The sequence below is a fragment of the Choloepus didactylus genome, chromosome 6 (assembly GCF_015220235.1).
Source record: "Choloepus didactylus isolate mChoDid1 chromosome 6, mChoDid1.pri, whole genome shotgun sequence".
NCBI lineage: Eukaryota > Metazoa > Chordata > Mammalia > Pilosa > Megalonychidae > Choloepus > Choloepus didactylus.
Window position 1 is genome coordinate 109,685,533 of NC_051312.1, and position 288,358 is coordinate 109,973,890.

At 40.8% G+C, this 288,358-nt stretch overlaps 3 protein-coding genes and 1 pseudogene across 3 annotated transcripts; all 4 read left to right on the plus strand.

Moving 5' to 3' along the window:
* The first annotated feature begins 269 nt into the window (after positions 1 to 269).
* HEPHL1 (hephaestin like 1) lies at positions 270 to 103,807 on the plus strand. The gene is made up of 20 exons (XM_037838719.1): positions 270 to 439; positions 14,752 to 14,996; positions 62,034 to 62,246; positions 63,078 to 63,257; positions 65,441 to 65,695; positions 68,969 to 69,137; positions 71,486 to 71,625; positions 71,779 to 71,910; positions 73,449 to 73,660; positions 78,667 to 78,817; positions 81,839 to 82,051; positions 84,451 to 84,664; positions 88,323 to 88,462; positions 90,992 to 91,132; positions 94,294 to 94,400; positions 96,535 to 96,757; positions 98,076 to 98,219; positions 102,814 to 102,972; positions 103,439 to 103,507; positions 103,605 to 103,807. The coding sequence occupies exons 1-20, from the start codon at positions 270 to 272 to the stop codon at positions 103,805 to 103,807; spliced, it is 3,480 nt and encodes a 1,159-aa protein (XP_037694647.1).
* LOC119536099 (pre-mRNA-splicing factor RBM22-like) lies at positions 43,638 to 45,368 on the plus strand. Its single transcript, XM_037838720.1, has one exon. It carries the CDS (start codon positions 43,726 to 43,728, stop codon positions 44,629 to 44,631), a length of 906 nt encoding a protein of 301 aa, XP_037694648.1. The 5' UTR covers positions 43,638 to 43,725; the 3' UTR covers positions 44,632 to 45,368.
* Positions 103,808 to 103,810: 3 nt separating the features above from the next.
* LOC119537263 lies at positions 103,811 to 106,774 on the plus strand (annotated as a pseudogene).
* A 6,173-nt stretch (positions 106,775 to 112,947) lies between these two features.
* PANX1 (pannexin 1) lies at positions 112,948 to 187,693 on the plus strand. Its single transcript, XM_037841138.1, has 5 exons — positions 112,948 to 113,263; positions 168,236 to 168,375; positions 180,100 to 180,323; positions 181,757 to 182,415; positions 182,993 to 187,693. The coding sequence occupies exons 1-5, from the start codon at positions 113,083 to 113,085 to the stop codon at positions 183,073 to 183,075; spliced, it is 1,287 nt and encodes a 428-aa protein (XP_037697066.1). The 5' UTR covers positions 112,948 to 113,082; the 3' UTR covers positions 183,076 to 187,693.
* Positions 187,694 to 288,358: the final 100,665 nt, after the last annotated feature.

A 288,358-nucleotide genomic window follows, 5' to 3' on the forward strand; every position in this document is an offset into this window, starting at 1 on the left:
ATACAAAAACAGGCTTGTTTAGCTTGGGCAGTAAATAAATAAGCCAGTTACACATTTCCTGGATGGCTGGCAAAAGTTTTGTCGTCATAGCAACTCCCCCGTCCAGTTGGCCGGCTTGCACAAGTGTGAGACCTCTGTCCCAAGCCCAGGCTACCTAAGAAGGAGGAGTTGGGTCTTGTCTATTCCTGATTTATAGCTAGCTCTGAGTGAGGGGGAGGGACAGGCAGGGTTGTTTCCTTCGCAGGCTGCTGCTTGAGTTATATCCACAAATGCCTCGGGAGCAGCAGGCTGGCTGCATCCTTCTCCTCGCATTCCTGGGTCTGTCTGGACTGGTTGATGCAGTTACCAGAACATACTACATTGGGATTACGGAAGAATACTGGAACTATGTACCCAAAGGGAAGGACGTTATTACTGGGAAAAGTTTCTCAGAAGAAAAGTGAGTGAATTTGGGGTCTCCATAGACTTCCACATTTGGCTTTCTTTTGACTCTGCATGAGGAAGGTTGAATTTCTTGGGTTCTTCTAATGGGTGTTGAGTATATCTAGACCAACAGGAAGGGGTTTGTTTTGGCTTGGAGAATCCTAGGATGGATGGGTCTGTAATTTGGGAGAGAGATTCTTAGCTCCATCTGTTCATGGAGCCTAGAGAACTTGTCTGTGGAGTTCCGTATATACAAGCAGGTGTTTTGAGTAGTGGGTTACTCTATAAAAGGATAATTTCCACGGGGAGCCACTAGTAATTTCCAACTGAACTCAGTTTTTTAAAAATAATGGTAACATTTGTGGTGAAAATTTGAGAATTTTCAAGAGTTCTTCGCTGGTTAAAAGACACAAAATTTTCTAAGTTTTTATTTTTGGAAAGAAACTTCATAATTGGAGGTAAGTATGCTATAGGTAAGTGTTTTGTTTTTGCTTTAAAATGTTTAAAAGAGGGTCAATTACAATAGATTTGGCTGATATTTTCAGAGTTTCTTTGAGCTCACTTACAAACGGCTCTTTCACTGGCGAGGGGTTTGTTCAGCCAAGGCTCGTTCATTCAAAGGGCAGTATCCTATTCCTAGAGCCCTTGGCATCATTGGGTGAGATGGTGCTGGAGTGTTCTTTGTCCCTGATTTTTTTTTTTTTTCTAAGATAGTCCTTGCTCCCCTCCCCTAGGGTCCAGTGTCTTAAGTATCTTACTTTCTCCCTGGAGCTGCCTCTGAAGAAAGTCATCTCCTGGCTCTAGAAGCTGTCTTGTGTATTTTCCACTTTATGGTTCTTAGAACATTTTTTGCAATGCTTTGGCAGCCACAGTTGGATGTTTGTTTGTTTTTCTTATAGGCAGAGCTCAATGCATTTAACTCCCAAGTTCCATTTCCTAAAGATGAGGTTAGTTGTTAAAATTCAGGAACAGCATGAGGTCTGCCAATAAGACTTTAAGAGCCAGGTGCCGCTGCCCTAGGGGAAAGACCAAAGAGGCAGTTGGTTTGGATACATGGCTTCCAGGATTTCGGGCAACTCCAGCGACACAAAGGTGGCACAGTCATGATCTGCATACTAAAGGTGGATGATGCTCGTGCCAGCCAGCCTGCCAAGGACCTCTCTGGAAGCTTTGTACCAGGAAATTTAATGTCCATAAAGGCTGTTCCCAAAGAAAGTTCTTGACTCTTTTCAATCCTGTGTCTGCTGACGGTGGTGGTGGTAGTCTTTACCAGGGTACCCTAACTGCCAGTAGAGCTAGAAATAAAGTTCTGCTGCTCTCTCAGAGGGCTCAGGAGGAAATGGTCAGTGCAAGCAGCTATTGGATGCAAGGCCATTCAAGAGGCACATGTTGAGTGTAGTGAGTATAGTCTTTAAGTCAAACATAATATTTGACTGCCTGTGCATATGGTAGAGTTAAAAAGCACAGAAATTCTCTTTCTCCTAAAATGCCCATGTCAGCATAGCTATTTGGGAGCCTTTATTCTGACCCAGGACTTTTAATCCGTTACTGCTTATACATGTTTTATACCCATTTTATGAATGAGGAGCTGAGGCTCCAAGGTTGAGTTCTTGCCAGGGTTTACACAGGAAATGGCAGGGCCAGTACCAAACCGACATCTCTTCGTTCTGGAGCCCATAGTTCTCTTCACCTGTTTCTTGGCAACAGTTATCCTTTTCCACTGAATTAAACCTACCTTTGAAGGAAGCCAAAGGTGCAAAAACAAGGACTTTCCAGAAAATTCCAATTCTTACCAAAATCAGGTTTAGTCTTGTCACTTCTCCCAGACAGATATTGAAAATGATCCCTGGTGATCAATGACCAAACCAGTTACCTGGGTTCATTCTTACCCCCAAAATACCCTAAATACTTGAATATTAGAATGCTGTATCCACAAAACTGGGTACAGGAAGAAGTTAGGGTTTTCATTGTGGGTCATTTCAGCCAGAAAATGGTGCTTTGAAGAAAGTACAGTAACATGGATGAAAATAGTTATGGTGAAGAGGAAAGAGAAAAAAGAAAATAGACAAAAACAGTTTGGGATCAAAGTTAGCATGAGGTGGCTTAACAAATGCTGTAGTTCCAAATGAGCAGACCCTTGCTTTTTAGGAGCAGCTGGCAGGATAAGATGTCATACATGGAATGGCAAAGTCCCCAAACCTTTCCTTCTGGTATACAAAGTGTCAGAGTTGGGCAGGACTGACTCTTGACTCTTGAAAGGAGTTCGTGGGTGAGTATGCAGTGAATATTAGCTTTTATCAGCACTCATATCAAGAAGGTAGCAATGGTTGGGGCAGGTGGCTAAAGGGAAGTCTCCTAAGAAGGCACAATTGTGGTTGGCTGCTGACCCTGGCTTGAAGACCACAGGATGCATGTTATGGGTGTATATGAAGTTGCCATGATTGTGAGACGTATATAAAGTATACTCTGTACACTGTACATTGTGTCATCTTCCATGAGCAGAAAGAGGTTATCTTGGATAATATAATCATGCCCACTCACTTAACCTGCTGCAGGAGGAGTAGACTGGATTTTAATGGTCTGCTGTTTGGGATATTCAAATTCAGAGAAATGCCCACTATTTAGAGGCCCAAGAGAGCCAGGTGCCTAATATTCCGCCAAATTCTAGTCCTTGCTCTGACCCCAATTTGCTGTTGATTTTGAACACATGACATAATCTATCAGTTTTCTTAATTTATGTAATGAGGGAGTTGAAATAGAATCCCTAGAGTCACTTGAAAAGTGGCATACCAAGACATCAGAAATAATTTTTGAAACTGACAAACATCTTACCTGACTTGCCAGTTATAGAGAGAGGTTTGCATTGGTGAAAGGAAAGAAATCATTTGCAAATGTTCAGTCCTCAGAATTGGAGTTGGAGAGGACATGGGACTGATTTTTGGGATATGTGACAACATTTGTAGTATTCTGTATTTTCCTTTACCTATCCTTTTTATTTTTCTGTCCTTTAAGAACTGTCTCTAATTTTTCACTTCATGCATGAAGCTTTCTCCCACAGCCTTGGCTCATTCTGATTTTTCCTCTTTCAAAAACCCTCATGGAGCTTGGTGTCTCTATCACACACTTGGACATGGCATTTTCTTCTCCCTGCATTGCTTTCTAATTGGTTGATGTACATTACTCCCCTCTGCAGCTGGAGGGCAAGCTCCATGGTGGTAAAGAAGGCAGCCCTGGCATATATTTAATAATCCCCCTTCCCTATTGTCATTGACAAGTTGACAACACCCCAAAGAGAATTCAGCACAGGGTGGGTGTTTGGAATCATTAAAGTAAAAACTAGTCACTTAGGCAGTGTAGTTGTTCTGGTTGCTTTATCTCTTAACAAGGGGAATGGGCAAAAATTAAGGGAACAAGAGGGTGGGTGTCAAAATTTGAGTGATGTGAAAAAGTTGGGAAATCGAAATTAGCCAGTGCCAAGAGCCTAATAAATCTTGATTCACAAAGAAAAGATAGGAAATAAATTGAAATCATTTCGCCCACACTCTACTGCAGTCAGATGGTATGATTTAACTTTCCAAATTGGGTACCTTTCCTTGATAAAAGGGTTTGAAAATATAATTGAAATTCTAAGCGTTAATATTTCCTACAAAGTATAGGATTTCGGAGTTATGTTTTATTAAAAATATTTTCTCCAGATGAATATACTCCCCCCCCCCTCCTCCTCCTCTTCCTCCTCCTCCTCCTCCTCCTCATTGGACTTAATGGGGACTCAGAGCTCCTTTGATTCACCTAGGGATGGTGTCAGCATTTTGATTCATTCATGTTGGTTCTGCTCAGGCTCGTAAAGTACTTAATTAATGTGTGACTGTGTTTCAGTGGTTAAGCCTGGTCTTTAATGGAACCAGAGTGGGGTCACCTTACTGAAACCACATTTCCTCCCATAGACCTCATTAGGCCATCATCACGTATGCAGTCTTTTTCTTCCCAGTGAAACTCAGGACTTTTCATGGTGCCAGCTCATGGGCAGAACCACCTTTGGACATGAGTGAGGCTGACCACCTCAAAGCACAATTTTGTGAGGTCTGGTGGAGAGAGTTTACTTAACCACATCACTGTGCCCTCACTATCTAGGAGCAGACTCTAGATAGGAGGTAGGGAGAGTCACATAGGTCAATCTGAAAGAAGGGCCAACTGAGGGGAAGCATGTGGGGAAAGATAGAGGGCTTTTGTAAGCTTTAAAGTAAAGGTAAGGATATCATCTCCTTAGGGCTTGGTCTTGATGGTGGCTTTCAGATTTCGGTTAGCAGCATCAAAAGTCATGTGTCTGTTGAAACTGATATTCTCTATATTAGTTAGTGATTACTTTTGGCCACCAGTCGAGATTGGAATACAGTGGCTTAATCAGATTAGGGTTTCGTATTCTCTTATAAAAGAAATCCAAAGGTGGGCAATCCAGGCTGGTGGGAAAGATGGTATAATAGGTTTCTCAGTTTCCTTCCATCTTTCTGATTCACCATTCTTAGCATGTGGCTTCCCTCCTCAAGGAAATTTGTGGTCACAAGGTGGCTGCTAGTACTCTAGCCATTGTGTTTATATTCCAGGAAAGAATAACAGAAAGAGAAGAGTTAGGAGGGGCACAATTCCTGCTGCATCAGCCCCCTTTCAAGGGCACTCATGGAAACCTCACCCAACCAATTCCAGTCATATTTCATTGATACTCCTAGCTACACAGGGGTGTTGGAAATACAGACCTTTAGCTTTGCTTTTCTGCCTGAATAAAAGCAGAATTCTGTTACTAAGGAGGAAGGGGGCCATGGATATTGTAAGGCAACTAACAGTCTCTGCCATTCTTCTCTACCTCATTTGTGAGCATTCACTTAGTTGCCTTCTTCCTTTTGCCCACCTTTATATAGTGCACCTCAAGGCCTGGTTAGTGGGATCTATAAAGAATCACAGACAGTAAAATAATAGCTAACTGTTATTGAGCCCTTACTATATTCCAGACACTGTTCTAATGCTTCATATACCATGCAGAGGGGTGACAGATCTTCTGTCCTAAGCTCTCCCCAGTCATGGGGACCAGGGGACACAGGAAGGGTTATCCCAGCAAAGTGTGGTTCAGCAGTGGTCTAACAGGTTTGCTGAGGCAGCCTAGCTTGTTGGTGATGTGCGGGGCTCTGGTATCAACTGGTGGCTTCAAAATTCTTGCTTTACTTACTGGATGTGTGACTTTGGGCAAGGAATTGAATCTCTTTTTGTTTTCCTTTTATGTTAATTGAAATAAGGATAATGATAGTCCCTGCCTTGAGGATGTTGGGAAGCTCAAATAACATGGGATCTGTAAGATTCTCAGATATGGTGCCTGGCACTTAGTACTCAGTACATGTTAGCCATGATCGTAACTCTCCTATTTGGAGGGGATCTGTGGAGAGTGGGGGGTTTGTGGAGAGAGACCTCAGTGGGTCATGTCTTGCTCTTTTCTAATTAGAGGTTTGCTGGAAACAATCCTAATTACCATTGATCAGGCACCTACTGTGTCCAAGAAGCTGTGCTTGGGCTCCGCACCTAATCTCATTTATCCCCATAACAGTCCTATCATAATCCCTGTTTTACAAGCTGAGGAAACTTGGGTTCAGAGAGGTTAAGTCACTTCTTCAAGATTTGACAACCAAGAAATGGAAGAACTGGGATTCAAGCTCATTCTCTTTCCCCTTTGCCACGTGGATTCAGTTTTAACCTACGTTGTGTGTGCTCAAAGGGAATTCTGGGGAAATGATGTGGGAGAAAGAAGAACCCGAGACTGAGGTGGTGCTGGGGAAACCAGGGTGAAAAAAATGTGCATAGTAGCGCATCACCGGGATGGCTTTAAAAACCATTACTCTAATTAGGGAGGGCATGGCCGCGCTCGAGTTGCAAAGTGTAATTGCCCTCTCCACTCTTCCTTTTGCCAAATGGCACTTATCCCAATCTAGTCCTGTTTTCTTCTTGGTGAGCAGTGTACCTTCTCAAGTTCAGCCAACATTGGTTGTCTTTATTGTGACTATAATGACCTCAGATGTTTGACCACATCCTCTGCTGCTATGACTTTGCTGCTCATTGTCATCCTGTTTCTGTCCCACTCCCTGGGATTCTGTCTTTTCTGTTAAAGCTGACAAATCCTTAAATATTCAGGATCTGTGCTGTTTAGTTGGCACGTAATGTAAAACTGGGCACTACTATGTTTATTCTTTTGAGTGCAAGGACAGAAATTAATACATCTTGGCCTCCATTTCTAGTTTACTTCCCCATGCATATTAGCTCAGTGATTGTTCAGTGATGAGTGAGGGGAAGAAAAATCTCATTAAGATACCCAGTTGGGGGTGGGTGGGTAGTAGTGCTGGTGAGGGGCACATAAACACTCAACTCCTCAGTTTCTAGCTTGGAAGTCCACCATTGCATTGTTTAGATAAATCTCACAGGAAGGTTGGTCTGACGGTGGTTCATCTTGCCTGATTTAGGAAGGTGTCTCCCTTCACAGGAATGCCCCCAGGCCTTGTCAGTGGTGTCCTTCTAATTTCCCATTTTGTCTTTAAGCTAATTTGAAACTTTCTAACTGGCCTGGATTCCTTCACAGCAGAGAACAGACACTTCCTCAGCTTGAGTCAAAATGTTAGAATGCAGGTTGGGGATGTCATTGGGAGTAGTGATTGTGTAGTCCCTCACAGTGGCACTGTGCTGCAGCCACACACTAATCAATATACAGCTCACCAGTGCTGACATAATACTGCATGCATTCTCAGCCTGAAGCTGCTTCCCATGGACAGCTCTCGAAGTTTTCCCTTGCTTTGTTTCTTGGGCAGGATTTGGCATCTTCTAGGACTTGTAGAAGCTGGAGCATCTGTTCTATTGTTCAAATGCATAATGTATTCTTAGGGGTGGTTTGCTGCATAGACACTAAAAAGGCTGCTTTCTCTTAGTCCCCCCGCCTTCCAGTTTCAGCAAATTTTTATGAAATAATTACTATGGTTCTTGTATTATGCCAAGTACTATAGAAATGTGATTTCCAAACCTGGATGCATATCAGATTGTATTAGAACAACCCCCAAATCTCAGAGATTTAATATCACAAAGGTTTATTTCTCACCCACTGGAGCTATGTGACTCCAGGGCAAGTGTCCTCCCTGGGTGACCTAGCAATCCTGGCTGCTTTGACCTTAAGGTTTCACTCTCTTAACACAAGGTTTCCCCTGCAGCAGAGGAAAAGAATGTGAGAGGGTCTTGCAGACAATTAAAAACCTTGCCCCATAAGTGATACAAGTCACTTCAACTCACAGCTCATTTGCCAGAACCCCATGGCCCCACCTAACTGTGAAAGTGTGGAAGCATGATCCCTCTTCTCCTGGGGGGAAACAAAAATCAGAAAGGGGAGAGCCAGAAGTCTCTACTGCAAGAACCATTTGATGAGCTTAAGACAAATATAGATGTCACAGCAGTGCTTCCAAAAAGTCTAATTTATTAATCACCATGCGATGAGGCCTGGGAAACTTAGTTTTCAGCAAATGTCCCAGATAATTCTGATATAGCTGGTACATGGATGGACATTTGGAAACTGCTGCTTTTGAAAAGTTAATCCCTTGTCAGGGTTACGATTAGCTGCTTAGGGGGTAAGACTGACACGTGTCCAGGAAAGTATAAAACAAACCGATATATAACTCAGTGCTAAAACATGCAGCCTATGCAACAAGTGCTCTAGGAAGTTAACGAATGCCTGCCCTGCCTCTGATGTTCTGTTTCACCTCTTGTTTGTTGTCTTTGGCCGGCAACTCATGGCAGGTTTCCTAGAGGTGATGGAAGAAGGTGTTTGGGAAAAGGTGGGGACAGGGCCTTTAACAGAGACTACAAGCAACAGTTTATGTGTAAGGGTGTGAACATGTATGCTCAGCATGTGTTTGCATGTGTATATGTATGTGAATATGTTAGGAGAACAGGGTAGTGATGTGTGAAGAGGCAGCTATCTATCCTTCCCTGTGAGCCTGTTGGAATGACAAGGCCTAAGAATAATCTCATAGTTGCTTTTTGTCCATTAGGTTGAGCCCAGAGAGGAAACCAGGGATTCTGAATCTAATCTTTCCTTCATCACTGACTTCCTGGGTAATCCAGTATCAGCTATGCAACCAGGCAACTCTGCCAACTCAGGAGCTAATTAGCCAGATTGTGAATGACTCAATTCTCGCACTACTTCTTCCTGCTCCTTCTCCTTCTGAACAGCCTGTTCAGTTAGGAATTATATTCAGTTTCTAATAACAGACGCCTGAAAAATACTGGCATAAATATATTATAGATTTAGTTTTAGGCTTATTTAAAAGAGATCCAGAGATTGGCAACCATCAGGGTTCCAGGTTCCTTTTGGCTTTTCACTTGACCACACCTTAGGGTATGACCCCCTTCCTAATCTCTCAAATGGCTGCTGGAGCTCCAGCCATCATGTTGTCTTTTCAGGCATGACTAAAGGGAAGAGCATAAGGACAAAAAGAGTCTCTGCCAGCTGAGTCATGAAAAATAGCATTCAGTGACTTCTGCTTGCATGTTATTAGCCAGAACCATGTCACATGACCATTCCAAGCTGCAGGTAAGACTGGGAAATGTTTTTATAGCTGGACGCCTTCTACCTCAAGCTGGTATTTTGTTAATAAAGAATAATGGGAGAGTGATAGTAGGCAACTAACAGTTTCTTATCATAAAGTGCCCAGGGAAACTTAGGCTGTTGCCTTGTGGAACAGAAGAGGCTGAACTCTTGCTCCTGGGCAGACACATGTAGGCTCGAGGCAGAGGGCTCAGAGTGTGCACAGACAGACTCCAGACCTCAGGCCCAGTGCTTGATAGAGTGGACTTGTCAAGCCAGAGGTTGCAAAGGGATTCTTTTCCCTCCAGCTTAGTGAGCAAGTGCTGTGCTGCCTGCTCAGGATGCCAGTCGCCTTGCAGAGGAAAACACACTCAACAATGTGCTTTGTGGTAGCAGCTTTGTTTTCAGAGGTGGAGAACATCGGCCTCTTGGTGGCCAAACAGCCTGGGCCTCCATTCTTTAAAAAAAGAGTGAGCTTGCTTTCTTTTATCAGTGTATATATAGAACTTCCCCACAGTAGACAAGACGATGAATGAAAGTCCCTTCTCCTTCCTGCCCCTGACCTCAGCTCTGTTGCCTAGAGGATGTGCTTTAATGGTTTCTCTTACTACTTTCCAGATGTTTTCTTTGCATTAAAAAAAAAAAAACACAAGTGGGGTCATACTTTCCATGCTGTTCTACAATTTGCTTTTTCCATGTTGCATTTTAGTGATCACATTGCGTTGGTACCTTTTTTATGGTGCTGTGTTATGAATTTGCATAAGTTATTTATCCAGTCACCAGTTAGAGAACAATTAGGCCTATCCAGGCTTTTGCTATCAACATCACTGTTGTAATCCTCCATAATCCTTTTGCCAGGATTCCTGTCTAGTTGATCCTGTTACCCAGATTAGAATCTGAACCTGGTAGCTGTGAGGTAAGAGAGCTTTGCTGCCTCCATGAGAACTGGCTCTCGGATTCCTGGGTACCAGCCTTTCTCTGGTCAGACCCATCCCTGGTTCCTCCTTGAGGGGCCTGACCCCAAGGCTTCCTCCTTTGTCCCAGGAACCACTTCTGCTAACTTTATACCAAGGCAGGGCAGGGCAGGGTTGACACATGTGGTGCCCTGGGCAGGCGAATAGTCTGGTGCTTGGGGCAGATAAATAATATGGGTCGCTCCTTCAACCAATGTTTGCAAAAATATTTGTTCATCTCTAATTTGGAGGAGAGGCTGAGTGCTGAGGAGAGGAGAAGGTGGCCTGGTGGTAGCTGTTCTCAAGCAAAAAGAGTCCACCCTACAGTTCACTCTACCAACCCTCCTTGGAGGGGATTTTAGTGACCATCTATTATTCCTTGAGTACATCCCATGTCGGTCTCCTGCTTCTGTCTCCCAAACCCCATCTCAAACAGCTAAACAGAACTTTCTTTCCAACCACATGATATTCACCCAAGAAAAGTTCATGCAGTTGCAATTTTCTCCATCTCCAATGTCGTTTCCAGTGAATTTTATCCCCCCAACAAGGTTCCAGCTCTCTGGTGATGCTTTGGTACCCTTTAGAGCTGAAGCCCAGCTGCTCCACCCCTTAATCTGATTCAACTGTAGGCTCCTGGAGGCTCTCCAGCCTCCAAGCCTGGGCCACCCTTGTTAAAAGTGGCTTTGTTGCTGTAAGGTTTGACCATGGCTTATGATCATTTTAGGGGGATAAGGCAAGCTAAATGACTCAAGGGAGTAATAATTAAGATTGTGAAGAAATTACTTTTATTTTGACTTTAAAACCTTCCCATGCTCTGTTAAAATGCTTTTCTAATTTTGCTATACTATAATCTTTGGTTTATAAATTAAACAGAAAGACAACGTGGCTGTAAACCCTATTTGTCAGCAGGTCCTTGGAAGGAAAAAGCCTTTGGAAGGGAGACCCAGCAAAACTAAACCCATAAGGTCATGTGTTGACCACTCTTCATTCTTTGAGATCCCAGTTAGGCATTTTTTTTCTCTAGGGAACCTGATCTGTCTTCTACTCCAGATTAGATGTCCCAGAATATAACCTGTGTTCTCATTACTCTCCCTTCTAAATTGAGAGATTCTTCAGGGCAGGGACTTCGTCTTTTTTCTCTGTATCCCCAGTGCTGAATGCAGGACATGATATAATTAATGTTTGTCGAATGACTAAAAGGGAATGGATACATATATGCATGTAGGAGTGTATGCCAGAGTGGGCTTGGCCTCTCGCCCCCCCAGGGGGACATGGCTAGTTAGGATGGCTGCGCCAGGAGTGGAGTGGAGCTTTCACACAAGCAGAATCCAGTACTTCTGCGGTTGGAGCTGGGATTGGAGTCCTGGCACTGAGCACATAGACTGAAGAGGTGTCACCAGTGTTGCTATTGTCTTGGGCTCCCAGCCCCACAGAATTGAGTCTCCTCTTTACCCTGGGGCTCTAGGAGATTATGCGGTCACATCAAGTATGAGAATGTTCACATCCATCCCTTTCTTCATGCAGCACCACCCCCTTCTGGCTTCCTAACAATCTCCCTGCTTCTTTGCCTGACTCTGAAATGTAAACACCACTGGCATAAAAATGGTCCTTAAGCGCAGATCATCAGGTCACTCAATGTCTGAAAAACCTTGACCAGGGATTGCAAGATAAATTCTAAATACTTTGATGTGGAATTGAAGTTCATTATCAGTCTAGCCCCAGTTTGTACATGCATCCGTATTTGTTACTCCTCACCTTCCTAGACCTGTGCTCCAGCCTATACCATTTCCCCCATACCATGTGCATGACTTCTTCCTTGCTGTTACTCATGCTGTGTCCCTGTTTAGTGTCCTCACTTTCCCCTTTTGTTACCCAATCCTACTTCTGCTGAATTCCTGCAATATTCATGAGATGTTTTCTGACCACTTTGATCACAGCAATCTTTTCCTTCTTTGACCTATAATATTCCTAGAAAAGTTGAGCCTATTCTACCCACTTGACACTTAATTGTATACTTGTTCCTGTTTGCCAGTGCTGCCATTATGCAAAATACCAGAAATGGATTGGCTTTCATAAAGCGGATTTATTAGGTTACAAATTTACAGTTCTAAGGCCATAAAAGTGTCCATACTAAGGCATCTACAAGAGAATACCTCCACTGAAAAACGGCCAGTGGTGTCTGGAACACTTCTTTCAGCTGGGAAGGCACATGGCTGGCATCTGCTGGTCCTTTGCTCCCAGGTTATGTTCCAAAATGCCTTTCTCCAAAATGTCTCTGGGCTTCTGTCTTCATCTCTCTTTCTCAGCTCCTGTGCATCCATGCTTCTTTCTCCCAGGGTGGTTCTCTAAGCATTTGGGGGACCTCTCTTATGTTCTCTGGGTCAAACTCTGGGCTTCATCTCTTAGCTTACCATCTCCAAACCTCTTTCTGTCTGCATCTTCAAGTGTCTCCAAGCTTCAGCTAGCGTCTGTGTTGGCTCTTGAGTTCTCTTAAGTACTCCAGTGAACCAATCAAGACCCATGCTGAGTTATTGTTGGTTTTCCCACAAACACTGAGGACTGCCAATTTAGTGGGCCGAGCCCTCGATCTGGAGGCTTTCCCTTGTGAGGCTAGTTGCTGCAAGGGAGAGGCTAAGCCTACTTATAATTGTGCCTATGAGCCCCCCCCCCCCCAGAGAGCCTCTTTGTTGCTCAGATGTGGCCCCCTCTCTCTTTAAGCTCACTTGGCAGGTGAACTCACTACCCTTCCCCCTACATGGGACATGACACTCAGGGGTGTGAATCCCCTTGGCAATGTGGGAAGTGACTTCTAGGGATGAGCCTGGACTCAGCACTGTGGGATTGAGAGGGTCTTCTTGACCAAAAAGGGGAAGAGAGATGAAACAAAATAAGGTTCCAGTGGCTGAGAGATTTCAAAGGGAGTCAAGAGGTCACTTTGGAAGGTATACTTATCGCTATCTAGATAGCACTTTTTAGTTTTTAGCCTGTTGGAATGGCTAGAGGGAAGTACCTGAAGCTGTCAAACTGCAATCCAGTGACCTTGATTCTTGAAGACAATTGTGTAACTATGTAGCTTGTACAGTGTGACTGTGTGATTGTGAAAACCTTGCAGCTCGCACTTCCTTTATCCAGCATATGGAAAGATGAGTGGAAAAATGGGGATAAAAAATTAGATGAAGAATAGGGTGGGATGGAGGGGATGGAAAGATCTAGGTGTTCTTTTTTGCTTTTATTTTTATTTTGGAGTAAGGAAGAGTTTCAAAAGCTGATTCTGGTGATGAATGCACAAATGTATGATGGTGCTGTGAATAACTGATTGTACACTGGGTGACTGTAGGGTGTGTGAATATATCTCAATAAAACAATTAAAAAAAGTAAATGAACAATGAGGAGAGGAGAGGAATGGGATGTTTTGGATGTTCTTTTAATTTAAATTTTTAGTTTATTTTTTGGAGTAATGAAAATGCTCAAAGATTGATTGTGGTAATGAATGTACAACTATATGATGATACTGTGAACAACTGATTGTGCCCTTTCAATGGTTGTATGTTATGTGATTATATCTAAATAAAATTGCGTTAGAAAAAAGGAATGCCATGAACCTGAAATTTGTTAGAATTTTGCTCAGGGCTAAGTGAAGTGGAAGCTAACTTTAGAACTATCCATAAAAACATGACCCACAGAAAGTGATAATATTGTAAATAAGATTGGGGAGCAATAGCTGTTTTCAAGCCCTTTTAAAGTGGTCATTTAGAACAAAAAGGAATCAATTTTAAATTTTTATTTAAGACATAATTTTAAGATATCTTATTAAGGCAATATTCTTTTCATGATTTGAGTATACAGTGTGGGTACTTGCAAATTAAAAAAAATCACTTTCAAACTCCTCTATAATCATTCTCTCCACTAATTCAGGCTTGCCAGTGAGCTTAGAGCTGTAGCTTTTCAATGCGGTAGCCAGTGATCACATGTGGCTATCAAATACCTGAAATGTGACCAGTGCAAACTGAGATTCCCATAAGTGTGAAATACAGAGTAGATTTTGAATAGTTCATATGGGAAAAAGAATGTAAAATAGCTCATTAATTATTTTTATATTGTTTACATGTTGAAATAACATTTTAGATCTATTAGGTTAAGTAAAATATATTGTTAAAAAGACCCACCCTGAGTGGGCAGGGTCCACACCTCCATTGAAATAATTGAATCAAAGGTATCACCCTGAGTTGGTGAGTCATATCTCCGTGGAAACACTCAATCAAAAGGTAATACCCTAATCAAGACTAATAAGTCTGGCCCCACAAGATTGCATTAAAGAACATGGCTTTTCTGGGGGTCATAATATATCCAAACCGGCACAATACCGTTCTGTGCAGTTACATAATTTTTCCATTATTAGATCACAAACTCTTTTGTATCCCTCCACAGCGCTTAACAAAGTGCTAGGAATGAAGTAAGTGCATAATAAAAGTGAATAAAAAGTAAAAGGGAGTGCATAGACTGCAAAGGGACAAATGGGTGGCATGACTTGCATATCCTCTGTTTTTTTTAGTTCAGTTGTGAGTACTATTTGTGCCTTTTGACCTGTCACTTAATTCTATGCCTCAGTTTCCACGTTAGTAAATTGGGGGTAATCCATCCAGTCCTATAGAGTTTACAGGGTTCTGGTGAAGACCAAATGAGATATAATATGTGAAAATATTTTATGAACTGTTAAGTTATTAGGATTTTTCTTTTAACATCAATTATAAAATATTTTCCCTCTACTTTTAGACTTGCAACTTTATTCCTCGAAAGAGGGCCCAACAGGATAGGCAGTATTTACAAGAAGGCCATTTACAGACACTACACAGATGGGACCTATTCTACGGAGATCCCCAAACCCTCCTGGCTTGGATTCCTGGGCCCCATCCTGAGGGCTGAAGTGGGTGATGTGATTGTCGCTCATTTAAAGAACTTCGCTTCTCGCCCTTATTCTTTGCATCCACATGGTGTTTTCTACAACAAAGATTCAGAAGGTAAATATCAACCCTGCATCATTGGGGTCTTGTCTCTATTTCATAAGTAAAGTAATTAATGAGTTACAGAAAAAGGGTTTCTAATAGTGTAATGATTACAAATGTTCACTTGTCTTTTCCTGTCTCCTTCTCTCACCTTCTTCTTGGTTTCTCCTTCTCTTTCTCTTACTCCTTTGTCTTTCCCTTATTTGCTTCCCCCCTTTTTTCTCACTCTTCTTTATGTTGATGCAGAATCAGGTGCCCCCTTTGTATCATGCTTCACCACACCCCCAGAAACATAGTAACTTTCATTCTTATCAATAAATCATGACTGGGTGGCACATTGGGTAAAGAGCAGCATGCATCAGCAGTTTCCTGTGTCCCATTACTAGTGACAGCCTTGCCTGTGGGTAGGGCTGTCTCCGGGTAGGCTGATCTGTTCTTGGTGCTATCCTTTGTTAAGTAGCCCCTGTCTTCTTGCATGTATTTCAAGACTTCAATAGGGCACTTCCCAGATTCCTATTTTTTAGAAAAACATTTTGAACATTCTTTATCTTTTGAGATAGAAATATTTCTCAGATGTGAAGTTTTTTCACATCCCTCATTGCACTGCTCCCCTTGACTAAGAAGAACGCATTGAATGATGCTCCACCTGCCATGCAGTTGGCTCTGGATACTGTATTGGGCAAAGCATCATTCACTATGATTCAACCTGCCTTATCATCAGAGGAGCTTCTGGGTATTGATGCATGTCCCAAGGCAGCCAAACTTGCTTGGCAGTTGTCACAACCCAGTCTGTCTCAGTAGTCAGAGGAGAGACCTCTGATGATGAACACAAGATTGGGATTGACCTTCGCTCTTGGCAGTTTTCCTCTCACTGAAGTACAGCAAAGCTCTTGGTCTCAAATTTAGTAGTTTTTAGTTGTTGAGGATGAGAACGTATGATTTTGCTAGGTAAACTTGTAGGAGAAGTTACTGATGTGTTTTCTTTAATATGATTTTTTGAAAGTATTATTTGTGCTGCAAGTGGAAAGTAAAGATGTGTCAAGATAGCTGTGCCTTTCTTTTTAAATATGGTGAAAACAGTGGCATCTTTAAATCTTTAAATGTTTGTCTTCATCCCTCCATATGTTGCTGAAAACCATACCTTAATAGAGCTGGTGGTGTCTTGAAAGATCATCTAGACCAGTGATTCTTTAGCTTTATAGGTTCACAGATTCTTTTGAGACTTCTATGGAAGCCTTGAGCCTGTGAAAAATACATATATGCATAACTTTTAAAAATGCAATTTTATTAAGATATATTCACTTACTATGTAATCCATCCCAAGCATACAATCAGTGGCTCACAGTATCATATAGTTGTGCATTCATCATCACAATTTTAGAACATTTTCATTACTCCAAAATAAAGAGAAAAAAGTAAAAATAAAAATAAAACAAACACCCAAAACATCCCATATCCCTGTCCCCCTATTATTATATATATTCACCTTTATTTTATTACTCATCTGCCTATACACTGGGTAAAGGGAGTGTCAAGGTTTTCACAGTCACATGATAAAAGTGATATAGTTGTACAGTTATCATGAATCAATTCTACTGGATTACAGTTCAACAGAGTCAAGTATTTCCTTCTAGCTATTCTAATACACTATAAGCAAAAAAAAAAAAAAAAAAAAAATCTGTATAAGGCATAAGAATAACTTCCAGAATGACCTCTCTACTCTATTTGAAATATCTCTTAGCCACTGAAACTTTTTGTTTCATTTATTTTCCCTCTTTTGGTAAAGAAGGCTTTCTCAATCCCGTGATGCCAGAGCCACACTCATCCCTGGGAGTCATGCCCCATGCAGTGGGGAAGGTAGTGAGTTTATTTGCAGTGTTGGATGAGAGAAAGAAGCCACATCTGAGTAACAAAAGAGGTTCTCTGGGGGTGATTCTTAGATGAAATTATGATTCAGGCATAATTTTAAGTAGCCTTAGCTTCTCCTTTTCAAGAATAAGTTTCATAAGGGTAAGCTCCAAGATCAAAGCTTGGCTTACAAACTGGAAGTCTTAAGGCTTGTGAGAATATCAGGGATTCCCCAAGTGAGAAAGTTTAATTTAATTTCCACATTTCCCCCAGTCCCTCAAGGGGGCTTTGCAACTATTTTTTTGTTTTCTGCCCAGAATGCTCTGGGGCGTATCAGAGTATTAACATTAACCAAGATCTCATTCCCTATTCTGTATACCATGTAATTATGTTGTTTAAATAAACTGACCATACAGGTTAAATTAGAAAGTGTGCTACAGAGAATAAAAATTTTGAACCACAATAACCTCTCTTAAATAACAGTTAAAACTCAGGAATAGATGTGACTGTTTTAAGAGATTACAATCTACGAACCTTTACAAGAAGCCTTATTGAACATTCTGTACTCCTGCTTCGTTGATTGCCCAATCTTTGTCCATGTTCTATCCCCTGATAACCTATGCTCTCAAATTCAATTCTCAGCATTTGCTCATTATATTTAATTTATATTACTGAGGCCTTAAAATATTTATCCTTTTGTTTCTGGCTTATTTCACTCAACATTATGTCCTTAAGTTTCATTCACCTAGTTGCATGTCTCACAACTTCTTTCCTTCTTGCAGCAGTTCGATATTCTGTTGTATGTATGTGTACCTCACAGTTCACGCTTCCATTCACCCTTAGATATGTACCCTTAGGCCACCTCCATTCATTGCAAATTGTGAATACTGCTTATGCACAACTATTTTTTTTGGTAGGTACTTAAATTTTAATTGTTACTCCTGCAAAAACAGAGTTATAAAGTAGACTTCCATTTTATCTTAGGAGAGTAACAACTTTTTTTTCCAATTTTTAATTGAGATATATTCTCATACCATATGATCATCCAAAGTATACAGTCAGTTCACAGTATCATCATATAGTTGTGCATTTGTCACCACAATCAATGTGTGAGCATTTTCATTACTCCAAAAAATAAAAATAAGAATGAAAATTAAAGTAAAAAAGAATACCCAAAACCTCCCATCCCCCATCCCGTTATTCATTTATTTTTTTAATACTATAATATTTAATACTCAGTTTGCATCCATATATTCCCCAATGTTGGTTGATGTATCTCTTGTCTTTTTCAATCCCTCACAGTTCTACACCTTTCCTTTTGTTTCTTTCATGTCAGTCAAAAATTTTAAAAATTTTATATAACTTAAAATAAAATTTGCTCTTTTTTGGTGTACATTTCAAGGATTTTAACCTATGGTTAGATTCATGTAACCACTGCCATAATGAGGATACAGAAGTGTTCCATCTCATCTCCCAACACCTTGTTAGTCACACCTTACAACCTTACATGCCATATTTTTTGTTTTTCTTTAATAATTCAATTTTATTGAGATATATTCACATACTATGCAGTTATATAAAGCATACAATTAATTGTTCACAGTACCACCATATAGTTGTGCATCCATCACCAAAATTAATTTTTGAACATTTTTATTACCACACACACAAAAGTAATAAGAATAAAAATTAAAGTGAAAAAGAATAATTAAAGTAAAAAAGAACACTGGGTGCTGCTTTTTTTTTTTTTGCCCCATGCCCCCCATTATTCATTTAATTTTTGTCCCCGTTTTTCTGTTCATCTGTCTATACACTGGATAAAGGGGAGTGTGAGTCACAAGGTTTTCACAGTCACATGGTCACACCGTATAAGCTATATAATTAGAAAATCATCTTCAAGAATCAAGGGTTGCAGTTCAACAGTTTCAGGTATTTCCTTCTAGTGATTCCAATACACTAAAACTACAAAGGGATATCTATATAACGCATAAGAATAACCTCCAGAATGACCTCTTGACTCAATATGAAATCTCTCAGCCACTGAAATTTTATTTCATTTCTCTTCCCCCTTTTGGTCAAGAAGGCTTCTCAATCCCACAATGCTGGGTCCCAGCTCATCCCTGGGAGTTATGTCCCACACTGCCAGGGAGATTTACACCCCTGGGAGTCATGTCCAACATAGGAGGGAATGCAGTGAGTTTACCTGCAGAGTTGGCTTAGAGAGAGAGGCCACATCTGAGCAACAAAAGGGGTTCTTTGGGGGTGACTCTTAGACACACTTTTAAGTAGGTTTACCCTCTTTTGCAGTAAAAAGCATCATAAGTGCAAGCCCCAAGATCAAGGGCTCAGCCTTCTAAATTGGTAGTCCCCAGTGCTTGTGAGAATATCAGTAATTTCCCAGGTGGGGAGGTTTATTATTTCTACATTTTCCCCAGTCCCTCAAGGGGGCTTTGCAAATACATTTTTATTCTGTGCCCAAATTACTCTATGATGTGTCAGGGCTTCACACTAGCCTGTACAAATCAACCAGATCTCACTCCTTATTCAAAGTTCCGTGTAATTATGGTGTTTGAACAAACTGACCATACAAGTTATATTGTATAGTGTGCTACAGAAAAAATATATTTTGCACTGAATAAACATCTCTTCCTTTGGTCTCACACAGAGACTGAAGTTTTAAAACACCATCAATATAGTCCTTTAGTCCTAGCCAAGTCCATTTTGTTCATATCTCTGATTGATGTCAGATCTCTTTTTCAGTCTCTTTAACATTTGCTGTATGGGGTAATGCTGACATTCATAGCTGCTGAACTCTGGCTCTCAGTCTCAAGTGTCATACATATACCTGAAGTTCCAGGTACTGACCAGGTTATACACAAAGAGCTCAGTATCTCAGAATTTATAAATAACCATTACAACTCAGGAATAGATCCAACTGCTGTAAGAGCTTACAATCTGGGAACCTTTACCATAAGCCTTCCCCTGATAACCTATGCTATCAGATTTAATTCTCAGAGTTTGCACATTACCGTTAGTCCATATTAGTGAGAGATTATAATGTTTGTCTTTTCATTTCTGGTTTATTTCACTCAACATACTGTCCTCCAGGTCCATTCACCTAGTTGTATACCTCACAACTGCATTTCTTCTTGTAGCCACTCAATATTCCATTGTATGTATACACCATAGTTTGCCATTCCATTCATCAATCGATGTACCCTTAGGCCACGTCCATCTATTGCAACATGAATACTGCCACCATAAACACCAGTGTGCAAATGTCCATTCGTGTCCCTGCTCTCAGTTCTTTCAAGTATATACCCAATAACGGGGTTGCAGGACCGTGTGGCAACCCCATACTTAGCTTCCTGTGGAACCACCACACCGCCCTCCAGATGGACTACACCATTCTACTTCCCCACCAAGAGTGAGTACATGCATCCCTCTCTCCACATTTTCACCAGAACCTGTATCCCTCTGTTTATTTTTTAAAGTTTTATTCACATACCCTACATTGTCTCCTAAGTAAATAATCAACGGTTCCCAGTATAATCACATAGCTATGCATTCACCACCACAGTCTATATGAGGATATTTCCATTTCTCCTGCAAAGAAAGAGGAGAAAAAAGAAAATAGAAAAAAAGAAAAAAAAACTAATAAAAAAAAGAAAAATACAATACAACACAATAAATATTTCAGACAGCACCACCAACATGAAGAATCCCATACTCCTCCCTTATGTCCCCCTCTTATAGACATTTAGCTTTGGTATATTGCCTTTGTTAAAATTAATGGAAGCATATTACAATGTTAATGTTAACTACAGACTGTAGTTTTGCATTGATTGTATTTTCCTCCAATACCATCTCATTTTCAACACCTCACAAAGTTGACATTCATTTGTTCTCCCTTATGTAAAAACACTTTTATATTTGTACATTTAAGCATGATCATTGAACACTCTAGGTTTCACTAAATTATACAGTCCCAGTCTTTATATTCTGTCTTTCCTTCTGGTGTCGTACATGCCCTTATCCTTCCCCTTTCAACCATACTCCCAGTCATCTTTGTTCAGTGTACTTACAATGTTGTGATACCATCACACAGTATTGTGCTATAAATTTTTGGATCCATTAATCATTCCTGTTGAGCATTCTGTACTCCTTCAGCATCAAATGCCTGATCTCTACCCTCTTTCCCTCTCCTGATAACCTCTACACTCGTTTAGTTACCCTTACTGCTTATCTTCATTTATACACCTTTCTCCAAACCTCTCTCTCCTGTCTTTTCCTATTTGTCTGTAGCACTCCCTTCAGTATTTCTTTTCAAGGTGGTCTCCTGTTCACAAACTCTCTCAGTGTCTGTTTATTTGAAATATTTTTAACTCTCCTTCATTTTTGAAGGACAGTGTTGCCAGATATAGGATTCTTGGTTGACAGTTTTTCTCTTTCATATCTTGAATATATCATACCACTGTCTTCTTGTTTCCATGGTTTCTGCTGAGAGATTCACTCTTAGTCTTATCGAGCTTCCCTTTATGTGGTGGATGGCTTTTCTCTTCCTGCTTTCAGAATTCTCTTGTCTTTGACATTTGGCAATCTGATTAGTAACTGTCTTGGAGTAGGTCTATTTGGATCAATTCTGTTTGGGGTATGCTGTGCTTCTTGGACCTATAATTTTATGTCTTTAATAAGAGCTGAGAAATTTTCATTATTTCCTCTATTATTATTTCTGCCCCCTTTTCCTTCTCTTCTCCCCTCTGGGAGACCTATAACAGGTATATTTGTGTGCTTCATGTTGTTATTCAGTTCTCTGAGTCCCTGCTCATGCTTTTCCATTCGTTTTCCTGTCCATTCTTTTGTGTGTAGGATTTTAAATGTCCTGTCTTCTAGTTCATTAATCCTTTCTTCTGCCTCTTCAAGTCTGCTGTTATATGTCTTCATTGTGTTTTTATTCTCTTCTATTGAACTTTCATTCCCATAAATTCTTCCATTTGTTTTTCAAACTTTTGAGTTTTTCCTTATGTTCACCCAATGTCTTCTTTAAATCCTTCATCTCTTTTGTCATATCTTCTGTCAATTCATTGATTTGATTTTTGAATTGATTTAGCATGTTTATTTGAACATCTTTAATTAGTTGTTTCAACTCCTAAGTCTCAGTTGAGGTATTAGTTTGTTCCTTTGACTGGGCCATATTTTTGTTTTTCCTGGTGTGACTCGTGATTATTTTCTATCAAAGGCATCTGATTTTCTTGATTAGTTTATTCTGAAGGTTGTTTTCTCTCTTTTGCCTAAGGTTTTGCCTTTTGGTTGTCTTTGAGCTCTATCTTTTCATTGTTTCTCTCACTGTCCAGTTGTCAGATTATCTCTGCCCCCCAGTTCCCCCCCCCAAAAAAAACTTCAGGTGTCCATGGTGGCCTGCCACAGGGATGGGAGGTAGGCACTGGGCACCCCAGCAAATTCCCTCTATGTGGTAAAACAAATTTGCTGACTTCCAGTGGTGCTCTGTTTTTCACCAGCCAACAAGGCTTTGTTTTAGAGTCCTGCTTTAACAGTTGTGTTGTCCATATTTCTCAGTCAAAACAGGTCCAATTTTCCATGCAGAGCATGTAGACCAGCTCCTATGGTCCTAAGAAAGGGTCTGGAGCATAGTTTTAAGGGTTTTAATTTCCTTGCCCCTTCTGGACTGTCCAGCAGATAGAGCTGTTTGGTAACTTAACCTCAGAAGCTGCTTTGCCTCTGAGCACAGGCTGCATCTACACAGGTGAGTTGTAACTACAGAATTCCTATGCCCTCACTTTGCCAGCCAAAATGTGGCTCAATGTGGGCCTCTATCTATGGCAGAGGACCCCCTCAGCTGACCCAGTACTCCAGCCATCCCCTAGGCAAGGAAGCGGCTTCTGGCTGCTGCTTCCCTCAAGGGTGAGGGAAGAGCTTTCAGACACAGGTCTGGTAACACAGTCTCTCTCCATGTTTTCTTAGTCTCTTTGTCCCGCACTGACCTAAGCCTTGGAATTACCTCCCCTGTCCCACGGGTCTTCAAATGGTGGGGGTATGTCTCACTGCTGTGAAAGATTTTGTAGTCTGTGTCCCTGGCAGGAGGGGTCCCTTCTGCTGATTCTTTGCCTTTCCCACACTGAGACCGAGTGAGGGGGTGCGGAGAGGACCAGCTGGTCTGGGATGGAAGATTCCTACCTGCTATTTCTTGTCTTTCTTCTTCAATTTGGCATTTGCAGCATCCTTCTCCAGTCTGTATCCTCCTCCAGAGTTTCAAACAATTCAGAATCATCCTTTTTTTCATTGAATTTCTGGAGAGAAGTTTTCAGTTGCTGTTTATGTTGCCATATTGACGATGTCCTCCCTTATGCACAATGTCTTGAACACAATTATAAAGGATTCTCGGAGCCCTTGAAACCATCCATAGGCCCTGTTTCAGTTTTTGTTTGTTTTTAACTGCTTAAGAAAATACCATGAAATGGGTCAAGTTAAACATTGGGAATTTATTTGCATACAGTTTTGAGGCTAAGAGAAAGTCCAAATCAAGGCATCCTCAAGGCAATGCTTTCTTCCTGAAGACTGTGGCATTCAGGGGTTGCCTCCCTGTGATTCTTGGTCCTTAGCTTGTCACAGAGCAAGGCACATTGCAGCTTCTCCTGGCCTCTTCATTCTCTTCTGGGTTTTGTTGAATTTCACCTCCTGGACTACTCCCTGTGTCTTTCCCTCTGTCTGAATTTCACTCTGCTTGTAAAGAACTCCAGTAATTGGATTAAGACCCACCCTGATTGAGGTGGACCATACTAACTCAAGTAACCTCATCAAAAGGTCCTTAAAATGGATTCACACCCACAGGAGTGGTTACGCTTAAGAACATGTTTTTCTGGGGCTCATACCACTTCAAATCACCATGGGCCCCTAAGTTAAAAAGACCTTCAGGGTCATTTATCCAGGAAGTCTCCTCTATACTGACTTAAGTAGTTCCCATCTCGGGAATCTGTTGGTTTCTCTCAAGCACTGAACCACAACTTGCAGTTACTTTTTCTGCTTGTCCTTGTTTGTGTCTGTCTCTACATGCAACTGTAAATTTCCTGGGAACAGAGATTATGCTGGCTTTGCTGGGCACTGTCCTTCAATGACTGGCCCAGAGGGGCTCTTGTTGACATTTAGAGCAAAGGCTAGCTCATTGCTTCATGTGCTTTAGGGGCCCTGACTTCAATTCTTCTCACCTCCGCATATAGATTTTTTATAGGTTTACAGTCATTTATAAACCTTCCATTGAGCACCCACTAAGTGCCAGAGACTGATGCTGTCCTGGGAATATAAGAGAAGGAATCATAGGCCATACTCATACTTCGTATTGATAAAACTGCCTCTTTAAAATACAGATTTTGCATTTGATATATGTATTTAAAGAATGTGACAATAAAATAAATTATGTACAATTCAAAGATGTTCAGTAAATTTATAGGACTGTACAGTTATCATCACAGTGCATTTTTTTAGTGCATTTCTGTTACACCAAAAAATTCCTTTGTGCCCTTTGCAGTTACTCTCCACTACAATCACCTAGGCAAACAATGATATGATTTCTGTCGCTATAAATTTGCCTTTTCTGGTCACTTCATATAAATGGAGTCACACAATCTGTGCTCTTTTGCATATGGCATCTTTTTTTTCAAAATTCAGTTTTATTGAAATACATTCACACACCATACAATCATCCATGGTATACAATCCACTGTCCACAGTATGATAACATAGTTGTGCGTTCATCACCACAATCTATCTCTGAACATTTTCCTTACATCAGAAAGAACCAGAAGAAGAATAAAAAATAAAAGTGAAAAAAGAACACCCAAATCATCCCCCCATCCCACCCCATTTGTCCTTTAGTTTTTATCCCCATTCCTCCACTCATCCATACACTAGATAAAGGGGGTGTGATCCACAAGGTCTTCACAATCACACTGTCACCCCTTGTAATCTACATTATTATATAATTGTCTTCAGGAGTCCAGACTGCTGGGTTGGAGTTTGGTAGTTTCAGGTATTTACTTCTAGCTATTCCAGTACATTAAAACCTAAGGCGTGTTATCTATATAGTGCATAAGAATGTCCACCAGAGTGACCTCTCGACTCCATTTGAAATCTCTCAGCCACTGAAACTATTTCGTCTTATTTTGAATCCCCCTTTTGGTCAAGAAGATACTCTCAGTCCCACGATGTGCATATGGCATCTTTTACTTAGCATAATTTTTTTTCATGTTCAAAATTTCCCAAATGTATTTTTATAGTTCTTTTCTTCAAATCAGGATTCAAAAAAAATCAACACATTGCATTTGGTTGATGCATCTCTCAGTCTCAGTCTATTACATTTCCTCCTCCCCCAACTTTTTTTTTAAATTCAATTTTATTGAGATTGTTCACATACCATACAATCATCCAAAGCACACAATCAGTTGCCCACAGTACCATCATATAGCTGTTTATCCATCACCACATTTGATTTTTTTTCAATATTTAGAACATTTTCATTACTCCAGAAAAGAAATAAAAACAAAAAAGAAAACTCAAATCCTCCCATACCCATAATCACCCCCCCTACATTACTGATTCATAGTATTGGTATAGTACATTTGTTACTGTTGATGAAAGAATGTTAAAATATTACTAACTGTAGTACATAGTTTACAATAGGTATGTTTTCCCCTATATACCCCTCTATTATTAACTTCTAGTTATAATGTCATACATTTGTTCTAGTTCATGAAAGAAATTTCTAATATTTGTACAGTTAATCACGAACATTGTCCACTACAAGATTCACTTTTTTTTTTAATATTCATTTTATTGAGATATATTCACATACCACACAGTCACATAAAACAAATTATACATTCGATTGTTCACAGCACTGTTACATAGTTGTACATTCCAAGATTCACTTTTTTAATACCTTCCCATATTTTAACCTCCAACTTTCCTTCTGGTGACATGTATGACTCTAAGCTCCCCGTTTCTACCACATTCACACACCATTCAGCACTGTTAATTATTCTCACAATAATGTGCTACCATCACCTCTGTCCATTTCCAAACACATAAGTTCAACCTAGTTAAACATTCTGCTCATAATAAGCAACGACTCCCCATTCTTTAGCCTCATTCTATATCCTGTTAACTTATATTTCATGTCCATGAGTTTACATATTATAATTAGTTCATATCAGTGAGACCATACAATATTTGTCTTTATGTGTCTGACTTATTTCACTCAATATAGTGCCCTCAAGGTTTCTTCATCAACCCATTTTTTTTTAAAGATGGTTTTGTTCACCCACCATACATTCCATCCTAGGTAAACAATTGATGGTTCCCTGTATAATCATGTATTTATGCATTCACTACCATCATGACTATCTATATAAGGACATCTCCATTTCTTCCACAAAGAAGGAAGAAGAGTCAAAGAAGGTACAGAGAGAAGAAAAAGAAAAAGAAAAAAAAAAGACAGCTAAAGAGCATCAAAAGGAAAGATAAAATTAAACTAAAGGACAGTAAAAGTCAGACAACATCCCCAATGCCAAGAGTCCCATACCCCTCTCATATATCCCCCTCTTATGGGCATTTAGCTTTGGTATATTGCCTTTGTTACATTAAAGGAAGCACAATACAATGTTTCTGTTAACTATACTCTCTAGTTTGCATTGATTGTATTTTCCCCCAATATCACCCATTTTTAACACCTTGCAAGGTTGACATTCATTTGTTCTCCCTCATGTAAAAACATATTTGTATATTTTATCACAATTGTTGAGCACTTTAGGTTTCACTGAGTTATACAGTTTCGGTCTTTATCTTTCCTCTTTCCTTCTGGTGTCTGACTTGCTCCTAACCTTCCTCTTTCAACCATACTCACAGTCATCTTTGTTCAGTGTACTTACGTTGTTGGGCTACCATCACCCAAAATTGTGTTCCAAGCCTCTCACTCCTGTATTTTCCTTTCTGTTTGTAATGCTCCCTTTAGTATTTTCTGTAGAGGAGGTATCTTGTTCGCAAACTCTGTCATTGTCTGTTTGTCAGAGAGTATTTTAAACTCTCCCCCATATTTGAAGGACAGTTTTTCCAGATATAGAATTCTTGGTTGGCGGTTTTTTTCTTTCAGTATCTTAAATACAACACACTACTTCCTTCTTGCCTCCATGGTTTCTACTGAGGAAACCACACATAGTCTTATCAAGCTTCCTTTGTATATGATGGATCACTTTTCTCTTGCTGCTTTCAGGATTCCCTCTTTGTCTTTGACATTTGATAATCTGATTATTAAGTGTCTTGGCATAGGTCTATTCAGATCTATTCTGTTTGGGGTACATTGCACATCTTGGATCTGTAATTTTATGTCTTTCATAAGAGATGCTAAATTTTCATTGATTATTTCCTCTATTATTGCTTCTGCCCCTTTCCCTTTCTCCTCTCCTTCTGGGACACCCATGGCACGTACATTATGCGCTTCATGTTGTCATTCAATTCCCTGAGATGTTGCTCATATTTTACCATTCTTTTCCCTTGTTGTGTAGGATTTCAGGTGTCTTGTTCTCCAGTTCTTGAGTGTTTTCTTCTGCCTCTTGAAATCTGCTGTTGTATGTCTCCATTGTGTTTTTCATCTCTTGTGTCATGCCTTTCCTTTCCATAGATTCTGCCAGTAGTCTTTTCAAACTTTCAATTTCTGTCTTATGTTCGCCCAGTGTTTTCTTTATATCCTTCATCTCTTTTACCATATCTTCCTTGAACTCATCAACTTGGTTTTTTAATTAATTTAGCATATTTCTTTGAAACTCTTTAATTGATTGTTTCATTAAAGTGAAACAGTATCTCAACTGTATCTTAATTGAGGTGTAAGTTTTTTCTTTTGACTGGGCCGTATCTCCATTTTTCTCTTGTCTAGGCATCATGTTTCCTTGGTTACCCCAATCAGACTTTCCCAGACCAGAACATGTTTGGTCTCAGAGTGGGGCTATATTCAGTGTCAAGTTTCCCTGAGGGTGTATCTTAGAAGACTGACAGACTTTCGTATGAGGCCTCTAGCTGCTGTGCTTTTCTTAACCTGCCCAGCAGTTACCACCTCTCAGCCTGTCGCTCCTTACTGGTGTAAGGAAGTGTGGCCCCTCTAGTTCTCAGCTTAGGTTGTTTCTGTTTTGACCATTTTCCCCCAGTCCCTGGGATCTGAATTCTGAAGGGAAGGCTGGCACTAGAGCTGGGTTCCACCTCCTTCCTCTTAGAGAAGTTACATGCCCTAGAAGCTATCTTCTGCATTTGAATTATTCCTTTGTCTCTCTGACTCTGTTAACTCCTCCCCTGTCTGGCTCAGAGTGCTGCACACCGAAAGTGGCTGAGGCTCTCTCCACTGACCAATCAGGTTGAGAGAGAGAAAAAGGGAAAGAAAGCCCCCTTTCAGAGCCAGGCCATGGCACCCCAGTTTCACTCATGGGTCAGAGAGAGCACCATTCTTCTGGGTTCCCTTTCCTGGGGCACAGGCATTTTCTGGCTCTTTAAGGTCAGTTGTCTCTAAAAGACTCTGTATTTTTCCTTCTTTTTTTAAATTAATTTTTCTTTCTGTCATCCCCATCTCCTCTCCACTGGGAGTGACCTCAGGGTACTTGCTGCTTGTTAGGGGTCTGTCTATGTCTGTAGCTTGTATTCAGCTGTCCACATTTGTAAATTAAAACCTGAGTTGGAGCTGGGCTAAGCTATATTTGCTTGCTCCAGGAATGCTGCTTTCTCCCACAGTGAGTCTTGCAGCTCAGCCTGCCATGGGGGGAAGGGAATCCCGGTGTGTTTCTTCAGTTTTTACTTACAGATTTTATGCTGCAATCTCAGCCATTCCACCCAATCCAGGTAGGTGTATGATGTGTGGACAGTCACGGTTGTCCCCCAGCAGTTGTTCCAGATTATTTGCTAGGTGTTTCTGGTTGTTTATTAGTTGCTCCAGGGGACTTACTAAATTCACACCTCTCTATCCTGCCATCTTGCCCCTCCTCCAACATAATGTTTTCTGAAATTCATCCATGTTGTAGTATATGTCAGTGGTTTGTTCCTTTTTATTGCTATATTGTATTCCATTATAGACCTATACCTAATTTTATTTATCCATTCACCAGCTGACAGACATTTGGATTGTTTCCACTTTTTGACTATTAAGAACAATGCTGCTACATTGACCAAAAGGGGGAAAAGAAATGAAACAAAATAAAGTTCCAGTGGCTAAGAGATTTCAAATAAGGTCAAGAGATCATTCTGGAGGTTACTCTTAAGCAAGCTTTAGCCAGATATTGCAAATTGCCACAGAATGCCAAGCCCCAAACAACAGTATTCCTGAAAACCCTAAAGGATACTGTGGGCTCTATCTAAGACTCTATAAAAGTTTTACTTAAGTTTATTTTTTCAGAAACTTAAAGCCTCCAGATTGTTCCCATGCCAGATAAGCCCTGAAACTCAGAGGTACGAGTCTCTTCAAGAATATCAACCAGTTTAATTCCTCTACCCCATAATATTGACATCCTTTTTCAGCATGAAGAAGTTAGAATGGTCATTGCTCAGATATCCCTGAAAATTGAGAGAATGATCAAATGAGAGGGAGGAGTTGTAACTGAGGAGTTAGGATTTAAAAAAAAAGATTATGACTACTGGCTCATTATATAGACATTTCTTTTTAGTTTCTAGTGTATTAGAATAGCCAGAAGGAAATACCTGAAATTGTTGAACTGTAACCCAGTAGCCTTGATCTTTGATGATGATTGTATTACTAAATAGCTTTTATCTTATGCCAGGTGATTGTAAAAACCTTTTGACTGACACTGTCTTTATCCAGTGTAGGATTAGATGAGTAACAAAATTAATACATGCAAAAATAAAAAAGGAAATAAAAATGCCACTACAAATATTCACATACATGTCTTTATGTAGACAGTAGAATAGCTGACTTGTATAGTAAATTTCAGTTCAATTTTTAGGAAACTGCTAAACTATTTCCAAACTGGTTGTACTATTTACATTTCCAACAGCAATGTATGAGGATTCCAATTTTTCTCTATCCCCTTCAATACTTGGTATTATCTGTCTTTTTATATTATAGTTATTCTAGTGAATGTGTTATGATATCTTGTTGCAATTTTAATTTGCTTTTCCCAAATGACTAATAACACTGAGCATCTTTTCATAACCTTATTAGCCACTTGTATATTTTCTTTGTGAAATGCCTATTCAATCCTTTGCCCATTTTAAATTGGGTTGTTTGTCTTAATATTGAGTTGTAAGAATTCTTTATATAATTTGGATAAAAGTCCTTTATTGGAAAATGATTTGCAAATATTTTCTCCCAGTCAGTGACTTGTCTTTTCATTTTCTTAATGATATCTTTTGAAGTGCAAAATTTTAAAATTTTGATGAAATCTGTTTTATTAATTTTTTCTTTTATGGATTGTGCTTTCAGTGTCATATCCAAAAACTCTGTGCCTAACCCAAGGCCATGAAGATTTTCTCCTACTTTTTTCTAGAAGATATAGGTTCTTTTGTTTGTTTTTTGTTTTTTATTGCATTATTTTATTTTATTGCAAACCCCTATAAGTAAAGTAATATAAAATCTGAGGATGCATCACAGACTATGCATATTTATGTTATGAATCATACACATGTAATTATGTTAATCTGTTACATTGATATTATAAAGCTTTCTAAATTTTTAGGTAACAACTAAATAGAAATTGAAATTCCAGTATTTTTTCTGTATACCAGGTTTTGTCTTGTGCAGACTCTAGCATTGGTATGCCATTATTATTTAGGATGGGACAATGCTTCATTGGACACACTGTACCATAAATTAGCACCCATGCCCCCCACTAAATTCCAGAAGTTCTCCCATCTAGTCATTGAGACAAACAAAAACACCCCCATGTCTATTTGTCACCTATGTTAGCAGTACTCAACCTGGTTGAGATGGTAATAATACTGATCTAGAAATTCAGAGAAGTGTCTGGGGCCTGGCAGTCTGACCACACTGCGATTTTTATTATATTCCCAGGTCCAGGTAGACTCAGTGGTTGGGTAGTTCCAGTCAATATGATTCATATTCTTCTTCACTTACATAGTTCTTCAAAATAGTAGGCACTTGAATGCATTTATTCACGTAATCTGTAATTCAGAAAGATTTGAAAAGGTTGTTGTGGTCAGAGGAGACAAAATGGGGCTTCTAGAAATTGCAAAATATAGATAATATGCCCATTAAAACATTTAATTGTTGTAGCATTATGTAGAAGCACCAACTTAATTGACAGTATTGCACCTAAGCAAATTCTTATCATAAGTTAATGTTTGCCTGAGGGTACACTGGAAAAGTTTCAATGCAAGCAACTTTTTTTTTTCCAATTTTACGTCATGTTAACTTTTTAAAAATTCAGTTTTATTGAGATATATTCACATGCCATACAGTTATCCATGGTGTACAATCAACTGTTCACAGCACCATCATAGCTGTGCATTCATCAACCCAATCTATTCCTGAACACCCCTCTTACACAAGAAAGAATCAGAACAAGAACAAAAAATAAAAATAAAAAAGAACAACCAAATCATCCCCCCCATCCCACCCTATTTTTCATTTAGTTTTTGTCCCCATTTATCTACTCATCCATCCATACACTGAATAAAGGAAGTGTGATCCACAAGGCTCTCACAATCACACTGTCACCCCTTATAATCTACATTGTTATACAATCATCCCCAAGAGTCAAGGCTACTGGGCTGGAGTCTGGCAGTTTCAGGTATTTACTTCTAGCTATTCCAATACATTAAAACCTAAAACGTGTTATCTATATAGTGCGTAAGAATGTCCACCAGAGTGACCACTTGACTCCATTTGAAGTCTCTCAGCCACTGAAGCTTTATTTCGTTTCATTTTGCATCCCCCTTTTGGTCAAGAATATGTTCTCAATCCCACGATGCTGGGTCCAGATTCATCCTTGGGAGTCATATCCTGCGTTGCCAGGGAGATTTACACCCCTGGGAGTCAAGTCCCATGTCGGAGGGAGGGCAGTGAGATCACCTGCCAAGGTGGCTTAGTTAGAGAGAGAGGGCCACATCTGAACAACAAAGAGGCACTCAGGGGGAGACTCTTAGGCACAATTATAAGCAGGTTTAGCCTCTCCTTTGCAGTAACAAGCTTCATAGGGGCAAGCCCCAGGACAGAGGGCTCAGCATGTCTAGCGTCAGTCCCCAGTGTTTGTGAGAACATCAGCAACAATCCAGGTGAGGAAGTCCAACACCTCTGCATCCTCCCCCAGCTCCTCAGGGGGGCCCCAAGTATATATTTTTATTCTCTGCCAAAATTACTTTGGGGTGTGTTGCTATTTCACTCTAACCTATACAGACCTACAATTATCTCACTTCCTAGTCAAAGTTCCATGTTATCGTGGTGTTTGAAGAAACTGACTGTAGAAGTTATACTTTTTAGAAAATATAGAACCTACACCAAACAAATGTTTCTTCCCTTGGTGTCATATGGAAGTTGAAGTTTTAACACACATTCAGCCTCAACCTTTACCGTTTGGCTTGATTTGCCCCAGTCTCAACCAGATCCACTTCATTCATATCTCTAATTGAAGTCTGGGCTCTTTTTCAGCTTTTTTTTTTTTTTTTTTTTTTTCAACAGTTGCTGTATGCATTAATACTGACATTCCTATCTACCGAGCTCTAGCACTGAGTTTCAGGTGTCACACAGATATCCAGTGTTCCAGAGACCAATCAGGTTATACACCAAGGGATCAACCTCTCAGAGTTTGGTGATAGCCATCACAATTCAGGAATAGATGTGACTGCTGTAAGAGCTTACACTCTAGGGACCATTACAATAATCATTTCCCTGTTAGGCTGTACTCTAAGATTCAATTCTGAGTTTACACACTGTAGTTAGTCCATATCGGTGAGGCATTATAGTGTATGCCTTTGTTTCTGGCATACTTCACTCAAAATGCTGTCTACAGGATCCATTCACCTCCTTGTGTGTCTCACATCTTCACTCCTTCTCGTAGTTGCTCAATATTCCGTTGTTGGCATACACCACAGTTCACCATTCTGTTCCTCAGTCAGTGTATCCTTAGGCCACCTCCACCCACTGCAAATCATGAATACTGCCTCCATAAACACCAATGTGCAAATGTCCATTCATGTCTCTGCTCTCAGATCCTCTAAGTACATACCCCATAATGAGATTGCAGGATCTTATGGCCCCCACATACCCAGCTTCTTGGACCACCACAGTGACCTCCAGAAAGGCCACACCATTCTGCCTCCTCATCAACAGTAAATAGGTACATCTCCCCATGTTTTCTCCAGCACTTTTACCCCCATTTATACTTTTTACTACAATTTTATAGAGTCATAGTCACATAACATACAGTTATCCACAGTGTACAGTTGTTCACAGTATCATCACATAGTTGTACATTTATTGCCACAGTCAGCACTTGAACATATTGATTACTAAGAAAAAGTTTTTTTTTTTTGGTGACTAATAAAAAGATAATAGTAAAAAGAAAAATAAAATGTCATACAATATATTAGTAAGGACAGAAAGCAACACCACTAGCAAGAATCCCATTTCCCTCCCTAATAGCCCCCTCTCATACACATCTAACTTTGGTGTATTGCCAAATGGAAGCATATTACAGTGTTACTGTTGACCATAGACTCCAGTTTGCTTTGATTATATTTTTTTCCTAAATACCATCCCTTTTTCAATACTTTGCATGGTTGACATTCATTTGTTCTCCCACATGTGAGAACATTTTTATATTTGTACATTTAGTGACAGTCATTGGCCACTCTAGTTTTTGCCAAGTTATACACTCCCAGTCTTCATCATCAATCTTTACCTCAATCATCAATCCCACCTCTTTCAGCCTTACTCACAGACATCTTTGTTCAGTGTACTTACAATATTGTGCTACCATCACACAGTATTGTGCTGTCTAGAAGATTTAGTTTTAACTCACATTTAAGTCTTTTATCTATTCAAGTTAATTTTTGCATATGTTGTAAAATAAGGGTGTCAATTCATTGTTTTTGCTGTAGATATACAAATGTTGATAAGACCAACCTTTCCCCCATTAAATTGTCTTGGCACCTTTGTTGAAAAACCAACAGTTTATTTTAGGGCTCTCAGTTCTGTCCCATTGGTCTATATAGTTATCCTTGCACCAAGGTCACACTTCTTGATTAATGTGGACTTACAGTAAATTTTGAAACTGTATAGTATAAGTCCTCCAATCTTGTTCTCCTTTTCAGAATTTTTGCTATTCTAGGTCCTTTGCATTTCCGTATAAATTTTAGGATCGGCTAGTTAAGTTCTACAAAAATAGCTTACTGGGATTTTGATAGGTATTGCATTGATTTTATTGATTAGTTGGGAAAAAATTGCCATCTGCATTTTAAAGATGAACTACCATCTTGACAATAGTGAATCTTCTGATCCATGAACATGGAATTTAGATCTTCTTTAATTTCCCTCAACAATGTTTTATGGTTTTTTGTGTACAAGATTTGCATTTCTTTTGTTAAATTTATTCCAAGATATTTAAAATTTTTTTGATACTGTTGTGAGTAGAATTGTTTTTTAATTTCATGTTTGATTGTTTGTTGCTAGTCTGTAGAAATACAATTGATTTTTTAAATACAGTTTTATTGAGATACATTCACACACCCTACAGTCATCCACAGTGCAATTATTCACAGAACATCATATAGTTGTGCATTCATCACCAGAATCAATTTTTGAACATTTTTCTTATTCCAAAAGAAATAAAAATAAAAGTGAAAAAGAACACCTTAAGCATTCCAGCCCCCATTCCACCTGTGCTGGTTTGAATGTATTATGTCCCCCAGAAAAAGGCATATTCTTTGATGCAGTCTTGTGGGGCAGACATTTTAGTGATGATTAGATTGTAATTCTTTGAGTGTTTCCATGGAAATGTGCCCCACCCAACTGTAGGTGATAACTCTGATGAGATAATTTCTATGGAGGTGTGGCCCTGCCCATTCAGCGTGGGCCTTGATTACTGGAGCAGTATATAAGCTGAGACAGAAGGAGTGAGCTTGCTATAGCCAAGAGGGACACTCTGAAGAACGCCCAGGAGATGAGAGGAGCTGCGGATGGGAGACAGTTTGAAGACAGCTGTTGAAAGCAGACTTTTGCTCCGGAGAAGCTAGGAGAGGACAGATGCCCCAAGAGCAACTGAGAGTGACATTTTTGAGGAACTGCAGCCTAGAGAGGAATGTCCTGGCAGAAAGCCATTTTGAACCCAGAACTTTGGAGCAGATGCCAGCCATGTGCCTTCCCAGCTAACAGAGGTTTTCTTGACACCATTGGCCATCCTCCAGTGAAGGTACCCAATTGCTGATGTGTTGCCTTGGACACTTTATGGCCTTAAGGACTGTAACTGTGTAACCAAATAAACCCCCTCTTTAAAAAGGCAATCCATTTCTGGTGTTTGCATTCCGGCAGCATTAGCAAACCAGAACACCACCCCATTCTTCATTTAGTTTTTGTCCCCGTTTTTCTACTCATATGTCCATACACTGGATAAAGGGAGTGTGAGCCACCAGGTTTTCACAATCGCACAGTCACACCATGTAAGCTACATAGTTATGCAGTCATCTTCAAGAATCAAGGCTACTGGGTTGCAATTTGACAGTTTCAGGTATTTCCTTCTAGCTATTCCAACAATTGATTTTTATATATTGATCTTGTATTCTACTTACTGTGGGCTAAAACTTGCCTATTAGTAGCTGTTTAGTGAGTTCCTCGGAATTTTCTACATATAACATCATATCATTGTGAATAAAGACAATTTTACTTATTTCTTTCCACTCCAGAGAGCTTTATTATTTTTTTTTTCTTTTGCTTTATTGTACTGGCTAGGACCTCAGGACAATGTTTAGTAATAGCAATGTGAGCAATTTTCTTGCCTTGTTCTCGCTCTGCGGAGGAAAGTATTCAGTCTTCCTCCATTAAGTGTTTCCTTAGATGCTGTATATCAGGCTGAGGAAATTCTCTTCTATTCATAATTTGTTGAGGGTTTTCAACTTAATAGGTGTTGGATTCTGTTATATGCTTTTCTGCATCTGTTGAGAAGATCATGTGTTTTTGGTCTTTATTCCATTAATATGATGTATTACATTAATTGATTTTTAGATGTTAAACCAATCTTCAGTCATGGGATGAATCCCATTTAGGTCATGGTGTTTAATTTTTTTCTAAAATCAGTTTGCTACTATTTTGTTAAGAATTTTTTTTTTGTCTATGTTCATGAGGAATATTGGTCAGTAGTTTTCTTTCCTTGTGATGTCTTTACTTGGCTTTGGTATCAGGGAAATACTTGCCTAATAGGATGAATTAGGAAGTATTTCCTCCTCAATTTGCTGAAGGATTTTTAGAGGATTAGCATTATTTTTTCTTTTGGTATTTGATCGAATTTATAAATGAAACCAAGTGTGTCCTGGGTTTTTCTTTGAGGGAGGATTTTTAATTAATAATTCCATTTCTTTATTTGTTAAAGGTCTATTCCAATTTTTAATTTCTTTTTGAGTCAGTTTTGGTAACATGTGTCTCTAGGATTTATCAATTTCATCTGAGTTCTCTAATATTTTGGCATGAATTTGTTTACTATATTCCCTTATGATCCTTTCAATTTTTATGTCATCACTAGTGATGTCCCCTTTTTCATTCCTGTTTTTAAGACTATGTGTCCTTCTTTCTGGGTGAGTCCAGATAAAGATTTCTCAATTTTTTATCTTTTCAGAGCCAACTTTTGGTTTCATGTATTTTATATTGCTTTTCTGTTTTCTATTTCATTGATTTCTGCTCTGATTTTTATCATTTGTTCTTTTTTGCTTGATTTGAGTTTAATTTCTACATCTTTTTCTAGTTCCTTAAGGTAGAAGCTTAGGTTATTCATATGAGAATTCTCTTCTGTTATAGGTGTTAAACTTCAAAATTTCTCTTTAAGCACTACCTTAGCAGCATCCCATAAGTTTCAATATGGTGTGTCTTCCTTTTGTAGTCAGTTCAAAATATTTTTATACTTTCCCTTGTGTTTTCTTCTTTCATCCATGGGTTTTTTAGAAGTATGTTGTTTTATTTACAGCTGTTTGGAGGAGTTCCCAAATTTCTTTCTGTTGATGATTTCTAATTTAATTTATTGTGATTGGAGGATATGCTTCATATATCAGTTCTTTAAAATTTATCAAGACATTTTATGCTTACAATATAGTCTATCCTGGAGAATGTTCCATGTGCTCTTGTAAAGAAGGTGCATTTTGTACACCTTGTTGTGTGGAATGTTCTGTAGGCTTAATTTAGGTCAAGTTGGTTGATAGTATTTCAAGACTCTGTATTTCTTTTATTAAAAATGAATATGTTTATAATTGTTTTATCTTTTTGGTACAGTGACCCTTTTTAAATTATAAAATATCCATCTTTGTCTCTACTAATTTTTTGTCTTAAAATCTAATTTGTTTGTTATTGATATAGCCACTCCAGGTGTCTTATGGTTTTTGTTTGCATTCTTTTACTTTCAAACATTTGTGTCTTTGAGTCTAAGGTATTGACAGCATGTCATTGGATCTTGCTTTTTTATCCCATATGACAGCCTCTGTGTTTTGACTTGGATGTTTAGACCATTCAAATTTAATGTAATTATTGGTATAATTTGATTTACATTTGTCATTTTGCCATTTGTTTTCTGTATGCTTTCTATCTTTTTCATTCCTCTGGTCTTTCTTTACCACCTTCTTTTGTGTTAAATATTTTTTAGTGCACTGTTTTAAATTCTTCTATTAATTTTTTTAAACTATTTATTTATTAGTTATTTTCTTCCTAATTGGTCTAGGGATTATAATATGTATCTTGTCAGAATATACTTCATATTTTTAATTCTGCTAAAATATAGAAACTTTGATCCAGCACAGCTCCATTCTTTTCCACTCTTGTGCTATTATTGTCATAATAATATAATAGAATTGTACAAAAATATGACTTTTAAATAAGTTAAGAGAAGGAAAAAATATATATTTATAGATCCTTTTCTATTAATTCACATTTTCCCCATTTCACTTGCTTTCTGTTTCTTCCTGTGGATTCACGTTACACTCTGGTATCATATCCTTTCAGTCTGAAGGATTTCCTTTAGTATTCCTTATAAGGCAGGTCCACTAGTCACAAATTCTCTCAGTCTTGGTTTACCGAGAATATCTTTATTTTGCCTTTATTTTTTAGAGGTAGTTTTGCTGAATATAGCATTTTTTGGGTTGACACTTTTTTTTTGCTCCACACTTTCAGTTTGTCATCCCATTGTTTTCTGGCCTCCACTGTTTCAGATGAAAAGTCAACCATTAACCATGCTGGTGCTCCCCTGTATGTGATGAGCCATTTCTCTCTTTCTGGTTTCAATATTTTCTCTTTGTCTTTCTGTTGAAAGTTGTGGCAAGTCTCTGTGTGGATCTCTCTGTATTTATCCTACTTGTGATTCATTAAGCATCTTTGATGTGTAGCTTAATGTTTTTTCATCAAATTTGGAAAGCTTTTGGTTATTAGTTCTTCAAAAATTTTTTCTGATTCTTTTCTCGCTGTTCTGCAAACTACTATTACACTTATGTTTGTGCACTTGATGTTGTCCCACAGGTCTCTGAGATTCTGTTAAATTTTCTTATGTCTTTCTTTCTCTCTCTTCCACAGATAGAATAATTTCTATTGATCTGTCTTTAAGTTCACTAATTCTTCTACCGTCTCAATTTTTATTTCATTTATTGTACTTTTTGATACCAAAACTTCAATTTGGTTCTTTTTAATAATTTCTTTATCCTTATTGAGTTTCTCTATTTGTTGAGTCATTTTTTTTCCTACTTTCCTTTAATTCTTTAAACATAGTTTCTTTTAGTTTTTAGAACATACTTATATTAGCTGCTATGAAGTCTTTATCTGCTAACACCAACATCTGGGGATACTTAGAGATAGTTTTTATTGAGAGATAGTTTTTATTGACTGATTTTGTTTTCCTGTGTATGGGTCCACACTTTTTTTTATATGTATATCTCATCATTTTCTGTGGAAAACTGGATCTTTTTTTAAGCTTCAGTGGCAGAGAGATTCCAAAACGAGCCGAGAGATCACTCTGGTGGGCACTCTTACGCACACTTTAGACAACCTTTTTTAGGTTCTAAAGAATTGGGGTAGCTGGTGGTGGATACCTGAAACTATTAAACTACAACCCAGAACCCATGAATCTCGAAGACAGTTGTATAAAAATGTAGCTTATGAGGGGTGACAGTGGGATTGGGAATGCCATAAGGACCAAACTCCACTTTGTCTAGTTTATGGATGGATGTGTAGAAAAGTAGGGGAAGCAAACAAACAAAGGTACCCAGTGTTCTTTTTTACTTCAATTGCTCTTTTTCACTCTAATTATTATTCTTGTTATTTTTGTGTGTGTGCTAATGAAGGTGTCAGGGATTGATTTAGGTGATGAATGTACAACTATGTAATGGTACTGTAAACAATCGAAAGTACAATTTGTTTTGTATGACTGCGTGGTATGTGAATATATCTCAATAAAATGATGATTAAAAAAAAAAAAAAAAAAAAAGAGTAATAGTCTGTAGCAGCTCTGAATTCTGATCCCCCTGAAGGGATCAGTTTTTGTTGCTGTTTGTTTGCATCTTTGTTTAGTAACTTGCCTAGGCTAAATATGTGAAATCTGTTTCCCCTGGGGTGTGTGACCTTGATGTTTCAGCTCAGTTTTGTTTTTTTTTTTTAAGTTCTTATTTTTATTTTTAAGCTGTGCTTCTGAGTGGTCACCCCCATGTCTTCTTAGCTTAGTGGGAAGCAAATGATTGGACAGAGGATATGCTCAAGCATCTTAAGCCAGCCAGACTTCCATCCTCTTCCAGTGGATCTGTGGGTGAATAAGGAACACATCCAGATTTCAGGCTGTTTTCATCTGCACTAGCTTTTACTTTCTATTGGACCCTTTTGCCACTCCTCTTTGCATTCACACAGCCTCCAGTTGGTCAGGAGTAGTATGTGAATTACTTGGGCCCTCTCTAGTCTCTGTTGCACATGTACACAGCCTTAGCCAGGAATATGATTGCCCAACTATCATGAAAACCTCAGGTTAGTAGAGCCAAGCAATTGCTCCTCCCTTTTCTCTTGCCAATGAGATCATTACTTCCACCAACACCACTGTGTGTGTGGCAGTGCCCACCACTATAGACTGAATGAGTCCCCTTCAGCCACTGCAGCAAAGCTTCTGATCCTCATGTCCTGCCTAATTTTGCCAAATCACCTCTCCAGTCAAATTGGGGTGTGGAGTAGGTGGGATAGGAACAGCGCAACCAAGAATGCCACACACTCCCACTCTTCTTTTCTGTTTTTCAGCATTTTTTCAAGCATTAACATTGTTGTATGCCTTTATTCAGTTCCAGGGGTCTGAAATAGTTGTTTTCTTTATTAATTTTGACCTGCTTTATAGTTGCTTTGGGAGAGAGGATTTGCTGACTTCCTCACTCTCTTTTAATTAGCTTTTGTCTTAGCTATAGCTGTGAGCTTGCTAGTCTTGGAATCTCTGCTCAATTCAACTTAGTGTTTATTGTGAACCAGACAAAATGCTGGATACTGGGGTTGGAAAGATAAGTGAGTACAGTCATTGTCTCCAAGATGCTCATCCAGGGGAGAGAGAGAAAATAGAACATAAAAGAAAGTATGTGGGACTAATATTAATTGACTTGCTTCTGTATTCCAGTGCTAGAAATTTATATGCATTATATCATTTAACTGTAGAATCAACTAGTGCTTTCTTGATCACTTAGTGAGATATGATTAAGTATTAAGGCTATTTTAAAAATAAAGTTTACTGGGTTTTTTTAAAATATAGAAAAGTATAAAGAAGGGAAAATAGCCCACAGTCTGGTTCCCTAAATATCCGCTAAAATTAGTTCAAAATAAAAAAAAAAATTAAAGAAAAAGTAGTATATGAACATGGTTAGAAATTCTTAAGAGGACAAAGACATATTTTTTAAAAAAGGAAAGGCTCCTTTCATTTGTCTCTCATACCAAAGGCAATCATCTTTAGCGATTTCTTATAAATTTTTGTAAGAAATTTTTCTATTTGCAGATTAGCATGTTTTGTCTATGCCTATGTGTATGTATATCCTTGTTTTTTTATACAAAAGGGACTATATTATAATGCTATTATGCTTTATACTTGGATATTTGCCCATATTAGTATATATAGAGAGATCTCTTAGATAGTTGTGCAGTATTCCATTGAATGAATGTATCAGTTTGGTGTTTATGGTTATTTAGGTTGCTTTCAGTTTCAGCTTACTACCAGCAATGCTACAAATGAACATTCCAGTTCATGTATTTTGACAAACATTTTCAAGTTTATTTCTAGGGTAAATTCTTAAAAGTGAAATTCCTGATTTTATTCATATAAATTGTTTTTGATAGGAATTGCCAAGTTGAACTCTAAAATACTGCACATTTTACCTTTATACCATCTTTTTATGATCTGGACTATTTCTCCCATAAAACCAAACTTCAGTATTCTCAAACTTTAAAATTTTTGCTATTCTGATAGGTGAAAAAGTGTATATTATTTTTAAAAGCTCACAAATCTTAGAACATATACAAACAAATGAATTTTTTAATACTCTTACATTAATATTCTTACATTGTTAAGCTCTCCACTCCAAAATCACTTCTAAATTTATATTCATACTTTATTTTGTACCCTAAATGATTTCTCTCATCTTGAGTGGTGACATCAAAGATTTGTTTGAGGACTTTAGCTCTTCCTTTGAATGCTATTCACCAATAACCCCCCAATAATTATAAGCAAAAAAAGTTGTTAATAAAAGATTCTCTAGAAAAAAATGCTGTTTGTATTGATTTGGATTATATTATCTAAGTAGATGAATGATCTCAATGGAATCTTCAAAACAAGTCTACTGTCCACTGCCCCCAACTCAGAAGCCTCCAAACCATGCATTTTATCCATAGGCGTTGGATAAAAAAAGTGTAATATAATGTCACTCATTCACTGTTTTATTTATTAGATATGTATTGAGCACCCACCATATGTGGAACTAGGATAGGTCCTGGGGCTATAATCATGAACAAAATAAAACCTAGTCCCTGCTCTCATGAAACTTGGATTCTAACATGCGAGAAAGACAGTAATCAAGCAATTGCACACAAACCTAGGCAAGTCTATGAATAAATAATAGCCAGTATTTATTGAATGCTTACTATATGCCAGGAACTGTGATAAATGCTTTATAGATACATCATGTAAGCCTCAGGGACTCTATGAGGTAGGTGTTATAATTATATTCATCATCTTACTAATCAGAAGCTGACACTTAGAGAAGAGAAGGAAATTGCCCAAGTCACATAACTAATAAGTGATGGAGATAGGATAGGATTTGATTTTACGCGGTCTAACTCCAGAGCCTGTGAGCTTAACCACTGGCTCCAGTACCCTTCGTACTGAGCGAATGCCTGTTAGAAACCCAACCTATTCCAGGGAGTTTGTGGTTGTTTGGACCAGACCATGCTGGGCCTTGCAATCCATGTTAAACACATTTCACCTTCATCCCAAGAGTGGTGGGAGTCCATGGAATGATTTTAAGCAAACAACAATATTATCAGATTTAATGTTTGAAAGGATCATTCTTGCTACAGCTTGGAGAATGGAATAGAGAGGCAGGAGATCCAGTGAAGCCAGTTAGGAGGTTACTGCAGAAGTCCAGGTGAGAAATGAATTTAGACTAGGGTCATGATGGTGGAGATGGATGTAAATGGGATGAATTTGAGAAGAAGCAAAGACAGGCCCTTGTGGTGCTTTGGAAATAGGGAGTAACAAAGAGGAAGATGACAAGAATGTTTCCTTTGCTTCTGGCTTGTGGCATTAAGTACTAGTGATACCTTTCACTGAGAGAGGAAGCAGTAGCTGAAGCCCAGGTTTGGAAGAGAGAGCTAATGCTTCTTGAGAAATGTTGCATTTGAGGTCTCTTTGAGATATAAAGGTGGAAATGACAGATAGTTGAATATCAGTGAAATAATAAAGATGAAGTCTAGGCTGGAGATATAAAATTAGGAGTCACTGGTGTGGTAGATGCTTGATGACGCTGTGGAAATAGTTCCTATCACCTAGGGAGAGACTGTTGGGCATGGAAGGAAGGGAGCCAGCGCTATGCCTCAAGGAATTCTGACATTGAATGGTAGATAGAGGAAAACAAACTGGCAAGTAAACTGAAAAAAGAGTGACCAAAGAGGACAGTGTGATGTCACAGGAGCCAAAGGAAGAGGAATTGTGAGGAGGGCGGGAGCTAAGAATAATATCAAATGCTGCTGAGAGGTCGGGGTAATGCAAGGAATTTTTTTTTTAAATATCCTTTGGATTTAATGGTTAGAGAGTAGCACTCTGGATTTTTTCTACATTTTAGTTCCCTATTATGTTAAATCAATGTATCAAGTTAGAAAGCAGTATGTCAAAATACTATTCAGTGTACTATCACCTTATTTTGAAAGATAATGCAAGGAATTATAAAAATAAAGACTGTCTTTGCTCCTTTGGAAACCATTCTTGAAAACACTGAAGACATAATTTGTTAGATTATGCAATAATTTGTATATAATTATTTTCTTAAAAATATTCTCTTAAAATTTAGTGCCAGAGACTCGAAAATAAGACGTGGACGGCCCGGGAGCTAGTCTCGGGGCCTGACGGGATTGTGGCGGTCCTCTCTTCCAACTAGAAAGCTACCGCTACCTCCAGACGCTCTCAAGATGGCTACCTCTCTGGGTTCCAACACCTATAACAGGCAGAACTGGGAGGATGCGGACTTCCCCATACTGTGCCAGACGTGTCTTGGAGAAAACCCGTATATCCGAATGACCAAAGAAAAGTACGGGAAGGAATGCAAAATCTGTGCCAGGCCATTCACAGTGTTTCGCTGGTGCCCCGGGGTTCGCATGCGTTTCAAGAAGACCGAAGTATGCCAAACCTGCAGCAAATTGAAGAATGTCTGCCAGACCTGCCTCTTGGACCTAGAATATGGCCTGCCCATCCAGGTTCGTGATGCGGGATTATCTTTTAAGGATGACATGCCAAAGTCAGATGTCAACAAAGAGTACTACACGCAGAATATGGAGAGAGAAATTTCTAACTCTGATGGAACACGACCAGTCGGTATGCTGGGGAAAGCCACATCCACCAGTGACATGCTGCTCAAATTGGCCCGGACCACACCCTACTATAAACGGAATCGACCCCACATTTGCTCCTTCTGGGTGAAAGGAGAATGTAAGAGAGGAGAGGAGTGTCCATACAGACATGAGAAACCTACAGATCCAGATGACCCCCTTGCTGATCAGAATATCAAAGACCGATATTATGGAATCAATGACCCTGTGGCAGATAAGCTTCTAAAGCGGGCTTCAACCATGCCTCGTCTGGACCCACCAGAGGACAAGACCATCACCACTCTATATGTTGGTGGTCTGGGAGATACTATTACTGAGACAGATCTAAGAAATCACTTCTACCAGTTTGGAGAGATTTGGACAATAACTGTTGTACAGAGACAGCAGTGTGCTTTCATCCAGTTTGCCACAAGGCAAGCTGCAGAAGTGGCTGCTGAAAAATCCTTTAATAAATTGATTGTTAACGGCCGCCGGCTCAACGTGAAATAGGGAAGATCCCAAGCAGCCAGAGGAAAAGAAAAAGAGAAGGATGGAACCACAGACTCTGGAATCAAGCTAGAGCCTGTTCCAGGGCTGCCGGGAGCTCTTCCTCCTCCTCCTGCAGCAGAAGAAGAAGCCTCTGCCAACTACTTCAACCTACCCCCAAGTGGTCCTCCAGCCGTGGTGAACATTGCCCTGCCACCACCCCCTGGTATTGCTCCACCACCACCCCCAGGTTTTGGACCACACATGTTCCACCCAATGGGACCACCCCCTCCCTTTATGAGGGCTCCAGGACCAATCCACTATCCCTCTCAGGACCCTCAGAGGATGGGAGCTCATGCTGGGAAACACAGCAGCCCCTAGCACATTATCACCATGCTTGGGTTCTACGGAAGAAAGGGCGCTTAAAAAATGCCAGTAAATGGATCTTGGAATAAATATATTTTTTCTTCCTTCTTAGTTTTCATGGTAGCTGAATGTGTTCTGATGTGGGCAGTCAGAGAACTACAGCCATGCTTTCCTACATGTATTCAAAGGACTGATGGACCTCAAATAAGCTGTCATTAACACATCTGGTTACTACACTCACATTACTAATAAAACCTAATGCCTGCTCCCCTTTCCTATATGGGAGACAAGTGACTGGATGAGTTGGAATGTCCAACAGAGTTACATCCCAATTATATGTTTATTTTTTATCTTTATTTTCGAAAAAAATTGACCTGCGGTAAAAAAAAAAAAAATCTTTTGACCATTTTTATGTCCATTTGGATATTTTCCTTTTTATCATGTAAAAAAAAAAAGATTACTAATTCTAATCATTGTAGTGGCATGAGTGTGATTGAACTCTTCTGAAGTCACACCCTTGGAAAAACAAATAGAAAGCAGCACCCAGCATCGCCCAGATCTTTTTTTTCCTTCTTCTTCTTTTCCTCATTTCTTATAAAGGAATCTGGCTAATAGTTTTACTTCTCTACGCCACCAAAAAGACAAAAAAAAAAATTTTTTTTTATTTCTGTCAGTCAGACGGAAACACAAATTCCGTGGAGCTGTATATCATCGTATAAGCCTGGTGTCTGGAATGAAATTATTTTAAAGAACTTCCTGTAAAACACTTTAACAAACTGAAACAAAAAGCGTTGGATAGTGTTTAAATGGAAGACTTGTGACTTACAGCCAGAACTTTGATCTCTAGCATTCACCTTCGTGTGTCTTCAGCGTCTCATTTTAATTCCTTGCTCCTGGGCAGGGGCTTATTTTGTCGGTCTTAAGAGTGTTTGGATATAACTGAATTATAGATGGTAAAGGAAATGTGATGTGTTTGTGTTGTGTTTTGTTTTTAAATGATTAAAAACGGGTCAATTTTCAAAAAAAAAAAAAAAAAAATTTAGTGCCAGACAAGACAAAGAAATAAAATGCATCCAAATTGCAAAAGAAGAAGTAAAACTGTCATTGTTTGCAGATGATATGATCTCATATCTGGAAAACCCTGAGAAATAGACGATACAGCTACTAGAGCTAATAAACAAATTTAGCAAAGTAGCGGGATAAAAGATTAATGCACATAAGTCAGTAATGTTTCTATATGCTAGAAATGAACAAACTGAAGAGACACTCAAGAAAAAGATACCATTTTCAATAGCAACTAAAAAAATCAAGTACCTAGGAATAAACTTAACCAAAGATGTAAAAGACCTATACAAAGAAAACTACGTAACTCTACTAAAAGAAATAGAAGGGGACCTTAAAAGATGGAAAAATATTCCATGTTCATGGATAGGAAGGCTAAATGTCATTAAGATGTCAATTCTACCCAAACTCATCTACAGATTCAATGCAATCCCAATCAAAATTCCAACAACCTACTTTGCAGACTTGGAAAAGCTACTTATCAAATTTATTTGGAAAGGGAAGATGCCTTGAATTGCTAAAGACACTCTAAAAAAGAAAAACGAAGTGGGAGGACTTACACTCCCTGACTTTGAAGCTTATTATAAAGCCACAGTTGTCAAAACAGCATGGTACTGGCACAAAGATAGACATATAGATCAATGGAATTGAATTGAGAATTCAGAGATAGACCCTCAGATCTATAGCTGACTGATCTTTGATAAGACCCCCAAAGTCGCTGAACTGAGTCATAATGGTCTGTTCAACAAATGGGGCTGGGAGAGTTGGATATCCATATCCAAAAGAATGAAAAAAGACCCCTACCTCACACCCTACACAAAAATTAACTCAAAATGGATGAAAGATCTCAATATAAAAGAAAGTACCGTAAAACTCCTAGAAGATAATGTAGGAAAACATCTTCAAGACCTTGTATTAGGAGGCCACTTCCTAGACTTTACACCCAAAGCACAAGCAACAAAAGAGAAAATAGATAAATGGGAACTCCTCAAGCTTAGAAGTTTCTGCACCTCAAAGGAATTTCTCAAAAAGGTAAAGAGGCAGCCAACTCAATGGGAAAAAATTTTTGGAAACCATGTATCTGACAAAAGACTGATATCTTGCATATATAAAGAAATCCTACAACTCAATGACAGTAGTACAAACAGCCCAATTATAAAATGGGCAAAAGATATGAAAAGACAGTTCTCTGAAGAGGAAATACAAATGGCCAAGAAACACATGAAAAAATGTTCAGCTTCACTAGCTATTAGAGAGATGCAAATTAAGACCACAATGAGATACCATCTAACACCTATTAGAGTGGCTGCCATTAAACAAACAGGAAACTACAAATGCTGGAGGGGATGTGGAGAAATTGGAACTCTTATTCATTGTTGGTGGGACTGTATAATGGTTCAGCCACTCTGGAAGTCAGTCTGGCAGTTCCTTAGAAAACTAAATACAGAGTTACTGTTCGATCCAGCGATTGCACTTCTCGGTATATACCCGGAAGATCGGAAAGCAGTGACACGAACGGATATCTGCATGCCAATGTTCATAGCAGCATTATTCACAATTGCCAAGAGATGGAAACAACCCAAATGTCCTTCAACAGATGAGTGGATAAATAAAATGTGGTATATACACACGATGGAATACTACACGGCAGTAAGAAGGAACGACCTCGTGAAACATATGACAACATGGATGAACCTTGAAGACATAATGCTGAGCGAAATAAGCCAGGCACAGAAAGAGAAATATTATATGCTACCACTAATGTGAACTTTGAAAAATGTAAAACGAATGGTTTATAATGTAGAATGTAGGGGAACTAGCAATAGAGAGCAATTAAGGAAGGGGGAACAGTAATCCAAGAAAAACAGATATGCTATTTAACGTTCTGGGGATGCCCAGGAATGACTATGGTCTGTTAATTTCTGATGGATATAGTAGGAGCAAGTTCACAGAAATGTTGCTATATTGTGTAACTTTCTTGGGGTAAAGTAGGAACAGGTTGGAAGTAAAGCAGTTATCTTAGGTTAGTTGTCTTTTTCTTACTCCCTTGTTATGGTCTCTTTGAAATGTTCTTTTATTGTATGGTTTTGTTTTTTGTTTTTTGTTTTTTTTTTTTAAATTTTTTTCCATACAGTTGATTTAAAAAGGAAAAAAAGGTTAAAAAAGAAAAAAAAACAAGTAAAAAAAATATGTAGTGCCCCCTTGAGGAGCCTGTGGAGAATGCAGGGGTATTGGCCTACCCCACCTCAATGGTTGCTAACATGACCACAGACATAGGGAACTGGTGGTTTGATGGGTTGAGCCCTCTACCGTAGGTTTTACCCTTGGGAAAACAGTTGCTGCAAAGGAGAGGCTAGGCCTCCCTATAATTGTGCCTAAGAGCCTCCTCCCGAATGCCTCTTTGTTGCTCAGATGTGGCCCTCTCTCTCTGTCTAAGCAAACTTGAAAGGTGAAATCACTGCCCTCCCCACTACGTGGGATCAGACACCCAGGGGAGTCAATCTCCCTGGCAACGTGGAATATGACTCCCGGGGAGGAATGTAGACCGGCATTGTGGGATGGAGAACATCTTTTTGACCAAAAGGGAGATGTGAAAGGAAATGAAATAAGCTTCAGTAGCAGAGAGATTCCAAAAGGAGCCGAGAGGTCACTCTGGTGGGCACTCTTATGTACAATTTAGACAACCCTTTTTAGGTTCTAAAGAATTGGGGTAGCTGGTGGTGGATACCTGAAACTATCAAACTACAACCCAGAACCCATCAATCTCAAAGACAATTGTATAAAAATGTAGCTTATGAGGGGTGACAATGGGATTGGGAAAACCATAAGGACCACACTCCACTTTGTCTAGTTTATGGATGGATGAGTAGAAAAATAAGGGAAGGAAACGAACAAACAAACAGACAAAGGTACCCAGTGTTCTTTTTTACTTCAATTGTTCTTTTTCACTTTAATTATTATTCTTACTATTTTTGTGTGTGTGCTAATGAAGGTGTCAGGGATTGATTTAGGTGATGAATGTGCAGCTATGTAATGGTACTATGAACAATCGAATGTACGATTTGTTTTGTATGACTGCGTGGTATGTGAATATATCTCAATAAAATGAAGATTAAAAAAAAAAAATTTAGTGCCAGAAAAAAAGTGAATCTCTCTAAGTTCTGGTAAGTTTCCTTTTATTGGGCAAAGAAACAATATAACATAATATACTTTTCCTTTTCACTTGAAGTCCAGGAAATTCAGAGCTACACTTAATATTAAAGGGATCTATCTTATTAAGTTTATCTCCTGCTGCTTTTCTATAGGTTTTGCTTTCTGACCATCGTTTGAGAATTATTTGGCATGTAAGTTTAATTTGTAACATGATTAATATTTATTTTAGAATAAAAATGACAAAAGGTATCTAAAGGACAGTAAAATGAATAAATGCATACATGAAAATGGCCCATATACTGTATTCCCAATAATTAGGGAGAGGTGTCACTGTGTAGTGGGAAGTTAGAGACAACCAGATTCAAATCTGGCTCTGCCATGTACTAGCAGTGTCACCTTTAACTTAATCTAAAATGGAGATATTAATACGTACTTCATGGGGTTGCTTTGAAGAATAAATGAACCTAAGCAAAGTAGACACAAAGTATAGCAGAGCTTAGATGGTGGTTGTTGTCTCGCTGCACCCTTCTCCAAAAATCAGTTTAAGTTTTCATGGCAGAATTTGTTAGTTAAAAAGGTAATTTTTTTTAGTTATAGCCTTTATTTAGATTGCCTTAGCTATGCTAGCTTTTGCTCTCTTATTTAAATTTGTATTCCTAATGCCTAGCACATTTGCCAGCATGTTGTCAATATACACTACATTTGTTGAATGAATGAATGAATGGTGAATGAACTTGGAGTATGTCCTCTTCTGTCTGTCCCTCACCCTTGAGCCTTTTCCTCATTTACCAGTCCAGCTCCTCCCTGTCGTTCCAGGCCCCTCAATTCCCATCTCCATTATGAAGCTTCTGATACTTTCAATTTGCACAGATTGGTTTCTCTCCATCGTCCCATATGGTTTGCAAACTATTTTTGGCAGTAGACTTTTCTCAATTGAAAAATCTTGTGGCATCTTATTTTCTAAAACAGGTACAGGGAGGCGGGGCAAGATGGCAGATTGGTGAGCTGTATGTTTTAGTTACTCCTCCAGGAAAGTAGGTAGAAAGCCAGGAACTGCGTGGACTGGACACCACAGAGCAATCTGACTTTGGGCATACTTCATACAACACTCATGAACACGTCGAACTGCTGAGATCAGCAAAATCTGTAAATTTTTGCGGCCAGGGGACCTGCGCCCCTCCCTCCCAGGCTCAGTCCCGTGGGAGGAGGGGCTGTCAGCTCCGGTAAGGAGAAGGGAGAACTGCAGTGGCAGCCCTTATCAGAAACTCATTCTACTGATCCAAACTCCAACCATAGATAGACTGAGACCAGACACCAGAGAATCTGAGAGCAGCCAGCCCAGCAGAGAGGAGACAGGCATAGCAAAAAACAGCAAGAAAAACTCCAAAATAAAAGCGGAGGATTTTTGGAGCTCTGGTGAACATAGAAAGGGGAAGGGCAGAGCTCAGGCCCTGAGGCTCATATGCAAATCCCGAAAAAAAAACTGATCTCTCTGCCCCCTGGATCTTTCCTTAATGTCCCCAATTGCTTTGTCTCTTAGCATTTCAATAATCCATTAGATCTGCGAGGAGGGCTTTTTTTTTTTTTTTTTAAATCTTTTTTTTTTTCTGTTTCTAAAACAATTACTCTAAGATGCCCAATACAGAAAGCCTCAAAGACTTGCAATTTGGGCCGGTCAAGACAAGAGCAGAACTAAGAGGGCTCTGAGACAAAAGGCAATAATCCAGTGGCTGAGAATACTCACTAAACACCACAACGTCCCAAGAAAAGGGGGGTGTCCACTCACAGGCATCATCCTGGTGGACAGGAAACACTCCTGCCCGTCCCCAGCCCCATAGCCCAGAGCTGCCCCAGACAACCCAGTGTGATGGAAGTGCGTCAAATAACAGGCACACACCACAAAACTGGCTGTGGACATTAGCCTTCCCTACACCCTCAGCTGGTTGTCCCAGAGCTGGGAAGGTGGAGCAGTGTGAATTAACAAAACCCCATTCAGCCATCATTTCAGCAGACTATGAGCCTCCCTACACAGCCCAGCAGCCCAGAACCGCCCTGGGGGGACAGCACTCACCTGTGACATAGCACAGTCATCCCTCAACAGAGGACCAGGGGGTGCACGGCCTGAAAGAGGGACCCACTCGCAAGTCTCAGGAGCCATACGCCAATACCAAGGACTTGTGGGTCAGTGGCAGAGACAAACTGTGGCAGGACTGAACTGAAGGATTAGATTATTGCAGCAGCTTTAAAACTCCAGGAACACCAGGGAGATTTGATTGTTAGAGCCACCCCCCCTCCCTGACTGCCCAGACACACACCCCATATACAGGGCAGGCAACACCAACTACACACGCAAGCTTGATACACCAATTGGACCCCACAAGACTCACTCCCCCACTCAACACAAAGGCAAAGCAGGGGAGAACTGGCTTGTGGAGAACAGGTGGCTCGTGGACACCTCCTGCTGGTTAGTTAGAGAAAGTGTACTCCACGAAGCTGTAGATCTGATAAAGTAGAGATAAGGACTTCAATTGGTCTACAAATCCTAAAAGAACCCTATCAAGTTAAGCAAATGCCAAGAGGCCAAAAACAACAGAAAATTCTAAAGCATATGAAAAAAACAAACGATATGGATAACCCAAGCCCAAGCACCCAAATCAAAAGATCAGAAGAGACACAGTCCCTAGAGCAACTAATCAAAGAACTAAAGATGAACAATGAGACCATAGTACGAGATACATAGGATATCACGAAGACCCTAGAAGAGCATATAGAAGACATTGCAAGACTAACTTAAAAAAAGATGATCTTATGGAAATTAAAGAAACTGTTGACCAAATTAAAAAGATTCTGGATACTCATAGTACAAGACTAGAGGAAGTTGAACAACGAATCAGTGACCTGGAAGATGACAGAATGGAAAATGAAAGCACAAAAGAAAGAATGGGGAAAAAAATTGAAAAAATCGAAATGGACCTCAGGGATATGATAGATAATATAAAACATCTGAATATAAGACTCATTGGTGTTCCAGAAGGGGAAGAAAAAAGTAAAGGTCTAGGAAGAGTATTCAAAGAAATTGTTGGGGAAAACTTCCCAAATCTTCTGAATACCATAAATACACAAACCATAAATGCCCAGCGAACTCCAAATAGAATAAATCCAAATAAACCCACTCTGAGACATATTCTGATCACACTGTCAAACATGGAAGAGAAGGAGCAAGTTCTGAAAGCAGCAGGAAGAAAGCAATTCACCACATACAAAGGAAACAGCATAAGACTAAGTAGTGACTACTCAGCAGCCACCATGGAGACGAGAAGGCAGTGGCATGATATATTTAAAATTCTGAGTGAGAAAAATTTCCAGCCAAGAATACTTTATCCAGCAAAGCTCTCCTTCAAATTTGAGGGAGAGCTTAAAGTTTTCACAGACAAACAAATGCTGAGAGAATTTGCTAACAAGAGACCTGCCCTACTGGAGATACTAAAGGGAGCCCTACAGACAGAGAAACAAAGAAAGGAGAGAGAGAATTGGAGAAAGGTTCAGTACTAAAGAGATTCGGTATGGGTACAATAAAGGATATTAATAGAGAGAGGGGAAAAATATATATGACAAACATAAACCAAAGGATAAGATGGCTGATTCAAGAAATGCGTTCACAGTTATAGCATTAAATGTAAATGGATTAAACTCCCCAATTAAAAGATATAGATTCGCAGAATGGATTAAAAAAAATGAACCATGAATATGCTGCATACAAGAGACTCATCTTAGACACAGGTACACAAAGAAATTGAAAGTGAAAGGATGGAAAAAAATATTTCATACAAACTACAGCCAAAAGAAAGCAGGTGTAGCAATATTAATCTCAGATAAAATAGACTTTAAATGCAGGGATGTTTTGAGAGACAAAGAAGACAAAGTTCATATGCTGGGACAAACAGAGACAAACATACTAATAAAAGGGACAATTCAACAAGAAGAAATAACAATCATAAATGTTTGTGCACCCAGTCAAGGTGCTGCAAAATACATGAGAGAAACACTGGCAAAACTATAGGAAGCAATTGATGTTTCCACAATAATTGTGGGAGACTTCAACACATCACTCTCTCCTATCAAGAGATCAACCAGACAGAAGACCAATAAGGAAACTGAAAACCTAAACAATCTGATAAATGAATTAGATTTAACAGACATATATAGAACATTACATCCCAAATCACCGGGATACACATACTTCTCTAGTGCTCATGGGACTTTCTCCAGAATAGCTCATATGCTGGGACATAAAACAAGGCTCAATAAATTTAAAAAGATTGAAATTATTCAAAGCACATTCTCTGACCACAGTGGAATACAATTAGAAGTCAATAACCATCACAGACTTAGAAAATTCACAAATACCTGGAGGTTAAACAACACACTCCTGAACAATCAGTGGGTTAAAGAAGAAATAGCAAGAGAAATTGCTAACTATATAGAGACGAATGAAAATGAGAACACAGCATACCAAAACCTATGGGATGCAGCAAAAGCAGTACTGAGGGGGAAATTTATAGCACTAAACGCATATATTAACAAGGAAGAAGGAGCCAAAATCAAAGAACTAATGGAACCACTGAAGAAGCTAGAAAATGAACAGCAAACCAATCCTAAACCAAGTAGAAGAAAAGAAATAACAAGGATTAAAGCAGAAATAAATGACATAGAGAACCAAAAAAAAATAGAGAGGATAAATATCACCAAAAGTTGGTTCTTTGAGAAGATCAACAAGATTGACAAGCCCGAAGCTAGACTGACAAAATCAAAAAGAGAGAAGACCCATATAAACAAAATAATGAATGAGAAAGGTGACATTACTATGGATCCCGAAGAAATTCAAAAAATTATAAGAAGGTACTATGAACAACTGTATGGCAACAAACTGGATAATGTAGAGGAAATGGACAATTTCCTGGAAACATACGAACAACCTAGACTGACCAGAGAAGAAACAGAAGACCTCAAACAACCCATCACAAGCAAAGAGATCCAATCAGTCATCAAAAATCTTCCCACAAATAAATGCCCAGGGCCAGATGGCTTCACAGGGGAATTCTACCAAACTTTCCAGAAAGAACTGACACCAATCTTACTTAAACTCTTTCAAAACATTGAAGAAAATGGAACACTACCTAACTCATTTTATGAAGCTAACATCAGTCTCGTACCAAAACCAGGCAAAGATGCTACAAAAAGGGAAAACTACCGGCCAATCTCCCTAATGAATATAGATGCAAAAATCCTCAACAAAATACTTGCAAATCGAATCCAAAGACACATTAAAAAATCATATACCATGACCAAGTGTGGTTCATTCCAGGCATGCAAGGATGGTTCAACATAAGAAAATCAATCAATGTATTACAACACATTAAAAATTCAAAAGGGAAAAATCAAATGATCATCTCAATAGATGCTGAAAAAGCATTTGACAAAATCCAACATCCGTTTTTGATAAAAACACTTCAGAAGGTAGGAATTGAAGGAAACTTCCTCAATATGATAAAGAGCATTTATAAAAAACCCACAGCCAGCATAGTACTCAATGGTGAGATACTGAAAGCCTTCCTTCTAAGATCAGGAACAAGACAAGGATGCCCACTATCACCATTGTTATTCAACACTGTGCTGGAAATGCTAGCCAGGGCAATCTGGCAAGACAAAGAAATAAAAGGCATCCAAATTGGAAAAGAAGAAGTAAAACTGTCATTGTTTGCAGACGATATGATCTTATATCTGGAAAACCCTGAGAAATCGACGATACAGCTACTAGAGCTAATAAAGAAATTTAGCAAAGTAGCAGAATACAAGATTAATGCACATAAGTCAGTAATGTTTCTATATGCTAGAAATGAACAAACTGAAGAAACACTCAAGAAAAAGATACCATTTTCAATAGCAACTAAAGAAATCAAGTACCTAGGAATAAACTTAACTAAAGATGTAGAAGACCTATACAAAGAAAACTACATAACTCTACTGAAAGAAACAGAAGGGGACCTTAAAAGATGGAAAAATATTCCATTTTCATGGATAGGAAGGCTAAATGTCATTGAGATGTCAATTCTACCCAAACTCATCTACAGATTCAATGCAATCCCAATCAAAATTCCAGCAACCTACTTTGCAGACTTGGAAAAGCTAGTTATCAAATTTATTTGGAAAGGGAATATGCCTCGAATTGCTAAAGACACTCTAAAAAAGAAAAACGAAGTGGGAAGACTTACACTCCCTGACTTTGAAGCTCATTATAAAGCCACAGTTTTCAAAACAGCATGGTACTGGCACAAATATAGACATATAGATCAATGGAATTGTATTGAGAATTCGGAGATAGACCCCGAGATCTGTGGCGGACTGATCTTTGATAAGGCCCCCAAAGTCACTGAACTGGGTCATAATGGACTTTTCAACAAATGGGCCTGGGAGAGTTGGATATCCATATCCAGAAGAATGAAAGAGGACCCCTACCTCACCCTCTAGACAAAAATTAACTCAAAATGGACCAAAGATCTCAATATAAAAGAAAGTACCATAAAACTCCTAGAAGATAATGTAGGAAAACATCTTCAAGACCTTGTATTGGGCAGTCACTTCCTAGACTTTACACCCAAAGCATAAGCAACAAAAGAAAAAATAGATAAATGGGAACTCCTCAAGCATAGACGTTTCTATACCTCAAAGGAATTTGTCAAAAAGGTAAAGAGGCAGCCAACTCAATGGGAAAAAATTTTTGGAAACCATGTATCTGACAAAAGACTGATATCTTGCATATATAAAGAAATCCTACAACTCAATGACAGTAGTACAGACAGCCCAATTATAAAATGGGCAAAAGATATGAAAAGACAGTTCTCTGAAGAGGAAATACAAATGGCCAAGAAACACATGAAAAAATGTTCAGCTTCACTAGCTATTAGAGAGATGCAAATTAAGACCACAATGAGATACCATCTCACACCAATTAGAATGGCTGCCATTAAACAAACAGGAAACTACAAATGCTGGAGGGGATGTGGAGAAATTGGAACTCTTATTCATTGTTGGTGGGACTGTATAATGGTTCAGCCACTCTGGAAGTCAGTCTGGCAGTTCTTTAGAAAACTAGATACAGAGTTACTGTTCGATCCAGCGATTGCACTTCTCGGTATATACCCGGAAGATCGGAAAGCAGTGACACAAACGGATATCTGCATGCCAATGTTCATAGCAGCATTATTCACAATTGCCAAGAGATGGAAACAACCCAAATGTCCTTCAACAGATGAGTGGATAAATAAAATGTGGTATATACACACGATGGAATACTACGCGGCAGTAAGAAGGAACGATCTCGTGAAACATATGACAACATGGATGAGCCTTGAAGACATAATGCTGAGCGAAATAAGCCAGGCACAAAAAGAGAAATATTATATGCTACCACTAATGTGAACTTTGAATAATGTAAAACAAATGGTTTATACTTTAGAATGTAGGGGAACTAGCAATAGAGAGCAATTAAGGAAGGGGTAGCAATAATCCAAGAAGAACAGATAAGCCATCATGGGTAAATTTAATGTTCTGGGAATGCCCAGGAATGACTATGGTCTGTTAATTTCTGATGGGTATAGTAGGAACAAGTTCACAGAAATGTTGCTATATTAGGGAACTTTCTTGGGATAGAGTAGGAACATGTTGGAAGTAAAGTAGTTATCTTAGGTTAGTTGTCTTTTTCTTACTCCCTTGTTATGGTCTCTTTGAAATGTTCTTTTATTGTATGTTTTTTTTTTTAATTTTTTTTTAATTTTTTTATTTTTCATACAGTTGATTTAAAAAAAAAAATAGTCAAAAAAAACAAGGAAGAAAATATGTAGAGCCCCCTTGAGGAGCCTGTGGAGAATGCAGGGGTATTGGCCTACCCCACATCGATGGTTGCTAACATGACCACAGACATAGGGGACTGGTGGTTTGATGGGTTCAGCCCTCTACCACAGATTTTACCATTGGGAAGACGGTTGCTGCAAAGGAGAGGCTAGGCCTCCCTATAGTTGTGCCTAAGAGCCTCCTCCCGAATGCCTCTTTGTTGCTCAGATGTGGCCCTCTCTCTCTACCTAAGCAAACTTGAAAGGTGAAATCACTGCCCTCCCCACTACGTGGGATCAGACACCCAGGGGAGTGAATCTCCCTGGCAACGTGGGATATGACTCCCGGGGAGGAATGTAGACCGGCATCGTGGGACGGAGAACATCTTCTTGACCAAAAGGGGGATGTGAAAGGAAATGAAATAAGCTTCAGTAGCAGAGAGGTTCCAAAAGGAGCCGAGAGGTCACTCTGGTGGGCACTCTTACGTACAATTTAGACAACCCTTTTTAGGTTCTAAAGAATTGGGGTAGCTGGTGGTGGATACCTGAAACTATCAAACTACAGCCCAGAACCCATGAATCTCAAAGACAATTGTATAAAAATGTAGCTTATGAGGGGGGACAGTGGAATTGGGAAAGCCATAAGGACCACACTCCCCTTTGTCTAGTTTATGGATAGATGAGTAGAAAAATAGGGGAAGGAAACAAACAAACAGACTAAGGTACCCAGTGTTCTTTTTTACTTTAATTGCTCTTTTTCACTTTAATTATTATTCTTGTTATTTTTGTGTGTGTGCTAATGAAGGTGTCAGGGATTGATTTAGGTGATGAATGTACAAGTATGTAATGGTACTGTGAACAGTCGATTGTATGATTTGTTTTGTATGACTGCATGGTATGTGAATATATCTCAGTAAAATGAAGATTTAAAAAAAAAAAAAAAAGAATGAATCTGGCAGCCACACGGGACAGATACTTTGGAGAACAGGCCAATTATCTGGGTGTCCTTTATAATTTGAAGTTTCTGAATTCACTCACAGATAAGCCACTTGAAGAGGAGCTGGCAATGTGAACAAAATACACAGATGGCCACTGAAGAGACAAGAGGGAGGGAGGCAGGGAGGGGAGAGAGAAGAGAATTTGCTTGTGGTTTCATTCAAGGGGACAGATCTGTAAGCTGACACATCCCTCTTTTTAAAAGGCCCCTGGAGAAGTATGGTCAAGCTTCATCACAAGTAAACAAATCATACAATCGTTCTCAAAGAGATGACAAATAATGAGCCAACAATAATTTGGGGTTGCTGCATACTGGAGGGACGAGGAGGGACGAGGAGGGACGAGGGTTCTCTGTAAAACACCAGTTCTCAAAAGTACAGAAGGCTGTGATGCTTGCTTGGGCAGGAACTGAGAACTTGGGCAGGAACTGAGCCTGGACTTTAAAACCAAGCTTTAACCATGTCCCCCCTGGAGGTCATCCTTGTTGATCAGTGTCCCCGAGAAATGAAATCTCAGGTTCTCTCACATCTGGGAGCCCTGAACTATACTGACTTCCACCTTCAATTAGCTGCTTGATTTTGGAGGAGAAGGACAATGGGGATCATTTATCCTTGTGACTTTTATGCAGCAGTCCTTTTATATTTAAGCTACAACAGTGATCAGAGGAAAAACCACCTTTTCCCACAGTGAGAACCTTGGACAAGCCCTGCTTTCTTTAATGATAAGGTGATGAAGAATCTCAGACTTTTAAGACTTTCACAGACTGGATTAGGTTGGAGATATGACACACAAGGAATGAGAACTATGCACACAGATGTAGATGGTGTCTACATTCTTTGTATAAACAGATATAAGGTGACCATCAACAGTAAAGGGTCTAATATTACCATTAAGGATTAATAAATGTTGAATATTAAAAAAAAATAAATAAAAAATAAAACAGGTACAAAGGAGATGTTCTGCCCACTTGTCTCTCCTCCCTCCATGCAGACCCTTCACCTTGCATGGTACAGATCTCCTGTGGGGGTATCCCACATATTTTAACCCCAAATTACACTGGACACATCACCTTGTTTGATTCTCTACTTATCCCATATGTATATAATACATTTATCCCTTCCACATCGTGACTTTCCCTATCATGCTTTTGATATATCACACGTAAACATAAGAAATTAAATGGAAATTGCGGGGGAGGGGGTCGGTTTGCAGAAGCCGCAGACAAAGTGTGAAGAAATCCGCAAAGCCATTGCTGCAGCTATACAAGCAACTGCAAAGCATTTGCATAAACCATGAAATCTGCATCTCTCACTCATAGAAAATGCAACATTCTTTTGGGTGAAGCATTGTTATGGAAAAAAAAAAAGGCATTCTGGTTGACTCTGGCATCATATGAGAAAAGGCCAAGTCCTTATATGATTCCCTAAAGGAAAATGAAGGTGAAGGGTCTACCCCTACGGATCTTCAGGTCAGCAAAGGCTGGTTTATAAAAGAGGTTTAGGCTACGTCTGCTGATCAAGAGGCAGCTAGGGAGTTTCCTGAAACCCTGGAGAAAAAAATTTTATGTGGATTTTCCAGATTGGGAGGTTCTGCGGCCCTAACCCCCATGATGTGGAAGGGATAACTATGTCCTTGGGCTGCCCAACAGAGCCGCAAGCTCCTTGAAGGCAGGACACGTCTTACACTCCCTTCCTATCGCGCATGAGCTCTTACACAGGTGCTGGTGCTGAAACTGTAACAAGTGCCCTCCCGCCACCAAAGTGCTCATTATTTCTTCTGCTGCTTCTCTTTCTCTTCTTTTTTTTTTTTTTATTTAAACTTTTTTATTTTGAAATAATTTCAAACTTACAGGACAGTTGCAAAAATAATACAAAACCTGTACAGAGAACTCCAACATACCCCTTCTCAGATTCCCAGATCCACCAATTTTAACATTTTGCCACATTTGCCATATCATTCTATCCATCTATCAATCAATTCATCCATCATCTATCTATCTGCCTACATATCTGCACATCTGTTTATCTATTTATTTATCTATTTTCTGAACATTTGAGATTAGATTGTATACATCGTGCTCCTTGAACACTTAATACTTCCATGTACATTTCCTAAGAACAAGGATATTCACTTAAGTACTGTTATCAAATTCAAGAAATTTAATATTGCTATAAAACTTTGAGTCTTTATTCCAATTATTTTCATATGTCCCAATAATGTTCTTTTGAATTTTTTCACCTGCATTATTAGATCCTGTTCAGGGTCATGTATTGCATTTAATTGTTGCTGTCTCTTTAGTTGCTCTTTTGTTTTTAGTTGTAGAAACATACACACACACACACACACACATATAACATAAACTTTCCCATCTCAAGTATACCATTCAGTAGGTTTAATAACATTCACAGTGTTGTACTGCCGTCATCACCATCCATCACCAGGACTTTCCCATCACCCAAATAAAAACTGTACACTCATACATTAATTCCTCACCCCCCTCACTCCCCACAACCTGTAATCTACTTTCTGTCTCTCTGGGTTTGCACATTCTAGCTATTTCATATATGTGAAAACATACAATCTGTCCCTTTTTGTCTGATTTATTCCATACCTGATGTCTTCAAGGTTCATACATGTAGTGGCAAGTATCAGAACTTCATTCATTTTTAAGGCTGACTAATATTCCACTGTATGTTTACACTACATTTTGTTTATCCGTTCATCTGCTGATGGGCATTTGGGTTGCTTTCACCTTTTAGCTATTGTTAATAATGCTGCTATGAACATTGGTGTACAAATATTTGTTCAAGTCCCTGCTTTCAATTCTTTTGGAAATCTACCCAGAAAAGGGATTGCTAGTTGTGTGGTAGTTCTATTTTTAACTTTCTGAGAAACCACCAAACTGTTTTCCGTGGCAGCTGCACCATTTTACACTCCCCCCAACAATGTACGAGACTTCCTAGTTCTCTATATCCTCACAAGCACTTGTTATTTTCCATTTTTTAATAATAGCCATTCTAGTGGGGTATGAGCTAGTGTCTCATTATGGTTTCAATTTTCATTTCCCTAATGGCTAATGATGTTGAGCATCTTTTCATGTGCATATTGGCCATTTACATCTTCTTTAGAGAAATGTCTATACAAGTCCTTTCCCTATTTTTAAGTTGGGTTGTCTTTTTGTTGCTGAGTTGTAGGAATTCTTTATAGATTCTGGATATTAACCCTTATCAGATATATGGTTTCCAAGTATTTTCTCCCATTCTTTTTGTTTGTTTTTTCAATTTCTTAATGTCCTTAGATTCACAAAAGTTTTTAATTTTGAGGGAGTCCAATTTATCCAGTTTTTCTTCTATTGCCCGTGCTTTTGGTACAAAGTCTAAGAATCCAATTCCTAATATAAGGTCCCAAAGATATTTCCCTACATTTTCTTCTAAGAGTTTTATAGTTTTAGTTTTTATATTCAGGTTGTTGATCTATTTTTGAGTTAATTTTTTATATGATGTGAAGTAGGGGTCTACTTTCACTCTTTTGCATATGAATATCCAGTTTTATCAGCACCATTTGTTGAAGAGACTGGTCTGTCCCCATTGAGTGGACTTGGCTCCCTTGTCAAAAATCTCCAAGTCTTCTGGAGTTGATGTTAGTGAAGTGAATTGAAATTTTCCGGATTGACACAGGAGACATATCAGAAGAAATCCTTATTATAAGCATTTATGAAGTACCTGGTTCTGTGCAAGACACTTCATATACATTGCCCATTTAATTCTCACAGCCCTGTGGGGCAGGTATCAACATTCCAGTTTTACTGATAGAAAACCGAAGCACTAAGAGTTAAGTAACTTGCCTCAAGTCTCATGGCAATACATTTTAATTTTATTATGTTCCATTCCAAAGCTCAGGCCCTTTCCACAGTAGCATGTGAGTTCTATGTTTTAACTATATTTTATCTTTTCTTTGTAGGAGCCCTTTACCCAGATGGAACATCTGGAAAGAACAAGGATGATGACAAGGTTCCTCCTGGCCAAAACTACACCTATGTCTGGCCAGTGAGGGAAGAATATGCACCTACCCCAGCAGACACCAACTGCCTGACCTGGGTGTACCATTCGCACATCGATGCCCCTAAGGACATCTGCTCTGGGCTAATTGGCCCACTGCTGGTGTGTAAGGAAGGTAAGGTATTAAGCCAATTCCTAGGTAACCTTCTGGTGTGTTGAAAAGTATATGTAAAATTCAGGTCTTGTTTCGCCTATCTCCCTTGCTACGTACAAAACGTGCCATTTCTTCCAAACTTTCTTTAAGATTAGGGAAATTCTTCTAACATGGAAGATTAACCTGAACCATAGGAAGATTAATATGACCCTCTAGAGCTATGAGAATTAGATGGAACAGTGGATACATAGGAGCAGTAATTTTCCTTTTAAGAATCAGCATTCTGTAACTTATATACCTTTATTAAATAGAGAGATTCCATATGAATAGCTGTTCACACCACACACAGAAAAGTGAAAAAAAAATTTAGTCACATGATCAGGGATGCTTTTTTTTTTTTAATTTTTCCAAGTTGTTTTATTAAAATTATTTGGCAATTTAGGTAGCAGTACAAAGTCTTTGTGACTACTGGACACATTAGACATGAGTTGTTTTGATTTGTTGAAGGGTTGGGTGCATGTACTTTCTAAATGGCAAAGTGGATCAGGGATGCTTTTGCTTCATTATTTCATCCAAATAATCAGTTTGCTACTTTTTTCCCTATTAATTTATTTTTTGTATCGGAGCCAGCTTTCCAAGTGTGTGGTTGTGAAGATTTCTGTTTTATGACTTTCCTCTTCTATGGTTTTATCATTTCCATTAAAGCCCTTGGTTGCGTTTGTGTTCTGGGTTACCCTCATATAGTCTCTGACAAACTTCAACCTTACCTGACACTGTTGGCAGGAAGCAAAGCTCACCTTGGTTTAGTTCCCCTTGAAGTTTTTTATCTGCTTTTCTGAATGTGTCTGATAGGCATCCTGAATAAATATTCAGGGACAAGGACTGATGTGGACCGAGAGTTTGTTATAATGTTTACTCTGGTGGATGAGAACCAAAGCTGGTACCTTAATGAAAACATCAGACATTTCTGCGATGACCCTGATTCGGTTGACAAAGAAGATGCTGTTTTCCAGAGGAGTAACAAAATGCATGGTGAGTGTCTCCCACATATTGACAAATACATACCTAATCTGTATTTGTGTAGCTCATAATACAAGGGATACAAAATACACAGAAATGTTGAACCTAATTTTCTAAGATTTATAACTTAGTGATGAGAAGGGTTAGAAAATGATATAGGACATGACACGTCAAAGCCTAAAGCAATCTAAGAAGGGACAAGACAGTAAATATGTATTAAATTGTGTATAAAGTGTGGATAAAACTGTGGTACAGAAAATGGAAGGATTCATGTATAATCAGGATAGAATCAGGACACGAGAGGAGCCCAGAAAGTGGGTGGGTTTAGATTGACAGAAAGGAGAAAAGAGAATGAAATAATCATCTTTTAATAATCCTGTGTTTTACAACCTCTTGCTTGATCTAATAGCAATTTTTGAATGATTGCTAAGTGTTAAGAACTGTGCTAGGTATAGAGTGAGCTTGTTAGCTTTCCCAATTCTTTAAATCAACAAAATTTATTAAGCATCCACTATGTGCCAGACCCTGGCATCATTGAAAACAGTGAATTTCTATAGTTATTCTGTCAGTTGACACACAACACTTACCCAACCCTGTTTTGGGGAGCAGTGGCTTAATGCAGACTTTCAGGATGTAGAAATTACATCCTGGAAAGTTGTATACCCCATTTTGTTCTTTGCCAAATCTCCTCCAAGTTTTGCTTGTCTGTCTCTCAGAATCATCCTACCTGAGACAGCCTCAATGTAGTCATAAAATCATAAAGGAGAGGCAAGGGGCTAAAGATCATCTGACACCCCCCATTTTACAGATGAAGAAACTGAGGTCAAGAGGCCATCAATGACTTGTCTATAGTCAAAATGATAATTAGTGCCAGTGTGCAGGCATGATTCCCAGTATGCTATTTCCATGATGTTGCACGCCCTCTCTTTTCCTCTAGTGATATTTTAGCCACCTTGGGTCAGTGGGTGCTTGGAAAATATTTTAGGAGAGAAGGAAATAAGGAAGGGCAGAAGAGGAGAAGGAAGAGAGGAAGGGAAAAAATGAAGGGTAGAGTAAAAAAGGCCTAAATTCAAATCCTTGCTGTGACTGCTTACTCTTTATCTCTGTTCTTTACAAAATAGGCATTTTGATCTTTTTATCTCAAAAATTACTGACAACTACTAATTATGGTGGTGTCTCAGGTGCCCCCATAAATCCTCTTAAATTCTTTCAGAGTGAAAAATGTCCAACAAAAAGGAATGGATTATATAAGCAAATATAGGCTACATTTAAAATAAAAACCAGCTTGTACTCAACAGTAAATGTTTGCAGACAATCCTTCAGACTGGCAAAGGAAATCTAACAAGTATAGAAAAAAAATTAACAAGAAAAAAACAGCTTATAAAAGATGCTCAATTAATAAACGATTTATTGACTAATTTATTTAAATTTTACTTTTAATTGCTGAAATGATTTAGAATTAATTGTGCTGCCTAAATCATTATTATCTTAGTAATGATCACTTTTTAACTCAGTTTTTAATTTAAGAAGTGACATCTTAACTTTTAAAAGCTCTGAATCAAGTTTTTTTCTGCACTTTGGGTCAAGTCTGGCCTGCCATTTAAATGACTCAAAAGTATTAGATTCTGAACTTATGGCAGAAGTTCAATCAGTAAGATTCTGCCCTAGCAAGAATCTGTTTTTCCTTCTTGTTTTTAAAGTAACAAAATATATGCATGTCTTCTAATTGGTTCATTTCCTCTCCATCTTGCTTACAGGTTTTCATTACTTAAATTAAGTATCTACTACTGTTGCCACTGCTCTGCTAGGTCCTAATTGCTTTAAGATTGAGTAAGACAAAGTTTCTAGCCCCAAGGAACTCAGAGTCTACTGGAGACAGCAGATATGCAAATAAAGGATTACACTGAGCAGTAACTGAGCCATCCCAGAAGTATGAGCAGCCTGTGTTTACTCTGACCAAACTGTTGTGCTCACACAGCAGCTCCAAGGCTGTTTTGAGTGTGTGGTGACCTTACTTTTACTTACGGAAAAATATTTTTTGAAGGGAACCATGATCTTCTGCACCAAAGCCTTACAGCCAATGATCTGAGCTGGTTTTCCAACTGTGCTACATTATTTATTGCCAAAATAGACCTTATGGTCCCTCTTGCCTCTGCAAGGGAGTCTCTTCTACTAGTGTGTTTCTCTTTTTTCAGCCCTCAATGGATACGTCTTTGGAAACTTCCCCGAACCTGAGATGTGCGTTGGTGACTCTGTGTCCTGGCACCTGTTTGGAATGGGGAATGAGATAGACATCCATTCCATCTATTTTTATGGGAACACCTTCGTCAGCAGAGGGCATCGCACTGATGTTGTCAACCTGTTCCCAGCCACCTTGCTGACATTAGAAATGATGGTCGAAAATCCTGGGAAGTGGATGATAACTTGCCAAGTCAGTGACCACCTACAAGGTAAAAAAACAAACAAACAAACAAGCAAACAAAACCCCACATATTGTATTAGTGTGGAGATGCTGAGAATGGTATAATTAAACCACACAGTCAATAGTAATCATTCAGTGCCTGCTGTTACATAGATTCTTGGCTGGGGGACTTACAAATACACATTAAATATACAGGAAAATGTACATTTATTTGGCATTCTTCCAACAGATACTTATTAACCACCTCCCTATGAACAAGGTCGGGGCAGGGGTGATTGACATAATTTATAATAATATAATCTAGTAGTTAGACAAAGACATTTACAAAATGAATCAAATTTGAGGCAGAATGAGATAAATACTTTTTGGGTTCTATACTCATTTCTCTGGAGCAATCAGAGTCGTTTCCTAAAGGAGCTAGCTTCTGAGCTGAGCCTTGAAATCTGAGGATAAGTTGAATAGATGAAAAAGGAAAAGAAGGCCTTCCGGGTAGAGGAAGCATCATGAACTTGGAAAAACACATATTCTATTTTGAGGAACTGTAAGTAGCAAATAAATTTTTAATATTGGAAAGGACTTTATAGATAATCTGGACCAATGCCCTATCCAATTCTGTGTGTGTGTGTGTGTGTGTCCAGATTGGCATGACTCAAGTCCCATCCAATTCTTGAATTCCGTCTTAAACATTTCTTTTAATTGTAGCAGCCCATTTCTTCTCGGACTGCTGTATTAGAAAATTCTTCCTTATACTGAGACAAAACTCAATGACTTATAGTTTTCTTCATGGGCCATTGTAGGTGCACAATAAAAATTTGTTGAATTAAATGCCTGTTGCATGACTTAGTCCTGGTTCCTTGGGACTATACAGTCTTTATTTAGCTGGACCATGTCAGAGGAGTGATAAGAAAGGCACCACCTACAGAGGCAGGTTGGGCCCCATTGGGAGGGGCTTTGAAAGGCAAAGCTAAGGAGGTGGGACTGTGTTTGGAAGACAATTGGGATCCTTATAGATCCTCAGATATGCTAGTAGCATAATCAGTGCAGCAATTTGGGGAGATATGATGTGTCTGTGCAGAAAGGATTCAATGGAGAGATTCTGGGCACTGGGTGCTAGTTAAGCAGCACTGGCCACAATAGTGTTATGAGATGTCAAGGATCTGGTCAATGAGGGTGAAAACAAGAATGGGAAAAAAGATGTGTTAATGGGATAGACACAGAAGAAGAAATAGTGTTTGATTAAATTTGGAAACTGACTATCAACATACAGACACTAACAGTTACAGGGATCCACCTATCCTGGGCTGCTTGGGTGCACATTCTTGTTCCTGTCAATCTTAAATAGCTATACTTAGCATTAGTCAGCTGGGTTATTCCAATTACATTCAACTCAACAAGCATTTTTTGTTGATCAGTTAATATGTAGTGGACACTGTCCAGGGAATACAAAGATTAGTAAGACAAGGTTCCTATTTTAAAAGATTTCATACTGTCAAATTTGGTGAGAAACTGTACTTTTAAAATCAAGGCATTAGCAGCCATTTGAGACTAGTAAGACTGTCAAGTTTGACCAGTAGCTGTGGATTGTAAGTAGGTGTTTAGACAGTCACTGAAACACAGTATTCCCTGAATTGTCCATAACCTCAGGAAAAAAATTATTGTAGAAAAATTAGAAACTGCAAGTAACTGAATTTTTAAAACCAGTAATCCCATGCAGAAATAATGGTGTCACATTTTAGTGAATATCCTCCCACACTATTTTCTAAACCTTTCCAAATAAATTCTTCTGTAGTTTATAAAATGAAATCAGTCTGTGAATATTTCTGAAGCTTACTTTTTCTATTTATTAATATATCACAGGTACATTTCTATGTCAGTGAATATAGATCTATGTCATCATTTATGTTTCCAGTGTCCATTACAAGGAAATTATCATTTACTTAACCAACACTCTGTTGCTGAAAATTTATATTTCTCCCCTCCTCCATTATTTTTCTATTATAAATAATACTGATGAACATTAATTGACAGATATTTTTGCACTTTTGTTTGAATATTTCCTTAGGAGAAGTCCTAAATTTGGAATTCCAGGAACAAAGGATTTGATTTTTTTAAAAAAGCTTTGGAAATACAGTGCTGTTTCAGTTTGCTAAAGCTGCCAAAATGCAATATACTAGAAATGGATTGGCTTTTTCAATGAGGATTTATTGGGTTGCAAATTTACAGTTCTAAGGCCTGAAAATGTCCAAGTTAAGGTATCAAGAAGTAGATACCTTCTCTGAGGAAAGGCCGATGGCATCCAGGGTTCCTCTGTCAAATGGGAAGGCACATGGCTGGCTCTGCTGAACCTTCTCTCCCAGCTTAAGCTTCTGGATTCAGTGGCTTTCTCCAAAATGTCTCGTGGCTTCTGTTTCAGCTCCTGTGGGTCCTTGCTTGCTTCTCCTGGGGGCAAACTCTGCATTACATATCTTAGCTTCTCTCTTAGCCTCTCTGCTTATTTTTCCCAGGGTGTTTCTGTCTAAGCATCTCTGTTAGCTTCTCCTGATTCCTGTGGGTCCTCCTTAGCTTCTCTGGGGCAAACTCTGGGCTTCGTCTCTCAGCTTAGCATCTCCAAACGTCTTTGTGTCTGCATCTCCAAGCATCTGGGTCTGTGTCGGCTCTGAGCGCTCTCTCTCTCCCTGAGCTCTCTTAAGGACTCCAGTAAATTAATTAAGACCCACACTGAATGGACGGGATCACATCTCCATGGAAATAATCTAAACAAAATATCCCACCCACAATAGGTCTGCCCCTACAAGAGTGAATTGAAAGAAGATAGTTTTTTATGGGATATATAATAGATTCAAACCAGCACAATTGCCAAATTCCAATTTAGAAATTGTTACTCTTCCAGTAACATGCTCTTTCAGTGAGTGAGCATGCCTTTTTCCCTATCCCTCTGTAGATGCTGAGAACTGTCAGTTTTCTAATCTTTACTGATCTGATGAGTGAACATTATTGCTTTGATTACTATTAAGTTTGAACTTTTTCTTCCACATGATTTATATTGGCCAATTGTATTGGGAGATCTGCTTTTTACTTTATTTGTTAACAGTGATTTGCATATTAATCTTTTTTCATTTGTGTCACAAATCCACCATAAAACCGGCCATTTATCCTTTGCCTTTAAGTTTATAATCCTGTCCTGTTTTCTTTACAAACATTTTAAATGTTCATAAAGATACTTCTGTCAGTCTTTCCCCGTGTGGATTTTTCCTTTCATGAACATTTATAGCTTGGCTTGTGGTTTTCCTCTGTTCTGCAGCTGGGATGCTGGGACAATACAATGTTGGTACCTGCAAAGGTGATATTTCTCACCCCAAGATGAAGGGTCAGCGGAGGCACTACTTCATTGCTGCTGAAAAAATTCTTTGGGATTATGGTCCTCAAGGCTACAACAAATTCACTGGTCTGCCCCTAAATGCCTCTGGAAGGTAAGCACTCTTGTCTTTGCTGGTGTTTAAGTTTCATCTGCAAGGCTTCCTGTTAGGATTTCATTTGTACTCTAGGCACTGCGCTGATGAGCACTTACACTGCATGGATGGCATGATGACATGGCTCACACAGTTCTTAGCCCTGTGATGTCAGGCTAAGAGAGCTGGCAGAGTATTTATTGCTTTATGACTTGCTGGCTATATCAAAGGACTATTGGATTCATTCATTCATCCATCTGACATTTCTCTAGCACCTACTATATACAAACCATAGTGCTAAGTGCCCTGAGAAATACTAAGCTGACAGCCTTTCTGCACATGTGACAGACAGTCTTGAAGAGGGACTAAGACAGTACTTTCTTTTGGTGGAGATGGACTGGCCAATGAAAGGTACCCATTTTTGTTCAAGGGCACCCAGATGCTAGCTATGCCCTCTTTCCCCAGATGTCCTTTTTCTCCCTTTGCAGTAAAATGCCATTTATTATTCAAAGGCTAGCTCCAAAGTTCCCTCTTAAATGAAGCCTGCCCTGATCCAGTGAGTCATAATTAATCATTTTCTCCCTGGGCTCCCATAGCATATAGTATTTGTCAAATTGACTCTAAGAATTCATAAAGTAGTTGTGCCTCTCCTGACTTGTTATTATGGATTCATATGCAATGATGTCTGTAGCATTATCCTATGATCCTTTTTTTATTTGGGGGCTGTTTTAAAAATTCCCTTTGTGATCAATGATACCCTTTGTTTTTCTAAATGTAATTTTTATTCATTCATTCATTCTTCCACCAAATTGATGCACTTGAACCTTGCCTAAAGAATTTGATTGAACCATATGATAAACACTTTGATTTCAAAATTCTCCATTGACCAGCATTTCTTCATAAAGAGTAATGAGGATTAGCATTTAAAATGATGTCTTAGAGGTCTTTCAGAATTCTGAAGTATGAAAGATTAAACTATATTCAACCAATATTTAACATGATATGTGAAAGTACAGTATTTTAGGTGACATGAGGGATGCAAGGATGTTTTAGACAATATTCTCACCCTCGAATGGTAAACACAGAAGAAGAGAAGTAACTGTAGAAGTTATAAATAAGAGCAGTGGCCCAGAAAGTGAGTTCTCTGGGCATCCTGAGAGAGCTAAACTAGCCAAGAAAGACTTCACAGAGGAATTGGGACTCAATCAGGATTTTGAAGGATGTAACTGAGCAGAGAAGGGAGGAGGTTTTTATATTTTAGATGCAGGGGTTAATGCATAGCATGTACAGTACAGAGGAATGTGATTAGACCAGAATGACTGTAGTAGTGGATTTGCATAGGTGAATGGGCATTTGTATTGAATAACAGGGAGAGAATTTGGGTAAAGTAAATAAATTGTATATCAATTACAAAAGTCCTTTAATCCTTTATTAAGGAATTTAGAACTTTCTTTGATTAGCAGTTGGAAGTAATGGAAGGTTTTGAAACAGGTGAATGACAATGAAAATCACCTCTTTGCAAGATTAATCTTGTAATAATCTGTATGCTAAGGAAAAAAACTCAGTGAGCCAGTGTGAGGTAGAGAATGCTTGTGGGCAGTTAGGAGGTTCGGTAATGGTCCTAGCACAAGGGGATGAAGGCCTGAACTGGGGTTGTGGCAATGGAAAGAAAGGATAGGAAAAATAATGGAAGGATAAAAAAAAAAGTTACAAATCAAGAATGAACAAATTAAGGGGATAAGCTCCAAAGTGAAACCGAAGACTGTTCTATGTCTACATGACTGAGGGAGTGAGTGACGGTTACCATAAACAGAAATAAGATAGTATAGAGATAGTATTAGTCAGCATTTAAATTATTGTATTTCACGACTTTGAAATTTGGTATCTCATGTATTTAGTTTTATTATAACTCTCCATTAATTAAACCATTTGATTAACTGGACACTCCATTCCTTAATCATGCCAGATACCAAAGAGCTTACTATATGCAGAGACTTTTCATATTGACACCAGCAAGAGATAAGGGATGTTTATTCTGCAGAGAAACCAGTTAGCTCTTTGTTACTTTGTAGGACACCATTCTGGAATTCCAATATTGGTAAGTAAGGAGTTTGCCTGTGTCTTCTTCAAGTAATGGATTTCTGGGGAATAAAGTACAATGGCTAAGAGAGAAATGAGCTTCAGCATCAAGTTTCTGAAGACTTTTCACTCTGGTTGACTATTCCTTGGAACTTTGTTGAAGCCTGTGCTGAGTCTTTTCTGGGGACATGGTGGGTGAGTGGGTGAAGATAATGAAATGAAACTCCATAATTAAGACATTTGATGGATATGGAGAGATGTGTTCTCAGGTTCTTGTGTCTTTTTTACAGTGACTCGGAGCCCTACTTCACACAAGGGGACAACAGGATTGGAGGAAAATATTGGAAGGTTCAGTATATAGAGTATATTGATGCAACTTTTACTCAAAGAAAGAGACTCTCTAGGGCAGAAGCTCATCTTGGAATTCTTGGTACAGTAAAATCGCCTTTCATGTTCTGATCTGGGGGAGAGATTTTCACTGGGCATCTACATTTGTAGAGAATGATTCTTCTTCCCATGCGCCTATTCACTTATTTCTATCTCTTTTCATCCTCTTCTCCCATCTCTTCTCAATATTTCTCAGGCCCAGTCATAAAGGCAGAGGTGGGTGATACCTTGTTAGTGACCTTTGCCAACAAAGCCGACAAGGTCTACAGCATTTTACCCCATGGTGTGCTCTTTGACAAGGCATCTGATGCAGCCCCAAACATAGATGGTAAGTCTTAGCTGGTTCTTGCATGGGAAGGACATAAGATGTAGATGATGTAGCAAAGGGCTTAGAACTAGATAGACCTGATTAACTCCTAGTTCCTTTACTTACCTGCTCTGTGAGCTTGGGCAATCATCTAAACTTTCTGAACCTTACTCTTCTCAACTATCAAATACAGATAATAATGCCCACCTCACCGGGCTTTGGGGAGAGATGCAGAGAATTTAGGACAAGGTCTGGCCCACAGTAGATTCTTAGGAAGTGTTAATCTTTTCCTTTTCCCTCAATAATGTGGTATATCTCAAGGTGAGCTACTTTCACAATCACCCTTACTTCTCTAAGATGGAGGGTTTTTCTGCTGAAGATTGTGTGGGATATTGTGGCTGATGCCTGAGGGGAAAATCTGATTTCCAATGTTTGGTTTACATCAAAATTTTTGACATGGTCTTTACTCTGAATCTCTCAACAGATAATTCAAACCGTGTATTATGTGCTTATTGTCATATTAGCCTCTCCTGACCATGCAGTATGTAGCATAGACTCTCTCCTTATAAGAAAGAAAGCTTCCATTCTTGATACTGTTCTTGGGAAACTCCTGGTCTCCTTGGTGACCTTCCCCACCACTGCAACTGACATCATGGCTTCCTGGGTTACTTCTTCACGCCAAGTGTGACTCCAGACCCAGTCGAGAGCAGGCCTTGTGGAGATAGTGAGGGGACAGAGGTGAAAGGAATGGAGGTAGAATTCCCTTTCCCCAGGCCCATCCTCATCCTCTCCCGCTGCAGCTCCATCCCCTGTATCTGCTCACTCTCTCTTTATTTTTAGGTCAGAATGCTCAGAATGATTTTTTTGTGTGTCTATGCAAAAGGAATGCCAGGGACATTCCAAATATAAGCCAAAATGTTTATATTTTCTATTTTTCAACTCAACAAACTTATTTGGCATCTTTTTGCAAAGCAGTGGACAAGATACAACTCTAGCCTCCGTCTAGTGTAGTAGGAGAGATTCAGTTGTTCATTTGGCAGTACTGTGTGGGGGTTAAGTGCACAGGTTTTGAAATCAAATGTATCTGAGTTTGAACCCCTGGATTTGCCATTTGTCAGCTTTGTATTCTTAGACATTCACTTACCTCCTCTACCTTATAGTTTTTTGGGGTTGTTTCCTAGTTCACCTCTTAGATTGAAACCTCTCTAAAGATAGGGCTCTTGCTGAACTGTTGTGGGTTGTCATCTGCATAGCCAAGTATACTATAGTCCACATAAAAGGCACTCAGTATTTCATAGATTTGTATCTAATTGTTGAAAGAACATTTGCCACTCTTTTAATATTTGCCAACCTGATAATCTGAATAAGAAATAGTAGGCAATCTATGAGGAAGATAACCCTTTAAGTTTCTATCTCATAAAACAGCAGAATTTAACAGTAGCCTTCTCTGTTAGGATACTTAAGAGAGAACAACTGTCCTTGGTCAAAATATGACCTTATCTGACAAGTTGAATGTTGTTGGCTGTTGCTTTGAATAATTGTTTCATTTATCTCCTCAGGATTTCTGAAACCAGGGGCTCATGTAAAGCCAGGTGAAACTTTCACATACAGGTGGACAGTTCCTGAAAGTGTAAGCCCAACAGCTGCTGATCCCCCATGTCTGACCTATCTGTACTTCTCAGCGGTTGATGCAATCAAGGACACCAGCTCTGGCCTCGTAGGGCCTTTGCTAGTCTGTAAAAAGGACGTTCTCAATGCCGATGGGACGCAGGTAAGCCATCAAATGTCACCAAGTTCTTCTCAGGGTTGTATGTGGAAGAGAGCAGTAATATGGCTAGAGATTAGGTAGTGATAAAGAGTCGGTTACAAAAAGTGATTTCTCCTTCTTCCTCTTGAAATTGACTTCTACACAGTGTACTTTTTGTTGTTGTTGCTGGATTGTAAATTTAAGATCCGAATTTCTAAAGTAAGAGATGCCCACCCAGAAACCCAATAGTTTTGCTTGTTGCGGCTGGGATTCAGTGGGCCTCTTTCTTTGTGCATTGTTTTATTCTGGAATCTTCTCAGATCTGTACAGATCCTTTCCTCTAGGGTAGGGTTTCTCAACCCTGCTTGCCCTTTAGAGTCACCTGGATGCCTTCTACATGTCCTTGTATTCAGGTGCTCAGAACAATTAAATCAGAATCTCCAGATGATTCCACTGTGCAGCCAACTTGAGAACCATGGCTCTAGACTCAGAATCACTGTAAATTGGATGTGAATAACTATGGCTTGAAGGAACAATGAAGCCATGTAGATAATTTCTTTCAATTCCCAACTTGGAGCCCTGTATGTTTGCAATGATTATTGTGGCAAAGCACAGCATTTTAAGCTATGTCCACATGTTATTAAGTGCATTGATATAAAGAGGAAACTCCAGTCATTTAACAATGTGGAATTATTTCATCAATCAGAAATAGCAAGGAAATTTATTTATATAGTTTATTTTATAGCATTTGATCTTGTATGGATTCATTTCTGGGTTCAAAGGAAATCTGTAGGTTTGGAAGACACCAAGTATCTTGGTCCACTTCAGATTTTCATGTCCCTACATGAAGGACAAATCCCAAAAATGTCCACTGGAGGGGTAGGGTGCCATTGGCCCTCTGAATGGACCCTAAATAACAGGTGTGTAATATGACTAAATATTTATACATACCTCACAGAACAACAATTGTATAAGGCAAAGTAGAGTGATTATTCCTATTTTAAAGGAAACAGGCTCAGAGACATTGAGTGATATCCCAGAAAAAACACTCAGTGAATAGTGCAAGTCAGCAGTAGAACATGGGACTCCAATATCCAACTTTGTCCTTTTTCCAATGCACTACTCTCCTTTTTACCAGCTAAATACCTCAGCCAAGGAGATTGAGTGCCAGAAAACATTATAGGGTAGCTCTGATTTTGTCCCTATTACATCCACCAAATGCTAACTTCAAGGTTTGCTAGAAGCACCTTGTGGTCTATGGGAGTTGTTGCCTGAGCCAAGGGCTGTTCAGGGTCAGTCCACTTATACAAAATTCATGAAAAACATTCTAATTACTGGAAACACTCTTACCTGGGATTTGGTTGAGAGACGTATTCAGTTGGCCAGATAGAAAGTTATTTTCAGTGCATGAAATACTTATCTAACACCTACTCTGTGCCAGACTTCCTTCTTGGCGCTAGCAGATACTCAGGTGAAAGCATGGTCAGGCCTCTTTGAGGCAGGTAGAGAGATTAACATGTAAAGAGGTATTTGCATCTCTTTCTAGTAAATTGTTGTAAATTCTTCCAGTGGTGAATGGATGCCATTGAGTATGGCCAGATAATATAAGGCCTTTTTCTAATACTCATTACCCAACACAATAGTCATTTAATCAAACTTCCTGCTCCCACTCCCTTTCTCTATCATCTATTTCTGCCTACTTATCTCCATCCATCCATCCATTCATCTATCCATCCATCCATCCATCCATCCATGTCTATCTTAAGCTTTTTATTTAATTTCAGCCTTATGGAAAAGTTACAAAAGCAACTACAAAGAATTCCCATATACCCTTTATGCAGATTTCCCAAATATAAACATTTTACCTCTCTTGCTTTATTATTCTCTCTCTCTTTTTCTATGTTTTTTTTCTGAAACTTTTGAGAGTAAGTTGCAGACAAGATGTCTCTTCAGTGTGTGTTTCCTATAAAATAAGGATGCTCTTTGACATAAACACAGTATAATTATCAAAGTCAGGAAATTCACATCCATACAATGCTATTATCTGATTTACAAAATTAAAATTTTGCTGATTATCTTCTTAATGTCTTTTATAGGAAAAGAAAAACATTTTTTGTCTAGTCCGGGTTCTAATCCAGGACCATGGGTTGCATCTAGTTATTCCCGCCTCCTATTCCCTCTTTCCTCCATGATCTATTTCATCACAGGGCAGCAGCATGACTTTTCTGAAATGTAAAGAACTTCAGGTCACTTCCCTTTTGAAAACCCTGCAGTGGTTTCCTGTCAATCATACTTAGAATGAAATCTACACTTCTCAGCCTCTCCTGAGAGGGCCCTGTGTGCCCTGGCCTCTGACAGTTCTCTGATGTCATCCTCTCCCCACGCTCCCTTTTACTCACTCCACGTTAGCCTTTCTGACCCTCTACCTCTGGCTCTGGTCTCTAAACTAGGGTTCCCTCAGCCTGGAATGTACTTCTCCGTGACCTGGATCATCTTGTCACTCCTCAGAGAAGCCTCCCCTGATTCCCTCACTAAAGTTACTCTCTGTCACATCACCTAATGTTAATTCTCTGCATGTCACTTACCACTATTGGATATTTTCCATCTTTATTTATTTGCTTACGTGTGTAGTATGTTTCCTCCTATGAGACTGTAGTAAGTATCCTGGAGTAGGGACCTGTTTGACTTATCTTCATTTCCTAGAACAATGCCTGGAACATTGTTGACACTCAACAGATATTTATGGTTGCATAAATGAAATATAGGGTGAATGCTCTTATCCCTAAAGTTATATTAAGAAGTTTAGTTAACAGAAAGTACCATTATTACATACATCTCAAACTTTAAGTGAGTGGTCTGCAAAATAGACACTGAAGATTTCCAGGACAACCTCAACTGCGAAACTCATTTCTCTTGTCCACGTTTAAGCACTCAGAGTTGTGTGATGGTTTATGGTTGAGTCCTCCAAGTCTCGCTGCTGTGTGGGAGCTTGGAATGTACTGATTAAGATGCGCTTCACAAGCATGGACCGCTGCTCAGGCTCAGATGCTCGTGTTGTGACCTGCTCCCAGTGAGACCTGCTTGTGGGAGGCTCTCCATCAGCACTCCACACCCAGGTGTCAGGGCCCTGTCACCGTCCTTCTCACCTTTTCCTTAGCCATTTTCCCAGCCTCGGAGACTCATCATTTCCCCAGTTATCCTCCAGATACCTCTCAAGTGATGAAGACTTCCTACTCAACCCCTTTCCCTGGTTCATTCTTGTACTATGGACAGTTGCAATCACAGCTTATAATAAGAGTTAACTTTGACTGCATACTTAGTGTTTGCTAGGCATTGCTTTGAATGCTTTTCCTGTATTATCTAATTTAATTTTCATACACACAGAAAAACATGAGATGGGGACTATATTATCCTCATTTTGCAAATGAGAGAATTAGAGCTTAGAGAGGGTAAATCACTTGCTCCAGGTTTCACTGCAGGTAAGCCAATGCAATGACATTAGAATCTAGTCTGTCTGCTCCCAGAGCCCACGGTCTTTAAAAATATCTAATTTTGACATCTTATTTTTATATTTTTATAAAATTTTATATTTATGTATTACATTTTGCAAAAAATCAAATGTACATTATTTCTTTCCATAGCCCATGATCTTAAACTACTGGCTTTTAAAACACAGTATGATAAAAGCACTCATATAAGTGTACATAAGCTGTAATAGGTGAGTGAAGTATAGAACACCCAATTCTATGATTATGAATTAGAAAACATCACAGAGGTGGGATATTTAAGCTGATCTTGAGGTTGGTTTAGAGGTTTGTAGGAAAAAAATGTGGCAGACTGTCAAGGTTGACACCTCACAAAGAACAGAGACGCAAAGAACACAGCAAGATCAGGGAGCCAGAGGAGCTTGGCCTTGAATCAGGGAAGGGTCCAAGATGAGACTGAACAGGTAGATGGAGACCAGGGATCACTGTGAGTTTAGACTGTATTGTCCAGTTTGAGGAAGAGGGAGATGTGATCAGAAGGCCAGGCAGAAGACCCTCTGGAACAGGCAGCAGGATGGAGGGTGGGTCAGAGGGGAGCACATATAGAGGTAGGAAGATACTGAGGAACAGAAAGTACAGTCACCTCTCTGATTCAGTTTTCAAAAAAAAGCATATTTCATCAATTCAGTGTGCTCTATGGTCAGATATGCACAATAGACTTGATTAGGAATGTACACAGTGGGAAACAATCCATAGTCCCCCCAATACTGACTGAAGTTAACATAATTTAGCAAAGTCTCATCATTTATATAAATTCTTTATTGCATTTACACACATTTATTGAGTGCCTGCTTTTCCAGGCATTGTTCTTGGAGCTGGGGTTACAGAGAGGAACATAAGCATCACTACCTTCATACAGAAGCCTACCTTGCAGTGGAATAAACAGTTAAAAATGAGTTAAAACGTAAATGCATACTATAACTTCAGGTGGAGATAAGTGCTGTGAAGGAAAGTAAAGTAGGTTAAAGGAAAGGGAGGGAGTTTGTGGGTGCAGTGGAGTGTGAGTGTTTCAGGTGAGGTGGTCAGGTGACATTTGCACAGGGAACTGAAATGAAGTAAGGGGGTGAGTCACACGAAACATGAAACTTCTAGGCAGGGAATAGCACATGGAAAGGCCCTGAGGCAGGAATGGGGTTGGTGTGTTCACAGAAGAGCAAAAGGCCAGGGTGGCAGGAGTGAGCTAAGAGCTGAGTGCAAGGAGATGAAGTCAAAGAGAGAGACTGGGGCCAAAACAACAAGCCTGACAAGAGGAGTACCGCAGAGGAGAAAGGATTCTGAGCAGGGACTGAAGAAGTCACACGGGACGGGGAAGGATGGACAGAGAAAGAACACTTCCCACATGTGGAATGAATTCATCAGACTCATGCTTGGAATCCTGATTTACAATATGACATGGTGAAGCTATGGCTGATGTTGAAAGTGAAGCAGTGCTAAGAATTTCTCCAGGCTGCATTTTTTATGCATTTGTTTCTTTCTTCACTGTAGAAAGGAATAGACAAGGAATTTTATCTACTATTCACAGTCTTTGATGAGAATCTGAGCTGGTATATTGATGAAAACATTCAGAAGTTTACCTGGCATCCCTTCCGTGTTGACAAAGAGGACAAAGAGTTTGTGAATTTCAACCGAATGCATGGTATGAAAAATCACTTTCTCCCCTGTAAATGAAAGGCTCAGTTGCATTTGAAGTGAAATATTTGGGAAATGTTTTAATTATCTTGCTTTTGGTTTCTTGGGTATGAGTAAGTTATTTCTTGCGTCTTTCATAAGTTATTTCATTTCTTCAACTTCACAAGTTATGGTGAAATCTCCCTGTTTCTCAGAGATGGTGTGAAGCATAATTAACACTTGTAAAACACTTTATCCTCCTTAGATGGAGCAACACAAAATTTGAACTAGCAAAGATTGCATTACATCATAAATAGAGAAAATGTCTGACAAAATGCCCACCCCGGGTTCATAATAATCAGAGATTATCATTATGCAACAAAGTATCTCTTATCAAGTAGTATGAGAACCAGCATGACGTAGTAATTTGTTAAATATTAATTTGTTAAATACCAGCTTGCAAGAGTGTGTGGCTAACCCCATTCTTGCTTCCGGGCCTTTTCATGTGTTGTTCCCACTGCCTAGAAGGTTCTCCTCCTGTATCTTGTGGCTCACTCCCTTACTTCATTGCAGTTTCCTGTGCAAGTGTCGCCTGACCATTCCCACCTGAAACAGCCAGTCACATTCCACTCTGCCCACGAAAGTATTGAGGAATTCCTTAATTCTCCCTCTCAGTCTCTGTTATAGCAGTTGGTACAATAGCAAACCACCTGGTAATTGGTGGTGACTAATGCGGAATTCTAACTGGTTTCAGACACACTACTTAGATGGCAGAGTAATGTGCAAGAGTCCAAACTCAAATGCCTGCAAGAGTGGGTGGCCAACACAAGTGCATGAAGCAAGGGTTGCAAGGTAACAAAATCGTCCCCAACTGCCCCTCCAACCCCATCCCAAAAGTTAAATAAATAAATAAATAAATAAATAAATAAATAAAATCCAAGGTTTCAAGCGACCCACAGCAGCCAACCCACAGATTCCTGTGGTCCTGGATGCTCCATTCCAGCACATCCCCTTTGGACTGAGGGACAGCATGCATATATTGGTGATGCATCTTCAGTATCATCTTCTTCTACAAAAGTTTTGCTGTAACTGAATACTAAATTTGTTTCAGGGCTTCTTAGTAGCCAATTAAAAAAAAAAAAGGAAACTAAGCTAGAATGAGGAAACATAGCAATTCTGTAGTGGAAAAGCTAAGTTGTAAAAGAAATTTTTCATAAGAGAAGATTTTACATAGAAAACATTAAATAACGTAATGGACAGTGTCAAATCCAGACCCATCCTGGTCTGGCAATGTGAGACTCTTTTCATAGTTTTGGAAATGCAGAATATGTTATTTCTAAAGTAAAAAGGAAGATAATGTATCTCAATTCAAATTTCATATTAATTATAAACTAAGATTTATCTCCAGTCTTTCTTGCATGGGGTAGGAGAAGAAGAAAGCCACAATACGAAAGAAAAAGGGCCTCACACAGTACACAGTGCCTTGCATAGTGCCTACTATATACTCAGAATTCTAAAGGTCTTTGTTGAATGAATGTATTAATGAATAAATATTCAGAAAGAGAAACTTTAAACAAGAGTTCCAAGGCAAGAGATTCTCTATCAGAGGCCGAGGGCTAAGTTTATTAGCACCCTGATTTATACAGATCTTTAACATTTTATGAAGAAGATTTAGGTAATTTATTTGCAAAAACATTAGCAAAGATTTTCTTGGGAAAGTGTGGTGTTCTTTTCTCTATAACTTGAAATATTCTTAGAAGCCCCAGGCCTTCTTGGAATTTTTACAAATAATTCCAGATATTAGAGGAAATTTGCCAAGCACCACAGGTTTTGCAGACACAGAATTAACAAGTAATTTTATTTGGCAGTGGGAGTATAACAGAAGGTTATTCATGTGGAAGAGAAAGAGAGAGAGAGAGGAGAGAGGAGAAAGGGAGGGAGGGAGGAAATAGACAATCTTCATCTGTATACATTAAGCGTAAGACTTAGCTGTGTGTACCTGCCCCTGTTCACTTGTGGCTTTCATCCCCTCAGAGTCTAAATACAGTTTCTGAATTCTTCTCAAGGCAGAGCTCCAGGTAGCCATTATTAATGGATTGGAGTTGATGTAAAAGATAAAAACTATTTGCCACTCAAGAGATACAGAGAGTCTTCATTATCTAAGAAATTATTATTCAGGGCCCCTTCAGTTATTTGATTGGGGTAAGGAAGTAAAAGTTATAAGGCAAAAATATTCATTCAAGAGCTAACCTCTTATAAACATGGTACTGCCCCATCCCTCTCCACTTAACACTAGAGCCTATCTCCACCATCTTCGTCTCTCACTACCAATATCTGACCAGACATGCAAATATAATGTCACTTAATTGCAAATCTTGCAGATGATGCAGGATCCATGAAATCAGTAAAGTGATGTTGGATAAATTCTAGAATCCAATGCCTAGATATTGATAAATGAGGATGTGGCAGAAGTAAATGAATTGATAAATTCTAGAATCCAATGCCTAGATATTGAGAAATGAGGATGTGGCAGAAGTAAATGAATTAATAACCACAGAAGAGAGACCTAACTGGGGAAATGAGGTGATAGAAACCTTAAAAGAAACTGCTTTTCATATCAAAGGTTTTAGAGAAGCGTTTGGGAAAATTGGTGAAGCCCACAAATATTTTTATAAGAATGATGCTTTCTATTATCAAAAAGATCAAGTGTGAAATGAAGGATATCATATAACACACCATCAAACACTTTTGTTAGAAAAACTATGCCAAGAAAACAGTCCAGTGTATTCCACTTGGGTCTTAGAATTAATGCCCTTGCAATTATTTGCTGTTAAATATAGCATTTTCACAGTTTAGTATATTTTCATTATTTATTATTAATTTTGATCTCCATTTTATATTAATTCACTGTGTGCTTTTCCCAATACTATTTATTCTCGGATAACAAGAATCTTCTGTAAATGGTTTACACGCTTGCAGCATTTTTCACAAGATTATGTGCTTTCATTATAATTAGAATGGGCTCTGACTATCATTTTCCTTTTTTTAGCTATTAATGGCTATATGTATAGCAACATGCCAGGCCTAAATATGTGCAAAAAGGATAGAGTTTCCTGGCATATGATTGGAATGGGCACTGACACCGACATGCATGGAGTTTATTTTCAAGGGAATACCATCCACCTACAAGGGACTCACCGTGACACCCTGGCCCTGTTTCCCCACACTACCATGACGGCCTTCATGCAGCCAGACCACGCAGGTAAACTTGGTGACCCTACCTCAGATGGCCAAATTCCAATCCTGAGACACATACTCTTAGAGTTCTCCCCCAGAAGAAATTGGCAGAATCTGAACATTGCAGAGGGTGTGGAAAGAATCGGAGAATCCTATTTCACTCCGAGCAGCTAGTGTATAAAGAACAGAAGAGAAACATCTATCATAACAGCCACAAAGCAGAAGTAGGAGCCCTCTGAATGACCTTGTCACACAAATCCTAGGAGAATGCATTTGATTCCTATCCATGGACAATTCATCCCCAAGAAAGAGGATGTTTTTCGTCCTCTTTAAGCACATACATCATTCAAGTTGCTGCTCTGAAGTATCCACCAAGCATGGAGAACCCAGCGGACACTTCCAGGTTATGGACATGCCTGGTCTCCCTTCTCCAGAGACCGATATTGGCTCTTGATGAGTCATCTAGGGGTATCACAATTCTCTACTCATATACTGTTGGGTACTCTTGCTTTCCTCAGAGGGCAAGCTTCATGGGGTCTAGAGTACATGGAGGGCCCAGTAAAGTGCCACTACTGAGTCCCTTCTCTTACAGATTCCAAAGCTAATTGGATAATCAGGCCACTTTAAAAATAAAGGATACAGAGCAATATATGGGAATACATGCTAAATGCCACATGAAAAATGAGGAGAGCAAGTGTGATAGACATTCAACATGTTTTCCTATTCCAACTTTTTCATCAGTTTTAATAAAAAACCAGTCTGATACCCAAGATAAGTACTTGCCCACTCTTGCTGCTTTATTGATGGATATTCAACTTCTTTACTCCAAATTGTAACTGCAGTTTAGATGCCACTCAGTGTCATCAGTGAAGGAGGCTTCAGTTTCATAATCTTTGCTTAAAAACTGGCTAAGACTAGGAGCCCTGTAATCTTTGCCTTGTAAACTCGTCCTAATATTCAACCCCTGTACATGCTAAAGTTAGTCAGTTATGAATCACCCAAACCAAGGGACGCCTTGAGCACATTGTTGTTGTTTTCAAAAAAAAAAAAAAAAATACATTATCCAAGTTCAAAGTGGAGAGTGGGTTGGCAACCCAATCAAATAGTTTAAATGCATAGAAAGAGACATTAAAAGCTGGAGCCACCTGGGAAAATTCTAGAGATTTGGCTATTTGTTTGGATGCCTTGATCATTACTCTCAGGCTTCTAAAGAGCTTCTGTGGCAATGTTTTGGATTTATGTTTTATGGTGCACATAAATCTGTGGTGGCTTTATATCTTGGTCCTTTTACCAATTCCTGTCCTTTCTCTGTAAGCCAAGAAGAGTGCCCCAAAAGTGGATAGAATAGATTGTAGGCTGCAACTCAAACATTTTGTCCTTGTTCTTAGAGAAGATAATTCCTTGACTACTGAATAACCCTGATGAACACATAAATAATGGGCTGCCTGGAAAAACATTTCAGAAGGAGCTCTTTCCAAGTCTGTCTTCAGAGGTGTGTTTCACAGAGACTCTTCCTTTTGAGGGTCCCCATTACAGCTTGGAGTGCTTGGATACCCATTGTACCAATGCTTGTTGCTCAACCCGAAGGTGTAATTTGGCAATATTTAGACAGCACAGTTAATAATGGATAATGAGGGGCATACTAAGACTCTAAGAGGGGAATGGCAGAATTACTGATCCACTAATTTCATAGAGAGGTAGTATCTCCCAATAATTTTATTTGTTTTATATGTTTTAATGGTGAGGTTAATTAAGATGCATCTGCCTGGCAATGCATCTAGAAATTCAGTTTTAAAAAATTACATAATTATCAGTCACAATTGAATGTTGGTATTATGCAGAGAAATCTACTGACTGGTTCATTATTTTTTCTTTTCTCTTTTCATCTGGCACAGTGTAGGCTTACCTTTGGAACCTCCTTTGCTAAGGGGCTTAATGAAGTCATACATTTGGCTTTAATAATAGTATCTTACATGTATATTGCACTTTATAGTTTAAAAAATCCTTTAGGGCAAAAGACATGACTTCATAAATGTGGCCTAACTTTGTCTAGAATCTTAACCTAATTAGTTATTTTTAAACTAGAATGGGGCTAAGAGGTATATCAGCAATTTTCCAGGAGTGACAATTCTCTAAAAGGTGTAAACAGTAGGGAAGATCTAGGAAAATCATTCCTTGGTAGTGACATTGCAAGTTTTATTTTCTATTACAAATGAATTTCAGATGGTCTTTTATTTTTTCAGAAGTAAATATATTCAAAATAATTTATTCCCCTTGGGGTCTGATTTTAAAATACTGTAAAATTGACATTTTAAAGAATCCACCTTATTGGTTATTTATTTTAGAATAAAATATATAGGTTAGCTAAAAAAAATTGTAAAAAAAAATTAAACATTGCACAATGCCAAGCCATTTGTCTTTCAGGTGTTTTCAAGGTGTTTTGTTCCACCTTGCACCACTTCACCAGAGGCATGAATCAGATATATGAAGTCAACAGCTGTGGCAACAGGGACCCTTCTGAGCAGCCCTACGGGATGATAAGAACCTTTTACATCGCCGCTGAAGAGGTAGAATGGGATTATGCCCCTAACAAAAACTGGGAGTTCGAAAAGCATCACTTGGACGCAGGAGGGGAAAGGTACCGCAGGCGAAGCCGACGGGTCTCTTTGGTGGGATTGCGCATGCTCTGTAGGCGTTTCTCAAACGTGGAGCCCTAAAAATGCCCTGGTTTTGTCTGCAAAGTTCTGGCAGACGTGACTTTTACTCATTAGCACAAGAGATTGAGAAGCTGCCCATCTCCATGCCTGAAAGGGAGTCCAATGTCATTTTTAGGACCTGCCCCCGCATTTTTAGGACCCGCCTATCCGCGGGTGGATGCTTGACTGGACTGTGTGGCTGTCTGGCAAACTGCCTTAGAGCAGATATAGAGTGAAAAGGTTTGGGGGAACAGGCAGGTCTCACAGTGGTAATGGGACCCGGCAGACAAAAGGGCCCAGAGGGAAGCAGAGATTGTGTATAGATCTGGGGTGAGAGGATGGCCAGGCGGGGAGCAACCAACCAGGGGGTAGGAGGCTCTCCTTGGGAGACACCTGAGTTGGGACGGGAAGACCAGGTCCCTCTACTAGGCTGTATATCCAGAAAATCTGCAAGGTCGACCCTTGAGAGTGCTGCCAGCCAGGACTGTGCGCCAGTAGAGTCAGAGCCGTGCTCAAGTCACAGCCGCCTACCCAGCTCGCCCCGGTGCACAGGGGTAAAGCAGACCCTCTTCCCCAACTTCGCAACAACCTGCTGCTGGGGTAGGATTGCCCCGATATACAGAGGAGGAGACTCGGGTGTAGAGGATTAAGCTGCCCAACTAGTCATTTGCAGAACGGGAACTGAACATAGAGCCGTTGACAACAAATCTGTGCTCTCTGCACCACACCATGTTGCATTTCCTGCCCCAGTTCCTCCTTGCTCTTTATTATCAGACCCTCCCCCTTGCCCCGCCATACTTCCCTTTTACTCCCCTGCTCACACCTTATGCTAATCCTCCATGGCTATAACACACGCAAACTCCTCCACCTGCTAAAGGCTCCTGACACTAACAAATCTGTTTCCTTTCTTGCTTGACCTGTTTTGATGGTTTAGATTCCTGGAAAAAGAGAGTATAACAGTGCCCCCTTGTGGATAAATGAAAAAAAAAAGCCCTACTCTTCATTTTGTAAAGATTTGCTTCAAGGACAGGACAATTTAAAATTCATTCTATTATTCACCAATACATTTGTGAAACCACACACCTCTCTCCTGCAAAACTAGCATTGCCAGTACAATCTAAAGGCAGATGCTAGTGCGGTGGAAAATATTGATACTAATCTGGCCTTTTCTAAAATGATGGTTTCATTAAAAGGCTGCCTAAGGAAATAATTGTAAAATAATTTTTGTGGTATATACAACCTTTCTCCATGAATAGTGGTGTGTAAGAAATATAGCCCTCATTATTTTCTTGGAATGCAGTTTAATTTCTGTTTTAAGTCTCTATCAGCCTCAATCTTCTAGGACTCTCTCCAAGTGACTTAGAGAGGTAAATGGTGCTGGAGGGAAAAGAGGGGGAGTGGATATACTATGTTCCTACCCTGCCCCCTGTGCCTCTGGATATTGCCAAGAAGTAAATAAAAACTTACAGGAACACTGACATGTTCACATGTTCAAAGTACAGTAAATCCTATAGGTAAAAAGTACAGAATTGAAATGAGAAGTTCTCCCAGTGGTATGTCTGCAGCACCTCTGTAGACAGGAGCCCATGGACAAATGCCCCCTTTGCACCCCTGCTGCTGTGCCTCTGCCCTTTGCCCAAAGGCCATGGCATGCTGGTTTTCAAACCACTTCTGGGTACTGGTTATTCCTGAGACATTTATTGTCCCAGTTAGCATGGACCCTGAGCCCCAACTTTGGGCCTGGAAATCATTCTCTGGAGCTTTCTAAGAAGGCCTCAGGCTCCCAGAAAGGCAACAAATGGGACCATCAGCACAATTCCAGAGAGGAATCTATGCAGTGGAAGGGACTTTATAAACAAAAATTAAGTTGCTATAAAAAATAATGTTATACTTTTAGTAAATCCTGAGCTTGTGGACTGATATTCATGTAATTTAACTATTCTGGGATTCGTGAAAATAATTGGCATCTACTTAGCACAGCACACCTGGCTTCTTGCTAGGGTTATTGAAAACCTTATCTGATCCAATCCTCACAACATACTTGACCCAGTCGACTGGCTTTTGCCTAGTATTTCCATGGCATCCAAGGGAGATGATATAAAGCAAGCATGTCCATAGTGCTTAATATGAGCCTGCCACAGTACTTTACAGGTATTACTGATTTAATCCTCACAACAATCCCGTGCAGTAGATGCATTATCATTGCCCCATGTTGCAGAGGAAGGAAGCTGGGACACAATAGAGCATGGTCCCAGAGACTGCATGGCACATGTCACTTTTATTCCTAGAAAATATAAGTTCTCTTCCCTTGGAAAGCATACAGTCTGGGGTGGAAGGTATATATACATTTACAAATATTCATTAAGTACATACTGTGTACTGGACATTGTGCAAAGTGCTGTTAGAACAGTACGGAGGAGAGACTAGATCCTTTCCCACATAGAAGTCATGGTTCACAGGGAAGACACTACAACAAACATTAGAATGTGGTGAGTGCTATGACAGGGAGGTACAGTTGCAGAGGGAGCTCATGGTGGGATCACACAGCCTGTTGGGTGGGGAAGGTGGCAAGAGGGTAGCTAGTCAGGGAAAGGGAAAACTCTTTAAGCTGAGATAGGAAGAGTAGGCCAGTTGAAGAGGACGGGAGAGTGTTCTTGGCAGAGGGACCCACAGGTAGGAATGCCAGAAGGTGAGGAACAGCACATCATGGTCAAGAAAGTGTATGTTTGGAAAGACCAGAGTATAAAGTGCATGGGGCGCAGTGATAGAACGAGGCTCAGGGGGATGGCAAAGGCAGATAGTGAAGAGGCTTGAGGGTCAAATAAGGAGTTTGGCAGTGGGAAGCCATAAAATGTTTTCACAAGGACTGATTCAGTGGAATCCATAGTTTAGTATCACTCTTCCTGCAGTGTGCAGAATAGATGGAAGGGAGGAGTACAGGGGCAGGGGAGAAAGATTAGCAGCAATTCCAGGTAATCCAAGCAAAGTGATGTAGGTGCCTTAGGTTAGAGTGCAGGCAGTTTAATGGAGGGAAATGCAAGGATATGAGACACACTACATTTAGGAGATAAAATTGGTGAGACTTGGTGGTAGATTAAATATACATGTACATAAATCTATATTCATACATAAGTATATACACAATATACAACCACAGGCTTTCTTCAGATCTTTCAAAATAGAAAAAGATAAGTTACAGAATGATATACATGAAAAAATCGGGAGGAATTAAGGGTGGTGGGGGGTATGAGTGTGTGTGTACGTGCACCTGCATGTGTGTGAGGTTAGTCTCAAGAATAGAAGTGCCACCTCAAGGGGCCCTTGGGAGTCTCTAAGGCTGGCCCTAACAGAGTTTTAGAGCATAGCTCCCCACGGTAGGCCCTGGGCCCGCACTAGGCTGCCTACGTCCCTGGGGAGCTTTACAATGTAGATTCCTATATCCCGCTCCCAGAGAGGCTGATGAAAGTCACCTGTCCAGGAGGATTTTGATCACAGGCAGGTTTGAGAAGCAGTGCTCCAGATGATCCACAAATCATTTAGCAGCACCCAAAACTTTTCTACCTTGTAACTATTTTAATTTCTTATGCTTCTGATTTTCAGACATGGAGATATATTTATGAACCACACTGAAAACTGGATTGGCTCTCAGTACAAGAAGGTGGTTTACAGGGAATACACCAATGGAGAATTTGTGGAGATTAAAGCACGGCCCCCACAAGAAGCACACTTGGAAATCCTGGGTATGGCACAGATTTCATTACACTGTCTACCCATGTGCAAGTGCACATGCACACACAGAGTACACTGTCTACCCATGTGCCCACGCATACACACACACACACACACACACACACACACACACACATCCTGTTAGACTAGGGCCCGAGAAGAGATGGAAGGAGCGAAGTAGCCTGACTGCTTTCATCCAGATGCAACATCTTCCTGCTTTCCCTTTATCTGGGAGCATGCCGTGTGTACAGCTCACACCAAATAAGGGTTATAATAAGATTCCCAGATAACATACAAGCAGGAATCAGTATCACCAGAGCAGTCTAACTGTATCTGTCATCCTGAGCTCCTTTCCTATTCCACTGCTGAGCCAGTAAATTTTAATTTGATGTCTCAGAACAATAGGCAGGGTGTTTGCATAATTTCTTCAAGGTCCTGGATTATCCATTCATAACAACATGCATAAAGATAATTATGAAGAAAGAGAAACCTCTTCCATAAGCCAGATGCCAAGGGTCAAAGGTCTGGTTTCAGTTCCAGAGGCTGTGATTCAGAGCCTTCTGACAACTGAACAAGCCCATTTGTAGCCTCTGGGCTGTCTGATACCCTGAGGTGCCTGATCTGGTAACAGATAAGCTCTTCCCGCTTTCCTCCCCAACTAGTCTCCACCTAGGAGTAACCAGACCTGACGCCATTACAAAGATAAGATCTCAAAGCAAAGGGCTAATCTAGCTGGCTTTTGAAAGCCTTCCCCCATTTAAAAGTACAAGGTGACATGTAAATTGTATGGTTTTACACAGTGCTTTTTAATATTAAAATAAGACACCACAACTCTTATCTTGATAAATTATTAAATGTCCCATCCACCCTCCTCCTACTTCTACCACCTATTAACATTGGTGTGGATGCTTGATTGTCACACCATATAAGCCACCCCTGATGGGGACATTCATTCATTTGAATGGTGAGTGTGTGACAGAACTCTTGAAAGAAAAGGTGCTGTTCCTGTTGAGTGGGGTGGGCTGTCTCCCACAGGGCCCTGGTTGGAGTTTGCTCAGTAAAATGATACAAACAGAGTGACTTCATCAGAGGCCAGCCCAGCAGCACAGTCACCAGGGAATCCTGAGGATCATCACTCATTTTCAGCAGCTCAGGGAGAAGCTTGGGCTTTTGATATTGCTCAAAGGGCGTATAGCAGATGCACCTGGGTCGTTACACCCCATGATCCATCTTGCTGTTAATCAGAGGATACTCTCTTTCACTTAACCAGTATGGCGAGACATGAGCAATTTAGTTGGTAATGAGTATACAAATAATGATTTTGATGTATGCGTATACATGCATCTGTCTGAAACTATATCCAAATTTACTGCTAAGAACATGCACAGAAGTTTCTTTTCTAGTTTTATCATTTTTAAAAAATGAGTCCTTTTCGGAAACTTCCTGATTCATGCTATATATTTTCTTCTGAAGATAATAATAGTCTGACAAATTTTAGATACATTTATGTATTTGATGATCTTTCTCTCAAAAGCAATTAAAACCATGGTTTAAATCAGTAAGGATGGAAGGGTGCCACCAGCCCACTGACTGTGAATGTATCTCCCTATAAATGTAGAATTCACAAAATGCCTAAGAGCAGAGCTGACATGCTTCCAAAATGGGTGCCACTCCCTGCCTTCCTGGAAACTGTGCTTGGCAAATGCCACCACGAGTAAGATGGCACAGGCAGCAGGGCAAACAGTGTCTGTGCCACATACTGAGCACCGCATGGTGAGAGGCACCAGGGATGGGCAAGGAGAGTCCCACACTCCAGCGGGAGAGGGCTGATTTCCATTGGAATGCAAGCTGGTTGCTTTTGTGGAAGCCACGGAAGAGCACCATCTCCTCAAGGAATCCAAGAAGGAGCGTTAGACATGCAGGGAAGTCACTGTTTCAATCATAAATCAATACTTAATTGTTTTTATTTCACTCTTACCTTTCCAACCTCCTTTATACACATTATTTCATTGAATCCTCATAATTATTATGTCCTTTACCAGAAAGTGAGCAATTTCAGATTTCCCAAAGTTTACACATGGCGGGGTTACAAGTGAAAGTCACCTCATCATGGTATGACTTTTCTTGGATATTATTTCTCAACAGTGGTAAAAATTTAAGCATTTATTGAGTACTTAGTGTGTTTCAAGGCAGTGAACTCAGCACTTTACATACTTCTCTTATTTAATCCTTAGCATAGCATAACCCTATAAGAAAGCTACTATTATTAAATCTATTTACAGGTGAGGAAATTGAGACCCAGGTTATGTGACTTGCCCAAAGCCCCTCTAATAAGTGAGAGAAGCAGGATTTGAATCCAGTTGTCTAATTGCCAAATACTACATGTTATTAAATATTTCACAGTAGTGCCCCAAGTACATTAAGGAAGATATTAACCTTTATTATTTTTTTTTCATTTTGGCAAATACAACCTCCATTTAAATTTCGTAAGTGTTGAAAAGAGCAGCAATTATGCACACAGGCCTGTGATTTGCCTTTAGGTCCAATGATTCACGCAGAGGTGGGTGACTCCATCCTGATCGTATTTAAGAACAAAGCCAAGCGGCCCTTCTCCATCTCAGCCTACGGTGTGGAGGACATGGAGAGTGGAAAGAGACTCCAGGTGCCCATCACAAAGCCAGGTAAGTTATGCCAGAGCTCTGCTCCATTCTGATGAGGTAACGTGCCTTAGAGATTTCCACATAATTTGGTGTGTTTCAGTCATCACCTGGTCACTCCCAATATGAGAGGATTCCTTATCCAATGACCAAGTGTTTATGGAGTGTCTCGGGCTCAGGGACCTGAAAGGGTAGTAAGACATAAGAATAGCTAACACGTACTGAGTGTGCCAGTTGCTGTACTTGACATTTTAAAAAATCTCATTTTATCCTTGCAACAAACCAGTGAGGGAAATGCTAACATTTCATCTAATCTGATACCATTGATTATAATATATGCTATTATTTATCTGTTATTAAAAAAAGGGAAAACCTACTGCCAATTAAACCTTGATATGCCACTGATTGAAAGATGCATCCTGATTTCACATATGTTAAAATGTGACAAAATATACATCCTATAGTTGATTAAATGTGGTCTTGTGTCTCTTTAACAGATGACATTAAGGCACAGAGGGAAAAAGAACTTGTCCAGGTCATACATAACTAATAGAACCCAAGTTCATTTGATGTCAGAACCTGAGCTCTTAACCACACATTTCTCCCAAAGAGCTTAACATGAGTTTCGTAAAGAAAACAAAACAAAAGCCAAGATGAATAATTTCAGGAGTAATGCAGATTATATATGATGAAGTTCTAAATGGTGAAGAATTTCAGGAATATTCCTGAGAGTGTTTATAAAGTTTTCAGACAGGGAAAATCCATGAAGTCTGATTGATTAATTAGGAGCATTGGGGAAAGGAGTAATTAGGGAAAGCTTTATAAAGGAGGTAGAACTCCAGTTGGGTTTAAAAAACGTACTGAATGGAGAGAAGATCTCACAGTTTGAGGGACTTCCCATAACATTTGCACAGTTGAAGTGTGGTTGTAATGCGTATCAAGAGCCACTGTGGCCTACGGTTATGAAGTTGATAGTAATTACAAGGGAGTTATATTCCATTTTACCTCTTATTTATAATAACATTATGGTACTTAACACTGTAATAATTTCAATAAAGGTCATATAAATTCAATGTTTTTTTAAAAAAAGGTGCTTAAAAGGAAGAGAAGAAAGCAACCTAATGCATCACCAGAATAAGTTACAAGATACCTATACAAGGATGGAGTGGAGTGAAGGAAAATCTTCACTGGCCACCATTCCAATTTCTCCTACCACTCCCACCTCCAGTATCAGAAGCCTATGCTGCTTCAAGAAAATTCTCATGAACATTCCAAATGTCCATCTGTAGGGAAATAATTAACTAGATTTTGAAAGATCCTTACAGTGGATTCTTACGCAGCTATTAAATGATATTTTAAAAGGTTTTAATGACATGGGAAAGACTTATGGTATCATGTTCAGCAAAATGCATGTATAGAAAAGAGGCTAAAAGGAAAATGAGCCAAAATGTTAATAATGGTTATATATTTGGTGTGGTATTTTGGGTGACATTTAGGGTGGCCATTAGGGTGATACTCTTTTCTACAATGGATGTCTTGCTTTGATAAAGAGGAAAAATGGTTAAAATTGGGGCAAAAAAAAGAGAAAAAATTATTAAATGAAATTATTCCTTTTTGATGGTTGAAAAACAACTCCAGAAGGAGGAACAGACACCAGTCAGGCATTGGTGGGGGGCTCTGGTAGGGCTGTGGGCAAGCTGGGGTGACCCCCTCACTGGCTGCTGTGTCTGATGGTGATGATTGGCAAGGGACATGGCCGCTCGGTGCTGACTGGCTTTCCCAGAGTCCTTGATGTGAAGGCCACGAGCAGGAAGGAGAATGGACTAGAACGTGGCTAAAGAGCATTTTTTAGTACTAGAACTCAGAGGGAGAGACTCCCCCACAAGGTTTGGAAGAGCCCAGAGATTAGGGGTGGGAGCAGAAACTAACTTTGGGCAGGAAGTCCAAGAAAGTTAGAGAAAAAAGGTTATCTGGGCATTCATAAGGAGAGCAAACTAGAGTTATGATTGTCCCCTGTCAATTTTCTTTTTCTTTTTTTCTTAAATCACTCAACATTTACTTAGCTTATTCTTTATGTTCAGAGCTGTGCTGGCTGCTGAGGTGAACAATGGATCGTCCCAACTTCAAAAACCCCACCCCTATAGCCACATACATTTAGGAAGCTAAATATTAGCTGTTTATCTTGCAATTAACAACAGATAGGGGCTTTAATGAAACTTAAGGGAAACCAGAGCTAAAGTTATAGTGCTAAACCATTGATGTATTAGCAGAACTGGAGCAAAGTTATAGATAAGCATTACTTTTGATTTGCTTTGTGACTCATATTCAACTGTAGGCTGTTTGTCCTGATGGGGTGGAGATGGGACATAGATAGGGTAAATGAGATAATGATTGAAATGTGGCTTTTATTTGGGACTTTACGTCATGGTTGTCTTGATATGTGGATGCCTCCTCTGTGCAAGGCTCTGGGTTAGAGGATGTGCATACATTTATTAATAGTATATATAATGACTAACATTTGTTGACTGCCTTTTATGTGAGGCACTACCCCAGTCACTTTAATTTCATTATTTCATTTAATCCTCACAACAATCTGAAAACTAGGAGGAATAACGCACTTGACAGGTAAGGAAACTGAAAGTCAATGAAGTTAAATAGCCTGTCATATGTTGGATAATTAGGAAATTGTAGGGCTCTGATTCCCGCATATTAGAATCACTTGATAAGCTTTTTAAACATATACTGATGTCTGGGTCCCAGACCCCAGATATTCTCATTTAATTGGTCTGGGGTGTGGCCTGAGCAGTGAGTTCACACTGCTCAGGTTTAGACCCATGGTGACTAAAGTTGTTGTGCTCAAGGACAGTTCTGGGGAGGGAGATGTGAAATTTGAGGAGAAAAAACAGTGAGCTATAAAATAAATCTTCATTTCTTGAATACACACCTGTTGGCAATAGAAAAGGGCAAACTATAGGGAAGGCTGGAGAGTGAAATGAAACATAGGCTATTTTGAAGCTGTAGAAAATCAAGATGTGAGTTAAATGGGAACATTTTTAATGAATGGGTAATTCTCTCCATTGGTAAACATGGACCAAAATATATAAAGACCTGTTTGAATTTCTTCAGGTAAATCATCTGGAACAGAGTTAACACTAGTAAATTCTATTTCCTCTCATTTATTTCAGGAGAAATAAAAACCTACAGATGGAATATCCCTAAAAGGTCAGGCCCAGGGCCCTCTGACCCAAATTGTATTCCGTGGGTTTACTATTCAACAGTAAACTTTGTGAAGGTAAGATGGAGAGAACAACCAAAGTGCTGAAAGTAATATGGCCCTAAGTTAGCTATTGAAGTCATTACAGCTCGGGTGGTATATGTGACAAAATGAAGTGATTTAAAGCAGGCGTCTCAGCACAGCCCACTCATCAAATCCAGTCATGCACATTCATTTACACTGTCTATGATTGACTTGAGTAGCTGCAACAGAGAGTATGGCTTGCAAAGTCAAAAATATTTACTATCTAGCCCTTTACAAAAAAAGTTTGCTGACCCTTGATTTAAAGTATGTGGGGGGGGGGGCAAAACCCCAATGTTTCAATTGCCAAATTTAATACTTACAAGGTAGTTTGAAGCAGAAAAGTGTATGTATATAGATAATAAAATAAATCTTTTAAATATAATGTTTACTGTAGTTTTAGATGTGTAAAATCAAATTTTAAAGATGTCGCCACTATACAAGGCTCTGGAAAAGAAAGCACATTCTACCCACAGTAACTGAAGCTGTAAAACTATTTGAATGATATAAATAGGCTGACTTCACTTAGAAATAAAAGGCAAACATTCTATGCTGAAGTTGAGTCAGATGTGCGTATATAAAACAACTACAGTCATTAATTATGTGCCATGAACCAAAGTCCAAACTAAAGTCATATCTGATATAAAATGTGAACATTGGCTATTGTAAAAAAAAAAAGTGAAGGATTATCTTAACTTTCATTTTAGACATGAATATCCTTGAGTTATACTGGGCAGTGCTAGAGTTCAGAAGATAGACATACAAGACACTTGAAAAAATATACGTAAAAAGACTTTACATCTTGGAATTATGGGAAACATTTATTTGTTTATTTATTCATGAATTCCAACAAATGTTTATTGAGCATCTCTATGCAAATTACTCTACAAAGAACTATGAGCATTGCAAATATTCTTGTCTTGAAGGAATTTTGAAACTTCCTGGGGAAACTAAAACAAGTCAAAACATATACAACTTTGAATCTGATGTGTTCCACAGAAGTGGTGGGGTATCCAAGTTACTGTAGGAAGCAAAAGAAAGAGTCTAGGAGAGAGCATTATGAGCAAAGCTGAAGATAGGGAAGTATAAGGTGCATTTGGAAAATGTTGAATTTGGCTCTTATATAGGGTACAAAAGGAGTGAAGTGAGATAGCTTAAGCTAGAAAAATTTGTTTGGGGGAGTAGATGGAGGAGCTTCAGGACATGTCAACAATTTGTACTTTGTTCTGAAGGCCATGAAAAATCACTGAAGATTTCTAGATTTGGGAGTGATGAGATTAATCTGATGGTGGTCAGCAGGATGGGCTGGAGGTGGGGACAGCCAGAGACCAGGGAGGAGCCAGCTTCTAGTGCAAGAGGTATTAAGATCCTGTGCTAGAATGGTGACAGACAGAATGGAAAGGAAGTCAAAGAGTGGAGTGGCAATGTGAAGGAAAAAAGAAGGATTTGACAACAAACTGCATGGGAGAGGTGATGCAGAAGGAGGAATTAAACATTGAAATAAAGTTTTCTGACTTAAATGACAGAGAATATGATAGTGCTATTAACAGAAATAGAAAAAATAGGAGAAAATAATTTGAGAGGACTAATACATTCTATTTTGGACATACTTAATAGATTGAATTATTGCAGGAAGCACATCCAAATGGGCAACTAGAAATGTGGGAGTTTTCCCTCAAGAGAGAACTCAGGGCTCAAAGACTTGACTTGAAGTTCATTTGTGGTCCCCTATCATTTACTGATAACCCTGTTCATGTTTTCTCAAAGGAAGGGGGTATGTAAATAGCCTAAGATAGTCTCACCTGAAAAGCAAACAGAAAAACAGAAACAAGCGTTCATTTATTTGACAAATATTTATTGAATACTTTTTATGTGCTAGACTTTGTGCTTGGCTCTGGACACTCAGTGATGAACAAGAGACATGGTCTCAGCCCTTAAGGTGCTCACCTGTAGTAAATTGTTAGTTACATTCTTAAATTTTCATAAAGATCACCCTGATTTTCATGATTTCTTAGTACATATTTTCACAGTCAATAATCAATAGTCTTTTACAATCACTTTCTTACAAGTACTCAATCTTTATTATTAAATTATTTAAAGGCACTTCTAATTTGGTTTCTTTTCCTTTCAGGATACATATAGTGGCTTGCTAGGTCCTCTCATTACGTGCAGAGAAGGGGTGTTGAATGAAAAAGGAAGAAGAAGTGATGTTGACTATGAATTTGTTCTCTTGTTTTTGATATTTAATGAGAATGAATCCTGGTATCTGGATGACAATATTAAGAAGTATCTCAATAAAGATCCACGAAATTTTAAGCACACAGATGATTTCGAGGAGAGCAACAAAATGCATGGTATATCAGGGGTTTAGAATGAAGACCATTGTTGAGATGAGATCAGAGAAATTCCTGTAACTGGAGGCCCCCAGTCTCCTTCTCTAAACCTTTCCCCATACCCAGGGGCACCTGAACTGAAGTCCTTTAGAGTTTTCCTTCAGTGTGAGCCAGCCCAGCCTGACCTGGCAGCAAAGCCACTGAACCTTTGGACTAACTGTTTAGGGACCTCTGTCTCTGAAGGCTGGGATCCCTAAACTAGAAGACTCTGAAGTAATTTTCTTTTAATGAGTTATCATTTAGTGGTGTATTTCTATAAGAATAGATCATAACTTTTGTTTGGTCACATTTAAGGCGGGTCCTGTTTATTGTCTCCAGGACAGGAAACACCATCACCAAATTTCTATTCTAATGAGTTTGTTATTTGATTCTATATAATTTAAGGGTTTTTTTGTTTTGTTTTGTTTTGTTTTGTGGTAGGAGTAATGAGTTGTAATTGATACAGCCACACTCTCTTACCAAAATATCCTTTTGACCAAGAGTGTACAAAAAAGATAAGCCCTTGCCCAAGGTCTTAAAGCTAGTTCATTGTTAAATTAGATTAAAATACAGTAGCTTGATTTCCAGTTCAGCTACTCTTTCCCGTACGAATTCTACTTACCTCTCCCAAAAGTTTGTTAGTATGTTCTATTTTTAATGAATGTCACGCTCGACAGCACATGTCATTTGGCTATACCATGATGCACAGAATGAAAAATCAGTGGAAAGAAGAAGAGTGGGAGTCAGCATCACATAAACCAAACCTTGCTTTCATCATTGTTAATTTATGGGCTCAGCCTGCGCAAAGCTCTCCTTCTTTTGGAGATTCAGTTAGGCCTAGGAATTTGCCCCAAAATAGTACTCAGAAAGTGAGCTATTCAGGAAATAGCTTCTAATTCATTCAGATTTGATTTATAGATACTTGATTCTTTGTTCCTTAGTCCTCTCATCTGTAGAATGATCTAAGTCTGCCTACCCTATACATGAACCCGTAATCTGCTTCACTAAGAGATATGCTGCATAAACAAACAAGCAAACAAACACTGCCACCCATGATGAAGCTTTTAAAAATAAACTATTTCACTTTTCTGGCTCTTTTTATTAAAAGGATTTCTTAGTAATCTGAATTTTGGGTCTAGAATGGTTGGAATATTAGTAAATGTGTGTGAGATTGTTATCATGCTGTTGAAAATATTGGTGACCTAAAGATCTTCTTGAGCCTATATCTAAAACCAGAGAAAGTAATGAGTGCCTTCTCACTAATCAAAAGTTTTTTTGTTTTTTTTTTTAACCTTCTTAGCCATTAATGGAAAAATTTTTGGGAATCTCCATGGCCTCATAATGAATGAAGATTCAATGACAAACTGGTATTTGTTAGGAATAGGAAGTGAAGTGGATATACATACTGTCCATTATCATGCTGAGAGCTTTCTTTTCAAAGTAAGTATAAGGAAAATGCGTTGGGGAACGCTTTTTAGGACTAATAGACTCAATGTATTTCCACTATGGAATAAGACGATTACTTGTCAATAATATTTGTAAAGGGTGGTGGTTCATATTAGAGAATGGAACTGAATGATATAATTATACTCTTCCAATGATATATATTTCTTAATATGTATATGCATTTTATTGTACTTGTAAAAACTCTCTGAGCCTCAGATGAGAGTTCTTATGATTTATATGAGGATATCCTCATCATCCTGGATTATACTGTTAATATTGTACATGAAAGCACCCAGAGTATTTGGTCCTATTTCCTGACCCTTTTTTTCTTTCCCTTTACTCTCGCCATCGCCCCCCATCTTTCTTTTGTGTCCCTAATTAACAGAATAGCCCTGTCTAGTAAAGAAGATATTTCTAGCTCTGGCTCAGCCTCCAAAACTTTGGCTCGACCTTTGTCCTAGTGAGTTGAGCTAGACCGTTTGTGACCTTTTGTGTATCTAGCATCAAGCTGTACGATATGGATGGTTCTGGGTGTCCAGCCATACACCCGGGAAGCTCTTAAAAAACAGATCTGCTGGATCAGAATCTTGAGAGATAAGGTCCAGAGAATCTGTCTTTGCAAGTTACCAGTACCATCTACAAAGAAATAGAGTAGAAAAGAATAATCAAATCTAATCTGTGGGGAAAACCTGCATTGGTCCTTTTCCAACTGTAAAGGAATAAACTAACAAATAAAATTTCTAACATCCTCCTCCCTCTGTATATTTATTCAACATCAGTTTAGGAAACCTGTGCATTCCTATAATGATTACAAAGCTTCATGTTTTAAATGGCTGTGCTGTTTTTCAGAATAAGACTTTTTCAAACCACATTTAAGAAGTTATATTAAAATTAATAAAATTTAATAGCATTTACAACATTATTTAAAAGTTTATATACATAAATATATATAAATTTTTAAAAAATTAGGCATTATTCACATGAGTAAAATTCACTTGATTTAGTGTACAGTTCTGCAGGTTTTGACAAATGCATAGCGTTGTAATGAACACCAATAAAATTATAGAATATTTCCATCACCCCCCAAAATTTTCCTGTGCTCCCTTTATAGTCAACTACTCTCTTCATGCTGAGCCCCTGGCAACCACTGATCTGTTTTATATCTCTATAGTTTTGTTTTTTCTAGAATGCCATAATAATGGAATCATATAATATGTAGCATTTTGAGTCTGGCTTGTTTCATTTAGTATAAGGAATTTCATACAGGTTGTTGTGTGTATCAGTGGTTCGTTTCATTTGATTGTTGAGTGGCATTCCACTGTATGGGATGTATTGCAGTTTGTTTATCTGTTCCTCTATTGAGGGACATTTGTGTTGTTTCCAGTTTGGGGCTATTACAAATAAAGTCATTATAAACATTTGAATACATGTTTTTGTGTGAACATAAGTTTTCATTTATTTTGAGAAAATACCTAATAGTGGGATTGCTGGGACATGTGGTAAGTGCATATTTAACTGTTTTCCAAAGAGGCAGTGCAAGTTTGCATTCCTACCAGAAATGTATGAGAGTTCCAGTTTTTCCATATCCACATCAACCCTTGGTATAGTCAGTTTTTATTTTAAAATTTTTAGCCATTCTGATAAGTGTGTGGTCATATCTCATTGTTTTTTATTTGCCTTTCTTAATGGTTTAATGCTTATTTACCACCTGTCATCTATAAATCTTCTTTGGTGAAGTGTCCACATTTTGTGCCCATTTTTTAATTGGGTGGTTTGTTTCTTCATTGTTGACTTTGAGGGCTTTATCTATTCTGGATACAAATCCTTTATCAGCTATGTGATCTGCAATTATTTACTCTCAGTCTGTGGCTTATCTTTTCATTCTCTTAACAGTATCTTTCCAAGGGAAGAAGCTCTTTATTTTGAAGAAGTTCAATTTATCATTTTTTTTTTAATGGATCATACTTTTAGTGTCATGCTTCATTCAAGGTTACAAAGACTTTCTTCAATGTTTTATTGTAGAAATGTTATCATTTTAGATTTTATATTTAGATCTCTGATCCATTTTAAGTTAATTTTCATATATGGTTCAAGGTATGGATTGAGGTTCATTTATTTTGTATCACGGTGTCCAGTTGCTCCACCACCATTCCTTGAAAAGACTATCCTTTCTCCCATTGACTGCCAGTGCACTTTTGTCAAAATCAGTTAACCATATGTGTGTGGTTATATTTCTGGGCTTTCATCGATATGTCTGTCCTTTCTTGAATACCACACTGTCTTGATTACTTTAGTGTTGAGTAAATTCTGAAACTAGGTGGTGATTTGCTTAAGCTATTCTGTATCTTTGCATTCCTATATAAATCTTAGAAACAGCTGTTGATTTCTATTTAAAAATATCCTCCTGGGATTTTGATTGGAATTGCATTGAGTCTATACATTGGTTTGGGGATAATTGGTATCTTAACAATTCTTCCAATCCATAAACATAGTTTATCTCTCCAATTATTCAGGTTTTCTTTGATTTCTTTCATCAGTCTTTTATAGTTTTCAACATATAGGTCTTGGATATATTTTGCTAGATTTATATCTAAGTACATTGTGGGGTTTGGTGATAGTATAAATGGTATTGTTTTTATTTGAATTTCAAGTTGTTCATTGTCAGTACATAAAAATATAATTGGTTTTTGTATATTTACCTTGTATCCTGCAACTTTTGTAAACTAACTTAGGTTTTCATAGCTTTTTTTAAGGCTTGGGAGGATTTTCTACACAATCATGTTGTCTATGAATAGAGATGGTTTTCTTTCTTTCTTTTCAATCTGTACAACTTTAATTTCTTTTCTTACCTTATTGCACAGCTAGGACCACCAATATAATATTGAATATGAGTTGTGAAAGTAGACATCTTTGATTTATTCTAAACTGTGAAAGGCATCTAGTCATTCACCATTGAATATAAAATTATCTGTTGACTTTTGTATAGATCTCAATTCCAGGTTGAGGAAGTATCCTTCTATTCTTAGTGTGGCAAGGGTTTTGATCATGAATAGATGTTGAATTCTATCAGATGTTTTTTTCTACATCCATTGAGATGATCATATGATTTTTCTTTGTTAGTCTATCAATTTTTTTTAGTCTGTTGGTGAATTACATTGATTAATTTTCAAATGTTGAACCAGCTTTTCATCCCTGGATAAACCTTGCTTGGTCATAATGCATTATCTTTTTAATATACTGTTGAATTTGATTTACTAGTATTTTGATGAGGGTTTTTTGCATATATGTTCATGAGAAATATTGCATATATGTTTATGAGAAATTTTGCAAATATGTTCATGAGAAATATAGTTTTCTTGTAATGTTTTTATCTGGTTTGTTATCAGGGTAATGCTGGCCTCACAAAATGAATTGGAAGCATTCTGTACACTTTTATTTTCTGGAAGAGTTTGTGTAGAATTGGTTTGATTTCTTACTTGAATGTTTGTTTAGAATTCACCAACGAAGTCACCTGGGCCTTAAATATTTCTTCTTAAATGTTTGGTAGAGTTCACCAATGAACCCACCTTGGGCCTTAAATGTTTCTTCCTTAAATGTTTGGTAGAATACACAATGAAGCCACCTGGAATTTAATTTTTTGGAAAGTTTTTAAATACAATTTCAATCTTTTAATAGGTATAGGGCTATATCTTTCTTCTTGAGTTATCTTTGGCAGTCTCTATCTTTTAAGGAATTTGTCCATGCCATCTCAGTTGTAGAATTTATGCACAAAGAGTTTATTTTCCTTTTTAATGTCTATAAGTCTTAGTGACATTCCCACCTTTCATTCCTGGTATTTTTAGTATGTGTCTTTTTCTTTTTTTTCTTGGTCGGTCTGTCTAGAGGTTTGTGTTAGTTACTTATTGCCGAATAACAAATTACCCCAAATTATAGTAGCCTAAAGCAACAAACATTTATTATCTCTTAGTTTCTATTGGTCCAGAATCTAGGAGCAGTTTAGTTGGATGGTTTTGATTCAGCATCTCTCATGAGGCTAAATCAAGATGTCGGCTGGGGCTACAGTCATCAGAGGTGTGACTGGGGCTAGAAGATCTGCTGCTAAGCTCACTCATATGGCTGCTAATGGGAGGCTTCAGTTCCTTGCTATGTAGGCACAATATGGGAGCCAGGTTCATCAAGAGTGAGTGATTTGAGAAAGAGAGCCTAAGACAGAAGCCAGGGTCTTTTATAACCCATTCTTGGAAACGATAGGCCATCACTTCTGCCATATGCTATTGGTCATGCACACCTACCCTATTACAGTGTAGGTGGGGACCACAAAAGTTATTAATACCAGGAGGCTCAGATCATTGGGGGCCATCTTGGAATCTGGCTACCCCAAGTCTATGAATTTTATTGCTCTGCTCGAAGAACCAGCTTTTGGTGTCATTGATTTAGCTCTATTGTGTATCTATTCTGAATTTTGTTGATTTCTGTTTTATTATTTCTTTCCTTCTGCTTCCTGTGGATTTATTTTGGTTTTCTTTTTTTTTTTTCTGTCTGTGACTATGTAAGGAAGGCCTCAGACTGTGTTTTCTGTTTTCCACAGAGAGACAAAGCATACCGAGGAGATGTGTATGATCTTTTTCCTGGGACGTTCCAAACCATTGAACTGTTTGCAGATCACCCAGGGACATGGCTTCTACACTGTCATGTGACTGACCACATCCATGCTGGCATGGAGACAACCTACACAGTCCTCCGGAACATAGGTACTGTTGTCTGTGTGTGTTGCCAGATGACAGCACCCTGAAAACAGGAGACATGAGAAAATCCCAGATATAGACCCCAAGGAGCTCAGAGTCAAATAAGAGAGACAGATATGTAAATATGTAGGCTTAATAGAATATGGCATGTCCCATAATAGAGTACAGAGTACAGGGTTCAGTGGCAGCCCTTAGAAGAAATGGTTAATCATTTGGGGGTATGAGTCAAGGTTTCACAAAGTCCTGATACTTGAGTGTATCTTAATGGATGAGAAAAAGCTTGAAAGGTAGATGGATTAGAAAAAGCATGAGTACTGGTATGAAGCAACATAGTGAGAATCCAGGAAAAACTCACAGACAATGGTGGGACAAAGTCCTCATTGGTGAAATGGAATAACTCTCAAAGCAACTCATATTATGAAAATAATCTACTCCGTTGTTTTAAAACAATCCACTTGTCTTCTTTGTGCAGACAACAGGATTCCTTACTCCACGAAGTCCTCTGAAGAAGCATCCCACCCACCCACGGTGCCCCCCAATGGTAATGATATCCTCCCCCACATCCTGAATGTAAATGCATAAAGATTTCCTTTCTCGGGAAAAGGCAGAAGCCTGACACCTCACTTTTCCTTTCCTAGGAGAACCTGGTGAGGAGCAGCTCTATTTCTTTGGCAAGACTCTAGGTCCCAGAGGAGCCAAGGCGGCCTTAGTGATCCTTTTTATCGTCGGACTCCTCCTGCTGATAGCCACCGTGAGTCTCTCTCTCAGACTCCACGCCGCGAGGAAGCAGATGGCGTACCAGGAAGTCCAGTCCTGTGCGCTCCCCACAGATGCCCTGTGAATCATGATCTCCTTCAAGCAGGAAGGTATGAGGTTCCACAGCCGGACAGACGGCTGCCGACAGGGAAACTGGACCAAGGCAATGTTCACCAAGGAAGGTTGACACTGTATCCTGGATCAGGCTCCTGATCCTCTGGAACATAATCCAAAGCAATTTGCTTTTATTTATTTATTTTTTAAATAGACTATGAATAATCCTCAGGTATGACATACAGAAAAAGGAGAATTTTCATGACTGAGAAATGCCAACTCTGTTCTCTGAATGAATTCACTGAGTGAGGGAGGGGACTCTCTGAAAGATTTCTCTATTTTCCATTTTTCATAATTCATAGATTGGTCAGTGCTTCCTTAGCTAAAAGTTTCTAGATGGACAACTTTAGAAAGAGTTACAGCACCTCAGACATCTAACTAGAATAGTACTGATTTTTCAGTACCGTAAAGAAGAAGCTTCCTTAGTTGTTCCAGGGAAAATACTTTTCTGAGGAGTTCATGGAAATATCTAAGTCAGTATCTACTGATAGAATTTGACCAAATGAATATTTTGGAGGCTTTAACCAGCTCTCCTGACCTTTCTTCCTTTTATATATAAATAGTCTGTGCACTGTTTGCTATAAAAGGTAAAGTTATAAGCATTTTAAAAAAACTCGCTGCTGTTTTTATGCAAACCTCTAGTGATATTTGAATGTTTACAACTCACTTCATGTTATATGTTTTTACAGTATGTTTCTGTGGCAATGTTTTCATTTTGAAGAAGTCAGCTAGAGAATTTCTATTTATATTTCAAAATCTGGGAGTATTAGAATCTGTGAAATAGCAGGCTAGATTCTCTCACTGTGCAATCAGGGACTTCCCTGAAACTTTAGTGGGAGCATCTGAGAGGAGAGGGTAACTTTGCAGGAGGCACATCCAAGCTTGAATCTTGAGCCTGATATTTTTCCTTAAGCTAGGGGGATCTTTCTACATCACCATCTCTTATGAAATAAAAACAGTCTTATAGGAGAAGCACCAGGAGGAATTCATCAAGGCAGCTGACTTTGGGTTGGGTGGAGAAAGGATCTCACAAAATCCTAGATTTCATGCCTCTTAAAACATGGTCCTTTATTGGAGGAGAAAACAGAAAAGGAAAGGCATAGAGAAGATGGATATCTAGAACAAGAAGTTCCTGAATAGCAATTTTTTAAACCATGAAATCAGCTTTGAAGATAAGTATTAAGGTTTTCAAGAACTCAAATACAAAAATAAATTATTGAACAAGTAAACAAATTATTACCAGTCAATCCATACTCTGTTCTACATGCTTGAACCATAGGTGTAAGATTGATAAAAGCAACATTGCTTATTACTAGACCGAGAAATTGCTCTTAGCTCAGGCCAAGAAATCCTCTGCCATGCCAGATGGGTGGGATGTTCACACATCTGCATCAGCAGTGGATCACTTGAATGTCCAGGTGAACAAATAAGACCTAATAAATACTCTGGTGAAGGGGGCTTTCGTACTTTCTCATCTTCATTTTGGTGACGGGTAAAGGGTATTCGATAGATGCTTTAGGGGAAAAGGGTATTTAACATAGAAGCTTTAGTGTCAGTTAAAACAGTAAGTGAATGCTATTAGTTCAGCCCATAGTTTCCTTGAATGCCATATCACACAGGGCACCCAAAGGAATTTGGATTCCAGCCTGCTAACCACTAGTGATGTGATTTTGTAGTGTGTGCTTTACAGTTTTCATGCATGTGTAGACTGTATAATAATATAATAATAATTATGACAAATGCCTTATTTATAACCCACCTTTAGTTAGACAACAAATTGTTTAGTTATAAGGTTTTTCCTTTCATTTAGTTTATTTTTTTTAATGAAAAACATAACCACAAAGTAGTTTGATTGCACCACTTCTATATTTAATAAACTTTCTCATATTATCAGATGGCTGCTTGCATGGTTTCTTTCACTGAAGATCACCTATCACTAAACTTGGAAGATGGGGGTCTGGGAAAAGGAGAATTATCTTTTAAATATTTAGCATGTAACCCAGTGACACTTGCTAGAGCAAATGAAACAACATAATGGTATATCTCCACAAATAATATGACAATTCAAACATTATTTGTTTCCCCAAACATAGCATACTCCTTTGTTCTCAACATCACTCTTTTGGGAAAACCAACCCTACCTTCATTTACAAGCATCTTTTCCTCCTTGTTATGAAGAGAGAAGTGTCTTGGCTTCTAGCAAGGACAGTATCCACTTGGCTTTTGACCTCATCCTTTTTTGCTTTTTCAAGGACTCAGTTATCAGTTTTCCCTCTGGCATCATTCTATGAAATCATGAGCAATGACCACCATTAAAAACAAAGCAAACAGGCCCTACATCTTCGCAGAGTCACCAAGATTTCCTGCTTCAACACTGCAAGAAGAGAACCTGCCACTTGCCCTCCACCACCTCCTCTCAGCATCCTCAGACTGTTCCCCAGGCCCCCACCACCTCTCCAGTGCCGCAAAGCCACCCGCCATGACGACCACTTCCCCGTGGTAGGGGCACCAGAACTACAACCAGGATACGGAGGTCACCATCAACCACCAGACCAACCTGAAATTCTACGCCTCTTTCATCTACCCGTCCATGTCTTCCTACTTTGACCATAATGAGGTGACTTTGAAGACCTTTACTGAGCCTTCCTTCAGGACATCAAGAAACCAGAATGTGAGGACTGGGAGAGAGGGCTGAATGCCATGGAGTGTGCATTGTACTCGGAGAAAAGGGTGAATCAGTCATTACTAGAACTGCACAAACTGCCCACTGACAAAAACTACCTCTACTTGCGTGACTTCACTGAGACTCATTACCTGAATCAGCAGGTAAAATCCATCAATGAATTGGGTGACTACATAACCAACTTGCACAAGATTCGGCCTGGCAGAGTATCTTTTTGACAAACATACCTTGGGAAACAGTGGTGATGAGAGCTAAGCCTTAGGCTGGCTTCCCCAGCTAGCTGCTGCTCCTCTGTCTGATCTCTAAATGTTGGCACGCCTCAGGGTTTGATACTGGGCCCTTTTTTCTCTTTTACCCTCTGTGGTAAGATGAATACTGGTCCCAAAGGATATCCAGGTCCTAGTCTTTTGTACCTGTGAATGTTACATTATCTGGCAAAAGACTGCAGAAGTGATTACATTAAGGATTTTAAGATAGGATATTATCTTGAATTATCCAGGCGGGCCCTAAATGTCATCACAAGAGTCCTTGTAAGAGGCTAGGTAGAGGGAGATTTGACAGAAGAAGGCAATGTGAAGATTTGAAAAAGTTGCTACACTGCTAGCTTTAAAGATGAGGAAGGGACAATGAACCAAGGAATGCAAGGAATGCAGCTCTAGAAATTGGAAATGGTGAGGAAAGTATTCTCCCCTAGAGCCTCCAGAGAGAGTGCAGTCCTGCTAACAGCTTGATTTGGTCCAGTGAAACTGATTTTGGACTTCTGACCTCCAGGGTTGTAAGAGAATAAAGGTGTGTTGTTTTAAGCCACCAAGTTTGTGGTGATTTGTTACAGCAACATTAGGAAACTGAAAGAACCTCTCCATAGGTTATTTTACCCATCCTCATAGATCTGAAGACCACCTCTATGCTGACAGAGCCAAAATGTGTTTCTCTAACCTTGACCATGATCTCCAGACTCACAAATCGTGTTCAAGTAGGATCACTGCAGCAATCACCTAACCAGCCTCTCCACTGTCACTCCTGCCCCTTCCAACCATGGTCCACACAGCAGCAGCAGTGTTCTTTCTTAAAAATGCAAATCTGATCACATCATTTCTCTGGTTAGTGCCCTTTAATGTCTTTCCATTTTACTCTGAATAAAATCCAAACTCCTTACCTACGAGGCCCAGCCTGATTTGTTCCATGCCCACCTCTTCAACTGCATCTCAGATCCCTGTCAGCTCCAGCTTTTATCAGTTCCCATGCCCTGCTGGTTCTTTCTTGCCTCAGGGCCTTTGCACATGCTGCTTTCTATAGCTGGAATGCTTTCTCTCCAGCACCCCCATTCCCTGCCCCACACCCTAGCAAAAACGAGCTACCTTTCCTAGTTCCCATGAGACCTCCTCAGACTGCCATGTCTGAAGTGAGCCCTTCCCTCTGTTATTCCTATTTCCATTGGTTTCCTTTGTAGTACTCATCACAAGATATAATCATTTTATCTGTCTGTTAGCTTGATTTTTGTCTGTCTCTTCGACTAGAATGTATGTTCTGTGAAAACAAGGCACCCTGGACTGTTTTGCTCACAGCTGCATCCCCAGCACAGGCCATAGAGTAGACTCCTAAAAGCTGCTCAAAAAATATTTCTAGAGTGAAGGAATGAATATATAAACAGAACTGAAAGTCTATTGGGCTTCTGGAGCCACCCTTGAAGTCTTGTTGTAAGAAGCGAATGACTATTTTTTTGTTGCAAAAACTCATAGTCAAATATCAAAGATCTCAAATAAGCAAAACAGAGTTCTGGGAGAGTGCCTTTGGGGTCCACAACTGCTTTGGCCACCTTTTGACAAATGACACTGGGGTGAGGAAAGGGGCAGGGAGGACTTAGGGGGAGTGGTGTTTTTTAATACCTATGTTCAAAAAGTGATTGTGTGTTCAAAAATTGATAGTGGTGATGCATGCACAAGTATTTGGTAGTACTGTGCACACTAAATAATTTAACTTGTATTTAATATCTAAATGCACCTTTTAACTGTAAAAAAGCAGTGTCATCAAAAACAGGTAAAGTCTGAGAAACTGTCTTAGCCAGTAGGAGCTAAGAAGACATGACAGCTAAATGTAATGCTGTCATTACATTTGGATGGGATCCTGGAGCAGAAAGAGGACATTATTTAAAAACCAAGGAAATCTAAAGTGTAGACTTTAATAATAATATATTGATATTGGTTTGTTAGTTGTAACAGATGCACCATACTAATGTAAGATGTTAATGAAAGAAGAAATAGAGTACAGAGGTGAGGGTATACAGGAACTCTCTGTTCCACCTGCACAATTTTTCTGTACGTCTAAAATTATTCTACAGCTTAAAGTCTTTTTTTTTTCTTTTTAAAAAGCAATGTCACATATGCTGTCATTCAACACCTTAAACTCCTGAGGTTGGTAAGGACAGCCATGGGAGGCTGAGTGCCCTTGATGTGGCAGGCACTGTACATACATGTACACCTCGGGGATACTGTGGGTTCTATTCCAAATAGCTATAGTAAAGCAAATACCACAATAAAGCGAGTCACATGAATTTTTTGGTTTCCCAGTGCATATAAAAGTTATGTTTATACTATAGTCTGTTAAGTGTCCAATAGTATTATGGCTAAAAAAGCAATGTACATATCTTAATTAAAATGTGACACAAAGACATGTAGTAAGAACATGCTGTTGGAAAATGGCACTGATAGACTTGCTTAACCAGGGTTGCCACAAAACTTCAATTTGTAAAAAATACAGTATCAGTGAAGTACAATAAAGCAAGGTGCAATAAAACAAGGTATGCCTGTGTATTATCACATTTAATTCTCAGAGCAACCTGATGAGGTAGGTATTATCCCTATTTGGCAAATGAGGAAATTGAGGCCCAGAGGTTTCCAGTGACACATCTTGGTCACAGAGTTAGCAAGTGATATATCCAGGAGTAGAACTCAGGCTCTTAACCAGACGTGACCAACTTGATTTCTTGTTTCCTTCCAAAAAACTTTGGTAGAAGTCAGATTGTTTGACCTAATGTTGGGTAGAAAAAAATGGCTTCCTTAACTACCACTCCCTTCTGTGCTACTCACTACCATCCACAAAGTCACAGTACCAGTTTGGGCCTTCATTACTTCTCAAGTGAAATATTTCAATAGCCTCTTACCTGGCCTCTCCACCTCCACTCTCTGCATTCCAGTTTATTCTTCACGCGGCTAGCAGACTAATCTTTTTAAAGCACAGCTCCATTTATATGACTCCCCTACTGCCTACTGAAAAGGTTCAGACCACTTTCTCTGGCCCCAACCTTTCCACCTTTGACTTTTTCTTCTTCATTTCCCTTATACCACAGTCAAATGTCTCCACTTTCCATTTCCTAACTAGCTCTTTCTCTTGTCTCCATTTTAAATTCAACAAACATGGATTGACTGCCTACTAAATGTAAAGAACTCTGCCAGGGGCTGGGGGCAATTAAAAAACTGAGATGCAGTGCAGATCCTCAGAGGAACTTGATATCTAAGGACAATCAGCCAGGGAGTCAGCCATCACACAGAAAAATGAACGACATCTAGAGCAGAGGAAGAAAGTGCTAAGCAAGGGAGGGATTCATTACAATGAGGGGGATCCTAGAAGGATTTCCAAAGATGGGACATTTGAGTCTACCAGATGAGTAGATTTGACAGGTAGAGAAGGGGAATGTAATCATGCATTCACTCTCTCCTGAAAAGCTCTTTATCTGCACCTCCCATGGCATGCCCCACCTTTCATCATACTTACCTATTCTAACTTCTATTAGTTCATAATGAACTTGCCTTATTTCTCATACTAAGATGTGAGGTCTTTGAGGGATTGGGATGCATCTTCTTCATCCATTGCTTCCCCATGCATGGAGCTCAGGAACTAGCCTCTACTGTGTGCTGTGAATGTCTGGGTGAATGAGTGTAAATTGGGCCACTTATTTTTGACAGTTTTCAAGGAGAACAATTTTTAGATTCCCTCAGAACTTTATTTAATAAATATTTATTAAAACACCTACTATGTGCCAGGCACATGTGCTAAGTATTGGAGATAAGATGGTATACACAGGTGTGGATCTGTCCTCATGAGGTGTACCATATAAAGGGGAGAGAAACATTAAATAAATGAGAAGTTCAACAAATGTGGAAACTGAGGCACAGGAAGATCAAATAACTTCATCAAGACCTGCCAATGGAGGGCATATAAAAGGGGATCTGAGTCCAATATACTTAGGGAAGGGTTTTGTGGGGAAGTGACATCAAGTTGAGACCAGGAGGGTGAATAAGAGTCAGCTTGGCAAAGAGGCCACTGTAGGGAGCCTGTTTTGGGCAAGTGAAGGCTGGAGAAGAGAAGGAGCCTGGCTAACTTGGTGAACTGAAGGAGACATAGTGAAGCTGGTGAAGAAGGCAGTGACCAGATCATGGAGACCTTTCTGACCATGATAAGAAAGTTGGATATTTTCCTAAAAACAATGTACACTTTAGAGGAGTGGCATGAACAGATTGAAGATTTTTTTTTTAATATCAAATTTTTTATTGACAGAGATGTTGAGTGACATGTTTTTGGTGTGTGGAAACAAAGAGAGGCCTAACACTGAACCACAGTACTGAGCGGATCTGTCCACACAGACCAGGAAGGGCTGGGTAATGACAAGCCTGCTTCTGCATGGCATAGATTGAAGCTTTTTAAAAGCTCCTCCTGGCAGCTGTGGGGTGACAGTGGCTTGGGAGGTGTAGTATATTGAATCAGGTACTCCAATTTAGACAGTTTCTTAATCCACAGTCCTGTGGGTATGAACCTATTGCAAATAGGATCTCTTAAAGATGTTATTTTAGTTAAGGAATGGCCTAACCATGCAGTTGGGCTTTAATTCAAATTACTGGGGTCCTTCATAAGCAGAAGAAATTCAGACTTAGAAAAAGCCATGGGGAGAAGTCAGAAGCTGGAAGTCAGTGTTACCCAGAAGACAAAGGAGAGAACATTGCCATGTGATGTGAAGAAGGGATACAAGCCCAGGAACCCCAGGGATCACTGGAAGCCAGCACCAGAATGTTAGACTTTGGGGAGAAAGCATTGCCTTGCTAACACCTCAATTTTGGACTTTTCCTAGCCTCAAAACTGTAAGCCAATAAACTCCTGTTAAGGCCATTGTGTGGTATTTGTCATGGCAGCCTGGCAAAATAACACTAGAGGCTTGAGGAGAACATTTGGGTGTGTGGTTAGGGGAGGATGGTAGGTTGAACTCAGGGGTTGGCAGTATAGATGGAGAGCTCTCAGATATGCTATATTTAGGAGTTGGAATTAGTTGTGGCAGCTGAGAGGGGAGCTTTAAAGACAGGCTCTAGGTTTCTGGCTTGGATATATGGGTGGATGAAGGTACCTTTAATAAGATGGAGAACTAGAGTCGAAGTTTGAGGGGAAGATGAGTATTACAGTCCTGGCCAATATGAGTCTAAAGTCCTATGATTCACTCAAGTGGAGAGTTGTGTAGGCCATTGGGTGTGTGCTGGGAGGAGAAGCTGGGGTGGAGATGTACCTGTATACAGGAATACAGAGGATGCTTGCACCCATGGAACAGCCCAGGTACAAAGAACAGGGAAGGCAGCCCAGCTGGCCCCAAGCAGCACTCGTGTTGTAAGAATCTGTCTGCTCCAAATACAGCATTTCCTCATCATCCACTTCCTAAAAGCGGTTTACTCCCTGCAACCCCCAACCCCCACCCACCCCGAGATCTAGTCACACGCAGCGCCTGGCACCTTCCTCTCGCGCACAGAGCTCCTCAAAGGGCCCAGCGCTCCCTCTTCCGCATACCCTCGCTCTACACTGCCTGACTGGTCTTTTAAGGTATCCTTTGCTCCTTGAGGCTTTTGCAGCTCATTTTGACCTGATTTCACCGTATAGAAATGTAAAGGTGGCCATCCTATCTAAGCGAGTAAGGGGTCGCTTTCAGGAATGAGTTCCATAATCCCGGAGCCCGGAAGTGGGGAGAATGAGGATGGGAAGAAGCCGAGAATTTTCAGAAGGGCCGCTCAGTGGGAAGCTCCCCCTCGGTGGGAGGATCCATAGCACGCGGGATGCTGCCGCGCGCACCCGTCCCGCGTCACCGCGGTTTCCGGAAACTCCACGCCCCCGGGTACTCGGTCTCTGCGGATGGTTCCGGAAGAGCGCGAACGCCCCGGCCGCTCAGGCAGAGCGCAGGGGCCAGGGCAGGAGAGAAGCGCTTTGTTCCGCAGCTGGTTCTTGCGCCTGCGGGCGCCGGCGAGGCGCGAAGCACGGGAGTTGCGCGCGCTGCGCCCTCGCGGCGCCTGCCCCGGGAACCCGCGAGACGAGCAGGGGCAGCTGCAGCCCCAGCGGGGGTAGCTGGGAGCCCTGGCGCGCAGAGACACCAAGGCAGGCGGGATGCTGGAGCAGCTGGGGAGCCGGCAAAGGAAAAGCGAAACCCGCGGTCCCCGCCGGTGACCGGGTGAAGGCGCCGCGCAGCTCTCCCGACGCCGGCGGTGCCCGGGCCTACCCTCGTGGACCTGCCGGGCTGAGCCCGGCGCGCCGCAGCCATGGCCATCGCCCACCTGGCCACCGAGTACGTGTTCTCAGACTTCTTGCTGAAGGAGCCCGCGGAGCCCAAGTTCAAGGGGCTGCGGCTGGAGCTGGCGGTGGACAAGATGGTCACGTGCATCGCCGTGGGACTACCCCTGCTGCTCATCTCGCTGGCCTTCGCTCAGGAGATCTCGATCGGTAAGGCCCTGGGCGGGGGCAGGCGGGGCGGAGAGGTGGGCCAGGTCGGGCAGGAATTATCGGGGCTGTCTCGGACTGGCAAGAAGTGATTTTACTGAGCGTGAGCCAGAATCTCGGCGTGCTCGCCCCTGCGGTGGGCGTGCACGTTGGAAAGGAAGGTGGCTGCAGTTTTATGGTCCGAAGCATCCTTTACCCGTGGCCTCATTTGTGCCCCTGTGCTGTGCACCCTGTACCAGGGCCCCTGCAGAGCTCTCCGCTCCATCTCCACTGCTCAGCTCTTCTGTTTCCTGCGCCGAATTTGCCTCGCTTGTAAGTTAGTGTTCATGTTCCACCTGTGGCCGTGTCACCAGATTTGCCGAGAACTCCTGCCTTCTCCTTTCACCCACACGTATTTGTGCAGTTACGTAAAATTTTGTACCATAGAAGTTCCTGAGTGACTAAATGCAGGGTGCAAGGAAAAATTCTCCATGAAAAGGGTGTTCGTTTGCTGTTTTACGAGAAATTGCTGTTTATTGAGATTTAGCCTTGCAGAGTTGTGAGTGATAGGAATCACCTGCACTTGGCAGGCCTTGGCGGGAAACCAAAATCCTCGGTTTGGTCGGCGCTGTTAGGAACGTGAGATGAACAAGTCACCTTCATGTAAGTTCTTATTTAATCTTAGTAACAGTTCTGTGAGATTTGAAAGACTGGTGGTTTGGGCAGGATCGAGTGGCTGATAAGTTTCTAGTTCTCATCTTTTCTGACTTTCAGTACAGGAGAGTATTTATGAATCAACAGGAAGAGTGTAGAAGGACTAGAGACAAGTTTTGGGAGAGCAAAAGAGGGAGAGGCCGGTGGGGCTGGCCAGTGGGGAAAGCCTCTGTGTTGGAGGTTGGGCCGGCCTTGAGCCTCGGAGCTGGATGGGATGTGGTCTGCAAATTTTGTGCCTGCAGGGAAAAGTACATGTTCCTGGAAGGCGAGAGACAGTGCATGCCCTCCGCTAGGCAGGAGGATTAGTCAGGGTTCCTCAGATCTGAGAGTGAATATTGAACTGATGGATGCAGAGTCATGGTTGAAGAAGTGGAAAGATATTTGAGCAGAGGGTGGACTGGTCAAAACTTAGTAAATAATAGCCTGGTGGTGGCATGTAGGGTGTGGGGAAGGAGGGAAGAGAACTGAGCTAGGGAACCCGAGGCCAGCAGGTGAAGCCTCAGCTGAGGTCTTGTGCCTGGGTGGGGGTGAAGAGTGGAAGGGAACGGGTGGAAAGGTGATTTCTGAGAGATGCAAGCACAATAAGCATCCCCTGGGCAACAAGTTTGTTATATGTGTGTGATTTTAAAGAGCAGTTTTATTGAGATATATTCACATACTATACAATCCACCCAAAGTGTACAATCAGTTTTTTACAGTTTCATCTCATAGTTGTGCGTTCATCACCACAATTTTAGAACATTTTCATTACTCAAAACAAAACCCCAAAACATCCAATACCCCATACCCCCCCCCATTATTGACCCTTAGCATTGGTGTGGTACATTTGTTACTGTTGATGAAATACTATTAAAATATTTATTGTTAACTATAGCCCATAGTTTGCAATAGGTGTATCCCCCCCCCCCATACCACTCTGTTATTAATTCCTTGTAATAGTGACATACATTACAGAGACTGGTCAAAGTTGCCGCAAAGGCTGCAGGCCTGGATGAGTGGGGAATAGTGGAAATAGTAAAACTGAAGGGAGAGTTGGTTGGAAAAGGGTCACAATGTGTTTAATTTTGGGATCGACAGCATAAGTTTTTTAATTTGGCAGGAAGTTGCCAGATTCACTATGAAAAGTAAGTTTTCAGCTTTCATTGTCTTTGGCAAGCATAGTCATCAGTGTTTCCTTTTGCCTTCTCAATGACCGGGAGTTGAGGCTTCCAATAGCAAGGAAAACCACTAAGCAGCCTGGGTCCTGAAGATAATCTCTCCCTTTAGCAAATGTCCCTTGAGGACCAGCTGTGTGCTGGACCCAGGGACCCAGGAATAAATAAGGCACCAGCCCTATCCTGGGAGAGCCTACAGTCTTGGTCACCTGATGGGGCTGAAGAACCAGAAAGGAGGAGTTAGTCACTCACCTTCAGTGACCAGCTCAACCTCTGGCCCATGAATTAGAGGGAACCCCAAGGCACTTGCACCATAATGCCTTAAGTACAGCCACAGTGATGAGTTGTCTGCCAGGTATTTGTATGGGGTTTGGAGTGGGTTTACCCAGCAAGGATTTGAGCTTTTGCTGTCTGCCCTGAGGAGAATGTAAAAGGAGTCTGAGATGTGTTCCTCTCCTGGCCCTGTGGAGTGGGTATGCAAATGGGTGTGGCTAGCAGGTAACATCATTCGTCACTGTTTGATTAGTGACGAGGTGGGTGTTGAGCTCTAAGCACCCGGCAGGTGAGGGTTGGCAGGGATTTGGGGGAACCGTCAAGCAGACTCCAGTGTCTTCCAAAGTGCTTCATGAGTTCTAAGGGGAGGGCAGGCATGTGGGATGAAGCCATCAGGAACAGGTAAGACCTCTCAGGTTGAGCATATATTTACATAAAATGTCAGAAGGAAGACACTAGAGAGGAGGGGAGGGGAACATAAGTTAATACATGGAGTGGGCACAGTGGAGTCACATCATGTGACATTGAATTTTTGCAAATTCAGCTTTTGCTGTTTGCACTCAACCCAAAACAAAAATGAACAGACCAAAAAAGAAGGACAACAACAACAGCAAAGAGATAGTACAGTAATTTAAGTGAACCAGGTTTTTTTGCCTACCACTTTGGTCAATGAGCTCGGGCTCCAGAAAGTATGTGAGATGAGGCCTGCAAACTTAAAACAGGGCTTCATCTGCCTTCTTATGATTATTACTCCCTGCCTGGTGCCTGGAATATTCTTTCATTGTTGTACTTTACAAATTGTGTTTTAACCTGTCCGTGTGCGTAAGATACTTAATCTTTTATTCATCCCTAGAAGTTGGTGTCTTGAATGGCCCATGAAAGCCACTCTGTTAATATTTGCTGAGTGAATGAAAGATGGTAGCTTTTGGCAGGAGGGATACTTTATTCAGTTCATGCGCTCGTGAGATGTTTATTGAGCCTGGGGTGTGTGGTGCTGTTCCTTGGCAATAGGTGTCAGACAGATGGAAGACACAGAGCCTGCCCCTCAGAAGCACAATCTCGCAGAGAAGATGGATGCAAAACCCTCCTAATACAGGACTCATAAAATGTGGCCTGTGTCAGTGATGGTATTAAAGTCTGGTGCTGTGGGAAGGCAGAAGGACGAGTTGGCTCTGATTCAGAGGAACAGAAAGGGCTCTCAGGGCAGATAAGAGTTTGTGTTGGGCTCTGAGGTAGGACTCCAAACGCCTGGAGCAGTGTGAGTGAGAGCTAGGAGGTTCAAGATGGCGCACAGCTGCAGGAGCTTTCGGGGCACAATGGCTTAGAGAGATGGGAGTCAAAGTCAGTCTCCAGGGCTTGATAGAGAAGAGGACATGTATGTATAAAATTGGTAAATGAGAAAATCACCTTTAAAGATCACATGTATCGATTTTCCTGTTTTCCATTTGTATCAATAAACTAGTATATATAAATATCCAGTTACAAATATAAAATCCTTTTAAGCATAAAATTAATTTTATTTTCCAGTTATTTTCTGAAAACTAAATTTTCCATAAACTTGCATTCTATAAGGTAGTTGAAATTTTGTGTCATTTTTTACTGTTAATTTATGTCAAAGAAAAAGTTCCAATAAAAAAAAAATGGTATACACTTTTTTAGAATTAAGGGAGGGTTCTGGGCGGGGCGGGGGAGTTGAAGGTAGGAGGGAAAGAATGACCTCCTATGATAAAATATATTTTGGCTCCTATTAAAGGCTTCCCTGTTGTCTTTTGTCCTGTTTTTTTTTTTCACATAGTCTCAGTCCATGGGCTTCTCTTGGAAAAGAGGGACAGACCCTGGCCAGGCCGCAGGGTCCCATGGGCAGGGCTGCCAGCTGACCCTTGCTTAGGGCCTGCCATGTGCTGGTGGGACAGCAGGTGCTTTCCTTGTATTGACCCCTTCCTGGGCCACTGCGGAGGGGGAGTCCACTCCGTGGGACTCTGGCCCCTCCGTCTCCCCCGGCAGCTTGTGGAGTCCCTGTGTGGTGGGCCTGGTGTGGGGCTGCCTGGGCCGTTGAGGATTGCTCTGGGGGTGGAGGGCAGGAGGGGCTCGCCTTGCCCATCTGCCGGATTTTGCTGTGTCTGTCCCCCGGTTGAGAGTTATCACAGAAGTGATGTGGTATGAGTGGGGACAGTGGCGCTGCTGCCCCGCCTCTGAGGTGGAGGGCAACTGTGGAAGCTGTCATAGCAGCCTGGAGCCGTTACTGCCTGTTGGTCCTGATGTGCCGTCTCGTTGAGAATTCTAGGCAGAAGCATTCTTGAGAAGTCGCTCGGAGACTCTTAGCTTCTGTGTGGGACTGCATATGAGAATTAAAATGACCACCTGTTAGACCTGATACTTCTGTTCAACCATTCCCAAATGTTGCAGGCCCGGCTCCCCTAGAGATTACGATTTAGTTGAGTAGAAAACAAGATGATTGTACACAATTGCCACACAGTTTCAATTTAGTTGTGACTTTGGGCTAGAAAGACTCTTGTGGGATGGGAGCTGAGAAGAGACAGTGGGCACCCCCTTTTCCCTCCCCTTGCCTTGCCTCATGGCTTACACACAGTAGGTCCTGAGTAAAACTTTGGTGAAGCAAGTGCCAGAACTCATTCAATGAGAGGAAGGAGGAGGTGTTCCAAGTAAGGGGCAGGACAGAAGGAAAAGCCTTCTGTCTCCAGGTTTGGATGCTGAGTTCAGGCCAGAGGTTACCGTAGCCAAGTCCCACCCGGCCAGTGCCTGGAATTCAGTGGCTGGTGAAGAGGGGTCCCCAGTGTGGGGAGGAGCTGTGCCCAGTTGCTGGGGTGCCCATGTCATTAAATGACGCATGTGGTGTCCTGGGTCAGACCAGTCATGGCTTTGTCCCAGACCTCTGCTTCCAACAAGAGCATTAAGGATACGGGTCACTCTGGAAGGGAAAGTTATCCCGGTGCTTTGAATTGTTGAGAGAGAAGAGCCCAGTCTCCTGCCAGCATGTTTCTTGCTCTGAGCCAGGCTGGCCAAACTAGATGAGCAGTGGGGACCTGTCAGGGAACTCCTGGGGAAAGGGTGTGTGATCTGCCCCGGGGAGCCTGCTCTCCCTACCGCCCTCCCACATTGTCATCCCGGGGAGAGGGACCTGGTTGCCCTGAGTTAACTCTGCTCTGTTCCTGTCATTACAAGGCAGGCATTGGGCCAGCCTCACTGAGCCACAGGACAGATATAACTGTAGCTGCTTCCATTACTGTTAGCTTCCAGTTCCCCTTGTGTTTTCCTGCAGCTGAGTCAGCAGCCCTGTGTCTTAGGTCCTCTGGTCTGTTGTGGCTGGATTTAGGCACATCTTCAGCAATATCTTCAGGCTGCTTTTCAGCTCGTATCAGTTGGTAAAGCCTATTGATTCTTTTCAAGGGTGTCCATAAGTATAAACTAATATCAGAACTGTTGAAGTATAGCCCATAACAGCACATGCCCAATTCACACTTAGAACCAGAGCGAGAGCCCTCCTGAATTCCTTACTGAAGGATGCATGCTGTCCACAGAGGCTGCTGAGGCTTCCAGGTTTTTCTTTGCTAATGTTTTTGTCACATGTTTATTGTACAAGTAATACCTAAATAGATTATCATGGAAAAGGATTCATGACCCTCCTTCACCTATGTAAGCAGTAACCACCATGGACACTTTGTACAGCCTTATAGCCCCCTTCCTCTGTATTAATGTTAAATGTGTACACCTTTTTTCCTTCTTTTTTTAAGATGAATTGGGTTGTCCGGCGCCGCCCCGCTCGACCCCTGTTCCCCGGCCGGCGAGGGGAGAAACAAGGGATGAGAGAGAGAGAGATGCAGACCACGCAAACTGACCTGGCTGGAAGTCACGACTCGAGCCACACGGCGGTTGCGAGAGCAAGTCTTTTACTGAAGCTAGATAAGCATTCTCTGTTACAGGTTTCCACGCGGGGCAGAGTGCCTCGCGGGAGAGCAGCCTCGATGTGGCCGTCAGGTACGGCTCCTAGTGGGCTGTCTCCCCGAGGTTCGCTTGGGCAAACTCTTAAGTACTCTACTCATAACCAATGATCTAGCGCCGCGCATATGCACTCAATTGGCAGATAGGAATAGTGAGTGTGCACGTCATAAGCGGAAGCAGGATATGGGCGCCATCTTGGCTCATTCGATGGGCGGGGGGACTTTGGAGCAGGTTTACAGCGCATGCGCTATGCCCGTCCCGGGAGACGGCTCTCCACATCTCCCCCTTTATTATTTATATCGACCCAGTGTCCCCAGTGATGAGTGTGCTCCCGTGAACCCAGATGGCTCACAATTTGTTCCGGTGCTTTGGGGAGTCTGGACTAGGTCTCAGCCATTTAGCGGCGGAGCCTCTAGCACCGACCAGAATGCTCACCTCATATGGAGACAGGAGAGTCCGTGAGCTGGAAACAACATGACTCTCCCTGCAGTGCTTTGCCTTGCAACTGGGGGACAAAGGCGGGGGCAGGGATAGCATTAACCAGAGTCGGAGGCGTCACTAGGCGTCCCTATGCATTGGCTAGAGTCAAGTCTGGCCACAACTATGACTCTGCCTTAGGGACCTACCTGAGACAAAAATTATGACTGCTGGCGTCGCCCGTTATACCCGGGACACAGCTGCGCGCTTAGCTACAAACCTCGCTCCCGAGTGCCCCGCCCAAGGCGGCCAGGATGGGGTATGGCCATCAGAATGGTCGCTGTTGGGGGTATCAAAGGTGGAGGACATAGCCATCATAATGGTAACACGGTACTGCCGCGCTTGAAACAGGCGTTCTAGCAAAGATTTAACAATGACTAATCCCACCAATAGTCCCACCATCAAGAGAATCCAATTAGTCAAATTGGGCCAAGAGAACCAAGAGGTGACTTGGTCCCACAGATTTTTTACAGTCTCGCCCAGTGTGGAAAGGTCGAAACTAACAGGCTTCAATTTCCTAATGTTCTCAAGTCCCTGAAGGTCGGATTTCACTTGGTCGGAGAGATTGGTGAAGTTGGGGAGATAAGTGTCCTTGAGCCACTCGGCGACATCTTGCTGCTCCTCTGTCAAGTTCACCCTAACCGGGGTGACACAAAGCCTCCCGAATAACCATCGGGTATCACACGTCTGCTGGAGAACTCTCCAGAGTCCATCTATTTCTAGTCCAAGTTCATCTATCTCCGCTAGGAGTTTCTGAATGGCCTGGAAATTTAAGTTCAGCATCTGATTGTGGCGGCGTAGCACGTCTCGGGTAAGGTATGCCTCTTGGACGCCTAGACTTAGAGAAGGGGATATTGTTAAGTGAAACAACTTGAGAAACAGGGCCAACCCAGTCGGTTGCCTTGACGGGGAGCCAGACATAACTTGGGCGATACACTAGGATAGCGGGGCGGCGAGGCATCCGGGTCTTTGGAACGGTTTGCAGACTGTAGGAGCAAACCCCGGAAGGAAAAGGCACCTTTGAGTCTCATTTTTACTCAAGATCCCTTCACAAGACTGGCGGCTCTTCCCTGTAACGTTAAGAAATTCAAGCAAGACTCCCTTACTTAACTCGCCATTACCAGTTTCACAAGTAGCATTCGCCGCAACTGTGGTGTTGACAACCTTGACAGAGAGGTTAGCAAAAGAGAGGATCAGTGTGTCATTGGTGAGGGGGAAGGACTCGTTGAAGCTTGTGGAGGAAATATTTCTGTCAGAAGGCAGGTGGTGGAGACCTAGAGACAGGGTACGAGTGAAAAACACAGGAGAGGCGGGAGACCCAGCAGAGAATGGGGCCAGGGTCGGGGGATGATGCCACAGGCCCCAAAGACCACTCTCCTGCGCTACCACAGTTCCACTAAAAAAAGAAAAAGGCAGATTAGAAGGATTGCTATAGGAGAGCAAAGAACAGAGTTACCGATCCTCTTTTTGGGCAACCGCGGGGTGGTCAGTCCTACTATTATCGTCTTGTCGGTCGTCGCCATCATCAGCAGGGTCGGAGGCTTGGTCTAATGGTTCAGGTTGTATATTCGTTGGCGTTTCTGACAGCTGTTCCTTGGCTTCTTCAGGTGATGTCACGGTTCTCACCAGTCTTTCCGGAACCCACACTGGTTGACGTCCTGGTTCCTGGGGAAAAACACAAACAGAGCCTCTGGCCCAGCTGAGCACCGGGTCAGGGCCTTTGTGGCAACGGCCACACGGCCTGGTTACTGCACCTGGTTCGCCAAACCGTTGAGTGGCAGGGGGCTGACGTCTATTGGGACAATCTCTCTTAAAGTGCCCTGATTGGCCACAGCCATAGCACCCGTTAGACTTTGCCCCTAAGGTTCTCGGGCCTTTTGTAGCCACCTGTAGGGAGCTAGCTAGCATGGCAGCTAGACCTGCATTAGTTAAAGGGCTGCCAGTATCTCTACAGAGCCTGACCCACTCTGTCAAATTTTTTGCTCTGTTTTGTGCCAGGATAACTTTGCACTCCTTGTTGCACTGCTCAAAAATCATTTGCTTAACCACAGTCTCTGCTACTCCTGGATCTGAGAAGATTCTCTCAGCTGCGGTTTGCATCCTGGCTACAAAATCCGCAAATGGTTCTGTGGGGCCTTGGTGTATATTGCTGAGTGAGGCCTGAGCCTCTCCCTTACCTGTTAGCTTTTTCCAGGCACCCACAAAACAGCGGAAGATCTGGGCGTAGACCTCTTGTGGGAAACCCGTTTGGTTCTGGGCATGGGCGCCTCTCCCCAACAGCATGTCAGCATTCCACCCGCCACGTCTCCCCGCCGCATTCCTTGCGGCCTGCTCTTCAGCTAACTCCTCAAACCATGCTTTCCAATCTATGAATCGGCCTGACGGCAAGCAAGCACGGGCTAGCTGAAAAATATCTGCGGGTGTATGATTTAGAGCAGAGAGGTTCTCGATCATGTTCAAGGTATAAGGGGCATTGGGGCCATACTGATGGACGGCCTGCCTCAATTCCCTCAATAGTTTGTAATCATATGATTCGTGCTGATTGCCACCTTGGGGATTGATAATAACCGGGTACATTTCTGAGACTGGCTGTGGCTCAAGTGGCTGGTAGCCACCCAGCATGCCAAAAGGTGTGAAAGGGTTCCATCTCCAGAAATGTCTCCCACCACTACCTAATGGCAAAGGGTCCTGAGGGCCTGTGTACTCGGGCGGGGGGTACGGCAAAGGTTGCCCCTCCCCTGACCGGCCCATCGGGGTTTCCGGGTCTGGCAGCAAAGGATAATTACATTTACTGGGCATGGCCACTAGAGGGAGCTCTCGGCGAGGTCCTTTGGTGGGACCGCCCAAGGCGTCAGTTGGGAGCTGGGGTGTCCCTGGGGGTGCAGCGGTAGACATTGGCGGGGCGGAAGGCCGCACGGGTGTGGCGGGAGGCTCCTCCCACTCAAGTAGCGGGGATGCTTCCGCCTCCTCGCCAGTATCGCTATCTGACTCTGAGTCAGAGTCACTGGACTCCGGCGGTTTGCCCTTATAGGAGCCGTCCGCTGACGAAACTGACTGGGTTTCTTGGAGCGCGCACCGTGCTTCTTGCAAGGCAGAGGACGGGCTTAGGCCGGCAGCCGATTCTAGTTCAAGGACCGCACGGACGGTCTCCCATATGGGTACTAGAATCGGGTCCATACACACGCCCGTCTGGCGCGCTCGGTCTATGTCGCGACCGAGCTTCATCCAAGAGGGTAGGCTAAGGCTGCCGGTGCAGGCAAACCAAGGGGCAAAAGTATCAACATCATCAAGAAAACGCTGAAGGGAGCTTTTCCTGACCGAGATACCCCGTTGTTTCAAAAGGTTCTTTAAGGGAGCTAAGAGAGGTGAACTTCCGGACTGCCCCATGATTGCAGTCGGCACTATACTTCAGTCACTCGGAGAGCTCTTCCGAGTCCCCCGGGGTCACCTGAAAACCCACGGGCCCTAACTATCATGTAATAAGACGCACTCACCTTCTCGCGTTGATCAGGCGCGGGAAGTCCGCCGTAAGCTCGATGCGCAGCGCTGCTCTCCTCACAGAGGGACCGTCGAGAGCGAGGCAGGAGGAGGAGCGTTCCCCGTACGGGCCACCACTTGTCCGGCGCCGCCCCGCTCGACCCCTGTTCCCCGGCCGGCGAGGGGAGAAACAAGGGATGAGAGAGAGAGAGATGCAGACCACGCAAACTGACCTGGCTGGAAGTCACGACTCGAGCCACACGGCGGTTGCGAGAGCAAGTCTTTTACTGAAGCTAGATAAGCATTCTCTGTTACAGGTTTCCACGCGGGGCAGAGTGCCTCGCGGGAGAGCAGCCTCGATGTGGCCGTCAGGTACGGCTCCTAGTGGGCTGTCTCCCCGAGGTTCGCTTGGGCAAACTCTTAAGTACTCTACTCATAACCAATGATCTAGCGCCGCGCATATGCACTCAATTGGCAGATAGGAATAGTGAGTGTGCACGTCATAAGCGGAAGCAGGATATGGGCGCCATCTTGGCTCATTCGATGGGCGGGGGGACTTTGGAGCAGGTTTACAGCGCATGCGCTATGCCCGTCCCGGGAGACGGCTCTCCACATTGGGTCATACCAATTCATTTGCTTTCTTCTACTTAATATGTTTTAAAGAGCTTTCCATCTCAGTATGTAGGTATTACTGCACTATTTTTTAAAGGAGAGGCAGAAATAATATTCCGTAGACTATTCTTATAATTCATCTAAGCTTTCCACTAGTGATGGATATTTATGCTATTTCAAAATTTCTACTATTACAAAATTTCTATTATTACACATAAAGCTTATCTGTGCATAAATCTTTGTACATACTCCCTTCTCAACATTGAAAGCCAAGGAGAAGAGAAACAGTTGCAATTTCCCGAAGGTTGACATCATTTCCCAAGATAGTTTTGCATTCCTGAGTTCCTGTTTGAAATAAGTAGGAAAAAATGCTGCTTCGTACACTCTCCATCCTAACTCCCTCTGAACGTGGCCATATGAGATTAGAAGATGCATTTTGACGGGCTACTGGTTTTAAGAAACAAAAGGCCTCTTGCAGTCGTAAAACTGCAACTTTGGGTGGGACTTCCTGATGTGTGTTCTCATAGCACACTGTAAGCTTCCTAGCTAGCACTTACCACAGGTTACAATTAGGTATTGGTTTGTATAATTATTTATTGAATGCTGTCTCCACCACCAGACTGTAAGCTCATTGAAGGCACGGACCTCAGATTTACTGCCATTGGTAGCTTCCAGCATAAAACTTGGTACATAGTAGGCATTCAGTAAAGCGTATGTAAAGGAACAGAATGAACAGGACTGTCAGTGGGATTTTGGCATTTGGATCCTTAGTTTTAGTTATTATATTACCTTTAAAATGGGATTTTATGTATCTTGAAAGAGTTAGTGTTTCAAAAAAATCACCATCAGAAGTATTTGGAGTTTCCTCATACAGCAGGCCGTCCCTTGCCCCAGGCAGTATGGCTATTGCTCTCCCATGTTGTTCTCTGTCGGGGAGCTCCGTGAGCTGCCTCTACATGCAGCACCAGCTCTGGGACCACAATTCCCTCAGGCCACCTGCAGGCAGATGGGGCAGACATACATGTTCCTGGCTTGCACATGAGGCCATTCTGTTCCCTGCGGGGTCAGAACCAGGCGTCTACACTGGAGGGGGGCTGCTCTGCAGGGCTGGTTCTGGCTCCTTGGCGAGGCCTTTCAGCTGTGCCCACTCGGTTGCTTGGTCCTGGACCTGCTTTTCCTTGCTGGCTCTTCTCCCTCCTGCCTCCTTCTCTGTGTTCCCAGGAACCAACTCCAACAGCCCAGCCCCGGCTTCGAGCCTTCCCTCGCCCCTGACGAGCAGTTCACAGGCAGAGCTTCCCGGGATCACGGCCCATCCCTTCTGCATACTCTAAACAACTCTTCTGCTTCACTAGACTTTTTTGGCTAGAAGAACTGTTAATTTGCCCAATTGTATAACCCAAGACTAGAGCTATAAACCAAATTAAGACTGACACTGGCAGCAGACATAGAAAAATCAGGGATAGGTCTGACCCCGGTTCTACTGGTCATGTGATCCCAGGTAGCTTGTTTAACCTCTCTGTGCCTCGGTTTCCTCAGCTGTAACATGGATATAGTCCTACCTACCCTGTAGGGTTGTTTTTTCCCAAGGTGTGGTAATTTACCCCAGAAAGGCTGTTCTTAAATTTAGTCTGTTCCTATGTGTGTGGACCCATTGTAAGTAGGATCTGTTGATGAGGCTGATTCAGTGACATGTGGCCCACCTCAGTCAGGATGGGTCTTAATCCTATTACTGGAGTCCTTTGTAAAAGGAATGGATACAGTGTGAGAGAGAGACAGAGAAAGAAACCCACAGAAGCAAGAAGCTGGAAGCAATGAAACCCGGGAGAGACCAGCAGATCATGGGGCAGAGGAGGCAAGGATCACTGACAGCTGGTTTTGGGGAAGAAAGCATCACCTTGGTGATGCCTTGATTTGGACATTCTTCTCATGGTCTAAAACTGTAAGCTAATAAATTCTCATTATTAAAAGTCAACCCATTTCATGTTATCTGCTTTGAGTAGCCTAGCAAACTGAAGCACAAGGTTTAAAAATAAGATCATGTGAAATAATAATAATATCACATATCTATGTAAAGCATCTATTGCGTGGAGGTACCTAACAAATGTAGCTACCAATCTGAACCAAAGAACCCTTAAAGAAAGTCTGAGACAAAAAAAGAAACAAGTCTGAGATAATTCTCAAACTTTCCAGGGAGTTTGGTAATAACATACCTTATTAAATCTTCCCTTCTCTCCCACCCAGAGATTCCAAATTAGTCCATCTAACGTGAGGGCCCAGGAAAGGAGACTTAGCAAGTACCCCAGGTGATTCTGCTCACACTGGGCAGGCAGTCACTGATCACAGCTTGAGAAACAGTGGTTTCAAGGACTCGTCAGCAAAGCAGAAATGACTGCAGTGACCAAATTCTTCCCCCGTTGAGGAGGTTTGCTCTGTTTTTTGTTGTTGTTTTTGGTAGCCTTTTGTTGTAGTAACATGTGCATAACTCAGAATTTCCAATTTTAACCACTTTCAAGTGTGCAGTTCAGTGATGTTGACTGTGTTCAGAATGTTGTGCTCCCAGAACCAGCATCCAGTACCGGAAGTTTTTCATCACCTCAGACAGAAACTCTGCACCCATTAAGCAACAGTTCCCCCCACAGTGATCTTGTAATCTACTATCTGTCACTGTGGAATTTGCTTATTCTAGATATTTCCTTTGAGTGGGATCATCCAATATTTGTCTTTTTGCGTCGGACTTATTTCACTCGGCATGGTGTCATTGGGGATGTCTGTCTTGTGTGTATCAGAACTTCATTCCTTTTTACAGCTGAATAGTATTCCATTTGTGTGTGTGTGTATGTGTGTGTGTGTGTTTGGAAACTGTCTCTGTATAGTGTTAGCGGAGCTGACTAGAATAACAGTAAAAGAGCAATAAATAGGAACTGTCAGAGCATAAGCAAACATTTAGTAGTGAGGCAAATAATTTTTTAAAAATACTAGAACTTACCCAAATAGCAGAGCATTTGTTCACTTCCAGTGCACACTGTTCCTTAACTTTCAGAAGACCAGTGAATTAGAGGATCCATATTTAATTATTTACTACCCCCTTTCTCCCTGCTTCCCCTCCACCCCACCCCCCCCAAAAAAAGGAAGAAGAGGAAATAAGGCTATTACTATAGGAAAAGCCTGTTATTTCAAAATAGGCCAAAGCCCAACCCCTAGCAAAAACTGAACATAAATCTTAAAACCTTTGCAGAATCTAGGTTTGGATTGGCAACACCCTTTTAAAAAAACAATGCAGATATCTCTCGTCATTTGCAGATTTTGGGGGGATAGGGCAGGGGTGAGGATTGCTTTCTGGTCAGACCCTGGAGGGAGAGGGACTTTGGTCCCAGGTAGAGAAAAGGAGGCAGTTTTGGAGCATTGTGCCCTGGCAGAGTTAGGCAGCTCCGGGTGAGGTGGGCACAGCGGCATGTAACTATGGGGTTACCCAGGACAGCATGAGGTATTAGTTCCTGGGGAGAAGGGGGCCGAAAGAGAACCCATGTGGTACCACGATAAACCTGCCTCTGTGTAGGGATAAAAGGTGGGGAGTGGGGATTTTTCTCTCATTTGTTTATTTATTTTCTCTAAAAGTTTGTGATCCTTTTTCTCTATAAATATTTGTATGTGTATATATTTATCTGATTATAAAGATAAGACTTACTGTAGAAAATATGGAAGAGAAAATAACAATAATTCCACCACCAGGAATAACATATCCTGGTATATTTCACCCCTAGGCTTTTTTATATACACATAGCTAACTAGTATTCTACTTTTTAAAAACCAAACATTAAATTGGGAAATTTTACCATATTCTTAAAACTTTTTAAACTTGCTTTTTGTTGGCTCCAAATTTGGATGCTCCATAAATGTTTCAAAACTTATTTAACCTTTTCACAATTTTTTTTTTTTGCTGATATACATAGCACCGTAGAGAATGCTCCTGAACATACATTTTTTTTCCTATAAAAATCTCAGTATTTAAATAAATTATTTAAGTCTAATTACAAGGTTAAAGTTTACAAACACTTTCAAGACTCTTGATTTCTTATGACCAGTTTGCCCTTCCGGAAAGATTGTCAGAGTTCACTTCACCAGCTGCTCGGAGAGTGCCCAATTCAGCAGCGTTTAGTCAGTTATCACCCACAGTTTAACAGATGAATGAAGTCACATTTAGTCGATTATAGTGGTGAATACTTCCATATGTGTTTTTCCGTTTACATAATTTTGTGAATTGTCTGTTCTTATCTTTTGCTTATCTTTCAAAGGGGATGTTGGTTTCTCAATGGGTTGTGTTGACTGTGTGGATAACATAGTTATAAATATTTTTAGCTACCCTTTATTGCAACTATCTTCTTTTCCAGTTGTTAATGACCTCAAATTTTGTTTGTGGTCAGTTTTGATAGGCAGAAGTTATTTTTGGTAGTGAAAACTATCATCTTTTCATTTTTTATTTCCGTAATTCCATTATGATTAGAATGATGTAGCCCATCATTAAGTATTCATCTATGTTTTTCTTCTAATTGTATTTAGTGATTCTTTTAACCTTTAACTCTTCAATCTGTTTGATTCTTTCCATGATATAAGTTAAGACTCTAGCTAATGCTTTCCCCATTGTCATTTATTGGAGAGCCCATTCCTTATTCGTGGATCTGTGATGATCTCTTTACCATATGGTACATTCTTAATGTGAGTCTACTTTAGAGCTATTTATGTTGTTCCATTGGTTTATTAATTCTTATACAGATACTATGCCATGTTGTTATTGCTTTCAGTGACAGAAAGCAATTTGTTCCTAGATTCAGGGAAATACCTGGGTAATAAATAAATCATATCATGGAATGTTGGAACCACAAGTGAGGAAACTGAGGCTCAGCAAACGAAGTGACTGTCTAGCCTAGCACAAATTGTTGCATCTCTTTAGGGGATACATTTCTCCCTACGTATTAAATATTTAACATGCCACCAAATTACAGGAAGAGGATCATAAATTGTCAGGATCCATACTGGGAACCTGTCAGGTTATCTCAATATCTGGACATTTTTCTTTTTGGTAGTTATGAGAAACAACATATTTCTACATTTTGAGTGTCATTAAGGTTGCCTTCTGACTTTTCCAATATTGATTGTTGCTATTACTACTCTCTTGATGATTGCAGGAAGAGGTGATCAATTATGGACTGGCTAAATAAAGTAGATAATGCTTTGAGAAAAATTACAACATGCGGATCAGTTCAGAAAGTAGGAAGGATGAGTGACTGTGCATGATGCAGTGCTCCAGCTGACGAGCCAGGCTGTCGTGAGCTCCCCACGGAGACGGCCCCCCAGACCCATTACCACATTGCTGGCGTGGCAGCTGAGGGATTTTTCCAGATTAATTTTTTATGGTATATTTTTTATTGTAGAATATAACATACATACATAAAAGTGATCACTTTCCAAGTGCAATTTAACAAGTAGTTAGCAAATTTCAAAGAATATTATAGGCTATAATTCCAAAGTTTCAGTTATTTTCTTATTATAAAATATAACATATATACAAAAGTAATACCTTTCAAAGTATGATTTAACAAGTAGATATAAAGGAAATTTCCAAAGTTATTATGAGTTATAGTACCATACTTTCAGTTATTTCCTTATTGTGAAATCTAACATATATACAAAAAGGTACAGATTTCAAATTACCATTTAACAAGTAGCTATAGAACAAATTTCAAAGGATGCTATGGGTTACAGTTCCACCATATCAGTTCTTTCCTTCTAACTATTCTAATACTTTAGCAACTAAGAAAAAGAAAATTATATAGAGATTCAGTATTCATAATCCTCTGTCACATTCCATCTTGTCTGTTGCTACCCCTTCCTCTAGTTTAATCACTTTCCCAATCTTCAGGGATGTCTAGGCAGTGACCACCCTAACCTGTTCATGTTGAAAAGGGGTGTCAACTTTATGAGCAAAGGGGACACATCTAGTTGATGTTCTTGAAGGAGGATATTGCCTCTGGGTTTGGGGGCTTAGCTGGCCTAGGAGCACTCTGAAGGATTTAAGTTTCTTCTGAATAAACTTAGTGAGTGAAACTTTTATAGAGTCTCATATAGGGATCCAGGTATTCTTTAGGGTTTTGGGGACTACTGTTGACTTGGGCTTATCATACTGTGGCCATTTGCCGTATCTACCTGAAGCTTGCCTAGGAGTAACCTCCAGGACAACCACTTGACTCTATTTGAATTCCCTTAGCCACTAAAACCTTATTTATTTGCCTTTCTTTTCCCCCATTTGGTCAAAAAGGCATTCTCAGTCCCTCGATGCCAGGGTCAGGCTCACATCACCAGGAAGGCTCATTCATCTTGGGGGTCCTGTCCCATGTTGGGTGCAGGGTGATGAATCTATTTGCAGAGCTAGGCTAGAGAGACAAAGTCCACGTTTGAGCAACAAAAGAGGTTCTCTGGAGGTAACTCCTAGGCATAATTATAGGTGGTCTTAGTGTCCCCTTTACAATGATAAGTTTCACAAGAGCAAGCCTCATGATCGAGGGCTTTGACTTATAAAGTAGGGAATTCCTAAGTTCATATATCATGTTATATCCACAATAATCCATCCATATCTCACACTATCATCACTCAGTTGTACAGTCCTCATCACTCTCCATTTTAAACAATTCTCACAACCCAAAACATCTCACAGCTCATCTCAGCCCCCAATTATTTCTCCCTAGTATTTGTGTAATAGTAGTATGGTATTCCTATTAATTATAGTTCCTAGTATGCAAGGTGTAGATTTTCCCCATGTACCCTTCTGTTGTCAACTCTGTGCCAGTGTCATATCTTAGAAGTACATCATGCAAGCACTTATCTATATTTGTGGTGCTGATCTGTGGGAAACATACCTTTAAACAACCCCTTTCATTCTTATTCACCGTCAATACAGCTCTGATACTTATAATCCCATTAGCAAACAATCATCACCCCTATCCATTACCAAACCTTTGAATTCACCGTCGTTAACATATCAGATTATCATTCCCCATCAATAGCTATTGTCTTTCACTAGGTCCCCAATATTCTTACATTATAAGACATTGATTTTACATTGTTTAGATAGTTCATAGAAGTGGTAACATACAATATCTCTCCTTTTGCATCTGGGTCACTTCATTGAATTATATCTTCAAGGTTCATCCATGTTGCCATATGTTTCAAGACCTTGTTGCTTCTTAGTGCTACACAGTATTCCATCGTATGTATATACCACATTTTGTTTATCCACTCATCTGTTGAAGGACACTTTGATTGTTTCCATCTCTTGGCAATTGTGAACAATGCTGCTGTGAACATTGGTGTACAAAATCTGTTTGTGTCACTGCTTTCAGATCTTCTGGATATATACCAAGAAGTGGGATTGCCGGATCATAGGGTAATTCAATATCCAGTTTTCTGAGAAACTGCCAGACTGCCTTCCAGAGTGGCTATACCGTTATACAGTCCCACCAGCAATGAATAAGAGTTCCAATTTTGCCACATCCTCTCCAGCATTTGTGGTTTCTTGTTTGTTGGATGGCAGCCGTTCTTATTGATGTGAGGTGATATCTCATTGTGGTCTTGATTTGTATCTCCCTAATAGTTAGAGAGGATGAACATTTTTACATGTATGTTTTAGCCATTTGTAATTCCTCTTCAGAGAAATGTCTTTCTTTTGCCCATTTTAAAGTTGGGCTGTTTGTACTATTGTCATTGAGATGTAGGATTTCTTTATATGTGCAAGATATTAGTCTTTTATCAGATACATGGTTTCCAAATACATTCTCCCATTGTGTTGGCTGCCTCTTCACTTTTTGACAAATTCCTTTGAGGTACAGAAGCTTTTGATTTTGAGGAGTTCCCATTTATCTATTTTTTTCTTTCATTGCTTATGCTTTGGGTGTAAGGTCTAAGAAGCGACCTTCTAGTACTAGGTCTTGAAGATGTTTCCCTACATTATCTTCTAGCAGTTTTATGGTACTGTCTCTTATATTGAGGTCTTTGATCCACTTTGAGTTAATTTTTGTATAGGGTGTGAGGTAGGGGTCCTCTTCCATTCTTTTTGTTATGGCTATCCAGTTCTCCCAGACCCATTTGTTGAAAAGGCTGTTATGTCCCAGTTCAGTGGATTTGGGGGCCTTATCAAAAATCAGTCAACTGTATATCCGGGGGTCAATTTCTGAACTCTCAGTTCAGTTTTGTTGATCAATATGTCTATCTTTATGGCAATACCATGCTGTTTTGACCTCTGTAGCTTTATAGTAGGCTTCAGAGTCTGAAAGTATGAGTCCTCCCACTTTGTTCTTCTTTTTTAGGATGTTTCTGGCAATTTGAGGCCCCTTTCCCTTCCAAATAAATTTGATAACTAGCTTTTCCAAGTCTGCAAAGTAGGTTGTTAGACTTTGGATAGGGATTGCATTGAATCTGTAGATGAGTTGGGGTAGAATTGGCATCTTTAAAATATTTAGTCTTCCTATCCATGAGGATGGAATATTTTTCCACCTATTTATGTCCTTTTTTATTTCTTTTAGTAAAATTGTGTAATTTTCTGTGTAGAAGTCTTTTACATCCTTGGTTAAGTTTATTCCTAGGTACTTGATTTTTTTACTTGCTATTGTGAGTGGAATTTTTTTTTTTTTAATTGCCTCTTTAGTTAGGTAATTTCTAGTGTATAGGAGCATTACTGACTTAGGTGCATTAATCTTATATCCCGCCCCTCTGCTGAATTTGTTTATTAGCTCAGGTAGCTTTGTGGTTGAATTCTCAGGAGTTTCAAATATAAGATGATATCATCTGCAAATAATGACAGTTTTACTTCTTCCTTTCCAATTTGGATACCTTTTATATCTTTATCTTGTCTAATTGCTCTGGCTAGAACTTCTAGCACAATGTTGTATAATAGAAGTAACAGTGGGCATCCTTGTCTTGTTCCTGATCTTAGAGGGAAGGCTTTCAGTCTCTTACCATTGAGTACTGTGCTGTGATATGATATATGCTCTTTATCATATTGAGGAAGTTTCCTCCAATTCCTACCTTTTGAAGTGTTTTTATTAAAAAGGGGTGTTGAATTGTGTCAGAAGCTTTTTCAGCATCTATTGAGATGATTTTATTTTTCTCTTTTGATTTATTAATGTGTTGAATTATATTAAGTGATTTTCTCATGTTGAACCACCCTTGCATGCCAGAAATGAAACCCGTTTGGTCATGGTGTATAATTCTTTTAATGTGCCTTTGGAGTTGATTTGCAAGTATTTTTTTTAGGAGTTTTACATCTGTGTTCATTAGGGAGATCGGCCTTTAGTTTTCCTTTTTTGTAGTGTCTTTATCTGGTTTGGGTTATCAGAGTGATATTAGCTTCATATAATGAGTTAGGTAGTGTTCCTTTTTCTTCAATTTTTTGAAAAAGTTGGAGCAGGAATGGTGTCAATTCTTTTTGGAAAGTTTGGTAGAATTCCCCTGTGAAGCCATCTGGCTCTGGGGATTTTATTTGTAGGTAGATTTTTGATGACTGGTTGGATCTCTTTCCTTGTGATTGGTTTGTTGAGGTCTTCTTTTTCTTCTTGGGTCAATCTAGGTTGTTCATGTGTTTCCAGGAAATTGTGCGTTTCCTCTAATTTGTCTAGCTTGGCATACAGTTGTTCATAGTATCCTCTTAACGATGTTTTTTATTGCTTTGAGATCTGTAGTAATTATCCCCTTCTCATTTCTGATTCTGTTTATTTGGGTCTTCTCTCTTTTTGACTTTGTCAGTCTAGATAAGGGTCTGTTATCTTGTTGATCTTCTCAAAGAACCAACTTTTGGTTTTGTTTATTTTCTCTATTGTTTTTTTTTTTGTTTGTTGTTTTATTTTGTTTTGTTTTTCTCTCCAGCTCATTTATTTCTGCTTTAATCTTTCTTATTTCTTTTTGTCTACTTGCTTTAAGGTTAGTTTGGTGATCATTCTCTAGCCTCTTCAGTTGTTCTGTTAGGTCTTTAGTTTTAACTCTTTCTTGCTTTTTAGAGCAATATATTTCCCTCTCAGCACTGCCTTTGATGCATCCCGCAGTTTTTGATATGTTGGGTTCTCACTTTCATTTGTCTCTAGGTATTTATCATTTTCTCTTGCAATTTCTTGTTTGACCCACTGGTTGTTTAGGACTGTGCTGTTTAATCTCCATATATTTGTGAAAGTTCTGGTTCTTTGGTGGTTGCTGATTTCTAGTTGCATTCCACTGTGGTCAGAGAATGTGCTTTGAAGAATTTCAACCCTTTTAAATTTATTAACATTTGTTTTGTGCCCCAGCATATGATCTATCCTGGAAATCATTCCATGGGCACTAGAGAAGAATGTGTATCCTGGTACTTTTGGATGTAATGATCTATATGTCTATTAAGTCTGATTCATTTATCATATTGTTTACATTCTCAATTTCTTTATTAGTTGTCTAATTGGATTGAAATCTCCCACTATTATTGTAGACATGTCTTTTGCTCCTTTCAGTTTTGCCATTGTTTGTCTCATGTATTTTGAAGCTCCTTGATTGGCTGCATAAACATTTATAATAGTTATTTCTTCTTGATGAATTATCCCTTTTATTAAATGTGTCCTTTATCTCTTATGACATCTTTGCTTTTAAAGTCTGTTTTGTCTGATATTAGTATAGCTACCACAGCTTTCTTTTGATTGCAGTTTGTGTGGAATTTTTTTTTCCATCCTTTCATTTTCAGTCTCTTTATGTCACAGGGTCTAAGATGAGTCTTTTGAAGACAGTGTATCACTGGGTCATATTCTTTAATCCATTCTACCAGTCTGTATCTTTTCATTGGAGAGTTTAATCCACTCACTTTCAGAGTACTACTGTGAAGGGAGTTCTTTAACCAGCCATCTTATCCTTTGGTTATTAGTTGTTAGATCTGTTTTTCCCCCTCTCTTTTTTTTCCTTTAAGTTATCCTTACTAGTAACTCATCAATTCTGTGCTCTCCAGACCTCTCTCCATTCTTTTTTTCTCAGCTGGTAGAGCTCCCTTTAGTATTTCTTGCAGGACAGGTGTCTTGTTTTTTTTTTTTTTTTTATCATCATTTTATTGAGATATATTCACATACCACGCAGTCATACAAAACAAATTGTACTTTCGATTGTTTACAGTACCATTACATAGTTGTACATTCATCACCTAAATCAATCCCTGACACCTTCATTAGCACACACACAAAAATATCAAGAATAATAATTAGAGTGAAAAAGAGCAATTGAAGTAAAAAAGAACACTGGGTACCTTTGTCTGTTTGTTTGCTTCCCCTACTTTTCTACACATCCATCCATAAACTAGACAAAGTGGAGTTTGGTCCTTATGGCATTCCCAATCCCACTGTCACCCCTCATAAGCTACATTTTTATACAACTGTCTTCGAGATTCATGGGTTCTGGGTTGTAGTTTAATAGTTTCAGGTATCCACCACCAGCTACCCCAATTCTTTAGAACCTAAAAAAGGTTGTCTAAAGTGTGCGTAAGAGTGCCCACCAGAGTGATCTCTCGGCTCGTTTTGGAATCTCTCTGCCACTGAAGCTTATTTCATTTCCTTTCACATCCCCCTTTTGGTCAAGAAGATGTTCTCCATCCCACGATGCCGGGTCTACATTCCTCCCCGGGAGTCATATTCCACGTTGCCAGGGAGATTCACTTCCCTGGGTGTCTGATCCCACGTAGGGGGGAGGGCAGTGATTTCACCTTTCAAGTTGGCTTAGCCAGAGAGAGAGGGCCACATCTGAGCAACAAAGAGGCATTCAGGAGGAGACTCTTAGGCACAAATACAGGGAGGCCTAGCCTCTCCTTTGCAGCAACCGTCTTCCCAAGGGTAAAACTTATGGTAGAGGGTTCAACCCATCAAACCACCAGTCCCCTATGTCTGTGGTCATGTTAGCAACCATGAAGGTGGGGTAGGCAAATACCCCTGCATTCTCCACAGGCTCCTCAAGGGGGCACTACATCTTTTTTTTTTTTTCCTTGTTTGTCTTTTTTCTTTTTTTTTTTTTTTTTTAACTTTCCCTTCTTTTTTAAATCAACTGTATGAAAAAAAAGTTAAAAAGAAAACAAACATACAATAAAAGAACATTTCAAAGAGACCATAACAAGGGAGTAAGAAAAAGACAACTAACCTAAGATAACTGCTTAACTTCCAACATGTTCCTACTTTACCCCAAGAAAGTTACATAATATAGCAACATTTCAGTGAACCTGTTCCTACTACATCCATCAGAAATTAACAGACCATAGTCATTTCTGGGCATCCCCAGAACGTTAAATAGCTTATCTGTTCTTCTTGGATTATTGTTCCCCCTTCCTTAATTGCTCTCTACTGCTAGTTCCCCTACATTCTACATTATAAACCATTTGTTTTACATTTTTCAAAGTTCACATTAGTGGTATCATATAATATTTCTCTTTTTGTGCCTGGCTTATTTCGCTCAGCATTATGTCTTCAAGGTTCATCCATGTTGTCATATGTTTCACCAGATCGTTCCTTCTTACTGCCGCGTAGTATTCCATCGTGTGTATATACCACATTTTATTTATCCACTCATCTGTTGAAGGACATTTGGGTTGTTTCCATCTCTTGGCAATTGTGAATAATGCTGCTATGAACATTGGCGTGCAGATATCTGTTCGTGTCACTGCTTTCCGATCTTCCGGGTATATCCCGAGAAGTGCAATCGCTGGATCGAATGGTAGCTCTATCTCTAGTTTTCTAAGGAACTGCCAGACTGACTTCCAGAGTGGCTGAACCATTATACAGTCCCACCAACAATGAATAAGAGTTCCAATTTCTCCACATCCCCTCCAGCATTTGTAGTTTCCTGTTTGTTTAATGGCAGCCATTCTAACCGGTGTTAGATGGTATCTCATTGTGGTCTTAATTTGCATCTCTCTAATAGCTAGTGAAGCTGAACATTTTTTCATGTGTTTCTTGGCCATTTGTATTTCCTCTTCAGAGAACTGTCTTTTCATATCTTTTGCCCATTTTATAATTGGGCTGTCTGTACTATTGTCATTGAGTAGTAGGATTTCTTTGTATATGCAAGATATCAGTCTTTTGTCAGATACATGGTTTCCAAAAATTTTTTCCCATTGAGTTGGCTGCCTCTTTACCTTTTTGAGAAATTCCTTTGAGGTGCAGAAACTTCTAAGCTTGAGGAGTTCCCATTTATCTATTTTCTCTTTTGTTGCTTGTGCTTTGGGTGTAAAGTCTAGGAAGTGGCCTCCTAATACAAGGTCTTGAAGATGTTTTCCTACATTATCTTCTAGGAGTTTTATGGTACTTTCTTTTATATTGAGATCTTTGGTCCATTTTGAGTTAATTTTTGTGTAGGGGGTGAGGTAGGGGTCCTCTTTCATTCTTTTGGATATGGATATCCAACTCTCCCAGCCCCATTTGTTGAAAAGACCATTATGACTCAGTTCGGTGACTTTGGGGGCCTTATCAAAGATCAGTCGGCCATAGATCTGAGGGTCTATCTCTGAATTCTCAATTCGATTCCATTGATCTATATGTCTATCTTTGTGCCAGTACCATGCTGTTTTGGCAACTGTGGCTTTATAATAAGCTTCAAAGTCAGGGAGTGTAAGTCCTCCCACTTCGTTTTTCTTTTTTAGAGTGTCTTTAGCAATTCGAGGCATCTTCCCTTTCCAAATAAATTTGATAACTAGCTTTTCCAAGTCTGCAAAGTAGGTTGTTGGAATTTTGATTGGGATTGCATTGAATCTGTAGATGAGTTTGGGTAGAATTGACATCTTAATGACATTTAGCCTTCCTATCCATGAACATGGAATATTTTTCCATCTTTTAAGGTCCCCTTCTATTTCTTTTAGTAGAGTTATGTAGTTTTCTTTGTATAGGTCTTTTACATCTTTGGTTAAGTTTATTCCTAGGTACTTGATTTTTTTAGTTGCTATTGAAAATGGTATCTTTTTCTTGAGTGTCTCTTCAGTTTGTTCATTTCTAGCATATAGGAACATTACTGACTTATGTGCATTAATCTTGTATCCTGCTACTTTGCTAAATTTGTTTATTAGCTCTAGTAGGTGTATCGTCGATTTCTCAGGGTTTTCTAGATATAAGATCATATCATCTGCAAACAATGACAGTTTTACTTCTTCTTTTCCAATTTGGATGCCTTTTATTTCTTTGTCTTGCCGGATTGCCCTGGCTAGCACTTCCAGCACAATGTTGAATAACAGTGGTGACAGCGGGCATCCTTGTCTTGTTCCTGATCTTAGAGGGAAGGCTTTCAGTCTCTCACCATTGAGTACTATGCTGGCTGTGGGTTTTTCATATATGCTCTTTATCATGTTGAGGAAGTTTCCTTCAATTCCTACCTTTTGAAGTGTTTTTATCAAAAAGGGATGTTGGATTTTGTCAAATGCTTTTTCAGCATCTATTGAGATGATCAATTGATTTTTCCCTTTCGAGTTTTTAATGTGTTGTAATACATTGATTGTTTTTCTTATGTTGAACCATCCTTGCATGCCTGGAATGAACCCCACTTGGTCATGATGTATGATTTTTTTAATGTGTCTTTGGATTCGATTTGCAAGTATTTTGTTGAGGATTTTTGCATCTATATTCATTAGGGAGATTGGCCGGTAGTTTTCCTTTTTTGTAGCATCTTTGCCTGGTTTTGGTATTAGATTGATGTTAGCTTCATAAAATGAGTTAGGTAGTGTTCCATTTTTTTCAATGTTTTGAAAGAGTTTGAGTAAGATTGGTGTCAGTTCTTTCTGGAAAGTTTGGTAGAATTCCCCTGTGAAGCCATCTGGCCCTGGGCATTTATTTGTGGGAAGATTTTTGATGACTGATTGGATCTCTTTGCTTGTGATGGGTTGGTTGAGGTCTTCTATTTCTTCTCTGGTCAGTCTAGGTTGTTCATATGTTTCCAGGAAATTGTCCATTTCTTCTACATTATCCAGTTTGTTGCCATACAGTTGTTCATAATATCCTCTTATAATTTTTTTAATTTCTTCAGGATCTGCAGTTATGTTACCTTTTTCATTCATTATTTTGTTTATATGGGTTTTCTCTCTTTTTGATTTTGTCAGTCTAGCTAGGGGCTTGTCAATCTTGTTGATCTTCTCAAAGAACCAACTTTTGGTGATATTTATCCTTTCTATTGTTTTTTTGTTCTCTATGTCATTTATTTCTGCTTTAATCCTTGTTATTTCTTTTCTCCTACTTGGTTTAGGATTGGTTTGCTGTTCATTTTCTAGCTTCTTCAGTTGATCCATTAGTTCTTTGATTTTGGCTCTTTCTTCCTTTTTAATATATGCGTTTAGTGCTATAAATTTCCCCCTTAGCACTGCTTTTGCTGCATCCCATAGGTTTTGGTATGTTGTGTTCTCATTTTCATTCGTCTCTATATATTTAGCAATTTCTCTTGCTATTTCTTCTTTAACCCACTGATTGTTTAGGAGTGTGTTGTTTAACCTCCAGGTATTTGTGAATTTTCTAAGTCTCTGATGGTTATTGACTTCTAATTGTATTCCATTGTGGTCAGAGAATGTGCTTTGAATAATTTCAATCTTTTTAAATTTATTGAGGCTTGTTTTATGTCCCAGCATATGATCTATTCTGGAGAAAGTTCCGTGAGCACTAGAAAAGTATGTGTATCCTGGTGATTTGGGATGTAATGTCCTGTAGATGTCTGTTAAATCTAATTCATTTATCATATTGTTTAGGTTTTCAATTTCCTTATTGGTCTTCTGTCTGGTTGATCTATCTATAGGAGAGAGTGATGTGTTGAAGTCTCCCACAATTATTGTGGAAACATCAATTGCTTCCTTTAGTTTTGCCAATGTTTCTCTCATGTATTTTGTGGCACCTTGATTGGGTGCATAGACATTTACGATTGTTATTTCTTCTTGCTGAATTGCCCCTTTTATTAGTATGTAGTGGCCTTCTTTGTCTCTCAAAACATCCCTGCATTTGAAGTCTATTTTATCTGAGATTAATATTGCTACACCTGCTTTCTTTTGGCTGTAGCTTGCATGAAATATTTTTTTCCATCCTTTCACTTTCAGTTTCTTTGTGTCCCTGTGTCTAAGATGAGTCTCTTGTATGCAACATATTGATGGTTCATTTTTTTTGATCCATTCTGCGAATCTATATCTTTTAATTGGGCAGTTTAATCCATTTACATTCAACGTTAAAACCGTGAAGGCATTTCTTGAATCGGCCATCTTATCCTTTGGATTATGTTTGCCATATTTTTCCCTCTCTCTATTAATATCCTTTATTGTACCCATACCGAATCTCTTTAGTACTGAACCTTTCTCCAAGTCTCTCTGTCCTGTCTTTGTTTCTCTGTCTGTAGGGCTCCCTTTAGTATCTCCAGTAGGGCAGGTCTCTTGTTAGCAAATTCTCTCAGCATTTCTTTGTCTGTGAAAAATTTAAGCTCTCCCTCAAATTTGAAGGAGAGCTTTGCTGGATAAAGTATTCTTGGCTGGAAATTCCTCTCACTCAGAATTTTAAATATATCGTGCCACTGCCTTCTTGCCTCCATGGTGGCTGCTGAGTACTCACTACTTAGTCTTATGCTGTTTCCTTTGTATGTGGTGAATTGCTTTTCTCTTGCTGCTTTCAGAACTTGCTCCTTCTCTTCTATGTTTGATAGTGTGATCAGTATATGTCTCGGAGTGGGTTTTTTTGGATTTATTCTATTTGGAGTTCGCTGAGCATTTATGATTTGTGTATTTATGTTGTTTAGAAGATTTGGGAAGTTTTCCCCAACAATTTCTTTGAATACTCTTCCTAGACCTTTACCCTTTTCTTCCCCTTCTGGGACACCAATGAGTCTTATATTCGGACGTTTCATATTATCTATCATATCCCTGAGGTCCATTTCGAGTTTTTCAATTTTTTTCCCCATTCTTTCTTTTATGCTTTCATTTTCCATTCTGTCATCTTCCAGGTCACTGATTCGTTGTTCAACTTCCTCTAGTCTTGTACTATGAGTGTCCAGAATCTTTTTAATTTGGTCAACAGTTTCTTTAATTTCCATAAGATCATCCATTTTTTTATTTAGTCTTGCAATGTCTTCTTTATGCTCTTCTAGGGTCTTCTTGATTTCCTTCATATCCCGTACTAGGGTCTCATTGTTCATCTTTAATTCTTTGAGTAGCTGCTCTAGGTGGTGTGTCTCTTCTGGTCTTTTGATTTGGGTGCTTGGGCTTGGGTTATCCATATCGTCTGGTTTTTTCATATGCTTTATAATTTTCTGTTGTTTTTGGCCTCGTGGCATTTGCTCAACTTGATAGGGTTCTTTTAGGGTTTGTAGACCAGTTGAAGTCCTTATCTCTAATTTATCAGATCTACAGCTTCGTGGAGTACACTTTCTCTAACTAACCAGCAGGTGGCGTCCACGAGCCACCTGTTCTCCACAAGCCAGATCTCCCCTGCTTAGCCTTTTTGGTGAGTGGGGGAGTGAGTCTTGTGGGGCCCAATTGGTGTACCAAGCTTGCGTGTGTAGTTGGTGTTGCCTGCCCTGTATGTGGGGCGTGTTTCTGGGCAGTCGGGGAGGGGGGGGTGGCCCTAACAATGAAATCTCCCTGATGATCCTAGAGTTTTAAAGCTGCTGCAATAGTCTAATCCTTCAGTTCAGTCCTGCCACAGTTTGTCTCTGCCACTGACCCACAAGTCTTTGGTATTGGCGTATGGCTCCTGAGACTTGCAAGTGGGCCCCTCTTCCAGGCTGTGCACCCCGGGTCCTCTGTTGAGGGATGACTGTGCTATGTCACAGGTGAGTGCCGTCCCCCCAGGGCAGTTCTGGGCTGCTGGGCTGTGTTGGGAGGCTCTCAGTCTGCTCAAATGATGGCTGAATGGGGCTCTGTTAATTCACACTGCTCCCCCTTCCCAGCTCTGGGACATTCAGCTGAGGTTGCAGGGAAGGCTAGTGTGCACGCCCAGTTTTGTGGTGTGTGCCTGTTATTTGAAGCACTTCCGTCACACTGGGTTGTCTGGGGCAGCTCTGGGCTATGGGGCTGGCGATGGGCAGGAGTGTTTCCTGTCCACCAGGATGGTGGCTGTGAGCGGACACCCCCCTTTTCTTGGGAAGTTGTGTTGTTTAGTGAATTTTCTCAGCCACTGGAATATTGCCTTTTGTCTCAGAGCTCTCTTAGTTCTGCTCTTGACTTGACGTGCCCAAATTTCAATTCTTTGAAGCTTTCTGTATTGAGCTTCTTAGAGTAATTGTTTTAGAAAAAGCAAAAAGGGTTTAAAAAAAAAAAAAAAAAACGGCCCTCCTCAGAGATCTAATGGGTTATTGAAATGCTAATAGACAAAGCAACCAGGGCCATTAAGGAAAGGTGCACAGGGGAGAGAGATCAGCTTTGCTTCGGGATTTGCATATGCGCCTCAAGGCCTGATCTCCGCCCTTCCCCTTTCTGTGTTCACCAGAACTCGAAAAATCCTCTGCTTTTATTTTGGAGTTTTTCGTGTTGTTTTTTTTCTATGTCTGTCTCCTCTCTGCTGGGCTGGCTGCTCTCAGAGTCTCTGGTGTCTGGTCTCAGTCTATCTATGGTTGGAGTTTGAATCAGTAGAATGAGTTTCCGATAAGAGCAGCCACTGCAATTCTCCCTTCTCCTTCCCGGAGCTGACAGCCCCTCCTCCCCCGGGACTGAGCCTGGCAGGGAGGGGCGCGGGTCCCCTGGCCGCAAAAACTTACAGATTTCGCTGATCTCAGCAGTTCCACGTTTTCATGAGTGTTGTATGAAGTATGCCCAAAGACAGATTGCTCTGTGGTGTCCAGTCCACGCAGTTCCTGGCTTTTTACCTACTTTCCTGGAGGAGTAACTAAAACATACAGCTCACCAGTCTGCCATCTTCACAGGTGTCTTGTTAACAGGTGTCTTGTTAACAAATTCTCTCAGCGTTTGTGAAAATTTTAAACTCTCCCTCAATTTTGAAGGAGAGCTTTGCTGGGTAAAGAATTCTTGGCTGGCAATTTTTCACTTTCAGAGTCTGAAATATGTCATAGCACTGCCTTCTTGCCTTCAAGAAGTGAGTAGTCACTACTTAATCTTATGTTGTTTCCCTTGTATGTGGGGAATCACTTGTTGTCTTGGAGTGGGTTTATTTGGATTTATTCTATTTAGAGTTCATCGGGCATCTATGATTTGCATATTTATGTCGTTTACAAGGGTTGGGAAGTTTTCCCCAACAGTGTCTTTGACTGCTTTTCCTAGTCCTTTACCCTTCTCTTCCCCTTCTGGAACACTAATGATTCTTTATATTTGTGTGCTTCATGTTGTCCATCATTTCCCTGAGATCCATTTCAAATTTTTCTATTTTTTTCACTATTCACTCTTTTGTGCTTTCACTTTCCATCACCCTATCTTCAAGGTTGTTAATTTGTTTCTCTGTTTCTTCAAATCTGGTGTTATATATCTCAAGAATATTTTTAATTTGATCAACAGTATCTTTTATTTCCAAAAGAGCTGCTATTTTTTTTTATTTACTCTGGCAAATTCTTCTTTATGCTCTTCCAGGGTCTTCTTCATTTCTTTTGTATCCTGAGCCATAATATTGATATTTGTGTGTACTTCTTTGATTAATTGCCCCAAATTTTCTGGCTCTTCCAGCTTTTTAATTTGTTTGGCTTGTTAATATCTTCTCTGTCCTTCAAGTGCTTTGTAATTTTCTGCTGGCTTTGGGGCATGTGCTTGTTTTGACTGGGTTATTTTGGGAAGTGCAGAATTATTTGAGCATTTATATATAATTTGGTCTGCTGGAGTGCAGTTTCCCCAACCTACCAATAGGTGGCACTCTCAGGTAGGTCTTTCCTGAACTTCTGTGTGGTGGGCAGAGTCCAAACCGGGTGGGGAACCAATAAGTGCACTGGATCTCCGTGTGCTCTGGGGAGTCCGGGTCCTGGAGCTGCAACGTGGGCCTCAAGCAGGCAGGCAGGGAGCTGGACCAAGGGCACCCCGCAGGTGGGACGTGGGCCCTGCCTGCTGGTTCTCTGCCTGCCTTGCACCTACAAGTCTCTGGGGTGTGGGAGCAGGTCCAGATGGCTGGTATGGCGCCTCTCCCTTCCCGGCTTCTTACCACTGCACCCCCCAGACTTCCGTGGGTGAAGAGCATTTGCAGCCTGCTGGGTTCCCTCATGGGAGCTCCCCACTGTCTGACTGTGGAGGGTCACCCCCAGCAAACTGGGTAGGTGCACAGGAGTGGAGAGCCACTGCTCACTCCCTTGCCCGGTGGTGGGTTTGCTGCTGCCAGCCTGGGGTGGAGAGGCAGTCCGGATGGGGAACACACTCACCAGCTCCCTTCAGCCACCGTCTCTCCTCCGTTTTTGTTGGGTGTCCCCTCCACGTACTGTGGGGGACCCTGTATGGCCGGTCATACCCCGGAAACCGCAGTCCCTGGTGTCCTCCGGCCCCTTTCTAGTTACTCTGATGGAGAAGCCCGTCTGCCTCACCTAGTCCGCCGTCTTCCCGCTTGCCTTCCAGATTACCTTTTATTTGCCATATGCCACTCCATCGGGGTTGTGTGTCTGTACATTCATGATTTTGTGTGCCTGTGTTAAAATTCAGGCAGGAAGAAAAACTAAAGCCCCGTCTCTTTTCAAAGTAATATCCCGGTCACAGGCTCTTCTCCAGAGTTAACTGCTAGTACTGTGTAGTGTGTCCTTTTAGACTTCTTGTGTTCCAAACTTTATTTTAATAGCATTTTATTATTACTAATTTTTAACATGCTGTTACACCAGTATATTATTTTGCAACTTGCTCATTTACCTTTAACATGACTTGGAGATATTTTCATGTCAGTGCATGTAGGGCTGCCTCATTCTTTTTAAAATGTGGCATAATTTTCCATAGTATGACTCTACCTCAGTTCTCTTAACCATTCTATTTAGGGACATGTCAGTTCATTCCACATTTTCCTGCTACAAAGTATGATTCAGTGAACATGCTGTAAGTTTCCTCATGCAAAATGTGTTACTCTAGAGTAATGGTTCTCAAACTTTTTGGCCTTAGGTAACTTAAAAATCATTGAGGATTCCAAAGACCTTTTTTTTTGAGGCTGTATTTACCAGTAGTTAACATATTAGAAATTAAAACTGAGAAATCTTAAAAATATTTATTAATTCTCTTAAAATAATAAGGCTATTATGTAAGATAAAAACATTTTTATGGAAAAACTTCAGAAACAAAAATTCAGTAAGAAGAGTGGCATTTTTTTTTTTTTTTTTTTTTTTTTTTTTGCCATTTTTGCAAATCTCTTTAATATCTGGCTTTCAGAAGACAGCTTGATACTCCCATCTGCTCCTCTTTCAGTATGTTGTGCTGTCACATGTCAGTAGCCTCTGGAAACTCCAGCATACGTGTGTGAGAGGATAGAGTGGAAAAGGCAGATGATAACCTAGTATTATGTGAAAATAGTTTTAACCTCACGGACCTCCTGAAACAGTCTCAGGGAACAGGGTCACCAGAGCACACTTGGAGAACTCTTGCTCCGGGAAAAAACCTGAGAGCGAAGTTAGAGGGTCAAAAGGCGTGCCCATTTTAAATTTAAAAGACTTCCCGTTGCCCTCCAGAACCCCAGCTTACACTTCTCCCTACATTGCAGGGGAACATCCCTTACCCCACATCTTTGCTGACACTCAAAATATTTTTAGAGTTTTTATCGTGCCATTCTGTGGTTGAAGTGGCGTCTCACTGTTTCAGTTTGTAGTTCTTTCATTTCGGTGGGATTTCTGGACTACAAGACACGTTATTTCCAGGTTCTTGGCTGTGTTCTTGAGTCTGCTCGTGCTCTCCTGGCTGTGTGGCGCTACCTTTAGACCCGGGCTGCTTGTTCCTGGAGATGCTGTCAGGTCTCAGCTTGTTAATACTGGCTTGTGAAATCCCTTCTTCCTCTACACCAAAATTCTTCTTAACTCTCTTTTTTTAAGGCTAAAAGGTTAAAAAGCAAACATTGTTTCACTTCTGAGCCCTCCGTGTTCCGTTTTAAATGCAGTAAACTAATAAACTTTGTGTGTTAAGAAATGTGAAAATGTCTTTTAAAAATCTTCCTTTTCAAGATTAACATCTGTTCCACAGTTGATGATCAAGTGAAGGGAGTTTTAAGAGGCACAGTCGTTCCATGCTGAGAGAATCCTTTTCAGAGAGAAATTCTTTTTCATCTCTCCCCTTGGTTGGTTAGGTTTACCTCTCTTAAGAGCACCAGGATTTTCATTTGCAAAACAGATAATGATACCCATTACATAAGATACTACATGGAAGGCGGCTGACACAGTTTGTATTCAATTAATGTTGGTTGAATCTGAAACTAGTATAGATTAAGCTTGTACAGTCTGAAGGTACATTGCCAAATTGTGAGCAGAAAACAGAGCTGAGGAGGGAGGCCTCATGCTTCTTTCCAGCTCTCCGTAGACTGCAGGAGCCGTGCAGATGGCCTCTGTGAGCTGAGCTCTGGTGAGCTGGGGTGGTGGCAGCTGTGACTTGCCAGTGGCCTTAGAGCGGGGAGAGTCCGGGGATTGATGGGCCTTGACATTCTTTTTCTTAATAAGATTTCATTCCTTTTAAGTCCCTGCAAACACTCTAAGTCTTTGTGTTCTCAGTTCATTTTTTTCATTGCACGCATTGAAGTGAGTAATAGAACAGAGAAATGATGCCCTTTTAAGAATTGAAGGAACCCTCTTCTGATCCTTATTGCTTAACAGTGAAGAACAGCTGCATGGATCCTGTGTGACGGGAAGGCATTTTGCCTTGGGATCAGTTTCACCCCTTGCAAAGTGAGGACATTCGACTAAAGTTAGTTCCTAGATGCACTCCAGTGCCCTTTTGATTCTGGCTTTATGGTATTTATTCATATGCAGCATTTATTTCCATCTGCTCGTGCTCTTGATCATTCGACACATACTCACTGAGAACTGGGGTGGGCTCGGGGTCTGTCTGGGAAGGCAGCCTTGGGCCTGGGAGCCTGCCAGCCGGGCAGGGGAGACAGCGTCGTTGATAATTATGTGGCTCTGGCTGTGATAGGTGCTTTGGAACAAGCGCCGTGGTGAGGGAGCCTCACCCATTTGGGGGTAGGGGGTGGCTTTTTGAGGGAGCAGCACTTCACCTGCGTTATCCATCAGCGTCTGTGCAGCCTCTAGGGAAGAACGACATAACTTCTTGGAGAAATTGTGTTACCAGAACCTTGAGCAGGAGGAAACGGGAGCAGTGTAAAGAGGTTGGATAGGTGGGCAGGAGTCTGATCGTGGAGCGCCTTGTGGGACTTGGTTTTTAGGGTTTATCCGGAGATAGCTATGAGTGACAGAATCAGACATGCATTTTTAGATCTCACCCCAGAGGTTTTATGGAGAACAGATTGGAGGGAGGGCAGAAATGGATGTGGGAGGACGAGTTAGAGGACATTGCACTAAGTTCAGGCTTCTTAAATCATGTGCAACTTTGAGGATGGGGAGTGTCATAGAATATGCTTATCTTGGAATCCCCAGTGGTAGCTTGTTTGAGGCAAATATTTTATACACGTTTATCAGGAGCCAGTGCTGGGAGCATTCTAGGCGTTCCCGGTGCTCCTGGGTGTGCTGGGGCAGCTGGAGCAGAGTTGGGAAGGACCTGAGCTGGCCCCACTCAGCATCCCTGTCTGGGCTTCGTGGCTGCACAGGCCGTGCCTGCCCGTGGTGGTTGGGGCCGTGCAGGAGCCCAGTCCTGGGCACCAGCCGTCGGCTCTCATTACCTGGCGGAATAGGAAGCCCTGTCTGCTGAGGGCCTGTGAGAAGCCGACAGCTCTGGGAGGGCCGGCCTTGGAGATGGACAGCCAGAGGGGTCAGTGTCCTGAGGGGAGACAGTGCCGCTGTAGGCTCCTGTTCTAGTTTGCTAGAACTTACATTATGCAAAATACAAGAAATGGATTGGCTTCAAAGGGATTTATTGAGTTATAAATTTACAGTCCTAAGGCCATAAAAGTATCCAAACTAAGGCATCAACAAGAGGATACCTTCACTGAAGAAAGGCTGATGGCATCTGGAACACCTCTGTCAGCTGGGAAGGCACGTGGCTAGTGTCTGCTGGTCCTTTGCGCCTGGGTTCTGGTTTCAAAATGGCTTTCTCCAAAATGTCTCTTGGCTTCTGTCTCTCTTAGCTTCTCTCTCTCAGCTCCTGTGCATCTTTGCTTGTTCTCAGAGGGTGTTTCACTCTAAGTGTCTGGGGTTCCTCTCTGAGCTTCTCTGGGGCAAACTCTGGGCTTCATCTCGTAGCTTAGCATCTCCAAACGTCTTTCTGTCTGCATCTCCAAATGTCTGTGTTGGTTCTTAGCTTCTCCTGGGGGTAAACTCCAGATTACATAGCTTAGCTACTCTCCAAACTCTTTCTCTCAGCTTCTCTGAGCTCCTTGTTTCCGTGGCTCTTAAAGGACTCCAGTGATCTAATCAAGACCCACCTGGAATGGGCAGGGTCACATCACCCTGGAAATGATCTAATCAGAAGGTCTCACCCACAGTTAAGTGGGTCATGTCTCCATGGAAACAGTCAATCCAAAGGTTCCATCCAACGAGATTGGATTAAAAGATCATGGCTACTCCAGGGTCCATAACGGTTTCGTACTGGCCCAGTGTGGAATAGCAGTGAAGACCTGAGTTTTGGAGCTAGATGGCCTGGGTTTAGATGCTGGCCTGTCACCCGGTTGCTGTGAGACCTGGGGCAAGCTAGGTAATTTCTCGGTGCCCCAGTTTCCTCACCAGTAAATGCGGAAATAGTAGGACTTTTCTCATAGGGTTATAAGAATGAAATGAGTTAACACACGTGAAACACTAGAACAGCACCTGGAACACAGCACTCAGTGAGGGTGAGCTACCAAAGGTTCCCACAACAGTGGACTTGGACAGATTTGGAAGCTGAGGCTGACAGAGGGGAAGGGAGGTGCCCAGGGGCACAGAGAGCGGGCCAGGGGTGCAGTGCTGATTCTCGGTCACCCCTGTGTATTCTCTGCCCTTTTGCATCCTGCGTGGGAGGGACGGTGGACTGAGAGCAGAGTGAGTTTGCCCTCAGCACAGAGGCTGGTAGTCTGCGCCCCCGGAGTCCCCCTGCCGTGGACCGCCTCCCTGCTCTGTCGGGGTCACAGCCAGCCAGCCCCACCTCGGCACCACCGTGTCCGCTGGTCAGCAGGACCATGGATTACAGAACCCAGGTCGTTAAAAGACAAACCACAGTCACCCCGCCAAGCCCTCCTTACTATTACTGGTCACATCAAGTTCAGAATTCCCAGCATGTCATTCCAGGATGCCTGTTATCTAGGCACCAGCTGGACTCCCTGCTCCAGGCATAGTGCTCCGCTCCCGCCCTACACACAACATGACTTGAAAGATTTTGCTTCTCCTGTTTGCCCAGCCTGGTTCCCTCCAGTCCTCCCTTTTATTCTGAACATCTGCATGGTTCCGCCCTTACCCTTATACAGTTGTGCTGTATATCAGCATTAGTGGTTTATATTGTTGGCCTCCTGCGCTGGACTCGAAGCCCCTGAGGGCAGGGACCTGGCTTCTTTATCCTTGAACCCCTGTATGGCGCCCAGGGCAGGCCTGAGCTCAGCAGTGCTGGGTGCTGATGGCCTCGGGGAAAGCCTCTGTGCTCTGTTGTGCCTTAATAAAGGCAGAAAGCATGGAGCCCTGGGGAGGAGAAGTGTGGCATTAAATACCCAGCTCCCATGAGAAAGCTTGGATGCCCCTTTTCTCTCCTGAGAGTCCTCAAGAAGAAAACATTTGCCACTTTAGCATCTCATTTGTCACATGAAACCCTGATAGTCTATTTAGACTGTCCTTACATTTGCAAAGAAGTCTCATGACCCACTGTCAGAATAATGGTAACAGTTGTCATAAGTTCTTTTCCTTTAGTTGGAGTCACTAATCTTTGTTTCAGTATTGAATTCAGATACTCAAGCCCTTCTCCTACAAAAAAAAGGGTTTCTTTATTGCAGCAACTACAAAAGCTAGCTTTTAAAAGGCATCTTTGAGGGAGAAATGATTTGAAAGAACTTAAGGAAGTTGGAACTAGTTTGAGACTGTGGCCTGGTTAAATCTAAGTTCCAAGGCCAGCTTTCATAGTATGTAGGGTCTAGAGTTGTAGAAGATGAAACAAACACATAAGCTTGCAAGTAAATGTGAAATTCAAAAAATTATAAGTGCACTGAAGAAAATAAAACAGGATGTGACCTAGGAACCCTGCATCTTTGACTTTCCAGTGCTTACCGTGCTGACACATAGAAATAAAAATACCATCAGCTACCATGTATTGAGTTTTTACTGTGTGCAGGTACTGTGGCAAACATTTCATTTCATCCTTGTAGGAAATCTGTGAGGTTTTACAAATAAGACAAATTAGGTTCAGAGAGAATAAGATTATGCTGATAAGTAAAAGAAAAGACCTAAAGTCTGTTGACTAGAATGGAACCTTTTTTTGTTTTTTCAACATTCAGAAGTAAAGATTCCAGAACATTTATTTAGAAAAGATTTACCTAATTTTTCCCCTTTAGCCTAAAATCCCTTTCCCATATCTAACTGGACTTCCATATTGTTTCATGAAAACTAAACCTCTATGCTATTGTTTATCTGTTTTAATTTTTTGATAAATAAAGTTTAAAAAAACAAAAACGAAAACCTCTATGCTAGTAAAGACCAGCTGGGCAGTAATTTGTTCTAACCCTTCTTATACTTAAAAGTGTATATTAAATTACCCCTTAGCCTTAAGTGGTCTTTTCCTTTAACATATTTCTTAAATTGACCCTCTCCCCTTTCTTTTTGCAGCATCCATTTTTCATGTTCAACTTGGGATCATGCCCAGTTTCCCCACAGTCCTCCTACCATGCAAAAACCCAGACCAGACACATTTCCTCTAATGAAAGCATGACATGTATGGGATTGCTGCAAGGATTTGTTCTCTGGCCCCCACAAGTCATATTTCTGTTGTGGTGTCTTGATGATGTGGTTTATTTGATCTGACCCTTCCCTTCCTTGGACAGAGCCTCCACCGCACTGGCGAACTCCATGTTTGCAATCCCCTCCATCCTGCCCATATTCTTGGTGACTCACACGTTCTGGTTTTGCTAATGCTGCCGGAATGCAAAACACCAGAAATGGACTGGCTTTCATAAAAGGGGGTTTATTTGGTTACACAGTTACAGTCTTAAGGCCGTAAAGTGTCCAAGGTAATGTGTCAACAATCAGGTACCTTCACTGGAGGATGGCCAATGGTGTCCAGAAAACCTCTGTTAGCTGGGAAGGCACATGGCTGGCATCTGTTCCAGAGTTCTGGTTTCAAAATGGCTTTCTCCCAGGATGTTCCTCTCCTCAAAAATGTCACTCTTACTTGCTGTTGGGGCATTTGTCCTCTCTTAGCTTCTCTGGAGCAAAAGTCTGCTTTCGATGGCAGTCTCCAAAATGCCTCTGTAAGCTGAAGCTCCTCTCTCAGTTCCAGTGGGTTTTTCAAAGTGTCCCTCTTGGCTGTAGCAAGCTCACGCTCCTTCTGCCTGAGCTTATATAGTGCTCCAGTAAACTAATCAAGGCCCATGCTACATGGGCGGGGCCACACCTCCATGGTAATTATCCAATGAAAGATCTCGCCCACAGTTGAGTGAGCACATCTCCATGGAAACATCCAATCAAAAGTCTCCAACCCAATCAACACCACTACATTTCCTGCCCACACAAGACTGCATCAAAGATAATGGCCTTTTGGGGGACGTAATACATCCAAACCAGCACATCACACAAAATGGCACTGGGTGCTCTGGGAGAGGTACTCACCTACCAGTCATTGACCAAAGGTGTCTGATCTTGTTGCCTCTGTGGCTTTTGAGAACACTTTTTTTTTCTGAACATGGGCCCAGAGCTCAGGGCCAGGTTGCAAGGGAGGTTAAGCGTCCCTTTCCTGTTTCTTCTTGTCTTATTGGCTGCCTTGCACCTGTCTGTCTCCACTGCAGCCAGCCTCCATGCCTGGCTCCATCTCCTCTTCTACCTGGCCCCCTCATTCCCAGGGTGTCTTGGTATTGGGCACAGAGTAGGGCCACACAGTTGGGGTTGAATCTCACCTCTACCAAGTATTAACTGCCTGACTTAATCTCTCTGAGCCTCCATTTCCCCCTCTATAAAATAGAATAATGATAACTAGTTCACAGGTTTCTTTTATTGGGTTAAATGAGATGATCTGATTCCTATCCCATAAAGTGTTCAGTAGATACTGTATGATCTGCTTCCTTGGGTGTTTCCGTAATGCAAAGTAACTCAAATATGATTGGTACATAGGAGAATAATAGTGTAATGTGAGAATCATATTGGACGATTTGTGCCACCAAGCAAGAGCAGCTGGACAAAGCAAGCTGCAGTGGAATATAGTGTGTACACGATGCCCACTCACCCCAAGGTCTTCCTCTTGGCACCCCTTGGTTGTGTGCTCTGTCTTGGAAGTGCTGTTTCTGGTTCTTCTGGTCTTCATGCATTTTGACCTTGTGTGCATAACTCAACAGCCTCAATCTTATCTTATACACCCCTATATCGGGTTAGTGTATTTTTATCAGGATTGTGGCTGTTTTTGTTGTACTGTAGCTACAAAATGGCATAGATTTTGAGTGATATGCTCTATAAATCCTGTTATTTTAGTGACTTTGCAGAGCACTAGTTTTGTTTGTTCGTTGTTTTTTTTTTTTTTTTTTAAACATAAAAAAGTGCTGTAGTTCAGATGCCTGTGTTGGTTTTCCTCTTTACCGGCCTTTTGTGTTAACGTTCATTTCATGGACTCACAGGACCTCAAGGCGATAGAAGAGACTTGGGCAGATGGGCACTGTGAGCATTTTTTTTGTATTGAAGTTTTTTTATTGATGTGAAATTCACATAAAACAACAATTCAGTAGCATTAGTTCATTCACAATAGTGTGCAACTACCACCTCTGTCTAGTTAAAAAACATTTTCATCACCCCAGAGGAAAACCCTTGTACCCGTTAAGCATCTCTCCCTATTCGCCCTCCATCCCAGCCCCTGGCAACCACCTGTATGTGTGTGTGTTGTAACCAGACTGAGCTTTTCCTGCTTTTCTTAATTATTCTGACCCACCAGAATGGTAGTGTATTTGTACTAGTCAGGACTCTTGGTTGCAAGTGGTCGAAACCCAGCCTCGTACTAACGTAAGAAAAAGAGGGGATTTAATGACACGTGTAACTAAATAGTCCAAGGGGAAATTTGGCTTTTGGTATGGCTGTCTGCAGGGATTTAAGTGATGTCCAGGCTTCCACTCACGGCTACTCTCTCTTTTTCCACCTCCCCCACAACACTCCTTTCCACCCCTGGTTCTCTGTCTGTTTTTGTTTTCTGCAACTGCTTTCTTCTCAGGCGGACTCTGCCAGGGGCAGGAGGAGATGGTCCCTGTCAGTGCTGGCTGCTGTGTGCTGACAGCGACCCCCGAGGGCGGGTGCCTGAGAGCCACTCTCATCGGCCAGCGTGGGTCACGTGCCCATTCCTGTACCATCACCGGGTGAGGGAGAGCATGTTCTCTGGCCAGCCGGGGTCCCCTGCCCTGCTCCTGTGGCCCGAACCTCATTCTGGCTTGTATTTCCCTGAGCAAGTCCTTCTGGAAAGGCATTCTGGCACCGTCCCACAAAACCAGCAGTGCCCGTATCTATGCCCACGCCCATATGTACCACAGAGTGATGCTCACTGACTTCCGTGTTAATTGCCTAGATCTTGGAGAAAGCCCTTAAATGACATTCTATAATTTCTCCTAAAGACTATGGGAGTAATATTTGAGAATTGTTTATCTAATTGGAGGGAAGTAAAGGGTGACCCCTTTAATAAATGGGATTGACCACTCTGAGTGGTTATGTTAGACCTTATCCGTTGTTTGTTTTTTTAAGTCATTCCACAAATAGTTACTGTGCCTCTGTTGTGTGTCAGGCACTGTTCTCAGCCAAATGACCCCCACCCCCTTGGGATTTTCATTCTGTTGAGATAGATGGAGAGCAAACAGATAACAAACTAACATATAATATAACCTCAGATAACAATTTTAGGAAAATAAAGCTTGATAAGGGAGTATGTGTGCTTATCTGGATAGTGGGGTCAGGGAAGGCCTCTCTGAAGAGGGTTTTTGTTTTAACTTTATTTATCAAAAAATTAAAAAAACAATCAATAAAAAACATTTCAAACAAAGGAATAAGAAAAATAACCTAGAATAATAACATTGCTTCCAACATATTCCTACCATAGCCCAAGAAAATTAACAAACCATAATCATTCCTGAGCATTCCTATAACATGAAGATTACCCTCAATAGCTTATCTGTTCTAATTAGATTATCGTTCCCCCTCCACTAGTTGCTGTCCATCTCTAGGTCCCCTACATTCTACAATATAAAACATTTATTTTCCGTTTTTCACAGAGTTCTCATTAGTGGTAACATACAATATTTCTCTTTTTGTGCCTGGACTTATTTCACTCAGCATTATGTCTTCAAGTTTCATCCATGTTGTCATATGTTTCATGATTTCGTTCCTTCTTACTGTCGTGTAGTATTCCATCGTGTGTATATACATTTTGTTTATCAGCTCATCTGTTGAACGATATTTGGATTGTTTCCATCTCTTGGCAATTGTAAATAATGCTGCTGTGAACATCAGTGTGCAAATATCTCTTCATGTCACTGCTTTTAGATCTGGGTATGTACTGAGAAGTGAAATTGCTGGATCGAAGGGTAACTCAATATCTATATTTCTAGTGAACCGCCAGACTGTCTCCCAGAGTGGCTGTACCATTATACGGTCCTACCAACAATGGATAAGAGTTCCAATTTCTCCACATCCTCTCCAGCATTTGTACTTTCCTGTTTGTTTAATGGCAGCCATTCTAATTGATGTGAGTTGACATCTCATTGTGGTCTTAATTTGCATCTCCCTAATAGCTAAGTGAAGAGAAACATTTTTTTTCCTGTGTTTTTTAGTCATTTGTATTTCGTCTTTAGTGAAATGTCTTTTCATATCTTTTGCCCGTTTTATAATTGGGCTATCTGTACTATTGCTGTTGAGTTGTAGGATTTCTTTATATATGCACGATATCAGTCTTTTATCAGATACATGATTTCCAAATATTTTTTCCCATTGAGTTAGGTACCTCTTCACGTTTTTGACAGATTCCTTTCAGGTACGGAAGCTCATACTTTTGAGGAGTTCCCATATATCTATTTTTTTTCTTATGTTGCTTGTGCTTTGGGTCTAAGGACTATGAAGTGACCTCCTAATACAAGGTCTTCAAGATGATTCCCTACATTATCTTCTGGGAGTTTTATGGTGCTGTCTCTTCTATTGAGGTCTTTAATGCACTTTGAGTTAATTTTATATTGGTTGTGAGGTAGGGGTCCTCTTTCATTCTTTTGGAGATGGATGTCCCATTCTTCCAGCCCCGTTTGTTGAGAGACTGTTATGTCCTAGGTCAGTGGGTTGGGTGTCTTTATCAAAGATCAGTCGACCGTAGATCTGGGGATCTATTTCCGAATTCTCAATTTGATTCTATTGATCAATATGTCTGTCTTTGTGCCAGTACCATGCTGTTTTGACTACTGTAAGCTTCAAGGTCAGGAAGTATAAGTCCTCCTACTTCATTTTTCTTTGGAGAATGTCTTGAGCAATTTGAGGCATCTTTCCCTTCCAAATAAATTTGATAACTAGCTTTTCCAAGTCTGCAAAGTAGGTTGTTGGAATTTTGATTGGAATTGCATTGAATCTGTAGATGAGTTTGGGTAGAATTGACATCTTAATGACATTGAGCCTTCCCATCCATGAACATGGAATATTTTTCCGTCTTTTTAGGTCTCCTATTTCTTTTAGTAAAGTTATTTAATTTTCTATGTACAGGTCTTTTACATCTTTGGTTAAGTTTATTCCCAGGTACTTGATTTTTTTTTAGTTGCTATTGAGAATGGAATCTTTTTTTTTTTTCAGTGTCTCTTCAGTTAGGTCATTTCTAGTGTATAGGAACATTACTGACTTATGTGCATTAATCTTGTATCCTGCTACTTTGCTAAATTTGTTTAATAGCTCCAGTAGCTGTGTTGATTTCTCAGAGTTTTCCAAATATAAGATCTTATCATCTGCAAATAATGACAGTTTTCCTTCTTCCTTTTCCAATTTGGAGGCCTTTTATTTCTTTGTCTTGCTTGATCACTCTGGCTAGCACTTTTAGCACATGTTGAATAACAGTGGTGACAGCGGGCATCCTTGTCTCATTCCTGATCTCAGAGGGAAGGCTTTCAGTCTCTCACCATTGAGTACTGTGCTGGCTGTGGGTTTCTCATATATGCCCTTTACCATATTGAGGAAGTTTCCTTCAATTCCTAGCTTTGGAAGTGTTTTTATCAAAAAAGGATGCTGGATTTTGTCAAATGCATTTTCAGCATTGAGATGATAATTTGATTTTTCCCTTTTGATTTTTTAATGTGTTGTATTACATTGATTGATTTTCTTATGTTGAACCATCCTTGCATGCCTGGATGAACCCCCCTTGGTCATGGTGTATGATTTTTTTAATGTGTCTTTGGATTCAATTTGCAAGTACATGTTGAGAATTTTTGCATCTGTATTCATGAGGGAGATTGGCCTGTAGTTTTCCTTTCTTATAGCATCTTCACCTGGTTTTGGTATAAGAGTGATACTAGTTTCATAAAATGAGTTAGGTAGTATTCCATTTTCTTCAGTTTTTTGAAAGAGTTTACGTAAGATTGGTGTCAGTTAGTTTTGTAAAGTTTGGTAGAATTCCCATGAAGCTGTCTGGCCCTGGACTTTTATTTGTGTGAAGCTTTTTGATGACTGATTGTATCTCTTTGCTTGTGATTGGTTGGTTGAGGTCTTCTGTTTCTTCTCTGGTCTGTCTAGGTTGTTCATGTGTTTCCAGGAAATTGTCCATTTCCTCTACATTATCTAGTTTGTTAGCATACATTTATTCATAGTATCCTCCTTTGGTTTGTTGTTGTTTTTTTTAATTTCTTTGGGATCTGCAGTAATGTACCCTCTTTCATTTATTATTTTGTTTATTTGGGTCTTCCCTCTTTTTGATTTTGTCAGTCTAACTAAGGACTGGTCAATCTTGTTGATCTTCTCATAGAACCAACTTTTGGTTTTATTTATTATATTTTTCTGTTCTCTATGTCATTTATTTCTGCTTTAATCCTTATTATTTCTTTTCTTCTACCTGGTTTAGGATTAATTTGTTCATTTTCTAGCTTCTTGAGTTGTTCCATTAGTTCTTTGATTTTAGCTCTTTCTTCATTTTCAATGTATGCATTTAGAGCTATAAATTTCCCCCTCAATACTGCCTTTGCTGCGTCCCGTAAGTTTTGATATGTTGTGCTTTCATTTTCATTCTTCTCTAGACATGTAGCAGTTTCTCTTGGTATTTCTTCTTTAATCCAGTGATTGTTTTGGATTGTGTTGTTTAACTCCAGATATTTGTGAATGTTCTAGATCTTTGATGATTATTGACTTCTAGTTATATTCCATTGTGATCAGAGAATATACTTTGAATAATTTCAATCTTTTTAAATTTATTGCCGCTAGGTTTATTCCACAGCATATGATCTATCCTGGAGACAGTTCTGTGAGCACTAGAGAAGAATATGTATCCTTGTGATTTGGGATGTAATGCTCTGTATTTGTCTGTTAAGTCAAATTAATTTATCACATTGTTTAGTTTTCTTATTGGTTCTCTGTCTGATTGATCTATCTATAGGAGAGAGTGATGTCTTGAAGTCTCCCACAATTATTGTGCAAACATCCATTGCTTCCTTCAGTTTGCCAATGTTTGTCTCATGTAGTTAGGGGCACCTTGATTGGGTGCGTAGACGTTTATGATTGTTATTTCTTCTTCTTGAATTATCCTTTTTATTAGTATATAATTCCTTCTTTTATGACATCCTTGGATTTAAAAAAGTCTATTTTATCTGAGATTAATATTGCTACTTCTCCTTTCCTTTGGCTTTAGCTTGTGTTCTAGTTTGCTAATGCTGTGGAATGCAAAACACCAGAGATGGATTGGCTTTTATAAAAAGGGGGTTTATTTGGCCACATAGTTAGTCTTAAGGCCATAAAGTGTCCAAAGTAATACATCAGTAATTGGGTACCTTCACTGGAGGATGGCCAATGGCGTCCGGAAAACCTCTGTTAGCTGGGAAGGCACGTGACTGGCATCTGCTCCAAAGTTCTGGTTTCAAAATGGCTTTCTCCCAGGACATTCCTCTCTAGCAAGCTTGCTTCTCTTCAAAACGTCACTCACAGCTGCACTGAGTTCCTTCTCTTTGAGTCAGCTCATTTATATGGCTCCACTGATCAAGGCCCACCCTGAATGGGTGGAGCCATGTCTCCATGGGAATATCTCATCAGAGTCATCACCCACAGCTGGGTGGGGCAAATTCCAAGCAAATCTAATCAGCACCAAAACGTCTGCCCCACAAGACTACATCAAAGAATATGGCTTTTTCTGGGAGACATAATACATTCAAACCAGCACAGCTTGCATAATATATTTTTTTCCATCCATTCACTTTCACTAAGATGAGTCTCTTGTAAGCAACGCATTGATGGTTCATATTTTTTAATCCTTTCTGCCAATATATATCTTTTAATTGGGAATTTTAACCCATTCACATTCAATGTTTTTACTGTGAAGGCAGTTCTTGAGTCTGCAATCATATCCTTTGGTTTTTATTTATCAGATGTATTTTTTCCCCTCTGTCTCTTTATTCCCTTTCTAAAACTCTTATCTGTGCCCTTCCTCCAAAATCTTTCTCCTTTCTTTATTTCTCTGCCAGTAGGGCTCCCTTTAGTATTTCTTATAGGGCAGGTCTCTTGTTAGCAAATTCTCTCAGCATTTGTTTATCTGTGAAGATTTTAAACTCCCTCAAATTTGAAGGAAAGCTTTGCTGGATAAAGAATTCTTGGTTGGCAATTTTTCTCCTTCAGAATTTTAAATATATCATACCACTGCCTTCTCTCCTCCATGGTGGCTGCTGAGTAGTCACTGCTTAGTCTTACATTTCCCTTGGATGGGTGAATTGCTTCTCTCTTGCTGCTTTCAGAACTTGCTCCTTCTCTTCAGCATTTGACAATCTGATCAGAATATGTCTCGGAGTGGGTTTATTTTGATTTATTCTGTTTGGATTTCATTGGGCATCTATGATTTGCATATTTATGTCATTTTAGAAGGGTTGGGAAGTTTTCCCCAACACTGTATTTGAATACTCTTTCTCTTCCTTTACCCTTCTTTTCCCCTTTTGGAACACTAGTGATTCTTATATCTGTGCACTTCATGTTTTTCATCATTTCCCTGAGATCCATTTCAAATTTTTCAATTTTTTTCACCATTCGTTCTTTTGTGCTTTCATTCTCTGACACATTAGCTTTGAGTTTGCTTGTTCTTTCCTCCATTTCTTAATATCTGGTGTTATATAACTCAAGAATCTTTTTAATTTGATCAACAGACTATTTCCATAAGATCCACTATTTTTTTATTTACTCTTGCAAATTCTTCTTTATGCTTCTAGGGTCTTCTTGATGTCTTGTATATCTTGAGCCATGATATTGGTGTTTGTGATTACTTCTTTGATTAATTGCTCCAATTCTGTATCTCCTTTGGTTTTTTAGTTAGGGCATTTTGGTTATCCATATCTTCTGGTTTCTTCACATGCTTTATAATTTTCTGTTGTTTTGGCCTCTTGGCATTTGCTTATCTTGATAGGGTTCTTTTAGGATATTCAGGCTTTTTTAAACAATTACCTATAATTTGACAGAGCTACGGCTTGGTGGAGTGCACTTTCCATGACCTACCAGCAGATGGTGCTCCCGAGCCACCTCTTTCCCTCAAGCCAATTCTCCCCAACTTCGTCTTTGCAGCGAGTGAGGGCCCGAACCATGTGAAGGTCCAATCAGTACACCAATTTTCTGTGTGCAGTGGGACCTGCCAGCCCTGTGGGTGGGGGGCATGCCCTGTGTCATTTGGCAGGGAAGATGGCTCTAAGATCCAGAACGCCCAGCCATTCCCGGGGCTGCAGCTGGAATACCCAGGGGCTGCAGAATGCGTCTAACCCTTCAGCTCAGATTGCCCACAGTCCCTCTCTCCCATGGGCCCACAAATCCCTGGGTTTGGTGTAGGGCTGCTGGCACTTCCGTGCCACTCCCCTGCCTTTAGGCTATGCACACTGCAGGCTTCCGCAGAGGAGGAGTGTATGCTGGGGCCATAGTGCTGCAAAGTGGTGTCTCCCAGCCCACTGCAAATATGGCTGCTCGGGGTTGGAAACTATCCACTTCCGTGATCACCCGCCTGCTGCAGCAGCCTGTATCTGGCTCAGGGGCTCTTAGCTGCCGGTGTACTAAGGGCTGTCACCCACACCAGATACTGAGGCTCGTGCCCGGGGCGCGGAAGGCACTCCCCACCTCGCTCGGCTGTGGTACCCGCTGCCGGCTCCCCAGGTTGGACACCAGCGCACCTCTGAACATAGTCTCACGGTTTCTCCCCACCACTCGACTGCGACTGGGCTGTGTTTCCCTGGCAGCTCTCCAGACAGGACACTCACACGACTCTGAACACAGTCTCGGTTTCTTCAAGCACACAGTCACTGTGGATGTGGAAGTCCCTGCCCAGCCAGTGGAACCCTGGAACTGCTGTTCTGGAGCACTTTCTGACTTTTATCCAGTGTTTTTCACGGAGGAGAATTTTGCTGTCTCTCCTAATCTGCTGTCTTGGATACCCTCCACACACATCGCCCGCCATGAGCATTTACTCACATCCTCTCTCACCTGGACTGTTGCAGTAGACTTCTGATTGGTGTCTACTTCATTCTCAACCGAGAATAGTGAATCTTGACAGCATCTAGAGGGAACCTTTTGAATGGAAATCAGAACACGTCTGCTTTAAAAAGAAATCTGCAATTATTTTGTGTAAATTTTAGGATTGAGCAAATGAGTGTCTGTATTCATATAATGTGAAAGAAGGAAGATACAGACATGGAATGGCAGAAAGCTAGAAGGAACCCAGCAGTGTTGGACTGGAATTCAAGGTTTCAGGTACCACAATTAAAAAAAAAAAATCTATTTCTTAGCTTTGTCTGTTGAAAAGGCCTAGGCAGTGAGCACATAGCAATGAGTACATGTAGTGCCCAAATCTTGATTTAAAAATTCCATTATTCTGAAAGAAACCTGGCCTTTTCCAGGTCTGGGGCAGGGAAAGTACAAGATGAGCCCAGAACATCTTATGCCATAAAGTACGAAGTGCTCGAAAACCAAGGGAAACATGTCAGAAGACACAGAAATTAGTTTGACAGAGAACAGTTTGAGCCTCAAAATAAGTAACTGTAATGGAATATAAAATATTGAATAACAAAAAATTCCATGAGTATGTATTGCTATTAAGAAACAAATGTGGGAGAAGGGAAAGCTCCTCTTTATAGTAAAATGCCTACTGATAAATGTAGAAGAAATGATAAAATTGGAAAATCTTCATCTTGAGCCACAGTTGAAGAATTTGATTGACGTTCTGTGGAACAGAATATTTACACAGTCTCAGAGCTCTCCCCATGAACCACTTACCCATTCACAGGGAAAAGGGCCTCTTTACCGCAGAGAGGCCTGGCAGACAGCCCCTAAGCCGAGTCTTAGGTAACCTCACCATTCGGGGGATAGGCTGTCACCTGCTGCCTCCCGGTGTGTCCCGGGGAAGCCACATGCCCTTTTGTGGGATTCCTGCCAGCCATGCAGAACCTGGATCAGATCATGGAGAGATGGCTAGACAAATACAAACCAAGGGATGTTTAACACAACAGACAGGTAACATCAGAACGGCAGAAGCCTAAGGCATGGAAAGGGACTAAAGAGACATGACAGCTAAATGCAGCGTGTGAGGCAGAATTGGAGGAAAGAAAATGTTGCTATAATGGATAGTTTGGGGAATCTGAATATCGGTAACAGTATTGTGTCAATATATTTTTTTAATTTGGTGGTGGTGCTGGGTTATGTAAGAAAATGTCCTTGTTCTTGGAGGATATAAGCTTCTATGAGTTAAAGGGTCATGATTTCAGTAACTTTCTCTCAGGTGGTTCAGGAGAAAACTAACAGCATATGTATTATATATACATATACATAGAAAGAAGGCAGGTAACAATGTGGTAACAATAGTCAAATTTAAGATGGGTATATGGGAGTTCATTGTAATATTTTCTAACTTTTCTGTAGGTCTGAAAACTTTTTGAAATAAAATTTTGTAAAAGATGAATCAAGTAAATACAAGAAAGTGCTAATTAACATTGGTTTAAACTCATAGGTGTCTGTTATTTTTTTTTTTTGTAGGTGTCTGTTACTTTTTGTAGTTGAAAGGCCAAATAGTTGTTCATTGCTATGTGCTACAACATTTGACGGAGCAGATGTTATCCCTGATGGTGTCCTCTCTAAATGCCAGGCTTAGCTGTGGAGAAAAGATACCTGACGAATAAACTGGGTTTAAAGGGAAAGAAAATTATAATTTCAGTTCAGTTTTTCAGTTTGGGCTATAGAGAGTACTTATATTTTCTCATTCATTTCAAATAATTGTGCCTTGGAGTCAGGTCCTGCAAAGGAGCAGTGAAGGTTATAAATGACAGTTTGTGACTTCCGTAATGCATTTGCTTGTGTTTGAAGCCAGAGATGGCTTTGGGGTGAAGTAAACTGGAGAGGGGAAAGGAGAGGAATTTGGCTCTTTATAGAAAGAGAAGTTATCCTGAGATTCTTGCAGTTTTACTATATTTTGATGCTTGGGAGCCATGATTCTTTCTTTGGCAAGAAAGAATCCCTTGGGACAAATGTCATTTGGCCTTATTATGTTGGAGTCAGAGGTACTTTTAGCAGATTTGGATCTGTTTCACCCTGTGCATCCTTGTTCCTGTTCTGTGTTTAAAAACTGACTATTCCCCATCTCGTTCTTCCCGTACCTCACATTCAGGATCATCCTTATATGAAGATCCTAGTTGAACTTGAGAGTTTATGATAGAATAGTTTTCAGATTTCTCTGCAACCTTAAACTATAGTGAGAGCTCTTCAAGGTCAGTGTTTTCCCTGGATCACACGTGTGTGTTTGTATATTTTCAGATGTGTGAGCTGCTGTGTGACATTAAAGTCAATTAGAACTGATTTTTTTTTTCAGCAAAACGAAAGTATGTTGTAAACTTTTACAATTTTATTCATATATTAATGATTATAATTGACCCAATCATGATGATACTCTCTGCTTTCCATTTGTGCCTCCCAGAACAGCAACCCCAGGATTTACTGTTCCCCAGAGAAACTCTCCTGACTCCTTCTCTTTCCACACCCCAGACCCAGCTTCTTCCATAACCTGTACCTGTGCCTCCTCTTTCCTGTGTTTGGAAAGCGAAGGTGGAGACACGGATCAACAGTCCAGGGCCATGGCCACCCAGCCGCGAGGGCTCAGTGCCTCATTTTCCTCTTTAAAACGGGGGTCGGAGTGCACGGCCAGGACTGCTTCCCCCCCCACCTCGCCTTCTCCACCCCCTCAGTCTCTCAGCGTGTCGGTTATTTCAGATCCAGCCAGTTCACCGATCTCTCCATTTGTGTTTTCATTTGCACTAAAGTTGTGATTTTGCTAAGCTGCATCAAGTCTCGGGGGGTTCCCTGCTGCCCTGTGGTGGCGTGTAGCACTTCTATGCGGAAACCAAGGGGGGAAACGCATCCCACAGAGCATCCTGTGCCATTTATGAGATAAGTGTTCCTGCTCTTCTCATGCGTCACTAGAATAAGCAAATGCATAGACAGGGAGGGGATTCGGGGTGGGGGGAGGAATGGGGAGTTATTGCTTAATGGGTACAGAGTTTCCGTTTGGGGTGATGGAAAAGATTGGGTGATGGATGGTGGTGATCATGGCACAACATTGTTGAAAGTGGTTGATGCCACTGAACTGCATACTTCCACAGGGTTAAAACAGCAAGCATTATGTTATATATCTGTGCTGCCACAATCAGATGAAAGGAAGGAAGGAAGGAAGTTGGCTGGCTTACTGAAAGAGAGGGCATAGCAGAAGTAGGCCAAGCCCCTCCTGGTGAGGTCAGCCCAAGGACAGAGAGCCAGGATCCTGCCCTGAAACCGCTGGCTGGCTGGCCGGGCTGGCCGTCTCGCTTGCTCTGCCTGGCCCGTTTTCCGTTCAGCTGTGTTGCTCTCTGGTTCTGACTGCGGCGGCCACCAGGACAGGTCGAGCCTGGGCTGCTCTCAGGACGGTGTGGACCAAGCCCTGGGCTCCAGGCCGAGGCACCAGGAGGGCAAGGCGGGAAGCACAGCTGCAGCGTGGGTCACCCACTTCACAGATGTGGTGGCTGCGTCCACAGGGCCGGGGGAGCGAGCTTTTCCTCCTCGTGAGGTCTCCTTGTATTTGGTCACAGCTCCCTCTGCATGTGCAGCCAACAGACTGGAAGTCGTGTTCTTTGTGGTTCCTGGTGTAGACCTGAAACTCACACCTTGTTTTGTGCACAGTTGTGAACGTCAGTGCCTGTCTCACCAAAGCTGTTCCCTAGAAACCAGAGTGCACTCACGTGCAGGCCACAAACACAGAGGACCTGATGGCTGGAGGATCACAACAAGTCATGGGTCCATTTCCTCGACTATCAAATGGGACACTAAAGTCTTATAGGGCTACTGTGAACATTAAACGAGACAGTATCTGTGATGGGACTTTGAAGCATTATAGCACCAGGCAGGATACTATTTCTTGGATTCAGGGTGCTGTGGGAGGTTGAGAGGGAGAGAATAAGCCTGTGTGGGGTGTGTGTACACAGGCCCTGTCTACAAAGAGTTGTGCTATTACGAGGAAAGAATGACAGATATTTCTGTGATGCAGCTGGAAGTGATTATCTGGCTGTCTCTGATTTTAATGTAACTGTGGGAGCCAGTGGAGAGGGTGGCCTCAGAGCTGGGCCACTGAGGTGGGTGGTGAGGTTGGGGCACTGACTTAACAAACAGGTACTGGAGAGAGGCCCTGCAGGCAGAGGGAATGCTCTTGAGGACAGGCACGCATTTGGGATGGATCAGACCTGTTCAGGCCACAGCAAAATCATTGGGTTTGCTTGGGGCATTGCTTGGATGTGTACTTTGGGCAGTGGGGAACCAGCAAAAAGTGTTGGGCCAGCTGAGCTTTAGGTTGCATAATCTGGCAGCAGAGTTTAAAATGGATCGAATAGGAGAAACTAGAAGCTCTCTCAACAGGAAGACTACTAGAAACCATGTAAAACAACTATTTCTTTACCCCATAATGTTATTTTGAAGACCACATGAGATGAAGGGGGTGGAAGTACATTTGGACGAGGGGGTTGGGATGGTCCAAGTCCCAAACTTCCCAGCCCCAGTATAGCAGCCAGCTGCCCTGACCCTGGGCCTCCAGGCCAGCCTGAGCCATCAACCCCTCCTGGATGGTGACCATCCCGCCTGTGCCAGCCCTGCACACTCTTCCTGTGCCCCACTCTTCACTCCCACTTTTCACTCCCTGTTTCCTGTCCCATCTGGCTCTTGACTTCCTTGACTTTGTTTCTGGTTTCTGGCCTAACGCTCAGCTCAGCTCATCGCTAAGGCTTGGTGATCTGGATTTGATCCTTGGCCCTTCCCAGGAGGCTTTTCGCACCCCTGTCCACTTAGAGGGACTACCTGCCCAGACCTTCATTCTAACTGAACCTAGCTCCCAGGACGTCCTCCAGCCTGGCCTTGCTCCAGAGAGGAGTGTGGGAGGAGACTGGGAGTCGGACACACTCTGAATTCTGGAGCTACCCCTGACTGGTTTGGGAAGGGGACACTGAACCACCTCGAGCTGCCGTTTCCTCCAGGGTAAAATGAAGGCTTTCTCTGTCACCCCTTTTCTCCCTTTCTCTCAGTTTGGTTGTGAGGATTAAGATAATGATTTAAAGGGCTGGCAGATATCCAGTGAGTATTGGCTGACCTCTGTCCCTTCTTCTGACCTTCCATCTGGATGCAGAACCTTTACTTGGAGCTCAACACATCCTCGGTCTCTTTCTGTCTCTGGACTCAGTTGTATTTTCCTTCTTCCTCTTTGCAAAAGCTTTGGTATAAAAAGCTTAGTTATTTGTGCTCAAGAGTTTCCACCACGGTCCTGGAGGAGGCCCTACTGTCCCCAGACAGAACTTGAACTTGAAGCGCCTTTTCCTATAGAAATAGTTACAAATGTTGATTACTTGCACTGTGGGACTTTACCTAAAGAGTATTGTGAGCTAGGCAGGAAGCTTTTGTGAACTCCTAACAGCTCATTTTCGTGGGAAAGTATTTGAATAGATGTTACCAAGCAAGCAACTCATGGACTGATTTATTTAAAAAAAAAAAAAAAACAAAAAACCAACCCATCCATTTATGCCCCCTGGGACTGCCTGCGTACTGTGTGTATCTGCTGTTGCACTCAGTAAACCCTCAGTGGGGGGAATGGCAAAGGAAGCATTTGACATTTGCAGAAGCACTGTGAGGTCAGCCCTGTGGTCCTGTGCTATCCTGATCACTCTCATTTTTCTAAAGCATGAAAGCTCAGTTTTGATGAGATAAGAGGATAGAAGAGACCCTGAAATATTTTTCCCTCCCCTAGCTCATATTTAAGACATTCCTGGCTGGTGAGAGCTTTATTGTATTAAAGGACATTTTTCATGAAGAGCTATTTTCATTCTATTTGAAGAGCTTCTTGCTGAGAAGCGTCCTTGGGTGTAAAGGCCCCTGATGAGGAGGGAGGAGCTCGGGGTCTTGCCCTCGCACTCCCTTTCAGCCACAAGAATCTACTCCCCTAACAACATCCCCAGTACTTCCCTCTCCTGCCACAAGTGTAAAGGCTTCCCCGTCCCCAGGGGAAGGTGACCCTCTGAGGCCTTTATGTCCCAAGGACTAGGGAAGTGCAGCTCACTATCTTCCCACTGTGCTGTCCCCTCTACATCAGGTGCACATGGAGGGGGGAGGACACCCCAATTTTAAAGCTATGTCAGAATCTGTTAGTTACTTCATATACAAGAATATAGCAGTTATTAAGTAGCTAGTATGAATCAGAGACTATACTACATGTTGTAGTGACTACTTTTTTTTTTTTAACTTAATCACCACAACAAATCTGTAATGTAGATACTGATGTCATTCCCGTTTTGAGATGAGGGGTCCCAGGCTTTGGAAGGTTAAGTGACTTATGCTGGGGCACCCAGCCCCGAATGGCACAGTTCGGCTTAGATGCAGCTCACGATGGCATCCGGGCCCGTGGACACAGCTCTGTCATGCTGCAGGGCACATGGGAGAGTGTGTGTCTGCGGTGGGGCCTCCGTCTGCCGCTCCTGTCCCAGTGAAGCACACCCACACGTGCTTCTGGGGAGAGGAGGGCACGGGCTGGGCCAGGGCTGCTGGGGGCGGCTCAGGCCAGGCTTTCTGCCCGCTGGCAAGGAGGGAAGACGTGGCTTCTGCCCTGAGCCCCAGAGGTCCCGCCGGCCAGTCTTCCACCGCGGCTGTATGCGGCAGGGGCACGTGGGCACCCAGGAGGGTGAAAAGGGAGTCAGCTTTACGGCTGCCACGGTAGCATGTGCAGAGTGACGTAAACTTCCGTTTTCAGAGGAGAAAACAGGGTCCCGGAGCCCCTTGCCAGAAGCGTGAGTTAGCGGCCACACCTGGAGGGCCTCCAGCCTGCCCGGTTCCCGTCCCACAGGCAGCTGGAGGCGTGCAGGCTCGGGCATCTGCCTTCCCAGTGTAAGCTGCTTGCGCTGCAGTTTCAGCCCATTTCTTCTTTTTTCTTAGAGGAGATGGGGACTCCTGATGTGCTGTTTTCTTTTTCAGCTGTTCTATAGGGACTCATTTTCTTACCCAGTTTTCTGTGTTGTACTCCCCTCTTCCACTCAATCCTTACCCCAAATTAAACAAACTCCATCCACATTTTTGTCTTTGGGTCTTTCCATGCCCACTTTTTCTATTTATAGTAGTTTCACTTTTTCAAGAGTGTTCCCCTGACTGAGCCGAAGCCACTGTCGTGACTAGTGTTGGCCAGAAGAGGCTCTTAAATACTCAGTTTTAATATGAACGTAGGCATTTGTTTTTTTAGTTCTGCCTTTACTAATGTCCCCATTCTGCCATGTTGCTCCATGACTTAGATAACACTTAAAAATGAGGCAAGGAAAAAAATAAAAGAAATTTTTTTTAAAAAAATGAGGCAAGGAGGGAGAGAGGGGAGGGGGAAGGTTCCAGAAAACAGGGCTTTCGTTTACTTGGATCCATCTGTTTTGCTTCTCAGGTACACAAATAAGCTGTTTCTCTCCAAGTTCTTTCTCCTGGCGCCAGGCTGCCTTTGTGGACTCTTACTGCTGGGCGGCCGTGCAGCAGAAGGACGTCCTGCAGAGCGACTCTGGGAGCCTCCCCTTGTGGCTGCACAAGGTAACCCACTCTCACCTGTTCACTTTAGAGATGTGGAAACTGAGGCCCAGAGGGGCTGTGCCGACCCACAGCCAAGTCCGGCCAACCAGGGCTGAAACTCAAATCATAAAAGCTGAGCACGTTAAGTCAAAAGGAACCTTAGCGATTACTTCCTCCTGCACCCTCATTTTAAAGAAGGGAAATTGAGGCTTGCGTTAGAACGTAAGCTCCATAGTATCAGGCTCCTTGTGCCTTAGTCACCTGTGTATCCTGCATGTTCAGCAGTGTGTCTGCCCATAGGTTCTCAAGAAATGTTGACTGATTGAATGAGCAGATGGTGGCAGAGCTGGGACTCAGACGTAGCTCCTAGGCTGCCGCACAGCTGCTTTGCTTTCTGCTGGATTCAGGTACTTCAAGGAAGGGGAGTTACTACTGTGCAGGTTCCACATCCTGCAGAGAAGAGGTCAGGAGCTCTGTGCTCTGGGAGTGAGAAGACATAGGGGCTGCACAGGGAGGAACTTGGGCTGCAGTTGGCAAGTTCATGCAGATAGAATGTTCAGTAATGAAGTGACTCTATTAGGTCTTTTCTGTGCTTAGGAAAGTAAGACTTTTGTTTCAGCCTGCAATTAGTATCAACTGTTGGTTTCTTTTGTCCATCATGAAAACAAATAGGGCATTTGTGTGTCTTCTGTTATTCTCATATGCTGAGGGAGGCACAGATTTTAAGTCCTTTACTCTGACTCAGGCCTGTTTGCGTCACGCTTACTCATTTCATGTAATTTGCATAGTGACACCCTTCAGTGGATCCTTTCTTTCTTTTGGGTTGGACTTTTTTCTTTGATTTTCAGCCTTAGTGTTAGGAGGGTCCTTATCAAGTTTGCATGTTGAGTAGCCAGGGAAATAAGTAATAAGAATCTTCGATATCAATAGGCATAGTTCTAGTAGTTGAAGACCGAGAGCACCAGCAGTTCTCCCTCTGATGATCCAGTGAGGAGGAGAAGCCAAAGGGCAAGGGTACCCCAAAGCCATAAGCACCCAAGCTCATGGCACCTTTGCACCGACTGCGCAGAATGAAAAAGCAGTTAGGAGCAGCAATGAGGACAAAGAGGAAGAAAAGGACAAGGTGACAGTGGCAGTTTCCAAGCCAGGTTCAGGAAAAAAGCGGAAGCAGAATGACACTGCCAAGGAGGCAAAGAGTCCTCGTGTGAAAAAGCTGAAGCTCCAGACACTCAGTACTTTTCCTGAAAGGAAAAAAGTAGAGAAAAGGGCATCAACCCCATTCTGAAGGGTCTGGAAGAAGAAATTGGGGTGGATGAGCAAGTGACAGACAGCTCCTTTGACGCCAAGCAGGGGGAACGAGCCAGTCAGGTTCAGAAGCTCACCAAAGGCAGATCCTTCCAGCCTGAGAAAACCAAGAAGCCGGGCAGCTACCAGGGAGCCTCCATCTCCGTCCAGGGCCATTGCATTCAGTTTGATAGTGAGTGACCTGGGGCCATCCGTGGTGAAGCAGGGGTGACGATGTGAGACCAGGGACCCTCAGTTCTCTAGGGCAAGGTCTGGGTGAGGGCAGTGGCTTAGAGTAGATCCCAAGACTTTGCAACTATTTGTTCTTGAGTTTTGTTTAGCAAGGACAAGCTATAAGAAGTGTCAGTTTTTAAGAAAATTTGTTTTAGTTGTTGTCCCCTTCTCCCTATTCTGTGGAAGTCCTCATACCGAGAAATTTGTATATTATATATTAATATCATTTCCTATTGATTTTTGTTGTAATTCTCAGAGGCAGTTTCCCACAGATAAAATCTTAGCTATTGTCCAAGACATAATAAAAGTCATATGTGAATTTTTATAATTTACTTGGGGGAGAATTCTGCCTTTACGAGAACACACATGGTCCACTTTTCCTCCCTCCTGGAGAGGGGAGGTTAAAGAATGGTTAATGTCTATGTATGTGTCTGTTAAGCATGCACTATGTATTTTGTACTTTATTCATTGGGTCTGGGACTGAAATTTTCAGCCAGCATGGATCTGCCTACTTTTGGGGATACCATTCACTATTTTGTTACAGGCAAAATTTGGTACAGTGTGAATTCTCTAGGTCAGTCAGAAATTTTTTTCTGCAATTTTATCATGATTACATAATGTTTGCAATAAAGGGATTTTTTTTTTTAATTTCAAAAAACAAAAACAATCCAGGAGAACCAAGTTCTCCCAAAGAAATTAGAGTTTATGGCACTGTTATACTTAATAGTATATTTTCTCCCCACCTATGTATTTAGTCAGAGTTCTCCAGAACCAACAGGAGATATATATGGAAATACTATGAGATTTATTGTAGGAATTGGCTCACACAGCTATAAGGATTGGCAAGTCCAAATTGCAAAGGGCAGGTCACATGTTGGGACCTTGGATGAAGGTTTTGATGAATTCCCAGGAAAAACTGGCTGGCTGAAGTAGAGAGAGGAATTCTCCCTTCTGACTGCCGAGATCATCTTCTCTCTTGAAGACCTTCGCCTGACGGGACGAGACTTCTCTCTCTTGCTAAAGGCAGTCTCTTTTGTTGATTGGAGAGGCATCAGCCATAGATGCAATCAGCTTACTGTGATTTAAATCCAAGAAATACCCTCACAGTAACAATTAGTCCAGTGCTTAGTGAACAAACTGGACACCATCACCTCGCCACATTAACACATGAACTTAACCATCACAACCTACTTTTTTCTTTTTTCCTTTTCATTTCCTTCCTCATTTTCCGATCACATTTGGTTTTGATGGCCTCCAGTAGTACCAAGGGAACAGGACATTTGGTGGAAATGTGTGTGCATACAGGGACCAGCAGGTGGCGCACTAGGACTGTTTGATAACTGGTGTGTGCGCGTGCATGCTGTTCTTTTCAAGTTCAGGATGGAGGAAACTAATAGGCAAGATAACTTTCTGAAACAGAAAATTAGGCTTTTTAGTAAAACAAGCCAACAAATTCTACATAGTGGGCAAGTCTTTATTTTTTAAGTGATTTCACTGAAACTTACGTGAAGGGGTCCTCTGAGGCTACCAGACCAGAGTTTACAAACCTTAGCATTCCTGGGGGGGCTTGTGAAAACATAAGATCCTGAGCCTCATCCAGACTTCTAGGTTGGAATCTCTGGGGTTAGAGCCGGGAGAAATGTCATATATAAGCTTCCCAGGAGATTCTGGTGCTGCTGGCCAGACTTGGGCTCCCATGAGGGAACCACTGACTTTGGTTTCTCACAGTTTGTGTGCATTGCAGGTCACCTGGGGTCTTGTTAAAATGTGGACTGGGATTCAGTAGGTCTGATGAGCACCTGCAATTCTGCATTTCTGACAAGCTCCCTGCTGATGCTGAAGGACCGGGTCTGTGGACCACTATTTGAGAAGCCAGGATCTAGAGCAGGGGTGACAAACCGGTGCCATGTCCAGCCCATTCACGTACATTCTACCCATGGCTGCTTTCATGTCTCGGGGACAGGGTTGAATAGCTACAACAGAAATCGTATGGCTATAACAAGGCATACACTATTTCCTCTTTGGCCCTTTACAGAAAAAAATCTACCAACTCTAATCGATGGTTCTATGTCTGTCAGCCTTCTCCAAAGAAGAGAACAGATAGGATATATGTATATCCATATTAAGAAATATATTTTAGGATTCGGCTCACATAATTGTGGAGACTGACAAGTCTAAAATCTGCAGGGTCATCAGGCTGGAAACTCAGGCAGGATTTTTATGCTGCAGGCTTGAGGTGGAATTTCTTCCTCTCTGAGAAATTTCAGTTTTTGCTCTTCCTGCCTGCATCTGACTGGATGAGGCCCACCCGCATTTTCAAGGGCAATCTCCTTTACTTAAAGTCAACTGACTGTACATGTTAGCCACACCTATGAGATACCTTCACACACTTAGTGTTTTAATAAATAAATGGGCACTTGAGCCCCGCCAAGTGGACACAGAAGTCAACCATCACAAGTAGTGAGCCCTCCCGGAAGATCTCTGCCTCCAAAGGAAGGGGACTCCTGCCTCCCAGGACAGTTCATTCCATTTTCACACAGGTCTGTGGAAAAATTCTGCCTTGCTTCCTTGTAACTTGGTTCTGAGTCTGTCTGCAGGAGTGTATTCCTTCTTCCATGCACAAATGCTTTGCTCGCCAGGTCTGCCCATCTGGAACCCTCCCAGAATGCCATCCTGAAGGTCCCCTACTCACTGCTGAGTGGAATGGCCTACTGTCTTTTTTGCCTCTACTCATGGACTGCGTTAGCCTTTTCAGTAGCCCTTCACTCTTGATTTCCTACCTGTGAGGTTGTCTTTAAGTGGGTCACTACTGTCCACACAGCAAGGAACAGGCATCTTTCATGCAACTTTTTATTTCACTTCCCCCATGCAGTTTGTTCTTGGCGTATTATCTACTTCCTACTTTCTGACCTTTCCTTCTCATCTTTTTCAGGATTCTCTTTTTGCCTGTCCCTTAAATGTTCAGTCTAAGGTCCATCCCTGGCTCTCTTGTCGTCTTCTGTACATTCTCCCTGAATAATCTCACTGTGCTCTTGGCTTCAGCCACCCATATGCTGCCAAGCCCTGGATCACAAGGCCAGCTGGATTTTCTTCCTTTATTTTCAGCTACCTACTACACAGCTCCACCAGGATGTTGTTGAATACAGATATCTCATGTTCAAAATTTCTCATCCTAGGTCTCCCATACCCCCAGCCCCCACCAACTCCCCTCTTCCCTGAATCTATTCCTTGTTGGTTTCTTATCGCAACTAGTGGTACTCCCACCCACCCTTGCCTAAGCTAGAACCCCAGGAATTAGCCTCAGTTCTTCCCTTTCTTCCACTGCTTCCTAGTAGGCACTGGATTATTATTCACCCCTCTATGTAGCCCTCAAGTCTGTCTTCCCCTTCTCCCCATGCTCCTGCCTTAGTTCAGTGCTTATGACTCCCACCTCTTGGCTGCACTGGCCTGCTGCCGTGTCTCCTTCCAGTTTATTCCCTTCTCCACCACTGTGGTGCTCTTTCTAAAACAGACTCGACCGTCCCTCCCACACTGGTTTCTCATTGTGCCAAGTATGGGAATTTGGGGCCCTCATAATTTGGTCCCTGCTTACCCTTCCCACCATAACCCTGACTACCTCCTCAGCATGGGCTTGCTCTGGCCACAGTGTTTACTGGGGTTGTCTGGATGGGTGAGAGCTCACAAGGCAGAGGAGGAGAGAAGAGCAGAGGAAAGAAGATGCCCAAGGGCCACGAGGGAGGTAACATTGGAGCTAAATCTTAACAACATAAAGCTTTTTTTTTTCTTTTGACCTCACTGTACTGTAAGACATAGCTCAGGGGTTACCTCTTTGCAAAGCCTTCCTTACCTCCCCAGGGACTTGTGTATTCCCTCAGTATTTAGTACATACAGATTTTGTAGGTTTAGTTCTTTAATGAATAGCTTGCATTCTCTGTTGGCCTGTGTGATCCTGGGGCCTTGTATCCAGCCCACTGCCCAGCACATGGCTGGGGCCCAGGAGTTGTTTTCTAGTTAATTTACACATTCACATTTAAGCCCATAAGACACAATCATATAAATTTCAGGGGAGGAATTGTTCAACACTAACGGGGTGGTTCTTTGCCTTAGATGAGGTGGAGGGGATTTAAATGTGGAGGCAGGCTGTACTGGATCACCTTCAGGGATCCTTCCATCTTATTCTAACCTCAGCCCCTTCCAGAAATAACCTACAGTATGAAGGCAAATAGTCTCAAAATCCTGCTGGCTGCTTGGCTCCCACATTGCTCTGAGATGCTCCGCTAACATCAGAAGAGCTCGAGATAAACACAGACATTGTACAGAATGGTGCAGTCACAGCTTTAAGAGGTGCTAAGCACCCAAACCTAATTCAGAGTAGCCCAAGCTTGTGGACGAGGCTGTCTGCATCCAGCAGAGGCACTCTCAACCATGTCCCTTATTTGGGCAGAAAGACATTTTAAAGGCTATAATTTAATGCCTTTATGGATCATATTTCAGTTAAATTGATTTTAATACCACCTTGTTACAGACTTGCTGAAAGTTGCCTTTTTTTTTTTCAGTAGTAAACCCATTTTTTTTTTTTACTGAGATTGTTCACATATGATACAATTATCCAAAGATCAAAAGTATACAATCAGTTGCCCACGGTACAATCATACAGCTGTGCATCCATCACCACAATTTTTTTTTTCAATTTTTAGAACATTTTCATTACTCCAAAGACAAAAAAAGGAAACTCAAATCCTCCCATATCCCTACCCTCCTCTTCGCCCTCTAATGTTGATTCATAGTTTTGGTATAGTACATTTGTTACTGTTGATGAAAGAATGTTAAAATACTTCTAACTGTAGTAGATAGTTTGCAATAGGTATATATATTTTTTCCTATATGCCCCTTTATTATTAACTTCTCTAGTGTCATACATTTGTTCTAGTTCATGAGAGAGATTTCTAATATCTGCACAGTTAATCATGGACACTGTCCACCACAAGATTCACTGTTTTATATATTCCCATCTTTTCTATGAGTTTACATATTATAATTAGTTCATATCAGTGAGACCCTGCAATATTTGTCCTTATGTGTCTTATTTCACTCAATATAGTGCCCTCAGGGTTTCTTCATCAACACATTTTTTTTAAGACACTATATAATCCATCCTAAGTAAACAGTCGATGGTTCCCTGTATAGTCACGTATTTATGTATTCAGCATCATTGCCACTATCTATATAAGGACATCTCCATTTCTTCCACAAAGAAGGAGGAAGAGTCAAGGCAGAGAGACAAAAGAAAAAGAAAAAAGAGAAAAGAAAAAAAAAAAAAACATGACCACTAGAAAGCAACAAAAGGAAAGACAGCAGTAAACTAAAGTAGAATAAAGAGTCAGACAACATCACCAAAGCCAGGAGTCCCATACCCTTCCCTTATCCCCACCCCTCCATATGCATTTAGCTTTGGTATATTGCCTTCGTTATATTAAAGGAAGCATAATACAATGTTTCTGTTAATTATAGTCTCTAGTTTGCATTGATTGTATTTTCCCCCCAGTCCCACCCTATTTTTAACACCTTGCAATGTTGACATTCATTTGTTCCACCTCATGTAAAAATGTATTTGTACCTTTTATCACAGTCATTGAGCACTCTAGGTTTCACTGACTCATACAGTCCGGGTCTTTATCTTTCCTCTTTCCTCTTCTGGTGTCCCACATGCTCCTAACCTTCCTCTTTCAACCATATTCACAGTCTTCAGTGTACGTACATTGCTGTACTACTGTCTCCCAGAATTGTGTTCCAAACCTCTCACTCCTGTCTTTTCCTTTCTGTCTGTAGTGCTCCCTTTAGTGTTTCCTGTAGAGCAGATATCTTGTTCACAAACTCTGTCATTGTCTGTCAGAATATTTTAAACTCTCCCTCATATTTGAAGGACAGTTTTGCCAGATATAGGATTCTTGGTTGGTGGTTTTTCTCTTTCAGTTGCTTAAATATATCACCCCACTTCTTTCTTGCCTCCATGGTTTCTAATGAGAAATCTGCACATAGTCTTATGAAGCTTCCTTTGTATGTGATGGATTGCTTTTCTCTTGCTGCTTTCAGGATTCTCACTTTATCTCTGATGTTTGATAATCTGCTTATTAAGTGTCTTGGTGTAGGCCTCTTTAGATCTATTTTGTTTGGGGTACGCTGTGCTTCTTGGATCCGTAATTTTATCTCTTTTATAAGAGACGAGAAATTTTCATTGATTATTTCCTCTATTATTGCTTCTGCCCCCTTTCCCTTCTCTTCTCCTTCTGGGACACCAATGACATGTACATTCCTGCATTTCATTTTGTCCTTAAGTTCCCGGAGATGTTGCTCGTATTTTTCCATTCTGTTCTTTTGTGTGTAGGCCTTGTTCTCCAGTTCCTGAGTGTTTTCTTCTGCCTCTTGAGATCAGCTGTTGTATGTCTCCATTGCATCTTCTCTTGTGTTGTGCCTTTCATTTCCATAGATTCTGCCAGTTGATTTTTCAGACTTTCAATTTCTACCTTATGTATGCTCAGTGTTTTCATTTTATGGTTCATCTCTTTTGCCATATCTTCCCTATACTTTTTGAATTGATGTAGTATTTGTTATTTCAATTCCTGTATTTCATTTAAAGTGTAAGTTTGTTCCTTTGACTGGGCCATAACTTTGTTTTCCTTAGGTTGTAACTTTCTGTTGTCTAGGCATCTGGTTTCCTTGGTTACCCCAATCAGGTGTTCCCAGACCAGAACAGGCTCAGGTCTTGGAAGGAGGGAATAGTATCCGGTTTCCCTGTGGGTGTGTCTTAGAAGATTGAGACACCCTGTGAGGCCTGAAGTCAGTGTGTTTTTCTGCCCAGTAGGTGGCGCCTGTCAGCCTGTAGCTCCAGACTGCTGTAAGGCGGTGTGGCCCATGGCTGTTTTTCCCCAGGCTCTGGGGTCTGGTTCGGAATGGAGGGCAGGTGGTAGAGCTTGTCCCCCACCCCCCTTTTTCCTCTTAGGGGGTGGTCCTCCTAGGGATAGTCATTTATATTTGAGTCCTCTCTCAGCCTGTGCTCTCTCCACCCTTGTCTGGGTCAGAGCTCTGTGAACTGAAAATGGCTGAGGCTTTCTCCACTGAGCTGAAAAAGGGACCAAAAGCCCCTTCAGGGCCAGTCCGCCACCCTCCAGCTTTCCAAGGTCAATTGTCACCAAAAGCTCTGTCTGCTTTTTGGGGATTTGTAGATTGTATTGAGCCGTCTACGTTTGTTAATGAAAATCCCAGTTGGAGCTGGGCTGAGCTATATTTGCTTGCTTGGAGAGTGCTGCTCTCTAGCACCGTGAGGCTTTGCAGTTAGAGCCGTGGGGGGAGGGGGCTCCCATCTTGGATACGCAGTTTTTACTTACAGATTTTATGTTGCGATCTCAGGCATTTCTCCCTATTCAGGTTGGTGTATAATGAGTGGATGGTCATGTTTGTCCCCTCGCAGTTGTTCCTGGTTGTTTACTAGTTGTTCCAGGGGGACAAACTAGCTTCCAGTCCTCTCTATGCTGCCGTCTTCTTCCTTCCTCCTGCTTTTTTATTTTTGATGGAAAAAAAGAGGTATAACTGTGGAGAAAACCAAGAAATGGAGCATTCCGCTGCAATCCTACAGAGGCTATCAAGGTACAAGTACTTTAGGAGAAAGCAAGCACCCCATATGTAATACCTTTAAACAATCATTTTTCTAATTACAATGAGCTGTGCTGAAGTATTCATCAGTGCTAGTTATTACACCACTTGGGCATGTTAGAAAAATTGCCACACACTGTAAACTGCCACTTTTTAATTTAGATGAACAGTGTGAGGTAAATGCAATTATTAAAATGACTTTGCAACAAAAGTGATTTATAAAAATATTTCACAGCCCCAAGTTAGAAACAGTTCTCCTCCTGTGGTTTCCTGAGGAAATGCCTGGCTCTCATGGTTATGGAGGCAGCACAAATGATATCCTGCAGTTACGTTTCCATACTAATGGGCAGCCTTCACAGTGCGCAAGGGTTGAACGTACACTGTTTCTCCCTGCAGCCAGCTATGAGTGATGTAGCCAACATTCAGCTAATTGCAGCCTGTTGTGCATGTCAGTGTGTAGCAACCCTTTGCAAATGGGGTTCACATTTTTGAGAAACCTTATCCCATGCCAGAACCCCATAGCGCAGCACTGTGTACCTGGTGAGAGAGTTTCAGGAAGTTTCGGGGCCATTGCATCAGGGATCTGTGAACTAGGATAAGAGAAGGCATGACAGCTTTGCTTTTAACTTGCTTCTACCTAAAATTTAATATTAAAAAAAAAAATGTAGGTAGAAACCCATAATGGTATTTAACGGTACCTGTGACTTGGTCACAGAAATCATAGATACCTTGAAGCATTGTTTACCCTTTACTATGTCACAGTGGCAGTAGTTACTGGAACATCTGTTAGATCCTATTAATGTGGATGTAACAAAGCACATATAAATTTGTTTTAATGTTTTGATAACTGTATGTCAGTAAAATCAGCTTCCTTTGTGATCCTGTATATACTGATTTTATGCACTAAAAAACATTATTTTTCATTTAAAAAAAAAAAAAATTGGGGAGGAGTGAGAAGCTTCTCCCAGAGGAGACGGGGAGACATGACAACTGACTGCACTGTGGGACTCCAGTCAGATCCCAGATCAGAAAGCGGACAGGACTGGAAAAACTGGTGATGTTACATAAAGTCTCGAGTTTGGTTGATGGTAACGTACCAGTTGTTGGTCTCCCAGTTCTGGTAACTGAACTGTGGCCATGTAAGCTGTTAGCAGTCGGGGATCTGGGTGAGGGGTACAGTGGGGTTCTGTGTTCTGTCCTTGCAGCACTTCTGTGAATCTAAAATAAGAATCGGGGCCTGCCACCCACTCTAGATGACTGGGGTGGGGGTTTTGTGTCAACTCCAAGTCCATAATGGCCTCTTCCAGAGTTATGACTCTGCTGGACAGTGGCGATAGACCAACCCAAAGATAAAGAAAAGTATCCCAGAGACATGAAGTGCTTTCCAGTGCACTGGGGTCAGAGAGGTCAGTGTTCAGATTCTGGCTGTCACTTAATAGCTTTGTGGTCTGGGCCCCGGAAACCGCTCTGGCTTCCTCTTCCTCATTTTGCATAATGGAGCCATCAGTACTGGCCCTGCCAGGGCCATGATGAGGACCCAGGGTGATGCCCCCTGAGGAGCCCTCTTGTTGACTTCAGCTGCTGTTTTTTGGTGCCTGTTGTATTCCAGGCACCATGCTGAGCATCCTTCAGAAGTTATCTGATTAATCTTCCCAGCACCTGTATGACATGACCCTTTCACAGAGGGGGAAACTGAGGACCTTGCTCCCCACAGCTGGCTGCTCTGCTCGGTTGGTTGGGGTGGAGCTCGGATTCACACTTGGCTGGCTGCAGGTCGCAGCCTTGCTGAGCCTTCTCTCGGGCTGACAGATACAATAACGAGGCTGCTCATTACTCTCCTGACTTCCAGATCCTCCCTAGTTTGTTTTGTGTGTATACCCAGCTGCAGATGCTCTCCTCCCGCAACTGCTGCCTGCCTTAGCTTCTCTGGACTTCACATGGTTAGGGGCATTGGACTGTCCTCAGGCTCTGGTCCCACATCAGCTTTCTGTCACATTTAACTGCCTCTCTCAACTGTTTTACTAGAATGATTACTGGGTCTCTGAAGCCAAAATTTTCCCCATTTGTTTTGGGTGAAGTTATGTTTCAGTGGCATTCTCCCAGATTCCAGAAAGGGAAAAAAGCAGAACCCTAAATCTTAGTTGCCTCTTAAAACCACAACAATTTAAAAAAAAAAAAAAAAAGTAAGAACAGAACCAGCTGAGGTCATTGTGACATTTACATGTTCCTTAATTGGGATTTTGTGCAGAGATTACTCTAAAGGACATGGCAGTCATTTTATTTTTTTTTTCCTTCTGTGGTTAGAAAGGAGACACCATGTGTCTCCATGTAGTTGCCAGTTACTTAAAATTAATGTCTATTGAAGGGGGGCGGCGGGTAGTTACCATGTCAAGTGTTAACCTGGACAGGTGAATTTAGCTACAAGTAGTAGTAGTTATGTAATGAGCCTGATTTCCATAAATAAACATGGATTCATGCATTTGTCTCAAAATGAGAGAAAATGAAGGCACACTTAGCACAGTTTGTTTACTTTGGGGGTTTCTCTGTTAACCCATGGTTTGCTCTCTCTGTTTTCAGTTCTTCCCCTATATCCTGTTACTAGTTGCCATCCTCTTGTACCTGCCCTCCTTGTTCTGGCGTTTCACAGCTGCTCCTCATCTTTGCTCAGATTTGAAGTTTATCATGGAAGAACTTGACAAAGTTTACAATCGCGCAATTAAAGCTGCAAAGAGTATGTGTGACCACGACATGAGAGATGGGGCCTGCCCAGCAGCCTGTGCTCATGAGAATGGAGGGCAAAGGTAACTCTTTCCCCAGCAGGTGTCTCAGCAGGTTTTGCAGTACAAGTTCTCTGCCCTTCTACCAACCTTGGCCTAGGATTCCCATCCAGTGGGTAGGAGGGAGGTCAGCTGCCTCATGACAGTCTGTGGGAGCCGGAAGGCCTGCTCCCTCCAAATCTCTCCCCACCTGCCTGTTCCAGGCCCCGACATTACGTGAAGACAGTCCTTCCCTTGTGGAGTGAAACATCACGGTCTCATCTTTTAGAACGCAGTTCTACAGATACTTGCACACTAAGTTCATAGCAGCATTATTCACAGCAGCCAATAGGCAGAAGCCAAGGCGGCAGCATCCTAAGTGTCCATCAACAGATTATGGATAAATATAATGTGGTCTATCCATACAATGGAAAGTTATTTGACTATTAAGAGAAATGAAATTCAGATACATGTTACAGCATGGGTGAATTTTCAAAACATGCTACATGAAATAAGCCAGTCACAAAGGACATTTTGTATGATTCCACTTATATGAAATATCTAGAAGAAGCAAATTCATAGAGTCAGACAGTAGATAAAAGTTTTCCAGGAGCTGGGCAGGGAGGGGTGGGATGTGGGGAGCAGGTAATTACTGCTTAATAGGTAGAGTTTCTGTTTGGGGTGATGAAAAAAGTCTTGGTAATGGATAGTAGTGATGGTTGCACAACATTGTGAATAAAATTAATACTATTGAATTGTACACTTAAAAATGGTTAAAATGGGAAATTTTGTGTTTTACATATATATTACCACAATATTTTTTTAAATGCAGTTCTAGTAGAGGTAATAGGTGTGGAGTTATAATCTGTGTCCCATCCCCCCTCCCCCACTGCTTTTTTTTTTCCAAATAAAAACACTGAAGCTCAGAGAAATTAGAAAACATGCCAGGGTCCTGTAGATGTAAGTGGAAGAGCCAGGACCTGGCTGGTCTCTGCTCCCACGGCGTGAGCCCAGGGCCCCGGAGCTGCCTCCCACCCACCTCGCCTGGAGGAGGCACCTGTGCTGTAGTTGGGCTGGGAGATTCCTCATTACCTTATTCAGCACGTGTTAGTGGAAAGTCATCATTTAAAACAGCAGCAGCAGAATAGGAACTCAAATCTCTTTAACAAACCTTTAGCATTTATAAGGTGCTAGGCCTAGACTCTGCTCTAAGAATTTACAAATATTAACTCATTTAATTAACTAGACCTTTTTTTAAATATTAAGGGGAAAAGTGGTATATTGTTTTTCCTTCTCTTTTTTCTTTTTAACCTGACTTTATACCCCAGGGCTGTCATTAAGTTACATGTAGAGTAGTGTGGGAGGGAAAGGCTTAAGATTTTTAGTGTGGTATTGTTGAATGTGTTTATTATGCCTTTAATATCTGATGGTCTTCGTGAGGGTTTAAGTTATTTTTGTTTGTTCCCTTTTCTTTGTAGTTTGTGGGAGATATCTGAAAGCTACTTCAAATACCCAATTGTAGAGCAGTATTTGAAGACAAAGAAAATCTCTACTAACCTGATAATCAAGTACCTCAGCTGCCGGGTGCTGACGCTGGTGATTATGCTGCTGGCCTGCATCTACCTGGGCTATTATTTCAGCCTCTCCTCGCTCTCGGATGAATTCGTCTGCAGCATCAAATCAGGGATCCTGAGAAATGACAGCACTGTCCCCGACCAGTTTCAGTGCAAACTCATCGCGGTCGGCATCTTCCAGCTGCTCAGCTTCATTAACCTCAGCGTCTACGCTCTGCTGACGCCTGTCGTCGTCTACACACTGTTTGTTCCATTGCGACAGAAGACAGATGTCCTCAAAGTCTACGAGATTCTGCCCACGTTCGTTGTTCTGCATTTTCAGTCGGAAGGCTACAATGACTTGAGCCTCTACAATCTTTTCTTGGAAGAGAATGTGAGTGAACTCAAGTCCTACAAGTGTCTGAAGGTCCTGGAGAATATTAAAAGCAGCGGTCAGGGGATTGACCCAATGCTACTCCTGACCAACCTTGGCACGATCAAGATGGATGTTGTTGACGGCAAAACCCTTAGGCCTGCAGGCACGGCGGGCGAGGGACAGGGGAGCCAGACGGCAGAGCTCAAAGGTAGGGTCAGCTCGCGGTAGAGGCTGAGGGAGCCCACAGAGTGCCACTGCTGCTGCCTTTTATGAACGACAGAGGCTCTTTACCCCACCACTGACCACTGATACACCATGGTTGTAGCATGGTCTTGGGTGAAGCATGTCAGAACTGGGAGAGAAGGAACAAATTGGTGCGGCCCCAGATTTCCAAAGAAGGAAGGCGGCTGTGCTTTCTCTGATTGTTCTCTCTTCCTTCTTCTCATTCTCTCAGTCTCTGTGTCATGTTCTGCCTCTTGCTCTGGCACTCCTGCTTGTTATCTTTGTTGCTTATTTTCATCTTGTTTTCCTGGCTTTTCTCTCTGTACCTCTGATCTCCTTGGCTGCCTTTCTCTGACTTTTTCTTTCAAAAGGGACAAAAAATTTATTGATTTAATTGTTGTCTTGAACTAATTTGACTGTGCTTTGAAGTCTGGGCAGGAAGCCAAACTTGATAAAGCAAAGAATATGATATAGATTTACAGAAGATGAGAACTCAGTATATGCTGTAGTTCCTGCTGTGTGCAGTTGTGCACTTCTGTCATATTTCTTTTTCTCTTTGACAGATTTGAATGTACACATTGACACTAAAGCAACTAATGGAGAGAAGAATGTTCGACAAAGACTTCTGGATGATTCTTCCTGCTGATTTTTCTTCTTGAGCTTCAGATCTGTGACTCCTGTCACATGGGATTCATTTTTGCTAAAGCACTGCCACCCAGTTCACAACAGATGGTTCTTAATAGAAATATTGAGCATGTCTTATTGAGTCCCCAGTGGAAGTTGTTGTGGAAGACTGGTTTATGAACTGCCTACAAGAAGCAACTCGGAGATACGTAAACCATAGCAAGCTTATATTTATAAGTCCTCATCAAGTGGGAAGTGGAAAGAGTAGTCAAAGTAAAAGAAGTATAAGAGTTGTAGCCCTTTTAGAGCGGTATAGAAACACATTTCTGTACAGAAGTTTTGACGAAGCCTCGAGCTACTAGAAAGCAAGCTACTTTCAAGAGATTTGTTTTATGAAATAATTATAAAAACATCCGGATCCAATTTAATATGAAACTTCTGTGCCCATAATGAGTGTTGGACAAAAAAAAAAAAAAAATTTCACTAACTGAGGACCCATAAATCGACTTGTTCTTGGCAGCGTTTAAATAATGCTGATGCCTTGGTCCTGTACCTTCAGGCTCTCTTTTTGCACTTACATGTCAACCTTGGCTAATTGAAATCCTTAACCACTACTTGTTGTGCCCTGCTTGAAGGGCAGCAGGCCCAGGCACTGCTCTGGCTGAAAACTTAGTTAATGAGATAGAGGCTAAAGGCTCTTCATTTCCCACCACAGTGACTTCAGTACAGGTAAGAACGCTTTAAAAAGAGCCTACTGGGGAAATCTGAACACACAGAGCAGGGTAAATCCATCACTTTCAGGGGATTTGTTTGTCTATAGGGGTCTCCTCTGTTATCAAAGGCGTTGATAGAACATAGGGCTATTTAAAGGGAGGGACACCTCTACATAGTAGAGGGTGCAAAAATCACATCCACCATTTGGAGTGCTTAGAGGCAGAACAAGTTAGCATTTATTTTATCTGTATCTAAGTACAACTTTTAAAAACTCATTTTAATATAGCATCATACAGTTTCAGAATTGAGGCCACTTGAGAGGAACAGACTAGCATTGATTGAGAATTATAGAATAAATATTACAAATTGGTGGATAAATTAAACCCCAAATATCATTTCATAAACTTTTAAGGCCAAATAAGGATATGTTAAAAACCTTCCTGAATTGTGACTCTGTGAATAGATAAAATTCTTTAAAATTATATCTGTGGCCATTCCTGTTTTTATTCTTTGCAACTTAACACATTACTAAAGTGAAAAATCCTCAGGAACCTCAAAGTTTACTTTTTCTGATGGAGCAGTTGTTTATATAATTGAATTCTTCTTTCTGAAGAACAAAAAATATACAGACTGACGTCTGCCTTTCAAAATATTCAGAAAATCAGATTTTATTTTTGCTTCTGTGACCATTTGAGATAGAATGCCAACGATAAATATCAAGGATGCATTCTTATTCTCTATGCTTGGTATTTATTACTGTTGAATTATAATGTGACGGAGAAATGACAGTAACAAAATTGCTGATTTTGCTGTGTTTTTCTACCACTAGTTCTGAGATGTTCCATCACGATTCTCTTTTATAATCTAAAACAAGTCATGAAATGAATTTTTTAGAATATTATCTTTTTTTAAAAAAAAAAGCCTTACCTTTTCTATAGACTGCCCCTAATTTGTATTTTCAAACAGTAAAAGTGGATACATTATTTTAGGAGGCCGGAACTTCTCGAAGCCCCATCACATATGATTCTTTCATCAGGGTTCAAATAATTGCAGTCCCTGACGTCTGTTTCATTTTCCCATCCCACTCTCTGAGCTCCTTTAGGGGCTGTGATGTCCCCGCATCATGCTAGTCATTGGCTGTGTAGATGTGAATGAGGAAGTTCCCCATCTTTAAGGTGATCAGGGTACAGTAAAAGGAGACAGACAGCTACTCAGAAGGGGAAGGATAGCTACAATAAAGTCCCTGCCAAAAACTCCCAGCAAATGCTCTGTTCCTGGGAGGCGCCACATTATTTTTTGTTTTTTTTTTGTTTTTTGTTTTTTGTTTTTATTTCTCATATATTTTCTGTAGCTGATGGTGTTGAGAGTCTGGTTATGGGGTTTTCCAGAGTCTGATGATCCTCTTAAAGTTCTTTAGCCATAAATCCTCCAGGTTCAAGCAAAACAACATAGACAGTGGTTTTGAAGCAAGAGCACCTGTGGCCTTTTGTACATTACCTTTCAGGGGATGGGGAGGTGGAGTTGCCGGTGAACAACTCTAGTTGTTCTAAAGGCTGCTGTGGACACCTGGCCATACAGTTCAGCTTGGAAAAAAGCATTAGGAATGTTAACTCATTCGTCCGCTGGTGAGTTGTTGGCTTGAAGGACTGCTTTTGAGGAGCCGATTTCCTGAAGAAGTCTCATTCCTGGCTTCATAAAAGGGGACAGACATCCTGAGTGATCACCCCAGGGTTACTCACTTAGTTTCCAGTTCACGTCTCCCTGCCAAAGCATCTTAAGGCTGCTGATTCTGGCTCGTAACAACAGTGGGGATTGGATACATCATTCTGAAAGCAGTGTTCTGGCAACATGTTTAATTTTTATCCAGGAACAGACAGAGACCCTCTGATGCAGAGGTGCCTGAACGTTGGGAGGTCACAGAACCGCTTATCAGATACACACATCTTAAATGCACCTCCAGAGGATGCTGCAGTCCCGGCATCCCCGGTTAAGCAGCTGTGCTCTAACAGCTAACGATCTTGGAGCACAGCAGAGAAGGGGCACTCCCTGGCCCTGGTGAAGAGCTCCCTCCTCCAGCAAGAAGACTTGGCTGTATGTTGCATATTTGCTTAATTAAGCCATGCTTGCTCCCTTTTTGAGTGCACTGTACCTCTTGAGTAATGGCCTTCATTTTCCCAAGTCAGACTGAACAAGGTCAGCAGGAGAGCGGACAGCCGTGGCGTGCAGTGCCCAGGCAGCCTGCAGTGACTGCTGTCCTCTCCCTGACCGCAAGGCCTTGTCTCCTTCCAGAAACAAATAGTTGTTCAGCCTCACTGGAATGTGAGGAGGATGGGCATAATAAAGTTTGTCAGATGCTTTGTCCTACTTCGTAGCTGTACCTTGAGAAAGCTAAAAACGTCTGAAATGTAGAGAGTATTGTTTGCACACTTAAGTTTCATCGCTGTTGACTGAATATCCTCTTCTGTCCAAGGGGCCTCTGGAGTCCTTGTTCCTGAGAATTAGGGAGATTGTTATACACCTTGTTTACTGTGTTTGTTGTTTGGCTTTTTTGCTTATGTCCAGTCCAGGGGTAAACAGAAGATCTAAGACGATGGGAAATTTTTTATCCGCTGCTGTATCTCAAGCTCCAGAAACAGAGACTGGTATGTAATAGGCATTCCAAAAACATTTGTTGAATGAACAAATGAACGAATGAACAATTAGCATAAATCCTATTTTGTTGGCAACACTGATTTGATTTTCAAAGACAAATGGTTCTCTTCAGGGAGGGGATGGCAAGGGGGGGTGGTCTGGCTACCTGGTAGAGAAAGGAATAGTTCTACCAATGAATAGCTTTCTACATGAAAGCAGCAACCATCCTTAGCTTTTTATTGTGAAGTAAGTCGTGACCACTTTGCAAATTCAGTACAAGTTCAGTGTTGACTCACAATGATTAGGGAAATTGAAGTTTTAAAGGTCCTGGGCTTATAGATGTTCACAGCGTAAACTCTTGAAAAGGGGTGTTGATTGAAATGTGCAATTACCAGTAATTGAGGTTTCATTTGAGGGTATTAAGAGTAAGTGGCTCCTTCTGGGCAGCCCTTGGTGTTTTGCCCGTACTTTTCACAAGTAAAGTGAAATCTTTTAAAAAGATTGACAAAGATGATATTGTGTGGCATGTGGAATATAATAGATGTTAATTCATGATTGGTTTGACCTGTCATGCTTTAAACAAAGTGTTTCTCAGTTCTCCTCTTAGATTTAAAAATACTTTGTCACTTAAAGCATGGGGCTTGATCAGTAATTGTTCTTCAGGTTTGTCAAAGTGATTAAAGTGTCTCACGCCTCAAGTGCTTTCCCCTGCCCACCCCACCGCAGGAGGAATATCTTTGTGGAATCTACAGTGTTAACACAGGATCCCTAAGGAAAACTGAAACCATCAGCAGCTCCTCTTTAACAAGCTGCTTTTTAAAAGCATCATAATCACAATTTAATGGTATTTTGTGAAGTGGTGCTCTAGGTGTAATTTAAATTCTTTTTAATGACTAAATTTCTTCAAAAGCTTTTAAAGAAAAACATGTATGTTCTTTTTTTGCTGTCATTTGGTAAGAATGCTGCCAGCAGATGAAAATAAAAATTAAGACCATCTTGTTTCCTGTTCCACAAAGATCTGAGGATGGGAACAAATTAACGGCAACAGAAAATGATCCTTTATAAAAATGCAAGACTCTCAAGAGCTCTGCATTTTGGTGACTAGCATTACTATATTTCATATTTCCAAATAAGCCACTCGGCCAAGCTCTGCATTCTGATCATGCTGACTTTCATTTAAAGAAGGCTGAAAGGCTGAAAATTAAGGCTGCTGTGTCTATAAGTTAAAGGTGAAACAATGTTATAGTTCTGCACTGTTGTGTCCACCTAAATAAAGCTTCTCTTAGTAATGAAAATGTGTCTTAATATTTCTTGCTGAGTATTTCTCCCTTTGGAGAGAGTCATTTCATGGAAGATGCAGCAGGAGATGAGTCCTGAAATATCTTGAGGCTCATTTCTCTGTGTTTGGTTACATGGTGCTTGGTAAAATACAGCTGGCAATAGCTAAAGGAAGAAAGCCCTTGATTAAGGGCCCACAGATTCTGGATTTCTAAAGCAGTAATCCTGTGCTTTCTGATTAGGGATTGTTTGCCCAGGCTTGGGGAGGAGGGGGGACTAGGGACTGTACGCTGCTAGGCATGCATGTCCCAGTCTGCTTCTTCCAGCTGAGAGACCCCTTTGCACAATGGTCAATGAACGCGGTTTACTGTTGTGAGTAATAAATCAGAGCCCTGTGAAATCAACAGTGCCAGGCACACAGTGAGAACTCCCTAATGCTAGCTGCTATTATCACCTCTTCCTGTTCCCCAACTGTTCCCCCATGGTGGCACCCCCAGGAAATTTGGAAATTGTATTCATTTTCTGTTGCTCTGTAACAAATTGCTGCAAACTCGGTGGCTTAAAGCTGCACGCATTTATAATCCCACAGTTTCTCTGGGTCAGGGTCTGGGCATGGCTTTGCTGGGTCCTGTGTCAGGGTCTGAGATCACAAGGCCGCCATCAAGGTGGGGCTCATGTTGTGTTCTCATCTGGAGGCTTGGCTGGGGAAGAATCCATCTCCAGGCGCCCTCGGGTCATTGGCAGGATTCATTTCCTTACGTACAGTTGTACGACCGAGGGCCCCAGCTTTTTCCTGACTGTTGGCCAGAGGCTGCCTCAGGTGCTTGGGGCCACCCATGGAGCATTCCTTGCCATGTGGGCTTCTCCCTGGTGACCACTTACTTCATCAGGTCTGCAAGGGGGTCTCACCTCAGGAGGGCCCAGTCCCTCTTTTAAGGGCTTTTAAAACCTGATTAACTCAGGCCACCCAGGAGATGCTTCCTTTTGGTTCACTGAAAACCAAATGGTTTGGGACCTTAATTACATCTGCAAAATCCCTTCACCTTTGTCATATTCTGTTGGCTGGAAGTCAGGCACAGATGCACCCACATTCAAGGAAGGGATTAAACAGAGCTTGAAGACCAGCGGGCTGGAATGGAGCCATCCTAGGTCTCTCTCCTACAGAAGTTATCCTAAATCCCAACCTACCTGTATCTGAGACCTCTGGTTTTACCTCCTCATTCCTCTTGGGGTCCTTCTTGTTCTTTCAGGCCCCTGTCACTTTTGTCTTGAATTACTCTAATAGTCTTACTGTGCCCAACAACCCGTCTTCCATGTTTCTGTTAGTGGGCTTTTTAGACTGCAAATCTGATTTTAAAATCCCTCGGTACTCTCCATATGGTGTCCCACCTCCTGCTCACCTCTTCCATCTCATCGCCCACCACCCTCCTTCCTTTCTGCTTTCTCAGTTGCTCTTCTCTGTCTCCACCCCATTCTTCTCTTCAAAAGTCAGCCCCAGCGTCACTTGCAGGAAGCTTTGCAGTCTGCCCCTTCTCCTTTCCCTGGTTGAGCTATCCCTCCTGCGCGCACAATTGCCTGTTTCCTCAGTGCTCAGCCCCCTGCAGTATTGCACTGGTATACTTGTCTGTCTGGTATACTTGTCTGTCTCCCCCACCAGCCTGGGAGGCCCTTGAAGCCAGGGGTGGTGCCTTTCTCATCTCACTCCCAGCCCCTGGTGCACATCCTGACGTGACAGACACTGAGAAACGGTTTCTACCCCGTCTCCCCTATGAATACCTCCTGAACATGCCCAGTTTGGATGACAGCATCAGATAAGAAGAGGTGAACTTGTCCTCGGGCTGATCATTGTCTCCACCACTGCTCCCTCTAGACTTTCCACTTCATTTACTTCTCGCATTTTAGTTGTCAAGGACTTAACGGAGGACCTTCAGAAACACTCCTAAGTAACTTTCCTGACTGCTGGTTTCTCTCCACACACATGCTAATTTACATCCGAGTAGCCCCAACTCCATTTCCCTAACATGCACGGCCCTGCCTGAACCCCATCCTGTGAAGTGGTTGGATGTGCTATTAATTTGAAACTCTGCTAAGAGGAGAATGGTGACCCTTTCTGTTCACAATTAGTGCCCAGCCAGGAAAGGAGAATAGTCTATGAGGCTTGCCCTCCTGCCACCCACCACCACTCAGGGGTGAGGGCAGGGCAGTAGGGAGAGAACAAGAGCCAGGTGCCGCTGGACCCCCACTGATAAAACCGAATTACAGAAACTCAACTGCAGAACTGGGGATTTGTCATTTCACATCTATGCTGGTTGTACCCCAGAAAGCCCTGTTCTTTTAATCCACCGTTGTGGGGGCAGACCTATTGTGGGTGGGACCTTTTGATCAGATTATTTCCATGGAGAGGTGACCCTGCTCGTTCATGGTGGGTCTTAATTAGTTTACTGGCGCCCTCTATGAGAGGATAAAAGGCAGAGAGCTCAAAGGCATTTTGGAGACCCATTGAAACCAGAACCAGAAGGGAAGCTAAGAGAGGACCCCTAGCCACTTAGAGAGAAACACCCTGGGAGGAACAAGCAAGACATTTTGGAGAGACATTCTGGAGAGAAGGGCCAGCAGACATCGCCATGTGCCTTTTCATGTGACAGAGGAACCCCAGATACCATCAGCCTGTCTTCAGTGAAGGTCTCTTTCTCTGGATGCCTTAATTTGGACATTTTCATGGCCTTACACTGTAGACTTGTGAACTAAAACTCCCATTGTAAAAGCCAGTCCATTTCTGGTATATTTCATTTTGGCAGCTTTAGCAAACCGGAACAACATCCTACCACTCTCCCCTTCAAATAACATCAGTGTTCTGAGTTCCTCTCCTTGAAACAGGAGAAAAAAGAGAGAGAAAGAGAAGGAACAGTGCTCCTTTGTGGTTCCTCTAGAGGCGGCATATCCCTCAGAGAAAGGAAAAGTATGTCAAGTCCAGTGAAGGAAGTAAAATCAAAATCATTTTCCATGAACCTTGTTCCAATGTCTTTTCTCAGACGCAGGGTAAAAAAAAAAAAAGAGAATCTAAAGTGCAATTGGAAATCACTTCTAAATCCCCAGAAATACAATTTGCATTAGCTCAGGAAGTCGAGTCCAATAGATTCTGAGATTCTGTTGAAACTTGAGGAATGTAGAAAGAAACATCCTCATCATAATTTCAGAAGTAAAGAGACCTTCATAACAATTTTAATATTCATCTCTTTCGTTCATTTTGAATATGAAAACTGTCTGTTACAAAGGAAACATTGTTAATACAAAGGCCCTTGAGGCTCCTTACCATCTTTCAAAGTACATTGTAAATAATATCACCCCTTGAGATAAGGGAAGCTTCGTTTAAGAAAAGAGAAAAGAAATTGCCCAGAACTATGGCTGCTGCAAAAGGGAGCAGGAATTAAAAAAAAAAAGCAAGCACAAGAAAGTTGTCCAGTAGAACAAGAGCCACATAGGTAATTTACAATTTTCTAGTAGCCACGTTTATAAAAAGGTCAAAATAAACAGGCTAAATTAACGTTAATTATTTAAATCAACCTAATATATCCCAAACATCATTTCAACATATAATCAACATAAAAATTACTGAGATGTTTTATTTTTTTGTACGTCTTTGAAATCCAGCATTTTTGAAATCCATTATTTTATTCTGTCATACCTCGTTTTGTTCTTTGCTTTATTGAACTTTGCAGATAAAAAACATACTGTTTTTTACAAATTGAAGGTTTGTGACAACCCTGTGTCTGCAAATCTCTCAGCGCCATTTTCCCAACAGTATTTGCTTACTTTTTGTCTCTGCATCACATTTTGGTAATTCTCACAATATTTCAAGCTTTCTCATTATTATATCTGTAATGGTGATCTGTGATCTTTGATGTTACTATTGTAATTGTTTTGGGGTTCCACACACCATGCCCATGTAAGATGGCAAACAATCTATAATGTTTGTGTTCCGACTGCTCCACCCACTGGCTGTCCCCCATCTCTCTCCCTCTCCTCAGGCCTCCCTATTCACTGAGACACAATAATATTGAAATTAGGCCAATTAATACCCCTACAATGGCCTCTAAGTGTTCAAGTAAAGAGAAGAGTTATGCTTCTCTCATTTTAAATAAAAAAACTAGAAATGATTAAGCTTAGTGAGGAAGGCATGTCGAAAGCTGAGACTGGCCGAAAGCTAGACCTCTTTTGCCAAACAGCCAAGTTGTGAATGCAAAGGAAGAGTTGTTGATGGAAATTTGAAAGTGTGCCTTGAATGAATGCTCAAATGATAAGAAACTAAGCAGTCTTATTACTGATACAGAGAACGTGATAACGGTCTGCATAGAAGGTCTAACCAGCCATGACATCCCATTAAACCAAAGCCTAATCCAGAGCAAGACCCTAATTCTCCTCAATTCCATGAAGGCTGAGAGAGTTGAGGAAGCTGAAGAAGAAAAGTCTGAAGCTAGCAGAGGCTGGTTCATAAGGTTTAAGGAAAGAAGCCATCCCCAAAACATCAAAGTGCAAAATGAAGCAGCAAATGCTGATGTAGAAGTTGCAGCAAGTGATCCAGAAGATCTAGTTGAAGTAATTGATGAAGGCAGCTACACTAAACAACAAATTTTCAGTGTAGATGAAACAGCCTGATATTGGAAAAAGATGCCATCTAGGATTTTCTCAGCTAAAGAGGAGAAGTCAATGCCTGGTGTCAAAGTTTCAAAGGACAGGCTGAATCTCTTGTTAGTGGCTATTGGTCTGGTAACTTGAAGCCAACACTCACTCACAATCCTAAAAGCCCTAGGGCCACTAAGAATTATGCTCAGTCTACTCTGCCTGTGCTCTCTAAATGGAACAACGAAGCCTGGGTGACAGCGCATCTGTTTACAACATGGATTACAGAATATTTAAGCCCACTCTTGAGAACTACTGCTCAGAAAAAAAGAATCCTTTCAAAATATTACTGCTTATTGACAATGCACCTGGTCACCCAAGAGCTCTGATGGAGATGTATGAGATGAAAGCTGTGTGCATGCCTGCTAATACAACATCCATTTTGCAGCCCATGGCTCAAGCAGTCATTTCGACTTTCAAGTCTTATTATTTAAAAAATACATTTTGTAAGACTATAGCTACCATAGATAGTGGTTCCACTGATGGATCTAGGCAAAGTCAACTGAAAACCTTCATCAAGGCTTTGGTTGAAGGGGAAAGAAGTATAGTAAGTGCATGGGGGAAAGAGATCCTCCAATGGGTTTCCCACCAAATGAGCTCACTAAATCATAGCCTTTAGGCTCCCCCACTGTGCTGGTGGGAAAAAAAGTACTATCTTTGCAAGATCATGCACTGGACAGCTCTAAAGAGAAACCTCTGAAGCTAAAAATGGAGGAGAACTTGGGACGGTGTGGACCAGCTTTTGGAAGCTTCCTTTCCAGTCCCGAGGCTCTGTGGTGGGGAGGGAAGCTCACAACTCGGATCAGAGGAGAAGTGGAATCAAATCCTTATTTCCCTCTCAGAGCTCTATCACCTTTGTGAGCTTCAGGGCTTTCATCTGCAGACTGGGGTGTTAATACCTCACAGGCTAGTTTTTGTTTTTGCTTTCAAAAATAGTACAAAGAGGTCCCTCGTACCCTTTGCCCAGATTTCCCCAATGGTAACGTATTACATAACCATAGCGCAATATCAAAATCAGGAAATTGACATTGGTTACCATTTATGGATTTATTCACATTTCACCAGTTTTACATATACTCATCCATGTGTGTGCACAGTTCTGTGCAATTTCATCACATGTACATCCGTGTAACCACCACTATAATTGAGATAGAGAACTGTTCCATAACCACAAAGGAACTCTCTCGTGCTACCCTTTTATAGTCATTCCCCCTCCCAGCAACCCCCACCCTCACTCCATCTCTAATCCCTAGCATCCACTGACAACGTTGAACTTTACCTGAGCCCTGTAATCCTGGAAAACAGCAATGAAGAAAACCCTACCCATTCATGTTCTGGAAAACAGTTCCTACTTCAAAAGAACCACCTTTCTCCACATGAGTTAGATAATTCTGATTTATGGATGCCTCCTTATTTACCTTGGACAAGGCCAGACACAGATTCTCTGAATTCTTTTTTTTTTTTTTTTGCCTATAAATGGTTAGCTGAACTATTTGTCCCCACTGGTCTACCAGAACAAAATGCTTGTTGGCCAAGCTTTGGTTATGCTTCTTTCCTTCCCCCAGGTCCCTGAGCCAGCAGACAACCCTCCTTAACAGCCCCTCCTGGGGACTAGACTGGCTCAGTGGAAAATGTTCTCTGATTTGCTATCTGATCACATCACCCTTTCATCCCACTTCTCTCCAGCCTGTTCTTTCCACTTTTTGTGTACTCCTTTCTGTAAAAGAAAAATCCTTTTGGCCTACCCCTTGAGACACTTGCTCATCTTATGGTTAGAGTGTTCTCCCTATTGCAATAGTCTCTGCTAATAAAGTCTCTTCTTACTAAGTCTGGATTTGTTTTTTTATCTGACACTGCTAATCTGTTCTCCAGCTTTATAATTTTTTTTTTCATTTTGAGAATGCTATATAAATAGAGTCATACAGTAGGTAACCATTAGAGATTGGCCTTTTTTATTCAGCATAATGCTCTTGAGATCCATCCAAGTCACTGCCTGTATAGATAGTTTATTCCTTTTTATTGCTGAATGGTATTCTATACAAGCTTGTTTTGAGGATCCAACAAGATAACATGAAGGCAAGTCACTGGCACAATAACTGCAACTGCCCAGGATGTTGCTCAGTAAATTTAAGTTCTTTTTCCTTGGCAGCCACTTCTAAGCTCTGAGCTCTGAAGATGGACAGCAATGTGGAGCAACAACTTCCAATACCCACAACTTCACATTCTCTGTCAAATTGTCCTTCTGTTGTGTAAAGCCCTGAGGTCCAAACTCATCTAGTCCCACCCCTCCTTTTACAGCCAGGGATAGTGGGGCTCAGAGAAGGGAGGAGGCTACGAGTATGAGACCCTACGACAACAACCCCCAGCCCAGAGCTCTTTGGTCTGTGTGGCCTCTGATTTCGGATCTGCAGTCTATGCCAGGTGGTTAATCCCCTGCTTGTCCCCAGCCAGTCTTTTTGCAGCATATCAGCTGGGGAATTGGGCTCCTGACCAAAAGGGTGACTCATCCCTGAGCACTGATCAACTGGGCCAGGGAGGCAAGGATAGTAGGTTTTTCCCTAGATAAGAAACTCCCATGAGGAAGAGCCTTCAGGACTTCCAGCTCTGCTCCTGTGCAAGATGAGATTGGCATTCAATCATCCAACGGTTTCCCAAACACCTACTGTGACTGGTTCTGGGGACGTAAAGGTGATCAAAACCACCAGACCACTGGCCGCATGGACTGATGGTGACACAGATGGAAGGGGAAGGCTGAGGAAGCCTAAGGCTTTGTTTCCATCTATCATTTCCATCCAGCTTCTCTGAGCTGTTTCCTCAGTGAGGTGCTTGGAGTGAACAATCTCTAAAGTTGAATAATCTGTGCTTCTGGGATCTAAATCCTCTCCTATTATGTCCCACACTAGATCCCTGGAAATCAGACCAACGAAGGAAATTAGTATTTCTTGAGCACCTACTTATGTGCCAGGCATTTGAAAATATACATTAGCTTACTAAGTCTGGACAACCCAGTGAGGGTGTTTACTTAGTTTAGGAGTGAAGGAAAGAGTCAAGTGGTTAAGAGAAAGAGTGATCAAGACAAGCTGCCTGAGTTCTGCTCTGAGGTGACCACTGTCTGTGTGTGACCTTGGGATCTGAACTCCTTTAAATCTTGGTCTCCTCATTTATAACATAAGAAAAAAGCTATGTCCTACTTCAAGGGCTTACGGTGAGGATAACAGAAGATCATCTAAATAAAGGCACTATACATAATGCCTTATGGTAAGCACTCAATCCCCCCCCCCTTTTTTTTAAGCCTAATGGTATTTTTCTTTGTTCACAAAGAAAACTATTTCTGAAAACTAGAAAATCACAAGCTATTGGAGCCTAACAAGGAGTGAAGCAGATATCATCCAGAAAGGCAGCTTGGCATATTGAAAAAGCTCAAATTGGATTTTGATTTCAGAAAATTGGGAGTTGTAACTTTTATAGTCACATGGGGTGACTGGGAATGTAACTTACAATGATTTTCTGCATACTAATATCTCCTTTCAGGGGTTGCTGTGAGAACTAAATGTGAAAATGTACCTCCCACTCAATAGGAACTCAACAAATAGTTATTTATCTGACCTCAAACAGAAACCCCCTTACAATAGCTTAGGTGAAAGGGAAGTCATTCAGGGTTACTTTGAGGGACCCAGGGGTGAGAAATCAGCCAAGAAAGTGTCCTGGAAAGGGCCTTGCTGAGGAAGGAAAGCCCCACCTGTTTCAAGAGCAGCCAGGCAGGACCCTGCCCTTCCTCCCAGGGCTTTGTCATCAGGCCCCGCGTGAGTGGCAAGAAAGACTGGGCAGAGTTGCTGGAGTGACTTGGGTATTTTCAAAACCTCTCAGGAATATCCCTGACTCACAGGGCCGCAGAAGATGAGCCAGATGGATCTGTGGGTGTTAGCGTCCCGAGCATTTGGAGCGGAGGCGGGAGAAGCCACCTGGGGAACCCCAGCCCCCGGCCCCATTGCGTAAGCTGAGAGGACGCACGCCCCCTGCCTGCGCCAATGTCCTGTTCCCAAGGACACCAGCTCATCCTTTCACACCCTCACAGGGGAGGCAAGGCTGGTGAATCCCCAAAACAGGCCATGGGCTCCCTTCCTGACGACTGCCTTTTGCTTTTGCTATGTATTAGTTTGCAGATTTTTGTTTTGTTTTGTTTTTTTAATTAAAAAAGAAAAAAAGATGAGGCAAGCTATTCATAATTACATATTCATTGTAAAAAAAAAAAAAAAATTAGCCATATGGAATAAACGCCCTCCATTTGCTGCTGCCTCCCCCAGTCCCTGTCCCGCTGCCCAGGGGGAGTCAGTGCTGACTCAGGTGTGTGTCCATCTCCTCCCTCAACTGGGGCTCGGCACCCCACACCCAGCCACGCCTTCCAGAGACACCTGCCTTGCTCTGCCCCTCTCAGTGATTTTAAGAACTGAATTGTTCAGGAATGGGAAGGGAAGAGCATCGTAATTTTCTAACACATATTTAAGCATGTTTTCTAATGACATATTACATTCCAGTCGAATGGTACTGGCCAGAGAGGAATTCTTTTCAAATGGATTTAAAGAGGGTTTCAAGGGTGGGCTGTGAAAGCTGACAGACCGGGCTCTTAGTTGTGGTTTTGCTACGTGACTTGAAGTACCTCAACCTCCTCAAGCCAATATTTAACTGAGATCAAATCCCAGCTCATCCACTTACTAGCTGGGACCATGAGCAGGTTACTTAATCTTGCTGAGCTCCAATTTCCTCAAGTCAGTCAGCAATGATGCCTCCTTCCCAGGGTGTAGATAAAGCTCCTCATGGAAAGTGCTGGCACAGTTCACTAAATGTTGGCTTTCCGACTGCCCGTTCTCTGTTCAGGGTCTCCTGTTCCTTGGAGCAGTGGGAACTCTGGTACCTGCCCTCCCACCAGCTGGAGGACCTTGGGCAACCCTCTCCTCAGAGCCTCAGGCTTCTCATCTGGAAAATGCCCATTCCTCTGGCTGCTGCTCCACTGCCTATAGCTCACTGGGTAACTGAGCTGTAATGTGCTCTGTTCCTTAGAACCTTCTACTTAACCATGCAAAATAAAAGACTAGGTCAGACTTCCAGGAAGATGGTGGCATAAGGGGAGACAGAACTCACCCCCCCACCAAAAACACCTAGAGAACAGACAAACTGTCCAAAGTGGCAGTTCTGGGGCTCAAAGACCAGGGAAGGACCATTGCAACATACAAGGAAGATCTGGACAAAGAAACAGAGAAACTTACAATGGAGAAACTGAGGTGAGTGACTGAACTCGACCACGGCTCCCGGTGCCCGTACTCCACTCCCAAGGCCAGCAGCTTCAGATTGGCCTGGTTCTCACCCTGCTGTCTGCTGTGGTCTGGGTGAGACAAGGAACCCTCCCCACCCCACCCTCCAGGAAAAGAAGAGGGCCTAATGCAGCTCTGATCCAACTGTTGCTGGTGAAGTTGACCCTCTGGGTCCCACAGCCTTGATCCTTTCCAGGCAGGAGCCTGGGGAGCCTTTTATGCCATTGTTTCCACACACACAGAAACTGGCAAGTGGCTCAACTCCACCATGCCTCCTGGCACCCACCCCCCACCCTAGAGGCCAATAGCTTCTGGTAGGCCCACACCCTGCTTGGTTGGCTGCCACAGACTGGTAGAGTCAGGTAAGCCCTCCCACCTGGGAACAGAGTGGGGCATGGCACAGTTCTGATCCAACTGTTGGTCAGCAAAATTGAACCATGTGGCCCCAGAGTTTTGGTCCTTTCTGGACAGGTGACCACAGCACCATGGTGCCATTATTTCTACTTGCCTCAGAAACAGAGGGGACAAGGGCTAAAAAAATAACTTACTGTTGTAGGGATATAGGGAATAGGTTGCCAAACCAAACAATGCCATCTGCTGGGAAGGCTGGGAAACTGCAGTCTGGGGAAGCTGCTTTTCTGACCCACCCCCCCAGGGTCCTTTGGAACCTGCACTCCTTGCAGACTGGGAAATACTGACAAACCAAGTGCTAAAAAAGACCTTTAACATGAACCCAGTCAACCACAAAATCTTAGACAAGAGAGGGAAACCAACTTGCAAAACAACCTTATGAATATAAGCTGATGTCCAGATGCCAGCAAAAACTTAGAAGACATAAGAAACAAGATATGGCCAAGCCAAATGATCAAATTTAAAAGTCAGAGGAGATACAGAATTTGGAAAAACTAATCAAAGATGTTGAAATAAATCTAATTTCAACAAGATGGCTGAAGAGATAAATGATATTAAGAAGACACTAGGAGAGCATAAATAAGAATTCGAAAGAATACACAGAAACATAATGGATTGTACAGAAATGAAAGACACTGTATATGAAATTAAAAATATACTAGAGACATGACGGATTTGAAGAGGAAGAAGAAAGGATCAGTGAGCTAGAAGACAAAGCAACCAAATTCAAAAAGATGAAAGAAAAAATGGAGAAAAAAATGGAAAAATGTGAGCAGGGTTTTAGGGAAATAATTGATAACATGGAGCACACAAACATACACATCATGGGTGTTCCAGAAGAAGAGAAGGGAAAAGGGCCAGGAAGAATATTTGAGGAAATAATGGCTGAAAATTTCCCAACCCTTATAAAAGACATAAATATGCAAATCAAAGAAGCCCAACTTACTCCAAACAGAATAAATCTGAACAGACCCACTCCAAAACACATACTAATCATACTGTCAAATGCCAAAGAGAAGGAGAGAATCCTGAAAGGAGCAAAGAAAAGTAATTAACCACATAAGGGAAGCTCCATAAGGCTAAGTGCTAATTTCACATCAGACAACATGAAGGTGAGAAGACTGTGGAATGATATGTTTAAGACACTGAAAGAGAAAAAAATGCCAGCCAAGAATTTATCCAGCAAATCTATCCTTCAAAAATCAGGGCGAGTTTAAAATATTCAGGTAAACAGAAGCTGAGAGAATTCATTAACAAGAGTCCTGCCCTATAAGAAATACTAAAGGGAGTTCTGCCAGCTGAAAATAAAAGGCAGCAGAGAGAGACTTGGAAGAATGTATAGAAATGAAGATTATCAGTAAGGATAACTAAAAGGATAAAAGAATAAAGAGAGAGAAAAAATAGGTCTGACAAAAGCAAAAGGATAAAACACCTGAAGTAAGGACTGCTTTTACAGTAATAACATTAAACTCCCACATCAAAAGACACAGATTGGTAGAATGAATTAAAAAAAATATGATCCCTCTATATGCTGTTTACAAGAGACTCATTTTAGACCAAAGATACATACAGGTTGAACATGTAAGATGGAAAAGGATATTCTATGCAAACATTAACAACAACAAAAAGACCTTAAATGCAAATGTTATGTGACAAAGAAGGACGTTATATATTAATAAAATGGGCACTTCACCAAGAAGAAATAACAATCACAAATATTTATGCACCTAATCAAGGTGCCTCAAAGTACATGAGACAAACACTGGGAAAACTGAAGGGAGTAATAGATGTCTCTACATTACTAGTGGAAGACTTCAACACACCACTGTCTTCATCAGATAGAACATCTAAGCAGAAGATCAGTAAGGAAACAGAGAACCTAATTAATATGATAAATGTACTAGGCCAAATGGACAGGATATTCATTTTTCTCAAGTGCTCGTGGGACATTCTGCAGGATAGACCCCATGCTGGGACACAAAACAGATCTTAGTAAATTTGAAAAGATTGAAAATATACAAAGCACTATCTCTGAGCATAATACAGTAAAGCTGGAAATCAATAAGCGGCAGAGAACTGGAAAATTCACAAATCTATGGAGGTCAAAGAACATGTCCTTAAACAATCAGTGGGTCAAAGAAGAAATTGCAAGAGAAATCAGTAAATACCTTGAGCCAAATGAAAACAAGAACACAACAAGTCAAAACTTATGGGACATAAAGAAGACAGTGCCAAGGGGGAAATTTAGAGCTCTAAACACCTGTGTTAAAAAGGAGGCAGCAGCTGAAATCAAAGACCTAACTGAATACATGGAGAAACTAGAGAAAGAATATCAAACTAATCCCAAAGGAAGCAGAAGGAAAGAAATAAAATTTAGAGAGAAAATAAACAGAGAACAAAAAAACAGTAGAAAGAATCAATAAAACCAAAAGTTGGTTTTTTGAAAAGATCAATAAAATTGACAAATCCTTAGCTAGACCAACAAAGACAAAAACAGAGAAGATGCAAATAAATAAAATCAGAAACAAGAGGTGGGCATCACCATGGACTCTGAAGAAATAAAACAGACCAAAAGAGGATACTATGAACAACTGTATGCCAACAAACTAGGCAACTTAGGTGGGATGAACAATTCCTAGAAACACACGAAACAACCTACACTGACTCAGGAAGACACAGAAGACCTCAACAAACCAATCACAAGTAAAGTGATTGAGTCAGTCATCAAAAACCTCCCTACAAAGAAAAACCCAGGACCAAATGGCTTCATAGATTTTTACCTGTCATTCCAAGAATTAATACCAATTCTCTCAAACTCTTCCAAAAAGTTGAAGAGGAGGGAACACTACCTAACTCATTTTATCAAACCAACATCATCCCAATACTAAAGCCTGATGAAGATACTGCAAGAAAACTACAGACCAATCTCTCTAATGATACAGATGCAAAAATCCCTCAATAAAATACTTTCAAATCTAATCCAACAGCACATTAAAAGAATTATACACAATGACCAAGTGGGTTTTATTCCAGTTATACAAGGCTGGTTCAACACAAGAAAATCAATTAATGTAATACACCACATCAACAAATGGAAAGGGAAAAACCACATGATCATCTTGATTGATGCAGAAAAGGCATTTGACAAAATCCAGCATTGGTTAATGATAAAAACATTTTGAAAGACAGGAATAGAAGGAAAATTCTTCAACATGATAAAGGACATATATGAAAAACCCAGAGCTAACATCATACCCAACAGTGAGAGACTGAAAGCTTTCCCTCTAAGACTGGGAACAAGACAAGAATTCCCACTGTCACCACTGTTATTCAACATTGTGCTAGAAATTCTAACTACAGCAGTTAGGCAAGAAAGGAAATAAAAAGCATCACATCAGAAAGGAAGAAGTAAAACTTTCAATATTTGCAGACATGATCCTATATTTAGAAAACCCTGAAAAGGCTACCACAAAGCTACTAGAGCTAAAAATGAGTTCAGCAAAGTGTCAGGATAGAGATCATCATAAAATCAGTAGTGTTTCTATACACTAGTAATGAGTTATCTAAGGAGGTAATCAAGAAAATAAATTCCATTCACAATAGCAACTAAAAGAATCAAATACCTGTGAATAAACTTAACCAAGGATGTAAAGGACCTGTACACAGAAAACTACAAAACATTGCTAAAACTAATCAAAGAAGACCTAAACAAATGGAAAGACATTCCATGTTCATGGATTTGAAGGCTAAATATCATTAAGATGTCTGTTCTGCCCAAATTGGTCTACAGATACAATGCAATACCAATCAACATTCCAATAGCTGACTTCACTGAAATGGAAAAGCTAATTATAAAATTTATTTGGAAGGGAAAGGGGCCTCAAATAGCCAAAAACATGTTGAAAAGGAAGAATTAAATGGAAGAACTCACTTCCTGACTTTAAAGCATATTATAAAGATACAGTGGTCAAAACAACATGGTACTGGAATAAAGACTGACACATTGATCAATGGACTCAAATCAAGAGTTCAGAAATAGACCCTCAGATCTATGGTTAATTGATTTTTTGAGAAGGCTCCCAAATTCACTCAATTGGGACAGAATAATCTCTTTAATAAATGGTGCTGGGATAATGGATTTTCATATCCAGAAGAATGAAAGAGGATTCCTGTCTCATTCCTTATATAATAATTAACTCAAAATGGATCAAAGACCTAAATATAAGAGAAAGTAGTATAAAACTCATAGAAGGAAGATGGCAGCTTAGAGAGGAGTGGAAGCTAAGTAGTCCCCCTGGAACAACTACAAAAAACCAGAAACAACTAGTAAATAATCCAGAATAATTGCGGGGGGACAAACGAGACCATCCACTCATCGTACACCAACCTGAATTGGGAGGAATGCCTGAGAACACAGCATAAAATCTGTAACTAAAACCTGCGGATACAAGTCACGAGACCCCCTCCCCCATAGCCCGAGCTGCAAAGCCTTGTGGTGCCAGAGAGAAGCTCTCTCCCAGCAAGCGAATATAGCTCAGCTGAGCTCCAACTGGGGTTTTAAGTAGCGAGTGTGAACTGCTCACTACAGGTACAAATCCCCAAAAAAACAGACAGAGGCTTTGGGTGACGACTGACCTGGGAGAGCTGGGGGGTCGCCTCAGACTAGATCTGAAGGGGACTATCTGTTTCTTCTTTGGCTCAGTGGAGAAAGCCCCTGCCATTTTCAGTTCCCAGGACTGTGACTCAGAGAAGTGTGGAGACAGCACAAGCAGAGAGAGAGAGACCATTGAAATGCTAATGACCGCCACCTGGGGGGTCTGTCTTCTCTAGGAGGAAAGGGGTGGGGCCCTTTCCATTCAGAACCAGACCCCAGAGCCTGGGGGAACACGGCCATACCTCCTCATATCAGTCAAGAATTATAGGCTAACAGGCATCACATGCTGGGAAGAAAAGCACAGTGACCTGAGGCATCACAGGGTGGAGCAATTTTCTAAGACACACCCTCAGGGAAACCAGATACTGAATATTTCTTCCCTCTGGGACCTGAGCCTCTTCTGGTCTGGGAAACCTGATTTGAATAACCAAAGAAACCATGCCTAGACAACAGAAAATTACAACCTACACTAAGAAAAACAAAGTTATGGCCCAGTCAAAGGAACAAACGTACACTTCAACTGAGATACAGGAATTTAAACAACTAATGCTAAATCAATTCAAAAAGTTTAGAGAAGATATTGCAAAAGAGATAGTCTGTAAAGAAAACACTGGGCATATATGCAGCAGAAATCAAAAGTTCAAAAAAACAACTAGTAGAATCTATGGAAATGAAAGGCACAACACAACAGATGAAAGACACAATGGAAACATACAACAGCAGATCTCAAGAGGCAGAAGAAAACACTCAGGAACTGGAGAACAAAACACCTGAAAGCCTACATGCAAAGGAGCAGATGGAGAAAAGAATGAAAAAATATGAGCAACGTCTCTGGGAACTCAAGGATGAAACAAAGTACAATAATGTACGTATCATTGGTGTCCCAGAAGGAGACGAGAAGGGATTAGGGCAGAAGCAATAATAGAGGACATAATTAATGAAAATTTCCCATCTCTTGTGAAAGACATAAAATTACAGATCCATGAAGTGCAGCGTACTCCAAACAGAATAGATCTGAATAGGCCTATGCCAAGACACTTAATAATCAGATTATCAAATGTCAAAGACAAAGAGAATCCTGAAAGCAGCAAGAGAAAAGCAATCCATTACATACAAAGGAAGCTTCATAAGACTATGTGCGGATCTCTCAGCAGAAACCATGGAGGCAAGAAGGAAGTGGTGTGATATATTTAAGATACTGAAAGAGAAAAACCACCAACCAAGAATCCTATATCCAGCAAAGCTGTCCTTCAAATATGAGGGAGAGTTCAAAATATTTTCCAACAAACAGACAATGAGAGACTTTGTGAACAAGACACCTGCCCTACAGGAAATGCTAAAGGGAGCACTACAGAGTGATAGAAGACAGGAGTGCGTGGTTTGGAACACAATTTTGGGAGATGGTAGCACAACAATGTAAGTGCACTGAACAAAGATAACCATGAATACGGTTGAGAGAGGAAGGTGGGGAGCATGTGAGACACCACAAGAAAGGAGGAAAGATAAAGACTGGGACTGTGTAACTTGGTGAAATCTAGAGCGTTCAGCAATTGTGATAAAATATGCAAATATGTTCTTTTACGAGGGAGAACAAGCAAATGTCAACCTTGCAAGGTGTTAAAAATGGGGAAGCATTGGGGGAGGGACGCGATCAACATAAACAAGAGACTGTAACTAATACAATCATTGTATTATGCTATTGTAACAAAGGTGATATACCAAGGTGAATGCAGATAAGAGGGGGGGATAGGGGAGGCATGTTAGACACTTGACATTGGTGGTATTGTCTGATTCTTTACTCTACTTTGATTTAAAGTTATTTTTCCTTTTGCTGCTTCTTAGCTGTCATTTTTTCCTCTATCTTTTGCCTCTCTACCTTCTTTGACTCTCCCTCCTGCCTTGTGGAAGAAATGTAGATGCCCTTATATAGATAGTGGTGAAGGTGGTGAACACATAAATACATGACCATACAGAGAACCATCAATTATTTACTTAGGATGGAATGTATGGTGAGTGAACAAAACCATATTAAAAAAAAATGGGTTGATGACAAAACCTTGAGGGCAGTATACTGAGTGAAATAAGCCAGACATATAAGGACAATTATTGCAGGGTCTCACTGAGAGGAACTAATTATAATATGTAAACTCATAGACATGAAATATAAGGTACCAAGATATAGGACGAGGCTTAAGAATGGGGAGTCGTTGCTTAGTATAAGCAGAATGTTCAACTAGGATGAACTTAAATGTTTGGAATTGAACAGACGTGTCGGTAGCAAGATGTAAGAATAACTAACAGTGGTGAATGGCATGTGAATGAGGTGGAAAGGGGAAGCTCAGAGTCATATATGTCACCAGAAGGAAAGTTGGAGGTCAAAAGATGGGAATGTATAAAATTCAGTCCTATGGTGGGCAATGTCCATGATTAACTGTACAAATATTAGAAATCGCTTCCATGAACCAGAACAAATGTATGACAATACAATTAGAAGTTAATAATAGAGGGATATATAGGGAAGAAATATATACCTATTGCAAACTATATACTACAGTTAGTAGTATTTCAACATTTTTTCATAAACAGTAACAAATGTACTATACCAACACTACGAGTCAACAATTGAGGGGGGTTGGTTAGGGATAGGGGAGGATTCACGTTTCCTTTTCTTTTTTTTTTTTTTTTTCATCTTTCACTTTATTTCTTGTATGAAGTAATGAAAAGTTTCTAAAAATTGAGCAAAAATTAAGTGTGGTGATGGATGCACAGCTGTGTGAGGGTACCCAGAGGCAACTGATTGTAATGGTAAAATTATGTCACTTGAATTATTCATTAATGAAAAATATTTTCTTTTATTTAAAGAAAAAAAAAGAAAAAGTAAATGTACAATGGGAGGAGGAAGGGAATGGGATATTTTGAATGTTCTTTTCTATTTTAATTTTTATTTTATTTTTTGAAGTAATGAAAATGTTCAAACATTGATTGTGGTGATGAATGCACAACTGTATGATGATATGGTGAACAACTGATTGTACGCTTGGAATGACTGTATGTTATGTGATTATATCTCAATAAAATTGCATTAAAAAATCAAAAAAAAAAAACAAAAAAAAAACTCATAGAAGACAGTGTAGGGAACCATCTTCAAGATCTGTTCCTAGGCAGTAGTTTCCTAGACCTTACACCAAAAACACAAGCAACAAAAGAAAAATATACAAATGGAACCTCCTCAGAATAGAATACTTCTACTCTTCAAAGGACTTTGTCAAAAGGGTGAGAAGGCGACTGACTCAATGGGAGAAAATATTTGGAAACCACTTATCTAATAAGGGTTTGATAAACAGAATATGCAAAGAAGTCCTACAACTCCACAATAAAAAGACAAACAACTCAATTTAAAAATGGGCAAAAGACATGAATAAATACTTTTCTAAAGAGGCAATACAAATGGCTAAGAAAACACATGAAAAGATGCTCATCTTCACTAATTGTAAGGGAAATGCAAGTCAAAACTACAATGAGATACCATATAACACCTATTAGAGTCGCCACTATTAAACAAACAAGAAACCACAGTGTTGGAGAGGATGTGCAGACATAGGAACACTTATTCACTGCTGGTGGGAATGTAAAATGGTGCAGCTGCTGTGGAAGATGGTTTGGTGTTTCCTCAGAAAGCTAAGTATAGAGTTGCCCTATAACCTGGCAATCCCGCTACTTACTATATACTCAGAACTGAAAGCTGGGACATGAACAGACATTTGCACACCAGTATTCATAGCAGCATTATTCATAATTGCCAAAAGATGGAAATAACTCAAGTGTCCACCAACTGATGAATGGATAAACAAAATGTGGTATATACATGCAATGGAATATTGTTCCTCAGTAAGAAGGAAAGAAGTCCTGATTTTGCAACAGCATGGACGAACCTTAAGGACAATATGTTGAGTGAAATAAGTCAGACAGAAAAGGACAGATATTGTATGATCTCACTGATATGAACTAATTGTACTATGTAGACTCAAAGACATAGAATCTAGAATATAGGTTAACAGGAGATAGAATGAGGCTAGAGAATGGGGAATGGTTGCTTAAGATGTGCAGAATTTTTAACTGGGTTGAATTATATGAGTGGAAATGGTTAGAGGTGATGGAGCATATTATTGTGTGTGTAATGAACAGTGCTGAATTGTGTGTGAATGTGGTTGATAGGGGAAGTTTAGAGTCATATGTAACCAGAAGGAAAGCCGGAGGCTTTCCTTGTGGTGGTAAATGACTGTTTATCAGTACAAGTATAAGAAAATTTCTTCTATGAACTAGAACAAATATATGAAACTATTACAAGGAGTTAATAATAGACTGATGTTTGGGGGGAAATGCACCTATTGTATACTATGGACTATAGTTAACTGTAACAATCTTAATATTCCCCACATCCCCTACGCCAAGCACAGCCCACTCTGAACTTGGGGCTAACTGCTGCCAACGTGGCTGGCCATCCTTATCCGGGAGGGGCCACAGGGGTCAGAAACATCCTTTGTGGGATCATCTTATGGTGTCATCTCATTTTGTTCTCCAACAGCAGGTGGGGGGGTGTGATTACCCTCATTTATAGGCAAGGAAGATAAAGACTGAGACGGGGAGTGGGGGGAGGTGAAAGGGGGCTGGATGCAGGGCGTTGGGTCTGATATGTCCTGAAATGGGGGAGGGAGAGAGCTGGGAGCTGTCACATCGGATGTCACTGCCTCAAAAGTCGAAGGGCCCACCTCTGGCAGGGGAGCACCATAAGCACTTTGCAGAGAACCCGACACAGAGAAAGGCCCCAAAGCCGACAGCACTGTAAGGATTATCTGTTCCTCCCCTCATCAGACATTTCCTGGGTGCCTGCCCTGGCCCAAGTACAGTGCCTACACCGCTCCTAACCCTCACAGTCACGGCTCCGGCTCCGCCTTCGGTGCTGGAGCCCCGGGGCGGGCTCACCCCACAGCCTCCAGAGCCCTTCAGGCATCGCAGTGAAACACAGCTTTAGGGTCGGCAATCTGGGTGTGAGTCCCACTCTGACCCCAATTCTCTTTAGAAATTGAAAGAGACTTGAGATATGGGAGCACAGATTTGCCTGATGAGACTTCCTGGCCCACCCACCACACTGCGCTGCAGGGTTTTCCAGGGGTGGTCTCCCGGTGTCAGTCTTCGGGGGTGTTCGTTAGGGTGCAGGTTCCCGGCTCCGCCTGCAGCGCACTGACTCCCAGGCGCTGTGGTGAGACCCTGGAAACCGCACTTTTCACAAGCTCCGTGGGTGATTCTATGTAAAAAAGAGGCTTGAACACTAGCTAAGGGACGCCTCAGTTCCAATCTTTAAACAAGCACACGCACCCGCCGCCCTGAAGCCTCTGTCCCTAAAGCTTGTGGCCAAACGAAGTGACTGAGCCACCACAGTTGGGGGGCAGTGGGGGCAGCAGCCGACCAGGCCCCAGCCTTTCCTGCTAAGGATTTACCAACTGCTGAGTGAGAAAGGCCTGGAGATGACATCAGGACTACATGGTAGTGATCCTGTGTATTTCAATTTTTTAAATTTCTATTTAAATTATAAATTTATGAAATTCACCATTCCTTGAAATGCATTCCATTCTCTTCAATCTTTGTTCTGCTTATAAAATCCCCAGTAAAAAGGCACCGTAACAGGCACTTGAAAGATTTCTAACAGATACCTATTGTCACTGGCATGGACAGTGGCTTAGTCCCCCATAATTATCAAATCCACCTCCCAGCTGTCCCAAATGAAGATGCAGTTTAAGTAAAAGTCAGTATACTTGCTATATAAATGCAAGCAAATCCTTTAACCCATGCCCATACCAACTAGTACCTCTGCTATAGATACTCAAGAGCTGCCAGAGTTTCTGTTAAAATACCAGAACACAGTGGACCAAGCAGCAGGTGCTGCAGGGGCCAGAGTGGTGAGTGGCATCTCAGAAGGATGCCTGTCTGCCTCTCTGAATCACAGCTGACTTTCAGCCCCTCACAGCATAAATTTGGCCCAGGGACCAGCTACATCCACACCCACTGCTTGGCCTGTCTCCTGCATCTTTGCATTCCTGCCTACCCCCTTCTCTCTTTCCTGTCCCTCAGCTGGGCTCAGCCACAGCACCAGGCTGAGTTTACAGGTGATGCTCAACAGCTTCCTGATAATTCTGTTGCTGTGGGAACTACCAGATTCTAGTGCAAGTATGGGACCCCATTTTGACTTTAGGTTTGACACAGCCCTGGCTCTGGGCTCACTTCTCTTCCATATGGCACCAACTCTGGGTCAAGAGGGACAGCTGAAAGCAGAAGCTACAAGAGAAAGGTGGAAACAGTGGTAAACCTGGGTGAAAAAAGCAACAAGAAAGGGTGAGCAGTCCTGAGATGCAGAAGTTTCTGTCAGAAGCAGCCTGTGCAATGGTTATGGGCATTGGGGCTTTAGGTTCAAGCTAGTCCTGGGTTCAAACCTCAGTTCCTCCACTTTTCTCAGCCTCCATTTCCCCATGTGTACAACTGGAATAACAACATGTGTGCCTTTAGGTTACTTTGAGAAATGAATGAAACGATGAAAGTAAGGTGCATAGCAGAAGCCCTGCTACCTACCAGTCCTCTCCCAGAGAAAGAGGCTCAGACCATTCCATTTTTAAGGCTCTTGGATAGAAACAGAACAGTAAGGCAATATTACAACAGCAAAGCAATATAAACTGGGGAAGAGCTTATATGTGTACATTTAATGAATTACCATTTTTAGTACCAAAAATACAAAGCAGATCCGACTTCTGAGAAGAGTATGGAATAAGGAGAGGTAGACTCACTCCTCCATGAAAAACACCAAAAGAACAGGCAGAAACTGTCCAAAGCAGCAGTTCTGGGTCTTGGAGACCAGGGAAGGACCACTGCAACATACAAGGGAGAGCTGAACAAAGAAACAGAGAAACTATGATGGAGAATTGTGGTGAATGAACTCTACCATGGCCCCCAGTGCCCATCTTCCACCTCTGAGGCTGGCAGTTTTGGGTTGGCCTGGTTCTTGCCCAGCTGGAGGCTGTGAACGGAGTGAGAAAGGGAGGCCTTCCCCCCAACCCCCTACCCCACCCCCATGAAGAGAGGAGGACACAGCACAGTCCTGATCCAATTTTGGCCCATGAAGCTGAGCATCTGGGTCCTGTAACTTTTCCAAACAGGAGCCCAGGGTGCCCACAGCATCATTGTTTTCACACACAAAGAAACTGCAGTGAGGGACTCAACTCCACCACGGCTCCCAGTGTACATAACCCACTCCCCTAAGACCAGCAGTTTCAGGTAGGTCTGAATCCTGCCCTGCTGGCAGCTGTGGACTAGGAGAGTAGGGTAAGTCTTCCCACCTGGGAACAGATTGGGACACAGCACAGTTATGATTCACAGGTTGGCAAAGTTAGACCATGGGGCCCCACAACCTTGGGTCCTTTCTGGACAGGTGCCTGCAGCATCATGTTGCCATTGTTTACATCCACTTCAGAAATGGGACAGAGGGCTAAAAAACAACTCACCTTCACAGACCCATGGGGAATAGGTTGCCAAAGAGTGCCACCTGCTGGGAAGGCTCAGAAAGTAAAAACCTGGGGAAGCTGCTTTCCTGACCCTCTCCCCAGAGCCCTCTGGGACTGGTCTCTCCCCCAAGCCCCATGTGTGGGACCGTGGCCCTGTTTTGGCTGGGAAATACTGATGAACCAAGTGTGAAAGAAGATTTTTAACACAAATTCAATCAACAACAAAATCTTAGACAAGGGAGGGAAACCAACTTTCAAAATAATCTTATGAAGATAAGCAGATGCCCAGATACCAGCAAAAAATTATAAGACACACTAAGAAACGAGAAAATATGGCCAAGCCAAATGATTAAATTAAAAAGACAGAGAAGACACAGAATTTGGAACTAATCAAATGTTCAAACAAATCTCCTAAAGAATTTCAATGAGATGAGTAAAGAGATAAAGTATATTAAGAAGATGCTAGGAGAGCATAAAGAAGAGTTTGAAAGAATACATAGAAAAATAATAAAGCTTACAGAAATGGCAGACACTGTAGATGAAATTAAAAATATACTAGGACACAACAGATCTGAAGAAGCAGAAGAAAGAATAAGTGAACAAGAAGATAGAGCAACCAAATTCAAACACAAAAAGGAACAAATGGAGATAAAAATGGAAAAAATTGAGCAGGGTCTCAGGCAAATGATCAACAAAACAAAGCACACAAACATACACATCATAAGTGACCCAGAAGATGAGAAGGGAAAATGACCAGGAAGAAAATTTGAGGAAAAAATGGCTGAAAATTTCCCAACCCTTAAAAAAGACATAAATATGCAAATCCAAGAAGCCCAATGTACTCCAAACAGAATAAATCTGAACAGACCCACTCCAAGATACATACCAGACTCTCAAATGCCAAAGAGAATAGAGAATCCTGAGAGCAGTAAGAGAAAAGCAATTCACCACATACAAGGGGAGCCACATAAGATTAAGTACTGTCTTCTCATCAGACACGATGGAGGCAAGAAGGCAGTGGAATGATATATTTAAGATACTTAAAGAGAAAAATTGCCAGCCAAGAATTCTTTATCCAGCAAAGCTGTCCTTCAATATGAGGGAGGGTTTAAAATATTCATACATAAACAGAAGCTGAGAGTTTCTTAACAAGAGAACTGCCCTTCAAAAAATACTGAAGGGAGTTCTGCTAACTGAAAAACAAAAGAAAGGAAAAAAAGAAATACAGGAGAGAGAAGCTTGGAGGAGCGTATAGAAATGAAGATTATCAGTAACAGTAACTAAAAGGGTAAAAAGGGAGAAAATTAGGTCTGAAAAATAAAAGCCAAGGGATAAAATGATTGAACTAAGGAGAGTTTTTATAGTAATAACACTGATAATTAATGGATTAAACCCCCACATCAAAAGACACAGATTAGCAGAACGGATTAAAAAAAAATGATCCATATATATGCTGTTTACAAGAGACTCATTTAGACCCAAAGATACACATAGGTTGAAAGTGAAAAGATGGAAAAAGATATTCCATTCAAGCAGTAACCAAAAACAAACAAACAAATGCTGGGATAGCTATACTAATATCAGCCAAAATAGACTTTAAAGGTAAAAATTTTATAAGAGACAAAGAAGGACACAATATATTAATAAAGCAGGCAATTCACCAAGAAGAAACAGCAATCATAAATATTTATGCACCTAATCAAAATGCCCCAAAGTACATGAGAAAAACAATGGGAGAACTGAAGAGAGTAATACAATACACTACACTAATGTAATACACTACAATAATAGTGGGAGACTTCAACATACCACTCTCTTCAGTATATAGGCCATCTAAACAGAGGATCAGTTAAAAACAGACAACCTAAATAATGTGATAAATGAACAAGACCTAACAGACTTATACAGAACATTGTACCACCAAACAGCAGGATATATATTTCTTCTTGAGTGCTCATGGAACATTCTCCAGGATGGACCACATGGTAGGGCACAAAACTGGACCTAATAAATTTTAAAAGATTGAAATTATACAAAGCAATTTCTTTGATCATAATGGGATAAACTAGAAATCAATAACAGCTGGAGAACTTGGAAATTCACAAATACATGGAGGTTAAATAACATGCACTTAAACAATCCATGGGTCAAAGAAGAAACTGCACAAGAAATTAGTAAATATCTTGAGCCAAATTAAAATCAGAATACAACATATCAAAACTTATGGGATGTAGTGAAGGCAGTACTGAGAGGGAAATTTATACCCTATAAATACCTACCTTAAAAAAGGAAAAAAGAGGAGATCCAAGATGGTGGATTAGGAGAAACAGAGCAAAATTCTCCTCCATGAAAAACAATAGATAAAAGACAGAAAGTGCCCCAGAAAAGCTGTTCCAGGATTCCAGGGGCTGGGCAAGGTCTTATATATCCACAGTGACTGTGCACTTGGAGAAACCAAGAGACTGCATTCAGAATCGACTGAGTGTTTGAGGCTACTGGGGAAATGGCAGCTGAGCTGCATCACAGCAGGGAGAAACCTAGATACAGTGTTTGGAGGCAGGTTAGTTTAAAAACCCAGAAAGTGGTGGCCCAGGAGCCAGCAGCAGCAGACAGCCACAGTCAGGCACAGTGGGGAGTGCCTTCCACACCCTGGGCACCCACTTCAGTATCTGGCATGGGTGATAGCCCTTCGCACACCTGCAGCTAACAGCCCCCAAGCCAAGAATGGGCCACTGCAGCGGGCAGAGGACCATGGAAGTGAGTAGTTTCTATACCCTGTACAGCCATCTTTTCAGCAGGCTGGGAGACACACACACCCCACCCCCCACCCACGTTTGCAGTGCTGCAGTCAAGAGCTTCCATAGGGATTCTGCTTACCTGTGACAGCACACAATCCTCCTCCATGGAAGCCCATGGAGTGCACAGCCTAGAGGCAGGGGTGCCATATGGAAATGCCAAGAGCCCTACACCAATCCCAGGGAATTGTGGGCCCAGGGCAGAGAGGAAATGTAGGAAATCTGAGCTGAAGGGTTAGACGTGGGCTACAGCTCCAAGGAATTTCAGCTGAAGCTCCAGGAATGGCTGGGAGTACTGGGTCTTAGAGCCATCTCCCCTGCCAAACTGCACAGGACATGCCCCCCACCCACAAGGACGGCGGTCCCCACTGCACAGGAAATTCATGCACTGATCGGACCTCCCAAAGGTTTGGAACCCCACTCACTGCACAGATGAAGTTGGGGAGGACTAGCTTGAGGTAAGAGGTGGCTCGGGAGCACCGTCTGCTGGTAGGTCAGGGAAAGTGTACCTCTGTCAAATTAAGGATAATTGTTTAAGTAAGTCTACATATCCTATCAAGATAAGCAAATGCTAAAAGGCCAAAAACAACAGAAAATTTTAAAGCATATGAAGAAACCAGAAGATATGGATAACTCAAACACACAAATCAAAAAACCAGAGAAGACACAGAACTTGGAGCAATTAATGAAAGAAGTAATCACAAACACCAATTTCATGGCTCAGGATATAAAGGACATAAAGAAGACCCTAGAAGAGCATAAAGAAGATTTTGGAAGAGTAAATAAAAAAATAGGAGAGCTTATGGAAGTAAAAGAAATGGTTGATCAAATTAAAAAAGAGTCTGGAAACACATAGCAGCAGATTAGATGAAGTAGAGGAAAGAATAAGCACACTTGAAGAAAGTGTTTTGGGGAGTGAAAGCACAAAAGAACAAAGGGAGAAAAAAATTTAAAATTTGAAATGGATCTCAGGGAAATGATGGACAACATGAAGCACGTGAATATAAGAATCATTGGTGTTCCAGGACAGGAAGAGAAGGGTAAAGGTCTAGGAAGAGTATCCAAAGACATTGTTGGGGAAAACTTCTCAACCCTTCTAAATAACATAAGTACACAAAATATAGATGCCCAATGAGCTCCAAATAGAATGAATCCAAATAAACCCACTCCAAGACATTATTCTGATCAGATTTGCAAATGCTGAAGAGAAGGAGAAAGTTCTGAATGCAGCAAGAGAGAAGCAATTCACCATATGCAAGGGAAACAGCATAAGACTAAGTAGTGACTACTAGCAGCCATCAACGAGGCAAGAAGGCAGTGGCATGACATATTTAAAATTCTGAAGGAGAAAAACTGCCAGCCAAGAATACTTTATCCAGCAAAGTTCTTCAAATTTGAGGGAAAGCTTAAAATCTTCACAGACAAACAAATGCTGAGAGAATTTGCTAGCAAGAGACCTGCCCTGCAAGAAATACTAAAGGGAGCCCTACCAGCAGAGAAAAAAATAAAGGAGAGAGAGGTCTGGAGAAGGGCTTAGAACTAAAGAGTTTTAGTAAGGATACATTAAAGGAAATAAAGAGAGGGAGGGGAAAAATACAACTGACACATAAAACCAAAGAATATGATGGCTGATTCAAGAACTGCCTCCACATCAATAACATTGAATGTGAATAGATTCAACTCCCCAATTAAAAGATATAGATTGGCAGAATGGATTTAAAAATATGAACTATCAATATGTTGCTTATAAGAGACTCATCTTAGATCCAGGGACACAAAGATATTGAAAGTGAAAGATTGGAAATAAATAGTCCATGCAAGCTACAGCCAAAAGAAAGCAGGAGTAGCAATATTAATCTCAGATAAAATAGACTTTAAATGCAAGGATATCAAAAGAGACAAGACAGTCACTATATACTGATAAAAGGGACCATTCAACAAGAAGAAATAATCATAAATGTCTATGCACCCAATAAAGTTGCACCAAAGTACATGAGGCAAACATCGGCAAAACTGAAGGAAGAAACAGAAGGTCCCACAATAATTGTGGGAGACTTCAACACATCACTCTCTCCTATAGGTTGATCAACCAGACAGAAGACCAATAAGGAAACTGAAAACCTGAACAATCTGATAAATGAATTTGACCTAACAGGCAATATATAGAGCATTAAATCCCAAATCACCAGGATACACATTCTTCTCTAGTGCTCACGGAACTTTTTCCAGAATAGATCATACGCTGGGCCATAAAACAAGCCTCAATACATTTAAAAAGATTGGCCCAAAGATAGACATATCGATCAATGGAATCAAATTGAGAATTCAGAAAGAGACCCCCAAATCTATGGTTACTGATCTTTGATAAGCCCCCAAATCCACTAAACTGGAACATAACAATCTCTTCAACAAATGGGGTAGGGAGAACTGGATATTCCTATCCAAATGAATGAAAGAGGACCCCTACCTCACACCCTACATAAAAATTAACTCAAAGTGGATCAAAGACCTCAACATAATAGATAGTAACATAAAACTCTTAGACTATACTGTAGGGAAACATCTTCAAGACCTTGTATTGGGAGGTCACTTCTTAGACCTTACACCCAAAGCACAAGCAACAAAAGAAAAAATAGATAAAAAGGAATTCCTCAAACTTCGTAGTTTCTGTATCTCAAAGGAATTTGTAAAAAATGTGAAGAGGCAGCCAACTCAGTGGGAAAAAATATTTGGAAGCCATATATCTGACAGAAGCCTGATATCTTGCATATATAAAGAAATCCTACAACTCAGTGACAGTACAGACAGCCAATTATAAAATGGACAAAAGATATGAAAAGACATGTCATGAAGAGGAAATACAAATGGCTAAAAAACACATGAAAAAAATGTTCATCTTCACTAGCTATTAGGGAGATGCAAATTAAGGCCACAATGAGATATCATCTCACACCAATTAGAATGGCTGCCATTAAACAAACAGGAAACTACAAATGCTGGAGGGGATGTGGAGAAATTGGAAATCTTATTCATTGCTGATGGGGCTGTATAATGGTACAGCCATTCTGGGAGACAGTGTGGCGGTTCCTTAGAAAACTAGATATCAAGTTGCCCTTCAATCCAGCAATTTCATTTCTCGGTATATACCCAAAAGATTTGAAAGCAGTGACACAAACAGATATTTGCACACGGATGTTCATAGTGGCATTATTCACAATTGCCAAGAAATGGAAACAATCCAATTGTCATTCAACAGATGAGTGGATAAACAAAATGTGGTATATACATACAATGGAATAAGCAGTAAGAAGGAACAAGGTTTTCAAACATATGACAACATGGATGAAACTTGAAGACAGAATGCTGAGTGAAGTAAGCCAGGCACAAAAAGAGAGATATTGTATGTTACCGCTAATGTGAACTCTGTGAAAAATTTAAAATAAATATTTCATATTGTAGAAGGTAGGGGACCTGGAGGTAGACAGCAACTGGTGAACAGAGAACGATAATCTAATAAGAACAGATAGCTATTGAGGGTAATCTTAGTCTTATAGGAATACTTGGGAATGATTATGGTTTGCAAATTTTCTTGGGTATGATAGGAACATGTCAGAAGCAATGCAGTTATTTTAGGTTATTTGTTTTTCTTATTCCTTTGTTTGAATTTTTTTAAATTTTTAAAATAAGGTAAATAAAAAAAGCTATTGCACTTTTTAACAATATTATATCCAGTGTAGTATTTTAGGTTATCTGATTTTTCTTCTGCTTTTGTTTGATTATGTTTTTTTAATTTTCTTGGGTTATGGTAGGAACATGTTGGAAGCAATGTAGTTATTTTAGGTTATTTGTTTTTCTTAATCCTTTGCTTTGTTTTGTTTGAAATGTGGGGTTTTTGTTGTTGTTAGCTTGTTTTTTTAATTTTTTGATTAATAAAGTTTTTTAAAAAAAGGAAGAAAGAGCTAAAATCAAAGACCTAACTGAACACCTGGATAAACTAGAGAAAGAACAACAAACTAATCCCAAAGCAAGTAGAAGGAAAGAAATAACAAAGATTACAACATAAATAAATGAAATGGAAAACAACAACAACAACAAAAGCAATAGAGAGAATCAATGAAACCATAAGTTGGTTCTTTGAGAAGATCAATAAAATTGACACATCCTTAGTTAGACTGACAAAGATAAAAAGAGAGAAGATGCAAATAAGTAAAATCAGAAATGAGAGGGGTGACATCACCATGGACTCCGAAGAAATAAGAAAGCTCCTAAGAGGATACCATGAACAACTGTATGCCAACAAACTAGGCAACTTAGGTGAAATGGACAATTTCATAGAAATACACATTCTACATTGACTCCAGAAGAAATAGAACGTTTGAGGGACTTCTGTGTCCAGACACACATCGTAAACCAATCTGGAACAGGTGGGAGGACAGAGATTGCATGTGGAATGGAAATAATGAAAATGTCCTAAAATTTATTGTGGTGATGAATACACAACTATAGGATGATATTATAAGCCATTGTTGTACCCTTTGGATGGATTATATGGTGTGTGAATAGAGCTCAATAAAATTGCATTTAAAAAAAGATACACATTAAAAATAAACCGAGGTAATCTGAGGGGGGGGGAGGGAGGGAGGGAGAAAGAGGGAGAGGGAGGCAGAGAAAGATTTGAGAAAGACAGAAAAGGAGAAGACATGGAAACAAGGAGAAGTCAGTGTGACCACAGAGGCAGAGATTGGAGTCATGTGGCCACAATTCAGAAGATGCCAAGAACCAATAGAAGCTGGAAGAGCAAAGAACAGAATCTCCCCTAGAGCCTCCAAAGGGAGTGCAGCTCTTCTGACACTTTAGTTTGAACTTCTGGTCTCCAGAGCTATCACAGAATAAATTAAACAAACAAAACAAACAAACAAAAACTCCCAACAAAGAAAAGCCCAGGATAACAGATAACTTTACAGGTGAATTTCTTATATCTTTCCAAGAAGAATTAATACCATTCTTCTCAGACTCTTCAAAAAAATTGAAGAAGAAGGAACACTACATAACTCATTCTATGAAGCCAATTTCACCCTAATACCAAAGCCTGATAAAGATACTACAAGAAAAAGAAATTACAGACCAATCATTTTAATGAATAGTTGCAAACATCCTCAACAAAATACTTACAAATTGAATCCAACAGCACATTAAAAGAATTATACATCATGACCATATGGATTTTATCCCAGGTATGCAAGGGTGGTTCAACACAAGAAAATCAATTAGTGTAATAAGCTACATTAACAAATTGAAAGGGAAAAAATCACATGATCATCTAGAGTGACATAGAAAAGGCATCTGACAAAATCCAACATCCTTTCTTGATTAAAACAGTTACAAAAAATAGTAATAGAAGGAAACATCCTCAACATAATACTCAATGGTGAAAGACTGAAAGCTTTCTGTCTAAGATCTGGAATAAGATGAGGTTGCCCATTGTCACCATTGTTATTCAACATTGGGCAAGAAGTTCTAGCCAGAGCAATTAGGCAAGAAAAGGAAATAAAAAATATCCAAATCAGAAAGGAAAAGTAAAACTGACACTATTTGCAGATGACATGATACTATATTTAGAAAGCCCTGAAAAAACTCCGACAAAGCTACTAGAGCTAACAAAAGTGTTCAGCAAAGTGGCAGGATTCAAGATCAGTATGCACAAATCATTATTGTTTCTCCACACTAGTAATGAGTTATCTGAGGAGATAATCAAGAAAAAAATTCCCTTTACAAAAGAACTAAAAGAATTAAATATCTATGAATAAACTTAATCAAAGGTGTAAAGGACCTATAAACAGAAAACTACAAAAAATTGCTAAAAGAAATCAAAGAAGACTGTAACAAATGGGGAGACATTCTGCATTCATGGACTCGAAGGCTAAATATCATTAAGATGTCAATTCTACTCAAATTGATCAACAGATACCATGCAATACCAATCAAAATGCCAACAGCCTACTTCACTGAAATGGAAAAGCTAATTATAAAATTTATTTGGAAGGGAAAGTGGGCTCAAATAGCTGAAAACATCTTGAAAAGGAAGAATGAAATGGGAGGACTCATACTTCCCAACTTCAAAGCATATTATAAATCCACAGTGGTCAAAACAGTATGATACTGACATAAAGATAGATATATTGATCAATGGAATCAAACTGAGAGTTCAGAAATAGACCCCCAGTTCTATGCTCAATTGATATTTGACAAAGCTCCCAAGTCTACTCAACTGGGACAGAACAGTCTCTTCAACAAATGATGCTGGGAGAACTGGATATCCATATCAAAAAGAATAAAGAGGACCAATATCTCACTCCCTATATGACAATGAACTCAAAATGGGTCAAAGTCCTAAGTATAAGAGTACTATAAACTCCTAGAAGAAAATATAGGGAAACATCTTCAAGAAATAGTGAGATATAGACCTAAGATGGTGGCTAGGTGAGACAGGGCAAAAAAACACCTCCATGAAAAAAACTAGATAAAAGCTAGAAAGTGACCCAGAACACCAGTTCCAATGATGCACCAGCTGGACAAGGTCTGCTAAATCCACAGGGACTGTGCACTTGGTGAAACCAGGAGTCTGCATTCTGAAACGAGTGAGTGACCCAGCTGAATGTCCAGCAGCTGCGCTGCGGTGTGGGGAAATCGTGGGTTGGCACTTGCAGGTGGACTAGTTCTTTTTTTAAAAAAGAAAACGAAAGTGGCTGCAGATATGGCAGCAAGAACCGCACAGTGAAGGTGGCAGGAAGGCCTCAATATCTGGTGTGGAAGATAGCCTTTCATGGACCCACAGCTAATTGTCTCAGAGAGAGGAGGGCAGAGGAGAGCCAAAAGGGGAAAAAAAACATGCCCCTTGCAGCCATCTTCCCAGCAGGCTGAGCCAGAGCCACAGCACAGAGCTGCACCAAGGGACCCAGTGTGACAGGAAGTGTTTCCTGCAACACTGTGCACACGCCACAATATTGGGCATGGGCAATAGCCCTTTGTACACCCACAGCTAATTGTCCCAGAGCTGGGAAGGCAGAGCTGTGTGAAAAGGGGGAAATTAACACGACCCATTCAGCCATCCTTACAGCAGACTGGGAATGCCTCTGCATGGCCCAGTGGCCCAGGGCTTCTTGAGGGATGGCACACACTTGTGATGTAGCACAGCCTTCCCTCAGTGCAGGTCCTTGGAGGGCACAGCTGCGAAGAGGGACCCACTCAGAAATCCCAGGGACCCTAGGCCAATACCAAGGACTTGTAGGTCAGCGGCAGAGACAATCTGTGGTGAGACTGAAATGAAGGTTTAGACTCTTGCAACAGCCTTAAAGCTCCAGGAATACCTGGGAGGTTTGATTATTAAAGCTGCCCTGCCTCCCTGATCACTCAGACACACGCCCCACATTCAGGGCAGACAGTACCAACAACACATCCAAACTTGGTGCATCAATTGGACCCCACAAGAACCAGACCCCCACACACCACAAAGACAAATTTGGGGAGAACTGACTTGAGCGGACTAGGTGACTCGTGGATGCCATCTGCTGGTTAGTTAAAGTGTATGCCACTAAGCTCTAGATCTGACAAATTAGAGATTGTGGCTTGAATAATTTTTCATCACCTAAAAGAACCCTATCAAGTAAAGCAAATGCCAAGAGCCCAAAAACAACAGAAAATTTTAAAGCATATGAAAAAGGCAGACAATATGGATAACCCAAACCCAAACACCCAAATCAAAAGATCAGAGGAGACACAATACTTGGAGCAATTAATCAAAGAACTAAAGACAAATAACGAGACCATGGCACAGGATATAAAGGACATGAAGAAGAGTATGGCACAGGATATAAAGGACATGAAGAAGACCCTAGAACAGCATAAAGAAGAAATTGCAAGAGTAAATAAAAAAATAGATGATCTTATGGAAATAAAAGAAACTGTCGATCAAATTAAAAAGACTCTGGATACTCATAGTACAAGACTAGAGGAAGCTGAACAACAACTCAACATCCTCAAGAACCACAGAATGGAAAATTAAAGAATAAAAGAAAGAATGGGGAAATAATTGAAAAAATCGAAATGGATCTCAGGGATATGATAGATAAAATGAAACGTCCAAATATAAGACTCATTGGTGTCCCAGAAGGGGAAGAGAAAGGTAAAGGTCTAGAAAGAGGATTCAAAGAAATTGTTGGGGAAAACTTTCCAAACCTTCTACAAAGCATAAATGCCCAGCGAACTCCAAATAGAATAAATCCAAATAAACCCACTCCAAGACATATTCTGATCAGACTGTCAAATACTGAAGAGAAAGAGCAAGTTCTGAAAGCAGCAAGAGAAAAGCAATTCACCACATACAAAGGAAACAACATAAGACTAAGTAGTGACTACTCAGCGGCCACCATGGAGGTGAGATGACAGTGGCATGACATATTTAAAATTCTGAAAGAGAAAAATTTCCAACCAAGAATACTTTATCCAGCAAAACTCTCCTTCACATTTGAGGGAGAGCTTAAATTCTTCACAGATAAACAAATGCTGAGAGATTTTGCTAACAAAAGACCTGCCCTACTTCAGATACTAAAGGGGGCCCTATCGAAAGAGAAACAAAGAAAGGAGAGAGAAATATAGAGAAATTTAACAGACATATATAAAACATTACATCCCAATTCACCAGGATACACATTCTTCTCTAGTGATCATGGAACTTTCTCCAGAATAGACCATAGGCTGGGACATAAAACAAGCCCCAATAAACTTAAAAAAAAATTGAAATTGTTCAAAGCACATTCTCTGACCACAGTGGAATACAAATAGAAGTCAATAACCATCAAAGACTTAGAAAATTCACAAACACCTGGAGGTTAAAAATGAGGGGCAGTGTCCCGGCATCGTGGGACGGAGAACATCTTCTTGACCAAAAGGGAGATGTGAAAGGAAATGAAATAAGCTTCAGTGGCAGAGAGATTCCAAAAGGAGCCGAGAGGTCACTCTGGTGGGCACTCTTACGCGCACTTTAGACAACCCTTTTTAGGTTCCAAAGAATTGGGGTAGCTGGTGGTGGATACCTGAAACTATCAAACTACAACCCAGAACCCATGAATCTCGAAGACAGGTATATAAAAATGTAGCTTATGAGGGGTGACAATGGGATTGGGAAAGCCATAAGGACCACACTCCACTTTGTCTAGTTTATGGATGGATGAGTAGAAAAATAGGGGAAGGAAACAAACAGACAAAGGTACCCAGTGTTCTTTTTTACTTCAATTGCTCTTTTTCACTCTAATTATTATTCTTGTTATTTTTGTGTGTGTGCTAATGAAGGTGTCAGGGATTGATTTAGGTGATGAATGTACAACTATGTAATGGTACTGTAAACAATCGAAAGTACGATTTGTTTTGTATGACTGTGTGGTATGTGAATATATCTCAATAAAATGAAGATAAAAAAAAAAATGAGGGGCAGTGAAAACATTCCCAGATAATCAAAAGCTAAGGGACTTCACCACCAGTAGATCAGTCCTATAAGAAATGCTAAAGGGAATTGTGCAGGCTGAAAGGAAGGGACACTAAACAATTGACTGAAATCACATGAAGAAATAAAGATTTCCAGTAAAGATCACATGGTAAATATAAATATCAATACTACTGTATTTTGATTTGTAACTCCACTATTTACTTCCTACAGGATCTAAAATACATAAAGTATAATGATAAATCAGTCATTTTGGATTCAATGTAAAATATGTAATTTTTGACAAGAATTACATAACGGTGGGGGAATGGAGGAGTATAGGAACATAGTTTATGTGTCCTATTGAAGTTAAGTTGGTATCAAAGAAAAAAAAATTGTTATAGACTTAAGATGTTAACTTTAAGCCCCATGGTAAACACAAAGAAAGTATCAGAGAATATGATCATAGAATGAAAAGCAGAGTATGGGTTACGAGAAGTAGGGGAAGGGGCAATGGGGAGTTAATAAGAAATGAGTATAGGGGTTCTGTTTGGGGTGAAGGGAAATTTCTATTAATAGATGGTGGGAAGGTGATGGCATTGCAACATTGCGAATGTGATTAATCCCACTAAATAGAATGCTTGGGAGGGGTTGGAATGGGAAGATTTATGCTGTATATATGCTTCCACAATTGCAAAAAAAAGACAGCCTAAATAGATAATGACAATTAAATGCCATAGATGATCATGGATGAGATCTAAGAATAGAGGAGAAAAGGCTCAAAAGGACACAATTGGGACATAAGGAATAAAATGAAATATAGAATATAAGCTTTATATCAATGTTAAATTTCTTAAACTTCTTAACTACACTTAATGTGATTACACAAATGAATATTCTTGTTCATAGGAAATGTATATGTGAATTATATTATTTGTTCAAGGGTGTGTGCAACTTGCTCTCATATGTTCAGAAGGCAGAGCAATAGAAGATGGATGATAGGGAGGGAGGGAGGGAGGGAAAGAAAGAAATGGTTAAGTGACAAAATATTAAAGTTGGTAGATCGGAGTATCGGTGGATGGGGGTTGGGGTATGCTGGAGTTCTGTGTATGGGGTTGTATTATTTTTGCAACTGTTCCTGTAAGTTTGAACCTATTTCAAAATAAAAATTAAAAAAAAAAAAAGATTTAGTGATAGGTGGTAGTTTCCTAGATCTTATACCCAAAGCATAAGCAATGAAAGGAATAATAGATAAATGGGACCTCCTCAAAATTGAATACTTCTGTGCTTCAAAGGACTTTGTTAAAAGAGTGAAAAGGCAGCCGACTGAATGGAAGAAAATATTTGGAAACCACATATCTGATAAATGTTTGATATCCTAAATATACAGAGAAATCCTACAACTCAACAACCCAATTAAAAAATGGGCAAAAGATATCAAGGAACATTTTTCCAAAGAGGATACAGAAATGGTTAAAAAGTACATGAAAAGATGTTCATCTTCACTAGCTACTAGGGAAATGCAAATCGAAACTATGAGATATCATCTCACACCTACTAGAATGGCTGCTATTAAACAAACAGGTAACCACAAGTATTGGATAGGATGTGGAGAAATAGGAACACTTTTTCACTGTTGTTGGGAATGTAAAATGGTACAGTCACTGTGGAAGATGGTTTGGCGGTTGCTCAAAATGCTGAGTTCCCCTACAATGTGGCCATCCCACTACCTGATATATACCCAGAAGAAATGAAAGCTGGGACATGAACAGACATTTATAAACTGACATTCATAGTGACATTATTCACAATTGCCAAAAGATGGAAACAATCCAAGTGCCCATCAACTGATGAATGGATACACAAAATGTGGTATATACATACAATGGAATATTATTCTGCAGTAAGAAGGAATGAAGTCCTGATACTTGTGACAACATGGATGAACCTTGACATTATGTTGAGTGAAATAAGGCAGACACAAAAGGACAAATATTGTATGATCTCACTAATATGAACTAATTATAATGTGTAAACTCAGACATAGAACTAGAATATAGGTTACCTGGAGATAGAATGAGGCTAGAGAATAGGGATTGGCGCTTAAGATGTGCAGAATGTTTAAGTTGAATTTAAATGATGGAAATGGAGAGAGGTGATGGTAGCACATAATTGTAAGTATAATTAACAGTGCTGAATTGTGTGTTAATATGGTTGATAGGGGAAGTTTAGTGTCTTATATGTCAACAGAAGAAAAGCCAGATGTTAAAGCATGGCACTGTATAACACAGTAAATCTTGTGGTGAACAGTATCTGTGATTAACAGTACAAGTATAAAAAGTTTCCTCCATGAATTAGAACAAATGTATGAAACTATTATAAGGAGTCATTACAGAGAGCTATATGGAAAAAAATGTATCTACTGCCAACTATGGACTCCAGTATAGGGCAGAAGTCATTTTTTCCCAATGTCATGGTTAAATCAGAGAACACATACAAAATGCTTAGGTCAGAGGTTGTGTAATATAAATTCACCATTTTATACTCACTATTAATAATTTATATAGAGCACGATATTCTTTAGAAACCAACTTAGAATTTGAGTATGCCCAAGTAAATGGAAAAAATGGATTTTTTGTGGATAGCGTCAAGCACATTTTTTCCTTATGTACAGTTGGAGCTACTCAGGAGACAGAGTGTTTGCCTTGAGGTTCATTGCAGATTCTAGCAAATTCCATTTGGATGAACTGCTTGGCTTCAGAAAGAGATGTGGATTGCAGGCAGGCACCCCATGTGCACTGTTAACAGAGTTTACTGAAACAATGAAATACTAAAATCAAATGCACAAGGTCTGTTGTGCTTCACAGCACATTTCTTAGGGCTCTACGAAACTGTTTCTACCCATAAAAACCACATTTTGTGACCCATCATAAAGATGTGATGGAGATAAAATTCTGGCAGTTCAGAACCAGAGCCAGGGGAGACTGGGGGCCGTAAGTTATCTCTCAGCTTTTGAGACATATACCGCCATAAAATGAGCACAGCATCCAGAAACAATCTTGCCAGAAATGGGGAATTATCTGCAGGAGAAAAGAAATGAAGTTGTTGATAACCAAAGGCATTTACAATTCCCTTGGTTCTCCGAATCACTGTGTTTCCTGAGGCACCAGTAGGTTCTCTTCTTTTCCACAGCAGGAGCAGAGCAAGCAGAAGCTGATGGCAGATGGCAAGTTCAGTGTGTAACTCAGGCATCCTGGATTCAGGCACGCCCATAATTTGAAGCTTGAGGGAAAGGTGGGGGCAGATTGAGGCACATAGAGGACCATCAGGATGACCCAAGGTCTCCACTGGTGATCACAACCGAGCATGCAGAACAAGGTGATGCACAGCCAGTTTCTTCTCCTCTAGGAGGTTTCCTACAGCCATCCTCCTCTCACTTCACAAAATCATCTGATTGCCTTCTCAAAATGCCCAGCTCTGAGTTGAGCTCAGTCTTTCATTTGTAATAAGAAAAGGCAGGGTAGTTTGAAAAGTTCAGTAGCGTTATTAAATCTTGTGCTCTGGAAACCAATGATCTCATAGCAGTTAAAGGCGCTGGGTTTGCCCCATTCTAAATCCTTTCAGTGGCTTTGCATTTGATGCTGTTAAATTATACATGTGCGCATCCATTTGTTCATCAATAAATATGTATCACCACTAAATCCCTTCCTTCTCAAAATGCCACAATTCCGCCCACAACTCCATCCCACCCTATTTATTGTAATATCTTTCTCTTCCATTCTTTTTTCAACTTTTTCTCCTTTGTCTGCCTAGGAATTCCTACTGCAATTATGCATAGCATAATTTATACAAAGTCTATGATCTGTGTGATGGGCTATGTACTTTCATTTACATCTTTATTTGCTTTTTTATGTGTAATAAAATGAGTGTTATATGGAGGAAAAAAAAAAACAGAGATGTGAATTTGAAGATTCAGTGATGCTGGGTGCTGAATATAATAAACAGCCAGTTTGCAGAGCCCAGCCATTGAATCCTCATTGCATCCTTTAAACCAATATTATGAAAATGATGTTCCATCCACCTCCTCTCCACTCCTCAAAGGGCATCAGCTCTCCAGATTTTCTGTATATCCTTTTCAAGCCTTTGCCCACCTGGATTTCTTGTTCTTAAACCCAAACCCTTAACATTTTCCTTGTTTCCCTGTAGAGAAAGGAGGGAGGAGACTGCCTCTAGAATGATCTTGTAAAAATTTAATTCAGGCCGTGTGCTGCATCTCCTTAAGATCTTTCAGTAGTTCGTATTCCTTTAGGATAAATGCGGACTTCCCTGCTTGACACAGCAAAAAAGCTGGATCTTTCTCACCTCTCCAGCATTTTCCTGTTGCCCTACAGACACTCTTTGCACTCTACTTTTCTTATTCTGAAAATTGCAAATGGTAAAATGTAAAGAGTTGAACCAGCGGTAAGCACACTTTGGCCCCAACTAACAGCAGCAGTTGCAGCTTCCTTACCATTTTGTATAGCTATTTTTTTTTTTTTTTTTTTTTTTTTGGCTAGTTTTATTTGTGAGCTGCTCATTGACTCTTCGTATACACATTGAAGGCTTAGGGGGCAATAAATAGCATCCCCCTTCTCTACATGAATTTGGAAACAACAGAATAATAGAAAGGAGTCAGAGAGCAGGAGAATAAAATGTCAGTGTTGTTATAGTAATGAAGCCAGTATTGGAAAACATGACTCTAGTGTGTGCAAAATGGATTTTTTAAAGCTGAATCCTAGAATTAGACAGACATACCCTGAAGTCATTTGAACATAATGTAAATGTGATGAAGGAAGTATACACAGGGAGCTAGGGAAGCAGAGGAAGGCAAATCTCCTGTTAGTGCTTCTTAGAAATATAAATTCTACCCTAGACCTACTGAAGCAGAAACCCTAGGGGTGCAACTCAACCTCTTAAGCAACCCTTTCAACAACTGTCCAGGTGATTCTAGTGCTCCCTGAAGTTTGAAAATTGCTGGTTGAAATCATTAAACAGGATGGAAAGCACCAACTTTGAGGGAATAAATTAAACATGTCCATGAAATGTCTGTTTAACCCAGCAGTGTGTAAGCTGAAAAAGACTGGCGGATGAACTTAACTTCCCAGAGCTCTCCCAGGAGGTTCTGCTGCCTTCTCTCTCCAGGGGCTCCCAGAACAGGAAAGTCCTTCCGAGGAGGGGGTCCCATTGACCATATTCTCACACACACGTCCCATTTTCCAGTGTCCTTGGGGACATCGCTAATTGCATGCCCTCTGTGTCCGTCCCCTCAGTGATCCTACATCTACGGAGAAATGAAAATCAGTTTCTCCCCACCAAAAGGTGAGGATGCTCTTCACGTTAAGAGTGACGACTTTAAAAAATCTTCATTGGGTTATTGCATTGTCAGTCCATGCTCAGTTTCCTGAGGGTCAATAGGGAGAAAGGAAGGACCTTCATTCACCGACATAAAGCAGCTGAGAAACTGAACACACATGCCCTTGGGTCCATGTGTCTTGGCTGGACGCCACTGCATCCTGGCAGGCGATTTCAAAACTTGGCCAAGGTCATCCCCTCTCAGAGCCCTCAATGACTAACATTCTCCTCCATATGATTTCAGGAACAAAATTGGGCAAGGGCCAGAACTCAAGGTGAGTATGACTGGCAGCGACCACTGGGAAGTCAACAGAAATGTCAAGCCAGGAAGTGACCCACACCTTACCTCCCAAGCGGCAAAAGACGACGGCTTCCAAAGAAACACCAAAAGCTTGCAGACCACAGGGATTTTTTTCCCTCTCCTTTTTTTTTTTCCTAACCTTTATACATTAACAAAATAACATAACAATTTTTAAATGTCAAAGAAAGAGAAATTAAGCCATCCGTCATTTCAAAAGCCTAACCTAGTGGCTATTGTAGGTTTTTGCATGAGCTTTCCCGGTTTGGGCCATTTATCCTGCGTGCTGATACATGCACTGTGTTTTATAGTTTGTCTTGTCCATTAACTTTATCATTCATACATTTCCCCAGGTTGTTGCTAGGCAAACCCTGCAATCTAATCAAAAAGCTGCCCTAGAATTAACAGGATGTCAGAGCTAGAAAGGACTGTGGAGAGCATCTCAAGAAATTCCTAACTACGTGCTGAGAGAAGGGCTTCAGGTGGTTTGTGCAACCTGAAAAATGTATGTGCATTTTCCTAGCGACAGTGATATCCCTGTCTTTCATCAGATTAGCTAAACTCGCAAAAGGTTATTCAATTCTTTCTACACAGGGCCACTGTGTTCCGTCATTCAGGCTGTGTCCTGCACAACTCTTGGGGTCTCTATTAACAGACTGTAATGAAAAGACATCCCCTAGTGTTGTGCAATGTTCAACCTGTACAACCATAGTGAGCCTGCATTCTAGTCCATACTCATTTCACAGTTGGCACCACAGAGCTGAGAAGTGATTTACCCTGCGTCTGCTCCCTGCATACATTTATTTCATCACATTTACATTATATTGAAATGCCCTTGGCAGGGTGTTGGCTCTCTAATTCTAGGATTTGGCATTAAAAAATCCATTTTTGCACCCAGTAAAGTTATGCTTTCCAAATATTTGCTGTACTACTAACAAAGCTGATATTTTGTTCTCCCTCTGTCTGACTCCTTTCTCTTTATCAGTTGGTTCCAAACTCAGAGAAAAGGGATACTATTTATTGCCCCCAAAACCTTCAAAGTGTACATGAAGAGTCAATCAACAATTCATGAGTAAAAGACTAGCAAAAATTAGCCATACAAGGCAGAAAGGAATAAGGACCAAATAGAAAATCAATCCCTTCTCTAATCCTAGCTGCTTGAATTATTTCCTGTAAGGGTGTATTTGTACTTTGTTGTTTCCCTATTTAGAAACCTCAACTCCCTTTTCCATTAAATTTGCAAGGACTTCTATTAAATTTAACAATGAGTAGCTAATACTTACAGTGTTCAAAACACTTGGAATTACATTATCTCATTTGAGTCTCAACTGGAGAAACAGGTGTTATCTCCCTTTTACACAAAGAGAAGAAATAAGACTCAGGGAGATCAAGTGACTTGTCCTTGTGAATGGCAGAGCTGGGACTCAAAATAATGTCTGACTTGAAATTCATTAACTCAAGGCCCTATGGGGGCAGTGTGGTAAACATAAATGTTCATTATCTGTTCTCTGCTATCTCAAGGTCAACAGAGGTTTGTGCTTCCAAGCCTCCTTGAAGTTAGGAATGCTTGTGTGATCAAATACGGCCAATAAAATAAGAACAAAAGGTATGTGTCTCACTCTTGGGCCAAATCATTTAATTCTTGGTAATCAACTCACCAGTTCTCACTCTTCCCTTGCTACAGCTTACAGTGCATAGAAGCACAAGTTAATATGGAGGTGCCATAGTATCAAAGCACACTAGGACACTGAGCCAACACAAGAGGACATGTGCTCTGGTGAGCCACTTGGATCTGCAGTAGACTTAGCTTGAGCAAGAACTTTTTACTGTGGTCAACCACTGAGGTTTTGGGATTGCTTGTTCCCACAGTATAATAAGGCTCATCCTGGCTAATCCTGGCAGATTCCATCTATGTCTTAGAACACTACTGATTCCCAGGGAGGCAAGTTTAGCCAAGCCCATCTGTACTTCCTTCCCCCAATTTGTCCATCCTCTTGGCTCTTTGTCCCTAAGACCTTAGATACTATAATCTTTAACCATGGATATAGTGGGAAATGCGATTCATATCCTAGGTTCTTTCACATGCTACACTGGGCTGTATGGGGATTTGGCCTGAGTATTCACCCCTCCATGAGAGCTCAGGTCATTTCGTCTTTGAAGTCTTCTATATGGAAGCAGTATCAGAGCTGACTGCAATTTACACACGATGTTTGGTTGCTTCAAAGAAGTGTTCACTGCACATTTTGGCAACAGTGGGACTGCCTCCACCGGCCCCTTTGTCAAATGTCACTCTACCACATTATCAAGGACTTCCGTCCCACCAGGTGAACATATCCCATCAAATAGAACAGTGATCCTCCAGTCCTTAAACCACTGTAGGTCTTGTTGAAGAGAGTTTGGTTCTTCGTGATCATGAATGCTGGAGAATAGTGTCGCTCTTCGCTTCAGAGCATGATGATTCTGTATTCTCCTTTCTAAAACTCCATTTACCACATTCCACATTGTTGTTATAATAGAGTTCCTATTTTTTTCCATTACTACATTATTAATAGCTTGAGGTTAGGGACTCAAGTCTTGCTCATCTTTGGATTGCTAGTATCTTGAACATAACAATGGCCAAATAAATATTTCCTGAATTAACTTTTCTGGAACTTATTACATGCAAGGTCCTCTTTCAGGTACAGTGTGACCTCAAGGCTTTTTGGATTTTTATGGTTCCATGATTTTAATTATCTTTATATCTTTTTATTGAAGTATAATACACATATAGAAAGGTACACAGGTCATAATTATGACTTAATAAATGTTCACAAGCAGAACACACCCTCATAACCAGCTCCTGGATCAAGAAACATAGCATTACCTGCACCCCAGAAACTCTCCTCATGCTCAATTCCAATCATTATCCACTCCCAAGGGTAATCACTATCTTGACTTTACCTTGACTATTTTTGTACTTTAGGTAAATGTGTGTCTAGCATCTTTCACTCAACATTATAATTGTAAGATCCATCTATGTTGAGTGCATTCATAGCCTGCTTGTTTCCATTGCTGTAGTCTATACCATAATTTACTTGTATATCCTACTGTTTATGGGCATGTAGGTAGCGCCCAGTTTGGGACTATTGTAAATCATATTGCTTTGAACATTTGAGAACATGTTGTTTGGTGAATAGGTGTACATGCCATTTGGGGAATAGAAGTACATCTCTATTGGAAATATTCCTAGGAGTGAAACTGCTGGGTTGAAGGGTATGCATGTATCCAGCTTTAGCAGATGTGCTGGTTTGAATGTATTAGGTCCCCAAAAGGCCATTATCTTTGATGTAATCTTGTGTGGGCAGATGTGTCAGTGTTAATTAGATTGGAATCCTTTGAGTGTTTCCATGGAGATGTGACCCACCCAACTGTAGGTGATAACTCTGATGAGATAATTTCCATGGAGGCGTGGCCCCACCCATTCAGCATGGGCCTTGAATACTGGAGCACTAAACAAGCTCAGACAGAAGGAGCGAGCTTGCTGCAGCCAAGAGGGACACTTGAAGAATGCCCAGTAACTGAAAGAGGAATTGCAGTTGAGAGACAGTTTGAAGACAGCTGTTGAAAGCAGACTCTTGCTCTGGAGAAGCTAAGAGAGGACAAACACCCCAAGAGCAACTAAGAGTGACATTTTTGTCCTGCGATAAAGAGGACAGAAACAGAATCTATGCACCCATTAAGCAGCTTAGACAGGAATGTCCTGGGAGAAAGCCATTTTGAAACCAGAACTCTGGAGCAGACACCAGCCACGTGCTTTCTCAGCTAACAGGTTTTTCAGACACCACTGGCCATCCTCCAGTGAAGGTACCCGATTGTTGATGACTTTCCTTGGACACTTTATGGCCTTAAGACTGTAACTTTGTAACCAAATAAACCCCCTTTATAAAAGCCAATCCATTTCTGGTGTTTTGCATTCTGGCAGCATTAGCAAACTAGAACAGTAGATATGGCTAAACTGTTTTCTAAAGTGCTTGTACCAATTTACAGAGTCACCAGCAGTCTATGAGAATTCTATTTCATTTACATCCTCACCAACAGTTGGCATTTTCTGTGTTTTAAAACTTAATTATGTTTAAGATGCACATTTGACTCAGCTTCCCACCAGATTGGGAGGCAAAGGACAGTAGTACATCTCCATGACAGTGAAGCCACAACTGTGCAGTTAATTCAAACGGTTCTCTGTCAGAGATCTTTCATACACTCTAATGCAATGCTTAACAGCCTACTCTGTTCCAGCTTCCCAGATGAAAAAGAGCATGGTTTCTGCTCATGAGCCTTCAAAGCTGGCAAGGGGAACAAATCAAGAAAAGAGAGATGAGTCAGATTTTCAGGTACATAAACAAGGTGCCATGAAAACAAAGAAAGTGAGATCCACTGACTGCTGCAGGGAAGATTCCACAGAGGAGAAGCACTTGAGTTGAGCTCCAGGTGAGTAGGAATTTACTACAGATATGGGTGGAGAAGGGTCCTGAGCTTTCACGTGGACAAAACAGCATGTACAACAGTGATGCATAGAGCTCTTTGTTTGGGTGACCAGGGAATCCATCCTCCTACCTAAAGCAGAAATCCCTCCCACAACACTTCCACCAAGCAGCTGCTCAATTTCCTCTTGGAAACCTTCAAGATGGTGAACTTGCCATCCCCCATTGGACTCCCTTATTTTTCTGTTGAATAGCTGATAAGTGTAATGACAATAATATTCATTCCTATTTATTGAAAGTACTAGATACAGCATGAAGCTTTTTGTATGAATTGTTTCATTTTATCCTCACAGTCTTATGACATAGGTACCATTGTTAGCCCCGATCTGATAGCCAAGGAAACTTCGCGAGGTTAACAAACTTGCCCGAATCACATAATAGAGACTGACGGAGCCAGGAATTGAACCTAGATTTTTTCTGACACCTTGTTTATATGTCTGAGAATTTGACTCATTGTTCTTTTCTTAACATACCCCCTAGGAGGACTAAAGGCACTCATGAGAAGGAATTCAGGATATTTTTTTCCTCATTTCCTGTTAAACATTTTTTTTATTATAGTAACACATACAACTCAAAATTTTAACCACTTTCAATTGTAAAATTCAGAGGTATTGATTAAATTCACAGTACTGTGCTACTATCATCAACATCCACCACACCAACTTTTTCATCACTTCACACAGAATCTATGCACCCATTAAGCAATAACCACCACTACCCGCCCCCTTTTTTCCTTACTTTGAGTCAAAGTCAGTTATTTTTTCCTTTTGCCTAATCATCATACTTCTACTCTTTGGGCACACACACAATACATCCACTCTTTCTTTCCATGTGATCACCATTAAAAGATAATTTTCAAAAGAAGGTAAAATCATGACTCATACAGATTTAAAAATGAACAGTGCTACATGGCAATGTAAGACATTAACTGAAATCCACTCAGAGATTCAGCAAAAAAAGGACAAATCTCACTTGCACAGAACTCTGGAAGAAGGTAAAGACTGGAGAGAATCCCACAAACACTGAATGAAAGAAAGAGAAAAATATCAGGTGGGGAAACTTCCGTCCTGGAATGGCTGGTCCTCTCCCCTACCCCTCACTGGGTCCCATGCATCCAGGAAATGCCCAGAGGCAGGGGCTGGGATCCCTCCCACTTCCCACCAGGGACACAGATTATAGAATCTCTCACAGCAGTGAGACAGATCCCCACCTATATCCAGACACAGAGACCCAGGTCTACAGGGACCCATAGCAGCTCTCAAGCCACTGATGGGTGCAGAATACAAAAGGGCACCAAGGAGGAGCTTCCAAAATGGAGGATTAGGGGGGAAATGTCAGAATCTACTACTTTCCCCACAGCAGCAAGTAGCCAGGTAGAAATGGTCTGAATCAACTGTTTGGGAACCAGGGAGACAGGGGAGGTCATTTCAAGGCCTAGGTCAGTGGGCAGAGACTGTAACTCTGGCTGTGGCTCCTGGTGCCCACTCTCCACCCATGAGAATGGAATGGAAGGCCCCATCCTTGCTGGGGGGATGGCTGTGGCAGTCCTCCACCACAAGTACAGAGAGGGGCACAGCCCAACACTGAGCCAGATATTGGCCAGTGAAGTGAGAATCCAGAAATCTTGCAGTTTCATCCCTGCTCAGTCAGATGCTGCTGGGCTCCATGAGTTAAATACATAAGGATGAATAAGTAACCAAACAGTGCCATCTTCTGGGCAGGCTGGAAAGTGCAGGGGAATATTGCAGAAATTTTCAGAGCCTTTCCATAGCCTATCCCAGGCCCATTGGATATGATCTATGGCTCCTGCACAGTACCTGGCCCTGTTGTGTCTGGGAAATACTAATACAAACCAGGCAACAAATAAATCCTAAACAAAAGAGAGAAACTGCCCTTCACAATAAACCCATCAAGATAATCAGATGACCAGATACAAGCAAAAAATTCACAATGCATACTAAAACATAGGAAGATATGGCCCAGTCAAAGGAACAAATTAAAAAGTCAGAGGAGGCACAGAATTTGGAACAACTAATCAACAATGTTCAAACCACTCTCCTAAATCAGTGAAGGAAAATATGCATAAAGAGATAAAGAATATTAAGAAGACACTAGAAGAGCATAAAGAAGAATACATAGAAAAATAAGACATTGTGGCTATGATAGAAACTGTAGATGGAATTAAAAATATACTAGAGACACACAACAGAAGATTTGAAGAGGAAGAAGAAAGGATCAGTGTGCTAGAAGACAGAGCAAACAAATTAAAAAAAAATAACAAATGAAGAAAAAATGGAAAAATTTGAGCAGGGTTTAGGGAAATGATTGACAATACAAAACACACAAACATATACATCATGGCTATTCCAGAAGAAGAGAAGGGAAAAGGGCTAGGAAGATAATTTGAAGAAATAATGGCTGAAATTTTCCCAACCCATATAAAGGCATAAATATGCAAACACAGGGAGCTCAACATACTCCAAACAGAAAGAATCCAAATGCCCTCCAAGACACATACTAATCAGACTGTCAAATGCGAAAGAGAAGGAGAAAATTCTGAAAGCAGCAAGAGAAAAGCAATTCACCACATACAAGTGAAGCCACGTAAGACTAAGTGCTAATTTCTCATCAGACACCATGGAGGCAAGAAGGCAGTGGTAAAATATATTTAAGATACTGAAAGAGAAAGACTGCCAGCCAAGAATTCTGTATCCAGCAAAGCTGTCCTTCAAAAATGAGAGTGAGTTTAAAATATTCACAGATAAACAGAATCTTTGAGAGTTTGTTAACAAGAGACCTGCCCCATATGAAATACTAAAGGGAGTTCTTCCAGCTGAAAATAAAAGACAAGAAAGAGCAACCGGGAGGAGGATACAGAAATGAACAGTTTAATAAGAGTAACTAGATGAAGGATAAAAAATGAGAAAAAATAGATCTAACAAATAAAAGCCAAAGGATACATTGGTTGAAGTAAGTACTGCCTTTACAGTAACAATATTGAATGCTAATGGATTAAAATTTCCAATCAAAAGACATAGATTAGCAGAATGGATAAAATATATGATCCATCTATTTGCTGTTTACAAGAGACTCATTTTACATACAAAGATATAAATAGGTTGAAAGTGAACACATGGAAAAAGATCGTCCATGCAACCATGCAAGCAGTGGGGGAAAAAAAAAACTGGGGTAATATCAGACAAATTTGACTTTAAATGCAGAAATGTTTAAGAGATGAAGAAGGGCACTCTATATTAATAAAAGGGGCAATTTAGCAGGAAGAAATAACAATCATAATTATTTATGCATCTAATCAAGGTGCCTCAAAGTACATGATGCTAACACTGGCAAAAGTAAAGGGAGTAAAACAAATCTCTACAATAATAGTGGGAGACTTCAACATACCACTCTCTTCAATAGATAGAACATCTAAATATAGGATCAATAAGGAAACAGAGAACCTAAATAATGTGATAAATGAACTAGTCCTAACAGATACATAGAGAACATTGCACCCCACAACAGCAGTATATACAGTCTTCTCAAGTACTCCTGGAACATTCTACAGGATAGAACCCATGCTGAGACATAAAAAACAAACAAACAAAACAGGCCTTAACTAAAAAAGATTGAAATTATGCAACACATTTTCTCTGATCATAATGGAATGAATCTGGAAATCAATAACTGGAGATGTGGAAATTTCACAAATATATTGAGGTTAAACAATGTGCTCATTGGGTAAAAGAAGAAATTGCAAGAGAAATCAGTAAATATGTCAAGATGAATGAAAATGAGGACACAACATATCAAAACTATGGTATGCAGCAAAGGCAGTACTGAGAGGGGAAATTTATATCCCTAAATGCCTACATTTGGCTCTCTAAGGAGCTAAAATCAATGACCTAACTGAACAGCTGAAGAAATTAGAGAAAGAACAGTAAACTAATCCCCAAGCAAGCAGAAGTAAAGAAATAATGAAGATTACAGTAGAAATAAATGAAATGGACAATAAAAAAGAATCAATAAAACCAAAAGTTTGTTCTTTGAGAAGATCAATAAAACTGAAAAACCCTTAACTAGACTGACAAAGACAAAAAGAAAGAAAATGCAAATTCATAAAATCAGAAATGAGAGGTGGTCATCAACATGGACCACAAAGAAAAAAGATCTAAGAGGATACTATGAACAACTGTATGCCAACAAATCAGACAACTTTGATGAAATGGACAACTTCCTAGAAACACACCAACAACCTGCACTGACTTGACAAGAAATAGAAGGCCTCAACAAACAAATCACAAGTAAAGTGAATGAATCAGTCATCAACAACCTCCCAAAAAAGGAAAGCCCAGGACCAGACAGCTTCACAGGCAAATGATACCAAGCATTCTAAGAGTTACTGTCATTCCTGTAGAAACTCTTCCAAAAAACTGAAGAAGAGGGAACACTACCTAACTCATTCTATGAAGCCAACATCACCTTAATATCAAAGCTGAATAAAGATACTACAAGGAGGCGGGGCAAGATGGCAGACTGGTGAGCTGTATGTTTTAGTTACTCCTCCAGGAAAGTAGGTAAAAAGCCAGGAACTGCGTGGACTGGACACCACAGAGCAATCTGTCTTTGGGCATACTTCATACAACACTCATGAAAACGTGGAACTGCTGAGATCAGCGAAATCTGTAAGTTTTTGCGGCCAGGGGACCCGCGCCCCTCCCTGCCAGGCTCAGTCCCGGGGGAGGAGGGGCTGTCAGCTCCAGGAAGGAGAAGGGAGAATTGCAGTGGCTGCTCTTATCGGAAACTCATTCTACTGATTCAAACTCCAACCATAGATAGACTGAGGCCAGACACCAGAGACTCTGAGAGCAGCCAGCCCAGCAGAGAGGAGACGGGCATAGAAGGAAAACAACACGAGAAGCTCCAAAGTAAAAGTAGAGGATTTTTGGAGTTCTGGTGAACACAGAAAGGGGAAGGGCGGAGATCAGGCCTTGAGGCGCATATGCAAATCCCGAAGCAAGGCTGATCTCTCTGCCCTGTGCACCTTTCCTTAATGGCCCTGGTTGCTTTGTCTATTAGCATCTCAATAACCCATTAGATCTCTGAGGAGGGCCGTTTTTTTTTTTTTTTTTTTTTTTAAATCCTTTTTGCTTTTCTAAAACAATTACTCTAAGAAGCTCAATACAGAAAGCTTCAAAGAATTGAAATTTGGGCACGTCAAGTCAAGAGCAGAACTAAGAGAGCTCTGAGACAAAAGGCAATAATCCAGTGGCTGAGAAAATCCACCAAACAACACAACTTCCCAAGAAAAGGGGGGTGTCCGCTCACAGCCACCATCCTGGTGGACAGGAAACACTCCTGCCCATCGCCAGCCCCATAGCCCAGAGCTGCCCCAGACAACCCAGTGTGACGGAAGTGCTTCAAATAACAGGCACACACCACAAAACTGGGCGTGGACATTAGCCTTCCCTGCAACCTCAGCTGAATGTCCCAGAGCTGGGAAGGGGGAGCAGTGTGAATTAACAGAGCCCCATTCAGCCATCATTTGAGCAGACTGGGAGCCTCCCAACACAGCCCAGCAGCCCAGAACTGCCCTGGGGGGACGGCACTCACCTGTGACATAGCACAGTCATCCCTCAACAGAGGACCCGAGGTGCACAGCCTGGAAGAGGGGCCCACTTGCAAGTCTCAGGAGCCATACGCCAATACCAAAGACTTGTGGGTCAGTGGCAGAGACAAACTGTGGCAGGACTGAACTGAAGGATTAGACTATTGCAGTAGCTTTAAAACTCTAGGATCATCAGGGAGAATTGATTGTTAGAGCCACCCCCCCTCCCCGACTGCCCAGAAACACGCCCCACATACAGGGCAGGCAACACCAACTACACACGCAAGCTTGGGACACCAATTGGGCCCCACAAGACTCACTCCCCCACTCACCAAAAAGGCTAAGCAGGGGAGATCTGGCTTGTGGAGAACAGGTGGCTCGTGGACGCCACCTGCTGGTTAGTTAGAGAAAGTGTACTCCACGAAGCTGTAGATCTGATAAATTAGAGATAAGGACTTCAACTGGTCTACAAACCCTAAAAGAACCCTATCAAGGTCAGCAAATGCCACGAGGCCAAAAACAACAGAAAATTATAAAGCATATGAAAAAACCAGACGATATGGATAACCCAAGCCCAAGCACCCAAATCAAAAGACCAGAAGAGACACACCTAGAGCAGCTACTCAAAGAACTAAAGATGAACAATGAGACCCTAGTACGGGATATGAAGGAAATCAAGAAGACCCTAGAAGAGCATAAAGAAGACATTGCAAAACTAAATAAAAAAATGGATGATCTTATGGAAATTAAAGAAACTGTTGACCAAATTAAAAAGATTCTGGACACTCATAGTACAAGACTAGAGGAAGTTGAACAACGAATCAGTGACCTGGAAGATGACAGAATGGAAAATGAAAGCATAAAAAAAAGAATGGGGAAAAAAATTGAAAAACTCGAAATGGACCTCAGGGATATGACAGATAATATGAAACGTCCGAATATAAGACTCATTGGTGTCCCAGAAGGGGAAGAAAAGCGTAAAGGTCTAGGAAGAGTATTCAAAGAAATTGTTGGGGAAAACTTCCCAAATCTTCTAAACAACATAAATACACAAATCATAAATGCTCAGCGAACTCCAAATAGAATAAATCCAAAAAAACCCACTCCGAGACATATACTGATCACACTGTCAAACATAGAAGAGAAGGAGCAAGTTCTGAAAGCAGCAAGAGAAAAGCAATTCACCACATACAAAGGAAACAGCATAAGACTAAGTAGTGACTACTCAGCAGCCACCATGGAGGCGAGAAGGCAGTGGCACGATATATTTAAAATTCTGAGTGAGAGGAATTTCCAGCCAAGAATACTTTATCCAGCAAAGCTCTCCTTCAAATTCGAGGGAGAGCTTAAATTTTTCACAGACAAAGAAATGCTGAGAGAATTTGCTAACAAGAGACCTGCCCTACTGGAGATACTAAAGGGAGCCCTACAGACAGAGAAACAAAGACAGGACAGAGAGACTTGGAGAAAGGTTCAGTACTAAAGAGATTCGGTATGGGTACAATAAAGGATATTAATAGAGAGAGGGGAAAAATATGGCAAACATAATCCAAAGGATAAGATGGCCGATTCAAGAAATGCCTTCACGGTTTTAACGTTGAATGTAAATGGATTAAACTCCCCAATTAAAAGATATAGATTCGCAGAATGGATCAAAAAAAATGAACCATCAATATGTTGCATACAAGAGACTCATCTTAGACACAGGGACACAAAGAAACTGAAAGTGAAAGGATGGAAAAAAATATTTCATGCAAGCTACAGCCAAAAGAAAGCAGGTGTAGCAATATTAATCTCAGATAAAATAGACTTCAAATGCAGGGATGTTTTGAGAGACAAAGAAGGCCACTACATACTAATAAAAGGAGCAATTCAGCAAGAAGAAATAACAATCGTAAATGTCTATGCACCCAATCAAGGTGCCACAAAATACATGAGAGAAACATTGGCAAAACTGAAGGAAGCAATTGATGTTTCCACAATAATTGTGGGAGACTTCAACACATCACTCTCTCCTATAGATAGATCAACCAGACAGAAGACCAATAAGGAAATTGAAAACCTAAACAATCTGATAAATGAATTAGATTTAACAGACATCTACAGGACATTACATCCCAAATCACCAGGATACACATACTTTTCTAGTGCTCACGGAACTTTCTCCAGAATAGATCATATGCTGGGACATAAAACAAGCCTCAATAAATTTAAAAAGATTGAAATTATTCAAAGCACATTCTCTGACCACAATGGAATACAATTAGAAGTCAATAACCATCAGAGACTTAGAAAATTCACAAATACCTGGAGGCTAAACAACACACTCCTAAACAATCAGTGGGTTAAAGAAGAAATAGCAAGAGAAATTGCTAAATATATAGAGACGAATGAAAATGAGAACACAACATACCAAAACCTATGGGATGCAGCAAAAGCAGTGCTAAGGGGGAAATTTATAGCACTAAACGCATATATTAAAAAGGAAGAAAGAGCCAAAATCAAAGAACTAATGGATCAACTGAAGAAGCTAGAAAATGAACAGCAAACCAATCCTAAACCAAGTACAAGAAAAGAAATAACAAGGATTAAAGCAGAAATAAATGACATAGAGAACAAAAAAACAATAGAAAGGATAAATATCACCAAAAGTTGGTTCTTTGAGAAGATCAACAAGATTGACAAGCCCCTAGCTAGACTGACAAAATCAAAAAGAGAGAAGACCCATATCAACAAAATAATGAATGAAAAAGGTGACATAACTGCAGATCCTGAAGAAATTAAAAAAATTATAAGAGGATATTATGAACAACTGTATGGCAACAAACTGGACAATGTAGAAGAAATGGACAATTTCCTGGAAACATATGAACAACCTAGACTGACCAGAGAAGAAATAGAAGACCTCAACCAACCCATCACAAGCAAAGAGATCCAATCAGTCATCAAAAATCTTCCCACAAATAAATGCCCAGGGCCAGATGGCTTCACAGGGGAATTCTACCAAACTTTCCAGAAAGAACTGACACCAATCTTACTCAAACTCTTTCAAAACATTGAAAAAAATGGAACACTACCTAACTCATTTTATGAAGCTAACATCAATCTAATACCAAAACCAGGCAAAGATGCTACAAAAAAGGAAAACTACCGGCCAATCTCCCTAATGAATATAGATGCAAAAATCCTCAACAAAATACTTGCAAATCGAATCCAAAGACACATTAAAAAAATCATACACCATGACCAAGTGGGGTTCATTCCAGGCATGCAAGGATGGTTCAACATAAGAAAAACAATCAATGTATTACAACACATTAAAAACTCGAAAGGGAAAAATCAATTGATCATCTCAACAGATGCTGAAAAAGCATTTGACAAAATCCAACATCCCTTTTTGATAAAAACACTTCAAAAGGTAGGAATTGAAGGAAACTTCCTCAACATGATAAAGAGCATATATGAAAAACCCACAGCCAGCATAGTACTCAATGGTGAGAGACTGAAAGCCTTCCCTCTAAGATCAGGAACAAGACAAGGATGCCCGCTGTCACCACTGTTATTCAACATTGTGCTGGAAGTGCTAGCCAGGGGCAATCCGGCAAGACAAAGAAATAAAAGGCATCCAAATTGGAAAAGAAGAAGTAAAACTGTCATTGTTTGCAGATGATATGATCTTATATCTAGAAAACCCTGAGAAATCAACGATACACCTACTAGAGCTAATAAACAAATTTAGCAAAGTGGCGGGATACAAGATTAATGCACATAAGTCAGTAATGTTTCTATATGCTAGAAATGAACAAACTGAAGAGACACTCAAGAAAAAGATACCATTTTCAATAGCAACTAAAAAAATCAAGTACCTAGGAATAAACTTAACCAAAGATGTAAAAGACCTATACAAAGAAAACTACATAACTCTACTAAAAGAAATAGAAGGGGACCTTAAAAGATGGAAAAATATTCCATGTTCATGGATAGGAAGGCTAAATGTCATTAAGATGTCAATTCTACCCAAACTCATCTACAGATTCAATGCAATCCCAATCAAAATTCCAACAACCTACTTTGCAGACTTGGAAAAGCTAGTGATCAAATTTATTTGGAAAGGGAAGATGCCTCGAATTGCTAAAGACACTCTAAAAAAGCAAAACGAAGTGGGAGGACTTACACTCCCTGACTTTGAAGCTTATTATAAAGCCACAGTTGCCAAAACAGCATGGTACTGGCACAAAGATAGACATATAGATCAATGGAATCGAATTGAGAATTCAGAGATAGACCCTCAGATCTATGGCCGACTGATCTTTGATAAGGCCCCCAAAGTCACCGAACTGAGCCATAACGGTCTTTTCAACAAATGGGGCTGGGAGAGTTGGATATCCATATCCAAAAGAATGAAAGAGGACCCCTACCTCACCCCCTACACAAAAATTAACTCAAAATGGACCAAAGATCTCAATATAAAAGAAAGTACCATAAAACTCCTAGAAGATAATGTAGGAAAACATCTTCAAGACCTTGTATTAGGAGGCCACTTCCTAGACTTTACACCCAAAGCACAAGCAACAAAAGAGAAAATAGATAAATGGGAACTCCTCAAGCTTAGAAGTTTCTGCACATCAAAGGAATTTCTCAAAAAGGTAAAGAGGCAGCCAACTCAATGGGAAAAAATTTTTGGAAACCATGTATCTGACAAAAGACTGATATCTTGCATATACAAAGAAATCCTACAACTCAATGACAATAGTACAGACAGCCCAATTATAAAATGGGCAAAAGATATGAAAAGACAGTTCTCTGAAGAGGAAATACAAATGGCCAAGAAACACATGAAAAAATGTTCAGCTTCACTAGCTATTAGAGAGATGCAAATTAAGACCACAATGAGATACCATCTAACACCGGTTAGAATGGCTGCCATTAAACAAACAGGAAACTACAAATGCTGGAGGGGATGTGGAGAAATTGGAACTCTTATTCATTGTTGGTGGGACTGTATAATGGTTCAGCCACTCTGGAAGTCAGTCTGGCAGTTCCTTAGAAAACTAGATATAGAGCTACCATTCGATCCAGCGATTGCACTTCTCGGGATATACCCGGAAGATCGGAAAGCAGTGACACGAACAGATATCTGCACGCCAATGTTCTTAGCAGCATTATTCACAATTGCCAAGAGATGGAAACAACCCAAATGTCCTTCAACAGATGAGTGGATAAATAAAATGTGGTATATACACACGATGGAATACTACGCGGCAGTAAGAAGGAACGATCTGGTGAAACATATGACAACATGGATGAACCTTGAAGACATAATGCTGAGCGAAATAAGCCAGGCACAAAAAGAGAAATATTATATGCTACCACTAATGTGAACTTTGAAAAATGTAAAACAAATGGTTTATAATGTAGAATATAGGGGAACTAGCAGTAGAGAGCAATTAAGGAAGGGGGAACAATAATCCAAGAAGAACAGATAAGCTATTTAACGTTCTGGGGATGCCCAGAAATGACTATGGTCTGTTAATTTCTGATGGATGTAGTAGGAACAAGTTCACCGAAATGTTGCTATATTATGTAACTTTCTTGGGGTAAAGTAGGAACATGTTGGAAGTTAAGCAGTTATCTTAGGTTAGTTGTCTTTTTCTTACTCCCTTGCTATGGTCTCTTTGAAATGTTCTTTTATTGTATGTTTGTTTTCTTTTTAACTTTTTTTTTCATACAGTTGATTTGAAAAAAGAAGGGAAAGTTAAAAAAAAAAAAAAAAGAAAAAAAAAAAAGAAAAAAGACAAACAAGGGAAAAAAAAAAAAAAAAAAAGATGTAGTGCCCCCTTGAGGAGCCTGTGGAGAATGCAGGGGTATTCGCCTACCCCACCTCCATAGTTGCTAACATGACAACAGACATAGGGGACTGGTGGTTTGATGGGTTGAGCCCTCTACCATAAGTTTTACCCTTGGGAAGACGGTTGCTGCAAAGGAGAGGCTAGGCCTCCCTGTATTTGTGCCTAAGAGTCTCCTCCTGAATGCCTCTTTGTTGCTCAGATGTGGCCCTCTCTCTCTGGCTAAGCCAACTTGAAAGGTGAAATCACTGCCCTCCCCCCTACGTGGGATCAGACACCCAGGGAAGTGAATCTCCCTGGCAACGTGGAATATGACTCCCGGGGAGGAATGTAGACCCGGCATCGTGGGATGGAGAACATCTTCTTGACCAAAAGGGGGATGTGAAAGGAAATGAAATAAGCTTCAGTGGCAGAGAGATTCCAAAACGAGCCGAGAGATCACTCTGGTGGGCACTCTTACACACACTTTAGACAACCTTTTTTAGGTTCTAAAGAATTGGGGTAGCTGGTGGTGGATACCTGAAACTATTAAACTACAACCCAGAACCCATGAATCTCGAAGACAGTTGTATAAAAATGTAGCTTATGAGGGGTGACAGTGGGATTGGGAATGCCATAAGGACCAAACTCCACTTTGTCTAGTTTATGGATGGATGTGTAGAAAAGTAGGGGAAGCAAACAAACAGACAAAGGTACGTAGTGTTCTTTTTTACTTCAATTGCTCTTTTTCACTCTAATTATTATTCTTGTTATTTTTGTGTGTGTGCTAATGAAGGTGTCAGGGATTGATTTAGGTGATGAATGTACAACTATGTAATGGTACTGTAAACAATCGAAAGTACAATTTGTTTTGTATGACTGCGTGGTATGTGAATATATCTCAATAAAATGATGATTAAAAAAAAAATATAATATGAAATGAAAAAAAAAAAAAAAAAAGATACTACAAGAAAAGAAAATTACAGACCAATCTCTCTAATGAATATAGATGCAAAAATCCTTAACAGACTACTTTCAAATCGAATCCAGCAGCACATTAAAAGAATTGTACACAATGACCTTGTTCCAAGTATGCATAGGTGGTTCAACACAAGAAAATCATTATACTACATTACTACATTATATATTATATAATGTAGTACATTATACTACATTAACAAATCAAAAGGGAAAATTACATGATCATCCTGATTGTCACAGAAAAGGCATTTGACAAAATCCAGCATCCTTTCTTGATAAAAACACTTTGAAAGGTAGGTATTGAAGGAAACTTCCTCAACATGATAAACAGCATATATGAAAAAGTCCACAACTAACATCATACTCAACAAGGAGAGACTAAAGCTTTCCCTCTAAGATCAGGAACAAGACAAGGATACCCATTCTCACTTTATTCAATATTGTGCTAGAAGTTCTAACCAGAGCAATCAGGCAAGAAAAAGAAATAAAAGGCACCCAAATTAGAAAGGAAGAAGTAAAACTTTCACTATTTGAAGATGACATGATCCTATATTTAGAAAATCCAGAAAGAAAAAAAGCAAAACACAAGACAAAACTATTTGAGTGAACAAGCATGTTCAGCAAAGTGGCAGGATAGAAGACCAACATGCAAAAATCAGTGGTGTTTCTATACACCAGTAATGAGCAATCCGAGGAGGCAATCAAGAAAAAAAAATTTGCATTCACAATAGCAACGAAAAGAATCAAATATCTGTGAATAAATTTAACCAAGGATGTAAATGACCTGTATGCAGAAAACTACAGTGCATTGCTAAAAGAAATCAAAGAAGACTGAAACAAATGGAAAGCCACTCCATGTTCATGGATTGGAAGACTAAATGTCATTAAGATTTCAACTCTACCCAAATTGCTCTACAGATTCAATGCAATACCAATCAAAATTCCAACAGCCTACTTTGCTGAGATGGGAAAGTTAATTATCAAATTTATTTGGAAGAGAAGGGGCCTCAAATAGCCAAAAACAACTTGAATTAAAAAGTGAAGTGGGAGGACTCACATTTCCTGTCTTTAAAGCATACTATAAAGCCATGGTGGTCAAAACAGAATGGTACTGGCATAAAAATAGACAATGGATCTAATTAAGAGCTCATAAACAGACCCAACTGATTTTTTAATTCAATTTTATTGAGATTGTTCACATACCGTACAGTCATCCAAAGTGCACAATCAGTTGCCCAGGGTACCATCACACAGCTGTGCATCCATCACCACAATTTATTTTTCAATTTTTAGAACATTTTTATTACTCCAGAAAAGAAATAAAAACAAAAAAGAAAAATCAAATGTTCCTATACCCCTAACCACTGCCCCCTCCATTACTGACTCATAGTATTCGTATAGTACATTTGTTATTGTTAATGAAAGAATGTTAAAATATTACTAACTGTAGCACATAGTTTGCAATAGGTATATTTTTCCCTACATACCCCTCTATTATTAACTTCTACTTATAGTGTCATATATTTGTTCTAGTTCATGAAAGAGATTTCTAATATTTTTACAGTTAATCATGGACATTGCCCACCACAAGATTCACTGTTTTATATATTCCCATCTTTTAACCTCCAACTTTCCTTCTGGTGACATATATGACTCTAAGCTTCCCCTTTCCACCACATTCACACACCATTCAGCACTGTTAGTTATTCTCACAATAACATGCTACCATCACCTCTGTCCATTTCCAAACACTTAAGTTCAATCTAGTTAAACATTCTGCTCATAATAAGCAACCACTCCCCATTCTTTAAACTCGTTCTATGTCCTGGTAACCTATATTTCATGTCTATGAGTATATATATTATAATTAGTTCATATCAGTGAGACCATACAATATTTGTCCTTTTGCATCTGACTTATTTCACTCAATATAGTGCCCTCAAGGTTTCTTCATAAACCTGTTTTTATTTTTAAGACAGTTTTGTTCACACACGATACATTCCATCCTAAGTAAACAATCGATGGTTCCCTGTATAATCACATATTTATGCATTCACCACCATCACCACTATCTATATAAGGAACATCTCCATTTCTTCCACAAAGAAGGAGGAAGAGTCAAAGAAGGTAGAGAGACAAAAGAAAAAGAAAAAAATTACAGCTAAAAAGCAACAAAAGGAAAGATAGAATTAAACTGAAGTACAATAAAGGAGTCAGACAACATCCCCAATTCCAAGAATCCCATACCCGTCCCTTATATCTCACTCTTATAGGCATTTAGCTTTGGTATATTGCCTTTGGAAGCAAAATACAGTTTCTGTTAACACTAGTCTGTAGTTTGCATTGATTGTATTTTTCCCTAATACCACTGCATTTTTATTACTTTGCAAGGTTGACATTCAGTTGTTCTCCCTCATGTAAAAACATGTTTGTACATTTTATCACAATTCTTGAGTACTCTAGGTTTCACTGAGTTATACAGTCCCAGTCTTTATCTTTCCTCTTTCCTTCTGGTGTCCCACATGCTCCTAACTTTCCTCTTTCAACCATACTCAGTCATCTTAGTTCAGTGTATGTGCCAGTTTGATGTATTATGTCCCCCAAAACACAATTATCTTTGATGCAATCTTATGTGGACAGACATACTAATGTTGATTAGATTTTGGATTCCTTTGGGTGTTTCCATGGAGATGTGATTCAATCAACTGTGGACAAGACCTTTGGTTGGATAATTTCCATGGAGGTGTTGAATTCAGGGTAGGTCTGAATTAAATTACTGGAGCACTACATAAGCTCAGACAGAAGGAGCAAGCTTGCTACAGCAAAGAGGGACACTTTGAAGAATGCCCAGGAACTGAGAGAGGAACTGCAGTTTATAGAGATATTTTGGAGATGGCCTTTGAAAGGAGACTTTTGCTCTGGAGAAGCTAAGAGAAGACAAATGCCCCAAGAGCAAGTGAGAGTGACATTTTGGAAAGAAGCTGAAGCCTAGAGAGGAACATCCTGAGAGAAAGCCATTTTGAAACCAGAACTCCAGAGCAGACGCCAGCCACGTGCCTTCCCAGCTAACAGATGATTTCTGGACACCATTGGCCATCCTCCAGTGAAGGCACCCGATTGTTGATGCATTACCTTGGACACTTTCTGGCCTTAAGACTGTAACTGTGTAACCAAATAAACCTCCTTTTATAAAAGACAATCCATTTCTGTTATTTTGCATTCTGGCAGCATTAGCAAACCAGAACAGTGTACTACACTGTTGCGCTACGATCACCCAAAATTGTATTCCACACCTCTCACTCCTTTTTTTTCCTATCTCTCTGTAGTGCTCCCTTTAGTATTTCCTGTAGAGCAGGCATCTTGTTCACAAACTCTCTCACTGTCTGTCAGAGAATATTTTAAACTTTCCCTCATATTTGAAGGACAGTTTTGTAAGGTCAATTATTTTTTACAAGGCTCCCAAGTTCACTCAACTGGGACAGAACACTCTCTTCACTAAATGGTGTTGGGAGAACTGGGTATACATATCTAAAAAAAGAAAAAGAATACCTATTTCACACCCTATACAATAATCAACTCCAAATGGATAAAGACCTAAGTATAGGGACAGTACCATAAAACTCCTAGAAGAAAATATAGGGAAACATCTTCAAGATCTGTTGCTAGGGGTAGTTTTCTAGACCTTATACCCAAGGCACAAGCAAAGAAAGAAAAAAAATTAGATAAGTGGGACCTCTTCAAAAGTCAATACTTTTTTGCTTTAAAGGATTTTGTCAAAAGGGTAACAATGGGAGAAAATATTTGGAAACCACATATCTGATAAGGATTTGATATCCAGAATATACAAAGAAGTGTTACAAATCCACGATAAAAAGACAAACAACCTAATTTAAAAATGGGAAAAAGACATGAATAGACATTTTTCTAAAGAGGAAATTCAAATAACTACCTAGCACATGAAAAGATGCTCAGCTTCATCAGCTATTAGGGAAATGCAAATTGAAACCACAAGATATCATTTCACACCTATTATAATGGCCACTATTAAACAAACAGGAAACTACAAGTGTTGGAGAGGATGTTGAAAAATAGGTACATTACTCACTGCCGGTGGGAATGTAAAATGTTACAACTGCTATGGAAGACACTTGGGCGGTTCCTAGAAAACTAAGCATGGAGTTACCCTATGACCCAGCGATGCCACTACTCTGTATATACACACAAGAACTGAAAGCAAGGACGCGAACGACATTTGTACACCAATGTTTACAGTGGCATTATTCACAATTGCCAAAAGATGTCCAATCAACTGAAGAATGGATAAACAAAATATGGTATACACATATAATGGAAATTATTCAGCAGTAAGAAGGAATGAAGTCCCAAAGCATGCAACAGCATGGATGAAACTTGAGGACATTATGTTGAGTGAAATAAATCAGACACAAAAGAAAAAATATTGTATGATTTCACTACTATGAACTAAGCATAATATGTAAACTCATAGGCATAAAATTTTGAATACAGGTTACCAGGAAATAGAATGATGCTAGGAAATGAGGGGTGGTTACTTAGTATGTGCCAAATTTTTAACTAGGTCAAACTTAAACATTTGGAAATGGATAAAGTTGATGGTACACATTATTGTGAGTATAATTAACAGTGCAGAAATGTGGGTGAATGTGGTGGAAAGCGGAAGTTTAGAGTCATGTACTTCACCAGAAGGAGATTAAAATATAGGAATGTATAACATAGTGAATGTAGTGGACTATGACTGTGATTAACTGTACAAATATAAAAAAGTTCTCTCATGAACTAGAAAAAATGTAAGAAACTATTACAAGGCATTAATAATAGAGGGATATATGGGGAAAATATACCTATTGCAAACCATGGACTATAGTTAACAGTAATGTGCTGGTTTATGCTCCCCCTCCCCCCCACACCAGAAAAAAGCCATATTCTTTAATGCAATCTTGTGGGGCAGACAATGTAGTGCTGATTAGGTGGGAATCTTTGAATTAGGCCATGTCCATGGAGATGTGACCCACCCAACTGTGAGTGACATCTCTGATTAGGGTGTGACCTCTTGATTGAAGGTTTCCAAGGAAATGTGGCCCTGCCCATTCAAGGTGGGTCTTGATTAGTCCACTGGAGTCCTATAAAAAGAGCTCACAAACAGAGGGACCTCAGAGCAACTGAGAGTGACATTTTGAAGAGGAGCTGCAGCTAAGAGAGGACAGAAAGCTCCAAGAGCAACATTTTGGAGAATGCCATTTTGAAATACAACCTGGGAGCAAGTGGACACCAGCCACGTGCCTTCCCAGGTAACGGAAGTTTTCCAGATGCCAATGGCCATCATTCAGTGAAGGTACCCTATTGATGCATTACCTTGGACACTTTACAGCCTTAAGACTGTAACTTTGTAACCAAATAAACCCCCTTTATAAAAGCCAGTCCTTTTCTGGTGTTTTGTAAAATAGCAGCATTAGCAAACCAAAACAACAAATATCTTAATATTCTTTCAACAACAGCAACAAATGTAGCATTCCAACACTAGAGGTCAATAATAGGGGGGGATAAGAAGTATAGGATATTTTGGTTTTTATTTTTATATATTTTCTTTTTATTTATATTTCTTTTTCTAGAGTAATGAAAATGTTCTAAAATTGATCATGGTGATGGATGCACAGCTATGTGATGATATTTTGTGAGCCAGTGGTTGTATACTTTAATGGATTGTACGTGTGTGAATATGTCAATAAAATTACATTCAAAAAAGAATTATCTGGCCCAAAATGTCAATAATACTGAACCTAAGAGACTAATCACTGAAATAAAGGATTTCATAAAAGGCAAAGAAAAAAAGAACAGTAGTAAAGATTTTATTCTACTCCTAGATTTTATTATAATAGATTTTATTCTATTCCTATCACAACTAGTTCAAGAGAAGCAAACTGTTTTTTCCCACATTGGAGGAGGGAAGTCAACTGGCCCTTTACTATACAGGATGGAATTTGCACAGCTATAAAAATTACTTTTCATAGCTATAAGCTACTTCTGATTTACAGAATTGTACAAGAGCTCAGACGATGACAGACTAGCATTAGAAGACCTGGAAGAGTGTCCTGTAAACAATACATGGTTTTCTGTTGATTCATAATGTGTTTTTCTACACCATTCTTCATACATATGAATGACTATTGTGTTCCTTGGTGTAGTGTCTTCTCAGCATACTCAGTCCCAGTTCCCTCTGTTGATCCTCATCTGACACTGTCAATCATCCTCTCCATCCTCATTTCTCACTGTTTTAGTTTCCTGGGCTGCTCAAGAAAATAACATAAAATGGGCCAGGTTAACAATGGGAATTTATTTGCTTATGGTTTTGAGGCTAAAGGAAAGTCCAAATCAAGGCTTGTTTCTCCCTGAAGACCATGGTGATGTGGGCTGGCTGCTGGTGATCCTTGGCCCTTAGCTTGTCACATGGCAAGGCTCATGGCAGCATCTCCTGGTCTCCCCTATTCTTATGGGTTCTGATGATATTCGGCTTCAGGCAGCTTCCTCTGTGGACTTTTTTTCTTTCTGAATTTCATCCTGCTTATAAAGGACTCCAGTAATAGGATTCAGACCTGACTGGACTGGGCCCCATGAAGGTTAACTGAAGTAAACTCGTCAAAAGGTTCACACCCACGGGAATGGGTACATACAACTCTAAATCACCACACTCACTTTTGCATTCACTCCAGTATACTGACATCTCTGTGAAAGTGTGGTGCCTCAAAAAAAGAAAAAGTGCTCAAGAACTGTCTTAACAAGCATGAGGAAAATTAGATCAATGTTTAAATCCTAAACATTTTGGTTACTGAGCCTGCTGAATGTCCGGCAGCCGTGCTGCAGTGTGGGGAAACCATGGGTTGGCATTTGGAGGTGGACTAGTTCTTTTTTAAAAAAAAACCAAAAGCGGCTGCAGATACGGCAGCAAGAACCACACAGTGAAGCGCGGCAGGAACGGGCTGTGTGAACACCTCAATATCTGGCATGGAAGATAGCCTTTCATGAACCCATTGCTAATTGTCTCAGAGGAAGGAAGGTAGAGGTTAGCCAAAAGGGGAAAAAAACCACACCCCTTGCAGCCATCTTCATGGCGGGCTGGGAACGCTCCTACCCAGCACAGGTGCCGTAGCCCAGAGATGTGCCAAGGGACCGAGTGTGACAGAAAGTGTTCCCAGCAACATGAGCACACACCACAATATTGGGCATGGACAATAGTCTTTCATGCACCTACAGCTAATTGTCCCAAAGCTGGGAAGGCAGAGCTGTGTGAAAAGGGGGAAATTAACACGACCCATTCAGCCATCCTTACAGCAGGCTGGGAACACCCCTGCACGGCCCAGGGCTTCCCTTGAAAGACAGCGCAAACCTGTGACATAGCACAGCCTTCCCCCAGCAGAGGCCCTGGAAGTGCTGGGAAGAGGGACCCACTTGGAAATCCCAAGGACCATATGCCAATACCAAGGACTTGTGGGTCAGCGGCAGAGACAATCTCTGGAGAGACCGAACTAAAGGTTTAGACTCTTGGAACAGCCTTAAATCTCCAGGAACACCTGGGAGGTTTGATTATTAAAGCTGCCCTCCCTCCCAGACCGCTCAGACACACGTCCCACATTCAGGGCGAACAGCACCAACAACACACCCAAACTTGGTGCACCAATTGGACCCCACAAGAACCAGACCCCCACACACCACAAAGACAAAGTTGGGGAGAACTGACTTGAGGGGAATAGGTGACTCACGGACACCATCTGCTGGTTAGTTAAAGTGTAAGCCACCAAGCTGTAGATCTGACAACTTAGAGATTGGTGTCTGAATAATCCTTCATATCCTAAAAGAACCCTATCAAGTAAAGCAAATGTCAAGAGGCCAAAAACAACAGAAAATTTTAAAGCATATGAAAAAACCAGATGATATGGATAACCCAAACCCAAATACCCAAATCAAAAGATTAGAGGAGACACAGTACTCAGAGCAATTAATCAAAGAACTAAAGACAAACAATGAGAGCATGGCACAGGATATAAAGGACATGAAGAAGAGCATGGCACAGGATATAAAGGACATGAAGAAGACCCTAGAAGAGCATAAAGAAGAAATTGCAAGAGTAAATAAAAAAATAGATGATCTTACGGAAATAAAAGAAACTGTTGGCCAAATTAAAAAGACTCTGGATACTCATAATACAAGACTAGAGCAAGCTGAACAATGACTCAACAACTTCGAGGAACACAGAACGGAAAATGAAAGAACAAAAGAAAGAATGGGGAAAAAAATTTAAAAAAATCGAAGTGGATCTCAGGGATATGATAGATAAAATAAAATGTCCATATTTAAGACTCATTGGTGTCCCAGAAGGGGAAGAGAAAGGTAAAGGTCTAGAAAGAGTATTCAAAGAAATTGTTGGGGAAAACTTCCCAAACCGTCTACACAATATAAATACATAAAGTATAAATGGCCAGCAAACTCCAAATAGAATAAATCCAAATAAACCCACTCCAAGACATATTCTGATCAGACTGTCAAATACTAAAGAGAAGGAGCAAGTTCTGAAAGCAGCAAGAGAAAAGCAATTCACCACATACAAAGGAAACAACATAAGACTAAGTAGTGACTACTCAGCAGCCACCATGGAGGCGAGAAGGCAGTGGTATGACATATTTAAAATTCTGAGAGAGAAAAATTTCCAACCAAGAATACTTTATCCAGCAAAACTCTCCTTCACATTTGAGGGAGAGCTTAACACTTTCACAAACAAATGCTGAGAGATTTTGCTAATAAAAGGCCTGCCCTACTTCAGATACTAAAGGGAGCCCTACCGACAGAGAAACAAAGAAAGGAGAGAGAGACACACAGAGAAATTTAACAGATATATATAGCCCATTACATCCCAAATCACCAGGATACACATTCTTCTCTAGGGATCATGGATCTTTCTCCAGAATAGACCATAAGCTGAGACATAAAACAAGCCTCAATAAATTAAAAAAAACTGAATTTATTCAAAGCACATTCTCTGACCACAATGGAATACAAAGAGAAGTGAATAACCATCAGAGACTTAGAAAATTCACAAACACTTGGAGGTTAAAAATGAGGGGGGGATGAAAACATTCCCGGATAATCAAAAGCTGAGGGACTTCATCACCAGTAGACCAGTCCTATTAGAAATGCTAAAGGGAACTTTGTAGGCTGAAAGGAAGGGACACTGAACAACTGACTGAAACCACATGAAGAAATAAGGATTTCCGGAAAAGATCACATGGTAAATATAAATACCAATACTGCTGTATTTTTGATTTGTAACTCCACTATTCTGACAGCATCTAAAAGGCATAAAGTGTAATGATAAATCAGTGGTTTTGGACTCAATGTAAAATAGGTAATTTTTGACAAGAACTACATGAAGGTGGGGGAATCTCCAGAGGAGTATAGGAACATAGTTTATGTGTCCTATTGAAGTTAAGTTGGTATCAAAGAAAACAAGATTGTTATAGAGTTAAGATGTTGAATTTAAGCCCCACAGGAAACACAAATAAAGTATCAGAGGATATGACCATAGAGATGAAAAGTAGAGTATGGGTTACGAGAAGCGGGGGAAGGGGCAATGGGGAGTTAAGAAATAAGTGTAGGGTTTCTGTTTGGGGTAAGGGGAAATTTCTATTAATGGATGGTGGGAAGGTGATGTCATTGCAACATTGTGAATGTGATTAATCTCACTAATGGAATGCTTGGGAGGGGTTGGAATGGAAAGATTTAGGCTGTTTATATGGTTCCACAATTGAAAAAAAAAAGGCAGTCTAAATAGATAATGACAATTAAATGCCAAGGATGATCCTGGATGGGATCTGAGGAAGGAGGAGAGGAGGCTCAAAGGGACACAGATGGGACATAAGGAAAAAAAAAAAAAAAAGGAAATATAGAATGTAAGCTTTGTATCAAGGTTGAATTTCTTGAACTTCTTAGCTGCACTTAATGGGATTGCATAAATGAATATTCTTGTTCATGGGAAATGTATATGTGAATTATAGTATTTGTTCAAGGATGTATGCAGCTTGCTCTCATACGTTCAGAAGACAGAGCAAGAGATGATGGATGACAGATAGGGAGCGAGGGAGGGAGGGAAAGAAAGAAATGGTGGTGTGACAGGATGTTCAAGTTAGTGGATCTGGGTACCGGTGGAGGGGGGTTGGGGTATGCTGGAGTTCTGTGTATGGGGTTTGTATTGTTTTTTTGCAACTGTTCCTGTAAGTTTGAATTTATTTCAAAATAAAATTTTAAAAAAATCCTCAACATTTCATTTTTATTAATTCAACTTTATTTCAATTAACTTTTTATTTTTAATTTGCTGCTTTCTCATATAAACCCCTTTTCCCTTTACTGGTAGACACATAGTTAAATCAACTTTCTCAGCTCTCTTGCATTCACGGGTGGCCATGTCATTGAGTTACAGCTAAGGATATGGCCAGAAGTGATGTGCATCATTTCTGGGCTACAGTAGTAAAGAAGAAATTGTACCTTTCCTACAGTCTCTGTCCCCATCTAGCAGGTGAATGGGAAAAACTCTTGAGCCCCTTGAGGAGGGTAGAGCCACAAAATGGAAAGAGCCTGGGTCCCTGAATGTTGATGTAGAATTCTACTTGACCGTGCCACCCACACTGGATTGCATCATAACGGTAAAAGGTAAACCTGTTCTGGGTTAAGCTACAGAGATTGCAGAGGTTAGTAGTTATAGCAGCTAGTGTTACCTTAACTAAAATAGTTGGGATAACACTGGTCTTCCTTGTCTTGAACTTTTTGGCAAAGATTCCACAATTTCATCTGCAAATGCTCCCAGCACACTGGGAAATATTCTATCAGGGGTAGGTTTGATGTCACTTAGATGAATTTTGAACTCTCTTACCACCTTTTTTCCTCCTGGATCTCCATAACTTCTGGTAAATATGACCCTGCTCTTTCCAATATAGCAGCTATTCATTATTCTTAACAGAAGAGACAGAGCTGAAGTAGGATTTGGGAAGTTCTGTATTCTCTCTGCAACACTGAGAGTTCTTTCCTTTGATGACAAAATACAAAGCATGTGTCCTTCCTCCTGCTGAGTGGCAGAACAAGCTGCCCACACTGTCTAGAACAGCAGGACCTCACAATCTTCTCACAAGAGCCAGGCAGAAAGAAGAGAAGGAGGGCTGACCCCAGTCGGATGCATATTCCAGAGAGTAAGTTAAGCCATGGCCTGGCACGAGGCCCGCCGGCACGCTGATATGACTGATGGAGTCCTCATGTCACATCATTAGCCCTCTGAATGACTCAGGTACTATTATTTTCTGGTAGGTCACATTGACATAAAATTCTCATGATAACTAGCCCTGCAAAATCCACTGGTCAAGACATTTATTTCCTGAGCAGAGATTGCAATTAGTAGCCAATCTTTGAAGCCAAAACCCCCTAACTAAGCTTTAATTACTCAGCACTTCCACATGACAACTTTAGGAGTTCTGAGTCTCTTGGTCACTTTTGTCACTTGCTAAGATCTAGAAGAAGCACTGGACTTCAAGTCATGATGCCTGGATTTCAACTGTTCCAACAAAGCTACCACTTGTGAGGTGTTTGCTGTGTTCCAGACTATTCTGGGCACTTTATATGCATAATCTCAAACATCTTTGAGATAGGATGGAATGTGCATATCTATAAATGTTATTATATCCCCATTTTACAGGTAATTTTACAGATAGCCCTATTGTATAGTGTGCTGGTTGGAATCTATTATGTAGCTCAGAAAAAGCCATGTTCTTTTAATCCAATCTTGTGGGTGCAGACATATTGTGGATGGAGCCTTTTGATTAGGTTGTTTTCAAGGAGATGTGACCCTGCCCATTCAAGGTGGGTCTTAATTATTTTATTGGAATCCATAAGAGAGTTCTGTGCTGACACAGACCCAGACGTTTGGAGATGCTAAGCTAAGAGAAGCCCAGATTTTGCCTTGGAGAAGCTAAGTGAGAACTCACAGACACTTAAATAGAAAGCCACTGGAATCAGAAGCTGAAAGCAATGCAACCCAGGAGCAAAGGACCAGCAGACGCCAGCCATGTGCCTCCCAGCTGACAGAGGTGTTCCGGATGCCATCTGCTTTTTGCTCAGAGAAGGTATCATCCTATTGATGCCTTAATTGGGACATTTTCATGGACTTACAACTATAAATCTGTGAACTAATAACCCCCCATTATAAAAGCCAATCTATTTCTGGTATTTTTGCATTTTGGCAGCTTTAGCAAACTGGAATATATAGATAAAGAGACTGAGGCTTATCTATTTTATGTTCAAAAGTATACTAGGCCCTCCTGGAAATAGATTAGCACCCCGACTTCGAGGAGTTTGAAATCTCTTTAAGGAAGTGAGACTTTCCTGAAATAGAGAACCATATACAATAGCATTCAAAGTTAGGTGAGTCTTTTTGTTGCACAAAGCTAGAGAAAGACTGAGGGATCCTGACTAGAGTGAGCAGGGATGAGCGTCACTTCCAGGCTTACAGGTAAGGGCAGGATCACAGGGCAAAATCAGCTCAGTTACCAGGTGTCTGGATGAACAAATGCCAGGAGCCGAGTGGGAGCCCAGCCAGCAGTGGGGTGCGCTTGGGGAGGTGTGGTATAAACCAGCTCGAGAACAGGAAGCTCAGGGTGGCTTATCTTTATCCTGCTGGGCAGCTGGCCTAGGGCAGCCCTTACAGCGGTGATTCTTGGCTGCACCTAAAAGACATTGAGAGGAGTGTTTTAAAATACTGATGCCCAGGCTCATCCCACAAGATTCTGATTTAATGATTTAATGGGTCTGATAAATCGAGGAGGGCTCTGGGAGTTGGGAGCCTTCAGAACCATCCAGATGGTTCCCATGCAAAGCCAAGATGGAGAACCTCTGCCTTGAATCCCCATCACACACCCTCCCGATCAGCGGTGTGCTTTCGTTGGTGGATTTCCCGACTCACTGGATGTTGGTTCTATTCTTACTCTTACAGGCGCACTGAGAAGGAAAGTTATCAATGAGACCTGGAGATAGGCAAAGCAGACTTCCTGGAAGAGGTTACAGTTAGGCCTAGAAGAATAAATGTTTCTTTCAGGATGGGGGGCTGGATAGCAGTAAAGACAAGGAGTTGGGTTGTCAATGGGCTCTCGAGCAAGGAAATCCTGCATCCATCTAAGAAACGACGGATGAAGCAGGAGCAAAGCTATAAAACATTTCATACTGTGGCTGGGCCTTGCCTTGCAATCAGGGGCTCCTTCATGGTCTTACCTTCTGGTCAACCTCAGAATTTACATTTGCAGATTTAACAAACATTCACAGAGTACTTTATGCACTCCAGGCACTGTCCTGGGTGCTTTGTCATGTTGTTTCATATAATGTGCAGGGCTCTTTTAAAAATCCCTTACTTTTCCCTTTTAGGTCCCTGAAGACTTCATATAAACATCTTAATTGGGTGGATTAAGGAAGAGGAATTAGATTTATAATCTGAGGCTCCAGGGGATGCTAACAAAAACAACAATTATCATTTACTGAGCACTTACTGTATTCCAGGTACTGGTCTCAGCACTTTATATTTATGCTATTCCAATTAATTCTCATAACAACCTTAGGCATCTATTATACCCCTTTTACAGGTAAGGAAACAGAGGTTTAGTAGCTTTAAATGTCTACCCCAGGGTCTTTTAAGGAATGGTGTCCATGTCTGTTTGAGTCAGATATGAAGATTCAGATCCCCTGTGGTTCTCAACCTTTGAAGGCACATAAGAATTTTTGGGTCACATTCTTTTAAAATAAACTTTTTTATTTTGTTAACACCTTTTGATTTTCAGAAAAGTTTCCAAGAATATAGTGTTCCCACATACCCCTCACCCAGTTTTCCCAGTCATTACCATCTTCTTTATCCATAGGACACTTGCCAAGCTAAGAAGCTGATATTGGCACATTACTATTAACTAAATTCCAGACTTCATTTGGATTTCACCTGTTTTTCCAATAATGTCTTTTTTTGTTGTTGTTGTTCCAGGATCCAAGCCAGGGTACCACAGTGCATTTAGCTGTCTTGTCTCTCCAGTCTCCCCTGGTCTGTGACAGTTTCAGTCTTTCCTTGCTTTTCATGACATTACCAGTCTTAAAGAGCACTGGTCAGGCATCCTGTAAAATGTTCCCCAATCTGTGTGCATCTGATGGCTTTCCCATTATTAGACTGGAACTATGGGTTTTGGGAAGACTACCACAGAGGTGAAGTGTCCTTGTTCCATCCTTCCAGGCGGTACATGGTATTCACATGACATCACTGCGTGGTTAAGACAATGTGTGCCGGGTTTCTATCGTTCCCTTTAGAAGTGAATCAGCTGGTCTAGTGTGGCAGTTAAAAAAAAAAAAAACATGTCCTGTGCTATACCCTAGACCCACTGGATCTGCACTGACTTAATTTGGATGGATTGCTGGTTTGGGGCCTCTTTTAAAAGAGTGTTGTGTGTGTGATGGGGATGGGCCTGTGTCTTTTAAAAAGCTCTCCATGTGATACAGCTGTGGATCTAAGACCTATTAATATTTGTTGACACAGACCATGGAGGAGACACTCCAGACAGAAAGGCCTCAGCTTCTCATAAGCCAAGTCCTCCTCAATCACCAGGTTGTGATGAGATTATGGGATGGACAGCCATGGAGAAATCTGGGCAACCACATGGTAGAAATGTAGTAAGTCCTTACGTTGGACTGCACAATTGGTACTGTTTCTTTCAGCCTGGAGGGACTGCCATGCTATCCTCTGAACCCTGTTAGCCATCTCCTCCTTTTATGAATCTGAGAATGCAGGAAGGGCAGCGAAAAGAACTAATATTTATTCCAGTTGTAATGAAAATGTATGAAATGCCCACCATGTGTCAGACACTGGGGGGATACAGGGGTGGAAATGACAGACATTAATTAGACAAATAAAAGGATGCAAATACAGTACTCCACTAATTACAAAGATATCATCTAATTACAATCTGATAGGTGTTATAAAGGATAAGCACATTATGCTATAAGGATGTATATCAAGGAGACCATATAAAAGAGACATATAGGTAACTAGTCAAGTTGAGTGCTAAAATAGAGATATGAAAAATTTGCTATAAATAAATAAATATTAATTTAAACCAAGGGTCAGAGATGCTCTACAGATATTTGCATGAAGTAGGAAAGGATGAGTAGGGCTTCAGAAGCAAAGCAGGAGGTTAGAAGGATGTTCTAGTCATTGGGGACATCATAAACAAAGGCACAGCTGCTGAGAAGCATCTGAGAAGGTTTGAAGACGGATGAATTCCAAGGCAGGACTGAAGTATGAGTTTATGGTAGAGGGTGGTAGAAAGATAGGCTGGGCTCAGGAAGAAAGCCATGAAATGTTTTTAGTAACATGATCAGATCTGTTCATTGGAATGAACACTTTGGGCTACAGAGAGAATGGTTTGGAGGCTTGCTGGACAGTGTTTCCTTAAACTCAACAGGTCCAACACTGAATTCATTCACTATCTTTCTCCAGCATTTCTCATCTTGTTAGATAACGGTTACCAGTTTTAGTGAGTTGAATTGTGGCCTCCAAAAGATATGTCTACCTGGAACCTCAGGAAGTGACCTTATTTGGAAGGGTCTTTGCAGATGTAATTAAAGTGAGGACCTCAATATTAAGTCAAACTGATTAGGGTGGGCCCTAAATCCAACGGTGAATGTCCTTATGAGAGACAGAAAAGGAGAAGACTCAAAGACACAGAGAAGGAGGTGGTGTGGAGATGGAGGCAGAGATTGGAGTGATGCAGCTACAAGCCAAGGAACACCAAGGAGTGCCAGGAAACACTAGAAGCTAGGGGAGGCATGGAAAAGAATCTCTTATCTCAGAGCCTCCCAAAAGAATCAACCTCCTAACACCTTAATTTCAGATTTCTGGTCTTCAGAACTCTGAGAGAATAAATTTCTGTTGTTTTAAGCCACCAAATATGTGAAAATTTGTTATTGGAGCCCTAGGAAACTAAGACACTTGTCACACCCCATCAGCCCTTAGGCCTGTTGGTTTTACCACCTAGGGTATCTCATCAGTCCTCTTCTCTCCATCTCTCCTGGCACTGCTATGATTTAGACTCTCATCTCTTTTCTGAGTATTTCATTAGCCTCCTACATGTTCCCCTGTTTATAATCTTGCTGGTTTAATTCATCCTTTCCACTGTTGATAGAGGGATGTTTCTAGCATGCAGCGCTGAATATGTCACTTCCTCACTCAAAACCCTTCAATAGCTCTCTATTATCCAAAAATTAAAAATCTAAAGTCCTTAGCATCATTTTTACACCTTTCACGACAGGACCCACCGCTACATTCCACCTCTGACACCCATTTTAGCACTTCACACTCGTACAACATGGAACTCTATGTTAATCTGACAAAACACCAAGCTTTCTCAGCCCCTGTGCCTTTGCATTGCTGCTACCTCTGCCTTGAATACCATCTTTCCCCACCTCACTTTTTTACCTGCAAACCCTTACTCGTACTTCAAGTCTTGGCTCCAAAGTCACCTCCTCCGTGAAGGTCTCCCTTTCCCATCCAGGGAGCCTCAGGTGGGTCTGCTTTCAGACTTCTGCTGTATTTTGTACATTCCTTCATTGTTAAAACCACCTTCTTGTTTCTTTTATCACACCAGTCTTCTTTCGTTCTCATGTGTGTACCCAACGCTTTGCATGGTTCCTGGCACACATTAGATGCTTTAGAAGTATTTAGAAGGAAAAGGAGGGAAGGATGGAAACTAGGAAAAGGGAATAAAATAGGGAGAGGCAGGGGGAAAGAGACAAAGATAGAAGGAAGTGAGGGAGGGAGGCAGGGAATGGAGAGGGAAGGAGAAGTTGGAGATAAACCTAAATGTGGAGAGAGGGGAATGTGCTGGTTTGACCTGCCGGCCTCCATTTTTCAGCGCAGCAGAGTGTTTTAAAGGCCCTGCTAGGATCTATCCCACCCCAGAGACTGAGTTTCAGAAGTAGAAGTGAGAATAGATCCAGAATTTGAAGTGTAGTTCTGTAAAATAAATAAAGACAAAGCACAGATACACAAAATAATCTATCATTTCTGGGTTTTAAATCATGACACATATCACTGGCATTGAATCTTCTATATAAAAATAAAAAACAAAACTGCTCTGGAAAAACTAGGCTTCTAAAGCAATCTGTTGCTTGATTAAACAGTAGCATCTCTATTTTTTTAAGCAGCAAGTTTATGAGCCAGATTCTCTCTACTGGAGTACCAATGAAAGTGAAAATATAGTTGAATTTCTCAGCAGAATTTGGAAAGGAAAAAAAAGGACCTAAAAGGTAGACCTGAGCGAAGTGCTGGCAGAGGGGAATGATAAAGGGTTAAATTGGAAAAGCCTAGAAAGATGGGGGAAAAAAAAAGATGGCAGCTCCCTCTGTGCGGCTCAGGATAATACCACAGATGTAGAATGTCCACCTCCATAGTCTGTCAGAATGTTTCCAGTTTCAGTAGCATTTATATTCATATAGCAGAATTAGAAATAGTACCCAGGGCTCCTTCTCCACACCTAGCTCAAAGTTGTGAAAAGGAACATAGTCTGTTTCTTCACTGAACTGCTATCCCCACTTTGGGATCCCTTTAAGGAAGCCTGCCCTCCCTAGGTCTTGATCTCTCAATTTCCCTGAAAACAAGAGATCTGGGGACATGGTTCCTGCCTCCTTTTCTCAAATTGTCCCAAGGAATTTATTCTCAATGGTTAGGCTGGCTGTTCTAGATATGAGCCATGGAAAATCCAACTTGGGAGCCTTTCTCCTAACTTCTCAGTCCCCATCCCCATCCCAAACCCAATAAGGAAGGAGGTTTCTCGCTGGCCCTGAAGATTCATTCTTTAATCCCTAGGTTTCTCAAAATGGCCAGCAAACACCCTCCCTGGCAGGGCTTTTTTTTTTTTTTTTTTTTTTAATTAAATTCAGTTTTATTGAGATATATTCACATACCATACAATCATCCATGGTGTACAATCAATTGTTCACAGTACCATCATACAGTCATGCATTCTGTGCCAGTTTGAATGTCCCCCAAAATGCCATTATCTTTGATGTAATCTTTCGTGGGCAGAGGTATCAGTGTTGATTAGACTGTGATTCTTTGATTGTTTCCATGGAGATGTTTCCCACCCAACTGTGGATGATGCCTCTGACTGGATAATTTCCATGGAGGTGTTACCCCACCCATTCAGGGTGGGTCTAAATTAAATCACTGGAGCCATATAAATGAGCTGATAACAGAAGGAACTCAGGGCAGCTGAGAGTGACATTTTTGAGGAGCTACAGCCAAGAGGGACACTTTGAAGAATGCACAGAAGCTGAGAGAGTAGCTGCAGATGAGAGACACTTTGAAGACAGCCATTGAAAGCAGACTTTTGCTTCGGAGACACTAAGAGAAGACAAATGCCCCAAGAGCAACTAAGAGTGACATTTTTGAGGAGCTGAAGCCTAGAGAGGAACGTCCTGGGAGAAAGCCATTTTGAAACCAGAACTTTGGAGCAGACGCCAGCCACGTGCCTTCCCAGCTAACAGAGGTTTTCTGGACACCACTGGCCATCCTCAAGTGAAGGTACCCGATTGCTGATGTTTAACCTTGGACACTTTATGGCCTTAAGACTGTAACTGTGTAACCAAATAAACCCCCTTTTATAAAAGCCAATCCATTTCTGGTGTTTTGCATTCCAATAGCATTAGCAAATCAGAACACATTCATCACCCCAATCTATTTTTGAACATTCTCCTTACACCAGAAAGAATCAGAATAAGAATAAAAAATAAAAATAAAAATAAGAACACCCAAATCTTCCCCCCCCCAATTCCACCCTATTTTTTATTCAGTTTGTCCCCATTTTTCTACTCATCCATCCATACACTGGATAAAGGGAGTGCAATCCACAAGGTTTTCACAATCACATTGTCACCCCTTGTAAGCTACATTGTCATACAATCACCTTCAGAAGTCAAGACTACTGGGTTGGAGTTTGATTGTTTCAGGTATTTACTTCTAGCTATTCCAATATACTAAAACCTAAAAAGTGTTATTTATATAGTGCATAAGAATGTCCACCAGAGTGACCTCTCAACTCCATTTGAAATCTCTCAGCCACTGAAGCTTTATTTCATTTCATTTTGTGTCCCCGTTTTGGTCAAGAAGATGTTCTCAATCCCACGATGCCGGGTCCAGATTCATCCCCCGGAGTCATATCCTGCGTTGCCAGGGACATTTACACCCCTGGGAGTCAGGTCCCACGTAGTGGGGAGGGCAGTGAGTTCACCTGCTGAGGTGGCTCAGTTAGAGAGAAAGAGAGAGGGCCACATCTGAGCAACAAAGAGGCACTCAGGGGGAGACTCTTAGGCACAATTATATGCACGTTTAGCCTCTCCTTTGCAGTAATGAGCTTCATAAGGGCAAGTCCCATGATAGAAGGCTTGGCACATCAAACCGCCTGGCAGGGCTTTTGATTCTAGGTCCTAGAAGCTTTTCCCTCAGCCTTGGCCTCATTCTCTCTGACCTGTTTTGTTGCCTGCTGCATGTCTGAGAGGTTTTAAGGTTGGTTCTACCTATAGGTGAAGCCTCCATCCTCCCTGCTCTTCTTCCCATTCCACTGATTTACAAACAGAGCAGAATCACCCAGGAGGTCGCGTCTCACATTTTTGAAGGCAGTGGAGTGTAATGGAAAAAATAAGAATTAAAAATGAGATTAATTTGGGTTCAAATCCTGTGTTCAAATCCTTGAGCCTCAGTTTTCCCATAAGTATAATCAAGTAATAATACCTAACTAAAAGGACTGTTATATTAAAATTTTAAAAAGTGTGAAGAAAAAACATTATGCACTGAGTAATTCCATTTATATGAAGAACAAAAGCAGGCAAACTAACCTATGGGGTAGAAATAAGAAAGTCATTGACAAATGTGGGGAAATACAAGGAAAGAGAGGGGGTTGACTAGAAAGAGTCATTAGGAAACTTCCTAGAGGGATGAAAATATTCTAGATCTTATCTTGGGTGATGATTACACAGTGTACCCAATTGTCAAAACTCATGAAACTGAACACTGAAGATCATGCATTTTAGTGTATGTGAATTACACCTGGTAGTAGGCAGCCTCCAAGCTATTCCTCAACTCCCGGTGTTCACACCCTCCCCTTGAACGTGAGCTGGACCTAGTGGTTTGCATCTAAGAAACAGAATATAGCAAAAGTGAAGGGTTGTCACAAGCAACATGTGGTGACAAAAAGTCCATGGCCATTACAGTTTGCTAATGCTTCACAGGAGAAGGGCCATTGGCGTCCAGAAAACCTCTGTTAGCAGGGAAGGCCCATGGCTGGTGTCTGCTTGTTCCCAGAATGTGTTTCAAAATGGCATTCTCCAAAATGTGTCAGCTTTCAACAGCCATCTTTCAAAATGTCTCTCTAAGTTGCAGCTATATTGAGTTCCTTCTGTCTGAGATTTTATAGGACTCTGGTAAACTAATCAAGACCCACACCGAATGGGTGGGGCCACACCTCCATGGAAATAATCTAATCAAAAGCATTAACCACAGTTGGGTGGATCACATCTCCATGGAAACAACCTAATCCAAAGATTCCAACCTAATCAACACTAATACATCTGCCCCACAAGACTGCATTAAAGAACATGGCGTTTTGGGGGACATAATACATCCAAACTGGCACAGTGGCTTTTGGACACTCTTGCCTTCTTGCTCACTCTGGGAGAAGCTGGCTGCCATGTTGTGAACTACCCAATGGAGATGTCCCCATGGCAAGGATCTGATGCCTCTGGCCAGCATCCAGCAAGGATCTGAAGCCCAGCAACCACCAGATGAATGAACTTGGAAGCAGATCCTCCCCCAGCAGAGTCCTGAGGTGAAACCACAGCCCTGCTGATGTGTTGATCACAGCCTTGTGAGACACCTGCCCATAGTCACCCCACTGAGCTCCACCCCAATTCCTGAGCCACAGAAACTATGAGATAACATTGGTTGCTTTAAGTTGCTAGGTTTGGGGGTAATTTGTAATATCGTAATAGATAACTAATACATACCTCAGATTTTTTTTTAACACTTGCTAAAAAGAAAGTGGAGTCCAGTGTCTGGTAGTATGTGCTTCTGTTCCTTTCCTAGCTCAGGGATCCACCCTGCCCAAGGTGATTCACTCTGTGGCCCCTTCCTACCCTTTCCCTAGAAAGCCTTCTTTCAGAATAGCAGCTTTGCAACATGAAGATAACCAGGACATAAGCCTCCAGTAATAGGATTAAGGCTTAACCCCATGCAGTTGGGCCACACCTCAACTAAAAATAACATCTTAAAAAGGTCCTGTTTACAATGGGTTCACACCCATAGGAATGAATTAAGAACACATTTTGGTTCTTTTTTTCCCTAGGTTACAAAATTCAGCCTACCACACCCTGTCCTTGTCCTCTTCCCTCTCTCTTTTTCTCCACAGTTTTGCCTGTTGCCTCTCTGCAGGGATTCCTAAATCTGTATCTATAGCCCTGGTACTAAATGGTCAATTTCCAACTGCCACCATCCCTCAAGGCCAATCTGACCACGACCCCTTTCACTTCTCCTCTACTCATCTATCCTTCTAAAAGAGCCCCCTAAAATTCTTGTACTAAAAATGAAATCAGATCTGCAAAACAATTCTGCAAGGGAGAAAGAATAGCAAAGCTAAGGTTTTAATTTCCTCTGCCACAGAGGACCTTGTCTTAATTAATTTAAAACAACTCTAATCTCTATCAATATCTTGTATTTTTAAAAAATGATATCAAGGCAGCCTCAGGCTACAGAGGTAGACATTTCCTACTAAGACTTGAATTATTAATGCCTGATGGAAATGTTCCCAGATGCCTGAGCAGCCTCATGTCAATTTTCTCCATAGTCTCTTCCATCAGAAAATTCTCCTTGGAATGAAGTACAGAGTGTTAGAGAATCTAGATAAGCAACAGAAACATCTATGCATTCATTTCTAACAACCAACTTCTTCCCTGGCATCCCTTGGCCTGAAGATCCCTGAAGCAGGCTCATCCATAATTTATAAGCCACAAGCCTCAACTACATAAACCAGGATTAACTTGTTGTTGACTGAACTCTGTGCTTTTCTAGAAGAAAATAGAAGACTTATATTTGATGCAGCAAGCATTAACTGTGAGCCCATTATAAGACACAATCCATGCCGTGGGGAGCCCAAAAATGAGAGATGTCTCTGATTTCCACACACTGATGGTTTTGTCAAGGACACAGATAGATACACAAGCAAATAATGGTAAATCCAAGGAATATTCACAGTAAGGAACAGAGCCAAGAAGTAATTCTGCTCTTGGAATTTCCTGGAGGCAGGGGAAGATTGGGAAGTCTCTATAGGATTAAAGTCCCCTTCACTGAGCCCTCAAGAAGGAGTAGCAGTCCCCCACAACCAGAGCCGAGAAAATATATGGCAAATGGATCAGGGGGATGGCTACCAATGAATTCTGTCAGTCTCCAGAAGCACTTAAAACACTGCACGGGCACATCATCAGAAAAGCAGCCACACAGGCATTTTTTAACAACTGCTCAAGAAGACACAGTTGAGGTCACCTGTGAGGTCCAGAGTAATCATGACAGGATGTTTTGGAGCCAGAGAAGGTTCTGACCTAGGAATTTAAGGTGACTCTGGGAATTCTAGGGCTTCTGGTACTAAAAGCGAGAGGCAGGTTCAGGTTCTAGTCACATACAGCAGCAAGAGCACACGCCCCAAAGCTGCTAAGGCCACCCTCACCCTCACACCGTCCCCTTCCTCTTTCAAGGCAGTCCCTCTTCTGCAGTTGTGTTTGTATCTTTGTATCGCTTGGGAATGTATTAATAACAGTATCTACCATTGTTTTGTGTGTTCTAAAGTTTTTATATAAATGATAACATACTATCCTTTTGCAACATTTTAATGTATCTGTGATGCCTGGGTTCACGTGTCAACTTGGCCAGGTGATGGTGTCCAGTTGTTTGGTGAAGCAGGCACTGGTCTGACTGTTACCCTGAGAACATTTTGGGGACTCAAATCATCAGTAGTTTGATTGCATCTATGGCTGATTATAATCAACTGAGAAGATTGCCTTCAACACTGAGAGAAGTCTCATCCAATCAGCTGACATCTTTAAAAAGAGTGGTGATGATTTCAGCAGTCTGAAGAGAGAATTTTCATCTCTACTTCAGCCAGCCAGCTTCTCCTGGGAAATTTATTGAAAACATTCATCAGAGTTCCCAGCTTGCAGCCTGCCCTACGGAATTTCGACTTGTGCATCTCCACAGTCACATGAGATAATTTCTATAAAAGTCTCATAACATTTACAGGTATCTCCTGCTGGTTCTGTTTGACTAGAGAACACTTACTCATACAGCTTCGGTACCAGGAGTGGTTCTTGAGAAACAGAATCTTAAGGATGAGATTTCTGAATTGGCTCTGGGGTTTTGGGAATTGGTTCTCTACTCTGATTAGATTCAAATCACTAATGACTTTTTCCAATAACCAAGATGGCACTGATAGTCCATGGACTGAGTTAGCAATAGAAGTATGCAAAATATCACCACTGGATATGGCCTCTTAAATGCTTATAAGAGGCAAGGCTCCAGGTAGGATGTTTTTGACACCTGTGTCAGTGTGGATATATTATGTCCCCTCAAAAGCCATATTCTTTAATGCAATCTTGTGGGAGCTGAAGTTATTAGTATTGATTAGGTTGGAATCCTTTGATTTAATGTTCCCATGGAGATGTGACTCAAATGACTGTGGGCAAAATGTTTGATTAAATTATTTCCATGGAGATATGAACCCTGCCCATTCAGGATGGGTCTTGATTTAATCACTGGAGTCCTATAAAAGAGCTCACAAACAGAAGGGGCTCAGAGCAGCTGAGAGAGACATTTTGGAGAAGGCTGTTGAAAGCTGATGCTAGGAAATGTGGACAGAAGGATGTTTGGAGATGCTGAGCTAATAGATGTTAGCCCAGAGTTTGCCCTGGAGAAACTAAGAGAGGACCCCCAGATGTTTAGATGTACAGGAGCTGAAGAGACTAAGAGAGACAAGCCCAGAGACATTTTGGAGAAAGCCATTTTGAAATGCAACCCAGGAACAGCAGACGCCAGCCACGTGCCTTCCCAGCTGACAGAGGTGTTCTGCACACCATTGGTCATTCTTCGGTGAAGGTATCTTCTTGTTTATGCCTTAGTTTGGACACTTTTATGGCCTTAGGACTGTAACTTTGTAACCAAATAAACCCCCTTTATAAAAGCCAATCCATTTCTACTATTTTGTTTAACAGCAGCATTAGTAAACTGGTTAAACTAGTAAACACCTTAATAGAGTTTGTGGAGTTAAAAGGTAAAATGAGGTTGGCTGGATCTTCCTAAATAATGCTAGATACAGTTATAGAAGAAAGGGATGAGCTGAAGGCTTCAAATTTGCAACTTCAGTGCTGCATGAAGGATGTGAAAATTTCCATGTGTGCCCTGAAAGAAAATCTCACCTCATGTAGCTGCAGACTTGAGATTTCTGAAAACAGACGCAGAGTCTCATTGTGTGAATGACTGAATTAAAACACAAACTAAATTCTGAACCTTACAAGATGTTTGCTGTTTGACTGGAAAGCAATGGGATCCTGAAAATTGGAATGGGTATATATGAGTTGATAATGATGGGGTGGGGACTGAAACCCTAGATTCTGCTGAGTCTTTGCCAGATAAACCTGCAGTGGTCTGCTCTGAGGAACCAGCCACCCCAACTTCAGTCTGCCCTGAGGAAACAGGCTCCTGACCTCCAGCCTGCCCTGAGAAATCTGCCATCCAACCTCCACCTGAAGAGATTAACCCTACTGTGCCTGATAAACCTATAGCCACCTCCCCTGAGGAAACAGCCCTTACTCCCCTTTCTGAAGAGATTAATCCTGTTCCACCAAATGAAACTGAATGGAATGCCCTGAGGTAATTAGCTTGCAAGTCACTTCTAATTTTTCTCGTGACCCACCTTCACCACCCCTCTTTTCTTCCAGACCTATAATTAGACTGAAGTCCCAACAGGCCCCAAAAGGTGAGGTACAAAATGTGACCCATAAGGACATGCACTACACTCCAAAAGAACTGCATGAGTTTTCCAATTTATATAGAAAGAAATCAGGGGAATATGTGTGGGAATGGATATTAAGGGTATTGGATAATGGTGAAAGGAATATAAAATTGGATTTGGCTGAATTTCATGGATATGGACCCACTAAGCAGAGATTCTGATTTCAATGTTGTAGCTCAAGGAGTTAGAGTGTTAACAGTTTGTTTGGGTGGTTGGTGAAACATGGACCAAAAGGTGGCCAACATTACCTGAGCTCAAAATGCCAGAACTGCCCTGGTATAATGCAGAAGAGCAGATTCAAGGGCTTAGAGAGATTGGAAGGTTAGAGTGGGTTTACCATGGAAGACCTGCTCACACACCCCAGCAATGTCCAGAGGACATACCTTTTACCAGGACTAAATAAAGGAATAAATTTGTGAGACTACATCCATCTTCCCTGGAGAACTCTTCTCTGTAGGTCAGATATTACTGGGGAACTGTTGTCAATGAACTGGGATCCTTAAATACAATGGGGATGATCAGAGCCAGGGCTCGCAGAAGCCAAGTGGCAGCATTTAATTGCCAAAGACAAGGTGGGCATGGCTACCATAACGGACAGCAGACTCTAAGCAGTAATCAGAATAATCGGACTCACAGAGACCTTTGGTGTGGCTAGCAGATCATGAAGTACCTAGAAGTAAAGTAGATGGACAGTCTACTAAATTCTTACTTGATCTGTATAAGCAGAAGAGTTTTGGGTCAAGTGAGCAAAAAGTCTAACTTGAATTACAAAAACATAGAGTCATGTCCCCTTAATCAATTCCCAGATTTGAGACAGTTTACAGACCCAGAGCCAGGGTGCGAAGTGATATCTCATTCGGGTTTTCATCCACATTTCTTTGGTGACTGGTGTTGGGCATTTTTTCATGTCCTTATTGGCCATTTACATATCTTTTTTTGGTAAAGTGTCCATTCAGAATTTTTGGCCATCTTTCACTGGGTTGTTGGTTTTATTATTATGGAGTTGTAAGAATTCTTTATGTACCTGGATACAAGTCCACAGGTGGATATATGTTTTGTGGACATTTTTTAATTTTCTTAATGTTTTCTTTCAAAGAGCAGAAGTTCTTATTTTGATAAGGTTCAATTTATCAATTTTTTTCTTTTACAGTTTGCCTATCTAAGAATTCTTTGTTTACCCCAAGGTTGCAAGGATTTTCTCCTGTATTTTCTTCTGGAAGCTTTATAACATGAGCTTTTATATTTAGGTCTATGATTCACTTCAAGGCAATTTTTATGTATGTTGAGATGTAAAGATTGGAGTTCATTTTTTTCCAAATGTATATCCACTTGTTCCTCTACTGTTAGTCATTTAAATAGAAAAATAAAATATGTGGTCTTTTGTGAGTGGCTTCTTTAACTTAGTATAATGTTTTCAAGATTAATCCACATTGTACCATGTGTCTGTACTTCATTCCTTTTTATTGCTAAATAATATTCCAGTGTATGGATATACCATATTTCATTTATCCATTCATAAGTTGATGGACATTTGGGTTATTTCTACTTCTGGAAATAATTCCACTTCTGGGATAGCTCAGAGTGTCACTTCTGTTTTAAATAACAGAATTGATAACTGAGCAAGCAAACATAATCTGGATTATAAAATTCTTGCTTTAATAAGAATTCCTTAGTTAAAAAAAAGAAATGTTCATATTCTGCTATGAACATTTATGTACAATGTTTTTGTGTGGATATATGTTTTCATTTCTCTTAACTACATACCTCAGCATGGAATTGCTAGGTCATATGGTAACTCCATGTTTAACCTTTTGAGGGACTGCCAGACTGTTTTCCAAAGTGATTGCACTATACATTCCCATCAGCAGTATTTGAGGGTTCCCATTTCTCCACAACCTCAACAACATTTTTTGTCTGTCATTTTTATTATAGCCATACTAGTTGGTGTTGTAAGAAAGGAATAAGTTTCGTTTTCACATGGAATAAGGGAAATGGAGGCAAAACCAGTTTAAACAAGCCCCAGACAAAGAGAAGAGAGAATCTGCCTGATGTAAAGAGACATGAGGTAGTATCAGAGGCGGGAACTCACAGCAAAAAATAAAATAAAATAAAATAAAAATTTGGGGGGGATTGGCTAATCAGTTCAAAATCTCAATAATGAGCTAGTTGGCTCTCTGGGATTGGCTGTACAAATTAAAATCTCAAAAGATGAATTAGTTAGTGTTCTCGGATAGGCTGTAATCTCTGTAGTATCCAGTCAATGGGGAAACAGGGGAGGGACTTGCTAATTAGGAGTAGGAGATTTAAAGATCGCCATTCTCTTCCTCTGGCGCGCCAGCCTTCCGCGTGTTTGGCTGGACGCCCCATCTTGCAAGATCGTAAATAAATTCTTTTCTCCTCCAGAACCGAGAGAGCGTTTATTCCCTTACAGGTACCGCTTTACTTCCGACAGTGTGAGGTGGTATCTCATTGTGGTATTGATTTGTATTTACCCACTATTAATGATGTTGAGCCTCTCTTCATGTGTTTATTGGCCATTTGTGTATCTTCTTTGGATAAATGTTTATTCAGATCCTTTTCCCATTTTAATTGGGATTTGTATTATTGAGTTGTAAAAATTATTTTTATATTCTAGATACAATTCCATTATCATATGTATAATTCTCAAATATTTTCACCTGTTCTGTTGGCTATCATTTCACTCTCTTTATGGTATCCTGTGATGCACAGAAGTTTATAATTTTGATAAAATCCAATTTATCTATTTTTTCCTTTGTTTCTTGGGCTCAGGGTATTGTATCTAAGACTTTGCCTGACTCATGGTCACAAAGATTTACTTCTATATTTTCTTCTAATAATTCTAGAGTTTTAGTTCCTACATTTAGGTCTGTGACTCATTTTGAGTTAGATTTTGTATGGTGTGCGGTAAGGGTCCAATGCAATTCTTTTGGATGTGGATATCTAGTTGTCCAGCACCATTTGTTCAAAACACTATTCTTTCCCCCACTACAGTGTCCTGGTACCCTTGTTAAAAATCAGTGGGGAGAGGGTGGGGAAAGATGGTGGAGTGGTGATGTGTACATTTTAGTTACTCCTCCAGGGCAGTAGGTAGAAAGCCAGGAACTGCGTGGACTGGACACCACAGAGCAATATGACTTTGGGCATACTTCATACAACACTCATGAACACGTTGAACTGCTGAGATCAACAAAATCTGTAAGTTTTTGCGGCCAGGGGACCTGCGCCCCTCCCAGCTAGGCTCAGTCCCGTGGGAGGAGGGGCTGTCAGTGCTGGGAACGAGAAGGGAGAACTGCAGTGGCGGCTCTTATTGGAAAATCATTCTACTGATCCAAACTCCAATCATAGATAGACTGAGACCAGACACCAGAGAATCTGGGAGCAGCCAGCCTGGCGGAGAGAAGATAGGAATAGCAAAAACAGCAAGGAAAACCCAAAAATAAAAGCAGAGACTTTTTGGAGTTCTGGTGAACATAGAATGGGGAAGGGCAGGGATCAGTGAGAGTCAGGCTCATATGCAAACCCAGAAGGCAAATTTCTTTGCCTGAAAAGCTGGGTTCTCTGCTACCTGGATCATTCTTTAATGGCCCTAATCTCCTTGCCTCTTAGGATTTCAATAGCCCCTTAGATCTGCAAGGAGGGCCCTTCCTTTTTTTTTTTTTTTTTTTTTTATCTTTTTCTTTTTTTCTAAAACAATTACTCTAAGAAGCCCCATACAGAAAGCCTCAAAGACTTGCAATTTGGGCAGGTCAAGACAAGAGCAGAACTAAGAGAGCTCTGAGACAAAAGGCAATAATCCAGTGACTGAGAAAATTCACTAAACACCACAACTTCCCAAGAAAAACTTCCAAACAACACCTATCACAGCCATCATCCTGGTGGCCAGGGAACACTCCTGCCTGTCACCGGCCCCATAGCCCAGAGCTGCTCCAGACAACCCAGTGGGACAGAAGTGCTTGCAATAACACACACACACCACAAAATCGGGCATGGACATCAACCTTCCCTGCACCCTCAGCTGGTTGTCCCAGAGTTGGGAAGGTGGAGAAGTGTTAATTAACATACCCTATTCAGCAATCCTTTCAGCAGACTGGGAGCCTCCCTACACAGCCCAGAAGCCCAGAACCACCCTGGGGGGGATGGCACTCACCTGTCACATAGCACAGTCATCCCTCAACAGAGGACCTGGGGGTGCACGGCCTGGAAGAGGGACCCACTCGCAAGTCTCAGGGGCCATACGCCAATACCAAGGACTTGTGGGTCAGCAGCAGAGACAAACTGTGGCAGGACTGAACTGAAGGATTAGACTATTGCAGCAGCTTTAAAACTCCAGGACCATCAGGGAGATTTGATTGTTAGAACCGCCCCCCCCTCCCTGACCGCCCAGACACACACCCCATATACAGGACAGGCAACACCAACTACACATGCAAGCTTGATATACAAATTGGACCCCACAAGACTCACTCCAGAACTCACCATAAAGACAAAGCAGGGGAGAACTGGCTTGAGGGGAACAGGTGGCTCGTGGATGCCACCTGCTGATTAGTTAGAGGAAGTGTACTCCACGAAGCTGTAGATCTGATAAATTAGAGATAAGGATTTCAATTGGTCTACAAATCCTAAAAGAACCCTATCACATTAAGCAAATGTGAAGAGCCCAAAAACAACAGAAAATTTTAAAGCATATGAAAAAACTAGACGATATGGATAACCCAAGACCAAGCACCCAAATCAAAAGATCAGAGGAGACACAATACCTGGTGCAATTAATCAAAGAACTAAATATGAACAGTGAGACCATGGCACAGGATATAAAAGACATGAAGAAGAGCATGGCACAAGATATAAAGGACATCAAGAAGACCCCAGAAGAGCATAAAGAAGACATTGCAAGAGTAAATAAACAATAGATGATCTTATGGAAATTAAAGAAACTGTTGACCAAATTAAAAAGATTCTGAATAATCAAAGTACAAGACTAGAGGAAATTGAACAATGAATCAGTGACCTGGAAGATGACAGAAGAGAAAATGAAAGAACAAAAGAAAGAACGGGGAAAAAATTGAAAAAATCAAAACGGACCTCAGGGATATGACAGATAATATAAAACATCCAAATATAAGACTCACTGGTATTCCAGAAGGGGAAGAGAAGGGTAAAGGTCTACGAAGAGCATTCAAAGAAATCATTGGGAAAAACTTCCCAAACCTTCTACACAATATAAATACACAAAGCATAAATGCCCAGCGAACTCCAAATAGAATAAATCCAAATAAACACACTCCAAGACATATTCTGATCACACTGTCAAATATTGAAGAGAAGGAGCAAGTTCTGGAAGCAGGAAGAAAAAAACATTCACCACATACAAAGGAAACAGCATAAGACTAAGTAATGACTACTCAGCAGGCTCCAAGGAGGCAAGAAGGCAGTGGCGTGACATATTTAAAATTCTGAAAGAGAAAAATTTCCAACCAAGAATACTTTATTAAGCAAAGCTCTCCTTCAAATTTGAGGGAGAGCTTAAATTTTTCACAGACAAACAAATGATGAGAGAATTTGCTAACAAGAGACCTGCCCTACTGGAGATACTAAAGGGAGCCCTATAGACAGAGAAACAAAGAAAGGAGAGAGAGAGATAGAGAAAGGTTCAGTACTAAAGAGTTTCAGTATGGGTACATTAAAGGATATTAATAGCGAAAGGGAAAAAATACATATGACAAACATAAACCAAAGGATAAGATGGCTGATTCAAGAAATGCCTTCACGGTTATAACGTTGAATGTAAATGGATTGAACTCCCCAATTAAAAGATATAGATTCACAGAATGGATCAAAAAAAGTGAACCATCAATATGTTCCATACAAGAGATTCATTTTAGACACAGGGACACAAAGAAATTGAAAGTGAAAGGATGGAAAAAAATATTTCATGCAAGCTACAGCCAAAAGAAAGCAGGTGTAGCAATATTAATCTCAGATAAAATAGACTTTAAATGCAAGGATGTTATGAGAGACAAAGAAGGCCACTACATACTAATAAAAGGGGCAATTCAACAAGAAGAAATAACAATCATAAATGTTTATGCACCCAATCAAGGTGCCACAAAACACATGAGACAAACACTGGCAAAACTAAAGGAAGCAATGGATGTTTCCACAATAATTGTGGGAGACTTCAACACAGCACTCTCCCCTATAGATAGATCAACCAGACAGAAGACCAATAAGGAAACTGAAAACCTAAACAATCTGATAAATGAATTGGATTTAACAGACATATATAAAACATTACATCCCAAATCACCAGGATACACATTCCTCTCTAGTGCTCACGGAACTTTCTCCAGAATAGATCGTATGCTGGGACATGAAACAAGCCTCAATAAATTTTAAAAAATTGAAATTATTCAAAGCACATTCTCCGACCACAAGGGAATATAATTAGAAGTCAGTAACCATCAGAAACTTAGAAAATTCACAAATACCTGGAGTTTAAACAACACACTCCTAAACAATCAGTGGGTTAAAGAAGAAATAGCAAGAGAAATTGCTAAATATATAGAGATGAATGAAAATGAGAACACAGCATACCAAAATGCATGGGATGCAGCAAAAGTGGTACTGAGGGGGAAATTTATAGCACTAAACACATATATTAAAAAGGAAGAATGGGCCAAAATCAAAGAACTAATGGATCAACTGAAGAAGCTAGAAAATGAACAGCAAACCAATCCTAAACCAAGTAGAAGAAAAGAAATAACAAGGATTAAAGCAAAAATAAATGACATAGAGAACAAAAAAACAATAGAGAGAATAAATCACACCAAAAGTTGGTTCTTTGAGAAGGTCAACAAGCTTGACAAGCCCCTAGCTAGACTGACAAAATCAAAAAGAGAGAAGGCCTATATAAACAAAATAATGAATGAGAAAGGTGACATTACTGTGGATCCTGAAGAAATTTAAAAAATTATAAGAGGATACTATGAACAACTGTATGGCAACAAACTGAATAATGTAGAGGAAATGGACAATTTCCTGGAAACATATGAACAACCTAGACTGACCAGAGAAGAAATAGAAGACCTCAACCAACCCATCACAAGCAAAGTGATGCAATCAGTCATTAACAAGCTTCCTACAAATAAATGCCCAGGGCCAGATGGCTTCACAGGGGAAGTCTACCAAACTTTCCAAATAGAACTGACACCAATCTTACTTAAACTCTTTCAAAACACAGAAGAAAATGGAACACTACCTAACTCATTTTATGAAGCTAACATCAATCTAATACCAAAACCAGGCAAAGATGCTACAAAAAAGGAAAACTACCGGCCAATCTCCCTAATGAACATAGATGCAAAAATTCTCAACAAAATACTTGCAAGTCGAATCCAAAGACACATTAAAAAAATTATACACCATGACCAAGTGGGGTTCATTCCAGGCATGCAAGGATGGTTCAACATAAGAAAATCAATCAATGTATTACAACACATTAACAAATCAAAAAGGAAAAATCAAATGATCATCTCAATAGATGCTGAAAAAGCATTCGACAAAATCCAACATCACTTTTTGATAAAAACACTTCGAAAGGTAGGAATTGAAGGAAACTTCCTCAATATGATAAAGAGCATATATGAAAAACCCACAGCCAGCATAGTACTCAATGGTGAGAGACTGAAAGCCTTCTGTGCCAGTTTGAATGTATTGTGTCCCCCAAATGCCATTATCTTTGTGGTCTTGTGTGGGGCAGAAGTTTTGGTGTTGGTTAGATTTGCTTGGAGTGTGCCCCACCCAGCTGTGGGAGATAATTTTGATGAGATGTTCCCATGGAGGCGTGGCCCCACCCATTCGGGGTGGGCCTTGATTGGTGGAGCTATATAAATGAGCTGACTCAAAGAGGGAAAACTGAGTGCAGCTGGGAGTGATGTTTTGAAGAGAAGCAAGCTTGCTAGAAAGGAACGTCCTGGGAGAAAGCCGTTTTGAGGCCGGAGCTTTGGAGCAGACGACCACTGCCGTCCTCCGGTGAAGGTACCCGATTGCTGAGGTGTTACCTTGGATGCTTTGTGGCCTTAAGACTGTAACTGTGTAGCGAAATAAATCCCCGTTTTATAAAAGCCAATCCATCTCTGGTGTTTTGCATTCTGCAGCATTAGCAAACTAGAACAGATTTTGGTACCAGAGAAGTGGGGTGCTTTTGCTGCTGAGTTTGCAAATACCAAACATGTTGGAACAGCTTTTCAAATGGATAAGGGGAAGATTCTGGAATAATTGTGAGGAGCTTGATAGAAAAGGCCAAAACTGCTTTAAAGAGACTGTGGAAATATGGACTCTAAAGATACTTCTGATGAGGACTTGAGCAGAAATGATGAATGTGTTGTTGTAAACTGGAAGAAAGGTGATCCTTGTTTTAAAGTGGCACAGAATTTGGCAAAATTGAGTCCTGGTGTCAGATGGAAGGAAGAATCTGGAAGCAACAACCTGGAATACTTAGCTGAGGAGATCTCCAGACTACGTGTGGAGGACGTATCCTGGCTTCTCCTTGCAGCTTATAGTAAAATGCGAGCAGAGAGAGATAAACTTAGAACTGAACTCTTGGGTTCAAAGAAACCAGAAGCTGATGGCTTGGAAAATTACAGGCTTCCAGGGGGTGGAATCCCAGAAGCTACAGCCCAACGTGAGGATGGAACCAAACATGGAACCCAGCCGCTATTTCAGTACAAGCCAAGATTGGAAAAGGAGTTAAGCAGAAAGGATTTGTGGAAAGTCCTATTGTCTGATGGCTTTGACCCCTGCGTGCTTCATGCGAAGCCAACAGAATTTTTGCGAGATCTTTATAGACAGAGCCATTGCCGGTCTGGACTGGAGGAGACAGACAAGGAAAAAATTAAAGGAAAAATCTCTTCAAAGACAGAGCTATGGAGGTTGAGGTCTGGAGTCAGGAGGTCTCGGGCTGGGAGAGCGGAGCAGCCCACAGGCATGGAAAGGGTGAGTTTGCCCTGGAGGTCAAGGGCGGGCCTTCCGCCTCCATGCTCTGGAAGAGTTCTGCCACCCGAGGTCCCAAAGAGGGTGGAGCACATTCCCAGGGAATTGGGGAGAGCCTGGCTGCCACCCCACTGTTCTGAAGGGGTTGAGCGTGTGCCCCGGAGATGGAAGGGAATCCGGGAGCTGCCCCGAGGTTTGAGGAGGGTGGGGCCGAGAAGGTGGTCTCCCCAATATGTGGATATGCTGGAGCACTCACCCAAGCATTTGGAGAGGAAACAGCTGCCAAAAAGGCCCTTGGGAAGGGTTAGGCTCCCGCTCTCTCAAGCCCCAAGGATGCAACATTGTTCTGTAAATGACTCTCAGACTTTGAAATCTAATGGACTTTGTCCTGTGGGTTTTAGGAACTGTTTTGCTCCTGTTAACCCTGTTTTCCTTACTGTTTCTCCTTATGGCAATGGAAATGTTCATCCTATGAATGTCTCTCCTTTGTATATTGGAAGCACATAACTTGTTCTAGATTCACAGATCCACAGCTAGAGGGGAATTGTGCCTTGGGACTGACCACATCTAAATTGATTTTGATGGGATTTTGTACTTAATTTTTGTTACTGAAATAAGTTTTTGTGATGTTGTGATGAAATGAATGTATTTTGTATTTGGAAAGATAATGTCATTTTGGGTTCCAGGGGGTGGAATGTGCCAGTTTGAATGTATTGTGTCCCCCAAATGCCATTATCTTTGTGGTCTTGTGTGGGGCAGAAGTTTTGGTGTTGGTTAGATTTGCTTGGAGTGTGCCCCACCCAGCTGTGGGAGATAATTTTGATGAGATGTTCCCATGGAGGCGTGGCCCCACCCATTCGGGGTGGGCCTTGATCGGTGGAGCTATATAAATGAGCTGACTCAAAGAGGGAAAACTGAGTGCAGCTGGGAGTGATGTTTTGAAGAGAAGCAAGCTTGCTAGAAAGGAACGTCCTGGGAGAAAGCCGTTTTGAGGCCGGAGCTTTGGAGCAGATGACCACTGCCGTCCTCCGGTGAAGGTACCCGATTGCTGAGGTGTTACCTTGGATGCTTTGTGGCCTTAAGACTGTAACTGTGTAGCGAAATAAATCCCCGTTTTATAAAAGCCAATCCATCTCTGGTGTTTTGCATTCTGCAGCATTAGCAAACTAGAACACCTTCCCTCTAAGATCATCTTCCAGACCTTGTATTAGGCGGCCACTTCCTAGACTTTACACCCAAAGCACAAGCAACAAAAGAAAGAATAGATAAATGGGAACTCCTCAAGCTTAGATGTTTCTGTACCTCAAAGGAATTTGTCAAAAAGGTAAAGAGGCAGCCAACTCAATGGGAAAAAATTTTTGGAAACCATGATCTGACAAAAGAATACATGCATATATAAAGAAATCCTACAACTCAATGACGATAGTACAGACAGCCCAATTATAAAATGGGCAAAAGATATAAAAAGACAGTTCTCTGAAAAGGAAATACAAATGGCCAAGAAACACATGAAAAAATGTTCAGCTTCACTAGCTATTAGAGAGATGCAAATTAAGACCACAATGAGATACCATCTCACACCGATTAGAATGGCTGCCATTAAACAAACAGGAAACTACAAATGCTGGAGGGGATGTGGAGAAATTGGAACTCTTATTCATTGTTGGTGGGACTGTATAATGATTCAGCCACTCTGGAAGTCAGTCTGGCAGTTCCTCAGAAAACTGGATATAGAGTTACCCTTCGATCCAGCGATTGCACTTCTCAGTATATACCCGGAAGATCTGAAAGCAGTGATACGAACAGATATCTGCACGCCAGTGTTCATAGCAGCATTATTCACAATTGCCAAGAGATGGAAACAACCCAAATGTCCTTCAACAGATGAGTGGATAAATAAAATGTGGTATATAGACACGATGGAATACTACGCAGCAGTAAGAAGGAATGAGGTCGTGAAACATACGACAACATGGATGAACCTTGAAGACATAATGCTGAGTGAAATAAGCCAGGCACAAAAAGAGAAACATTATATGCTACCACTAATGTGAACTTTGAAAAATGTAAAACAAATGGTTTATAATGTAGAATATAGGGGAACTAGCAATAGAGACCAATTAAGGAAGGGGGAAAGATAATCCAGTAAGAACAGATAAGCTATCGTGGGTAAATTTAACGTTCTGGGAATGCCCAGGAATGACTATGGTCTGTTAATTGCTGATGGGTATAGTAGGAACAAGTTCACAGAAATGTTGCTGTATTAGGTAACTTTCTTGGGATAGAGTAGGAACATGTTGGAAGTAAAGTAGTTATCTTAGGTTAGTTGTCTTTTTCTTACTCCCTTGTTACGGTCTGTTTGAAATGTTCTTTTATTGTATGTTTTTTAATTTTTTTAATTTTTCAATTTTTTTTTTACTTTTTGTACAGTTGATTTAAAAAAAAAAAGAGTTAAAAAAAAATAAGGAAAAAAATATGCAGAGCCCCCTTAAGGAGCTGGTAGAGAATGCAGGGGTATTGGCCTGCCCCACCTTGATAATTGCTAATGTGCTCACAGACATAGGGGACTGGTGGTTTGATGGACTGAGCCGTCTACCACAGGACTTGCCCTTGGCAAGACTGTTGCTGCAAAGGAGAGGCCAGGCCTCCCTATAATTGTGCCTAACAGCCTCCTCCCGAATGCCTCTTTGTTGCTCAGATGTGGCCCTCTCTCTCTACCTAAGCCAACTTGGCAGGTGAAATCACTGCCCTCCCCCCTTTTGTGGGATCAGAAACCCAGGGGAGTGAATCTTCCTGGCAATGTGGAATATGTCTCCCAGGGAGGAATGTGGACCTGGCATCGTGGGACGGAGAACATCTTCTTGACCAAAGGGAGAAATGAAAGGAAATGAAATAAGCTTCAGTGGCACAGAGATTCCAAAAGGAACAGAGAGGTCACTCTGGTGGGCACTCTTACGCACAATATAGACAACCCTTTTTAGGTTCTAATGAATTGGGGTAGCTGGTGGTAGATACCTGAAACTATCAAACTACAACCCAGAACCCATGAATCTTGAAGACGATTGTATAAAAATGTAGCTTATGAGGTGTGACAATGGGATTGGGAAAGCCATATGGACCACACTCCCCTTTGTCTAGTTTATGGATGGATGAGTAGAAAAATGGGGGAAGGAAACAAACAAAGGCACCCAGTGTTCTTTTTTACTTTAATTGCTCTTTTTCACTCTAATTATTATTCTTGTTATTTTTGTGTGTGTGGTAATGAAGGTGTCAGGGATTGATTTTGGTGATGAATGCACAACTATGTAATGGTACTGTGAACAATCAAATGTACAATTTGTTTCGCCTGACTGCATGGTATGTGAATATATCTCAATAAAATATTTTAAAAAAAACAATGAATTATCCAAAAAAAAGAAAAAAGAAAAAAAAAAAATCAATGGACCGTAACTGTGAGAGTTTATTTCTGGACTGTTAGTTCTTTTCCATGAATCTGTGTGTCTATCTTATGGCAGTACCACACTAAGCTTAATTTCTATAGCTTTTTAGTAAGTTTTAAAGTTGGGAAGTATGAGTCCTAAATTTTATTCTTCTTTTTCAAGATTATTTTGGCTGTTTTGAGCCCCTTGAATTTACACATGAATTTTAGATCAGCTTGTTAATTTCTGTAAAGAAGCCAGCTGGGATTTTCATAAGAAATATATTGACTATGCATATCAATTTGGAGATTATTGCCTTCTTAACAAAATTGAGTCTTCTGATCCATAAGCACAAGATGTCTCTCCATTCCTTTAGGTTTTTTATTTCTTTCAACAATATTTGGTAGCTTTCAGAATATAAGTTTTGTACTTCTGTTGTTAAATTAATGCTTAAGTATTTTTTGATGCTATTATAAACAACTTTTTAAATTTCATTTTCATATCGTTCATTGCTAGTTTATAGAAATACAATTGATTTTTTTTTAATTTTTATTGAGATTGTTCAGATACCATACAATTATCCAAAGATCCAAAGTGTACAATCAGTTTCCCCTAGTACCCTCACACAGCTGTGCATCCATCACCACACTTAATTTTTGTTCAATTTTTAGAAAATTCATTACTCCAGACAAGAAATAAACTGAAAGATTAAAAAAGAAAGAAAACAAAAAAGAAAGAAAAGGAAACTCTAATCCTCCCGTATCCCTAACCAAGCCCCCTCAACTGTTGACTCGTAGTGTTGGTATAGTACATTTGTTACTGTTTATGAAACAATGTTGAAATATTATTAACTGTAGTATATAGTTTGCAATAGGTATATACTTCTTCCCTATATATCCCTCTATTATTAACTTCTAATTGTATTGTCATACATTTGTTCTGGTTCATGGAAGAGATTTCTAATATTTGTACCACTAATCATGGACATTCAGTTTTATACATTCCCATCTTTTGACCTCCAACTTTCCTTCTCATGACATATATGACTCTGAGCTTCCCCTTTCCACCTCATTCATGCACCATTCGGCACTGTTATTCTCACATCTTGCTACCAACACCTTTGTTCATTTCCAAACATTTAAGTTCATCCTAGTTGAACATTCTGCTCATACTAAGCAACCACTCCCCATTCTTAAGCCTCGTCCTATACCTTGGTACCTTATATTTCATGTCTATGAGTTTACATATTATAATTAGTTCCTCTCAGTGAGACCCTGCAATAATTGTCCTTATGTGTCTGGCTTATTTCACTCAGTATATTACCCTCAAGATTTTGTCATCAACCGATTTTTTTTTTAAGATGGTTTTGTTTACACACCATACATTCCATCCTAAGTAAACAATCAGTGGTTCTCTGTATGGTCCATATTTATGTGTTCACCACCTTCACCACTACCTATATAAGGGCATCTACATTTCTTCCACAAGGCAGGAGAGAGAGTCAAAGAAGGTAGAGAGGCAAAAGAGAGAGGAAAACAAAATGACAGCTAGGAGGCAGCAAAAGGAAAAATAACCTTAAATCAAAGTAGAGTAAAGAGTCAGACAACACCACCAATGTCAATTGTCTAACATGCCTCCCCTATCCCCCCCTCTTATCTGCATTTACCTTGGTATATCACCTTTGTTACATTAAAGGAAGCATAATACAATGATTCTATTAGTTACAGTCTCTAGTTTATGCTGATTGCATCCCTCCCCCAATGCCTCCCCATTTTTAACACCTTGCAAGGTTGACATTTGCTTGTTCTCCCTCATAAAAGAACATATTTGTACATTTTATCACAATTGTTGAACACTCTAGATTTCACCAAGTTACACAGTCCCAGTCTTTATCTTTCCTCCTTTCTTCTGGTGTCTCACATGCCCCCAACATTCCTCTCTCAACCGTATTCATAGTTATCTTTGTTCAGTGTACTTACACCATCTCCCAAAACTGTATTCCAAACCACACACTCCTGTCTTCTCCTATCACTCTGTAGTGCTCCCTTTAGTATTTCCTGTAGGGCAGGTGTCTTGTTCACAATGTCTCTCATTGTCTGTTTGTCGGAAAATATTTTGAGTTCTCCCTCATATTTGAAGGACAGCTTTGCTGGATATAGGATTCTTGGTTGGTGGTTTTTCTCTTTCAGTATCTTAAATATATCACACCACTTCCCTCTTGCCTCCATGGTTTCTGCTGAGAGATCCGTACATAGTCTTATTAAGCTTCCTTTGTATGTGATGGCTTGCTTTTCTCTTGCTGCTTTCAGGATTCTCTCTTTGTCTTTGATGTTTGATAATCTGATTATTAAGTGTCTTGGCATAGGCCTATTCAGATCTATTCTGTTTGGAGTATGCTGCGCTTCTTGGATCCATAATTTTATGTCTTTCATAAGAGATGGGAAATTTTCATTGATTATTTCCTCTATTATTGCTTCTGCCCCTTTTCCCATCTCTTCTCCTTCTGGGACACCAATGATACATACATTCTTGTACTTTGTTTCATCCTTAAGTTCCTGGAGATGTTGCTCATATTTTTTCATTGTTTTCTCCATCTGCTCCTTTATGTGTAGGCTTTCAGGTGTTTTGTTCTCCAGTTCCTGAGTGTTTTCTTCTGCCTCTTGAGATCTGCTGTTGTATTTTTCCATTGTGTCTTTCATCTCTTGTGTTGTGCCTTTCATTTCCATAGATTCTGCTAGTTGTTTTTTTGAATTTTCAACTTCTGCCCTATGTATGCCCAGTGTTTTCTTTATAGCCTTTATCTCTTTTGCCATATCTTCTCTAAACTTTTTGAATTGATTTACCATTAGTTGTTTAAATTCCTGTACCTCAGTTGAAGTGTACGTTTGTTCCTTTGACTGGGCCATAACTTTGTTTTTCTTAGTATAGTTCGTAGTTTTCTGTTGTCTAGGCATCTGACCTCCTAGGCCACCTCAGTCAGGTTTTCCCAGATGAGAACAGGCTCAGGTCACAGGAGGAGGAAATATTCAGTATCTGGTTTCCCTGATGGTTTTTTTTTAGAGGATTGATACACCTGTGCTTTTCTGCCTGGCAGGTGCACCTGTCAGCCTGTCACAGGCTGGTGTAAGAGGGTGTGGCCTGTGGCTCTCCTCCCCCAGGCTTTGGGGTCTGGTTCCGGTAAGGCAAGCAGTAGAGTTGGGCCCCTCCCTTTCCTCTTGGGAAGCTATGCCCCCTCTAGAGAGGTCATCTGTATATCAATAAGTTCTTTGTTTCTCTGACTCTGCTGGTCAAAGTGGTTTGATTTTAAAATGCCTGAGGCTGTCTTTACTGCAAAGTGCTGTGGGATGAAAATGGCTGAGGCTTTCTCCACAGAGAGAGAAAGGGACAGAAAGCCCCCAGATTCACCTGTCAGCCAGAGATAGCACCTGATCCTCTGGGCTCCCCATCCTGAGACAGATATGTCCCCTGACTCTCCCAAGGTCAGTTGTCACCAAAAGCCTCTGTCTGCTTGTTGGGGATTTGCTGTCTGTATTGAGCAGTTAACAGTAAAACCCCAGTTGTAGCTGGGCTGAGGTCCACTAGCTTGTTTGGAGAGTTCCGCTGTCTAGCACCGCGAGGCTTCCGTGAGGGAGGGGCTCCAGCTCTCAGCACAGGTCCCCAGATTTTATGCTGCGATCTCAGGCATTCCTCCCAATTCAGGTTGGTGGATGATGAGTGGACAGTCACGTTTGTCTCCCTGCAGTTATTCCAGGTTATTTAGTAGTTTTTTGGTCATTTATGAATTGTTCCAGGGGGGGACTAACAGTCTTCCACTCCTCTCTATGCTGCCATCTTAGCTCCTCCTCTACAATTGATTTTTGAATAATGATCTTATACCCTGCAAGCTTGCTGAACTTATTTGTTAGTTCTAATAGTTTTTTAGTGGATGTTTTAGGATTTTCTATATTCCAGAATATGTCATCTACAAATAGAGGGTTTTCCTTCTTCTTTTCCAATCTTAATGTCTTTTTTTTTTTTTTTTTTTTGCCTAATTTCCTTGGCTAGAACTTTGAGCACAACATTGAATAAAGTAGCAAGAGTGGTCAGGGGACATTCTTGTCCTATTTCTGATCTTAAGAGGAAAGCATTCAGTTTTTCAGAATTAAGTAATATTAGTGTGGGATTTTTGTGTATGCCCTTTATTGGGTTGAGAAAATTCCTTTCTATTCCTAGTTTGTGGAGTGTTTTTATCATGAAAGAGTGTTGGATTTTGTTGCCATAGACATTGGAGAGGCCTCATATTCCTAAGTCTCTAAGTATCTTTTGGTTCAAATTGTCCCCCAAAATTTTCTAGGCAAGTTTTCAAATGGAGAAAATAAACAAACAAAAAACGGCTTCAGAGAGAAAGGCCAGTATAAATCTTATGGCTATAAACAGGCTAATATACATTTCAGTCAAGGCATGTACTTGTTTTAGGTATCATTGCAAGTGTTTGTATATACAAAGAGATTTATTAAAAAGAATTGGCTCACACAACCATGGGAGCTGGCGAGTCCGAACTCCAGAGGGCAGGCCACAAGCTGGAGACTCTGATAAAAGTGACAATGATGTTCTTAGTCCAAATTCCCCAGTAGAAGCTGGCCGACTGGAAATTCTGGCAAGAGCCAAAGCTGAAGTAGAGACAGAAATTCTTCTTTTTGACCTCTGAAACCCTTAATCCTGGCTTGTAAGGTCTCCAACTGATTGGACGAGGAGACTCCCCACATTGCTGAGGGCATTCTCCTTTGTTGATGGTAGATGCAATCAACTTATCTTAGATGCAAATCCTTTCTACAAGATACCCTCACAGTAATAAACAAGCCACTGTTTGACCAACAGGAAGACATCATAACCTAGCCAAGTTGATATGAAATTAACACAAAGGCCCTTCGTGATTTAGATTTTTCCTCTCTCTCCAGCCACATCCCTTGCTACTTCTCCATGTATACATCACACTTCAGCCTTATCAGGCTCAAATATGTCCCTAAGTTTTCCACCACTTGCTCAACATACAGGGAGAAATTGGAAATGACAGTATTTGTCCCCAGCAATCCCTGAGACTTCTCTTTAAAGAAGAATCTGCTTGGACAGGGACAGGACTCAGTGTGGGTGTTTGTACCACCACCACCCCTCCTCAAGTAAATATCTCATTTACCATAGGGACGGGGGGTGATCCTGCCTTCTGCTCCAGAAAAAAACATATGCTATATGGAATTTTTTTTAGTCTATATATTCTGCACAAGTACATAGAGTTAATAGCCAACCCTTTCATTTTAGTAACACACTTGGAGAAATGATACAGAAAACTCTGCCAGCTTCTCTATTAATTGACTTAGTCTTTCTTTCATAAATAAAAAAGGAAATCCAAGGATCACAAGATTTTTGAGGAAAACCAACAGGTTAAAAGAGAAAGACCAAGACGAGAAAACAAACCAACCAACCCTAGGTCAAACCAAATTTTTCAAAAAGGAAAAGAAAAAATCCAACCTTGGAGGAAACGGAATATTCAGGAAAAGAAAAGAAACTTAAAA

Coding starts and splice junctions, on each gene's coding strand:
- HEPHL1 (XM_037838719.1), top strand. CDS start 270: ATGCCTCGGGAGCAGCAGGCTGGCTGCATCCTTCTCCTCGCATTCCTG. Junction 73,661..78,666: donor TCAATGCCGATGGGACGCAG/GTAAGCCATCAA, acceptor TCTTCACTGTAG/AAAGGAATAGACAAGGAATT. Junction 88,463..90,991: donor AGCACACTTGGAAATCCTGG/GTATGGCACAGA, acceptor ATTTGCCTTTAG/GTCCAATGATTCACGCAGAG.
- LOC119536099 (XM_037838720.1), top strand. CDS start 43,726: ATGGCTACCTCTCTGGGTTCCAACACCTATAACAGGCAGAACTGGGAG.
- PANX1 (XM_037841138.1), top strand. CDS start 113,083: ATGGCCATCGCCCACCTGGCCACCGAGTACGTGTTCTCAGACTTCTTG. Junction 113,264..168,235: donor CGCTCAGGAGATCTCGATCG/GTAAGGCCCTGG, acceptor TTTGCTTCTCAG/GTACACAAATAAGCTGTTTC. Junction 168,376..180,099: donor TCCCCTTGTGGCTGCACAAG/GTAACCCACTCT, acceptor CTCTGTTTTCAG/TTCTTCCCCTATATCCTGTT.